At 43.4% G+C, this 285,373-nt stretch overlaps 1 protein-coding gene, 1 long non-coding RNA gene and 1 other non-coding gene across 7 annotated transcripts; 2 read left to right on the top strand and 1 right to left on the bottom strand.

The window, feature by feature from the left end:
• Positions 1-102,693: 102,693 nt before the first annotated feature.
• LOC136639633 (uncharacterized) lies at positions 102,694-132,729 on the top strand. 4 transcript variants are annotated; one of them, XR_010793707.1, is made up of 5 exons: positions 102,694-102,795; positions 104,422-104,480; positions 107,085-107,218; positions 114,566-114,694; positions 128,479-132,729. It is a non-coding gene; the product is annotated as an uncharacterized lncRNA (long non-coding RNA). The 4 variants fall into 4 exon arrangements; XR_010793708.1 differs by lacking the exon at positions 128,479-132,729 and adding an exon at positions 109,091-109,253 and having other exon boundaries at positions 114,566-114,767; XR_010793709.1 differs by lacking the exon at positions 114,566-114,694.
• Positions 105,795-105,923, top strand: LOC136643409 (small nucleolar RNA SNORA13). Its single transcript, XR_010794012.1, has one exon. It is a non-coding gene; the product is annotated as a small nucleolar RNA SNORA13 (small nucleolar RNA).
• EPB41L4A (erythrocyte membrane protein band 4.1 like 4A) lies at positions 113,793-216,342 on the bottom strand. 2 transcript variants are annotated; one of them, XM_066613999.1, is made up of 22 exons: positions 216,244-216,342; positions 176,439-176,543; positions 170,257-170,308; positions 169,676-169,754; positions 168,571-168,668; positions 167,694-167,814; positions 164,648-164,735; positions 162,534-162,622; positions 160,993-161,056; positions 159,322-159,413; positions 157,229-157,306; positions 154,176-154,297; positions 144,449-144,533; positions 139,515-139,598; positions 138,068-138,181; positions 137,781-137,858; positions 133,057-133,176; positions 124,139-124,186; positions 123,962-124,030; positions 118,698-118,808; positions 115,864-115,933; positions 113,793-114,488 (listed from the first exon to the last, which is right to left on the bottom strand). In XM_066613999.1, exons 1-22 carry the CDS (start codon positions 216,340-216,342, stop codon positions 114,360-114,362), a joined length of 1,995 nt encoding a protein of 664 aa, XP_066470096.1. In that variant the 3' UTR covers positions 113,793-114,359. The 2 variants fall into 2 exon arrangements, with proteins under 2 accessions (XP_066470096.1, XP_066470095.1); XM_066613998.1 differs by having other exon boundaries at positions 115,852-115,933.
• Positions 216,343-285,373: the final 69,031 nt, after the last annotated feature.

A 285,373-nucleotide genomic window follows, 5' to 3' on the forward strand; every position in this document is an offset into this window, starting at 1 on the left:
CAAGGCGACCATTAATATCCCCAGCTTTAAAATCCACCCTTTGCGCAGAAAGACAAAGAGTTCGGTCAACATATGTTGCATGTTTCTTCTTCATACAGCTTTCTTTGGAAACCACAAAGCCAGCAAGAAAAGAAAAAGACAAAAAACCCCAACAGATCTGCTCCAGCAGTCAAGGAGAAGAAAAAAGGGGGAAAAATAATAATAATGACCCTGAAAGGAAAGGAAGGCAAACAAAGAAAGAGCAGGGGAGGGAGGGAGAATAGCTTGGAAAGGCTGTGCATGGGGGGGGGGGTGTATATACTTACAGACAAAGCCCTTCTCCCTTCTCACTTTCTGCCTTTGCTACATGATCTGCAACACAAATGTGGGTTTAGAAGGGCAGCATGCTGGAGAAGGGAATTTATAGAGGGGGTGAGGGGGGGGCTGGGAAGGGGGTGTGAGGAGGAATGACTGCACCTCTTTCCCAGTGCAGCTCTGGAAGGGAACGAGGCAGAAAAGAGGGTGGGGGGAGCCTAAGGGAAAATCTCTCTCGGGCTGTGCTGGTTATATGGAACAATGAGCTAATTCTGATGGAAGCTGGCTGGGCGCCAGGCTCTCCCCTCACCCTCCTTGCGCACACACACAGACACACTCACACACACCCCCTTCCCTTTGCTGCTGCAGGGCCAGACTGCTTAGTCTGCATAATCTGCAGCTCAAAGTCTTCCCTCCTCCCCCTTCCCCGTCTAGCAGCCGGAGAGCCACCCGACCAATCACTGGCGCCCGGACTGCGGAAGGCTGGAGAGCCTGCAGCAGCGCGGCGGTGGCACTGGCGGGGACGGAGCGGGCGCGGGCTCGGGCTGGGGGCGCGGGGGGAGAGGCGGACTGGGCGCTGCCCCCTCCCTCCCTCCCTCCCTCGCGCGAGCGCCTGCTGCCCTACATCGCCTGGCCCGGGGTGCTCACGCCTGGGCGAGCGGGGCAGGGCGCCCATTGGCGAGCCCAGCCGTCGGTCAGTCGCCTCCTCCACCCTTACCCGTGGCCGCTGCCGCTGCTTTCCAGACAAATAATCAAGAGCAGAGTTGGTGGGAGGGATGCCAGGCGTGAAGCGCAGCCAAGGCTCTGCACAGCCGCGGCGCGCTGCCAGCCTGGGGGGAGGAGGCAGGCAGAGGGAGGGAGCGCAGCCACAGACTGTAATCATAAACCTGCAGCAGCGGCAAAGGGCATCTGAGGAGACGGGGCGGGAGGCGCGAGGCAGCAGCGCCAGGAGCTTCGCCTGCTCCCTGCCCGTCAAGGAGCGAGGAAGGTGCGCGAGGAGGCACCGCTGCGCCCTGACCCAGAAAGGCGCGCGCTCTGGCCGCGGGGAGTGCGCCGGCTGGGGCGCCCCACACGGACGCGCGAGGAAGACCCGCGCCCGGGCAGAGCGGGCGCGAGACAGAGGCGCCGCCGGAGCCTGCCCTCCAGCTGCGCCCGGGTGGACAGGAGCCGCGGTCGGTCCTCTCCCCCGCTGTGCGCGCGCCGCTTGTGCTCTGGGCGAGGGGTTCTGCGCTGAGATGAGGGCGACTGGGTGCCCGCGCTCCCAGGGAGGGAGGGAGGGAGGGAGCGAGCCCGCTGCCAGGCGGCCCCAGCTGTCGGGGAAAGCCCCACCAAAGGTGCTGGTCGCCCGTCTGTCTGCAGACTCCAAGGCGCGCGGAGGACACAGTGGAGGACACTGCGCGAGAGGGCGCAGTGCAGTGACCCCAAGTGACCCGGTCAAAGCAGGAGTGTGAAGAGGTTTCCTCTGGATGTGCCACTCAGTGCTCTGCAAGACCTCCTGGCACCTGAGGTGGCGTGTCACACGCGCCGCCACACCTGCTGTGGCTCCCACTGCCCAGTGTTCCAGCTCAGCACTCCCCTCCCATCCCCATTCCCTCGTCCGCTCTGCCTCCCTTTCTTTTCTAATACAGGGAATGGAAGGAGCAGTGGAGCCAAGTAGGCAAACATCCGGCTCCCTAAGGAAGCTTTCTGTCTGGCCCTCAGGCTCTCAGCACCTGAGCAGTGCTGAGGTGTTACTGCTGAAAAGGCAGCCCACATGAAAATTCTCCCATAACTCGAAATATGAGCAAGATTTGCATATTTTCTTTTCTGTCATTTGCAGCTAATGAGTTCCTAAGTGAGAAAAGCATTTATTTTTGTTTATGACCTATTTAATGACATCACTTCCTGCCTAATAACATCACTTCTGACCCTCAGCAGGCATCATGAATAATATTTGGCCCATTGTATGACATGAGTTTGGCACCCCTGCTGTAGGCTATCTCCAAATGCTAGATGCAAGGGAGTGACAACCGGATGCAGACATCCTGTTGTCTTCTGTGCTTCCTGACGAATCTGGTGGGCCACTGTGAGAGACCTTATGACAGAGAATGAACACCCCCCACAAATCAGCACCTGAGGCTGCTGCTTCAATTGGCGTCATGCATGGGCCGGTCCTGATGCTACTGATGATCACATAGAAGGACAGTTTCATCTGGAGTGGCCTTTGCTGCCAGCACTTCTTGTAACTTTCTTTATAACCACCTGGCCAGCACTTGACAGCTGGTGGATAAAGCTGCACTTGGGAGTTCCAGTTTCAAGTCTCATACTTGCCATGACACAAACAAAAAGTCTTGTGGTACCTTCAATACCCAGTGTAAGCCTTTGTGGACTAGGAGCCACTTAATCCATTGCATGATGTGCCATCATTCCCAGCTTGGGGTGAAAGAGAGAGTATGAAGAATAGAGGGAAAAGCTTATAAATGGAATAAAGACCATGGAAGAGGTACTGTGACTTTTCTGTGCAAATCTCAAATGTTTTTAAGCACAGTGACCATTCACAGCTACAGTAATTGATGGGCTTTTGGGGTGGCCTTTGAGAACTCCTTCTCTCTCTGCTCTCAGTCTATATGTAAATATTAGTGGCAATAATGAAAAGTGTTGCAGGAGCAAAACTCAGTAATGACTGCAAATATTTTATAGTCTTACCTGTGTCATAAAGTAATTTTTAATGGCTGTAGAAATGCAGGTTATAAATATATATTTGCATATACAAAAGAGTGAATGGCAAATTACAGAAAGGTTCATAAAGAAAAATATGGTATAGCACAGCCTTGTAAACATTTGCAGGTAGAGGAAAGAATGAAGCAATGATGTGAAATGAATATTTTAAAGACATATCACAATTTTCACATATAGACACAAAAACACAGTGAAATCTACAACAAGCACCATAACATATGATAAGCAATCTCAAGAATATGAAGGTCAGTGGAATATGATGCAAAGTATGGCTAAATGTGATTAAACAAATTTTGTCAATTTTTTGCAAATGTAAGTTAGCACATTGGTACATGTTTGCTTATGTCATGCTTCTCCCCTTTGCTCAAGCAGCTCAGAGCAGTGGTTTACACTTTCCCATGTTTGCCCCACTATAACCCTGTGAGGTAAGTTAGGTTAAGAGATAGTTCGCCTTTCCAAAGGTTACCCACTGAGCTTCATGGCTGAGCTTCAGGGTTTGAAGCCTCGTCTTCCCAGTCCAGTTCACTGCTCTAAGCACACAGTACTGGTATGTCTACATGAGTCAAAACAAAAATGAAATTAGATTTGCTATATAGGTAATCCCCTAAACATGACATAAAAATATAAAGAAGAGTACAGCACTGTGCCATAGAAACAAGGACTCATCATCCAAAAAGCACAACCCATCAGAAAGAAGGCTTACCTCTAAATGCTAGATGCAAGGGAATAGCAACAGGATACAGATATCGTGCTGTTTTCAGTGCTCCCTGAGGCATCCGGTGGGCCACCATAAGATACAGGAAGCTGGACTAGATCAGCCCTTGGCCTGATCCAGCAGGGCTCTTCTTATGTCGTTAGCAGTCTGTGTTAAGTAACAACAATGCATACACTGCAACCATATACCTATTAAAAAGGCATAAGGATTGTTTTGTGCTCTTCCAGATGTTCAATTATAGTACACAAAAAGTGTAGTTATTACTCAGTTGTGCAGGAGGTATCCAGACATCTCTCAAAGAAGCACTTCTGTTTCAAAGACATCACATTTGTCAAGCACTTAATCCACATCATAACGTTGCTATGAAAATGTTATTCTTTTCCCCATCTATTATACTGGAGTACTGCCATCCGGAATGTGCTATGATTGTGCAAAGTTCCCTGTTAACTATTGGACATTGCCAACACCACTGATACTGAACAATATATAACCCACCCACTCATCTGCCAGACCAAAGCTATCAGAGGATTTAAGATAACAGTATAGTTCATGACTGGTAAGGAAGATGAAACCGAACAGTGTCCAGGCAAAGTCAAGAGAAGTCCCTTTTTCATTTTCTCTCTTGGCAGCTTCCCTTCAGACTTATCTTTGACCTTAGCTGGACTTCAACCCAAAGTGAAACTTACAAATGAGTTCTTCAGATTTGTGCTAGTCAATTTCAGCTCCTATGCATTGTCTGCCAACCTTTCAATTTCTTTATTATGTGTGACATGTTTATATATTCATATAAGTGGCATGGGGTGCCTGCCAGGAAACCACGACCCAAACCAATAATGTGACTATGAAGCAGGACAGATGGCAAGTGGCCTCAGATCCTACAGAAGCAGGCCACACTTTTAATTGTCAGAACAATCATGCCCCCAACTCTATCAGGCTGGCTTGGAAGAATCCTTGCCTCTTGTTCCTTGGAAAATTCCATGGGTGACTTGTGTAGCACATTTGACCCCATGCAGAAAAGCCACATCCTGGGAGCTTCCTGACATGTAGTAAACAAAGTAAATAAAGGAATGTGTCTATCAGTAATGAATCTGCCCTCGAGACATGCCAGGGCAAAGTTCTGCACCATGCCGCCCCTCCATGCTTACCAACGAAACGGAGCCTTGTGAGACACCAGGACCAAATGGGGAAGCATTCTGAGACTTCCCCGCGGTCTTATACAGTACTTCCAGAAAACCGGACATACTGTTTCCAATCATGCTGGGAATCTCAGTAAGGCTTCCCATGAGGTCCTGGAATTGCATGGGCTCAGCACCCAAGGCATTTGCCCTGTTTGCCCAGCACTAGGACCACCACTGGGGTTTATGACCTTAACTGTCCTCACCAGCTCCATGGCCAAATTCGATCAAGGAGTCCATGCTAATGAAATAACAACCTCCAGAGTTCATCTCAAGTTCATTGCTGCACCAAACAGCAGGACCCATTTAGGGCTGGGGTTAAGCAATCAAGGGTCATTAAGCCACAAAAGAACATCCCTGGATGAGCTCACTCCATAAGATTCTATGGAATAAAAATAAAGAGCTGAATCACTAGATCATAATGTCTTTCCTCCCTCACACCTCTGCTGCTGCATTCATTTGGCCCACTAGTACTGTGTTAAGCCACCTCCATTCCAGCCAAAACCCATGGCCCACCATGCCAAGCATTCAGGATGGGTAATCAACATTCAGGTTGGGTAATCCCTGCTCCTTTCTCCTTTCCCACCTTTCCCCCCTCTTTCGCCCAAGCACAACTGTCAGCTGCTGTGTCAGTAGACTGGACAGTCATCCCTTGCAGTTTGCCTTGCTATGCCCCCCTTCTGAGAAAGCAACTCCAACTCTTTTGCACTACCTTCCGTCTTTGAGCTTGCTACAGCTACTGCCTTGCTTTGGTGCTTGCTTCAACCCTCTTTCTGCCTTTTAAATCCCACATTTAAACAGGAGAATGAATCACTTAGTTTTGGCATCTCTAGTCCCCTGCAATTTAGCACACACTACACAGCAGAAATGGACTGGTGACCTTGGTCCTTGGCACAGCCTTACCATTGACCCATATGACTCTTTTATATTTTTTCTTGTCTTGCATGCAATCAAATTGATGACACACTTAGTACTTCTATAATTTTCTTCATTTGTGTGAGTGTTCCGAATACGTGTTTGTGAGTCTAGGCCCCACCCCTATGATTATTAAATGATCCCCACAGTAAAAGTTTGCTTGTTGTACCTTCACCCTTGTCTCCTCCATCCTTCTCTGCCTATCTATTGAGATGCCCTAAAATACCTCAATGGATGGATTATGCCTGTGTGAAAGCACTGATGTGGAAGTTCATAACTTGGATATCCATAGTTTGGGGACCCAGACCCAATTTTATGCATGTCTACTCAGAAGAAAGTTCCCTAATAATCATTGGGTCTTACTCCCAGGTAAGTGTGGATAGGATTGTAGCCCAGTGTAATTCTTTTTTGACTGAGGCTTGCAGGACAGTCCCAAAAAGGTGAAACTGTGATAGAGTTTGCTCTATATCTGCGGTTTTCAATCTCTCAGGGAGTTTGAAGACTGCAGTAAGTCCTTGCAGGGAGGGGAGGGAGGCAGTGGGGGCAGCACTCCACTTCACTTTTGGAAGGCTGGGGAACACTGCAGATGCTCATGCAGGGCTCCCCACACCCCGGGAAGGCTGCTGCAGGGACTGGCGAGTGCATCCCAGTTCTTGCAGTCCCCCTTAGCAACGCAATCCTGAGCATCCTTCCCCCTGTCCCCGCCCCAGTTTGAATAGCTCCAGTTCGCAACGCCAAGTTTGAACAGATAGATAGATAGATAGATAGATAGATAGATAGATAGATAGATAGATAGATAGATAGATAGATATTGACAGTATCATCCGGGTAAGTCCTGTGTGTATCAGGTATACATTTATTCATGTGTTTTTCTAGTAATTACTGAACTTATAAGTGGGTCATAATTGCCAACTGTACCTGTTTAAGCTGGTGCAGTGCTGTTTTAACTGGGAAATAGAATTTACAGCTTTGCTGGGTTGCAATGAATTTTGAAATTCTGAACATGCTGATATTTAGACAGCAAAACCATGTTTTAAAACACTATAGGGTTGCAAAACACCAATGTGAAAAATATGCTGTCTGGTAAATGTACATTAGTATATGTAAAATAATTTAGTGCTCACTTGAAAATAGCATCCTCATTAGGTTTGTTTAGTGCCATAACATGGAACTCATTGGTTACCTTAAAGTAAGATCTCTGTGCTCATCTTACTCTGTAAAACATTAGAAGGAATAGAGATGTGACAGAATGATACTGAGCACTTTTATGAGTAGGCTGATAGGGAGAGAGGAATTGATCCTGTCAGGGAACGAGGAATTATCTGACCTATCAAGTGATGAGCTACTAGGCTGCTCTTATTACCAGAACACCACATAAAGGCAAGGGTGAAATGTGCAAACCCAAGAAAATGGAACCATCTTTTTCACTGGCACATACATATACAGCTTCACTTAAGTTGTGCCCATGTCATCTTTCTTTTTCATTTCTTTTCCTTTCAGCCTCAATTTATCAAGATAATTTTTTATCCACAGTTTTTCTTTGCTGGTTTATAGTCCACATTTCAAACACAACAAAGGGAATAGTTCTAAGTGCCTCTTAGAACTCAGAATAATTAGAACTTAGAACTTTTAATATTTAATTAAGAAAAAAAAGAACTCAGAACTTGTTTTTTGGGCAGCTCAGTCCTTTCCACGTTCCCCCACACTAATGCAGTGGTGCCAGCTGCAGGGGAATTTTGTATGCTGGAGGTCTCCACAAGGTAAGGGGACATGTGTCTCCTTGCCCTGGGAAGAGCCCCAACAACCACAATGGGGCAACTTGGACCTGTACCTGCTAAATAGCACAAGACCATGTTGCCTTGTGTCAGTGGATCAGGTTCAAGAAGGGGGATAGGATATGGTGTGTGCCACTGCTGTCTACTCCTGCTTCCACTGTGTTGTTTTCACCACCCTGACTGGCTCCGGTGGTGAGGGGGAGGTGTTACGTGAAAATCCCCTTTTTCCTTTTAAGTTGTGATTTTATATCTGGTTATAAGCCAAACTTCTCACAGGTCCAATTTCCAAAAACCTGGTAAAGTCACAAGTTTACACAACCTCTACCTCTCCATGCACACAGCATGGGAGGAAGACTCCCGGCAACAAAGCCTAAATCATTGTTTCTATGCAAAGTGTTTCCTAATCCAGTCACTGTTATGCAAACCCATTAAACCTCAACACACAGGACAATCAAGTCAAGTCAAGCTCAAGGTAACCACATCCCCATCCCCCAGTCAAGGAGTCTGGAAGGTCTCAATCACTGTAAAGTGTCTTCTATTGTTGTATTGTTTAACTAAATCACTGCTTATTGTGTAAGTTTCCCTAGCCAGGGAAGCCAGCCATTTGACCCCTTTGAATTCTGCTGAAATCCCCCCAGGGGCGACAGAAAGCAAGCTACCCCCCCTCCCCCAGGAGGCCAGTCATGGCTGATACCCAGTCATCCTGTTTTTCTTGCATGCTCCATGTGTCCCACTGTGTGTAGTGAGCATGCGCATCCAGCTCTAGGCCACATCCGGGTCATTCAGGTCAGCAAAAACCCTTAAAAGAGAAGGCTGCCATGTGCTCCCTCTCTCTCTCTCTGGCTGCCCTCCAAGGCAGAGGTCCTCCATAGGACTCTTCCTCCCTCCCATCCAACTGCTCCTCAGGAAAGGTAACTATATCTTGCGTCTGGAACCTTTTCCCTGTTTCCCCCCCCCTTTTTTTTCTCCCCTTCTTTCCCCATCTTTAGTCAGCAACTGGGTTATGCAGACCAGGGACCCCTAAAATCCTTCCCTAAAATCTATCCTTTTCTGATCTCCTCGGAATGCACCAAATACACTCCACACACAACCACCATGAAAGTTAGGTACACTGTATCCAAGTACTAGGATTCAAGTAGACATATACTTACCATTTTTCCATGTGCATTATGTATACTGCGATACAAGGACATCTGCAAGAGGGATCTGAAGGCCTTAGGGATGGACCTCAACAAGTGGGAAACCCTGGCCTCTGAGCGGCCCGCTTGGAGGCAGGCTGTGCAGCATGGCCTTTCCCAGTTTGAAGAGACACTTGGCCAACAGTCTGAGGCTAAGAGGCAAAGAAGGAAGGCCCATAGCCAGGGAGACAGGCCAGGGACAGACTGCACTTGCTCCCAGTGCGGAAGGGATTGTCACTCCCGAATTGGCCTTTTCAGCCACACTAGACGCTGTGCCAGAACCACCTTTCAGAGCGCGATACCATAGTCTTTCGAGACTGAAGGTTGCCAATACAATTATGTATACCTATGTGTTTTTGCAATAAAAATATAATCCTATTGAAAGTTATCTTTCTCCCAGTCTCTTTTCAAGCTAAAAAGGAATTTCTTTGCATTACGCTATCTTGTTATCTAGCCTGTGATCCTGAAGTTTCCAAAAGGGTAATATAATAATTCCCCTTAAATCATAACAGCCCTTTTTGGTAACAGAGGGGCCAACTACATAGCATTTTGCACCCCTCTTGCTACACTGCCCCTGCCCCATCACCGCCTACACATATCATCACATACATGGACTGCCAATTTATTTCAGTATAACTACATGAACTTCATGAATTACATGAATTTCATGAAATACAGTGGGTCTCCTTCACCAGATGCATTTATATGGAAATAACCCTTGCTAATGCCAATTCTGAGAGTAGGCCCAAAAAATGATTAGAGAAAAAAAAACAATGTTATAATCATGGAATAGGAAAGTTATGCCCATTGGTTTAACTCTTTCATAAGAGGTTTAATTTTGAGAAATTCTCCTTTCAATTCCTTTGTGGTAAATGCAGTGGTGTGGCTAAGAGGGGGCTGGAGGCAATTGCTCCAGTGCCACACCAGGGAGGGCATCAGGGTGGTACCTTTCTGAGGCCCAGTGAGGACATGCATAGCCTCCCCAAGCCTTGGAAGGTCTTACAAGGCCTGCCAGAGGCCTTAGAAATGCAGTACAGGTTTTTGCTAAAACAAGGAATGCTATTGGGGGAAGGAGTTTAAAAAATTTTTTGCCCTGGATGCCAAATGGTGTAGCTACACCACTGGGTAAATGGGAATGAAATAGGAAACCTGTGCTTGTATATTATGAAGTTGTCTGTCACTGCCACCCCAGAAAATACCCAAAGGTGCATGGGAAGATTAGTTGCAGAGGGCTGCTTGCCTTCCCAGTGGACATGGTGGACCGCAGCACTGCAAAGACTAGGAATATATTTTGTAGCTGAAATAAGGTTCCTTAAAGATCCAAAAAAGATCTGTGCCTGTTGGAATGAGTGCCAGAGCAAATTCAATGTGCTTGGAAGGGAAGAGGACACACTGCTGGGCAACACCCTCCCCATTTTCAAAAAGAAAGGATAAGAGCATTCCATGTAGTGTCTGGAAATGAAGAAAATTCAGCTGAAGGCCAACAAGGAAAGTACAACATGATTGGATGGGATATTATATTGTGCACTAGACCTTCCACGAAATATTTTGCTTGTCTCCTCCAGGTGGTTTTTTAAAAAAATTCATTTAAAATATTTTTGCCCTACTCTTTCTCCTTCTGTTAGAGAGAATATAAGAAGAGTGCTGCTGGATCAGGCCAAAGACCCATGTAGTCCAGCTTCCTGTATCTCACAATGGCTCACCAGATGCCTCAGGGAGCACAGGGAGGTACTCAAAGTGGCTTACAATAAAATAAAATACAATGAAAACTGAAACTAAAGCCAAAAAAACATTAGCAGCAATAAAAACACCATGTAAAAAACCGATGCAAAAACTGGAACAATGAGGACACTGACTTCACTCTTGAAGGAGGGAGTTCCACAAACTGGGCACCACCACAGAGATGGCCTTTTCCTATGTCACCTGCAGATGCACTCCTCTCAGGCTGCAATCCTAACCAACTTTCCAGCACTGACATAAGGGCAATGCAACTCTGAGGTAAGCGAACAAACATTGCCTTATCTTGAGGTCTCCATGACTGCCCCCCCAACTGCAGGATGCAGCACATGCCCCACTAGCACAGCTATGCCAGTGCTGGAAAGTTGGTTAGGATTGCACCATCAGTAGTACAACGCATAGAAGAGCCCCCTCAATTACCTCAGGGAACGGGTAACAACTTGGGGGGGGGGGAAGAAAGGTGGTCCTTCAGATACTTTGGCCCCAAGTAATTTAGGGTCTTAGCCTAAAACCAGCACCTTGAATTGCACTCAGAAACATGCTAACAACCAGTACAGAGCTAGTGAGCAGTTGTGAATCTGCATTCTGCACCAGCTAAAGTTTCTTAATGGTCTTCAAGGCAGCCCCACATAGAGCACATTACAGTAGTCCAAATGAAATGTAACCAATGCATGGATAACCATGGTCTGGTACGAGTGGCTCAGAAGAGGATGCAGCTGGTGCACCAGCCTAAGCTACATGAAGCACCCTGGACCGCAGACTAACCTGGTCATCCCAGTGCAAAGTCAGATCCAGAAGTATGATCATATTCCTTGGTAGTGTCCCTGTGTTCCAGTATTCTATTTTTGTTAATTTTGTGTGACTTTGTTGATATGAAAAAAGTCAATAAAGATACAAAACTGGAAAAAAACGGAAGCTGCAACATTTTGAGCGAATCTGTGAAAGTCAGTGTGTAACACAGCAGACAGGAGAAGGTAAGCAGCGTGGGCAAGGAGTTTAGTGATGCCAAATTACAGGCATACTTTCAAAAGAGGACTCACTCTGGGTTCACCTTCTTTTTTTACCAGCAGAGCAATCTGCAAGCTGCCCTGCCTTTGCAATTCTTTTGACAGAACATCCTTATCAGAAAACTGAACACTGATTGAGTCATCTGTCTGGCATCTCCCTCTATACTTCAAGCAGGCTGTCTGCCTTTGCATTTTATTTTTTTTAAGCACTGCTTGCAACTTTATCCAGTTTAATGTTTGTTTAGTGCGTTTAAATCAAGCAAACACTTTTCCAAGTTTAAAGAGACTGCTTTCAAGGGGAGGAGAAGGTGGGTTTGTGAAGGTGTAACTTCTTCTTTGGACTGAAAAATAGGCCTTTGGACTTTACAGCTTTTTCTGGTATTGTACACCAGCAACAACAATTCATTATTGTCCTCCTTTAGGTTATTACCATTTCAAGTCAAGTTAAAATCAGAGAAAGGAGATCAATAATCACATAACTTAAGAGACATAACTAAGCAGTGAGCACTCCCTTTGGCGTTGACCACACACTCTCTATAAAGTTGATAAGTGCTTTCGTTGAGCAGTTCAGTTGCCAAAAACATTCCAGGAATTTTCTTCATGCCAGGAAACGTGGAACTGCTCAGTTCAGCAAGAAGAGCTTGTATGTGGTAAACTCTGGTTCACACAGATTTCTTACTCACTGCAGGAAAGAGGCATTGTTTTACAGCTGTGATTCCCAAAGTTTTTACACCAGGACCCTCTTTTAAGAATGACCCTATATCAGGACCCACCTAGCTTTACGAGTCTCAAATAAAAATTGGTTTCACTTTACCAACTGCTTAAGCCTCTGCTTTCATTCTTTTTACTATGCTGGGGAGACCGCCTTCTGGAGCCTTTATTGAGGTCCATAAGATTGGGACCATTCTGGTGGTCTTGCCTTGCCCTTCACCTGGCCTTTAGAGCCAAGGCCTATTCACCTACTCACAATTAATCTCATGCACATGTCTCAGTTTTGCTTTCCACATTTTGCTTGCCAGCTGGGGGTGGGGAACTTCCTTCTCCAGAGTTTATTGGGCGCTGCATTCATCTAATTGGGGTCATTCTGGTGGTGTTTTGTTCCCCTCGACCTGCCCTTCAAAGTGGACTGAGGCACATTTGTGAACCCTTGAGTAAAAGCAAAGGTGCTGCTCTGTTTTTGTTTCCATAGGGCTCAATACATTTTCCTTGCCAACTATCAGCTTGTCAGGTTCACGACCCACCAAAAATCAGGTTCAGACCCACTGGTGTGCTGCAAACCACAGTTTGAGAACTGTTGTTTTAGAGCAAAGGTCCCCAAACTACAGCTTGGGGGCCACATCCAGCCCGCCACAAGATTTTATCCAGCCTGCAGCAACTTGTTTTTTCGGTCAGAGCATTTGCTAATGTTTGACATTTTTACTCATTATTTATCACTTCTCAGTTTAAGTATGGCATCTTATCTTTGCAGTTGTCACATTTCTCTTTTGTTTTGAATCATATCATGCTAATTACAAAAAAGATCCAAATAAAACTTATTCACTGGTTCGAATTCTGTTCATTTATAAAACTGATTTTTTGGGGGGCACATGAAAATGTTTGAAGTGTATGATGTGGCCCTTGTACTGAAAAGTTTGGAGTCCCCTGTTTTAGAGCATAAACATATGGCACAGAGAGCCTTAAGATGAAGAGTGGTTACAGGAATTCTGTTCATTTCTATTTTGCTATCATTTTAATTTAATTTTATTTTTGCACCTCACTCTTTCTTTGTGCACATGATCTTTGTCTTGTTCTGGGGGATCCGCTTCTCTGTTGCAGCACTTCTGTTAATATAATATTCCAAATAAAGGGAAGAGTTACCTGTGCTGCTCTAAGTCACTGGCTTTGCTTTTGCAGCCGCAACTGACTCTGAAGGCGAGGAGGAGGGGCTGCTTTATACCAGCAGTCGGGCACCTGAAGAAACTGGTGTTTTGCCCCCCCCCCTCCAAGAATGCCAGTTCTCTAAGCTCTTTTGTTATGTAAAACAGACATGAAGCCAAGCCCCAAGAAGGCAGTACTCTTATATATGCTCTGTATATAACTTACTGGCACCAGTTATAGTACGATGGATTATAGTACTAATTTAATTGTAGTAATAAAGCTAATAACTGTAGCAATATAGCTAGAGTAACTTTACTGACATTAATCACTGCAATCCTCTGTATGCTTACTGATTTCAGTTGGACTTCTTTATCATGGTTAAGAGACAGAAAGACAGGCTGGAGAGAACTGGAGTGGAGCATGCGCCCAAGACCTGATCACAATCTCTTTCAGAGCCCAATCCTATCCTTCCCCTCCCCCACACTGATGCAGCCGTGACACTGGAGTGTGTGCTGCATCCTGTGGAGAGGGCGTCCCAGAGGTCTGCCCTGGGTAAGAGAACATTTGTTCCCTTAGCTGGGAGTAAGCCTCTGTATCTAGAATAGGTCTAAGATCAGTACCAGCAATTTCAGGTCCAAATGACCCTAGGAAGGTAGACTGAGGTCTAGAAGGAGGATAGGATATCAGTGGTGCCACTGCCACCAATACCATCCCTTTCTAGCCCTCATTCTGCCCCCATTCTGCCCCATCTCCTACCCATTCCTCCCCAGTCCGGGAAGGGGTTAAACATTTTTTCCTCCTAAATTATTTACTGTTCAAGCACCACCATGTAATCAGGTACTGGGTACACCAACTGTAACAGAGTTACTGTAAAGTTCACAACTTTTGGGGGCCACATCACATCACAGTCAAATATATAGTTCATTTATTTTCAGTCAGAAAGTTAGTGTTTAGCTTCATGGGCATTTAATGGTGCATGTTTATACTGAAAACAATTTTATTTATTTTACTCAGAAGTAAGCCCATTGTGGGCGAAATCCTAACCCCTTATGTCAGTGCTTTCCAGCACTGGCATAGCAGTGCCAATGGGATATGTGCTGCATCCTGCAGCTGGGTGTCACTCAAGGAGGTCTCCTCAAAGTAAGGGAATGTTTGTTTCCTTACCTCGGTGCTGCATTGTCCTTATGTCAGTGCTGGAAAGCACTGCCATAAGGGGTTAGGATTGTACCCCACGTTAGGGAAGACTTGGGCTGTATTCCAGTCTTACTCACTGGAAACACACACCTCTAATTATGTATAGCAAGTATCATTGTACTGCACATCTAGATACAACTTTCTTAAAATGCTAACTTGACAGATTTTGGAAGCATCTTTTAGAAGAAGAATGCTGGGAAACCACAGAAAATGCTTGAAAATAAGTTCTGAAGTGACATACCGTGTGTTGGAGATTTTATCCTCAAGTACATATACCAACAGCACAAACAACTCCATAGTTCTTCCATTGTACATGTTATTGGTCCACATAGAACTTGGGGTGGATTTAACTGCCATTCCTCAGGGTACTCTGGATATTGGCAATGGATCAGCAAAAGAATTCATTATAAACTATGGGAGTATTGCTGACTCATATCCTTCATTTCTTGAAAGCAGCTTTGTTTACCAGAATGTTTCTGTTATAGTATTTGACTCAGCAAAGAGGCATAAACTTTTTAGGAGCAAGTACGAGACAATAGCATTAACCTTTGGGGAGCACTTCATATCTTTTGTTTGTTGCTGAAGTGTTATCATTCTGGGAACAACTGTCTTACAAGGATGAAAATGTAAGAAAGGAAATTCAACTTAATTCATATATTAGAGGAGAAAAATTCAAAATTGTCACCTTTGCAAGAAAGGTGATAAAGCTAAAATGTGAAAGGCACGCTCCAGCACTAGTAAACATTCTAAAACTGCAACTGAATCACAGTGGAATAGGAGATAAAGGCTACCCATTCAGACAATCTTCCAATAGGGAGCTTGTGAATCTCTTTGCTATCTTCTGTGCACTAAAATAGCTTCCACGGGCATTTTATACTTCCTCCCAACACTGCTGTAGATATTGACTGTATTTATTACAGGAATGGCTGGCGCCCCTGACAGGATAGGACTTCATTACAACTGCAAAGCAATCAATAGCTGTTCTCAGGAATGCTAAATATTTCAGCAACATGGCTGAAATATGTAGCATATTTGCTTCCCACTATCACCATCCACCCATGAAAATGTTTGAGTGATCTGTGCACTTGGTAAAGAGAAAAGGGGGGGGAGTAGAAATGGAGCAGATGTTTATTCACTGACAGCTCAGTCCTAAAGGCAGCACTGCCACTGGGTGCAGTGGCACCAAAGCGGCTACCACTGCATTCTGTGGCCCGACAGCAGCTGGTGGAAGTCTTTTCAGGGGAAGGCAACTTTTGTCCCCTTCCTCTGCAGAAAGCCCCAAGCCCTACAATGGGGCTTCTCAAGTCTGCACCGGCTATTTTGCCGATGCAGACTTGAGATTCCATTTCAGATCAGAAGTCCTGACATGGAGTTTAGGTAAGCTCCACTGGTCCCATCCCTCCTCTCCTGGTTCCTCCCCTGTCTTGCCCTCTCCCACCCTGTTCGGCCCCCTCCTCACCTCTCCCCCACCCCAATACTACCTGGCGCTGCTGAAGTGCCAGCCAGCCCTCCAAACAATGCTGAGGTTCAGTGGCAACTGACACTGGCCCAGCACCGGCAGCCCCTTCCTTCTAAGTACCGCAGACATCCCTTACAGTACATTTGCAACACCCAGTGCCAGTGGTACGCTCATATCACCAGTGCTAAAGAGCTCAGAATTGGGCTCTGAGAGACTAAGAAGAAACAATAGCTGGGGGGGGGGACCCAATAGCACTATATATGTGTTATTTGGATTCATTGTCTATATTTATAACATGAAAACAACTTAAATAGCAGCCCAGTTTGTTAATGTCCATCTGTTTCATAACAGAATTGTATTTAACCAAGAACTGTAGTGAAAGGTTGAAACTCACTGTACTAATGGGGGGGGGGAATGTAGAATAACCCATAAACATTCAAAATAAACACTTTTAGTGGCCTAGAGATCTCAAATACAAGTCTAGAGAGTGGACTAGAGCAGTGTGTTAAAATTTCTATTTGGAGGAAACCATCTAGCATTTTTTCACATAACAAAGCTTCCCAAATTTTTGGAGGGTTGTCTTGGTCATGTATAGTCTCCACCTCTACTTTAAGTCCTTGGCCAAAAGTGCTGTCCCTCCAGTTCAGAACTATATGAATGCACACAATGTATAAATACATAATGAAGTGGCAGAAGAAGCATAACAACACCCATTGAGTTCTTTCACAAAAAAAGGGAGTTAGCTTTCACCCCTCTGCTCCATTTCATACTGGCCAAGGATAGGAGTAAGAAGAGTCCTTGGTGGATGACCCATCTAGTTCGAGACCAAGCAGGTTAAGATTTAAAGCCCAACCTTGTCCTAGCACTCTTAATCTCAGGGGAAGAGAATGGAGCATTATATTGACTGACTTGCCTTCCTAGAATATCATGGGAGCAAAGAAACTGTGTTCTTTCCTCCCTCTTGATGTCAGGCCTGGGATGAAGGGAAGGAGGTACAAATGTACAAGCCTTATTCCCAACCTAACAGAAGATTAATGCTTTGATTAGGTGTTGTGTTCTTAGGCATTCTGTAAGCAACAGAGTTGAAATACTGCTTGCCAAAAGGTGGAATATAAAAGAACAGGAAACAGGAAATAACGTGGAAGGGATTTCATCTGGCGACCTAAAAAGTAACCTAAAAAGAGTTACTGAGTGTTGTAACGGTTGCTGTGTATGTTTTGCTTATAAAAACAAATACTTAATTTGCAGTTCAATTGTTGGATACAAAATTAGACTTACCAGTTTGCCAAACATGACCAGGTTTCTCCAGTTGTTTTTCTCAAGTGGACAGGCAGCAAATGAGGTGGATGCTGCCCACTGCTGCTTCTTCTGCCACGGTGTTGGGGGGGGGCACTTGCTCATTGTTTGGTTTTCACAACCCCAGACATACGGCACTTCTGGTTTTCTTTAAAGGGATGGTCAAACTAAAGAGCTCCTTTGTGCACACAGTCCCTGTAAATAAAACTGGAAGTCCTGAATGCCTGTGTTTGTGCACACCATACAAGGAACACGGCAGAGGCTGATGATCTGTTTCCTGCATGAGTGAGCAGAAGGCTTTTGTCCACAGCAGGCTGGAGGGAGACACAGGGTGAAGAGCACCCCAAATTTGCTGCTCCTCTCACCACCCACTCTGATGCAAGCCACATCAGGTAGCCTCATGTTTGGTCTGCCCCTGGTAGGCAAGATGAATCCAGGCTATGGCAGACTTATGATATCACTGGGCTCTGCCTCAGAAATGTTAGGTTTTTGTATGCATTCCTTCCAGTGGGGAAGCCCTAGCCTTGATACTTCTGCTGCTCATGGTGGAAATCTGTTGGTGAGGAAAAAAGCATAGGTGGTATTTCTGTGATAACAGAGACTGTGATCTTGCAATGGGAGGAGGGAGAGAGAGAAAACCTGGACTCCTCTCCTCCCAATTAAATGACTAAAGACGCAATCCTAACTAAATTTCCAGCACCGAAGTAAGGGCAATGCAACTCTGAGGTAAGGGAACAAACAAAGTAGATGCTGTCTAGGGGACATTCTTAAGGTGTTGGTTCAAGCTACTCCCCTACCCATGTGCCCAGAAGTAAGGAGGGTCACCATCTTGCTCAACCTAAGAAGGTGCCCTCCATACATCGTCTGTATGATGAGCAACAGGAAGGAAAGGAGAGAGAGTGTGCTTCTGCTGATGACATCACCACTCCAGCTGTAAGAGACATTCCTGAGATCCACATCCCCTTAACTACACCCCTGAACATGACATGAAGCATGTCTCTTCTATAATGAAATCTGATTGTTGGCGCCTATGATAATAAGAAATTAATTCATAGGCAGTACAGGTGGCTTTTTTGGCTACCTGTGTAGGTTAGTTCTCTAAGCAAATTTATTAAGTAGTTAGAGATCTTGATATGTATCTGTAAGGATAAATTAGATCACTAAAATCAGGCCTTTAATCTCATGATAATCTCCCCTGCTGACATATGAGAAGATTCTCCTGCATTTTCCATCACTGGGGGAAGTACACATGGAGATGACACAGGGAAGGGTCTTCCCTGTGGTGTGGCCAACTGGTGCTACTCCCTCCCACAGAAGGTGAGGTAAGCACCAATAATTTAAGATCTTTCCATTCAGTTAGGCCTTTTGTGTATGTTGAGCAGCTGGATTTGCATCATTTTGGTGTGTCTGTTTTTGCTGGGTTTTAAAATTTATTTTAAATAAATATAGAGTCCAATCCTATGCATGTCTACTCAGAAGTAAGTCCTGTTATAGTCAATGGGGCTTACTCCCGGATAAGTGTGGAAAGGATTGTGGCCTTATTTGTTTTGTAATTTTACTTTTCTTTTAATGTATTATAATTGTTCTTTAAAGAATTTTTTTAACCTTTTATGGAAATCACTTTGAGTTCTTGCCTGACAGGAGGAGAAAGTACAGCGTATAAATTTCAAAAATAAATATCACCTGTTCTTCAGGCTTCTCTGGAATCTGCAACATCACAATTATATTAGCATATATAAATATACCATCAATCCAGGGAATGTGTGTGTTTATCAGGGATCTTTGGAGAGGAAAAAATATGTTTTCTTTTCCCTGCGAGTGATTCACAAATGTTTTCCATGGAAACCGTAAAGGAAGCAGCTGTTAATGAGCTTTATTAGATGGAGGTTGCACACTTTGTTAGACAGAAGATCCTAAAATGGAAACAGTTATTTCCATTATGTCTTTATCCAGGGGACACTGAAAGGTCAGAGACATAAAACAGCTGCCAGGCTTTCAGAAGAAAGGAGCAGTTTTAATTCTTTTGATTTCTCTTCAAAACTAGTACTGTAATTCCATTTCTCTCAAAGCCTTTAAAGCTCCAGAATGTCTGGGATTCTTGTCAAGTCTAGACTTCACAGTAGCTTAAAAACTACAGCAGTTGTTGCTTAGCGAGTCTGGAGCAGAGGCAGCAGATGTAAGAGCACTGCACCTCCAATGTACCAAGAGTGTGAGAGTTACAGTAATCTGTAGCTTGTTCCTTCTCCTTCAAACCCCACAGTTGACAGGTTGATTACATTTACAGATGGGGGAACCAGAATTTTATCCAGGTTGCTCAAGGTGGTGTACATCTTCCCCTGCTCCCATTTTGTATTCACAATAACCCTCCGAGGTGGGTTAGTTTGATACAGTGGCTGGTCCAAGGTCATTCACTGTGGTATATGGGTGTGACATTTTGAACTGGAGACTCCCTGGTCTTATCCCAGTATTCTGCCACTTACCTGGTGACTGTCTGGGAAAGACTAAGTAGAATTTTAGGACAAAATAATTATTTTCTGTTGTCTTTCCTTAAACATGGTGACTGAGCATTTGCAAGCAACAGGAAAATCCAAATAATTCTCGTTAGGGCAGTGGTTCTCAAACATTTAGTATTGGGACCCACTTTTTAGAATGAGAATCTGTCTGATTTATAGCAATGGTACTCACACATTTAGCACCAGAACCCCCTTTTTAGAATGAGAATCTGTCATGACCCACCGGAAGTGATGTCATGACCGGAAACGACATCATCAAGCTGGAAAATTTTAACAATCCTAGGCTGAAATCTTACCCACACTTACCCAGGAGTAAGTACCTTTTACTATCTTTATTAAAGCATATGCAGAGTAGCCTGTTAAAAGTACAGATCTGAAACATTTCCCCAAATGCAGTCACATACCATGGTAGCATCAAGTCTAATATATTAAAAATAAACTATTGAAATGAATGGGGTTCCACCTGAAATTGACTCGTGACCCACCTAGTGGGTCCTGACCCACAGTTTGAGAAACACTGCTTTAGGGGATCTGACAAATTTTATGTTAATTAAAAGAAATACAATAAGTGCTTTTAGGCAAGCCACTCTGTTTCAGTTGCAGTACTCACCTTACAAGGTTGTGGTAGGGAGAACATCCAGAATGATACATGTGAAGTTTTTAGTAAACTCAGAAAGTGTTACACAAATGTTAAGCAGTATTATTATAGAACAGATCACTCTCTTTCTCTGGGTGTTGTTTGTTGATCCTTATCTTTCATCAGCAGCTAATTGTACTTCTCTCCCTTCCTAGGTTTGTGGGTGGAAATATGGCCAGCGGTGCTATGATCCCCTCTAGCTTTGTCTCCAGGACACCTGCAGAATTCTCAGCAACCAAAACCTGGCTTACGAGAAGGTCTGGCTCAGTTGGTAGAGCTGTCGCCTTGTATGCCTGAAGATCTGAGGCTGCCAGTTCGAAACAACAGGAAGTACCTGAGAACTGACGACACACTGATATACTGATGAGCTGACCCTCGGTGGCAGAGAGGAGTTGCCGTCAAGTGGAGCGTGGGAGGCGAAGGGCCAGAGAGAGGCCAGACCGGGAAGGAATCCAGCTAGAAGGAGGAGATCTATGAAAGATGAACTATTCAATTGTAAAAATCCCTACGGGGGTTTAGAACAGCCTGCCTATGTAAACCACCTTGCATTAAAGTCTGAGGAGAAATCTGATGACCAAAGAAAGGTGGTATATAAATACCTGTATAAATAAATAAATAAATAAATTTCACATCATAACACATAATACACAACCAGGATTTTCGTACTGGGGATAGAAAAGAATAATTGGTGAACTTCATATTACTCAGAATGGAGGAAGAGCCATTATTGCTTCTTTTTTTCTCCCAGAAGCCTGCAGTGCAAGAAGCCAACAGCACAAGCCCATGAATGTCTACTCAGAAGTAAGTAGTGGGGTTTACTTCCAAGAAAGTATGCATAGGACTGCAACCTGAGATCCTGTCTAGCACATCATGAGGCTAATCAAGATAATCTCTTAATTCCTCCCCTACTTCAGTTATAAACTGCAGTGGGTTACACCATGCCCTGTCATCCCCCCCCCTTTTTCTTGTTCCTTAACATCCAGGGTGATACTGACCTAGGGTGACCAAGAGGTAGAGACAACTCAAAAGTTCAATTAAGAATGTGCATATTTTTAATTGATCCTCATAACAGTATTATGAGATTATGTCTTTTGTAATGTCTGGTTCCTTTAAATTAGTTAGATATCAGCATCATACATATTCTAGATATTTATCATTGTTACTTCACTCATAGCCTCCCACAACATCATGCATTTTCTATACTGTGAGAAGCCAAGTGCTTCACTGACCTTGCAGCAGAGCAGTGTCCAATCACTCCCACTGCCAATATGTCCCCACCACATAGCTCATATCAGGTTGCAGCATATCACATTTTCATACTGGTGAATAGTCCATGAATATTCCAAAGACACAACAGAATGATAACAGAGAAAAACATGACAAAATGGTGCAAATCTAGTCTTTGCCATTATTGTATCTTTTTTTAACTTCATGTTTAGCAAAATAAGCCAGTGAGGAAGTGTTAGAAATGTGGGGTGATTATTATTTTCTTTTTTAATACATTCAGGGGAAAATTGCTCGTCTCTTCAAATTCTTGTTAATTGGTTTTTGGCCATGCTGCCCAATGTATTTGATATTTGTGAGATCTCTCATTTCTTCTCCCACATATCACCCATGGCACTGATTAATAGCAATGGTTCTCACACATTTAGCACCAGAACCCCCTTTTTAGAATGAGAATCTGTCATGACCCATCGGAAGTGATGTCATGATTGGAAGTGACATCATGAAGCAGGAAAATTTTTAACAATCCTAGGCTGAAATCCTACCCACACTTACCGAGGAGAAAGTCCCATTTACTATCATTGTTGTAAGAATATACATAGTAGCTTGTTAAAAGTGCAGGTCTGTAGCATTTTCCCCAATGCAGTCACATACCATGGTAGCATCAAGTCTAATATATTAAAAACAAAATATTGAAATTAATGGGTACTCACCTGAAATTGGCTCGCGACCCACCTAGTGGGTCCCAACCCACAGTTTGAGAAACACTGATTTAGAGGAATCATGAAACTATAAGCCATTAGCTAGTAAATAAAATAGCTAGTAAAAAAGCTGGTAAATAGCTAGTTTAAAAAAAATCTACTATATCTGAATAACATTGTAGCAGGCACCCAGTGGATGACAAGCCTGTACCTAGAAAATAATGACTTTTGCCTGACATAGATCATGCGAGTTCCACCAACCCATTTCTTCCCAGCCCAGAGGTGTATGCATGCGTATATAAAAACATGCGTTTATATTTTATATAAAATATAAAAACCATGTGTACATTTGATCCCTGTTGCATATATGCAACGTTTGGCAGAAATTGCTTAACTACTCACAGCAGTCTTAACTTGCTATGATTTAACTTACTTTGGACTCAGACATCCACAAATATCGTCTTTGTAGGGAAGCCAGCTAAACTACAGAAGGTGCAATCCTAACTAACTTTCTAGCAAGGTAAGGGCAATGCAACTCCGAGGAAAGAGAACAAACATTGCCTTAACTTGAGGAGGCCTCTATGCCTGCCTCTCCACTGCAGGATGCAGCACATGCCCCAGTGGAACAGCTATCCCAGTGCTGGAATGTTGGTTAGGATTGTGCCCCCGAGAGGCTAGTGGAGTGGGTAATGTGGGTGCTCCTACTAGGTTCCTTTGAGAAGTGTGTCACATTTGTTTAATTCCAATAATTCCCTGAAATAATTGAAACAATGTTATGCACTCACTTTATTTTCTACCTTCGCGGAAAAGCAAGGGACCTTTGTGAATAGATAAAAAGCTTCAGCACGACAGTCTTGTGCTGAGTATGACAGCCTGTCCATGCAAAGAGCTGATCCTTGTCACAGATTTGACATGAGGACATGTTTAGCAGTTTTCCTTTTCAAAGAGTAAACTCTTGAGTGTTATAGATCTGACACAAACTGTGCTATGGGTTTAAAGTAGTGTGTTTTGTTAGACTGCTGTACAGCTAACAAGGTGGGAATTTGACTTGAGGCAAGATCAAGACACACAGTGTAGATTGAGGTTGTGAAGAATGCACTGCAATGGGGTTCTGTTGAAATTTGGGTGCAATGCTGTCTGCAGGATTCTGAAAGGCAGTGTACTGTCTGGTCCCCTGAGACTATCTACCTGTTCTTCTCTGCAAGTCTTGCGGGAGGTGTGTTCCTTAACTATTTCCTTCCTTCCTATTTCTCATATCCTCTTTCTCCAGAAGCCAAAAAAAGGACATGCTCTCTGGGCCTGCATGTCTGAAGGCCATCCTCCCCAACACTTCCACGCAAAAGAAACAGCTTCTAGGGTTCCCTGTTCCTAAAGCAGTGTTTCTCAAACTGTGGGTCACGAGCCAATTTCAGGTGGGTCCCCATTCATTTCAATATTTTATTTTTAATATATTAGACTTGATGCTACCATAGTCTGTGGCTGCATTTGGGGAAATGTTACAGACTTGTATTTTTAACAAGCTACTATGTATACTCTTTTAACAATGATAGTAAGTGGGACTTACTCCTGGGTAAGTGTGGGTAGGATTGCAGCCTAGGATAGATAAAAATTATCCTGCTTGATGATGTCACTTCCGGTCATGCCATGACTTCCAATGGGTCCTGACAGATTCTCATTCTAAAAAGTGGGTCCCCGTGCTAAATGTGTGAGAACCACTGCACTAGGCTCCTTAAAGAAGGATTTGATTAATGGTTCTCCTGCAGTGGTTCCCAACCTTTCTCACTTGCATACCCTTTGGCAGGCCATTTCCATAAATTGTATCCCTCATATTAGCTAAATGTTTGTAATTAATATTAATACAAACCCTCATCTCCTCCATATGAAAACCCATACTTCATGTATTCATTGCAGTATTTACTCTTTTTGTCCATTTGATGAACAGAAGACTATGCCTTTGCACTATTTTGCACCAGAAATGTCCTGAGAAATTCTTGGTGAGTGATCACTTTACATATTATGTTTCAACGTTTTTTACTGTGCTGGTTTTCAATCACTGATTCATATATGAATTGATCACCAAAAATTAGCTACTGGTGGGGCTTTCACAGCTAACTAGCTACCTCCCTTCCTGCCTTGCTGGCCCTACAGAGCATTCTAGAGCGCTACTTGCCTTTTTCTGCCATTATTCAAGCACCCTTAAAGGTCCTGTTGAGTGCCCCCGGGTACCCCAGGCTGGGAACCTCTGTTCTACTGGTATTTTGTTTACAGTGCACTTATTCTAATAGTGTTTACAAAAAGGACCAGAATTTAAAAAGTTAAAGAATAAAAATGTATCATGATCTTTTACTATATTTTTAATAAATTAGAGACTGTACAGTTTTTAGGTAACAATTACTGGTAGGTTATTTTTCAGGATCTAGCCTCAGGTAAAATCAGACAAATCTACAGTCAGACACCCCCCCCCCCTATGTTTAACCCCAACTTATCTGAGGGTCATAGAAAATTCCATGATTTTGGCTCAAAACATGCCCTCGATTTATCTGTGAGATCGACTTATAGGCAAGTATCTGCAATGATATGGTTGGCAAGTGCGTCTGCAGAAATATGGGGTTTGTACCAGCCTCTTTTATCATTTCCCACTAACATTCCTTTTAACATTTCTCACTAACTTTAAAAACTGTGATGGTAACTATTCATGTACAGCAGCAGTAATTTATGGTAGCATAATTTATGGTAGCATGGTAGCAGTAATTTAATATACAAGGTTTCATACACTCACGCTTTTCTAACCTCCATTCTTTTTGTTTAGTAAGAGGAAAGACTCTTGTCTCTTGAATACAGTTATGGTGCTTTACCATCCTCCACACAGCCAGCCCGGAAATTATATATCAACATTCAGACACATTTATGATTTCAAAAGCATCTAAATGCACAGTAATTGAAATCTGATTAAAAGACAAGAGACTGAACAAACTAGACTTCAGTGTTCCAGACAAGGTGTGGATTGATATAATAAGCAATGGAGAGAGAAGTAATAATACAGTATAGGTCCAGCCTATTTATACATGAATATTTTATACACGGATTTAACACGAATGGCCCCTGCAAATGAGAAGGAATGTACTGATCCCTGGAGAAGGGGAAAATGCATCCCTTTAAAATCAGTTTAAAAAACTGAACAGTCCTTTAACAATAGCCTCTTTAATGGGGGGGGGGGGTAGCTGGCTGACAATCCATCAATCCTTCTCTCTCCAGCAGACCCCTCCCTTCTCCCTGAGCACGTGAAAGAAAGGTGATCATTTTGCATTGGTGAAGGGAGGGGCTGAGTGAAGAGCTTTGTAAGCTCTTGGAGGACTACTGATTGATGGTCTTCTTAATGACCCTTATCTTACATCACAAAGGTCATTAAGGCTGTTTTTAAATCACTGGAGCAAAGAAACTTTGTTTTTTAAATAGATTTGCTATAGTGTGTTTTTTGCCATCTAAGTGAGTGCTTGGAACCCATGAGAATAATGAGGCTCAACCCGTACTTAAAATTTATATACTGAGCGTGCAAAGTACTTCACATACTGTATATCATCTTGATTCAATCCTTACAGCAATCCTGTGTAAGGTACGTATTATTGACCTATATTACAGATGGAGAGCTGAGGTTGCTCGAACCTTGGCCTGGGGGCTGGATCCAGGGTTCAGATGAATCCATCTGCCTAGTGAGCAGACCTTACTATTCCACCCAGGTACCACATGTAGTCCTCCATGATTGGGGAGAGGGACGTTCTGGGCAGTCATGTCTGCCTAGATGTCCTGTTATGCAGTCTTCTGGGACACTGAGCAGCAGATGTGACTGTCCAGAGCATCCCTGTCCTCCAATCATGGAGGACTACATGTGGCACCCAGGCAAATTGGAAAGATGTGGTCTGAATGGGGACCACTTTTCTGTTGTGCAGTAATAGCGAGTTTGGCCACCGCTGCCTTACCAATCCTTACCTATTCAATGTATGTTTGCTCAGAAGCAAATCCCATTATTTCCACTGAAGCTTACTCCCAGTAAGGATTTCAGCTTTAGCCACTATGCTACCAATACAACAGAATAGGATAACATATTTAAACATGTGGTAGGGTAGTGCCAGCGTTATATAATAAGATAATCTCATCTGCTGAGAAGAAAATTGAAAATAAGACTAGTTTTCCCCTTTCAGGTTGATACTAGATCACACAGAGTTATATTTCTAGGACAATTTTAGTGACATGGAATTAACACAAAACAGCTTTTGAGTGTTGAGATGAACACAAGGTAGATGGCTTTAGAAATCATCTTATAAGAAGCATGGAATTACAATAACGGGCAGCGCAATCCTAACCTGTTCTGGAACAGGCAGGTTAACCGGCCTGTGCTATATCCAACTCAGATTAGGAGACTGAAGGAGCTCAACTCAGAATAAGGGGACCTATGTCCCCTTACCCCAAGTAATGCTCCAGCCATTGCAATGGGGCTACTTGGATTTGTGCCAGTGAAATCACTGGTGCAGATCTGAGCAGCCTGGTATAATACCATGCTCAAGAGGGATGTTAGGATCTGGCCTAAGTGCTGGAGGCTAGTCTACCCCAAGCCTGGTCTACCCATTGGCATGCCTGCTTCCCTCCCTCCCTCCCCCATACTTCAACACTCCCAAATGCCCCCTCCCCAACCTCCTGTGCCAGCCACCCTCATGCCTTATTGCACTTTTGCAACACTCCCCGGCCAGCACAAGGGATTTGCACTGGCCAAAGAGAGAGTTGGGATTGTGCTCTAAATCGTTTGGCCAGTGCTCTCATAGAGAAGGGTGTTTTCTTCATGGCTGCTGTTATACATGCTTCTACTCTCAGTTTCAATAATCCTAATAATTATTATTATAATAAAGGGTAAAACAGAGCAGTTCCAGAATTAGAATATTTGTTGGCAGGACAAAACTCAATCAAATAATGCTCCCCTTCAGCCCAAAATAGTGACAAGTTTAGTTCTTAACACAGGGAGAATGTCCTTTGCAATGAACACTAAACCTATGTACATGATCTCTTGTGTATTTTTAGGGTTTCCGAAATACAGTTTGTACCTCGTTATCCATGTATCCATTATCCACTTATCCTCGTTATTTGTCCCAGAACCCCCAGTGGATACAAAAATCAGTGGATACCAAATCAGAGGAAAAAGATCCACTAAAGATCCACTTTCAAATTTCTTGCTCCTCCATTGTCGCCCCAATAGAGTATAGACTCTATAACGCATTCAGCCACTAGATTGGGTGAATAATGGAATCCAATGGAATGAAATTATAATTATTTAACAGCATGAAGGTGGGAAATAGGATTTTTATGCTTTTTTCCTTGTTACAAGCAAGCATTTAAAGGTGGACCTTGGTATTAGTGGTGAGTCAAATCAGTGGATACCAAAGTCCTGCCTATAAAGAGATTTGTAAGTGATCAGCATTTTCAATCAGATCAACAATCACCCATAGACCTTAGCTTGGATGGGGAGATTCCTCTTCTGACCATATCTGTCCATCTAGAATAACACAATCAACATGGAAAACAAATGGCCCAATTCTGTGCTGGCTGGGCACCAACATACTATGCATTGTGCTGGTGAAGGCTGCTTTATGACAGTCACAAAGCAGCCTTCACCAGTGCATGCCACCAAGTCACTGGTGTGGAGGTCAGAGTGGCTCCTGCACACCCATGGACAACTGGAGACCCCCTGAAGCAGGTAAGGTCACACAGAGGTGGAACAGGGTGGATGGGAGAGCAAAAGGGGGACGGATGGGTGTAACAGGATGGTGACAGAGCAGGGAGGGCAGATTAGGCCCTGGAGGGAAGTGTGTTCAGTAGCAGTGGCACATGTCGAATTCAAACCCCCTTCCCAGGCTTGATCTGCCTTTCTGGGTCAATGCAAACTTGTACCAGTGACTGAGCTGGCACAGATCTGAATTGACCCATGGCAGCTGTTGAGGGTTACCCCACAGCAATATTACCCTGGGGTAATATTGCCTTACCCTGAGGAGGCCTCCTGTGGCCAAACATCCCCCATAGGATACAGAGGAAGCTGTGCTGGTGCTGTTGCATTGCCACATGGGAATTTAATTAGGATTGGGCTAAAAGTTATCAACATACCAAAAAATGCAACAATTACTCTAACATCTGCATCAAGAAGCACCTCTGTAACAGATACTTCTTGTTACAATTCCCATTGCTCATTAGGATAGAAAACAGAAGTGCCCTCATGAACCTTTGATTCATTGGTGGTTATATTTTCATCCCAGCCTTCTGTAAGAGGTTTGGGGTAGTTTAGTCTGCAGCATTCCATCTCCATTAACAGAACTTGTACAACATTGCACTGCTTACATGGAGCATTTTCGAAAAGGTATTTGATTTTTAAAAGTGCATTCAAAACAGAAAGCTGGTTGCAACTCAAAATACTTGACATGATTATATTTTAGTCAACCACACAGAGATATGCATAATATATGATTGTGAAAAGATAACCAGAGAGGAAGGCCGGCTTTTTGAAACAAGCAATTTCTTCTGCTACATTTTTCCGAGAATGGAATTAGCCATTTGGGCCTTGGAAACATTAATTATTAATTGTTATTGTTATTAGCTGGGAGTCCTGCTGTCTGCAGACCCTCTAACTATAGGGACAGCTTGTCTAGCAGCAATCCCTTCTCACCATCTTGGTTTGACATCCTCACTATTGCTGCCTCAGATCCTTGATAAGCTGCTCCTGATGTTCAACTAGCCACTGCTCAAACTAACAGCCCAATCTCATCACAGCCTTCCCCCCCATACAGCCATACCTCTGGGGCGTGCAGGGCATTCTATGGGGGGGCAGTCTTGAAGGTCTCCTCTGGGTAAGGAAATATTTGTTCCCTTGCCTGGGAGTGAACCTTCATTGCCCTGCTGGGTTTTCTCAGACCTATATAGGTGGCACAGGTCTGAGTAGGCCAGGGAAGGCCATTCAAGTCTGGGAAGGGGGATAGAAAACCTGGGCAGGAGGTCTGGTCTAGAGGGTAGAACCTCCGTCTGCCTGAAGATAACATCCACAAGGTTGCCAGTTCAAGGCCACCGACACCGTGCGACCTTGGAGCAGCTGACAAGCTGAAGCCGAGCAATTCCATCTGCTCTGAGCGTGGGAGGATGGAGGCCAGAATGTGAAGCCAGATCGGAATTGAAACACCTTGAATGTAGTCGTTCTTGAAAGAAAGAACCTTCTTTGAAATTGTAAAAATCCCTGTTTAATAAGGGATTTAATAAAGCCTGCCTATGTAAACCGCCTTGAATAAAGTCTTGAATAAAGACCAAGAAAGGCGGTATATAAATACCTGTTATTATTATTGTTATTATAGGATATCAGTGGTACAGCTGTGACCCATAGTGCCCCCTTCTCTGCCGTAATCTACCATTCTCCCTGCCCCAGTCTCCTCCCAATATTCTACCCACCCCCGCGTCCCTCCCATTCACCCACTCTGAGTTACTGGTGCCAGGGATCATCAACATGCCACTGGCACACGGACATGGCTGCTTGTGGTGGCCTGGCCACACTGAACAGTATGTTGCATTTTGCAACAGCTGTAAAGGAGCTTGTGCTGTGCAAGGCCCTCATAGGATTGGGCCATAAGATGGGTCAATTGCACTTAACATCTCACCTCACTCCTTCTCTCACAACATCCCACAGTTTTCTATGGATGCTGTCTTGTGAGGTCCCATCCCACCCAAATTCTACAGCAAGGCTGTTACTTCCAGACTTGGAACTAATCCCAAGGAGGGAATGGTTCAAAATGAACTTTTCACCTTTGGAAAGTTGTGCTCCTGAAGCTTCGCTCTGTTTTCTTTGCACATGGGAGGGGATAAGCAGTCTCACCAAGTTCCTCTTCCTTCTTCTCCCGTGGCAGCCTCTCAGGACTCTGTTGACCTGCCAACTGATAGAGCCCTGTGCCTTTGACCTGCCATTTCCTCACAGGTATTCATGCTTCCCCAAGGAAAACCCAGATCTGGTGTCTCCATCCCCTTAGCAGCAGGGCTGTCCATATGGCATATTTAAGACTTTCCAGTTGTTGTCACCCACCTCACCCCTGCTCATGACTCTGAGCAGACTCTCAGTCATTAATTAAATTAACATTTAGCCACAGAGACTACTGCAATGCATATTAACCTTTCTGAAAGTTTTGTTGTTGCTGTTGAAAAGCAGTTCTAAATAATAATAATAATAATAATAATAATAATAATAATAATAATAATAATAATAATAATAATAATAATACAGAAATGCACAGGAATGCAGTGATCTTGGCTGAGACAAAGCAGTGAAGCCGTGATTATCAGTCAAATGACAGGACGCATAGAATGAGACCGATCATGCATGAGAGCAGAAGCATGTGTATAATGAGAACCACATGGTCATTCACTCATGGGACCCCATAAGTAGAGATGTAATTAATGTCACATCGGTTTTGACTCTAAGTGATGGTGGCACTTAGACAAAACTAGACATGATGTCAATCACATAGTTTAGCCCTGCATTTTTGTTAAATAGGAGCTATGGGGGCAGGAAGGGAGACCAACTCTTTTGCTCTGCTGCAGTACTAATCTGGATTGGGGAACCCACAGGTGCTAGTTACCGGGGTACCTTGGGAGGGAAGTTGCCATTAGTTGTGAAGGCCTATAAGCCAAATCAGAATTGAAGCAGGAGAAAAGAGTTAAAGTCTCCCTCCACCCCTGGGCATGATCTACCCTTCTGAGACCGCAGTTTAACAACAAAAAAATTTCACCCTAGGACCAACATCGTGATTAATGTCCCATCTCATTTGGCCCTTAGACTTTGTATCATGCAAGGGGCCACCCCAATTAGAGCTGAGAGATGTAATTTCTTGACAGTACTTATTCCAAGATTCTAATGTTTTCCATACCTTCTCATCTGTCACCATGTGATGGTGACCTCTAGAAACAACATCTGTGCAGTGACTCATAATGTTAATCCTAAGAGAGCACCTTCTAACAAAATCCATGAGTTTAGTCTGGACTCAGTCCCAGTGCATTTTGCTGTCACCCACTCCTCTGGCACCCTTCCAACTGCAACATGGGATCTCTTCCACACAAATTGTTTCCCACAATTGCACTGTACCAAGTTAGCACTGGAGAGAACACCATAAATAGGCAATACGCTTGAGTAAGCAGTTTTCTCTCTTAGATACTTTTATAACCTGAAAAAATAAACTTTGGGAAAGTTACAAATCATTAGCTACACATTCCCCAGGCCAGCTAGTTTGAAACTGTGCACACTGAGCAACAAAAATAGCAATCTGGAACAAAATTCAAGTTCTGGTTTCGCAACTTCATATGGGGTATTCTCAGTTCAGAAGAGTCACATTCAGCGAGGGAATCAAGCCTGGGATCACTCATTTAGCAGTACACAAAATAATTCTTAGAGCTCTCTCAATTCACTTACAGTACTTTTAAAGAGCTAGGAATGTTTTGGTTTTTTTACAAAACAACTGCAGTAGAAAAATAACACAGTAGGCCTAATGGCAAAGCATAAATAAAATTGGGAAGCAGTTAGAGCAGTGGTTCTCAAACTTTTTAGTGCCCGGACCCACTGGGACCCCCTTTATAGAATGATAATCTGTTGGGAGCCAGCAGAAGTGATGTCATAGCCAGAAGTGACATCATCAAATAGGAAAATTTTAACACCCTCATTTGACAAAATCGAATCACTCAATTAAGTAAATTAAAAGTTTAAAATAAGTATAAGTTAAAAAATTTAAAATAAAAAGGAATCCTCCTAACCCTCCTAAGCAGCTGCTGATCTCTTTTTAAAAAAATTCCCCAAACATCCCAAAGGCTACAATCCTATCCACACCCAGGAGTAAGCCCCGTTGACTATCATTGTTAAAAACATACAGAGTAGCCTGTTGAAAGTACAGCCCTGTAACACTTCCCCAAATGCAGTCACATACCATGGTAGCATCAAGCCTAATAAAAATAAAAGATATGAATCCCACCTGAAATTGGCTCGCAACCCACCTAGTGGGTCCCAACTCACAGTCAAGAAACATTGCACCAGAGAGCTTGTGTATCTCTTCACCATCTCCTATGCACTAAAATAGCTTCAATGGGCATTCCACTGAAACACTGAGTAAGAGCCTTTAAATAAACCAAAACAAGCACAGTGCCCAAGTTTTCACTGTTAGAATCTATATTTGCATGGAATTATGCAGTATTTATATGCTAAGATGTTAATTGAACAAGTGGCTGAATATTTAATAGCAGCTCCCCTTCATTTGCAAGATAGTAAAAAATCCAGTTTTGTGACTCTCTAAGACCTCTTCCAATTTTAAATGATCGCTTTGGACTCCATGGAGCTGTCTCTCTTTCTAGAATATGTCCTAAGGCCCTATCTGCAAAACTGGAAGTGGAGTGCGATTGATCCACTTTCACTTTTAGAAGGCTGTGGAGCCCTGCAGATGCTTGTGCAGGGCTCCCCGCACCCCCAACAGGCTGCTGCAGGGACTGGTGAGTACATCCCAGTCCCTGCAGCCCCCCCTTGGCGACGCAATCCTTCCCCCCACCCTCGCTGCCTCCCTTCCCTCCCCTACAAGGACTTACTGCAGTTCTCAAACTCCCTGAGCATTTGAAAACTGCAGGTATAAGGGATATATGAAACATTAAAAAAAATTTATGCTTAGACTTGGGCCCCATCCCCAAGATCTCTCATTATGTATATGCAAGTATCCAAAATACAGAAAAATCCTAAATCCAAAACACTTCTGATTACAAGCACTTCAGATAAGGGATGCCCAACCTGTATTCCTGACATTTTCAACCATCATGGGAGGAACATCTATGACATCTTCTCTCCATGGTCATAGCCTTGGAACAAGCAGAACTATGGGATCAGGCTGAGAAAATAATCCAGGTCACTAAGAAATTAAAATACCTGGGATATTAATGAGCCAAGAGCTCTTGGACCATTTCCTGAGAAAGCAGCAGTACAGGAAGTATTTCCTCACTCAGACTAAGAAACATGTAGGATATTTACCTGGTGTCCTTAACTGATTTATACCATGGTCTGTGACAAGATTTAGAACCCAATCCTGGGCTCGCGCTGCGACTTTGTGCTGCTGCACACCGCCTGGCTACTGCCTATGTTAGCCCAGCGCCGGGTTGGCGCCCAGCCTCCGCCACTCGGCGGTCTCATGGACTGCTGAGCCACGGCATGGTAAGCGGGGGCGGGGGAGGGGTGGGGAAGAGGCGTTCCGGGGAGGGGGAGGTGTGGGAAGGGCGGGGAGAGGGTGTGCCAGCGGAGGGAGCAGAGAGACAGAAGGCTGTCTGTTCATGGAGAGCTCAGCGTCCTACACCAACGGGTTTACTTTACTGCTGACCTTTTGGTAGGTGGAAAAGTAAATAGCCCCATTGCAGGGCTGCTTCCCTTACCCAGGAGAAGGGGACAAAAGTCCCCTTCTCCCGAGGCACCGCCTGCGGTAGCCCAAGGCACACAGGATCTGGTGGCAGCTGTTCTTGGTGCTGCTGAGGCTGGGCACCCTGGGCAGCTCAGGACTGGGCTGCCCGTCTTGATAGATCTCTGCTGAGATGAGCCAAATCAACCAATCCAAATAATATGGGAACCCCAGTGCAAGCTTACCTCCTAGGGTAGTGTTTCTCAAACTGTGGGTCATGGCCTACTAGGTGGGTCGCAAGCCAATTTCTGATGGGTCCCCATTCATTTTACTATTTTATTTTTAATATATTAGACTTGATGTTACCATGGTATGTGAACACATTCGGGAAAACGTGAAATATCTGAACTTTTAGCAGGTTACTATGTATATGATTTTAACAATGATAGTCAATGGGACTTACTCCTGGGTATGTGTGGGTAGGATTTTAGCCTCGGATTGTTAAAAATTTTCCTACTTGATGATGTCACTTCCGGTCATGACATGACTTCTTGTGGGTCATGAGAGGTTATCATTCTAAAAAGTGGGTCCAGGTGCTAAACGTTTGAGAACCACTGACCTAGGATATAAAGGCCCATGCTGTGAAAAGACCTGATTTAACCACCCTTTCAGTTTCCAAACGGATGGTTCAGCCAGCACAGACAATGCTTGCATCTGAAAAGAACATCCCCTATTTTCCTGAGCCCAAAACTAAAACTAACCAAAAGGCAGGATTCCACAGTGGAATGTGAGGAGTGGACCAGGAGACAGAGAACACAATCCTACGTTTGTCTACTTAGAAGTAAGCCCCATTGCATTCGATAGGGCTTACTCCCAGGAAAGTGTGGCTAGGATTGGGCTCTTAGGGTGCAATCCTACCCTGTGCTGGAACAGGCAAGCCAAGAGACTTGTGCTGCACCCAGAGCAGGATAGGGGGCCAAAGTGGCTCAGCTAGAGTTAAGGGGAAACTTTACCCCTAACCTCCAGGTAAGGCATCCTCGTCCCTATGGGTTTCCTCAGACTTGCACGACCTCTGCAGGTTGCACAAGTCCAAGGAGAGCGGAGCAGCCTGAAGCTGATCCAAACTCCCCGGGAATGGGGGCTGGGATTTGGCATAACTGCCGGGCCAGCGCAAGAGACTTCTTCTCTGGATTGCGCCCATACAGTGCTATCTAGCAAACAACCCATTCATGCTAATCAATGTTTATGTTCCCTTTCAATAGAGACTACAGAACCACAATTAATGAGTGCTACAGTGGTATATCTCCTTTCTTCAGTTGTTCACAATAGAACACCACAAGGACATCCTGCACAACAATGTTAATTGTCTCTCCTGGCTCTGTGAGGACAAACCACCAGATCCCTGGACATGGCCAAAAGGGAGTGATGATCCATTCTTGATGGCCTCACTCAGGGCAAAATGGGAAGAAAAGGGCTAGCAGGGAAATGGCCAAAGGCTTTGGCTTCTACTGAAAATCTCACATACTGCAAAACTTGCCATTTGGGGAGCCTCACCACTAAGATGATGGAGACACCAGAATGAGAGTTTCCCTAGAGGAAGGGAACAGTGGGGCATCCATGGCGTACCATACCAGATTTAAAAGTCCCACAATGAATCCCTGTGAGGAAATGGAGAGGTTGATGCACCATTAGTTGGCAGGTGATTGGGGACCCTAGAAGGCTGTCACAGGAACAGGAGGAAGAACCCGCCCGACTGCTAATCCCTCTTCCCTGAACGTCTGAGATTCTGGGGCAGGGAAAAATGTGTGAAGCTTCAGGAATGCTACTCTCCCTCCAAAGACACCAGGTCGACTTCAGTCCACCCCCCACCCCCAGAATAGTCTTGAGGCTGGAGCTTTTACATAGCCAATCTCAGATTGGAAAGTCAGCAGGGAATCCAATACTCAGAGCAGTGTAATAGAAACATCTCACATCTGATGAAGGGGGAGGGGGGAAGCTTGCAATGTTAAAAAGAAAAAGAAATGAGGTCAGTAAGTAAATATGCATTTAACATTATGTCTGTCTTGAACTTTAGTCTGTTGCTTGGTAATAACTGAGTGACTTCTATTAATAATTCCCAAATGGATATATGCTAAAAGCCAATACGGGCACGAGGGCAAACCCATGCATGGAAATTTGTTTATTTTGTAGACATTTCAAAAGATTTAGCTTTCCTTTCCAATACTCTGAGGTCCAGTTAAAAGACCACAAATCCCACTAACACTCACAACTCTTCAGGCTGAACTGAATTTTAAATACATTTAGAATGGCATCCTAGTCACACAGCATCTGCACATTTTTGGTGAAGCATCACAGTGCATAGCTGCATAGTCAATGTGATTTTGCTTGCTCTCTTGCTTTAATCAGATTTGCTAAGCAAGAGTTTAGGGACAAATGTTGGGAAATTTGCCAAAGAAGAGCACTTTCTGTATATTTCACAAGCCCAAACTGAAAAGAAATAATGTAAGAATGCATGGCTATCCGAGCCAGTACAGCTGCTGGGAATGAATAAACCAGATGTGCAAGATGTCATAACTCCCCCCACCCCCACCCCTTTTCTTGGCTCTGAGACTGTACAGTGCATAATCGCACTGACACATGCAGTGACTGTAGAAAATGTTTCTGGTGCATGAAAGGAAAAACAATGTCTCCACAAACCTACATTATCGTAAAAGCAAATAGTGAAGAATTAAAAATGAGTGTAAGCTTCCATGAAGTGTTTCAGAGATTAACAGTAATATGTGAATACAGCACAGGTTATAGTCCACCTGTTTTCCTCTTCCTGTTCACTTTCTAAATTCTATTTAAGCCCATTTATGTCAATAGAATCAGACATCCATCTAATTATGCTCATTTAATGGCTTTGTAGAGTCTCCTGAACAACCACCACAGTGTCCCTTCTTTTCTAACATAAAATAAAATATATTATGTATAAAATAAAATATATTATGTCTAACATATATATCTTTTCTAACATAAAATATCTTAAAATCATGAACAGACAAAAAGGGTTACATTGTTAGATTATCACCAAGGAAGCAATTCTGAGGTTAAATTCACGTGCATAGACCAACTTTGTTGGGCGCTTATGGAAGCAGATCTCCTGATCCACCACTGTAAGTACTGGTGTGGTGCCACAAAAGGCATGCTGCTGTCATGTACTGCAGAACTGCTGGTGCAAATGGGCAGAGGCCCTACATGCGCACCAACGGCCCACACAGCCCGCACTGGAGCAGAAGGTGGTGGCAAGGGGGGGGGTCATGAGTGGTTTGGGGGAGGATCAGAGTAGGGAGGGGGCTGGGTAGGGGTAGTAGGGGGTGAATCTTGGTGGCAACAGCACACACCAGGATCCTATCCCCCTTTCTTATCCCAGACTTCCCCCCTGGGGCTCCTTAGACTCGTGTCAGCTGAATAGCTGGCATAGGCCCAAGGAGATTCATTGGTGGACAGGTAGCCTATTGGGAGATAAGTAAAAGATATTTTACTTACCTCTCCTGGGCTCTCAGGTTGCCCTTACCCAATGTAGGATGCAGTGTACTCTCTCTCTCTCTCTCTCTCTCTCTCTCTCTCTCTTTTAAAACTTATTAATTATTTTAATTACCATGTTGAACTCACGACAACACCTAACACAAAATTTTAAAGACTTCCACTTATCTCTACTACAGGCTTACAAACATACATACATAATAATATCTATCTTTATAATATTTGATACAATAAAGATTAAACTTAATATTAGATCTCTCTTATATCTATCTCTTGTATGCAGTGTACTCTCTGTGGGCTCTGCTGCATCACACAAATGGGTGGAGGGTAGGATTGACAGCAACTGTAACCCTGCACATGCCTGATCTTGTCTGATCTTGGAAGCTAAGCAGGGTTAGTACTTGGATGGGAGACCACCTGGGAATACCAGGTGCTGTAGGCTTATACCATAGTCTTTCTAGATGGAGGTTGCCAACCAGAATTGCAGCCACAGTCTCAAATAATTCTCCACCATGTTCACAATGAATGCATCTGAGATTATAAATCTTTGCTGCTCCACCTCGCTAATTCTACCAGATAGGAAATTTTTCTTCCTTTAGAAACAGATATCGCTACTTTTCAAACTTGGGGACAGTCCATAAAGCATGTCTCACATCAAAAGCGGAAGTAACAAAGTTGGGGCTGGGCACAGATTAAAAATGAACAACAGACATACAGTTCAAAGCAGGGTTGACAATTATATTTTCTGCCCCAATCAAAACAAGGCCTCCTATGGTTGTGTTTATGTTCCAAAAAAAAAAAAAAATCTGTGGAGATCTGTTTCCTGCATCACATCAGTTCTGGTCCTCTGTAGTCATAACAACAAAAACCAACACTTTGGAGTATAAGGAGCCCTATATCTCCCTCATGAAGTTACTTTCTCAAAAAGAAAATGTGAACATCTTTGTTAAACAATATCCTCAGTTTCTGATTATTAGTGTTTTCCCCAAAATAAAACATATACAAAAATTTAACACACATTCTTCAAATATTCTATACCATTCTATGGTGGTAGAAGAAAACATATAAAATATTCTGTACCAACTCAGAGGGAACAGATCTTAAGATGCTGAGATCTTTGTTAATAAGCCAAACCATATCTCTCACTGTAACAAAAAACTGAGGGCCCAGTCCTATGGGCTGTTCTGGTGTTGAGCTCCAGTGCTTGGCAGTTGGTGCTGGGCCCAGTGCCAGGTGGAGGATGCTCAGAGGTGAGTGAGACTGCCAGGTGGTGGTGTGGGCTTTCGAATCAGGGGGGAGGCATTCTGGGGTGGGAAAGGATGGGGAGGGGAGAGGAACTGGCCCAGGAGGGGGATTGGGACCAGTTGAGGCTTCCCCCATTGGATCCTATCCTCTGTGTCGGGCTCCTGCCCAGGAACTTTTGACTGATCACAGCTTAGGTTTGAAGCGTTAATTGATGATGTCACTTCCAGTCATGACATCACTTCCAGGTTAATGACATCACTGCTGGTGGATCCCAACAGATTGTCAGTCTAAAAAGTGAGTCCTGGTGCTAAAAATTTTTAGAATCACTGTTGTGGACGAAATCATAATAAGTCTTTGAATAATGCTTGTTGAGTGATTAAAGCACTTCAATATATATTATCTTCAGGGCTCCCCAAGACTTTCTAGAACCTAAGATGGTGGGCCAAAAGCTGCCCCCCTTATCTGATGCCCCCACTCCCTAGATTAGAAAAGGAAGAGGGGAACAGAGAGGAAGAGGAAGTGTACTCTTCCAAGATGGTCTAGCCTGCCACAACTCTTCTCTTCTCTTTCCCTCTTTCTCTTTTGCTTTTCCAATCCAGGGAATAGGAAGAGGAAGAGGAGGAGTGGAGGTGAACGGGTGGAGGTTGGTGGGTGCCCCCCCCACACTAATCTGTTACCTGAGGTTGGCCCTGATTAATTTAATATGGAGATAATAATACTTACTTACCTTATGGGTTTTTTTAGAAGGATTATAAAATAGAGAGCTGAAGCTTGCTTAACAGCACAAACCTATGCATGCCTACTCAGAAGTAAGCCTACTGAGTTCATTGGAACTTACTCCCAGGTAAGTACATATAGGATTTCAGTCAGACTGCCTTGTGAATTCATGACAGAGGCAAGATTCAAACTATTCAATGTACTGCTCAGTCTCTAACCCATAATGCACCAGCTCTCAAATATGTCCATCTTTGCCTACGAGAGCTGTTCAAAGTGAGTTTACAACAGTTTCTTTGACTATGTGTGTTGACCTGAACAGAGGTGAACCAAGTGCTCAGGTTATTCAAGAGTAAGTACTTCTATATTATTCATATATACAAAAGAGTATTATTGTGATCCTCCAAAATTCTGAAACAGATGGTGCTTAGTAGGTGATTATGGGGGAAACAAGCTATGAGTCATCTTCTTGCATCAACTCTTGCTGGTGAAACAGTTCCGATGGAGCATCAGTTCTCTGCTAGAGATGCAAACTGTCAGGACTAAAGTGGTCTGCAAATATACATTTCTATAAACATAAATATTTAACTCTTATAACTTTCCCAAAAGAATAATGTAGTTTCCATGCGGGTGTTCTGAATTCTTTGAGCAAGAGCAGGAGATCAGGTGGTGGCTGGCAAATCACCAGGTAAAGGGGAACACTGCCTCAAATGCTGGGAGGCAGCAGTGTAGATAGGGGCTCCGGAACCTGAGGCAGTGACATCATGACATCACATGACCTTATGATACCATGCAACATTGTCACATCATGAGATATTTGTCCTGTCCAAATTATATTCCATCTCCCAATGCCCACTTTTTGGCTAATTAACACCTCCTTTTCCAAGAACAGCAGCTGCAGTGTGCAAAAGAATGACTACAGAACTTCCTATCAGTTTGAGCAATTAACAAGAATTTATTGCTACAAACACACTCCCTGCACTTCCTCTTGTCCAGAGGCTTTCCCTCCCCAAAACTCCACTTAACCTAGTGGGTAAAGGTCTGAAGCCTCCAATGCAAGTCCAATCCAGCTTCAAAGCACAGTCCAGTCTTCCCAGTCCAATCTTCCCAGTAGCAAAGTCCCTCCTCTGTGGGTGTCCTCCAGCAGAGTCTTCTCCAGCAGGGTCCTCCAGTGGAGTCCTGGCAGTCGCCTTCTCCCTGTGCGAGTGTCAGTCCATCCGTGCCCCGTAGGTCCGGATGTCATAGGTCCGGTGGGTCCTTGCTCCTTCTGAAGCTGCCTTTTATCCTTGTATGTCCTGTTAAGTTCCATCAAGGTCAAATGAAGCTCAGGTGTCCATCAGAGTCTCCATTGGCCTTGACTGATTACAGCTGTGGAACCAGCCCTGCCACTCCCAGAGCTGTCAAGCAGCTGTCAAAACATGGGAATAGCTGTCAACACCATGTCATCCACCTGATGATCTTCTGACCTTCCATTACAACATTGCAGGTTCTTCTGGAAGAGGAAGATGCAACAGCTTTGCAATCTGGTTGCCCCCTTCCTCCTCCTTTGGACGCTCAACGAAAGCCTTCCCAGTCAAGAAGCCACCAAAACACTAATTGGTGGTAGCAGCACAAGGAGGAAGGAGGCAGGAGGCAAGGAAGAAGAGGTGGCAGAGTGATCTGGCCACTGCCCCTTTCTCCCATTCCCTTGCCTTCTCCTTCCTTGCACCACCCCCACTTCTTAATGTTTCTAAGTGGTCCCCAATCAGGATAAAAACACTGACAGCCAGTGGCTACCATCTTAGCTGGGCCTCACATGGCACCCCCTGCCATGACACTGCAGTGTGCTATCCAGGGATTATCACCCTCCTGCCCCCCCACTTACTATGCCACTGCTGGGAGGTATTGGGCTGATATTGGATAGAAGCTGGAAACTGGTTGGACAGGTGGAGAAGTGTTTTGATTTTACATAAAACTATATTTTAGGGCCCATTCCTGTATGACAAATTTGCAAGAAAATGGTAGGTGGTGTGATAAAAACCGACATGGTAGCTGTTATTTATAGTATCTACTGTGTCAACCCTGTCTAAAATAGTCATCTGCGCACTTTATAAAATCATACAAGATAGCCAAAAATAGACCTGTCCAGCATCACAGCTGAAGCCACTGCCACTGAGCTTTTCAAGATCCAGCGCTGGTAGCCAGCTAGTAGCAAAGATCAAAAGGTTAGGAACACAGAGATGGAAGAGCAGTTTTCAGGCCAGAAATGGCACTTGCTTCCAAGAAGTATCTTGAGACAACATGCAGAAAGAGTTGGTTGGCTGTCTGAATCCATTTGGATTACAGAGTATGGAAGGGCCCAGCAGACTGTCATTTTGTGCTATAGGGAAGACAAAAGGACAAGAAGAGAAAGGGTATGGCAAAGCATTTTAAATTGCAGATGTTTCAGTCCTATTCTTTATATAATCAGGGGCAGCCCACTGTCTGAAATGGTGGCTGATCCCCCACCCACCTCCCAATTCCACCACTCACCTTTCCCTGTCAATGCACCTGTGCAAGTACACATGAATACATGCAACACACCATTTGCTAGTGCCAGCACCACTCACCATTTCCACCACCACCTCCTCAGCATCTTCTTGTGCAGTGCTGGACCAGTATGATCCTGTTCCTCCCCACCCAGACACTTTACGAAGTAGCGGGGAAGGAAGAGCAGAGGTCCTTTCCCCAACTGCTCAAGAGAGCACTTAGGAAAATGATGGCGGCAGAGCTGGGACAGGAAGTATGCCTTTCCTGTTCTCCTCCTCTTGCATGCTCTTTCAGGAGGGCAACAGGTGGCAAGTGGGCACAGGTTACAGGACACCACCAGCTCTGCTCATTTCAGTCAGCCTCATGGCTGGCCATCCCATGTACAGTGACTGCTAATTCACATTTCTATTTGGCTCCAAGGACTTTCAGGGATTCACCTTCTGTGTGTAAGAAGAATACGTGATCCCACAGAAGTGTTTTCAAAATATTCTGAAAAGTGGTATTGTACCATAGCAACATCCCTCCCCACAATGTTTGGAGTGGTTCTTCTTTCTAAATTGAGGGTCAAATTAGACATGATGTGCGAGTTCCGTGCTGAGCAACTCTGACATTCTTCTCTTTTTCAAAAAGCCCCAAACCAATTTGGACTGGGGTCATGGCACAGGGGTGGGGACAGTGGCGTCACTAGGGTTTGCATCACCCGGTGCAGGATGCCAGCGAGTCACCCCCCCATGCAGTGGGCGGGGCAACACTCCAGGTGGGCGTGGTGATGTACCATCACTCCGCCCCCACTGGTTTTTTGACTGTACCTTTTGACAGAACAAAGATAGAACACATTCTGCATGAAATTACGCATTGATTGATATATAACATGATGAGATTATTCCTCCAAACTGTGATTTTAGTTATTTTGGTCACAAATGGTGTCACACACACACACCCCGGGTGTCAAATTACTAACGCCTTATTGCAGCAGCTCTCAAACTTTTAGCACTGGGACCCACTTTTTAGAATGACAATCTGTCCAAGACCCACCAGAAGTGATGTCATGGTGGAAGTGACATCATCAGGCAAATTAAAATAAATAAGTATAAATAATTAAAGTAAAACAAATAATTAAATAAGCACAAGCCAGCCCTGGTCCACCAAGTGAATTTCCTCTGTAGCCAGCCTGCAATAACACCCCCACTCCAAAACCAGTAAGGTTTTCAGCCTTACTCAGTGCCCAGTTCAATTTAAGAACTTCTGTTTAAACCAGATCACTGTCAGGATCCACCTGGCTTTGCAAGTCTCAAAAAGGTTCACCTTATCAGTTGAAGCCTCTTTTGATCCTTTTTAGTGGGGGGGGGGCTTCCTTCTGGAGCACTTGTTGAGCTCCAGGTGCATAGGATCAGGACCATCCTGGTAGCCTTGCACTCTCCTTCAACTGATCTTCTACACCAGCCAAGGCATATTTGCTTACTTGTGAGTAAATGCGACCGTGATGCTTAGTTTCGCTTTCCATAGGGCTCAATACATTCATCTGCTTGGAGGGAGGGACTTCCTTCTCAGGTATTTTTGGGGGCTGCATTCATTGGATCAGGACCATTCTGGTGTCCTTGGATTCCTCTCAGCCTGCTCTTTCCAACAGACTAAGGCAAGTTCACCTACTCATGAGTAAACATACGATATGGCTCACTTTCCATAGGGATCCATGCATTTTTTGTTCTCCAGTTTTTTGGCCATAACTATTGATAGTTAGGATATATTTCACTCTGGTTTTTTGCATTGCATTCTGCTCGAAATTCTGCCTCCAACAGTATATAATATGATGGAGTTACTCCTAACCACTGCAATTTTAGCAGGTCACATCCCCCAGTGCGCGTCATCCCCCTGTGCACGTCACCTGGTGCAGTCCACACCCCCTGCACCCCCCTAGCGATGCCACTGGGTGGGGAGATCTACCCCTTTGTCCCTGTGCTGTGGAGAAGTCAGATCTAAATTTCCCTCCTCCATTCTTTTAGCTGCAGGGGGATTTAAATTAAGGAATTGTCTTGAGACAAAGGCTCACAGGTAGTCCAAATCCAAATCAGCCCTCTTCTTTTTGAGAAAGGAAAAGGTATCAGGAGCTGTAAACAAGAAGTTTCCTTATTATGGTTAGTTCATCTCTAAGAGATGCCACAGCTTACGCTTGACCTCCAAGTGTTTCTTCAGTTCTTTCTGCTACCCCTCAAGCTTGTATGCTTGAATGTAGCCTATTTAGTGAAGAAATAACTGCACTCTGCACACCATCAAAGACCCTTAACTTGCATGAATATCATTTTCTTAATTTTCAAGTCTGAGCTCTGCAACGGAATTGGTTCAAGAGCTGAGCCCTGGCAGAGCAAATGGCAATCTTGCTTAAAACACAGGAGCAAATTAGAGACAAAACAAAATTCAGTCAAGAATGGACTTATTCCAATTGAAAACATGCACTGTAATTCCACGTCACTGATTTTGTCTGCTATGCCACCAGTGATTGACTGGGTTGACTTAAAGGAGTGTTGCACGGCACAACATCATGTCTTGTGAAGCCGTACTAATGTCACACCAGCCCAAGATCATAGTCAATATTGCATTGAATTCCCTTTCCCTATGGAGCCGACTGTAGTGCTGTAAAAAGTCCTCACTTTTTAATCTTGCTTCTGATTATGTTCTTCACAAGGCATTAGCACAATTCGGTTACCTGAGGAACGGATTGCCAAACAACAGAAGCAGAATCCCTTGTGTCTCGATTTTAATAGATGTCCCCATGACACCAGAACCAGGGGGCATCCCCTAAAGTGGAGTGTTGAGAGAGTTAGAACAGACAAAAGAAAATATTTTTTTACCCAGTGTGTAATTAATCTGTGGAACTCCTTGACATAGGATGAGGTGACGGCTTCTGGCCTAGATGCCTTTAAAAGGGGAATGGACAGATTTCTGGAGGAAAGGTCCATCACAGGTTGCAAACTGTGATGTGTATGTGCAACCTCCTGATTTTAGAAATGGGCTAGATCAGAATGCCAGGTGCAAGGCAGAGCACCAGGATACAGATCTCTTGTTGTCTTGTGTGCTCCCCGAGGCATGTGGTGGGCTACTGTGAGATACAGGAAGCTGGACTAGATGGACCTTGACCTTATCCAGCAGGGCTCTTCTTATGTTCTTATGGCACAGGTAGTAATGTCAAAGCCCACATCCATGGGAGATTTCAAGAAAGTGAGTCAGAACAGCATGCAGTCCACCCTTTCCAGTCTCACCCACTCACTTGAGCAGTGAGTGAGCAGACAGAAACCACAGAAGTTTCAGATCAGGGAGCATCACATTTCAGAGTGTCATCTTCAAAACTTGCAGCCCACGACAGAACAATGCAGAAATGGGAGTGGCTTCCTAAAGCTTCCAAACAAAGGAGCCAACTGGCATGATTTAGCTTTGTGCTAAATCACTGGCAGAAATAACCTTTCCACAGCTTCAGCACCTGGGTGCCCTGAGGCTTCATCCCAGCCAGCAGACATATGCCTCGCATCTATGCTGTCTGACATGTTATAGTCTTTAGGAAAACTATGTCTGGGGTCATGCAGTGGCAAATTACTCAACAGTCACAGTTACATAAATGCTGAGTAACACTAGACATTCTTTTAATTCATTGCATTCATGTCCCACAGGGGGACTCATTAAAAGCTTTGCCTGTGTCACCCCTCTGCAGCATCATGCTTGCTCAATCTTTTTCATTCCCCAAGTATATAGATTGGAATAGTCAGAACTGTTCAGGGCAACACTTTGCAATGAACCTCCAGGATACAAGAAATCACATTGAAAACCTTTCCTTCCTTTTCAGAATCACCAGTGAGAGACGTATAGTGGGGATCTTTGTCAGTGCTGCTCAGCATCATAGTCATTAAGTGCTTATGATGACGTTGTCATTCCGCAACATCCCTGTCAAGTGGAGCTTCCTAACAAGGTCTTTGTCGCCCCCAGAAATCCAATGAGTTATCTTGCTGCTTGATAAAGATCCTGTTGATAGTGCTTTCCATTGTATTAAGGGCTTTGCAACCTGCAAGCTGTGGTCAAAAGTGGATAAGAGGCAATGGTGTGTCATGGTGACCTGTAACAAAGCATAAAAGCAACACAGAAAATGGATTTGTAAAACAAATAAGAAACTCAACAGTGACATGCAGGACAATCAATACATGCTGACTTGGAAGTCATCCTAAGAGAGTTCAACGGTACTTGCCTCCAAATAATTGTGCCTTGGATTGCAGCCTTAAGGACTGTACATAAGATATATATGCTAAGGCATAAATATATTAAAAACAAATGAATGGGGAAAATAGTGTATTTACGTACAGTTTACCTTTCCTAATGTGAACCAGTGCTTATTAAATTTAGCTGAAATATTTATGCAGTAATACCTGCCATAATGCTGCTTCCCTAAATGCTGATCTGTTACAGTGCTCTTAGTTCTGGTGTGATTGGCAGCAATTGTAGTCAATGGAAGCAGTGCATTCTGGGAAGTGTGGGCTCAATGAGTGCCGCTTTCCTGCCTCATCTTTAACATTGCCTGCTATAGCATTATTTCACACAGCACTCAACTTTCTAGTAATGTATCCCCTACAATATGGGAGATATTGCTGAACACCACTTTAGTAGCTCAATCCTAAGGGCACATAATGTTGCTGGAATAAGCATTGTGGTGGCATCACACACTTACTGGCTATCACAAAAGGATATATGTCAGAGCACACAGCCTGGCTGCCACCACATGCAGTAAGTGGCCAGCTCCATGTGCCAGCAGCCAACAGATACCCACTGGCCCTGGTAAGTGAGCACAGGAGGTGAGAGGGAGGCAGGGGATGGGTGACATAATAATAATAGTAATAACTAGGTATTTATATACCGCCTTCCTGGTCATCGAATTACTCCTCTGACTTTATTCAAGGCGGTTTACATAGGCAGGCGTTTCTAAATCCCTCAAGGGGATTTTTACAATCATAGAGGTTCTCTCTTTCAAGAACCAACAACATTTCAGAATGGACCTTCCTAGTTTGGTCTCACTTCTGGCCTCCAGTTCTCCCATGCAGGCTGGCAAGCAGCTCCATCTCTCACATGGAGGGCAGAAGATGACGCTTCTTGCTCACACCAAGAGCAGGTGGAATCACTCAGCTCAGCTTGTCAGCTGCTTCAAGGTCTCGCCATTCTCAGCTGTTCAGGGAGCTGCTGGTGTCCTCGAACTGGCGACCTTCTGATGTTATCTTCAAGCTAACGGAGGCTCTACCCTCTAGACCAGACCTCCCGCCCCTTGGGGCAGGGGTGGGGCAGATCAGGACTGGGAAGGGGTAGGTTCAGCGGTAGCAGATTCCACGGAATCCAAACCCCCTTCCTGGCCTCGATCCACCTTCCTGGGTCCAGGCAGAATTGCAACAGTAATGTTGCTGCATGGGTTTACTGGGCAAGAGAACAAATGTTTCTTTACCTCAGGGAGGCCCCCGGAGGCTGAAACTCCCCCAAATGATACAGCAGGCACCATATTGGTGCCACCATATCACCATGTGAGGAAGATAGTTAGGATTGGGCTGTAAGAAAAACAGCTCTGAGAGGTTTACAATAACAAAATAAATATGACAGTAAAACAATGAAAGCAACACATAAAACCATAAAAAATAAATATCCTATAGCAGTGGTTCTCACACATTTAGCACTAGGACTCACTTTTTAGAATGAGAATCTCTCAAGACCCACCAGTGAAGTCATGACTGGAAGTGACATCATCAAGCAGGAAATTTTTAACAATCCTAGGCTGCAATCCTACCCACACTTACCCAGGAGTAAGTCCCATTTACTATCATTGTTAAAAGCATGTACATAGTAGCCTGTTAAAAGTACAGATCTGTAACATTTCCTCAAATGCAGTCACCTACCATGGTAGCATCCAGTCTAATATATTAAAAATAAAATATTGAAATGAATGGGGACCCACTTGTTTGTCCCGATCCACAGTTTCAGAAACACTGTCCTATGGGAAAAAGCCCAAATATGCATCAATCAAATGTCAGCTGAAAAAGGAATACAGGTGCAACCTATTTATCCATGGATTTTTTATCTTCGGATTTGTCTCAATGTGGCTGGGGTGGGGGGAACTGAAAGTCACATACACCTTTGCCCTGCGCTGGCATCTCACTCCATTTCCAGGCAGCCCAAAACACTGCAAAAAGGCTCCACCTGGCACAGGCAGGAAAATAGCCCTGGAGCCATGGAAGAGGTTTCCCTTGAGAAGGAACAGTAACACTCTTGGAGCCCCTGAGCCAGCAAAGAGGCTAAAGAGGGGAAGGGGTGGTGGAAAACCTCTGTAGACAGAGCACGTGCAGCAAGGTAGAGCTCTCTCTCTCTCTCTCTCTCTCACACACACACACACACACACACACACACAGGGGCAGGTGCGGTAGTAACAGAGGGGATTGCTTTAAAAAACTCAGGGAGTGTTTGCCCAATTCCCCCCCCCCCCAGATGGTGCAGGCTCTCCATGCTCCAGCCTATGGAAACAAGTCTTCCCAGCAAGCCAAAGCAGGAGATTTAGGCTACAATCCTCTCCTCACTTTCCTAGGAGTAAGCCCCATTGCCTACAATGGGGCTTACTTCTGAGTAGAAATGCATAGGACTGGACTCTTAAAAGCTCAGCATCCCACCTGTGAAAGAGGGAGGAGGGGGAGGCGAAGTACGGGAGGGGATTGATAACAGCTGCCTTAGTTTCCTTCCAGCCCCAAGTGTCGGCTGCAGCGTGTTTGCTTAACTCTATGGAATTTAGCACAACACGTTTTTTCTTAATTGCGCTGGGTCACAGAATGGAACTAACGCATATAAATAGGCTCCACCTGTACTCAAATTCCATGCAAAACCCTAAGAAAAAAGAGGATTTCCAAACCCCACCAGGGAGCTGATTTCAGAGCTTTGGGGTCACAATCATTAAGGTCCTGCTTCTAGCCATTTTCCGAAAGGACAAGATGGGGAGCAGTGCCTGATGATTGGACCTTAGTAGGCAGGTGGGCTCATAATTAGAAAGCAACCTACAAAACACATACAATTGTAAGTCAATTCTTATTGTGCCAATAAAGAAGAAGGAAAACTCAGATTAGCATGTCGATGTAGGGGGTGGATTCTTATCTAAATTTGCGTAGATTTTGAGCTGACAGTCTTTTTTCTTATGTGATAGAAGGGCATCTGCAGAAATAATTGGGGGAAGAATTGTAGTTACAATTAATACATGACACTGGCCTATCTCACTGCCTTCATTAATATCATAGAAGAGTTGGAGGTAGTCATTAGACTGTAAAGAATGCTCTCCTCCACACTTGCACTCCATTGCCCCATTTTCACATCTAGGAAGCAGCAATAGCAGCAGCAGCAGGAGGAGGAACAGGAAAAGTGGACAGAAAAAGTTGCATTCCACCACTCCACTGTCTGAGCTCTGAGGTGACCCCTCCAGTTGAGAACCTAGCCCCTGTGCCAACCCAGGACAGTGGACCGCAACATGCTGCCCCCCAGAGCGGAGACTTACTGCCATCACGGAGCCTTGCACGGTGTCCACTGGCACTCCGAAAGCCTTCTGATGCCTCCGGAGGGCAGTTAAACAGTACTCCCTGGCCCATGGCAGAGCTCCAGAAGGCAGATGGAGGCAGCAGCTCTTTGGTGCCGCTCCCACAGGCATGGAGCCCTGGGGCTTTCCCCCCTGACCTCCCCAGGACTGCCGTTGGACCCGCCCAAGCTGCCTCATGGGTGGTCAACCCTGTGGACTCACCCCATATATGTTATTTACAGCAAAACAATCAAGCTTGCAAGTCTCAATCCTGTACTGTGCATTGTCCAGTTTGGCCTTTTTACACATCTGTGTGTCTTACAGCACAATCCTATACCTAACTATTCAGAAGTAAGTCCCATTGAGTTCAATTAGAATCACTCCCAGAATAAATATGTTTAGGATTGCAGCATTAATAAATCAATGTTTTTTAGTAACCCCCTCCCCACTCTCCAATGGTAGTCCCTCCTCTCTGTTTGCAATTATTATAATAATTTTCTTTAATACAATACATTTTCTTGTGTATTTTGGAAAGTTAATCCAGGTTCACTTTTAAATATGGATACTGATTATCTCTACCAGAAACATTCTGACTTAAAGTTTTTACATTCCTAAAAATAGCATGAAATGATTTGCTGCATGGCCAATAATGCCAGAACACATTAGAAAACTACGTGCTTGCCATTAACTTTATGGCTTAGTAAAACTGCCATCATTTGACTTGAACACAAGAGGAAGGGAGGGAGGAGAGTAACAATGGTTGAATCATCCATGAAATTGAAGGAAGTCAAGGCAAATTCACACCTTATTCCTTCTCTCTTGCAAGGCAGGTAATCTCCAAATGTGAGCCTACATAAGCACCTAGGGACAAAATTACAAGTTTTACTAAATTTATCATTGGAAATGATGTGCTTAACTTTTCCTAAATAGTCCCAAGAAGAGCTTGATCTGACTTGAAACAATGGCATTGGGGGTGGCTGGGGGGTTTCAGCCCTTTGCCCCCAATTTTATGCTAATCCAGATCTCCTACTACTCCAAGTTTACCCAGGAGGAAAACTTAATAGGGTGTCAAAAGAAACATTCCTCCAAGGTCAAATAACAGCTATGAGGAGGAGTGGGGAATCCAGACTGGGATCAGCGTGGGGGAAAGGGTAAAAGTCCTTCCCCATGCTATGGTCCAAATTTGGATTTGGGCTCCCATGGCTGTTATTTATTTATTTATTTTTAAAAAGGTGTGGTTAAAAGCCAAGATATGAAACTAAAATTGGGTTGCATATCCTGATTTGTAAACCACAGCTTCTGGGTTTAGATGATATAGAGCCGCTGTTTAATTAACCAGGATTCTGTTGTCACAGTTCCATGCTGGAGGTGGGAAGAAAGGGGAAGCATATGGCCCATTCCCACTGCATTAAATCATCTAATGAATCAGAACACTGACTGCAGTTTGCAGTCAGACAGGGGTCTTTTCCCAGCTCTACCTGGAGAAGGATTGAACCTTGATTTACAAGGATTGAACCTGGTACCTTCAGGCAAAGCTTGTGCTCTGCCTCTACTATGACTCCTCCCCTAAGTCAACATTTTCGAATGCATGAGGATTGGACATTGCCATTGTATTTCAGTGCTGGAGTCACAGAAACTTGGACATCCTTCAAGAAATATAGGGCAGGAAAACCAGAGACCCTTTAAGGGATGTGGAGGCAGGCTCAGTGGTGTAGCAAGCAGGGGTGGTTCTCCCTAGGTGACTCACCCCAGGAGGGTGATGGGCACACCACCTGAGCCCCACTGTGGAGGCCCTTGCCAGAATTGGTGGTGAATGAGCCCTCCTGTCCCACCCAGGCTCTGAACAACCATAAATGGCTGTCTCCAAACCAAGTTGAAGGTTCATGCGATGATGTGATATCATTGTGTCACCACCTTACCACTTCCAGGTGCCACACATTGCTCTTGGTGAGTACAGGGGGGTGTCACATGGTGCAGAGGGGTGACACATGCCTCGGGCGGCGCCCATGCCGGCGATACTACTGAGCAGGCTGTAAGAAATGTGCATTGCTGCTTATCCTGATGTACCACTTTTTGGTTTCTGATCTAGTCTCACATAGGTTCCACTGAATCATAAATATTGTTCCCCTCCTCAAAAGCCCAAAGCTTCTCTTGATGGAGAACAGCTTAAAATGGAACATCAGTGTTTTTGTTTTAAAAGGTATCATAAACAGACACTGCTCACATCTGGTTTTTGATTTTAAGAGGTTCAGCTTTATTATTCTATGACTTCAACAACTAATCACTGGCTGAGTAATCAGTATTTTCACTTCTGTGACCCTAATTTACCTCAATGCAACAATTTGCTCCAACTTATCCAAGAGCCAGCTGCCTGAGTGTCAATTCCTTATTCTCTCCCCAACATCAAAAAATGCCAGTTTTGGGACCGCTTCTTCTGTCCAGGAGTCCACAGTTTCATATCTCCAAACACACACACTGACCCACATTTAGTTGGTATCAATCCAACACCACATTCCACCATAACAAGATGTAGACATCTCCTATCACATCCCATTCCCCCCCCCCTTAATGTAGTCAACTTCTCACTGTTGCTTTCTTGGAGAACCCATTCTTAGTTGATTCATCCACTGGATGACTCATCTAGTTGAACTAAATCCAATCTAGCACTTTTCCAGTAGAAAAAATTTTTACATTTATGTTACTGGTGCCATGTATTAATTATTTCCAGCTTCTCTGTTCTCTGAAGAGGAGAAGAAACACTAAAATGCAATATGGTGGTGTGATCTTTAATCTGTGAGGCCTAGTCTGTCAACGCAGATTTGAAAAATACCAGTCAATAAAAGCAAATACTGGTAAGAAGGCTAAAGAGTGATAAATAGGTTAGAAAATGTTTTTTGCATAACCAGATTTCCTTAGCAACCCATACAAACAAAAATGAATGTAGTCTGGAAAACTATTTTTGCAGCACTGTAGAGCTATATCAAAATATGTTTTCATCATGAGAAATATAGCATAACTAATTTTACTAACATATACAGGTGAATGTCACTTTGTGACATTCCGACCAGCGACAGGCCACATATATGAAGGTCCATGCAGCCTGTTGCTGATCACTATCCGCTCCCAAGCCTCTGGAGCCAAGGGGAGCTATGGTCCCCTCATCTCCAGGGGCTTTTCTGAGCCCCACAGAGGCTGCACACATCTGCATGCTGCCTCTTTGAGGCTCAGAATGGCCTTTCAGTGGGCACCATCACCGTCAATCCCCCTCCCGAGACCCATCCACCCATGCCCCTTCCTATCTCCTTCCCCTACCACCCCTCCCCAATTCCACCTCTCCCTGCCACCCCCTGCCCTGTTCCACCACTGTTCCCAACTTACCTACTCCAGCAGGCCTCCCGACATTTGCCGGCACACACCGGAAGTCTCCAGACTTCCCACTGGTGCACCGCCAGCTTCCGCAGTTTAACACTTTACGCTTTGAACCCATGAGTTTGGAATTCTTCTATTGTGCCAGGGAGGCCTATAGAAATTTCCTATAAAACATATCTTGGTTAAGTCAAAACATTTAAATGAAGTTCTAAGATAGTCAAGCACCTGTAGTTGCTTCAGTAACAAACAGTTATCAGTTATCACCTCCCTCAGATTTGCCATTGGTAATGTCTTTAACCCAGGTCATCTGAATACACAATCTTCAAGCACTCACTTTTACAGAAATACTAAATGAAAGCTGTCTTTTTATACCCCATTTCCAAATCATCTTCAGATTCATTTTTATTTTTGGCAAGCTCTGGATCCTCAGGGGTGGTAAATAGGCCATAGCCTGGTATACGGCTCAACTGGAATCCCTGGTGAATGGATTGAAGCTTCCTGTTTCCACACTTCTTTGGACTGATCAAAATAGAACTGATGAATCTCCTGTCCTAGTGAGATGTGAAAGCTCCTGATATAGAGAAAGCTCTCACATCTCACCAAGGGAGGGGAAGTGAAAGATCCTCTTCAGACATTATGAAGCAACAAATTGGGCTTCCGGTCTTCTCTCTCCAGCAACTTTTAAGTTTGAAGATGCTGTCAGAAATGTCCACTAGGTTGTGATTGATATGGGGAAGCTTTAGTGAATATGTTAAAAAAAAACCATTTGAGAACAAGGAAAATAATCAAGTTATTACAGGAAAAAGTGTATTTGTATTCAGTGACCTAGTGATATAGCTTTGCCCCTCTGGAGTGTGTTCAATCCAGTTTTTTAAAGATTGTTATTCCAAGTGTCTAGCTATGTTTCCAGTGCAAGTCTGCATCTGGATTACGGCCTGCTAAAGGCTGAGGCCACGATTCCTCTAGCTTCTATTAATCTCTGACTCTACTTAAATTTCAATGCCCAGAGCTTAACATCTTTAATTTTATGTGACAACTTCCAAACAAACTGCAAAACCCTGTCGGCCTATACAATGTATAGGATTGTAGCCCTAATGGAGAGCTACGGCCAATGGCCTAGTAGGCTAAGGGAACTGCCAGTTTAAAAAGTTTGGGAACCACTGACACAGACAGGGGATGTTACTAGACTCCACCCTCAGAATTTCCTTTCTTGTTCCTTTTAGTTTCTAGGTTAGTTGTGTTCTGCTCCATGATAAAGAAGCATGCCTGTGTGAGTGCAATAAACAGTGAGTGAGAGTTATTTCTCCTGGAACATGAGACTATCATATACAAAATGGCTAAAGTCAAATTCCTTTACCTCAACTAATCTGTATAGCTCGGCAAATCCTCTTTTTTGCAGTACAAACAGCAGGAGATTCATGAGCAGCTCACATGCTGCCTTTTGAATCTTTTTTCCAAAGGATTTTGGTTGAAAAGTAGCATCAGGCTGAGCAGGAGGGAAACAGAGCAATGTGCTCAGAGGCCTATGCTAATGTCTGGGCCATTATCTTACCAAGGGCTACCCCAGAATCAGTATGCAGTTCAAGCTACATTAAGCTATATTTCTATGCAAGTTTACCCGGTTGTAAGTAAACCTGGTTGAACTCACAGGGACTTCCTTTTGATTGAATATGCACAGCTAGCACTCTAACGGACCAACCAACAGTAAGGAAGGGTTTGCACTGGTGGAATGCACATTCCACTGATGTGCACTGTAAAGTGCTTTGTGACAGGGCAAGGAAGGGTGGGAAGGCTGAAGCCTTCTCACTGGTGCTGGTAGAAAGACAAAGGCCCACTGGAGCAGATATGTCCAGCACAGGAGCAAAGGAGGGCGGATGGGTGTGGGTTGAATGGGGCAGCGACAAGGGTAGGGAGTGGGCAGATTGGGCCCAGGAGGGGGCAGGATTGGCGACGTTGGCATGTGCCATATCCAAACCCCCTTCCTTTGCCTGACATTCCCACATAGATCAACGTGGACTTGCCTGAGCGATATCACTTCACACAGGTCTGAGTTGACCCAGAGTGGCTGCTGGGTCGTACCCAGAGAAAAATGTCCCCTTGCCTTGAGGAGACCTCCAGAAGCCAGAAATTCCCTGTAGGATGTAGCGTAGCCCATGCCACTGCTGCATCGCCGCACGGGGCTTTAGGTAAGACTGAATTTACTTAATATTTATTTGAGATTTTTTTAAATCCCATTTTTCATTTGTTTTATGTTTGTTTTAAAACTATTGCAACTCATTCTAAGAGTTTGGGATGAAATGAGCTGGGTCTTGAAATGAAATATTAAAAGTTTCAAAGTAGAAATAAGTGGCAGGAGAAGAAATTTCAAGGTTTTTGCAAGGATTCTGCAGCTCCCCTGGCTGGTTTCCGCAGCTCCCTGGGAATCCACCATTCACAGTTTGAGAACCACTGGCTTTGGTTTAATAATAACCATGTTACCACCAGTCTCACCCCATAGCACTGACAGGCATACAGAGTCTAGGAAGAAATTGCCAATTATAGTATTCATGCAGAGTAGCTTTATTTAAGCAGCTGGTATTGGAGCAAGCCTGTCAGGTAGCAACCAATAGACATTGTCTTCTCTTAAGAGCAGAGAGATAGCAAGAGAACATGATGCAGAGGTTGCTTTGCTTACCCTTTGCTCTTGTCTGCTGGATCTCCTGATAAGGGAGAAGCCAATCCATGAAACATCAAGCAGTCTCAGGGTTCAATTCACCGGGAATCTGCTACCACCTTCCTTTAACCTGCCATAGACAAAGCCTCATCAATCCACTTTTCCTCTCCCTCACCTGGTTTGCACTTCCTGGTTTGTTTAAATGGACTGGGTAAGGAAGGAGGGAAGTTTGGGAGGGGTGTGTGCAGTGGTGGCATCATGCTCGTAATGAGAGTGCTTGCCCCTCTTCAGTTGCTTGGAAAACTATGAATTACATTCGACTGAAGAGTCTCAGAGCCTGAATTGACTATTTTCCATAAATTAAACAGGATTGAGCCTGACATGTGGCCCATGCTATAGGCATAAACAAAAAAAGACACTTCTGGTTTCTAAGAAGGGAAGCTGTAATCCATCAATTATAGGATTTCCTGAGGTAAGTAAAACTTCAGGCCTTCATATTTCCCCAAATTCTCATCACTCACTGTGTGGCCTTCTATCTCGCCCTCTCAAAGGCTTCTACTCATCCATTTCCATCCAACCATGAGAACATATGCTTTGTAAAGGAGTGAAATAGCTCTCAATCTCCAGATCAGTTTCCTCCAGCTACCCAGAATGGTTGGTGTCCATCAAGTATAAATTGCCGAAGAAATTCTACTCAACACAAACACAAACGCCAAGAGAATTATCTCTGGTTTTCCTTACCAGAGCACTCCTAGAATCCAAAAAGCTGACAGTGTTTGTCACTGACTGTAACAAAAAGGCTAAAGTGATTAGAGAGCATTTCGTTCACGCGCACCAAAAAAAAAGCAGCCCGCTTGGCCAGAGCTTCTGCCTTGTGACCTTTTCACCTACTTTTTGCTAGATCACTAGAGGGCAGCACAGACTCCACACAATTCCTCAGATCAGTAACCAGTATCAGTTATTACTCTAAGATTACGCTCTCCAGTGGACAAAGTGGCCATTCCAAACCATTGTCATTGTACTCCCAGCTACAAAAGCTGCCTCTTCTCAGAAGCCATTTTGGGAACTAAATCCAGTCACAGTCTGCTTGGCACCTGCCCCTTTTCCCTCTACCTTTCTCCAGGTTGGCACCTGCCCTGCCAAAGGGGTATGAATGAAAGTAGGCTGGGCAGACAAATCCAGGAAGCCATCTTGCCCGGCATTGCCCACTGGCATGGAGGCAGAGAGAGGTTCCCAAATCACACTGCTTGTTGGAATTCAGGACTGTTGTGAATGCACAAAATTGTTTTTGCACAGACAGTTCACCCCTTTGTGATATATTTCTTGGTACCTTCTGCTTCCATTCCAGCTAGTCAAGATTGTTTCCTCCAAATCCAGTCACTGTTAAGAGTCATTCAGAGTACACCAATTAGCGTGCAAAAGTTCAGTCATTTCCATCAAGCAGGCTCTACTGGTTTTTTTAAGCACTATGAAAATCTGCAAAATGCATGCAGAGGCAACACCAGGATGACTTAACACACCATAAGCACCGATGGCTCTCTCACACCACTCTAGGTTCACAACCTCTTGTCAGCCTCCCCCCTCAGAGTCCAGCTATGTCCATTAACTTATTCTGGTGGCAGCTGAAAACATATTTGTTCTCCTTGGCCTCTGGGATTTAGCTCTGATTTGTGCTTTGCTGCTTTTCGTCATTTGCTGATTGATTTTATGATACCTGTGTGATTTTACAGTATTTTATTTAATCTAATTATTGCTTTGGTTGCTTATTTATTATTGTAAGTCCTATTGAATGCCTCCTCTGGGAGAGGAAACTTGGGGTAAAAATATTTTAAAGAAGTTACTACATCAGGCAGCAGTCTTATAGGCATTGGGAGTAAGCCAGGAAAGTGCATACAAGCTCATTAAATTCACTGTCACTTCTGATTAGACATGCTTAGGATTGTGCTTTCAAGCTGAGTTTGTCTTATCATAGGTAAACCATATGAGGCAATCCTTCCATGCAAGCAGTAGTGTCTCTAAGGGTGGGTGTAGGATGCATCGGGTGGACACACACACACACACAAAGGGGGTGATTTTTTAAAATATTTGTATTTTTGAATAATACCATCATGCTATATATCATTTGATATGTATTTTCGTGCGGTATGCAATGAAACACACCATGTTGGAATATCTCTATTCTATCAAAAGTTTAGCCAAAAATGCAGCAGGGACAGGGAAAGAGTGCATCACAACACCTACTGCCCAAGGTGCTCTGCCCACTGCATGAGAGGAGGCCCATTACAGGGGTGACGTGCTGGCCTCCCACACCAGGTGCCGCAAACCTTAGCGATGCCACTGCATGCAAGATTTATTCAGAAACATGAATCTCCCTTCTAGGGCTCACACACACTCACTGTACACTGATTGTTTCCTCGTTTCCTCAACTTTCTTCATAAGGAAAATCTTCTTTATTCAAGTACAGGTGGCCCTTGGTATTTGCAGGTTCAGTACCTGCGAATTTGAATAGCCACAGGTTCCAAACCTGCAGGGTGGGTCACATGTAGCCTTATGAACCCAACTCTGTATGGCCTCCCTGACCCTCAAAAGGCCTTCTAAGGCCTTTGGATGGCCAAAAACCGGAACTTGTGCTTTTCGGGCCTCAGAGGGCCTTAGAAGACCTTCTGAGGGTCAGGGAGGCTGCACGTGGGCTCCCTGGCTCTCGGAAGTTCCTCCAGACCAGGGGTGTCACAGCTAATGTGAAAGGTTAAACAGTCACCCTCATGCTGAGAGCACTTGCGTCAGGCAAGCACCGGCTCCAGCAAGTCTCCAGAGGGCCAGGGTCTCATTGGAGACTGGGGGCTCCCTGAGGGCCGCATTGGGAGTCCCTGAGAGCTGCAAGTGGCCCCCGGGCCAGGGTTTGAGCACCCTTGCTCCAGATCATAGCAGAGTACAGCTCCAGTCAGGTTCAGAGGCTCTGGGGTGCCCAAATTCGCTGAACCCCTGTGGATAATGAAGGTTCCCCTGTATATCCCTTTGGATCATATTGTTGTCATTATAGAAGCAATCAAAGAGCAAAGTACTGTTACCCTGCAGATGCCCGAGCTCATCTGATCTTGGAAGCTAAGCAGGGTCAGACCTGGTTAGTACTTGGATGGGAGACCGCCTGGGAATACTGGGTGCTGTAGGCTTATACCATAGTTTTTCGAGACTGAAGGTTGCCAACCAACCAAAGAGCAAAGTCTAATGCAATTAGTTGATATTCAACTATAACTTTACTCAAACAAAAATTCAGTTGAGTTCCCTGTGCAGTTTGCATGTCATCCTTCCAATGTATTCATTATTTGTTTAGCATTTCATTGAAAGTTCTTTCTACAGCCGCTTCTACAAGACTTGGACCAGTTCCTGGTACCAGTGCAAAATCCTAAGTGGAGTCAGCAGCACAGTCTGTTGTTCCAAGACCAGAGTACTGAACAATTTAGCTAGAAATCAACACATATAAGGACACCAGCTTGTTCGTGAATTAGGCTTGTTAGTCATCTTAAAATTACGGAATGAAAACACAGCAGTTGCATTTATAATACTAGTTAAAATCATCAATTACTGTTGATATCCAAATAGATTTTAATTACAGATTAAGATTTTGTAAGGACAGATGGAATAATTAGGAACTATGCATGCTTATTTATGAAGAGTTACAGCAACAGCTGGGTAGATGAGTGATTAAAATATCATTTCCATTTATGATACCCACTTAAATAAAATCGAATAGTTTCATTAATGAAAATTATACTTAGTATTGGCAACCTTCAGTCTCGAAAGACTATGGTATCGCGCTCTGAAAGGTGGTTCTGGCACAGCGTCTAGTGTGGCTGAAAAGGCCAATCCGGGAGTGACAATCCCTTCCACACCGGGAGCAAGTGCAGTCTGTCCCTGGTCTGTCTCCCTGGCTATGGGCCTTCCTTCTTTGCCTCTTAGCCTCAGACTGTTGGCAAAGTGTCTCTTCAAACTGGGAAAGGCCATGCTGCACAGCCTGCCTCCAAGCGGGCCGCTCAGAGGCAAGGGTTTCCCACTTGTTGAGGTCCATCCCTAAGGCCTTCAGATCCCTCTTGCAGATGTCCTTGTATCGCAGCTGTGGTCTACCTGTAGGGCGCTTTCCTTGCACCAGTTCTCCATAGAGGAGATCCTTTCGGATCCGGCCATCATCCATTCTCACGACATGACCAAGCCAACGCAGGCGTCTCTGTTTCAGCAGTGAATACATGCTAGGGATTCCAGCACGTTCCAGGACTGTGTTGTTTGGAACTTTGTCCTGCCAGGTGATGCCGAGGATGCGTCGGAGGCAGCGCATGTGGAAAGCGCTCAGTTTCCTCTCCTGTTGTGAGCGAAGAGTCCATGACTCGCTGCAGTACAGAAGTGTACTCAGGACGCAAGCTCTGTAGACCTGGATCTTGGTATGTTCCGTCAGCTTCTTGTTGGACCAGACTCTCTTTGTGAGTCTGGAAAACGTGGTAGCTGCTTTACCGATGCGCTTGTTTAGCTCGGTATCGAGAGAAAGAGTGTCGGAGATCGTTGAGCCAAGGTACACAAAGTCATGGACAACCTCCAGTTCATGTGCAGAGATTGTAATGCAGGGAGGTGAGTCCACATCCTGAACCATGACCTGTGTTTTCTTCAGGCTGATTGTCAGTCCAAAATCTTGGCAGACCTTGCTAAAACGATCCATGAGCTGCTGGAGATCTTTGGCAGAGTGGGTAGTGACAGCTGCATCGTCGGCAAAGAGGAAGTCATGCAGACATTTCAGCTGGACTTTGGATTTTGCTCTCAGTCTGGAGAGGTTGAAGAGCTTTCCGTCTGATCTGGTCCGGAGATAGATGCCTTCTGTTGCAGTTCCAAAGGCCTGCTTCAGCAGGACAGCGAAGAAAATCCCAAACAAGGTTGGTGCAAGAACACAGCCCTGCTTCACTCCGCTTCGGATGTCAAAAGGGTCTGATGTGGAGCCATCGAAGACAACAGTGCCCTTCATGTCCTTGTGGAAAGATCTGATGATGCTGAGGAGCCTGGGTGGACATCCAATCTTGGGGAGAATCTTGAAGAGGCCGTCTCTGCTGACCAGGTCGAAAGCCTTTGTGAGATCTATGAAGGCTATAAAGAGTGGCTGTCGTTGTTCCCTGCATTTCTCCTGCAGTTGTCTAAGGGAGAATACCATATCAGTGGTGGACCTGTTGGCTCGGAATCCACACTGCGATTCTGGATAGACGCTCTCTGCAAGTACCTGGAGCCTCTTTAGTACAACTCGGGCAAACAGCTTTCCTACAACGCTAAGGAGAGAGATGCCGCGGTAGTTGTTGCAGTCACCCCTGTCACCTTTGTTCTTGTACAGCGTGATGATGTTTGCATCCCTCATGTCTTGAGGTACTCCACCTTCTCTCCAGCAGAGACAAAGGATTTCATGCAGCTCAGTGACGATGATCTCTTTGCAGCATTTTAGGACTTCAGCAGGGATGCTGTCTTTTCCAGGTGCCTTGCCAAAGGCAAGGGAGTCCAGGGCCACGTGAAGTTCTTCTAGGGTTGGTTCACTGTCAAGCTCTTCCAGCACAGGCAGGCACTCAATGTTGTTCAGCGCTTCTTCGGTGACTACATTTTCTCTGGAATATAGCTCAGAGTAGTGCTGCACCCAGCGTTCCATCTGCTGCGCCCGATCCTGGATGACCTCGCCTGTGGCAGACTTCAGAGGGGCAATTTTCTTCTGTGTTGGACCTAGGGCCTGCTTGATACCATCATACATCCCCTTGATGTTGCCCGTGTCAGCTGCTATCTGTATCTCGGAACAGAGCTGGAGCCAGTAGTCGTTAGCACATCTCCTGGCAGTCTGTTGGACTTTGCTGCGAGCGGTTCGGAGGACCTGCAGGTTGCGCTCACTGGGACAGGCCTTGTATGCTGCTTGAGCTCTCCTCTTTTCCTCAATGACTGGTGTCAACTCCTCAGAGTGGGCTTCAAACCAGTCTGCCGCCTTGTTGGTCTTCTTGCCGAATATGGACAAGGCGGTGTTGTAAACGGTATTCTTGAAATGTTCCCATCTGTTGGATGCGTTTGCGTCGGCCGGGCCTGGAAGAGATTCCTCAAGCGCTCGTGCAAATTCCTCCACTTTTCTCTGATCCCGGGTCTTGCTGGTATCAATGCGAGGTCTTCCTTCCTTTTTCGTGTGATACAGTCGCTTTGTTTGCAGTTTCACTCTGCTGCACACCAGGGAGTGGTCAGTGTCGCAGGCAGCACCATGATAACTGCGTGTGATCTTGATGCTGGGAAGGCTGGAGCGTCTGGTGAGGATCAGGTCGAGCTGGTGCCAGTGCTTTGATCTTGGATGTCTCCAAGAGACTCTATGTTGGGGCTTTGTGTTGAAGAACGTGTTGCTGACACAGAGACCGTGATGACAGCAAAACTCTAGCAGGCGTTGGCCATTTTCGTTCATCCTCCCAGTGCCAAACTGACCTAAGCAAGTGGGCCATGAACTGTTATCAGCACCAACTCTAGCATTGAAATCGCCGAGGATGAACAATGGCTCTTTTACAGGGATTTTCTTGACAGTGGTGGCCAGGTCATCATAGAATTTGTCTTTGGCTTCTGCTGGAGACGACAGAGTCGGTGCATAAGCACTGATGAGAGTGATAGGTCCTGCTGATGACTGGAGCTGCAGGGACAAAATTCTTTCACTTCCCACAGTAGGTGGGATGATGGATTTCAGCAGGGTATTTCTGACCGCACTTAAATAAAATCGAATAGTTTCATTAATGAAAATTATACTATACAATTGCATACTCATCTACTACCATAACATTATGTTGGGAATGCATTGTGGTTGTTCTGCAAATTAGAGACTACTGTCCAGCGAGTCCAAAAATGTCTGCTTGTGAGTCTTCCATAAATTGCCCACAATGGACCTTTCTCTGAAAAATCTGATAACTGTTTCGGAGTCGTTGTTGAACTCAAGTTTCTAGACATCATGGATATCAAAAATATGCTCAAAGCTGCAAATAATTTTATGCTAAAGGCTTCAAATTCAGAAGGGGACTTGGCCTTCATTTCAGTTATCAAAGGTAGGAACTTCACTTTGCATAGGTCCCTACCCCAAAGAGACTGGAGGTGGATAACTATGCACACTGTCCAATGATGGAGGGAGTGCTTCTGTAAACTGGATTTGAGATGACAAAACCTTGTCAATTTCTGTGCAGGCTGAAATCTGCAGACAACTGGAAAAGCTGCAGAACCTTTTTGAAGGTTGCTCAGATGACCTTAAAATTGAGTTAAGAAATTCATAATCCTTTTCTTTGCTGACATAGCATAAATGATGTAGACATTGCTAACGATGATCTAATTGACTTGAGGACAAAGGAAATTATGCAACATCAATTCAATGCAAAGACTTTTGGAGAATTCTGGTGTTCCTTGACACAAATCTACTCTCTTGGAGCAAAGTAATCGATTGGAGCTTTGGTTCTGTTTGCTAATATGCACCTTTGTGAATCTGGGTTTTTGGCACTTCTTCTCATTGAAACAGTCAAAATCAACTGGATGTAAAAGATTACATTGCATCACCATATCAAAGACCACTCCACAATTTCAACTTCTAATTAAAGTCAAAAAGCAGCAGCTTTTTCATTGCAAATGACTTTTGGGCAAAATTAAATGTCACTTTGGGGAGGTTATTTTAGCACAACTTGGATTTATTTCAATTTTTCATAAGACGTGGCCATTAATCTTTGCATTAAAAAATGAGCAGGAGAGGGGCCTAGTGCGCAATCCTAACCAACTTTCCAGCACTGACATAGCTGTGCCAATGTGGCGTGCACTGCATCCTGCAGTGGGGAGGCAGTCAAGGAGGCCTCCTCAAGGTAAGGGCATGTTTGTTACCTTACCTTGGGGCTGCATTGCGGCTAGATCAGTGTTGGAAAGTTGTTTAGGATTGTGCCCCTAATTCTTTATAAAGATTTTTTTTTCCTATTCTACGTGATGGAAATCCATTTCCAATGCAATTAAATACATGGAATGCAAAATGTTGTGTGTACTGTGTTTATGCACATTTTTCTGATGAAGGGATCCTTAGCTTTCATTCTTTTTTAAAGGGGTCCATGACTAGGGTTACTATATGTTTTGCCAAATTCCAAGGCCAAGCACTGCCTAGAGAATTATGCCCATTTTCAGCTAATTAGCTCCCCTTTTTTCACCAAAAATGACCCTAGTTTTGCCTTGCAGCACTGCTGGACCCCACCACCAGGGTAGCTCGCCTGTTTAACCTGCAGAGGTCCTCCTTCCTCCCTCTCCTGCCAGCAGTTCCTCCCACCACTATAGCAGCACTTTGGTCCTCAGCAGGCCTTGGGCATGGCAGCCAAACACCAAACTCAGTGTCTCCAAAGTCCATTCACCAATCAGTCCACCAGCAGTTCCAGTAGTCCATTAGCCAATAATCCAGTCTCCCAATTTCCTCCTTCTACTACCCTCCCCAACTCTCCCTTTATCAGGTGCTTTTATGCCTGAGGGCCCTATTGCCTTCAAGTGGTTGCAGTTGTGCAGCACACCCTCTGCTGAATGCCCAGGCCTTAACCCTTAAAGGGGCCACTGCTGACACCCCATCCTACCTCCTCGCCAGATCTTCCGTGATTCCAATACACCTTACAAGCTGGTTTGGTTGGGATTGTCCCAGTTTGGCAGTGTTGTCCCAGTTTGTTGTTGTTGTTGGTTTGAAATTCCTTCCCGATTTCTCTCTTTGGGGCCGACTGGTGCTGGGCTGCCAACCCCACTGCAGAGCTGCACTCAGGGGGTTTGGTACCCTAGCCAGCTGCGGGAGATCTGCCCTGAGATGGGGTGCCATGGATTGATTTGAGGCCAGCAGGTTGGCTCAAAAGGAGCCAGGATGCCAAGGGGTGAGGTCGCTCCTCCAGCGGTGGTTGCAGCACCATACGGATGACCTCTGACCCTTCTTCAGCCTGGCCCTAAGCCCAGTCAACCAGACTTGAACCTGACAGGTGTGCAGGTTTCCCCAACAGTGGTGTTACACTCCACCCATCCAGTGCCGCACCTGGTGATACTCCAATTAGTCCCAGTTTAAACTCTAAAAATGATGGTAATTCTACTCATGACCCCCCCCCCCCCGCAAAAGTTAAGAAGCACTGCTTTAGAGGTTGAAGAGAATTAAAAGAAGTTAACAATTCCAGCAAACTCAGGGAATTTTGACCAACATGAAATTGTGTAAGCATCATGTGGTCTGTGGACCATATCTGGACATAGTTCTTTTTCCAGGCTACACAGGAGAGTCAGAACATGTTTTCTAATGTCAAGAGCACTACCCTGACATGAGCTCAAGGTCTAATCCTAAAGAGGTAGGAGCAGTCAAATTAGAAGGACCAACCCTTAACACCAAGCTAGAGCCTGGGCCAGCCAGCCAGCCAGCCAAGAGACCCCAGATCGAATTCTCACTGAGAAAAGGCCCAAGTCCCTTGAGAAACAAGCTTCACCAATGCCCAGAATCTTGAATTCCCCAGAATTTACCTCAGCATCAGCAAAGTGCCAGGAGTAATGTGATGGAACAAACGAGGAGTGAAAAACTCCAGTGCCAGGGGGCTGCCCCTTTAAATCTCTCTACTCTCCAGGTAGAACCTGGAAAGGGTAGCCTAGGTTTGGAAGTACCTATGCCATTTCTGCCCAACATTGCATATATGCGACAGGGACCAAATGTGCACACCTTTGGCCAGGCAAAACTGGGTTAAGAGTTCATTCCTTTTCAGGTCCTTGTCAAAGCAAGTTGCTCACTTGGAGCTTTACAGGGTACTAGGACTCTGACCAGCCTGGCAAGTCCCCTCTTGGAGGACTAAACCAAGACAAATAGACAGGCTGAGGCCCATTGAACCAAATGTCATTTCTGACAGCTTGGCCTAAAGATCACTTTAACAACAGTCATTATCATATTATGAATGGATAAATTATCACAGTGTTAATAAGGATCCAAGGTAGCTGGCTCTTTGGCCAATAATCCAAGCAAAAAAGGAAATGAAATGTCTTGGTTATATACATTTTGACTTGTACATAAGACAGTTCCAAAAGAGTTGAATGGTAGGATATGATAATCCCTGACAAATTAATCCTGACGTTTTGTTGATTAAACAGGCTTCTTCCTGCAAAAGAACCATGCTGTATTAATTAAATTCAGCAAGCTCCTGATCTAGGATTATATTCAGAAAGCGTAGCATTATCTCTTTCCTTAGGAAACTGCTTGGATTGAGAAATACAATAACCTACAACTGCTATTTTTCCTCATATTCTCAATGCCAAAACAGTTATATCTCATCCCTTGAATTGCTCACTGAAATGAGCCACCATGATGAATCAAAGGATACAATGTGAGTACTGTCAAGAGGATGAGATCATTGCTTGCTGGATACTTTCAAATCATTGTCCATACAGAATTATGCACTATGAATGAAATCAGCCAGTCAGTGGCATAGCTAATGGAATTCAGGGAGTAGCAATTGCACCGGGCAATAAGCTTTAGGGATGCAACAAGCTGAGCTTGACACTCGTGGCCAAAATTGTAAAAACCTTGGTATGTACGAATAATGCCATATATGAATAATGCCTTGGTATGTCCGAATAATGTTATATATTATTTGCAAGATAATTTAATGTAGAATGCATTAAACCACATAGGAATATCTCTATTCCATCAAAAGTTATGACCAAGTAACCAGCAAATGAAAACACAACTGCCTTATGGAACAAAAAGTGGATTTACTTGAGACTGACTATTCTGAGAGCCAATGAGATGTTATGATACAGCAAGGAGCCAATAAGGTGTTAATATAAGTCAATTCTCATTTCCATCTATCATAATACAACTGTCCCTGCTAACTGGGTAAAGAGACATTTTTTTCAAGTAGTGCTCCTCTTATATTTAACAGGGGGAGAATAACCGTCCTGCTTCACCCCAGCACAAGGTCTCTAACTAATAAGGGGCACACTTTTTATTTACTTAATTAAATTTGATTTTGTCATGGAGGAGCAATAAAATCTTCTTTAACCCACAGGTAGCAGATAGATGTCAGAGCTATGCCACTGGCTGGGGGGAAGGTGGCAGAGCAAGTGGGTGGTGAGCTGCTGGGGAAGGAGGCGGGTTCCCCCCCTTTTTTCACTTTTTAAAAGCCCGGTTGTGACATCACTTCTGGGGTATCATTTTGAGTTTGGCACCAGGCTACATGATCATTAGTCGACAAGGGCTGAACTGGTCCAGAGATAACAGGTATTAACGTTGTTCCATTTTAATGTCTCATACTAAGGCACCTCCATCTTACAAAGATACTCCTTTATGATTCAGCAGCTGTAACTCCAATGATCAGTTCAAATTCAGAACTTGTTGTAGTTCTGGTTATCAGCCCAAAAGGCAATTAATCTAGCATTAGAAAGACAATGATTGATTTGCTTCATATAAAGGTTGAGCATTCTGAATCAATGTCATCATCTTGAAATGCTGGCAGTTTAAAACTATGCAATACACTTAAGAAGCCCAGAGCTTTATGCCATTTTCTCTAACTTTTGCCAAAGAATGAAAAATCTATTGTATTTGGTCTACATTGGACCCCAGTGAGATGATGATATATAACACAGGGCTGGAGATACAACATACTGGAGGACGAGATGACCCACATGATCTGGTACTGTTGGAGGATGCAGTTGAAATGCATTGTGTTTGTGCTGGGCACCCGCTGCAGGTTTTATTTCATTCATCTGGCAGTGTGCTATTGTCTGTGGTTTGGGCTGTTGCCAAAGATCAAGAGAATTTAAATTTACAGAGTTTCAGTGATGTCAATGCAGTTTGATTCATGCACCTGGCAAGCAAAATCTTCCACCTCCTGCTTCTCAGAACTCCAAACTGGAAAGTACCTTTTCAGAAATCCTTCTCACCTTTACTCTGTCACCTAGGCCAAATTATTATTGTTGGTTGGCAACCTTCAGTCTCGAAAGACTATGGTATAAGCCTACAGCACCCAGTATTCCCAGGCGGTCTCCCATCCAAGTACTAACCAGGCCTGACCCTGCTTAGCTTCCGAGATCAGACAAGATCCAGCATGTGCAGGGTAACAGTTGTTGTTAGTATTAGATTTATCCTATCTAATGATGGGGAAGTTTTGTCTAACATGTTAATATACACATGTGTGTGGTGCTGGGTACATGCCAGGACAGCATCACACAGACCATTCTTGGGCCATTTCACCTGGCCTGATGGCAAGGGAAGCAACAGTCCCCAAAGGCCTTTGAGTAAAAGGCCATACTTTGATTTGTTAGAGTAGCCTCTCCCTCCCATCACTAGCTAGGAATTTGGAAAATTCCATGAGAAATCCCACCACGCTTGGTCATTCTTCCTGGCTTTGAGGTAAACAGAGTTATATGTGATCACAAAAGATGAGCCTTCAGCCCTGAGCTTCCCTTTCCAGTATTATTCAGCCTTCAGTCAAGGAACTCATGCTAATCAGGACACAGGCCTCCTTAACAATGTCATCATTCCTCCCCTCACTGCACACTTCTCAGGATGCTACACAACAGGAGATGACCAACTCCACAGATGTGTAATCAAGAGACAACAAGGAAAAAAAGAATGGCCCAGGATGTGTCTGCCCCATATTAGCCTCTAAGTTGTCCGATTTATCTACAAAAGTCTGGTAACATACCTGTTGTTTATTCTTGCTTTTGGTTGCATTCACTCCTTTGGCCTGAACTGAGCATGAGCCAGGTGCTACATTAAGCAAATTGCTTCATCCAGCGACACAAGAACCATTGTGTCAGTCAGCACCCAGGACAGGTATAAAACTACTCTCTTCTTCTCCAGCCTGTCTTCTCCCCTTACCCACACACTTTCCTCTGAAGCACAACAAACTGCAGCTCCACACCCCCTGAGCTGCCTCCAATAAACTTTCCCTGGTGAAAGCAGCCTCAGCTTCCTTGCCCATCTTCCTTCCCTGACACTGACTGCAACTACTGTGTAGCTTCCTCTGGGTTTGCTTCTCAAACTCTTTTCTTTCCTTTGCATCCCCTCTGAAGTGGGAGATCACTGCACCTTGTCTAACTCACGGTCCCTGCAACAGATTACAGATAGATAATCTTGGTTATTGAAACCCCTGCCCACTAACCTGTCTCTGTGTCTCAAAACAGACAGATTGATGATATGCTTAGTGTTTCTATCCCATCTCCTTTTGTTTGTGTGAGGGTGTGTTGTGTGAGGGTTCCTGATCCTATCTTGACCAAATAAGCAGGGGCCCCAGAGATTAGCCCCAGGCTTTCAAGGACACCCTTAAACAATTTGGCAGGAGCTCCAAGGAACAAGGAGAATCACTTTGTCTACTTGATCTTGCCTTTGGAGTCTTGGAGCATCTGTTAATATTTTTATTGTAAATGACTAAAGTGCTTTACAGCTCATCTAGGGGACTATTTTTTGACTGTAGCAAAGGTTCTAGGCTACAGCCAACTCTGACCCAGGGGCGGCCCAGGCATGAGGCCACCTGAAATGTTTACATGGAGCAGTGGTGAATGGACAAGCCCCCAGCCCATCTGTCTGCAGCCTTCTCCAGCACACACCTGCTTCTAAAGCTTATACTGCCTAGCAACCAATACCACTGAGAGCTCAGCTCTGTGCATGCAGGTGTTATCTTTCGATTCCCCCTTTCTTATTGTCTATTCCCTCAATAAAGTCATATCTTCTTGCACCTTGCATCCTTGTCTTTCTTATCCTCATTCCTTGCCAGTCTGTTGATGTGTGTCATGAGCCACATGATCCCTGCACACACAGTCAGTTTCCTCCATGTGTGCGTGCAAGATGCCTCTCAGTGCATGTGACGGAAGCAGAGTCTATAAAGCTGACTGGACTCATTTATTGCCCCCACTTGTGGATGGTGACAGGAGCAGTGGATGGTGACACATCTATAGTCACAGCTACACTGGTAGAAGAGACCACCTCCTTCCAGACCCATCTGGCCTGTACTGTTGGGATGGGAGAGACTCAGATTTATAAAGCTACAGTATTGTATTTCATGAAATAAAATCTTTACCAACATATATTAATTCTGGGGCAGAATGTTTTGCAGGCTTTCCACAAGAACTGGGGAAGCAGTTTTAGGAACAATGTAGGTTCCACTAATTGATCGTGGAGGTTGCTTCGGAGACTGACTCTCCTGACAAGGGGTTAGCAAATAAGGTTACACACATGACGGTAGCTAGAACACAGTACAATCTGGGATAGCAGTATGAACAGTGGGTATACTGGAGATCGGCAGATGGATGCTCCTGGCAGGACATGTGCAAAGAATCATCTGTTCAAGGGCAGGCTGGCTCTGCAATGAAGGACATCACCAGGCACATTCTCACATGACCATGCTGAGACATGATTTACTGGGTAAACTGTGAGTACTGAAATCAAAGCCAAGCTGTCATCTGAGTGTTCCAGGCTGCAACTCACATCGCTGTTCAAATCACTTATGGAGGATTTGTTGTGGGGATGTGAACCGCAATCTTGGCACAAGGTAGATCATTGGAGCAGACTCAGGGGGCCAAGTCACACAACCAACAATCAGGGACAGCAGCGCAGCCAGGTCAACTCACATGATAGACTGGCTGCATGTCTCCTGTGGTTATCCGACTGATCTCTTGCATGACCAAATTGAGCTACATTCCATGAAGTAAGCAGCATTTGCTGTATTGATGACACCATCAATAAATCTGGCCCTACAAGTGAGCAATCCAACTGCAGTTTGTCCACAGTATCAGTTATTGTTCACATTGATTTTCTACATAGGAAGAGGGGACTTTGGTTTCTGTGAATAAGGCCACATTTGATGCTCATCACTCACAAGTTGTAATCCTAAACTTATCTGGGAGTAAGCCCCACTGAACACAATGGAACTCACTTCTGAGTAGGCATGCATAGGATTGCACAGTTACTCTACATCCCACCTTGCCAAAATAAAACTTGCTCAGGCACCATTTGCCTTAACACTGCAGAGCTGTGTGATTCTAGATTGCACACCAAAAATGTGAGCAAGGCAAAGATGTGTGTTAAAGGGGATGTTGCAGAACAAACTGTCACTTCAATCTCTGCTGATTTCAAAACAATGTGGGTGAAATTAGGCATCAAGAAGGAAAAGATAGTTCACACTATATTTCATCTCTATTGTGTGAATAAATATGGAAAAATAGTGTAAGAAATAATTCATCCATATCATTTAGAACAAACAATAAAGTTCCATTTCTTTGAAACATTCAGTGCAAATGTCACTTAAGCCATCATAAAACATTCTTTCTCTAGCTCTCAGTTCAGTGTACATAGATCACTAAAAATTCATCAAAGTCTTATTCTTCTGGTCAGTCATATGTCCGCCACGGCAGAGACCAAACATATAGTTACACGGCCAAACTAGTACCATGGGCGAATAAGATTTAGGGTGCAATCCTAACCCCTTATGTCAGTGCTTTCCAGCACTGATGTAGGGGCAATGCAGCTCTGAGGTAAGGGAACAAACGTTCCCTTACTTTGAAGAGGCCTCCGTGAGTGACACCCAACTGCAGGATGCAACACATGTCCCATTGGCACCGCTATGCCAGTGCTGGAAAGCACTGACATAAGGGGTTAGGATTGCACCCTTATTTGGGTATCATATGTGCTCAATGTCATCAGAAAGTCTGGACCTGTGACTTCCACCATGATCTTCCAAGGTGGGGACTGTTTATTTGGCAATAATGATGAGCAACATGTCAGAGACAAACTAAAAACATATGAATTGAGGCTCATGAAAACAGAATTAGTAGAAGGAAGAAAGTTTGGAGAAAATATTGCTCAGTAAAGAAGTAATACTGATTAGAAAAAGAAAACTGTGAGTGATAAACAATACAGGCATATGCTAGTTAAATTTTTTGAATTTCTAAGAGGAACTCACAAGAGGGGCTGAAGTATAAAAGAACAAACTGTACATCTTGTGGGCTTCAATTCTACGCTTATGTCATTTTGGATGTACTGAAATTGTGATTGGTTCATTGCCAAGGCAGTGTAATTCAAGGACTCTAGAACACTACAGAGGACATAACCAAGTACAAAGAGTATTTGCATTCTGCACCATTATTAAGCATGTATAGTTGCTTTTGCTTGCTCTATTAATGGTCTGAAATCTAAATGTAGCACTCTTAAGTAGATCGACTAAAAGCCTGATCCCATTGGTGAAAATGCAGCTAAGTCAATGGGGGCACTTGCTGCATTCAATGGTGCGGGCAGGGGGATCAGGAGGCCTGAGAGAGATAAGGAAAAATATTTTTTCCTTATTTATTTTTTTTATTTAAGAGATTTATACACCGCCTTTCTATCCCAAGAGGACACTCAAGGCGGCTCACAATTAAAAACATTAAAAACATAATATACATATAAAAACATTGAAAACAATAAAACACAAATTAAAATCCATACAAAAAGTGCCATGCCCCCTAGTGTCAGCATAAAAAGGCCACATAAGAACATAAGAACAGCCCCACTGGATCAGGCCATAGGCCCATCTAGTCCAGCTTCCTATATTTCACAGCGGCCCACCAAATGCCCCAGGGAGCACACCAGATAACAAGAGACCTCATTCTGGTGCCCTCCCTTGCATCTGGCATTCTGACATAGCCCATTTCTAAAATCAGGAGGTTGCACATACACATCATGGCTTGTAACCCGTAATGGATTTTTCCTCCAGAAACTTGTCCAATCCCCTTTTAAAGGCGTCCAGGCCAGACGCCATCACCACATCCTGTGGCAAGGAGTTCCACAGACCAACCGCACACTGAGTAAAGAACTATTTTCTTTTGTCTGTCCTAACTCTCCCAACACTCAATTTTAGTGGATGTTCCCTGGTTCTGGTGTTATGTGAGAGCGTAAAGAGCATCTCTCTATCCACTCTGTCCATTCCCTACATAATTTTGTATGTCTCAATCATGTTCCCCCTCAGGCGCCTCTTTTCTAGGCTGAAGAGGCCCAAACGCCATAGCCTTTCCTCATAAGGAAGGTGCCCCAGCCCAGTAATCATCTTAGTCGCTCTCTTTTGCACCTTTTCCATTTCCACTATGTCTTTTTTGAGATGCGGTGACCAGAACTGGACACAATACTCCAGGTGTGGCCTTACAACGGCATTATAATATTAGCCGTTTTGTTCTCAATATCTTTTCTAATGATCCCAAGCATAGAATTGGCCTTCTTTACTGCCGCCGCACATTGGATCGACACCTTCATCGACCTGTCCACCACCACCCCAAGATCTCTCTCCTGATCTGTCATGGACAACTCAGAACCCATCAGCCTATATCTAAAGTTTTGATTTTTTGCCCTAATGTGCATGACCTTAAACTTACTTACACTGAAACGCATCTGCTACTTTGCTGCCCATTCTGCCAGTCTGGAGAGATCCTTCTGGAGCTCCTCAAAATCACTTCTGGTCTTCAACACTCGGAAAAGTTTGGTGTGGTCTGCAAACTTAGCCACCTCACTGCTCAACCCTGTCTCCAGGTCAAGAGCACCGGTCCCAGGACAGATCCTTGGGGCACACCGCACACCGCCTCCCTAAATAAAAAGGTCTTAAGCCCCCGCCGAAAGGACTCTAAAGAGGGAGCTGTTCTCAGTTCCAGGGGGAGAGAGTTCCACAAATCGGGAGCCACCACGAGAAGGCCCTCTTTCTTGCTGCCACCCCCCTCACCTCATCCCCCTCACCTCACCTAGTGGCAGCACAGTCAGAAAGCCCCCTCTGATGACCTGAGAGGACAGATCGGATTATATGGAAGGAGGCGATCCCTCAGATACTCTGGACCCGAGCCTTATGGGGCTTTAAAAGTCAAAACTAGCGCTTTGTATTCAGCCTGGAAACCAACTGGCAGCCAGTGTAGCCACCGAAGCAGCTGCCTGACTGAGTCAAACTGATGAGCCCCAGCAACCACACAGGCCACTGCGTTCTGCATAGTTTCAGTTTCCAGACCGTCTTCAGAGGCAGCCCCATGTAGAGCATGTTGCAGTAATCTAATCTGGATGTCATTAGGGCATGGATCACCGTGGCCAGGTCTGAGCGACCCAGGTATGGTCGCAGCTGGCAAATCAGCCGAAGCTGAGCAAAGGCTCCTCTGGCCACTGCCACTACCTGGGAATCCAGGAGCAGCTGTGGATCCAGGATCACCCCCAAGCTGCAGACCTGCTCCTTCAGAGGAAGTGCAACCCCAATCAGAGCAGGACAATAGTCCAATACCCAAGTCTTGGACTTCTGGACCAGGAGAACCTCTGTCTTATCAGGATTTAATTTCAGCTTGTTCGCCCACATCCAGCTCCCAACCAGCATCAACGCTGGGGGGGTGAGGGTCGCACCAGGTGACGCGCACAGGGGGGTGACGTGCACTGGTGGGTGATGTGCACTGGGGGGGTGAAATGCTAAAATCATGGTTGTTAGGAGTAACCCCATCATATTATATACCGTTGGATGTGGGGAAAAACTGGAGAACAAAAAATGCATGAATCCCTATGGAAAGTGAAAGTGAGCTGTATTGCACGTTTACTCATGAGTAGGTGAACTTGCCTTAGTCTATCGCAGGGGTGCTCAAACTTTCAACTTTAGGGATGTTGGACCTTTAACAAGTGTATAGAAGAGAGAATTTCAGCAGGTGCAACTTGTCATCCCACAGATGACAAGCTGCACCTGCTGAAATTCTCTCTTCTATACACTTGTTAAAGGTCCAGCATCCCTAAAGTTGAAAGTTTGAGCACCCCTGGTCTATCGGAAAGGGCAGGCTGAGAGGAATCCAACAACACCAGAATGGTTCTGATCCAATGAATGCAGATCCCAAAAACACCTGAGAAGGAAGTCCCTCCCTCCAAGCAGATGAATGTATTGAGCCCTATGGAAAGTGAAACTAAGCCACTGTCATGTCTACTCATGAGTAAGCAAACGTGCCTTGGCTGGTGTAGAAGATCAGGTGAAGGAGAGTGCAAGGCTACCAGAATGGTCCTGATCCTATGCACCTGGGGCTCAACAAGTGCTCCACAAGGAAGCCTTCCCCCCCCACCTAAAAAGGATCAAAACAGAGGCTTCAGCTGATAAGATGAACTTCTTTGAGACCTGCAAAGCCAGGTGGATCCTGACAGTGATCTGATTTAAACAGAAGTTCTTAAATTGAACTGGGCACCAGGTAGGGCTGAAAACCTGACTGATTTTGGAGGGGGGGGTGTTATTGCAGACAGGCTACAGAGGAAATTCACTTGGTGGAACACTGCTGGCTTCTGCTTATTTAATTATTTGTTTTACTTTAATTATTTATACTTATTTATTTTAATTTGCCTGATGATGTCACTTCCACCATGACATCACTTCTGGTGGGTCTTGGACAGACTGTCATTCTAAAAAGTGCGTCCCAGTGCTAAAAGTTTGAGAACTGCCGCAATAAGGTGTTAGTGACACCCTTGGGGGTGTGACACCACTAGTGACCAAAATAAAATCACAGTTTGGAGCAGGGGTGTCCAAAGTTTCTGGCAGGAGAGCCACATCAGCTCTCTGACACTGTGTTGGGGGCCCTGGGGGGGAAAAGAATTAATTTACATTTAAAATTTGAATAAATTTGCATAAGTTTACATAAATGAATATATTAAAGACGAACTTATATGAATGAATGAAGGTCTTGCAATAGCTCAAGGCCTATAAAAGGCCTTGCACAAAGCAAGGCTGGCCTTTCCTTTGCTGTTGCTACAGCAGCACAGACGTGAAACAGCAAGAAGTGGAGGGAACCCTCATCCCACAGCTCATATGAGAGGTCAAACATTCGCCCTCATGCTGTGAGCAGTTGTGTCGGGCCAGTGCGGGCTCCAACAAATCTCTGGAGGGCCAGAGGCTCATTGGAGACTGGGGGCTCCCTGAGGGCCACACTGAGAGGCCTCAGGGGCCGCAAGTGGCCCCAGGGCCGGGGTTTGGGCACCCCTGGTTTGGAGGAATAATACTATCATGTTATATATAAATCAATGCGCAATTTCATGCAGAATGTGTTCTATCTTTGTTCTATCAAAAGGTACAGCCAAAAAACCAGTGGGGGCGGAGTGATGTTACATCACCACGCCCACCACCTGGGGTGTTGCCCTGCCCACTGCATGGGGGGTGACGCGCTGGCATCCTGTACTGGGTGACGTGAACCCTAGTGACACCACTGCTCCTAATAGCCTCCAGACAGCAGTCCAGAACTTTGACTGCCTCCTTGGAATCAGATGGAAAGGAGAGAAAGAGCTGGGTGTCATCAGCATATTGATGGCACCCTACCCTGAACCTCCGGATGACCTCTCCCAGCAGCTTCATGTAGATGTTGAACAGCATGGGGGACAGAATGGAACCCTGCGGCACCTCACACCTAAGAGGCTAGGATGCCAAACAAGCATCCCCCAGCACCACCTTCTGTGATCTGTCAGCCAGGAAGGAGTGGAACCACTGCAGGACAGTGCCTCCAAGCCCCAACTCAGCCAACCGACCCAGAAGGACACCATGCTCAATGGTGTCGAAGGCCGCTGAGAGGTCCAGCAGGACTAACAGGGTCGCTCTCTCTCTGTCCATTCCCCGACGTAGGTCATCTACCAAGGTGTCCAAGGCAGTCTCTGTCCCAAACCCTGGCCTGAAGCCAGACTGAAAAGGATCCAGATAATTAGCTTTGTCCAGAACCCTCTGGAGCTGGGATGCCACCACCCACTCAATCACCTTGCCCAGAAATTGAATATTTGAGACTGGCTGGAAGTTGTTCAAATTAGTAGGATCCAGGGAGGGTTTCTTCAGGAGAGGGCGAACCACCACCTGCTTCAAGGTTGGTGGTAGTACCCCCTCCCTCAGAGAAGAGTTCACCACCCTCCCTGTCCGTTTGGCCAGACCCCTTCAGGCAGATCTAATTAGCCATGCCGGGCAAGGGTCAAGCAGGCAAAAAGATGGCCTCACACTCCAGAGAATCCTGTCCACATCCTCAGGTTCTACAAGCTGGAAAGAATCCCACAAGATAGAATAGACAGATACCCCAGGGATATCACTAGGTATGGCTAATGTGGTGTCTAAGTTGTGCCGGATCTGATCGACTTTGTCCGCAAAGTGCTGAGCAAATTTGTCACAGCAAGCCTCCGTGTGCTCTTCCCCATCAGTGGGGGGGGGGGGGCTAGATGGAGCAGGCCACGAACCACATGGAAGAGCTCAGCCAGACGATTCTCTGCAGACATAATGGCGGTGGAGAAGTAAGATCTTTTTGCTGCCACCACCGCCATAGAGTAGGCTCTAAGGTGGGCTTTGGCCTCTCTGCGGTCAGACTCGGCACAAGTCTTCCGCCACCGTTGCTCTAGATGTCTGCCCCTCTGCTTCATCGTTCACAGCTCCCCAGAGAACCAAGGAGCTGCTCTTACTCTGCGGTGGGCAGTGGTCGTTCAAGAGCTATCTCATCCTTCCTCCCTGTAGGCCTCTTCATGACCTATGGGTCTCCTCAAATCCCCACTAGCTATGTAGCTGGCATAAGTCTGAGCAGTGAAAAGGGGCGGGATAGGTTCAAAAAAGTGGGGATGGTATCCTGGTGCACACTGGTGCCACAGAGACCCACCCCTCTCTTGACATGCTCCCTGCCCTCACTCTCCCTGCCACCAACCTACCAAGAATGGTGGGCTCTGGGAGTCACTGCTAGGCATGCTGCCCCTCTGCCCATTTGTGGCAGTGGCCCCAATACTCATAAAGACAGCCTGGTACTGAGTTATTCAGGAGTCAGCCTGGCTAAGTGGGCCCCATGATGGATGTGCCTGATTTGGCCACCTCCTGCTGCAACCCTGATGTGTATTTTGTGTATGTTGCAGGTGTAGAATTAACAGGAAAGCATGGAGGGGGGGTTTATGTGCCTGTTTAGGTTGCCAGCCCTACTGGTTGTTTCTATACAGTTAATATATGAGATGAACATATACCCACAATTCCCAGGGATCCTTGCAAGTTAACAATGACAAATAAGCCACTTGCAAAACAGAATGAGGTTGGGCTTTAGTTCAGATGTAAGCGTGGATGATATTCTATTATAAATTCCATTATATCTGGTTGATAAATTCTTATCGGTTTCATTTTAGATCTGCTGTTCCAGCAGGATTTACTGCATGATTCAGTGCTGGCGAAAGGTGCCATAGAAAAGCCCTTTTGCTGTTGCTACAGGGAAACCACAATTGCTAAGCAATTCACACAATTACTAAAAAAACAGGAGTCACTCTTGGGTCAGAAGTGCTATAGTTTGGAATGTAATGAAAGCAGTCTGAAATGCAAATGCCCATTCTGCCCATCGTGCATTTGATTCCTCTCTATAATGGTTTGCGCACTGATTGTGGCATTGCTCTTCATTAATAAATGCATTCGGTCTGACTGCATTCAGGGCATGATTCCTGTAAAATGTTTCCTCCATATGAAATGGAAGCTCAGCTCTAAATTATTAAGATGCCATCTATGCATGAACAGTATTACAGTGAATAATTCAGAAGAATCATATTAACTTCATGCGAGACCACAACATTAATAGGCATGCTTTACATCTGTTCTTTCTAATCAAGTTTCCACAAACAACCTGATGAAGGTTAATTAATTGCTAATTTGATGTTTTCAGATCACAAACCAGCAAGGTTGGTCCTCCTAAATTAAAATTGTGACTGTTGTTTTACCTGAAAGTTTCAGTGAATAAAAACTGTATACAGGTGTGCTAGTACCAGTCACTGTTATGAATATGATCAACGCCTGTGTAGTGGTGGTGGCGGTGGGGAAGCTGAGAAAGAGGAAAGCTATGCAATTTGCCTAGGAGAGTGTTAATGCCGAGGCTGCTATCTTTCCCAAGGGCTGTTTGAGAGATAGTATGTCGCTCATGTTACATTCACAGCCCAGTCCGAATGTGAACTAGCACGGGCACAAACATGCCATAAAGTATGTTTGTGATGACTTGTAAGTAGGTAGCGCTGGTGGCAAGGTCCATGCTGTTCTAACAGCACTGAATGGGGTGGGTGAGTGCTGTGCTGGGTAGTGAAGAGGTGTGGGGATAGCGGTAGGAAGGGGTGTTCGGGGGCAGGGAGGGCAGGGAGGGAGTGGTTCAGGCCTGGGAGTGCAGGCAGGGCATCACAAAACACCCATCCCATAAAACTAATGTTGTTTTCCCTGATTCAAGGCATGTTCATGCTTAATGTAAAAATGAATTGGATATGTTGAAAACATAATTGTCTTTGGAATTGTTTTCATGCATAATTGTAACATCTGCAAGATCTGACACATGTCCCTGAGCACATCATCTCAATCATGACAAATTATTTTAAAAGAATAAAGTGTGCAGTTCTTTACTTCACCTAGGGAGACTTGGCACAAATCCAAACATGTGTTGGGTTGTGTTTTTTTTTACCTTTCACAGTCTAGACACGATTTCCTTCAGTATTCCTAGGAGATAATCAATAAACTGAAATAACCCTTCTGGATCTATACAAACCCTTCAACTGTTGGAGTTTGTTTCTATCCACATTTAATCAGCCAATAACATCTCAGTTTATGATCCGATGAAATTCAGTTTTAATTTTTCACTATGAAAAGGATTTCGACTAGTCATTGTACGGCATACAGTATGTATTGTAATGGGCTGTCAATCCAAGATCAAATGATTGTTCAGCACAGGAAACTATAGTAGGTTGCACAAATTTTGTGTGGTTTTGCACACTGCTAGTGCTTATGGTGATATATTTGGATAGGATGGAAGGACTGGACTTTTTTTTTTTTTTTCAAAAGTCCAGATGTCCCAGAGTGAATAAAAAACCAGACAAACAGCCCAATCCTATCGTCTCCCACCTCCCATAGCACGCCAAAAGGTATGCCAAAAGACTGTACTGTATGGTATGGGGGGGTGGCGGCCAGGAGGCTTGGAAGAAGCAAAATATTTTCCCATATCCCTCTTTAAGCCCCTCAATTGCCTATGGGTCTCCTCAGACCTTTACCAGCTATGTAGCTGGCACAGTTGTGAGGGAAGGAAAAGGGCATATCAGGAAGCCCTGGAGGGGACAGGAACCTGGCACACATTTCTTGCATGGGGATTACACCACCTCCCGCCTGCCCAGTCTGCCCAGAACACCCTCCCTGCCAATGTATTAGGACCTCTCTCAGGCACTAACACGAGTGGGGTACTACTCATCATCTCTGGCAGCAGCCTAGGAGTCCACAGTGATATGTGCTATTGGATTGAAGCTTACAACACAATACAGCACATTCCACTATCAGAACACTCATTCCAGCAGTGCACGCAGCCCATAGGACTGGGCTGAAAATATATCTCAGGAAGCTTCATAAAGAGGTAGTGCAACAAATAGTACCAATAAGCCTGTAAAAATGGCCCTAATTTTCTCAGTGTAAAGACAGTTTGACTTTCACATTTGTCACATTAGGGGTGCAATCCTAACTCACTTTCCAGCACTGACATAAGGGCAATGCAACTCCATGGTAAGGGAACAATCATTCCCTTACTTTGAGGAGGCCTCCGTGAGTGCCACCCAACTGCAGGATGCAGCACATGTCCCACTAGCACTGCTATGTCAGCATTGGAAAGTTGGTTAGGATTTGGACCTAAGGCTGCAATCCTATCCACACTTACCTGGGAGTAAATCCCATTGACTATAATGGGACTCACTTCTGCGTAGACATGCATAGGATTGGACTCTAAGTTAATTCTGCAAGGGTTTCCTATTGGCAGGCAGGAGATTGCCTGGTTTTTAACTCAATGAAAATTACTTCTGGGTAGGCATACAATTGCCCTATAGGTGCGTGGAATTTCTGTATTATCACATTTTTCTCTCCCCCCCCCCCATTGATAGAAGCTGCCCTGAGTATTTGGACAAGTAGAAAAGGCATCAGAATGCTCCTACCAGTAGACAGTGTGAAGCAATGGGGTGCTGTTAGGTGGTAAAGTGTCTGGTGTGCTTTTTCTTTGTTTTTAACCATAGTAGAGGATGCCTTTGGATTTTCTATCTCAAGTAGCCAAGCATCTGCAGCTCTTTCTGCAAGCCTTCGTATACCTGAATGAGGAAAGGAGGATAAGAGAGTTCAAGTGCATACAAATTGTTTAAAACTCTTTCCTCTCTAAGTTACCTTCCAACTGTCACATTCTGAGACATCAGAGAACTGTGAAATTCAAGTATCTTTGCTCCTTCTGAACATGCTGTGTTTTGGCAGCAACCAAAAGCTTGCTTGGCAGAACTGACCACCACACCAAATGTTCATCTCAGTCTCATAACAGATGGAATAAATTACAGATAGCATTGCCTGTCCTGGGTATTGAACTATAACAGTATCTAACGACAACCGGACAACAGAACTTATTGATGACAACCATGAAGCAGAAGAGATGTGCAAGGTCATTTCAATTCATGGTAGACTTTTCGTTTTGAAATGTATGATTTAGACCAGGGGTGCCCAAACCCCGGCCCTGGGGCCACTTGCGGCCCTCAAGGCCTCTCTATGCGGCCCTTGCAAGACCTTCACTCATTCATATAAGTTCATCTTTAATATATTCATTTATGTAAATTTATTCAAATTTGAATTGTAAATTAATTCGGCCCCCGACACAGTGTCAGAGAGATGATGTGGCCCTCCTGCCAAAAACGTTGGACACCCCTGATTTAGACTCTAGAGCAGCCATTTTCAACAACTGTGCTGTGGCACACTGGTGTGCTGTGAATGGTCTCCAGGTATGCCATGGGAATTTAGGAGAGGGTCATTTATTAGTAGGGTCATTGGGGGATGTGCACCCTCCATTGACAGCACAGTGTGCCTTGTCAATTGTCAAAAAACCGATGGTGTGCCTCGGCCATTTTAGTGCCTTGCCAGTGTGCTGTGAGATGAAATAAGGTTGGAAATCACTGCTCTAGAGAGAGTACATGCTTCAGCAGTTCTTTTTCTCATTTTCTCAAGCAGCAAAACAAGCGAGTCTGCAGGATGACTGCAGTGTTCAGTGAAGTTGTCCTCACTGAAATTAGAGCCAGACTCCATCAGCTCAAACCAAAAAATATATAGATTTGGGTTCTGTAGTAAAAGAATACCCCAGAATGATCTCACTAGCTGATGGACTTATTTTTTAATGCATAGTTTAAAAAAAAAAAAGCTCTGAGATGAAACTGTCAATACCTGCAAGGCATCAGTCTGTATCAGATTGCATTTAGTTTTATAGATAATGGAGTACATTGTAAGTACATACCTTTTTAAAAGAAGGCTGTTGTTGGTGGTAGGTAACCTGAAGCCTACAGAAGAGACAAAAATTGTTGCTAGATAGGAAAAGATTGTGGGTGGCGTGGCTCCACAAGGGCCTGTGGGGAACAGGACAGGGGGGCCATGTCCACACAAGGGCCCACAATCATGCCTGGCTAGCCTTGGAGGCACTGAGGGTCTGCTACTTATGCCTCTCCCCTCCCTGATAAACCAGGGTTCATGGGGACACTTACTGGACAACTGTGGGGGAGCAGCAACAGCAGTGCCATTTTTCTATCCCCAGATGCCTTGGGCCACTGACACACCATCAGGTGGAGTACCTAGGAATGCTTAAATAGAACCAAGGCAGTCTGTTGCTGCAGCTGTTCCTCACTGTCTCCTGGGAAGTCCCTTCCTGCTTGATTGGGACACAGAGAAGAGAACTGGCAACAGCAAAGCCATCTCTTCAAATCTGAGATGTCCTACCTAATCAGACACATTTTAATCCCCCGATACATTTTAATCCCATTTTTCCTGCATCCAAAGCAGAATATGAAAACCCATAACACTTACAAAAACAAAAAATCAAATTTTAAAAAAGACTAGTCAGCACTATAATTCTAGGCAAGCTTCCTTCAACAGAGAGGTCTTCAGGTTGCAGCAAAAAGGATAGCACCAAGGGAGAAAAGTGAATCCTCCCATGAGGGAATTCCAAAACCTGGGCATTGCCTCAGAGAAAAGCCTCCCCCGCACATAAGAGGGCAGTAAAACATGCAGGTGAGTTTCTCCAGGTGGTCCTAAAAGGGCAGGTAGGCTCTTGTGGTGGTGGTGGGGATCGGTGGTTCACTGGATACTATATTTTGGACCTCAATAATTTAGGGCTTTAAAGGAATAATGAGCACCTTGAACTGAAACTGGAGACACATTGGCAGTGTGAAATATAGTGTCCTCATGTAATGCAGAGGGAAAGAATTATCCTTAGTGTGGGGAAGAGAGTTATGAGCAGAGGCAAGAGAAGGGGATTCTGTACTGAAATTTAAACACGAGGAAAGTTATGCACTCCAGCACAGAAATTCTTAAGAACTTTTCAAAAAGCAGAAAAATCAGAAAAGGAAAAGCCTGCTGCGGAAGGCTGCCTGTCCGACATGCCTTCTCTTTCCTCTCTTCCTCTTGGAGAGAGAGGACAAAAAGCCAAGCCCCATGCTGTGACAAACCTGGCTGAGTTGCTTGGAAAGGAGCCATCACTGCTGAGCCATGAGGCATGCGGAGAAGGATTGAACAGCTTGGGCTTTTCCTTAGCAGGGAGATGTATACCACTGAGGAAGGATATGAGGTACTAGGGAAAGAATCCAAAAAGAGCCCTCCTAGATGGAACTGATAGTCCATCTAATTCAGTCTCCTGTCTTCAACAGTGGCCTGTCAGATGCCTCTGGGAATCCAACAAGCAGGGCATGTATCCAACAATTGTTTGCCCTCAAAAACTGGTGTTCAGAGCCATAAATGGAGCCTCGAACCGCAGAGGTTCCATTTAGTTTCTTGGTTAATAGTCATGGGCAGCCCTATCCTCAAAGAATTTAGTCTAATTTCCCAAAAACCATCTAAACCAGGGGTGTCAAACATAAGGCCTGGGCGCCGGATGCGGCCCACAGAAACTCTTTATTCGGCCCTCAGGCTCTCAGCTGCTGAGGAGTGCTGAAGTGTTACTGCTGAAAGGGCAGCCCACACGAAAATTAAGCTCTCTTATATCTTGAAAGATGATCAAAATTTGTGTATTTTATCTTCTGTCATTTGCAGCTGAGTCCCTAAGTAAAAAAAGTGCTTATTTTTAGTTATGACCTGTTTAATGACATTACTTCTGGCCCTCAGTAGGCATCATGAATGCTATCCAGTCTGCTGTATGAAATAAGTTTGACACCCCTGATCTAAACCATTGGCTGTTACCACATCTTGTGGCAGAAAATTCCATAAATGAACTATACACTTGATATTTTTCTTCCATGACTCACAACACTATATGTACAGGATGGGATTCTGGGAACAGGGTGAGAGGAGGGAAGGCATGGCACATTAGAAATTTGCACCATCAAAATAATACTTGAGCACTGCATGTCTGTATTTTGCTTTATCTCATAGCTGTGTGGTTAAATCACAACAATCATTAAACTTGAGGGCAAGATGGAAACAACATAATTTCTATTCAAGCATCTCCTAATCCATAACTGCTAGCAAGCAGTTTGCCTTTTCACTTCAGTTTCCACATTGGTCAGCTGCAAACCTTTATCTAATTCACTAGGTCAGTGTAAGGTTAGAGGTAGGCTACCTCAGAATGCCAGATACAAGGGGATGGTTGTGTGCTCCCTGAAGCTCTGATAGGCCACTGTGAGAGACAAAAAGCTGGACTAGATGGCACATTGGCCTGATCCAGTGGGGTTCTTCATATGTTCTTAAGGGTCAAACGTGACCTGGGTTTTGGACTTTTTTTCAATATTGCTGGTGAGAGGGGGAATGAGGCAAAATCATGACGGGAGATAGGGGGCCTTTGGGACTTTATCTACACAGCCATTCTGATCCTGATCACATGCTCTTTCCCATAGTACTTTAATCAGAAAAACAAGCATCCATTGTCCTTTCAACTGAGTTGTAGTCTTTTTGCAATATTGTTGTGGGGGGGGGGGGTGAGGCAAAACCATGGCCGGGGATAGGGGGCCTTTGGGGCTTTATCTCCACAGCAATTCTGATCCTGATCACATGCTTTTTCCCATAGTACTTTAAATAGAAAAACAAGCATCTATTGTCTTTCAACTGAAGCTTGTTTTCTATTTTTAAATAGCACAGCAGAGCACACCATTGAAATTTAACCCAAAGTGGGGAGCAAAGTGCTAATTCTCCAACCCCACCAACATAGTCTTGGTCTATTTGGGGTATCCTCCAGCAAAGGAAAAAAAGGAACTCCCCCAGCCAAACTAACACTATTACGTGCATGCCTACTTTGGCCCCAAGATTTACAGCATACCTACGAAGAAGTAAGGCACATTGTGTTGCAGCATTAATTACTTAAGCTTGGCCAGTGTTGTGAGCTAAATAATTATTGCTACTGATTTAAAAATATTTCCTCTGGCTCTTACTAATCTTGCCAATTTTCTGAAAATTCTGTTCATGTTCCTTGCAGCACAAGACGCCAGAGATTAAGGTTTGGGACAATGAACAATGTCTTGGTTCCAACCATAAAACAGGTATAATAATGATGTACCTCCAAGTTATGAGAATGAATGAAGAAAGGAAACATTATCTGCTTTAAGGCACAATCCTAACCAGGTCTACTCAGAAGTAAGCCCTATTTTGTTCAATGGGGCTTACTCTCAGGAAAGTGTGGTTAGGATTGCAGCCTTAATCTTTAAGAATCAGGTAAGCTACAGATGCATCAGACTAGGATGACCAATGGTTTCTATTAATCCATGCATCTGAGCACCTGAGAAGAGTAAGGCAGAGCCAGGGTGGTCTATGAGAATTAAGTACTTCAGCCATGGAGATCTTGGGACAAAACCCATTTCATCTTCTCTCACAGAATGATTTGGCCTGTTGACAATAGGAAATTCAACATTGACAATAGGAAATTCTAGGGCAATTATTTCAATTTGTTTAGTATTGATTTGTTTAAAACATTTTTGGCATCCTAACGGAACTTTGTTTCTAAACTTAGCTAACAAATACACTCATGTCAGCATGTGAAAAATTAAAGCCTGAAAACCCATCTGACTGTGTTAATTTTATTGTGTGCTGCTGTTTCACTCTGTGTTTTACTGCGGCTCTATGGTTGTTAGTGCTATTTTTATCATTGTTTCATATTTTTATATTGTGTTATATTGGGGGGGGGAACAAGGCATCCCTCACAACCCCCATTTTCTGACTTCTTTTGCTCACTCCTAACCAGTGGCATCAGTAGGGAGGTGCAGGGGTGTGGAACGCACTGAGTTTGGTGTCACAGCGGGGTGACACCAAATGCTTCAGAACCCAGATCTAAACGCCAGGTAGACCTGGCCTCCAGGTTGGCCTGGCCTCCATCTTTTGCTTTCTGAGAAATGCCTTTGTTTGAAAGGCCGTTATCGGCCAGCTGTATGTTGGCTGTGGATTTGAGTCCTTCTTCTTGTCTGGAGTAACTAGTCTGCTGAGAGATAGGCATGACCTGCCCATTTGGCAACAAACCTGTAGGGAATGAGATGGAGTGGCCAGGTGGGCTCCACCCCTCCAGTCAGGTAGCTCGATGACATCTTCAGATCTGGTTTACTTAAACCCAAGCACAAAGGATAGGACACAATGACATGCCCTAATTAATCAGACCATGAGTTCATCTAGTTCAGCATCGCTGAGCAGTCAACCAGATGCCTCTGGTAAACCTGCAAGGAAGGCATGAAAACTCTCTCACATAGTAAGTATGTCCACACACACACACACACACCCAGCAACAAGGAGGCTAAGAAAAAAACTAGACTTGATCCAGAATGCGTAATGTGCCCCTTGGTTTTGGTTTTGTTAAATAATGCATCAGGGGGTCAAAACAGACCAAAAGCTCCTGAAGCTACAGGTGCTTTAGGATATTAATAGTGAGCTTGGGGTTTATGATTAGGTTTGGAACCACTAGGTTTGTGGTTCCCACTAAGTGGAACTTTGCCCCACTAGGAGTCCTAAAGCCCCACTCCTTCACACTATGGGTTCACCCCATTCTGTCCCCTGGTTCACTATTCCCTAACCTTAACAAAAACAAAGCAAAGGGACATATTACTAGAGGTATTTGTTTCCTGTGAATAAGGTAGGATTCCAGCCTAAATCTTACTGAACACAATGGGATTGCTTCTGAATAAAGTAAATAACACACTTTCAAACACCTCTACATACTTCATATTCTGTGGCACCCCTTAGCTATCATGCCTAGCTCTATCCTCCATGGATTTGTCTGACCTTCTTTTTAAACCCTCTAGGCAGCTATCACCACAGCTTATGGATTCCGTATGAGAATTCTGTGTTATTCAAGAGTGGTGCAAAATTTTATTTTGTCTATTCTGAATCACAGCAGATCACACCCATTTCAGAGGTGAAAGTCTGCTGCTTTGTACATTACAGCAGAAACATGGAATGCAGACGCACCTTGCCCATTCAATGTTATAGTATTGGGTGCTTGGTTGTGAGTCATGTCTGTGGCTTAATCTGTGATGACCTTTTCACACAGGCAAGCCAGAAGTGGCCTTATCACTAGAGTAGTTTGAAGCAACTGCTTTAATCAGCAAATTTCTGAATGCTATTGAAGGGCAGCAATTTGTCAGTTATACTGTTTGTTATTTTTATACTAGTATCAATGGGCGGGCAGCACCATTTGGATTTTTGTATCTACTTATGGTCAGCCCAATCCTAAAGGTGTCACAGTAGCTACCACTGCATCCTGCGGCCCCACAACAGCTGCCCGAGGTCTCCTCAGGGGAAGGGGACAAAAGTCCCTTTCCCCTGGGAATACCCCAAGCCTGGCAATGGAGCTCCTCAAGTCTGTGCCAGCTATTTTACTGGTGCAGACTTGAGAGACTCTATGTCAGGACTTCCAGCCCAAAACAGAGTTCAGGATCCAGCAGAGCAAAGCTCCGCTGGTCCCACCCCTCCCATCCTGGTTCCTCCCCTCCCCTGCCCTCCCCCTTACCATTCCCCTTACCACTCCCAACCTGCTCCTGCCCCGATACTACTTGCCACCAGCCGGCCCTGCTGGTTGGCCTTGCAAGCAACTCTGAGGCTCAGCGCCAACTGATACTGGCCCAGCGCCGGTTGTCCCACCTTACGGCACGTTTGCATCACCCAAGACTGGCCCTGGAGCTCAGGGCCAGTGCTGAAAAGCTTTAGGATTGGGCCCAAAGTATCTTGCACTAGCCCTGAAATCACTCCTTGATGCTGCAGTCATCAGGTGAGGAACATGTATGTGCAAACAGGCCCTAGACAGTATGATGCTTCTCAAATGAGGTCTGCTCATATTTTCAGCCTCAGCAAAGGGCACACAAGGCTTTAACACACAGGAGAAGCAACCTTAAATTTTGCTGATGTCAGCTTGAGCATTCATGGCCTAAGCTTTCTTGTCTCAACGTGATCCTACCATAAGAACTAGACTTTGTACAATGGCAAACAAATACATTGGTCTTCATGTTTTCAGTGGATTCAGTAAAATGACATTTAATGCTGGTTTCAGATGTACAACGGCCACTGGAAGAATAATTACATTGTCGCTACAAGTAAGAAAAACCAAAGCAAGACAAAAGGTTTAAAAGCACATCCAGTTGGCAGCTTAGCTGTAGTCAACATGATACAACTGCAGATTCATTTCTTCCTAATGAGAAGTGTTGTTGTTTTTTTTTCCCTTTTCTATAGGGAACAGTTAAGCTTCTTTGGATTAAGCAGCTTGATACTGGTGATCAAGCAATTCTGTGCAATGGAGAATATTCAGTATGCATTACAAAATGCTCCATTTGGGGTGTGACTGTCTATATATTAGGAACTTAGAAAACTACCTTACACTGAATCAGATCATCTAGTGCAGTTTTGTCTGCACTGACTGATAGAAGTCGCCAGGGTCTGGGCCCAGGGGTCTTTCTCAGCCTTATGTGGCAATGTCAAGGATTGAATTGGGACCTTTTCCATGATAAGCAATGCACCTTCCTACTGAGCTGCAGACCCTCAGTGCTATAAAGTGTACTATTAATGCAATTTAAGATCAGATAGATATAACAATAACTGTATACAGCCAAGACAGCTTGGAATGATGCAACCAAACAAACACCCAGTGCCTCTTAAAATGGATTTCAGACAGTGTACTGATAACTGAGTATTTGCTGATCAATGGAAATATGCACCACTTCACAGAGAAGTCATCTGCATATAAAATGCCTGATCTTGAGATCTAAGAGGCCAAACTTCCAAGTTGCTGAGCTCTGTGCTGCACTGGCTGGTGCATGCGCATGAAGCTCCCAGCTGTTTGCGCAGGTGGCCCTAAAACGTACAACAGTGGTATCACTTTTGCAGTGCCTCATCAAGACTTACAACAGCAGAGCATGAGATCCACTGCCGTAAGTCTCCTGCAGGATTGGGGAAAAAATAATTTCCAAAAACTGAACCAGGAGAATCATTTCTACAGATATAGTGAACCTGAAAAAAACAGAAAATATCCTGATTTGTATCACTTGCTTAAAAAAAAAAATTCAGGCAATTCAGTTTAAGTGCATGAATAAGAGTACAGTTTCTAAGGATGTGAACTAAATAGCACATTCATTCCATAATAAAAATGTTAAATATTATTTTAAGCCATAAGTAAATATACTAAGCAGAGGAAACAGAATCTCCTACACAGAGATTTGCAATACAGCCCACACATTCTGAATTTTTTAGCACTGAACAGTAATGTGTGGATTTCGGAGTTCCAGCTTTTCTTAAAAAAAAAATAAAAAATTGGACGAACTCTGCTGTTAAGGTAACTACAGTAATGATTCAGTCATTAGAGAAGCTCTCTTCCACCCTCAAGAGAGTGGCTAACAAAAACACATTCCACAGAAACAGAGTGAAAAGGTTGTTTTATTTAGGCTGAAATCCTAACCACACTTTCCTGAGAGTAAGCCCCTTTGAACAAAATAGGACTTACTTCTGAGTAGACCTGGTTAGGATTGTGCCCTCAGCCATTAAATTCAACTCTGACCAATTCAGCATAAAGTGAAATGCCCTTACAGCACAATCCCATCTCCAATCTGCATTGACAAGCTTGGGTTAGGATTGCTAGCAGTACCTTAACAGAAAACAGCTTTGGCAGTCTGTTCAAGTATAGCAAGTGTAGTTGCACTAGTATAATGTTACACTAGGGCAGTAGTTCCCGAAGGTTGACTGACAGCTCTCTTGACCTACTGGGCCATTGGCTGTGGCTCCCCATTAGGGCTACAATCCCATACATCGTATAGAGAAGTAGGTTTTCATGAGGATTCTGTGGCTCCCCTGGCTGGTTTCAGCAGCTCCCCAAGTAGCTACAGCTTACAGTTTGAGAACCACTGCACTAGGGCAGTGGTTAAAGGATGCTTGCTTCTTGGGAGGAAAGCTATGGTAAGCCTAGACAACTTAATGAAAAGCTGAGACATCACTGTGCCAAAGTTCCATACAGTCATAGCTATGGTTTTCCCAGTTGTAATGTATGGTTGTGGGAGCTGGACCGTAAGGAGGCTGGAGCGCCGAAGAATAGATGCTTTCAAATTATGGTGTTGGAGAAGACTTTTGAGAGTCCCCTGGACTGTAAGAAGATCAAATCAGTCAATCCTACAGGAAATAAACCCATTGGAAGGACAGATACTGAAGCTGAAGCTTAAATACTTTGGCCATTTGATGAGAAGGGAGGACTCTTTAGAAAAGACCCTGATGCTGGGAAAAATTGAAAGCAAAAGGAGAAGGGGACGGCCGAGATGAGATGGTTAGATAGTGTCACGGAGGCAATGAACATGAATTTGGACAAACTCTGGAAGTTTGGAAATGGAAAAGGTGCAAAAGAGAGCGACTAAGATGATTACGGGGCTGGGGCACCTTCCTTATGAGGAAAGGCTACGGCGTTTGGGCCTCTTCAGCCTAGAAAAGAGATGCTTGAGGGGGGACATGATTGAGACATACAAAATTATGCAGGGAATGGACAGAGTGGATAGGGAGATGCTCTTTACACTCTCACATAACACCAGAACCAGGGGACATCCACTAAAATTGATTGTTGGGCGGGTTAGGACAGACAAAAGAAAATATTTCTTTACTCAGCGTGTGGTCAGTCTGTGGAACTCCTTGCCACAGGATGTGGTGCTGGCGTCTAGCCTAGACGCCTTTAAAAGGGGATTGGACAAGTTTCTGGAGGAAAAATCCATTATGGGGTACAAGCCATGATATGTATGCGCAACCTCCTGATTTTAGAAATGGGTTATGTCAGAATGCCAGATGCAAGGGAGGGCACCAGGATGAGGTCTCTTGTTATCTGGTGTGCTCCCTGGGGCATTTGGTGGGCCGCTGTAAGATACAGGAAGCTGGACTAGATGGCCTATGGCCTGATCCAGTGGGGCTGTTCTTATGTTCTTATGTTCTTAGTGGTAGGCGGGGGGCCTGGTGTGCTGTGGTCCAAGGGGTCACTAAGAGTCAGGCATGACTTAACAACTGAACAACAACAATGCACTATGGCAGGGCTGTGCAAACTTTTTGCAGGAGGGCCACAAAATCTCTCTGACACTGTGTCAGGGGCTGGGCAAAAAGAATAAATGTACATTTAAAATTTGAATAAATTCACATAAATTTACATGAATGAATATATTCTTGATGAAACATGTGAAAGAATGAAGGCCTTTCGCTAAGCAAGGTTGGCCTTTCCTTTGCTGCTGCTGCTTCACAGATGTGAAACAGCAAGCAGCAGAGGGAGCCCTCAACCCGCAGCTCACAAGAGAGGTTGAGCAGTTGGCCCTCACACTGAGCGCAGTTGCATTGGACCAGCATGGACTCCAGCGAGTCTCCGCTGGGCCAGAAGCTCATTGGAGACTGGGGGCTCCCTGCAGGTCAGATTGGGTGTCTCCGAGGACTGCAAATGGCCCCCAGCCTGGGGTTTGGGCACCCCTGCACTAGGGGAACAGCAACATTAATATGAAGCTGCTGGCACAAGTTAGGGGTTGGAGTTAGGGAGTTGGTGGGATAAGAGCCTGATGCTCACTCATAGGCTGGTCCCTTCCCCTGACAAAGACGAAATGTTATAACGGTAAAAAAAACCATGGAGTCAGTGTCAAAACCCTGTCTTTGGATTCAATGGCTAGTCCCAGACAAATGTTTCCCCCCCACCTCCTTCTTTTCTGTCCCTATAGAACCACAGGTCAGCAACAGGGTGGGCCAAGTTGGGCATAGGCTTCACAGTCCACACCCACCCAATGATCCAACTCTTTTATATTGTCAATAGTGATGCACATTCACTATCTTGGAGCCTCTAGGAGCTGATCCCACTGGACAATGCGGAGCGAAAGTGGAGGAGCTCCCAGATAAGTCAAGATTGAAACAGCAATGTGTGAGCCTTGCATGACCTGCCCATCAGTGCCGCTCTTTCAGATGGGAAAGCACTCCCATCTGCTAAGTGGGACCACTACATGTGCTGTTGACCACATGTTTGTTACAGGACTCACAATGTACTCTGTTGCATGCAACTGCCTGTGAATCTCTAACAACAAATTAGCTAAGTTAATGTTTCCATGACAACATTCCCTGTTCATTACCTGGAGTCGTTAGGACTTCAGCAAATAAATAATAACTAATTCAAAAGCCACTTAAATCTGCAGCTGAATGCATCAGAGTAACAACTAAAGGAAGTATGATAGATGCATAAATGCAATACACAAAAGGCAAGTGACTATCCAAGCACAAAAGGAACTATTGTTAAAGTCAATTTTAACCAGCGTGTGTAGAGTGTGTGGGGTAAGCCCAATAGGATCGGGTTGCCCCAACAGTTGTAAAACACACTCTGACAGTGCACAGAGTAGCTCACTGTAGGAGTGCCACTGGGAAGGTCAGAGCCTTTCTGTACCCATTGGAGAGTCTACAAAGACCCACAAAGGCAGGTAGGATGTCAGGGGAGGCAGGATGGGGTGGGAGAGGGCCAAATGAGGCGGCAATGGGGATAGGTGGAAAGGTGCAGTGATGGGGTGGGGAAAGGATGATTGAGTCCAGGAAGAGGGTGGGTTCAGCGGCGGCAGCGGCTGCCAAATCCTAGCCCCCTTCCAGGCTCAACCCCACAGTGTGAGGCCACATGAACCTGTGCTAGCAAATTTACTAGTGCATGTCCCAATAGACTACTCATTCCCAACCCGTGGTCCTCACAACCACACGTGGTATACAAGATCCTGAGAAGTGGTCCACAAGGTCTCAGGAAAAAAAAAGATTGCCTTCTATCATTTCTAGCGTCTTGCTAAGCCAGCACTCCCCCATGTACCACCAGAGAGTGTGGAGAACAGACCACCTGGAACCAGTAGCAAAAACAACAATCCACAAATCTTCTCTATAAATAATAAATCTCTAATAAATCTTACCTAATTATTACAAATTTAACTGTATTTTTTGTTTGTGTGTATGTGCAAAGACTGGGGACTGGGGGGGTGCATGTGTTCCACGATGATTCCAATTGTTGCCTTAGTGGACTCATTGGGACATGAAACTATCTTCTCATTCCTTCTGCTATATAAACCGCAATGTGAATATTTTTGTTGTTGAAAAGTGGTACCTGCATATCCTGATGAACAAATGGCGTGGTGGAACTTCTGTGTTATTCTTAAAATTTTGCATGTGGGCACAAACAATTGTCCTGAAGCAAGCAGTACCCTCTGTCTTCAGATGATGCCCACAAGTGTCATAGCCTGCATCATCTCAGAAGAGGAATTCCCTCCTATGTATCAGAAAGAAGAGAGAAGATGATACTTGCTGTCTGCGGCTTAAAGGCTTGTATTTAAAATTACATACATACACACCCTTTGACATCCGAAGCGGCGTGAAGCAGGGCTGTGTTCTTGCACCAACCTTGTTTGGGATTTTCTTCGCTGTTCTGCTGAAGCATGCCTTTGGAACTGCAACAGAAGGCATCTATCTCCAGACCAGATCAGACGGAAAGCTCTTCAACCTCTCCAGACTGAGAGCAAAGTCCAAAGTCCAGCTGAAATGTCTGCGTGACTTCCTCTTTGCCGACGATGCAGCTGTCACTACCCACTCTGCCAAAGATCTCCAGCAGCTCATGGATCGTTTTAGCAAGGCCTGCCAAGATTTTGGACTGACGATCAGCCTGAAGAAAACACAGGTCATGGTTCAGGATGTAGACTCACCTCCTTGCATTACAATCTCTGCACATGAACTGGAGGTTGTCCAAGACTTTGTGTACCTTGGCTCAACGATCTCCGACACTCTTTCTCTCGATACCGAGCTAAACAAACACATCAGTAAAGCAGCTACCACATTTTCCAGACTCACAAAGAGAGTCTAGTCCAACAAGAAGCTGAACATACCAAGATCCAGGAACATACCAAGATCCAGGTCTACAGAGCTTGCGTCCTGAATACACTTCTGTACTGCAGCAAGTCATGGACTCTTCGCTCACAACAGGAGAGGAATGCGCTGCCTCCGACGCATTCTCGGCATCACCTGGCAGGACAAAGTTCCAAACAACACAGTCCTGGAACGTGCTGGAATCCCTAGCATGTATGCACTGCTGAAACAGAGACGCCTGCGTTGGCTCAGTCATGTCGTGAGAATGGATAATGGCCGGATCCCAAAGGATCTCCTCTATGGAGAACTCATGCAAGGAAAGCGCCCTACAGGTAGACCACAGCTGCAATACAAGGACATCTGCAAGAGGGATCTGAAGGCCTTAGGAGTGGACCTCAAACAAGTGGGAAACCCTGGCCTCTGAGCGGTCCGCTTGGAGGCAGGCTGTGCAGCATGGCCTTTCCCAGTTTGAAGAGACACTTTGCCAACAGTCTGAGGCAAAGAGGCAAAGAAGGAAGCCAGGGAGACAGACCAGGGACAGACTGCACTTGCTCCCAGTGTGGAAGGGATTGTCACTCCCGAATTGGCCTTTTCAGCCACACTAGACGCTGTTCCAGAACCACCTTTCAGAGCGCGATACCAGTCTTTCGAGACTGAAGGTTGCCAACATGATGAACATACACACCGATACAAATTACACTGACAGATATCAGTGCTGCTTGTTAAACTGGGGAACAGCTCTGCAATTGCAGCCAATTGCTGCAGTTATTTGTTATTGTTGTTATTGACTATCATCGGGCTGACTTCTGAGTAGACATGCATAGGCTTGGACTCTTAGGGTGCAATCCTAACCCCTTATGTCAGTGCTTTCCAGCATTGGCATAGCAGTGCCAATGGGGCATGTGCTGCCTCCTGCAGTTGGGTGTCACTCACAGAGGCCTCCTTAAAGTAACTGAATGTTTGTTCCCTTACCCCGGAGCTGCATTGCCCTTATGTCAGTGCTGAAAAGCACTGACATAAGAGGTTAGGATTGCGCCCTTAATCAGAGTATTGTTTGCTTTGTTCTTATAGCTGCAGGAGCTGTTATTACAATGTCCATTCCTTTGAGCTGGCAGCCCTACGGCAAATCGATATGGAAGCACTTGGGTAGCACTTTACAAAAGATCGTCTTTCAGCAACCTTGAAGCCATCACATGCTCAGAAAGGACCTCCTAATGACAGCACTTGTCACATTCTTCCTGGGAATCGTGCAATCCACCTGCACATTGGTTCTTAAATGTACTCATCACCTTGCCTATTTACAGCAGGCCCATCTGTTAAAGCACCAATATTCTTCCCACTGGCAAGATGATATGGCAGTTCCAGTAACAGGCATTTAACAGAGAAGTGTGGAAGCACTTGCACTTCCTCCAAGGATCCCTTCCTCAGTCCCAGGAATGCCATATGGCTCTTTATTTATTTTTAAAACAGAAACCTATTGACACTGGGCTCCATATCCATGTTCAGAAAAACCCAACACAGGAGATGCCAAAACAACAGATGGGCAAGGCAACAGGAATCTAAGAAGTGGATTAAGATGCCATGTGGCGTCCAAACATGTTACAAAGGAAGGCAACAGGGAGGTACACTGTAGAAAGGTGTTGATGGGCCTTCCCATAATGCAGCAAAGGATTAAAGCAAAGCTGCAATATACTGTGTACAATGATTCATTTGTCCTGTGTAAATGATAAAGAATGAACTTCACAGTGTTTGTGAAAGCACAGCTGTAATTTTTGAACTTCCATAAAAAGTCAATTGCCACAGGTTTTATTTATTTATGTCATGTACATACTGCCTTTTTTCCATCACAAAACCTGCAGGAGTGTATGTGGAGTTCCCAGGTGGTTCTCCACATGGCTCAGCTGCAGACCTGCCAGTCTGGTGTAGTAGTCAGAGAAGAGAGAATCAGGGTCAAGTCCCCACAAAAATCACTGCGGCACTTGGGATGTCAGTCTCTCTCAGCCTAGCTTACCTCAATGGACTGATGTGAAGATAACATGGGGTGGGGAGAAAACCCTATATGATAACAATCTTTTCATGTTGGGCTGAAAAGCTAGACACAGAGTCTCTCAAGTCTGTGCTGGCAAAATAGCTGGTGCAGACTTGAAAAGCCCCATTGTGGGGCTTGTGGCTTTTCCCTGGGGCAGGGTACAAAAGTCACTTTCCCCTGAGGGGACTTCCGGTGGCTTCCCAATGCCCGCTGGATACAGTGGTAGCTCCTTTGGTGCCGCTCCTCCAGCAAACGCCTGGAAACATAGGACTGGGCTGCCATGGCCCCAATCCAACTGGGGCCTTGCACTGCTGGAACTAGTGCCAGAAAGCCTTTAAGACAGACCTAGTAATTCAGTCCTTAAGGCTCACCAAACAGCATCCCTCACTCAGGCATCTTCTTGAGATAAGAACTGGCTGTTGTATGGCTGCATTTCGTACTCACCTTGTGCACTAAACGCTGCACTGAAAGAAAAGATCAGAAAAACCGCCTTGGGGAGGCATGTGTCCAATTCTGGTCACTCATCCATATGCATTTCCACTATTTGATGGGTTGTGTAGTGGTTAATAAATAATAAATGTAATAATATTAAGTAATAAGTGTAATAAATAATAAATAAAAATGGACTTGGGCCAAGCAGATATAGATTCAAATCCCTGTTCAGCCATTTATCTCACTGGGTGACTCACTACCTCTCAGCCTAACTTACTTCATAGGAGGGTGCGTAGCCATGTATATTGCCTTGAACTCTTTGAAGGAAGGGCAGTAGTCATACCCCCCCATCACTCTGGTCCCTCTCGCACTTATTTGTTACAGTACTATTTGTCCCACCATAACTGACAGCTATTCTAGTCAATGAGAGCAGTGTATTTTGGGCAGCATGGGGGCAATCAGCACCGGTTCCTTGCCTCATAGACATTATTGAATCTCTATAGCACTGCTTTACCGCTCTTAACTTTCTGGAATAAATCCCCTGCCTTATGAGAGACATTGCTGTATTGGAATGTAACATATAAATCAATTACAAGCAGAAGAGTCTTCTGCAGTAATATTTCCCATAGTAAAGTATACAAATATTGCTTAGATAGAAGGTTCAAGAGTCAGTTCTGTTGTAACCATTGTGCAGTAATCTTCCCACACAAGTGTGTCCAAAGAAACCATATTTGGCGTGAGAAAAGCCAGGGCAGCTTCCTCTGGTTTCTCCCATGGTGTGTGTCCATCAGGAGTTCAGGCCTGGCGGCTCACCAGCATTACTGACATTCCAAGTCAGTGACTAACATACTAGATGAGTTGTCCTTTCAACAGGGAGTGATTCCCAAGTCTGCTTGTTTCAGTAGACACAATCAATTCCACATGCAATAAATACACAGTGGCTTATTTCTCATGTGTTTGCACACAGCCTTCATGTCTGCCTTCTCAAGACTTAACAGAGGTCATGTTTTTCTAAACAAATCGCAATATTTGGTGGAAAAATGCAATACTGCCTGCAGAGTGTGCACAAGGCTATAGTGACTAAGGCTGCAATCCTAACCACGCTTTCCTGAGAGTAAGCCCCACTGAACAAAATAGGGCTTACTTCAGCGTAGACCTGGTTAGGATTGTGCCCTAATTGGCAAAACTTCATTTCAGGAGGGAAACAAGGAGTTTCTCATCTGTGTTTTCATTGTAACTTTAATGCAGAGAATGGGAGGAGGGGGCTGGGCTACTGGGCAGACCTGGTGCGTGGGCACAAGGTACAAACCTCTGCCTATGCTTCTCCTTTGCAAGTGTCCCAGTCCTGCTTCTAATAATTTAACCAAATATAAACCTAGCTGGTAAAAAAACAGCCTCAGCAATTGATGTATCCACACTTCAGGTGGTCGACTCTGGCCGTCAATTGGCCAGGGCCACCCACCACCATCTGCCCATTTACTTCCACTGCTCTTCCTCTGCCAGCTCTCCGGACTGGAAAAGGAAGGGTGTGTGTGGAGTGAAACAGGAAGCAGAGGAGGCTACAGCCTCTTGTAATTCAGCCCCACCACACAAAGAGGGCCTATAGTAATATTCAAACATAGATTTCTAAAAATTTCACAATATAAACAACATCAGTACAATATTGGTGGGTGGAGTAACAACAGGAATTAATAGATGGCAGATAGCAAAAATCAATATCAAAGCTACAGACCTCAGAACTTTACAACCCCAGGAGTAGCAGAAAGAAAAATCACACACAAATTTCCTCAGTCACGTGCAGATATTTCCTTAAACAAAGATGGAATGAGAATAGGAGAAGGAACAGAGATGGGGTGAGGATGGTTTCTTTGGGAAGAGAATTATAAGGTGTTGGTGCCACAACTGAAAAGATTCTGCCTTTCTACTCACATGCCACACCTCAGTTGGTAAAGAAACCAAAAGTAGAAGCAGGAGTAGCCCAAGGATGATTTTTTGTACAGGCACCCCTTATGACTGCTGCTTTTTCTTCAACTTGTTAATAAGCTAATTTTAAAAAGCAGGAAGAGGAAGATACCCATGAGATACTCTAGGTCAGCCTTGGTTTTCCAAGTGCCCTTCCGCCTTCCTATTCCTACTGTAAAAAAGTTAGCTCAGTGGCAGAAATGGCACTGGTAAGGGAGTGGGTAGACAGGATGATTGAGAGCCCAATCCTATGCATGTCTACTCAGAAGCAAGTCCCACTATAGTCAATTGGACTTACTCCCAGGTAAGTGTGGATAGGATTGCAGCCTGAGGCAACTAATGAAAGTGAAGAGTGGAGAAACCACCATTGTCTTCCATCAATAATTCCTAGGAGGACCACTTCATCTCACCTCATTGGTGGGCCATCCCTAACCAGAAATCAACAGGAAGCCAATGAAAATTGAATAAGATCAGATAAATACTTGGAGATATTAAGTGGACACTTAATTATGAAATGAATGATAAGATGTACACAAGCCTTCAGTGACAATATGCTTACACTTGTTTAGAACCTGCAATGAAGTTCTGAACAAGTATAATTATTGCAAAATGCTCTTGAATGATTTTTCACACAACAGGATATTTTGTCCTATATTTGTCAGAAAAATACAATTTTTGCAGTACCTCTTAAAATATTTGCCAACCTTTCCCTTTGCTTGATTTGCTTATTCCTTAGTATTTTTAGGCTTTTGGAGACACCTGGTGGTTTCTCAACAAAAACCAAAGGAGTTGTCATTTGATGCTTGAGCTACTTACTATTCAGTTGAGTTGTGACCATTTGAAAAGAATTTGTATAAGCCTAGAAGTTTCAGGTTGAAATCATACATATACAGTGGTGCCTTGCAAGACGAAATTAATTCGTTCCACGAGTCATTTCGTATTGCAAAATTTTCATCTTGCGAAGCGCGATTTAAAACAAACAAAAAAAATGCAAAAAAATTCGTCTTGCGAAGCATGGCCATAGAAAAATTCGTCTTGCGAGTCACCAAAAAAATCACAAAACGCTTTTGTCTTGCGAGTTTTTCATTGCACAAGGCATCACTGTACTTGCATGGGCGTAAGTTCCACTGAACTCAATGGAGCATACTTCCAAGTAAGCTTGCATAGGATTAGGTTACACCAAGCAAAAATAAAAATAAATGATACATTTGATTAGGATCACCTACAAGTAAAACATAAAAAAAAAATTTTTTTTTTAAGTGGCAAGCAAGTGTTTGGGTTTTCCAGAATTATTTTTCAGGTTGGATGTTCAATAAATACAACAACAAAAGGGGTGCAGAAGAGAAAAAAATGTTTCAGGGCATGATAGGAATGAAACCCCAAAGCCTACCATTTGTGTAGGTTGCTAGTTGTGGTGGTTTTTGCCACAACAAACTACCCCTCTGGTAGATGTCATGCAGACTCAGAACACATTAAAGTGAATCATTCTAATGGGAACCACAGAGAAAGAGCACTTTGCACAAACATCTATCCTCAGAAGATATACAGGAAATGCACTTCACTCACACTTTGCTGCTCAGAACTCTCTCATTACAGGTACTTAGGGCACAAACCTAACCAACTTTCCAGTACTGGCATAACTGTGCCAGTGGGGCATGTGCTGCATCCTGCAGTTGGAGGAGGCCAACTCATGGAGGCCTCCTCAAGGTAAGGGAATGTTTGTTCCCTTACCTTGGAGCTGCATTGCCCTTATGTCAGTGCTAGAAAACGGGTTAGCATTGTGCCCTTAATCCCAGGAAGGCTTCACACAAACACTCAGTGTTCTGCCACCCATACGAGGAGGGAGGTGCCCAAGGAGAATGCACACAGGGTGGTAACAGCCAGATAAGTCTCTGTAGCCCAGATTTTCCGGGTTTCCCAATTTGGAGCCCAGGTGCAGCTGCCAGAATGATGTCAGCAGCTATATACAGTAACATAAACACACCCCTAAGTCTCTCAAAAACATTTAAATATAAAGAATCATTGCAGAAAATTAGTATCATTGTATTTAGGCTCATACTAGAATGGAAAGTGTCCTGTGTGTACCAAAACTTATTTCTGCAGCAGCTATAGTCCCACAGCTGTGTCCCTGAGCTCCTATATACCCCTTCATGTTCAGCAGATCCACAAGCCATAGAGCTACTGTAGCAGGCAAGCTTCCCCCTAGACGTGACACCAGGAATGTATGCATTCCTGGGCCCTATGCGCATAGCTTGCAGCAATAGCTGCTGCTTCATGCCCGTGGTAGTGCCCCCTGTATCCAATGCAGGTAGTGAGTCCGAGTGAGACTGGAAAATATTACAGTCCCAGGAAATTTCTGGGTTCCCTTTCTGACCCTGGGCCCAGGTACAATTTGCCCCCTTTACCCCACTTTCATGGGCCCTGGTCAAGCCTGCCCACATCCACTTTGATTTTGCCATTTTAGCGTGACTACCTGTAAAGGAAGACAGCCAGGGTGCAACAAAAAGCTAGTGAGCATCCTCAGTAGCAGCAAATGGAGACTTGCTTTTCCATGCTGCCCACACTTGAAATCCAATTTTATTACCATATAAATTAGTTGGCAATAGCACTTATTCATGGCATTTATTATAATTATTTACTGCAGTGGTTCTCAAACATTTTAGCCCAGGACCCACTTTTTAGAATGACAATCAGTCTGGACCTACCAGAAGTGATGTCATTAACCAGGAAGTGATGTCATGACTGCTTTTCATCAAGCAGGAAAAATTTTTTAACAATCCTAGGCTGCAATCCTATCCACACTTACCCAGAAGTAACCCCTATTGTTTACACAGGCCTACAAAATGGAGGGTCAGAAAGGTTTTTCCCAAACTTTATGGTGGTTTGATATGAATTTGGGGTGCCGATTCCAAAAATGGCATCCATTTTGCCCTATCACGTCTTGTTTTGGAGATATAGTATAGCCTCATTAGTGAATGGTTCAAGCAGCTTCCTCATGAGGAAGCCATGGTGTAGACTTCCTCACAAGGGAGCTGCCTGAACCATTCACTAAAGAGGCTATGCTGTGTCTCCAAAACTAGACATGATAGGGCAAAACGGATGCCATTTTTGGAATCAGCACCCCAAATATACCCAGGAATTGGTGCAACGTTTAAGGAAGCAAAATGTGTGTTGGCCTGTGTTATTCATTGTTAAACGCATATACAGGCATATGTCACTTAACAACCTTCCGCTTAATGATGGACTGCATATATGACAGTGGTCAAAGCACAACAAAGAGGCTCTTAATTAGGCAGTCGGGACTCCCATAGTCTGCTGCAGAGTATCTGTTTACATAGCACAGAGGCTCTTAATGCAAAGAAGAGGTAATCAGTCTCCAGTGACCTGTGCAGCCAGCTAGTTTCTGGCAGGGTCTGTTTACACAACAAAGGCACTAGGTTGGACTGAATGTTTGCTTAACAACCAACCCACATAACAACAAGGATTGGAGAAGGTATCCCCATTGTTAAGTGGCACACACCTGTACATTGTAGCTTGTTAAAAGTACAGATCTCCCCCAATGCAGTCACATACTACGTTGGCATCAAGTCTAACATACTAGAAATAAAATATTGAAATGATATTGAATATTGACCCCCCTGAAATTGGCTCAAGACCCACCTAGTGGGTCCCGACCCACAGCTTGAGAAACAATGATTTACTGCACAGTATTTGTATTCGGTTGACAATGTCACTGGCTTCTTACTGCTGACATCAACCATGTTCACAATGTTAATGGCTTACACGAAATTAAACTTTGGGAAACGCTTGCAAAAGGAAAAGGGGGAGGGCGGATCTGGCTGGGCTGCTAAGAACATAAGAGCCACGCTGGATCAAGCCACAGGCCCGTCTAGTCCAGTTTCCTGTATCTCACAGTGGGCCCACCAAACGCCTTGGGGAGCACACAAGACAACAAGAGACCTCATCCTGGTGCCCTCCTTTGCATCTGGCATTCTGACATAGCCCATTTCTAAAATCAGGAGGGTGCACATGCACATCATGGCTTGTAACCCAGAATGGATTTTTCCTCCAGAAATTTGTCCAATCCACTTCTAAAGGCATCCAAGCCAGATGCCGTCACCACATCCTGTGGCAAGGAGATCCACAGACTGCTGCTGCTGCTGCTGCTCCCCCCCACAGGGTAAGCTGGTGTTCCTATCGCCAGTGCGGGGGACGACGACTAGGCCTGCTTGTAGTTTCCATTTAAGCCGAATGCAGCCTGCAACCACGTGCCAGACTGACAGTCTTCAGCCTCTCCCCAGATCCCACGCCAGATCAACCAAGGGGAGTGTGTGTGGGGGGGAGGGGTTGTCTTTGGACGCTTCCACCACCACTTCAAGGAGGGAGGGCGAGAAAGCAAAGAAGGCAGAGCCGGCCCCTCTTTTCCCGATTTGCGCAACAGGGAGCGACTTGTGACGCGCCACGCTTTCCCCCCAGGCTGCGTTGCGAGAGTTTTTCCTCTTTCAGTCCCTTGTGGAGGGGGATGGTACAGCCCTCGAGGCCCTTCCCCACCCCCTCCGCTCAGCTAGCAATGGTTTGTCCCACCGAGACAGAGCATATAGGGAGCTGGCGGAGGGTTTTGTAGGCCCTCTCGGCGTCCGCCCTCCGGCTGGGGCGGGCGGAGGCTGTGCTTGCAGGTATGCGCCCTTGGCGAGAAGAGGGGGCCTTCGGAGGCTGTGTGCGCGCGCTGGGGTGGGGGCTGCAGGAGAGGAACCTGGGGCTGCAGTGCTGTGCACGCTTTCCTGGGAGCAAGCCCCGCCGGAGGCAGTGGGGTTTACTTCTGAGTAGGCCTGCCTAGACTTGGGCTGCGCGCAAAGCTGTTGCGCGCTGGGGTTTCCTCTCTTGCAGGGGCGTGCGCCGCGTGCGGGACCGTGTGGGAGGGAGGAGCGTGGCCCGGACCCCCCCCCCAGGAGGGAAAGGCATGCGAGAGCTGCAGCAGGGGCGCCTGGGGGCGTCTCCTGCCTTCAGCGTTGCCCGTTCGCTTGGGCTGCTAGTGAGCGCGGGCTCAGGGAAGGCACCCAGCAGGCTTCCTGCGCCCCGCGCTGCAGCCTTCCAGCCCAGCCTAGGCACGGTTCCTCCAGTGGGTGTGCTGCATGCGGGACAAGGCGCCTCCATGCACGGCATATGCGCGCATGCGCCACCCATTCGAGGAGGAGTGGCTGTTGAGATGCCTTCCAGTGTCTGGAGCCGCGCGCCGCCTGGTGCCCCGCAGCAAGGACAATATGGGCCACTCCACACCTATTCAGTGCACTGCAGGGCCAAAGTAAGCCAGCAGGAGGATCTCTTGCTCATTTGTGCCCATAGTTCAGGCACTTGGGGCCCGATCCTGTCCAACTTTCCAGCGCCAGTGCACTTGCAGTGCACCCCAAGTTGAGGGAACAAGTACCCCTTCCCTTAATGAGGCCTCTGTCTGCTGCCCCCCCAGCAGGTGCGGCAAACGGTGTGGCTGCGTGGGCACTGGCAAGTTGGAGAGGATCGGGTCCTCAGTCACCCTGTCAGTTGAGAAAACTTTCTTCACCTACAATGGCCAATTGAGTTAAGTGGATCCCAAAAGACTTTGTATTTCTTACAAAGGGTGCAACCGATGGTGTTGTTAAATAAGGGCACAAGCCTAACCTAGTTTTCAGCGCTGGCATAGCTGTGCCAGTGGGGCATGTGCTGCACCCTGCAGTTGAGGGACAGTCATGGAGGTAAGACAATGTTTGTTCCCTGCCCTTACCTCAGTGCTGGAAAGTTGGTTAGGATTGCGTTGCTCTTCTGCAGAAAATTGCTGGGGTTTCCCTGCTGCATCTGCTTAGTGGCATTAAATATTGGTACTGGGACCAGAGTGCTGCATATGCAGGCTCATGGCATCTCTGCATGTGCTTTCCTTTCCCAGCTTTAAGGGGAATGGTAACTTGCTGCAAGCAATTGCTGTGCAGCCCGCATAATTTGCGGTGCACATATTGTTCCTTGGTTAAAAAAAAAAAAAAAGCTGTGTGGCAGTTGGAGTGAGAGCTTTCCATTTTGGGAAGGAGAGTTTTACTGAAGTAAATAAATGAAGTAAAAAAACCTGCATAAACATAAAGTAATAAACTTCAACTTCACTGAAGTTTATTACTTTAAATATGCTAAACATATAATTCCTCATTCCAGGGTTGATCAAGAAATGAGTCTGTTGCTAAAGCACCAAGCATGTGTTACTTTAATGGCAAATATTACTTCATATACTGAGTGATTTTTCACTTGTACTGATTTGGCTAATTATTCCTTGCCTCTTTCAGAAGTAGGCAAAATTCCTCCAATCATGGACAATGAACTTTACGCTTCAGAATATATATAGGTAAGAAGCTATTGGGTACTGTATCTTTTTAAGAGGCACTTGCTGGAATACATCTAGTATCAGATAGCGAATTTGCTGTTTCTCCCTTTTTTGTTTAGTGTGAGTTTGACTGTGGGGAAAGACCTGGGAGGAACTGTAGGGAAAATGCTGTCTGAAGGACAGGGAACATAACAGCCCAGCTGGATCAGGCCATAGGCCCATCTAGTCCAGCTGCCTGTATCTCAGTGGCCCACCAAATGCCTACCTACCATGTGCTCTAGTGGAGCACACCAGATAACAAGAGACCTGCATCCTGGTGCCCTCCCTTGCATGTGACATAACCCATTTCTAAAATCAGGGGGTCGTACATACACATCATGTCTTGTTACCCATAATGGATTTTTCCTTCAGAAATTTGCCCAATCCCCTTTTAAAGGCATCTAGGCCAGATGCCATCATCATGTCCTGTGGCAAGGAGTTCCACAGACCAACCACACGCTGAGTAAATATTTTCTTTTGTCTGTTTAACTCTCCCAACACTCAATTTTAGTGGCTGTCCCCTGGCTCTGGTGTTATGTGAGATTGTAAAGAGCATCTCTCTATCCATAAGTAGCTACATTTATTTTGTGCTTGCAGTGAGAACAAGCTGAACTTGCTCTCTGAGCTTGAGTACCAGTGTTGTGCATTGAATACTACTATGAACGCTGAGCGTAATGGGCAACCTAGAAATCTTTTAACCTAAGTTGTAAAGGGGAGATATCTTGGTTATCTGCAAAGTCACATACTATGTTTTGGTTGCTTTTGAACTGAGTACCTTCCACTGAAGAATATGCTTGTCATTTGTGGGATAAAACTCTAAGAATTGTTGGGCATTGGTCATCTTAACTACAAACTAGATGGTAGCTTTGGACATGGGCAGTTAGAAATGAAGAATTTGACTGAAAACTTGAAATGGGAGTGCATGCAGCGGCCAAATAGGTTGCTTTGGTATGTAAGCTGCCCTGAGACAATTGGTGAGAAAATGAATGTGAAGTTCATAGGCAGACTGGCTGCCCTGGAAGGAGGCAGCAAAACTGACAACGCAAACAGTTGCCATCACCGCTTCCACTTGCTGGTGCCATTTTAAGCTGAATGGGACCCTTTGCCTTTCACAAACTGTACTGGAAGGAAGAGAGAATGGAAAGGCATGCTTCCCATTACTTCTGTAGTGCACTGATGTGTAAAAACAATACTGCAAGCTGCCTTGTGCATTACCCAGTGGGGGAGAGGAAAGACAAGATATAAACATTTAAATAAATACAATTCTGCAGTGACTCATTCTTTATTATGCAACTTTGCCTTTGTGTTGCCCATTCATTGCTTCCTTTAGTGAATGTGGTGTCAGAAAAGGCATATATGAACTCTAGCTGCCATGTGTCCAAGAGCTGGTTTATGTACCTTCTCTACATTTCAGCTAGAACATGACCTATGTAGATAAATGTGTGTTCCCTGCCTTTGACTGTGTAGAGTCAGACACGGAAATTGAGACCCAGTAATTCTAATCCAACTCCTTGCCCTAAAATGAGATATTCTATGTCTTCAGAATTAGCACCTGTAGCTTGTGTACAGTGCATAGATGAACCAGGAAGTGCTTTGGTTCTGTCTTGAAAACAACCAAGATTCCAGGGTCTTCATGGGCAGCTGGTTTAAGTGCTGCCTGCTGTCTGTTCCGAATGCGTTTGCTCTTCTCAGATTGGTGTCTGTCTTCTCAGATTGGTGTCAGATTGGTGTATTTGTCAACAGTAGCTCTTTAAGAGGCTAGTCTAAAACAGGTTTGTTTATTTTTCACATTTCTATAGTGCCCTTCCTCAAAGGAGTTCAGGGCAGTATACATAGATAGGTCCTTCATTCCTTTTGTCCTCACAGCAATCCTGTGAGGTAGGTTAGGTTGAGAGAGAGTGTGTGGCCCAAGGACACCCAGGAAGTTACTTGAAAATTAGTAATGACATACAGTGTCATTGCCAGGCACTCTGGAGGTGGTATCAGGCAGCCATGGAAGCACTCTGTACAGCAGTACCAAGAGGCAGAGGGAGCTTGTCAGGATGCAAGGCTGCTTTCATATCATTTGAGGGAGCCTTAGCTTGATCTGGTGGTACTCCTGTCTCTACCCTTATGTGATGGTAAAGCTGCAAATGTGAAATGCAGGATCAAATCCCTTCTTGACGGTGGAGCTTCAGGCTTTGCACTTTAACTTAAATTGCCTCACTGGATATTGCAAAGTTAAAACAGTACAGTGGGCGCTCCTTATCTGTGGGTTTGGTACACGTAGGTTTGACTTAATGTGGGTGCCAGCTGTCCTGAAGGGCTACACATGACCAACCGAACATGACTGGAAGTGCCTTCTGGTGGTGTCTGGAAGGTTTTCTGAGATGTGAGGAGACAGTGTATGGCCTGCCAAAGCCTTCTCACAGGCACTTGCAGATTTGATTATCTGTAGAAATCTGTATCTGTTGGGGGGCCCACTGTAGCTCTGCAATTTGGAGGAAAGGATACAAAGTCTAGTTTAGCTCTGAATACAACAGACGTTATCGTGGGGAGGTTGGAATCACATGCTTAATACTTTCTGGTTTTGTTTTTTTCTTGCAGACAAAACGAATTCAACTGAAAGACGGTCCTTTCTGTACTTTGATCTCTGTGTGATATTGAAGTTTACTTGGCCTCCAGTAAAGAAAAAGATTTGTGTGGCTACCTCATTTTGTTTGGCATCTACAGACAGCTAGGTAACAGTTCAATAATAGACATGTTAGACACTAGGAAGCAGATTTGTAATGCTATTTAATTCAACTATGCTTCAAAAAGGTATTTTTCCCAAAAAATTAAATAGATTATCATATTTTAAAGCCTGGAGTAAAAACTGCATGACTTTGCACTTGAGTCCTTAAGAACAGTAGGCTCTCCACCTAGCATGTTCCAAATGCCAGGAAGATGAGACCAAAACCACTGCTTATCTGTTCCTTTTAAAATTTGCACCTGCTACAACAGGATTCAAGCAGGCCCATCTTTGAAGATTGGTATGCTATCTTGTAGCTTGAATCTGGGATGGATTTCATAAGCTGTTGGTATAGGTAGAGAATCTACTGTTCAAAAGGAGAATTCAAAGCCTGCTGAGTACCTACAAAACTCTTGGGCATGGATAAAGTAGTAGAGCTTTGAATCCTGACTCAAGCTAGCATATTGAGAAGCTTGTCTTATCTCTGATCTGAGTCTGCTGGTGTTGAACTCACAATGGCAACCTTGTCAAGATCTCCATGGAAAATTGTATAATCTGTCTCCCCTCTCCCAAAACAATGCATTTGGTTTTGCTCTGATTCTCCTCCTTTATCTCATTAACAGCACCCAGTTGCTAATTCAGCCCCCATTTCTCCCCAAAAATGCATTAACTAATTTAAAATAAATTTGGCTGCAATCTTAACCTCACTTTCCTGGGAGTAAGACCCATTGAACACAATAGGACTTACTTCTGAGTAGACCAGGTTAGGATTTGCCCAAAGGCTTATTTTTTAAGTAAAAGTTCAAAATACAACAATTTCATGTTTGGCTATTTGATTATTTTAAAAAGTAAAAATTACTGTTAGGAGAACTGTGAATGCAATCCAGAGCATTCTTTGAGCGCTGCCCCAGGACTGTCACAAGTGCGCCATAAGACATGCCTGAGACCATGTGGGAGTTGAGACAGGCTGGTGCACTGAGACAGGCTGGTGCACAGATGTGCTGGCCAATGGAGGCCAGATCCAGCCAGTGTGGTGCAAGGATAAGTTTGCACCAACATGGGGAGGCCAATGCAGAGGGTTGGGGAGGACATTTTGGGGCAGGCAGCAAGCAGAATAGTGGGTGGGTTGGGCCCAGGAGGGAGGTGAGACCAGCCTGTGCCACTTAGGCTGGAAATTAGAGATGTGAAGGCCCAGAAAAATTCAGGGGAAAAAATGATTAATTGTTACTTCTGGATTTTTAAAAATTGTTTTGTGGAGGTTTTTTGTCTGTTCCACATAAACTAGTTCAGGAGATTGTTGCTCCATTTGTTACAATTACAAATATTAGTTAAAAAGTAAATTCTGTTTGTAATTGTTGGGATACACTATATTTTTAATATGCTAGTTGTGATAATTTTATGCCAAGTCACATTGTCCATAGTCATATTTTATGTTCCTAAAGTAACATAATGACTTTCAGTCTGGAAAAGGAAAAAAAGTGCTAATGTAGCATTTTTTCAACTTTTCCAAAAACTTGTTTTTTCCAAAAAAAAAAACTGGGTTTTTTCTGAGCTTTAAAAATTTCTAGAAATTTTACATCTCTAGGCTGGATCCTAACCCCACTCCTGAGCAGCCCAGCCTAACACCAGGCTGCTTGGATCTGTTCCAGTGGTGATGAGATGCTGACACTGTAAAGCCCATACTATTTACAGCTGCAAAAAAATAAAGTTCATGTGCATCTTGGTTGCTTTTGGATCTTTCAGCACAAAGCTAACAGGGTCGCCCAGAAAGTAATGCACCACATTTTTTTTCTCAGCCTACAGGAATGGTATGAATGCGAAACTTTAGATATACATTATTTGAATTTTCAGGAGTGTGCACACAAATTTTTGGTTTCTGCAGACAGATAGCGTAGCTGCAGCAGTGTTTCGAAATGGCTTCTGTAAGTGATGTACGTTACAAGCAGCGTGTCATTGAATTTCTCACTGCGGAGAAAGAAACTGTTGGGAACATTCACAAACGTTTGTGTACAGTTTATGGAGAATCTGCAGTCGACAGAAGTACGGTTAGTTGCTGGGCACAGAGGGTGAGGCCATTAGAAGGCGGTTCGGCAGAGCTCCAAGATTTGCAGAATCAGGCTGTGGAGGGTGGGAACATGGTAGCAGGCTCTGCCACCATATCCTAACCTCCTTCATGGCCTGGGCAGCCTGACATATGCCTCCTCATGTCTGCACCCACTCAAAAGTGGGCACAGATTCAAGAAGACCCATTGGCACCATGGCTACATTATCTGGGGTAAGGGTAATGCTCCCTTACCCTTAGGAGATGCCTGGCACTCATTGGATCTGGTGGTTGTCATTTGGGTGCCACTGGAGCCATGGGCACTGGGCAGTTTAAGATTGAGCTGTTAGTGGCTTAATTCCGAACCTAAGTTGTATCAAAGTTCTCTGTGTGAAGATACTTCTTCCCCCCTCCCATCAATTGTGCTGTGAAGGTCAAACTTCAGGGTTGCAGAGGCTGAATGGTTATGTAATTAATGATGCAGGGCTGTATGAAGCTACTATAAGAGAGAACCTGTGACAAGTCAAGTGTTTTTCCAGTATGCCACTTCTCATGTTGTCTCACATACCAGCATTATCTAAAATACTTGGGGCCTTGACAGTCAGAGTGGTCACTTTTTCACTTAGAGAAGCAGTTGCTGTGATCTGTTCTTGTAAGCACTTGCAACAACAGGTGCTGCTACTTTGCAAATCTTGATGGGGCTGCAGAACAGGGAGTAGTGACTGATTTTTAGCTTTGCTCAGAAGTTACTTCTTTGCCAAACCTAAAGTGACATGGCTGCAGCCCTTTGCCTACCAATGGATAACACTTCTCATATGATGGGTAGTATGTGTACACAGACCACTGGTTAAAAAACACTGCTGTAGATGGTTAAAGTTGCTCCCTAAAAAAGTGAGAACCAAATTGGTTCCCTAAGGAAGCAAGTTTAGGGAACTTGTTTCTTTGGGGAACATGAGAGACCCCCTTGCTCTAAGCCTGATACCTGTTGTCAAAATAGGCCTGGAGAGCTAAATTGATGTTCTGCACCAGGTGCAATGCACTCCTATCAGCAGTTCTTTTGGGGCGTTACGCAAAGCGTCCTTATTCAGAGAGACTGTGCCCCTGCCATAATAATGTGGTGGAGACAACTGCCCACATTATTCTGCAATGTCCAAATTATGATGATTTGCGATATAAATTTATTTCCCCGGTTTTTGGCACTGTAACGGGAATGCAGGTGGAGGAGCAGCTTGCCTTTCTGCTGTCTGATGTAAATCCTGATATATCGCTCAGGGTGGCCCGTTTCTGCCATGCTGCACAGTTGATAAGAAAGAAAATTGAGAGTATAAATTTATGATTTTATATATGTGTAAAGGGATGTTGGTTTTAATTTTGTGTATTTTGTTGGGTTGTTTTTTGACTAGCTGGTCGGATGACCATTAATAAAGTATCTATCTATGTTCTGCACCATCTCAACAAGGCTTTCCAGCTGGTCTCAGATTGAGGAAGAGTACTATGAAGCCAGCCTGTTTGATCACCCTTTTTCCAAGCTAAGGGAACCAGCACTGTCCAATCCCTAGAAGGTTAGGTGGAATCATTCAGCTTCTGGTAATATGCTGGTACCTAGGCCAGGATTGCTGGCAAAAGGAGAATTTTTCAGTCCATAGCTGTCAGAACAGAATGCATTAGTTAAAACTATCCCTTACCTAATTACATAACTATCATTTGAGGAATACCTCTGTCATAATGCCCTTTCTATATATACACTGCTCAAAACAATAAAGGGAACACTTAAACAACACAATGTCACTCCAAGTCAATCACACTTGTGTGAAATCAAACTGTCCACCTAGGAAGCCACACCGATTGACAATCAAGTTCACATGCTGTTGCACAAATGGAGTAGTCAACAGGTGGAAATCATAGGCGAGTAACAAGACACCCCCAATAAAGGAGTGGTTCTGCAGGTGGTGACCACAGACCACTTCGCAGTCCCTATGCTTTCTGGCTGACCTTTGAATGCTGGCGGTGCTGTCACTCTAGTGGCAGCATGAGGCGGAGTCTGCAACCCACACAAGTGGCTCAGGTAGTGCAGCTCATCCAGGATGGCACATCAATGTGAGCTGTGGCAAGAAGATTTGCTGTGTCTGTCAGTGTAGTGTCCAGAGCATGGAGGCGCTACCAGGAGACAGGCCAGTACACCAGGAGACGTGGAGGAGACCATAGGAGGGCAACAACTGAGCATCAAGACTGCTACCTCCGCCTTCGTGCCAGGAGGAGCAATGCCAGAGACCTGCAAAATGACCTCCAGCAGGCCACAAATGTGCATGTGTCTGCTCAAACGGTCAGAAACAGACTCTATGAGGGCCCGACGTCCACAGGTGGAGATTGTGCTGACAGCCCGACACCTTGCAGGACGTTTGGCATTTGCCAGAGAACACCAAGATTGGGAACCTTGCCACTGGCGTCCTGTGCTCTTCACAGATGAAAGCAGGTTCACATTGAGCACATGTGACAGATGTGACAGAGTCTGTAGACGGCAGGGAGAACGTTCCGCTGCCTGCAATATCCTCTAGCATGACCGGTTTGGCAGTGGGTCAGTAATGGTGTGGGGTGGCATTTCTTTGGGGGGCCGCACAGCCCTCCATGTGCTCGCCAGAGGTAGCCTGACTGCCATTAGGTACCGAGATGAGATCCTCAGACCCCTTGTGAGACCATATGCTGGCGTGGTTGGCCCTGGGTTCCTCCTAATGCAGGACAATGCTAGACCTCATGTGGCTGGAGTGTGTCAGCAGTTCCTGCAAGATGAAGGTATTGATGCTATGGACTGGCCCGCCCGTTCCCCAGACCTGAATCCAATGGAGCACCTCTGGGACATCATGTCTCGCTCCATCCACCAGCGCCACGTTGCACCACAGACTGTCCAGGAGTTGGCGGATGCTTTAGTCCAGGTCTGGGAGGCGATCCCTCAGGAGACTATCCGCCACCTTATCAGGAGCATGCCCAGGCGTTGTAGGGAGGTCATACAGGCACGTGGAGGCCACACGCACTACTGAGCCTAATTTTGACTTGCTTTATGGACATTACATCGAAGTTGGATCAGCCTGTAGTGTGTTTTTCCACTTCAATTTTGAGTATGACACCAAACCCAGACCTCCATGGGTTGATAAATGTGATTTCCATTGGTGATTGTTGTGTGATTTTGTTGTCAGCACATTCAACTATGTCAGGAACAAAGTATTTAATAGGCATATTTCGTTCATTCAGATCTCAGATGTGTTGTTTAAGTGTTCCCTTTATTGTTTTGAGCAGTGTATATCAAGTTTTGTTAACTCTTATGGCATGGCTGCTACACCAATACTTGCTCAGAGTAGTAAATACTTCCCTAGTAGTAAATACTTGACAAGGACTTGCATCCCTTTATATTCTTTCATCCAGCCCCCTTTTGTTCCCAGAGAGGAGAGTTAAATATGTGCTTTTCTCCAGAGCCAGTACTACCACAACAGTGGCCTAATGGTAGGTAATTTTTCCCAAAAGAACTAGCATTGTGAGACCATTTGGCAAGGCACCTCATTACTGCTGCAGTGGTAATGAGCTCAGTATTTCTGGCAATAGTATTTGACAACCTAACACCTTGGTCACTAGTGTGCAGCCAATAGGAGAGTTGTAAGATTCCAGCCTATTTACACATTGTTGCTTTAAAACTGGCTGCTCTGCAAATCTTTGTTCCTGGACTATCATTTGTATCATTCATAGCTTAATATCTATAGTAATACAAAGCTGCCTTATATAGTATAATGTCAGACTGTTGGTCCACTTAGCCTGTGGTTGGTAGGAGCTAGAGCCCACCTGAAACATAGGACCTACCTGCAAGAGCCCGGTGAGCAAAGTGCATGACCAATGGTTCCACTTCTTCACCCACATAGTGGTAGCCAGTTTTGTGCTGCTGCTATGTTCTGCGCCTTTCCTTCCAGGTCAATAGTAAGCAGAGGAAGAGTATGGTAATAGCACACATTCAAATTTTGATGGGGAGGGAAAGGAAAATGACAGCAACAACACTACCATGACCACTGATCTAGCCCATGATTGTCTATTCTGAGTGGTTCAGGGTCTCTGGCAGAGCTCTTTTCCATCAGCTGATAAAAATGTAGTAATGGAGCATGCAGAGGACTGAACCTGGGTTCTTCTACATGCAAAGCAAAGCATGTAGAAGAAATACATGCATGCAAAGCATGCCTCAGAGCTATGGCTTTTCCTTTGTATCCAAACAACTCAGGGCCCAATCCTATCCAATTTTCTAGTGCTATTTTCTAGTTTCACAATTTTCTAGTGTGCAGCTGTGCCAATGGGTCTTGTAGTGGGGCAGCAGTCATAGAGACCCCCTTATGGTATGAAAACATTTCTTCCCTTGCCTTGGGGCTGCATTGCAGCTGCACTGGTGCTGCAAAATTAGATAGAATTGAGCCCTCAGACAGTTGCATCACTCATATGAATTATACAGGGAAGTCTAAATTCCAGTACAACAGTTTACTGAAAATCAGATCACATATAAAATGACTGAAAAGCTTGTTGCTGTGTAACTGATAGTCTGTAACTTGTTATATCATGATCTTATGGACTCAACACTGCTAGAACAAGAACAGAGTATGTCATTGCTAGGCAAGTAAAGGCATATGAATTACAGTCCTCATTCTGGGCATAAGCTGGAAAAATTCATTCAAAAAGAACATTTACTATTGCACATTTGGCAAACGCATTGATTCTTGAACACGTAAATGGGTAGTTCCATGCTTGGAATCATGTAATTCTTGAGTTATCTAGAGCATAATCAGTCCATTATTTCAGTCCATCCATACTAGTTTGGAATGATATGATCTCTCCATAAGTACCCCTTGGATGTTAACTGGACTTTTTTGTTCAACGCTCAAAGTAGGAATGCTGAGGGGAGGGAAATGAAGCAGTCTCCTCCAGAATAATCAGGCTCAAGTTCAACATTTTCTTAGGAAAAGTCATTTCATAGATGAAATCTCTAGGCCAAAGGAAACATCTTTCTAGCTAAAGTGTATTTGGGCTTCTGTACCACTTGTAAAATAAAGCAGCAGCATTCACTTGTAGTCCTCCATCATGGGAATCAAGTCTCTAGCTTGAGCCGAGATGCTTGTACAATTTTTACTGTCTTTGTGCTGTGCTTTCCATCCAGGTTGTTAAGGGACGCCTGTGACATATCTTCTATCAGGCTGTCTTTGGACCCATTTCGCCTCTAAAGAGAACAAATTACTGAATTAAATACTTCACAATATAGAACCGAATAGGAACTAACTTGCTTTTAATGTTCAGGTCCCAATCCTACAAAAGGATTCACTACTTCCAGTATAAACAGATGAATTTGCTGAGATTGATGGGAACAAATGATTGATCTAACAACTGGACACACTCTGCAAGGGAAGCTCTGTTATTTCTTACCATGTATGTAAATCTTAGGAATAATAGTGCATTGCCAGAATATGTATAAAATAAAATAAAAATTTTGTTACATTCAGCCAGATGAAGTTATGTGAACTTTTTTGCTTTAGTGAGTAAAAGCCCAATCCTAACTGGGCTACCTGCAGCACAATACAGTGGCACCAAAACAACTGCTGCTGTATCCTGTGCAGGCAGCCAGAGGTCTCCTCGAGGTAAGGGAACATTTGGAGCCATACCAGCTCAATCTTTCCTCCTCCATTGTTCCTGGGCCTGAACTGCCCTTCTCCCTGCCCTGAATCGCCCATCCCTCCACCTGGCTTTGGTCTTATTTTGGTTGGCAGGTGCTGCTCTGATGCCAGCAGAGGCCTGCACACTGGCCCCTGTGCGGTCACAACATGCTTTATAGCATGTTTGCATCTGCACATGTGCCCGTCCTCTCAACGGGAGTCTGTTTGGGATTGAGCTGAGAATTGGCATGGCCCCGGGGTAGTGCGGTGCAAAGCAATACACTTATTTCAAGAGTAGCAAGATGATAGCAGTAAAGCTTGGAAATTAGATAGCTCACTTATTATGGAGTTAAATATTCAGGCATTTTAAAATTTGGCAGGATCATCTCTCTGACACTGGGCCAGGGGAAAAAGGAATTTACATTTAAAATTTGAATATATTTACATAAACAAATATATTAAAGATGAACTGAAGATTATATTAATGATTGAAGGTCTTGCAGTAGCTCAAGGCCTATAAAAGGCCTTGCACAAAGCAAGGCTGACCTTTCCTTTGCTACCGCTGCTGCATCACAGATGTGAAACAGCAAGCAGTGGAGGGAGCCCTCATTCCACAGCTCACCCAAGAGGTCAAACAATTGCCTCACCCTGAGAGCAGTTGCGCTGGGCCAGTGTGGGCTCCAGCAAGTCTCCGGAAGGCCAGAGGCTCATTGGAAACTGAGGGCTCTGTGAGGGCTGCTTTGGGATTCCTCAAGGGCCGCAAGTGGCCCCAGGGCTAGGGTTTGGGCACCCTTGTTTTAGTTGATTGATCATACTGATTATTTGGTTAAACACACAGCCCTCACATCAATGTGATTCACATTGATCACACTTGATTCACAACCACACCATTTTCTGACATAAGAACAAAATTAAAACAATTCCATTACCAACCTGTTGTGATACTGTCATGGTACTGCACTGAGCATCTGAAGAGCGGGTTACAGGTAACGGCGGTACCAGATCTGTTTTTGAACTGAAAGACAAAACAAGCTGCAAAATGTATACAATAAAAAGAGGTTCTTTCTAGGGCTTGAGATTTCTATATGAGCAGATCCTTCCAATGATGCTTTTATCAACAGTTAGTTCCAAATATTTGCACAGTTCCATTCTTTCTAGGTGATGAAAGCATATACAGGCAATTTACATGGACTGTGAGCCCTTTGGAGACATGGAACCATTTATTGATAGAGGCATTTGCTTCCAGTAAGTAAGACAGGATTACAGCCTAACAGCCCAATCCCATCCACACTTTCCTGGGAGTAAGCCTCATTGATTAATGGGACGTACTTCTGAGTAGACATGCATAGGATTGGGCTGTAAGTCTTACTAAACACAATGGGCTTACTTCGGAGTAAAATAACACTCTTCAAACACCTCTATTGATTTATTTTACTGTGATTTATTTTGCTATGCTTTGTGAACTACTGTACGGGATAGCAGTATAATAATAATAATGATAGTAGTAATACATGCTTTTGAAATACTGTAGTGCAATTTGAAAATACCAGAAGTCTAATTTACATGCACAATTCTTGAAATAATGCAGCCAATCCACTCCAGAAGATAGAAAGCCATAGCTGAGGCATTTGCCAGCTTTGTTTAGCACTACCAAAGCTGCACTGAAATGCAATTAGTTAACTAGTAAAGAAGAGAAAGCAACCCTGTTATATGCTGGCAGCTTCCTGTGGGTGGGTGGGGGTTCTCTTCTAAAGTCAAAAGATAAAAAAAGAGAAAGAAAATATGTTCACAGAGCTACTGCTTGCTGCTTTAATTGCTGCTTTCTCAGACATCAACATCTGTAGGCTTTCTCTCCCACTCCTAGTAATCTCCCTCCTCAACCCTCCCCCTTTGCCATCTTGCCCAGTCATCAACACAAGTGTTAAGTGACTTTTCCCTTATCTGTACCATTTACATAGGTTCCTATGGCAAAAATATTCTTTTAATTTACATGTTTTTAATAGACATGGTTTTAGGGAATGTAATGCCCTTGTAAATCGTGAGTTGCCTGTACAACAAAACGGAAGCTCCCAAGATTAATTATAAGTTTTGGTATATAGCAGTAGCTTAGATAGGTTTCAATTTAGTGGAAACTGCAGCTTATGCTGGGAGCTTTAATTCTTACACTTCGGCACGTTTCCACTACATTCAAAAGGCAAACTACATATTAAATTAAATGCGTATTTTGTGTTTCTTTGAACTTAAATAGTGGTTGTGTATATGAGAGATGTGTATATGAGAGATGGATTGAGACCTCAGTGAATGGGGAGATTTAACCCTTTCTCTTCCCACAATGGTCCCAATGAAAATCCCTACCACCATTGCTAGTTTTGGGAAGGAAGCAAAAAAAATTTAAAAATAGAGAGTCAAACTGACCATAACTCAGGATCATTTTCTGCATTAGATGGTCAAGAAAATACATACATTCACTTAGCAAGAAAGCCTGGATATGTTAGAAAGCTAGAAGTTAGTAGCAATCCAGCCTTTTTTGAAATATACCCATGAATAAACTTCCAGTAGGGCTTTTGAGTTCTAGGACAATCTTTTGTGTGAATCTATTTTCTAAATATAGAATGAATGTAGTTTTAGAAGGCAGATACGTTGCAGAAGGAAGTAGGTATAATTATACACCTATGTGGCAGCTTCTTTCTACAAGTACAATTTATGTAAGTAAACAGCAGCACAACCTGCAATAAGGCTCTTTGTATACCTTCTCATTAATGAAGTGAAGTCAACATTAAGCAGAACATGCTAAGCAACAAACCCTAGTTAATCATGTAAATCTGCATTTAAGGTCAGCAGGATCCCAATCCAGATCGGGATTGCACTTTGGGAGGAAGGAGATTTAACACTTTGTCTCTGCAACGGTGAAAATCCAGACCAGGGGAATTGGCTACAATTTGCCATGGCTACAATTTGCCATGGAAAGGACGTTCCCATATGTGCCAATGAAAATTTCCTCCCAGAAAGAATAGCTGCAGGGGGCTCAGAATTACTGCAGCAATAGAACAGCATACAAGGGGACTGTGTGTTCTTTGTTCATCAGCACACACTTTAAGGTAGAAGCAAATCTTATGTTGTCAGTGCCCATGTATTCTTATACAACATTTTTATGCCCTAAAGATAGCTGGAGCAGCTTAAAGTATAGATTAGAAGTTAAAAGTATAGCGTTCTCTTCAGATACTTGTTCTCATGTTTAAGAAGGGTTTCTATTCAATATTCTTACTTTTCCATGATAAGGAATGCTGTAACTCCCAGGAAATAAACATATAAAATGATAATTTGGGGAGGCTGGGTGTAGCTGTGCAAAAGTGATTCAAAATTTCACAGTTGGTTCATATGACTACTTCTCCATCAATCAGTTTCACAAATTCCTGAAGAAGGTGGAGATTATTGTTTCATATCCTGTACTGCCTTTCCCTCTAACAAGATAGCATGTCTTTTATAGAGGTTTTGTGCTTCTAAAAATACATGGTGGTCCAACATCCTGTAAGTTATGGTGCAGATTCTCCTTTAGTCACAACTAAGGAGAATGGAGGAGGTAAGAAAGGGCAAGGTGCAACTCACAGACCTTTAACACCCAGCTATTTCCTGAAGAATCAGCCACCCTATATTTTTACAAGACGTTGCACAACCATCTTATTAAATGGTAGTTTCACCTCATCTGTGGCCCTTGGGGGTTGTGCAGTGTTTCTTTGTCAGAAAACCATTCACAATGAGTGACCAAATATTTAACATACTTCACTTCTGACAGAACAGATCTCTCTCCATCAGAACACTGGGAACGTCGATACTGGCGATAGCTTCGAGGAGAATGGGAGTGTCTAATGCGAATGGGGTCACCTTGAGTCCTAATGGGGAAATAAAATTAAAGGAGCTGGTTAGAATCACTAATGGCCCAACCCATCAGCCTTTTGTGATAGCAGAACAAGCATTCTGCTGTTGCAAAAGTCCCAGTGATAGCATGAAGAACATGCGGCTGCTGAGCCAAGTCCAACCTGCTGTTGCAAAGCGGCTGTGGCTCTGGATGCATGCCACCACAGACTCTGGGCTCCACCACCTGTGGTACATTGCAGCAAGGGCATGTCATGGGCAGGGAGGGAAGCAGATGGAGTGTTTCGAGATGGGGAAAGGGGAAGGAAGGGAGCCAATGAGGGGAAGTTAGGATTGATCCAGGCGGCAGTAACTTGTGCCAGGATCCTCTCATCTTTAAGGACAAACTCAATATGGATCTTACAGATTATTCTCTTACCCTCAGGTCTCTCCTGTAAAATGGGAGTAATATTACTGAGCTAACTTTCAGGGATGTTGTGAGGATTACTGACATACTCTAGGTATCCTATTCACTAAGGGCGCAATCCTAACTTGTGCTAAACAGGCAAACCAGGAGGCTTGCGCTGTATCCAGCGCAGGATTGTGGCCAGAAGCTGCTTAGCCAGAGGCAAGGGGAAACTTTTCCCCTTACCGCTGGGTAAGGGCTGCTGGCGCCTATGGATTTTCTCGGACTTGCACCACCTCTTGAGCACCACCATCGCCCTCCCTCCCCCAGCCCAGGAACACCTCCCACCCTCTCCCTCCCCACCAACCCGATGCCTACCTGTCACCCTTGCATCGGTTCATCTGGGAGGAAACCAGCATGGATGTCTCCGTCGGCCTCTGCAGGCCAGCGCTTCTGGGAGCGCCAGCCTGGCTTCCTCCCATGGAGGTGCAAACGTGCTTTACAGCACGTTTGCGACCCTCCCAGGCCAGTCCAAGGGACTTGGGCTGACCTAACGTCAGGTTAGGATTGAGCCCTAAGTTTTATTACTAAAAGCAGTTCTTAGTTTCCACCTGAGTGTCTCAGAACATTTGGAACACAAGGAACAGACAAGGTATTCAATCTATGTTAGGGAAGTCTGCAATTAAGTATTAATGTCTGACATGGCTAATATAATGCCTGTTATGTATGTGTGTGTGCATTGGAAAAGGAGTTTAATAATATTTTTACATCAAAGCCTGCTGAATTTCACCACTGTCCTTTACTCTTGTTCAGCAATGCAGGAAATCACTTTATGATGCAAAATGAGATTCCACTCCTGTCAGAAGCACTAGCTTGCATCACTAGTCAGCATCCCAGATGGCCAGTTATCAAAAAGAAATGGAAGCTTGATCTGAAAAGAGCAACTCTGCTTTGGCAACTTAAGGTGACCTGTCCTTCCTCAGGACAGGTCAAGCAGATCAACCAAGCATGTTAGATTATCAGAGTAAGAGTAAATTGGAAAAAGGGAGTTTATGAGAAAAAGGGGGCTTGGCTATTTGTTCCAAAGCCACTCCTAGATTTTCACCAGTATTCAATGCAGCAAACTGAATAGAGAGTAGGAAATGTCACTGAGATCTAAAGAAGACAGTATGATGACAGATTTAAAAATATGGATCAATCCCCATCACATATAAATGAAGGTGGGTGTTCAATGTAGGCAGTAAAGGGATTTCTGGATAAATAGTATGGAGAGCCAGGGTGGTGTAGTGGTTTGGGAGGTGGACTTAGACCGGGATGATCCAGGTTCTAACCCCCCCTTGGCCACAAAGCTTCCTGGGTGACCTTGGGCCAGTCACTTTCTCTTAGCTTCACCTATCTCACAGGGTTGTTGTGAGGACAAGAAGGAGGAGAGGAGCAGCTGTGTAAAACCACCCTGAGCTCTTCGAAGGAAGGGCGGTATAAAAATGTGAAATAAATAAATTAATAATTCTCTCTGCCTTCTCCTACTTATAGTCTATCTTCCTACAGTCTGTCCCATAAGGAGATGGTCTCCATGCAGGGCTTACTTCTGGTATTGGATCATAACTGTGGAAAAAGATCACTTTGGGGGACTGACTGTGCTAGGTACATCCCCAAGTTGAGGGGCTTCTGCACATTCCTTTTACATTAGAGTTTAAATTGGTTTTCTACATGTTGGTAAGGATCTTCTCTAGTAGGTGTTATCTCATGGATCTGTTGTTGTCATGTCTGACTTGACCTTGATTTAGATTGAATCTCTGAAAAGATAAAAGCACACATATTTTGTTCTAGTCAGAGTTTCGATGGAAAAAAACAAAACTAGACATTACTTTAATCATGTTGCTAAGGGCCAGGCTGAAAGCAGAAAGTAGAACAGAAGTGGTCCTTTTAAACCCCCAACAGCCATAGGGGGCAGATTCAGTGCAGAAGCATAATGTGCCATGAGAGGGGGATTCATGCTTTCCCCCTCCACCATTTTTGCAGTGGCAATTTGCCTCCAAAACATCTTTTTTTTCACACATCACCACAGGTTGCATTAGTTGATTTTTACCATGTACAGAAAAGCCCCTGTATCTGTGGATCTGGTATCGCAGATTCAGAGTCCAATCCTGTGGTCCGCGGCACGGCTGCGTGCTGTGGGCCACAGTTGCAAACATGCCATAAGGAGCTAGCCCAGTGCCAGCTGGAGCTAGGTTAGCGCACAGCGGTCGCCTGGGTTCTGCAGCTCGGCAGTCTCCCGGACCACCGGGCTGCAGAACGGGAGGCGTTCCAGGGAGGGGGGAGGCGTGTCAGGTGGAGGGGGAGTGGCGGACATGAGTTCCACAGGATCCAGAGTGCTCATGGAGGGCTGTACGCCCTACACGAGTGCCTTTACTTTAGCGCCTATCTTTTGGTCGGAGCTAAAGAGAGTAGCCCCATTGCTGGGCTGCTTCCCTTACTCGGGGGAAGGGGACGAATGTGCCCTTCTCCCAAGGTGCCTCCTGCGATAGCATAGGAGGTGCAGGATCCAGTGGCAGCCCTCCACGGAGCCACCGAGCCTGGGCACTGCAGGCAGCTCAGGATTGGGCTGTCCGTTATCTGCAGAGCTGGGGGTCTACATGACCCCCTGCATGTTCATTCCATTGCCTTACTTTTTGTGTAGTCATGCTAGAAGTGTGGGTGTTTCTTACTTTAAACTTGCTTAAACAAAACAGTGCAACATGCAGGCAAACAGCCTGCATGCTAGAGGATGACTAATAGGAAGCAGGACAGTTCCTGCTCTCTGTTAGTCTCTCTGTAGTATGCAGGCTGGTTGTCTGCACATCATGTTGCTTTGTTTATGCAAGTTTAAAATGAGAAGCACCCGCATTTCCAGCATGACTACACAAAAAATATGGTAATGTAATGGCATGGGGGTGCTATTTTTATAGTGTTCCCTGTATCCATGGTTTCCTTTTCCATGGAGGGGGCGGAATGGAACCCCCACAGATATGGGGCCCACCTGTATTCAATTAGTGAAAAAAGTATTAAAACCCAACTTATAGTAGGCTAAGCTGCAGTGGCAAGTCAGGCCCCCACAGCCTGGGGGGGGGGGGTATTAAAACAACTACTTTTTATTATTTGTTTATTACAGATACAGGGCAGAGAAATGGGCTAGACTTAGGGATGGGTCTACATGGGTTACACATCAGGGTATTGGCCATGGAATACAACATGCATTCTTTAAAATAAACAAAAAACTGGAAAAAACATTTTCGATGCAAATATTACCACATCTATCATTATAATATTTACTAATTTATCTAAACCAGGGGTGTAGGCCCTATAAAAGGCCTTGCACAAAGCAAGGCCAGCCTTTCCTTCACTGCCACTGCTGCATCACAGACATGAAGCAACAAGCAGTGGAGGGAGCCCTTGTCCCACAGCTCACACGAGAGGTTGAACAGTCGCCCTCATGCTAAGAGCAGTTGTGCCAAGCCAGTGCGGGTTCCAGCAAGTCTCTGGAGGGCCAGAGTCTCATTAGAGACTGAGGGCTCCCTGCGGGCTGGATTGGGAGTCCTCAAGGGCCGCAAGTGGCCCCTGGGCTGGGGTTTGGGCACCCCTACTCTAAAGTTATCTATCCAGTCATAAAAAGGCTTCCAAAATCTTCTTATTCTACCTGGATCTTTGTCTTTCATTCTTTCTGTTAATACATCCATTTCTGCTATTTCATAAATCTTATCTATTAATTTTTCTCTAATTGGAACTTCTATAGATTTCCACATTTGCGCATATAATATTCTTGCAGCTGTACTAATATGTACAATAAGTTATTTCTTGTGGTGTTATTTAATTTCTGATGTCACATTTAAGAGGAATATTTCCAGTTTGAATGGTATTACACAATTCAATATCGCTTGTAAGATTTTATGTATTGTTTTCCAATATTTCTTTGCTTTTTCGATGTCCACCACATATGATAAAAAGTTTCCTCGATCTTTTTACATTTCCAACACTTGTTTAATAAACCTGAATACATTTTTGCTATTTTCTCTGGAGTCAAATGCCACCTATATAAAACAACCACTTCTGATCTACTTCCTGCTTTAAATCTTGTCTCTAAGAGATGGGTTTAAAACAGCGGTCTCCAAATTGGAGACTGCTGCATCTAGAAAATCCCTTCCCCAGCACGAACCCAGCTCACCAATGGATGCCAGGGAGCATCCACTTTGCACTGCAGATCACCCCCAAACATTGCACTGGCCAGTCACATTCTTCCAGAAATCAGGATGCAAAACCTGCTGGATGACTGAACCTAAAAGCAGCTAGCCATTCCGATATTTGGGAACGATCTGGAGTGCGAAGAGGAGGCTCCCCAGTGGAACACTAAGTTCTGTTCACCCCGGGGGATGGATTCCGACGGGCACCGGATCTGGTACGCAGGTCATAGTTTTGTACTTGCTGGTTTACAGTAATGTCGAGACTGGCCTTTCTAAATTAAGCATACTGCAAGCATGTCCCACAGAAGCCTGATGAAATTAACTGGAGCTGAGCAATCCACTTTCATTTCTGTGATGTCTGAAGATATTTACAGTTTGGTTATACCCTTAATTAAAGTAAAAAGGTCCTCTGCTCTCTCCACTCTTGCGCAAACCTTTGCAATGAACATCTTCATAAAAGAAGTATAGCAGGTGTCGTGCAAAACAGATTGTATACAGAAAGGAACAAATGAAAGAAATGTGCAGATTTTATACAGGAACAAGCACATTCTCTAGTGAATAAACTCACTCTATTTTGGTATATGGAATCTCTCTTAATTGCTCCTCAGACAGGCCAGATGGGTCCACAAGTTCCTTCCTGAAAGAGATTAGATGAAAGCAGAGAGATGTGACATGTGTTTAAAAAAAAAAATAGATTTATACTATACTGTAGTAACAGCTTACCCCTGCCATAAGTCATACTTACTGAATGTGTTTCCATAATTCTTCCTTTGCTTGTACATCTGGACTTCTCCTACAAATGCCAACAGAAAGACATCATGTGCATAACCTTGGGCAAACACAAATTCGTAAAATTGCATCAACACAAAATATTGCTTTAACCCCTTAACATTTCAACAGAGGAATAGTTTTACACATCCATATCATGGAAATGTTGTCTTTTGACTAAGGAATTCTGAGCTGAATCACAATTTGTCTTCCTCTAGCCTTCAGTAATGTTGCACATAAAAAGACACAAGATTTTTTTTTAATGAAAAGCTCAGCCAAGGAAGAATCATTTCAGCTTTCTGCTTTTTGCCCACAAATGAGCAAGCTGAAAAACCAAATGCATTTAAAACAGAAACATTTTCTGTTCATATTTGGTCACCTAATATATCAAATTTTCCTTAGAAGAACAAAGGAACACCAAGCATCCATCTTGGTAGTGTACAAATGCTGCTTTTGAGAAAGACTACCCAATAAAAAATTGGTCTATAGTTCTCTTCCTTTTCTCCCACAGCTGTCAAGGCCAGAGATTCTTTTAATGGTGTTTTTATGTTTTTGTCTTTCACCCTTTCCCCCCATTCTTTTTGCTCATTCTTTTTCCCCTCCCAAGTGCCTTAGTGCTTTTGCCTCCCTAAGGCAGAAGCCTAGTCCATTAGTTAGTATGGAAAGGGGGCTAGGGGGAGGATTTTAATAGCATCTTTCAGTCTTTAATGCTGAGCTGTTTTCTTCTTTCATTAAGTCCCAATTCACACAAAGCAGCAGCTGTGAACTTTGCCCTTATCCTGAGGGACTGGCATCCCCTTCTGAATCTCTGTAATAATCAGGCACCAGGGAATGCAAAAGCAATCCATGATTCTCCAGGAAGACTGAGTGAATTGCTTTGATAATGCTTATGTCTCAGATACCATGGCAAAGGAAAGCCCCAAGGTCAGTATGCTTAGCTCCATGTTTGCAGCATGTTCATAAACCATGTTATCCAATAGATTAGGCTACATTAGTACTTTATGAAAAATGGAACTGAGATTCACAATAAGCCTGTTTATTTCCAGCAGACATATATGTCCTGACTTCTGAGGCTAAGCAACAAAACAGGCCAGGTAAAAAAGCACTTTGACTTTTCGTTATTTAGGATAATAAATATAAATTAGGAATAGAAGTCTCACATCTTTCATCTAAAATTCAGTGGCCAAGGGCCCAGTCCTATCCAATTTTCTAGCACTGGTGCAGCTGCAATGCAGCCCTGAGGTAAGGGCACAAATGTTCCCATACCTTTTAGAGGCCTCTGTGACTACCCGCCCCCAGCACAGGAAGCAGTGCATACCCCATTGACACAACAGCACCAGCACTAGAAAACTGGAAAGGATTGGGCCCTTAGTTGTGAAAGTTGTATGTATAGCTGAACTCACTAAATATGAAGAAAATGTAGGCTACATTGTCTACGTCCCTTATTATTATTATTATTATTATTATTATTATTATTATTATTATTATATACTGCTTTTCAACAAAGCAGTTCATGGAGCAGTTTACATATTGCAAAATAAATGAAAAGATGGTTCATCTGGGGGCTCACAATTTAGAAAGAAAAAGATGCAAAAATATACCAGCCACTAGAAAAGACACAAGCTGGGGTGAAGAAAGATAGTTGCTCCCTCTCCCTTTATTAAATATAAAAGGAGCCCTACTTTAAAAAAAATGTTTTTGTCCACTTAGCAGGGTCACATCTGGAAAAATGCTCCCACCATCCAAGCACATCCAACCCCAAACTGTTAGGAAATACTTGAAAACAACGACCTGTGAATTATGTGAAACTAACATGGATTCTAAGTCCTTTTTTGACTTTCATCACTGAAATCTTTCCAGACTCACCATCTCCACTGCTTTGGACTATGGATTCAAACATGCACCCTGCAAGTGCAGATTACATAGTGCAGAGTGGTTTCCTTAACCCATTTCTGCCTAGCCCACAGGTGTACACCTTTTGTCCCTGTTGCGTATATGCAAAGTTGGGCAGAAATGGTTTAAAGGTCCTTTTGTCAAGCTGTAGTTGTATGGACCACATGCTGACATGTCCTGACAAACTTGTATCAAGCAAAGGTCCTCTGACACCTAGAAACATGCTTGTTGTTCCCCAGAGCCTCAGATATGGCTCTACTTAAAAGATGCCTCTTTTCACACTTAGAGCTCAATTCTATGCATGTCTACTCATAGGTAAGCCCCATTAGTCCATGGTAAGTGAGGATAGGATTGCTGCCTTAGTGGTCTTTTTATAACATTAGCTGGAAATGTGTTTAGTCTTTTCATTTTATGATAAAATCTTATTCAGAAAACTCTATTTAAATAAAATGATGAATGGTAGAGAAAAAAGGAAGTGGGTACCTCCAATGAAAGGTGGGGTTTGTGTGCTATAATTCCCAACTCATCCTGCCAAGCCACTCATAAAAGAAGAAAATCAGTCACTTGAAGGGGGGAAAAATACTTGAATGTCATGTTTGTGCTTTGAAAGAATTAGGCTTTGCTGCATATCAAAAGCTGACAGCAGGGACAAGATTAGATAAAAGATATCCTTTAAAGACAAGATTACAAAGAAGGTTCACTTGGTGTTTTCTGCATAATAAGAAAGATTTTCCTTCCTTAAACCTTCACTGAAAAACAGTGCAGCTGCGGTACAATTCCTAAAAGCCTGATTATATAAGCTGCAGTATCATCAGGGGTAAACAGTCAGTGGGTGAGTGAGCACCCACTTGGGGGTTTCCCATTCTTCCAGAAATTAAGAAGTTGTGAAACATGACAGTGAAAGAGACGTCGCAAAGTTGCCCCCTCCCATATGAAGTACAATAATAACTGCACTGAATTCAAAGAGACATTTGCAGCAGGATCTCTCAGCAACCTGTTTTAGGATGCTAAATTATCACAGAAGCCTGGGAGAAGTGTTACATGGTCCAAAAACAAAACAAAACACCTCACCTCATAGAAGGGCTGTTTCTGACAGAAGAATGTTGCATAAGAAAAGTGACACTCCCCCTTCCAAATCTAAAGGAATTACTCCATTTGCATAAACTTTTGCACAAGACCATGTACAAGCACTTTTCAAACTTTTTTAATGGCTGACTGGGGTTTGTGCTACAGCTTATATCTCTCTTAGTCCCCATGTTTTCTGAACTAAAATGTAAGCTCCGCTATACTGACTCTGCACTGCAAGGAGCCTTCCATTAGCTCTTGTGCCAGAGTTTACAGAACAGTACAAGTCATATTATTTTTCTACTTACTGTTCTTTGTCTTCAAGCCATTATTATGAAAGGGAAAGCTGTGGTGCAGAGCATCCTTTACTCTTTACAAAAAAGCTCTATTGTACAACCATGTGTACCACTTGCTAAGACCCTTTAGTTGTAGCTTACAAACTTCTTTGCTTTCCAGTGCAGCTCAAGCAACCCACTTGGATCAAACTTCCTGATAATGATCTTCCTTTACAATCTCATCCAGCATTTCTCAAAGTGTGCTCCTAGGATCCATGAGGCTCGTTGAGACTCCTTTGGGGGCTCCATGAGCACACCATAAGTGGCTGTCATCTGCTTGGTGCTGCACCACTGCACATGAGCCAGTGCTTTGGGGCTCCCCAAAACTCCACACATGTGCCAATGGGGCTCTCCGAGACTCTGTTAGAAGCATAAAGGGCTCCGAAATCAGAAATGTTTGAGAACCACAAATCTACCACTAATCTTAAGCAGACGTGCATAACATGTGATCCACCAGTTCAAAGCCCACTCAACTTACATGGCAGCCCATCGGGGCTCTCAGTAAACCTTCTGATCTGTCTTAGGACTGTAAAAATAGGGAACAAGTATTTGGCATGGCAAAATACATGACTGGTGTGATATATACAGTGTGGGGAGTCACAAGATTTGCAAGATTGCTCTAAAGCAGGGGTGCCCAAACCGCGGCCCTGGGGCCACTTGCGGCCCTTGAGGACTCCCAGTGCGGCCCTCAGGGACACCCCAGTCCCCAATGAGCCTCTGGCCCTCCAGAAATTTGCTGGAGCCCGCACTGCCCAGATGCAGCTGCTCTCAGAGTGAGGGTGACTGTTTGACCTCTTGTGTTAGCTGTGGGATGAGGGCTCCCTCCACTGCTTGCTGTTTCACATCTGTGATGCAGCAAGGAAAAGAACAGCCTTGCTTTGTGCAAGGCCTTTTATAGGCCTTGAGTTATTGCAAGACCTTCATTCATTCCTGTAGGTTCCACCTCTAGTATATTAATTTACGTAAACTTATGTAAATTTATTCAAATTTTAAATGTAAATTAATTCTTTTGTACTCCTGACAGTGTCAGAGAGATGATGTGGCCCTCCTGCCGAAAACTTTGGACACCCCTGCTCTAAAGGAACCAGCACATTGGGATATCATCACTGTGGGTTTTTCTTCTTCTGTTTGTTAATTCTCTTATTTTCATTTTGACAAGTAATAACTAGCCCATGTGCTAATAATGCCTATATTATATTTTATGCTTGCATCTGCACCTCATTAATAATTTAAAATGAATTCATGTTTTGCAATTAGGCAGCATTTTATACTTTTAACTAAGAATGGAATTTTAATGGCCATTCTTAATTCTAAAAAGCCCTTTGGCTACACAGATGTTTGACCTGAACTTTAGAAATGAACCTCACAGCCCCAGAATGTGGATTTTTTAAATTTCCAATGGTCTCCTTTCGCTTGTAGAAAGCTTCTTCCTCTCACAGGAGGGCTGTTTATATTATATGAAAGAAGTGTTCAGAGGAGCTCCTCTACTTGTATAACTCTTGTGCAAGAATTTGCTGAAACACTTTTCAAACCCTTCATACTGTCCAATAGAATTTACCTGGTCTACCAATATGTTCCTTATTCATCATATTGCTCAAACTTAATGGTAGGAAAGCGCCCTACAGGTAGACCACAGCTGCGATACAAGGACATCTGCAAGGGGGATCTGAAGGCCTTAGGGATGGACCTCAACAAGTGGGAAACCCTGGCCTCTGAGCGGCCCGCTTGGAGGCAGGCTGTGCAGCATGGCCTTTCCCAGTTTGAAAAGACACTTTGCCAACAGTCTGAGGCTAAGAGGCAAAGAAGGAAGGCCCATAGCCAGGGAGACAGACCAGGGACAGACTGCACTTGCTCCCAGTGTGGAAGGGATTGTCACTCCCGGATTGGCCTTTTCAGCCACACTAGACGCTGTGCCAGAACCACCTTTCAGAGCGCAATACCATAGTCTTTCGAGACTGAAGGTTACCAATACAATACATAATGGTAAGTATTGCAGGTGCCACAACATGCTGTCGGAGCCATTCTGGGCAGCAATGGCAAGGTGCAGGAGACACTGTTTGGTTCTGCAAGCACCTACACTTTGCTGTTGCTGCCCGGCATGGCTCTGATGGCAAGTGGGACAGGCCACTTAAACGGCATGTTGCAGCACCTGCAGTACTTACTGTTTTGCCCTCCTCTAGCTACGCTACTGTCCTTTTGCTCACTGGTCTTTAGATCCAAGCCAATATATTGGTGCAGCAAGGTCACTGAAACTCCAAAAATAAATTTTACACTAGCTGTCCTGACCTACTGTCACAGATCTTATACACAATAACAAATTCCTGAACATAATTCTGCTTCAGCACAAACAGGCAGCTGTGAAAGAGAAGGAATCAGCACTTAGCCTGCATATCCAGCACAACTCTCAGAAAGCCTCACAGAGGCTTGAGGGGCACAAGAGCAGAGGGGGCTTCTGTACTTAGTTCAGTACACCTTTCCTTTTTCCTGTGTGGCCTGATAGCTGGGTTGGGCTGTGAGAGAGGCTGTTGCTCTCCAGTCCTTACTGTTCTATGAGAATGTAAAACAGCAGCTAGTGTGCAAATTCTGCTGACTACATAAATCTTTGGGTCATGATCAACGAGTGCTCATTCAAATAGGCTGGTATTTCACCATCACTTTACTCTGGGAAAATACTATGGATTTCAACAGGATTAGTTTAGATGAGCAAGGGTGTTTAGGACAATGGCCATTTATCTACACCCTCTTTCCTTTTCATTTATTGTAAAAACTGGGCAAGTTCTTCCTGCTATTACTGCATCAAATTTAAAGGAAAAGAAAAACCTACCAGTTACCTGACTATTAAGTTAAAACTAGTTTTTAGTGTTCAAATTGTCCACGAGAGGGCGCCTCAGCTCTGTCTTTTTAGTAACAAGTTAATTGAACAAAAAAGGCAGCAACTTAACAGGGAAGGAGCCCCACAGCTGTGGCATAATTACCGAAAAGGCACACCCCCAGGTTGCCACCAAATGAACCTCAGATAATGACAGCATGGCAGGAGGGCTCCTCCAGGTGACCTTAACGGGTGAGCCACTTCATGGGGGGGGGGCAGGTTGTCCTTCAAATACCCTGGCTCTAAGCCATATGGGGCTTTAAAGGTCAACCCTAGCATCTTGAAATCCAACCAGAAACAGACCAGCAGCCAGTGTAGTTGGAATAGGAGCAGCTTGACAGCCTCAAAGCATTTGGCCCTTGTCACAAAATGCGGAGCTGCATTTTGCAGCAGTTACAGTTTCTGGGTGGTCTTCAGGGGCAGCCTCATTTACAGCACATGATAATAATCCATTCTTCATGCAACCAACTCATGGACCACTGTGCTCAGCTCTGACTGACTCAAGTTTAGATGCAGCTGGTGCACCATCCTAAGCTGGACAAAGGCCCTCCTGGTCACTGCTGCCACCTGAAGATCTGGAAAGAGCACAGGGTCTGGACCAACAGCACCTATGCTCTGTCTGGTTTCATTTCAACCCTCACACAGTTTCTGACAGTGACAGGCAGCAAGTCAGGACTTCCACAGTTTTACTGAGCATTTGAGAGATAGAACTGGGTGTCAATCATATATTAGTGACATCCAATGACCTCTCTCAGTGGTTTTATGTAAAACAATATGGAAGACAGAATACTGTGGTATGCAACCACTGTCCTGTGGTGTGCAACAGGCAAAAGTTAGGGGCATTAATCCCCTGTTACCACATTCTGTAATCTACCAGTCAGAAGGACTGGAACCACTGCAAAATTGTGCCTTCCAGTCCTAAACCAGTCAGATGATACATGAAGATGCCAAATTTGATGGTGTCAAAAACCACTGAAAGTTCCTGCAAGACCAATAGGGTCATACAACCCCTGTCTAGTTCCTGGTATAGGTCATCCCCCAAGCCATTTCAAAGGCTTTCAGTACTTTTGACTGCAACTGCTTGAACCACTAAAGTAAATTGATATAAGTGGCATTGTCCTCACTGGCATATTCTTTTTATAGTTAAATACAATCATGATGAATGTTGTAAATTCTATGACTTTATCAAATTTCTGCAGGTAATCCAATGACATCAGTATTTGACCCAGATATTTAAGAATAAAAAGTCAAAAATGGTAATAAAGTATGTTCATTGACAAATGTAATAAACACAGAAATGCCAAAACACCCTAGGGTCAGGGGTTCTCAAAGTGAGAGTCGTAATGCCTTAGAGAAGTGATTTTCAACCTTCATCATCTCACGGCACACTGAGATGGCACTAAAATTGTCAAGTCACACCACCAGTTTTTTGACAGTTACACCCATTGACAGCAGGGGCTCACATCCCCCAGTGGTCCTACTAACAAATTACCCTTCCCCCAAACTCTCCCAGCACACCTGCAGACCATTCATGGCACAACAGTGTGCCATGGCACAGTGGTTGAAAATAGCTGCCTTAGGGCATTGCAGCACACTCACAGGAGTGCCATGGGATGTCCCTGGTTCTCCCTCCTACCTGTTCCCCAGGTACCACCATCTTGGATCTCACAAGGTTTAGTGAGATCCAAGATGGTGACACCTAAATCTCGCAAGACTTGGGCACCACTATCTTGGATCTCACCAAATCTTGCAAGATTCAGACACCACCATTTTTGGATCTCATGAGATTTCGTGAGATCCGAGATAGTGGCGCCCGTTCAGCTGGGAAGATGTGGCTGAAGGGGCATCAAGGAGTAAGAAATTGGGAACCACTGCTCTAGGTTATAAAATTCTATCCAGAATTATTCTTCAAGATATTCTGATCATTTGCATACAAGAACATTCAACTTGGTTTGTAAATTTCAAATGTGTCTTGTTAGTTCAGCAACAGACTTTTCACTCAACAGAAAAAAAAATCTGCCAATTTGCAAACTGGCAGCTTTTCCTCATGCTGAATTTTTCAAGATGTTTACAGTCCAATTCTGTGCATGTATATTGAAAAATAAGTCTCATCCAAGTAAGCGTGTATGTACCCTGTAATTTTCAGCTTTGAATTCTAAATGTTCATGTTGGGCCTACAATTTTGCTAACTGCACCAAAGTGTGTGTGCAAACTGAGTTCAGTGGGTGTATCTATACATATATTATCTTCAAACACCACTTTGTACACTCTTCTAAGCCTAAGTTATTAATCTGATTTTGAAATTTTTCCTATGAAACTATTTCATTTGTCTAAAAAATAAAAGATTATCTAGTGGTAAATTTACATAAAGTCAAGTGTGTCAGATCTAATCCTAACTACAGCAACTAGAAGGAGCCATGAACAGAAGCTATAAACCACAAGATGGATAATAAATCTATTCTTGATATGCATCTAAATGTAGACAATGGCACTCAGAGTCTTTTCTGAACCAGAGTCAAATATCCCCTTAGGTCCTTTCACCTGTGACCTGGGGACTATTCAATACATTTTTTCATGTTTTTTGCAGCCTTTTAACTAGTATGTTTCTACTTTGTTTCTTATCCTCTTTGTAAACCACTTTTCATGGCCTTAGATGCAAGAGAGAAGGGATGAAAATATTTTAAGCAGAATACATTTTCAGATGTATTTATAAAGCAATTTGCACGAACATACGATCGAGATCTGTGCTTGGATCGTCTATGATTTGGATCGGATTGATTTTTCTCTTTCTGTCGCCTCAATACTGCTTCCCATTGAGGAGCTGAATCAATCATGTCATTCTCCTGCCGTATCCTATGGAGAAATTAACATACTAAAAGTGAATGTCTGAATAATATTTTGGTGAATTTCAATCACTTTCTCAGAAAGCACCTTAAACTTCAACTTTGCTAAAGCTATTGAAGATTTACTTACCTGTCCTTCACAAAGAGTAAAGAGGAACAGGAGAGAGAACATATTTTAGGCATAGTCCAGCCCAGTTTAAGTACTTCTGAATCCCATTCATGTCAATGACAAACATTTAGGCAAGAGCTAAGTTTTCAATTGAAATCAGTGAGACAAATATGCACTAAAAAACAAATTAGCCAGTCCTCAATAGAAAAGGATGTATCTTTTCCCGATGACCACTTTTGTTGAAGAAAAGGTGATATATGTATGTCCTATATAAGAAACGCAAACATCTCTCTGCAGAAGCGTGCGTGGCCTCTGGGAAACCCAGTGCCTCGGGAACAAAGTGCCAGGTAAGGCACCGCGAGTTTAGCCTCTGTGCGAGTTCAGCAGCAGGGCGAGGAAGCCAGGACCCCAGACACCGCCCTTCTCTTCCCTTGAGAAGAGGGCAGCAAACCAGTGAAGGGTTTTTAAGTACCCCTAAACAAACAAACAAACAAACAAAAAAACTATGCAGTCAGACAGCCAGCAGCAGGGTGGGGGCTATCCAGTGTTTTGCATCAAGTACAACATGTATGACTATATACCTCTGTGGCATAAGTCATGGTTGTGTCTTTGGTGCAAGGAGCTCCAGGGACTCAGGGAACACGTCCACTCCCTTGAAGCCTTGGTGGCCGACCTGGAGAAGCAGAGGCAGGCAGAGAAGGACCATGGGGAGACTTCCAGGGACAATCAGGCTTCGTCCCAACCTCAGGTGTGCAGCTCCTTGGCTGCCTGGTTGGGAAGTCACGGGGCTGGAGGACGTCATCCTGGAGAGGAGGGAAATAATCCCCTAGGGGGGACCCCTTCTCCAGGGGACGGGCCGTATCTGAACGCACTCAGGATACTCCTTGGCAGGAGGGGAGTCGGGGGCTTCTTGTAGTGGGGGATACAATTATTAGAAACATAGAGGGGGGGCTTGCGACGGATGTGAGGACCGCAAAGTAGAGATCGAAGGCAGGTCTGACTCTACCATAGAATCTCTGTGGGTTAAATTACCAGACCTGAGGAGCAATTTAATACTTGGGGCATACTATCGTCCTCCAGACCGAAACCGGAAGGGGACCCTGAAATGAGGAAACCCTGAAATGAGGAAACAGATCAGGGAGGTGACAAGGAGGGACAGGGTTGTAATCATGGGGGACTTCAATTATCCTCATATAGACTGGGTCAATTTGTGTTCTGGTCACGAAAAGGAGACCAGATTCCTTGACATGCTAAATGACTGTGCCTTAGAGCAGCCATCTCTCCAGAGTGCATGGAGGCTGCTTAAAACAACAGTAACAGAGGCCCAGAGGAAGTGTATACCGCAAAGGAAGAAGGGCTCCACTAAGTCCAGGAGGGTGCCCGCATGGCTAATGAGCCAAGTTAGAGAGGCCGTAAAGGGCAAGGGAGCTTCTTTCCGTAAATGGAAGTCTTGCCCTAATGAACAGAATACAAAGGAACATAAACTGTGGCAAAAGAAATGTAAGAAGGTGATACGAGAGGCCAAGCGAGACTATGAGGAACACATGGCCAGCAACATTAAGGGGAATAATAAAAGCTTCTTCAAATATGTTAGAAGCAGGAAACCCGCCAGAGAAGCGGTTGGCCCTCTGGATGGTGAGGGACAGAAAGGGGAGATAAAAGGAGACTTACAGATGGCAGAGAAATTAAATGAGTTCTTTGCATCTGTCTCTATGGCAGAAGACCTCGGGCAAATACCACTGCCTGAACGGCCCCTCCTGACCAAGGAATTAAGTCAGATAGGGGTTGAAAGAGAAGATGTTTCAGACCTCATTGATAAATTAAAGATCAATAAGTCACTAGGCCCTGATGGCATCCACCCAAGAGTTATTAAGTAATTAAAGAATGAAGTTGCTATCTCTTGACTAAAATATGCAACTTGACCCTCAAAATGGCCACGGTGCCAGAGGATTGGAGGATAGCAAATGTCATACCAATCTTTAAAAAGGGAAAGAGGGGGGACCTGGGAAACTATAGACCAATCAGCCTAACATCTATACCGGGTAAGATGGTGGAATGCCTCATCAAAGATAGGATCTCAAAACACATAGATGAACAGGCCTTGCTGAGGGAGAATCAGCATGGCTTCTGTAAGGGTAAGTCTTGCCTCACAAACCTTTTAGAATTCTTTGAAAAGGTCAACAGGCATGTGGATGTGGGAGAACCTGTGGACATTATATATCTGGACTTTCAGAAGGCGTTCGACACAGTCCCTCACCAAAGGCTACTGAAAAAACTCCACAGTCAGGGAATTAGAGGGTAGGTCCTCTCATGGATTGAGACCTGGTTGAAGACCAGGAAACAGACAGTGGGTGTCAATGGGCAAATTTCATAATGGAGAGAGGTGAAAAGCTGTGTGCCCCAAGGATCTGTCCTGAGACCGGTGCTTCTCAACCTCTTCAACCTGGAGACAGGGTTGAGCAGTGAGGTGGCTAAGTTTGCAGATGACACCAAACTTTTCTGAGTAGTGAAGACCAGAAGTAATTGTGAGGAGCTCCAGAAGGATCTCTCCAGACTGGCAGAATGGGCAGCAAAATGGCAGATGCGTTTTGTAAGTAAGTGTAAAGTCATGCACATTGGGGCAAAAAATCAAAACTTCACATATAGGCTAATGGGTTCTGAGCTGTCTGTGACAGATTAGGAGAGAGATCTTGGGGTGGTGGTGGACAGCTCGATGAAAGTGTCAACCCAATGTGAAGCGGCAGTGAAGAAGGCCAATTCTATGCTTGGGATCATTAGAAAAGGTATTAGAAAAGAACAAAATGACTAGTATTATAATGCCGTTGTACAAATCGATGGTAAGGCCACACCTGGATTATTGTGTCCTGTTCTGGTCGCCACATCTCAAAAAGGACATAGTGGAAATGGAAAAGGTGCAAAAGAGAACGACTAAGATGATTACTGGGCTGGGGCACCTTCCTTATGAGGAAAGGCTACGGCATTTGGGCCTCTTCAGCCTAGAAAAGAGATGCCTGAGGGGGGACATGATTGAGACATACAAAATTATGCATGGGAAGGATAAAGTGGATAGAGAGATGCTCTTTACACTCTCACATAACACCAGAACCAGGGGACATCCACTAAAATTGAGTGTTGGGAGGGTTAGGACAGACAAAAGAAAATATTTCTTTACTCAGTGTGTGGTCGGTCTGTGGAACTCCTTGCCACAGGATGTGGTGACAGCATCTGGCCTGGATGCCTTTAAAAGGGGATTGGACAAGTTTCTGGAGGAAAAAATTCATTATGGGTTACAAGCCATGATGTGTATGCGCAACCTCCTGATTTTAGAAATGGGCTATGTCAAATGCAAGGGAGGGTACCAGGATGCAGATCTCTTGTTATCAGGTGTGCTCCCTGGGGCATTTGGTGGGCCGCTGTGAGATACAGGAAGCTGGACTAGATGGGCCCATGACCTGATCCAATGGGGCTGTTCTTATGTTCTTATCTCTAATTTGTCTTGGTGAAATGATGACAAAAAGGACCTCTCCCTCAAAACAGGTTTCAAGGAAGCAAGGAATATGAGCCCAAAAGGTGTCTTGTATGACCAAAGTTAGATTTAGTTTCCAAAAAAGGGCTATCAAGTGGGTTTCTTGTGATAGGCAGCCCAATCTTAATGAAAGTCCCATGCTCCAATGCAGTGGTAACAGTGCTGCCTCCACTGTATCCAGCATGCTGTGGCTGCTGGAGGTCTCCTCAGGATAAGGGGACATTTGTCCTTTTACCCCAGGTAAATCCCCAGCAGCCACAATGGGGCTAATTATGTACACCAACACTATCACTGGCACAAATCTGAGCCACCTTGTGTCAGGTTACCAAGTCTGGGAAGGGGAGATAGGATCTGATAGTTGCCATGGCTGCCATTCCCTGCCCCCTCCCTGGCCAGATCTGCCCCTGCCGTGCCCTCCTCCTGCCCCATAATGCCTCCCCCATCTGACCAGCAGAGTGCCTACTTATTCCAGTGGGCACAGGCCTTTGACTGGTGGTAGCCTGATTGCCAGCTCAATTATCATTTTCACTGCCACAATATGCCTGAAGGCACATTTGTAACAGTACATGCGCCCGTCACACTGGTGGCAGCTGATTTGGATTTGGCCAAAAGGCAAGATTTGAATCCAGGCTTGAATTTGAATTTGTCAAATCCAAGTCCACACTGTCCATTTGGACAGACCCCTGCTGAGCAAAGAGACATCTTTTAAAGTGGTGCCCTCTTATATTTAACAGAGGGAGAACAACCATCTTTCTTTACCCTAGTATGATGTCTTTTCCAGGGCCTGTTGCAGGTGCCTCATCTAGATTTTTTTCTATATTGTGAGCTTTTTGGGGACAGGAAACCATTTGTGGATTTATTTTGCTATGCAAATCACTCTCTGGCCCATGGGTTGGGTACCACTGGTTTAAACCCAGTGTGTTGTAAGTTTAGCAAGCTATATGCTTCATTTTTTGTACTTGTAGTATTGTATAGTCACCTATGTCTTTTCTTCCGATGTTCCCTGTTAGAATTTTCCGACTCACTACCACTGCTGGTATTACATCGGGATCGGGATCTAGAAAGGTGAAAGATAAAGTAACAGTAGATTAGAAATTTGAAGCAGAAACCAAAGGAAATATCTTATTATAAAACAATAACTTTTGTTACTGTTTCAGTCCCATTATGATGAATGCTATTTTATCTGGGTCTAATGCCATTTTACAGATAGGAATGGAAAACTTTAGCATATGTCCATTATGATATTACGAACATTCAGGTTCTCACCTCCTCCTATGTTGTTGGCCAGGTTCATTTTCACTTCCACCTGAAGGGTGTCGTCGCCGAGAGTAAGAAAACTTTGGTGATCTGTTGCGGTCACTGGGAGAATTATAAAGCCCACTAGAGACAAAGTAAAGAGTAAATAAATTTAGCATTTTACAGCAGATCCAATGGTCATCTCTCATGAATTCTGTTTGTTACTACTTTGTCAAAAACAGCAGAAAATACTGTAAGGCATGTACACTGACAGGTGTGTACAGTACATAAATAGCAAGATTTGGTTAAACTGAGATGCAAGTTGTTACTGCTTTTTAGGAATAAATATATTCCAATAAACTCTTCAAACAAAGAACAATTGCACAGAAACCTTCAGAATAAAGAAACCTTCAGAGCATGCTTAAAGGCCATTAAAGACATTTCCACTGATGCAAGTGCAGTTAGAAAGCTGAACAGAAAAACACATTTTTTTACTGCGAGATTTTTGCAATAAAAAGCTCCTTGCCATTTCCAAATCAATACCCTCAACAATGTGCTTTCCTTATAATACAAAAGAAAATAAGATCCTGCCCTGGAGGCAATAAGATTCAAGCATTTAAGCAGTCTAGCTATGCACACAATGGCAGATAATTTGTTTATATTGTCTTTTCACCATAAATTTTTCACAACTACTAATTTCATGACTACATAATTATTAATGGTATTAATGAGCCAGCAAGTATGCCACAGTTCACAAACATGAACAGGCAAGTGTCGACATAAGATAACTCACAGTAGTGAGAATGGGCAGAGGGATGAACCTGCAACGTTCCCTCACAGAAAGCATGAACACCATGTTTCCTTGCTTGTTCACACAAGCTCATACAATGTGCAGAGGCAGAAATCTGTGCCCAGCCCTTCCATCCTTGCACCCACATACCCATATGAACACACACAAGTGGTAAAGTCGGAGACAAGACCTTCCAACTCTACCCACACACACAGGAAGAGAGAGAGAGAGAGTTCCACCTGCCCACTTTCTCCCCCACTTCTTTCCTCCTCCTCTTTCCCTTCTGGAAACTGGAGTGGCAGTGAGAAATGTGAGGAAGAAAATGGTTGGGAGACATCTCAAACGAAGCACAGCTGCTGGCTAGTCTTTGTGGGGTTCAGATTGACTGAGAGCTGTCATCTCAATCTAAGTACCTACAAATCAGAGCTAATGATGTAAGCATCCATTGGAAGAGAATGGGAGTTGGTTTGACTACCACCACCCTATTCTGCAAGAGTATCGTCTCCTGTCAACCAAACCCCTTCGACATCTGTCCTGTTACCAATACAAAAATGGGTTGAGTTCACAAATAAGATATAATATCAGACATGACATACCTAAAGGAATTAAAAATATGTATATGCAAAATCTGCATAGCAAATATGGGTTACTGCAGACTTCTTTGTAAGGCAGCACACTGCTACGTACCTTTGTGGGCAGTTTTCTTCCCATGGTGCACTAGTTTTACTTCTTTGGGTTTCTGGGCTGCTTTCATTTCTTGACTTTTTAAAACTAAAAAGTGCAGAAAAACACATTTTTCTTAAAACAGCCAACACGCCAAAAAAAAAAAAAATGACTTTGAAGGCTCTTTAAAACCTTACTCTCTAAAATTATTTCCAGGCATTTGTTTCTCATGCTAGATTTCCCCGATGATTACCTTCCACTGGGAAATAAATAGGTCATTATCAAGAACAGCTGGGACAAGAATTGGAGCCTCCTGATCTGTATTGAACTGTCCCTTGTGGCAAGTTAACTGTGAGAAGAAAGCAGGTTGAAATAGCAGTTTTGGAATCAAACCACTAATTCCTTTAAACATGTTCTAAATGTTTGCACTTAAACTTAAAAGTTTCTCTTATTTAAGAAAAAGTACCCGAAAGGGTACAGGTAGGGGTTGAACATGTCAGGCCCTGGCCAAGGGCCCTGTTCCATTGGAGGGGCCACCTGGCCAAGCTGATCCCTCGGTACAGAACATTCCATGGGCAATCAAGTGGTGCCATGTGAGGACAGTGCAAGGATTTGCCCCAGGACTCCCAGCTGACTGTTGCAGGGATCTCAAGAGTGCGTTGTGTGGGTCTTAGTGGTATTAATTCTTGCCCCTTGCACAAACAGTTGCTTCAGTAACTATTTGTTACCAAATATACTAGCAACAGGGGACATCTGATTATTAGTAGGAAAACAGAACAAGGGGAAGGAGATAAAATAGATATATGCCCTTCCATGCAGCCCAATCCTCACTACTCATGGCGAGGAGCTGCTAGGTTTAAGCACATATGTTAATGATGCACCAAAGAGAACATCTAATATGGCCCTTATCTTCCCAGGTACTAGCATACTCCACATATCCAAGCAGACCTTTGGTCTCCCCCCCCCCCTTCTGACTCACTTATAAAGCTTCCAGGGTCTCTGCCTGCACAAAGATCAAATGCTGCCTTAGTCTCTGTGTGGCTGACTAGAAACTGAGTAGACTCTCCAGCATTCTTCCATGTTCTACTGCCTTTGTTTGCCTTTCCACTTTGGCAGGGCCTCTTGCAGATTCTGCCACTGCCCTTTCTTCTGAACTCAGGTCCCGTTCTGCAGAGACTTGTACCTCTGGCACATAAACAGCTGGCTGCTCATGCCCCAGTGTTGACAACATGAGTGGGAATTTGAACCCATATCTCCCCAGTCCTAGTCTTGGTTCAAATTGTCACTCAGTCATGAAGTTCACAAGGTGACCTAGGGCAAGTCGCCAATTCTCAGCATGAACTACTTCACAGGCTTGTTCTGAATAGAAAAAGTAAGGGTGAGGGAAGAAAAATCCCCTGAGAACTTGGAAGAAAGGTAAAACCACAATAAATAAGGAGACCTAGCACTGAATTCACCTGGCCTCTCGGGAGAGGTTGACTGGGCTGTATGTGAATGAGTGAGCGTGGAATGTTACTTCAATAGCATTGACATTTGATTGGAAATTTGTGTTCATTGCGAACTTAGGAGCAGAAGATAGCTGGAAATCTGCTTTGCCCCCTTGCTCCAGCTGATGTTTTGAACCAGAACCAGAACCTAGAGATAAGAAGTGATATATTGCAGTGACATTGCAGAGATAGGAAACTTAAGGAACTAAGGGTGGTGGAGGGTTGTTGATTATGCAGAAAGAAAGTGAAAGGTCTGTGTATACCCATACAGTCAATCCTTGTTAATCATACATTCCGTTCCCATGGATTCACTTATCCATGGGGAATAAGAGCGCAATATACCTTGCGCCGTATGCGTTCTATTCTCAGCGGCATTCTGAAGCTATCAGTGGCCATCCTAAAGCTATTCACAGGTGCCATTCTGAAAATATCTGCTCCTGGCAGGTTAGCTACCCCTCCCCCAACCCCACTGATCCCATAGGATCAATGACTCCCTATCTGCTGATTCGGTATCCTCGGGGTTTTCCAGGAAACTAACCTCAGCAGTTAATAAGAATTGATTGCATTTGGGATCCTGCTGCTTTGGCAGAAAGGGGTGTAAAGAAGCCAGATTTCACATATAGTTTCAAAATATCCAGTCAAATCACTGACTGCATGTCTCTAGCTTTCTTTGTTTGCACCACATGTAGCCACAGCTTGCAAGATGCTATTCTCAGGAACGATCACCAATTAGAAATGGCTCAATGGGAGGTAGCTCAAAAGCAGATTGCAAGCCTGTTTTCACCAACTTCTCAAGTCTGAAAAGGCTGAGAATGCCTGCTAGAGTCACTTCCAATGTACTATTCAGAGACCAACAAAGGAGTTAGCAAAGAGTGGAGGGCTAAGACCAGCATTCTTTCCTTACATAATGCAGCTATCTGTGACAGACCCCACTTGATGCAGGCAATTTGCCAGTTTGATTTCTAAACTGCCTTTTAGCCTCAGATTTTGCATGCATGAATTGAATTTTGTCATCATTCTTGCATAATGGAAAACCTGCAAAACAGTTCGCAACATTGCCATAAAAGGTGTGAAATCAGAAAATGAGTTAGGATTTCTATCATATCACTATAAAGCTAGAGCTGAATCTGGTAAAATGTCTGTGAATTACTATGAAAGGATCCTTTTATGTACAGTGATTGACAGAAAAAAATTGCAAGTGTATATGTGAACTAAACTTGGGCAGTGCATTTTATATATTAGACTCCTAAGCTATTTGTCATGAATATAGCAATCAGAGTGTTAAATTATGGAAACTCTCCAGATACCAGGATTATCTCCAGCAGAACACTTGAGAGGGGACTGAACTATTTCAGATTCTTTGACAGGGTTAAGATGTGAATTTCATGGGTTAGTTCTGGTTTTTTTTCTAGCAGTAACAGACAACCACTGACCTATTCAACAATTAACAAGAGGAAAGTTTTGATGATTAGGCTTAAAGGGGTTACTTGGAAAGCATCTTTTAATGTGATCTATGAGAGTGAGTACTGGGACAAAGCAGGATGGTTAGATCATGTCCTTAACCATTTTAGTTCAGATCTAAACAAGTGTTAAGGGTCTTATATTACGACTCTTAGTGACCGGGCTTCAGCATCTTATCTCCTGCTCCGAAACAGTAGCTCTGCTGAAAGAACTGCAGGGCAAATCTTGTTACCTAGGTCACAGTGCATTCCCCACAAGCTGATTCAGCATCAAATGACATGACCCAGTGAACCAATGCAGCTCCAATGCAGCTCGTGTCAAACTCAAGGCCTGCTCTCCAGTCTAAGCATCTTGTCTAGGAATAAAACAGTCCTGACAGACCGAGCTCCTGATTGTCACCACTCTGCAAAATAGTTGATGGATTTGAAACATGACAGCTCGCCACTGTGGAGTTTGCTGTTTTTGCCCCTGCCTATTAACTGTGACTTTGTCTATCTTAAACCCAATCTACCCACCACAGGAAAATGAACCATAATGCCTAAGACAGCAAAGATATTCCCTTACCGAATAAATGTATTATTATTTTCCTTGTTCTCCTTATTTGTTAGTTTTCTATGTGCAAAGAGAGTTTTTCACGTACGGGGGCATTCAGAAATATGATTCCCCATCACAGTCTGAAGTGAGCATTCCATTTCACCATAACATTCTGCTGCAACTATAGATCAGCCTCAGACTGTGACTCTTACCTCTGGCCATCACGGACTGGTGGCTTGCTTCCACCTATCTTTGGAGATCCTGTTATCACTTGGGATGCCACCCCTCAGCAAACCTTGACAAGCCCCGATTGTGAAACAGATTATTGTGTCACAGGTGGGGGCAGTAAAGGGCAGGTTTCAGACATGGTTATAACCCCATTTAGAGCCAGAAAGCACACTCCACATACACACTGCACATACACAATCTGTAACTTGGCTTTCTTTCAGGAAACCATAATATTGTTTCAATGGAAGAATTTTTTATATAACTTCAGGGAAACAAATAAATACATTCAACTGGTTTCCCAGTCTAATTTTTTTCCCAACATTCTGATAACCCAGTCCTGGAAAGACTTGCTTTCTTCCTGCATTTCCACTGAGACCATCTGTTTCATCCCACCTGCACTTGGACTAATTTTCTTAATATCTGTTTAGGCGATTTAAAATTCCATCTGGGGCATTGTTTGGCAGACAAGGTACAGCTATAGTAACAAAGATTTGGCATAAAAAAGGAGACATAAGGACAAGCTCTTTATTATTTATCGTTTTAAAACCGCTTTTAAACATATCATTTATCATTTTTAGAAATCCACCATGTTTTTGATGTTTGGCAAGTAACTGTGTCTTTGTGTGTGTGTTAGATTTCAGAAGCAGCAGTCATTATACAATCCCAAAAGTACACAGTTATGGAATGAAGGGGTACAATATCTCCAACTCAATCCTACTTTATGAGCAGAGCTTTCCCAAAGTTGGATAGAGGAGCACATGCCAAATTCCCTGTGGCGGCTATTCTGCTCCTTGAGAGGACTATGCCTGCCTACTCAAGCCCCCCCCCCCCCCAAAACAACACAGAAATTCAGTCTATCCAGTTATATTACTCCACAACACCACACATCATGATTAAAACTTGCACAACAGGCTTTGTGCAGCATACAAAGCCCCAAATCAACCAAGGTAATTTATAACGTACTATTAAAAGGCAAATGGCTTTAGAACTTTCTTTCACTCATTCTTTCAATAAGTCTGTAAAGGTGTTGTAACTTTCATGTTACATATACATTTACCTATGACAACTCAGTAAAACCATGGCTAGTGAACAGGATGAACGCAGATCTTTTTCAAGACCAAGAAGGCCAACAAGTCCAGATCGAAACACTGGCTCTTTCCAGCTTTCAATATGTATAAGTACCTAAAATATTTTCATTTAGACTTACTGGTGTCATTTACGCACACTTTTCAACTGTATTATCATTACCTTTTTATTGGTGATGGTGAAATTATTTTGGTTGATCCTTCATTCTCTCCAGAGTGTGTAATAACTTGGTTTGTACAATGTGATCCTGAAAGAAAATAAAAATTATGTAAATAAAAGACATTATAATGTTGGTGAACTGGTATAGCGTAATGGCCAAGGCCGCAATCCTAAACACACATACCTAGGAATTAGTCCCACTGAATTCAGAGGGGCTTACTTCTGAGTAGACATACAATGAATTGCAATGTAAGTGACTGAGCTGTGGATCAGGACTTCCTTGGTTCGAATCTCACCTCTGCCATCAACTCACTAGGCGGCCCCAATTATGTAAGTTGTTTCCCAAATGTAATATGGGCATCATACAACTCGCTTAATAGAGTTGCAGAATAAGGATTACACCAAGATGATACCTGTGAAGTGCTTTGCGTGCTCTGAAATTGCTATATAAATGTTAAGTATTATTAGCGGCATTTTTGCACTTTGGGACACATCATGCCTGCAAACCTACTGTGGTCCTACTGTATCTGAATATGATGCATTCTTGGGTTGTTACGCAAGGAACTAAAATGGTCAGAGTATTATTCTTCAATTGCTATTTCAAGAAGGATGGGGAGATCTACAAGGGACAACTCATTCTCCTGATTCTCTCAGTACAAAGGAAAGTATTGCATATTTTGTTCTTCTGCAATATAACTTGTTCACAAAGGAATTGCTACAACACTGGAGGATACATGGCTCACACTGGAGATAACGGTGTGCTCCCATTAAAGAGGAGTGCCCATAAACCCAAACCCATATTGCGAAAGTTCTGCAAAAACAGTTTATTAAACTACTTAACAGGAAAACTATTGAAGCAATCTGTATCACAACCAATGGGAACTGACTGATGAGAAGAAAGACTACAAGAAGAAAAAATAAGAACCTGCTTGAATGTCTCAGGGCATAATCCTAACCAGGTCTACTCAGAAGTAAGTCCTATTTTGTTCAATGGGGCTTACTCTCAGGAAAGTGTGGTTAGGATTGCAGCCTAAGCCAAATAAGAATCTGCTTGAATGACTAAGCCAGGGGTGTCAAGCCCATTTCATACAGTGGGCTGAATAGTATTCATGATACCTACTGAGGGCAGGAAGTGATGTCATTAAGCACATGATGACCAGAAGTACTTTTTTCTCACTTAGGAACTCATTAGCTACAAATGACAGAAGAGAAAATATGCAAGTCTTGATCATATATTCAAGATATGGGAGAGCCCAATTATCACGCAGGTTGCCCATCCAGCAGTGACACTTCAGCACGGCTCAGCAGCTGACGGGGGTGCTGAGAGACCCCAAGGGCCAGATAAAGAGCTTCTGCAAGTCACATTTGGCCCCCAGGCATTATGTTTGACACCCCTGGTCTAAGCCAATGAATGGAGCAGCATGGCTGTGCGAGCATAGCTCCTTTAAAACAGTAAAATCCTATCGGGAGAGTTGAATTCTGCTCCCTTAAAAGCACAAGAGAGACCTTTAAGGCCATCTAGTCCAGCCCCTTGCTGTGTTTCCTCACAGGCAGCTGAATGTTAAACTTTTGAAAAAGGCTTCACATGCACAATCCCCAGCTTCTGGATGGTAGAGAAATACAAGAACCTATCTTACCAGATAATTAATTCATCTAGGCCAGTAACATGGATATTGACTGGCAGCTCCAGGGTTTCAAAGAGGGATCTTTCCCAACGCTACCTGGAGATGCCAAGGATTGAATTTAGGATCGTCTACATACAAAGCAAGTGTTCTACCATCTCCATAGCTTCCTCTATGTGTAGGCACCCATTTGTGCATGTGGTTTCCTATCCAGCTGGGGATAGGCATACAGAAGTCTACTCCAAGGAGACTATTGCCCTCAGCTGGACAGAGACAAAAAGTTTCCATCATTGCAGCATTTCCCTCACTCTTATCATGAAGTTTGGTTGTGAGATACACTGAGAAATTTTGTTTTCAATCTAAGCTGTTGAGTGCTGCAGTTCCAATGTTAAAGCATTAATTCACACATCCAGGTATGGTTAACTAGTACATTCAGAATTGTATTTTATAAAGGGTATTAGGACAAGGAAATGTTTCAGCTACTCCATGTTACAAAGACGCTGGAAACAACTGGAAAGTTACAGGAACATGGGCAAAGAGATAAGACACCTTATAGTTAACACAGTATGACCAGCCAATGAAAATAAGCCTATCAAAATGAAGATGAAAGGACCTGAAAACATCTATATGGAATGCAGCATTGCTTCTTGTAATACCATCAAAAAGCAAACTATAGTTAGAAGAAAGGTAGATTTCATTTTAAAAACATATCTTATTGTAGAAATGGAACAGGTAGTGCCTGAAGAGTCAAACAGCATAAAGCCTTGAGCTAGAGAGCGGTGGAGCTAGAGAGAGAGAGTGGTGTTAGCTTTCACACTTCAATAATCATTGTGCCTCAGGGAAACAAAAGCTCTTGAAAGACTCATTCAGAAGTCCTCATCATTCTTTATTCACTTCCAGTAGTCTTAGGAATGATTTACACATGTCTACAAAGGAACAATGACAGTGCCACAGATTCCTGTGGTTTTAAGGCAATACATCAATGAAGAAATGTGAAAGGGGTAGTGTTCACAGGGTGCTCTCTTTATGGTAGTTGTAGCTTGATCATTATTCCAAGCTTTGGAAATAACAGACTGGATACACAGGAAATCAATCTAAAGAAGCCTTGGACATTTCAAGACACAAACATACATAACAGTTCTCCCTCCTTCAGAATACTCTGTCCTGTCAGTCTGGTATAAAACTTGAGTGGATAAGGATCAAGGTGATGATAGCCAGCTGCGTGGTCAAATTTGGAGGAAGAAATGCTCCATTGAGATCTACAATACCACCATCAATAGTAGGATAAGTACTGTTTCATTTTCATCTCATGGCTTGATGGGAGGAATTGAATATTCTCAGAATCAATGAGTTGGAAGGGGACTCCATCTATTCCAACCCCCACCCAAAGCACAAAAATCTTCTGTAGAGCATCTCCAAAAGCTGTCTGTCAAGACCTCCAGCGAGGAACAGCCCACCAGCGACTGTCAAATTGCTCTTACTGTTAAGAATTTCTTCCTCATATCCAAACAGAATCTTCCCTCCTGCAGCTTAAACCCATTAGATCTAGTTCTATTCTCTATTTTTGGCGAGGCCTGAAGACCTTTCTGTTTAAACAAGCCTTCTGAGCTCATGGCCTTCTTAACATATTTTTTAACATCTTTTCTACATCTTTTAGTATTTTTTACAGGCCCGATTTCTTTATGATCTGCTGCTCTATGCTCCTTTTACCTGATTTTTTATCTGATTACTGTTTTTATGATATCTGTTAATATGTTAATGCTTTTATCTGCTTTTTAATATTATGTTTTAATCTGCTTTTAACTTGATGTAAGCTGCCTTACAACAAGGGCGGGGTATAAATAAAGTTGTTATTAATTATTATTATTATTATTATTATTATTATTATTATTATTATTATTATTATTATTATTATGAAGATCCCCCCTTATTAGGGTGAATGTGATCATAAACTGGCATGAAGATCCCCCCCCTTATTAGGGTGAATGGGATCATAAACTGGCATGAAGATCCCCCCCCTTATTAGGGTGAATGGGATCATAAACTGGCATGAAGATTCCTCCCCCTTATTAGGGTGAATGGGATCATAAACTGGCATGAAGATTCCCCTCCCTTATTAGGGTGAATGGGATCATAAACTGGCATGAAGATCCTCCCCTTATTAGTGTGAATGGGATCATAAACTGGCATGAAGATTCCCCCCCTCTTATTAGGGTGAATGGAATCATAAACTGGATTGAATTCATTCATTCATTTTCCGTCTCTAAAATATTCATTTATGTAAATTTATTCAAATTTGAAATGTAAATTAATTCTTTTTTTTTTCTGCCCCCGACACAGTGTCAGAGAGATGTTGTGGCCCTCCTGCCAAAAACTTTGAGCACCCCTGGTATATAAGATGCTTGCTCTGGATTGCTCCCATGGGTATTATTTACAGCCAGTTCTCTTTATCTGAGAATTCACTTATTTGGGTGGGGCAGAATTGCCACTATCTCTCCATATCTGCAACTCTGTTCTTGTTACCAGCTAATACTGTACTGGTGCTACATCAAATAGGCATTGATATTGGCCCTTGGAGGACTATTGGACACATTTGTGTCCATTTCCAGACATGCTCTGCCAACATTAGCACCATCTCGGGGACTGCAGTTGAACCTTCACAACCCTGATGATGAGAGGTCTCTGGAAGTCTACCTGAGGGCTGCTCTGGGGCTGGGGCAAGTCAAGGAAAGGAGCCAAGAGACAGGTGAAGGAGGAGGGCAGGTGAAGTAACCCCCTCCCCACTGCTAATCTCTAAGGCCTCATTGCTGGACCAGCAATCTTCAATGAGTCAAGGAATAGCCAGCACGGAGAAATTGCCATCACCACTGCCACAACCTTCACCACATCAAGGGATATCAAGCACAGAGCAGGAAGCATCAGATGCTCGAGATGGAGATGAACCCACTATCACCCATCCTCAAAAACTTCAAATTAAGATTCAGATTCATAAAGTTCATAAGGTGTATGGTGAAAAGAGTCTCCTGAAGCCTAACCCCATTTTCCCCATGGGCTCAATTATTCGGTATCCACCAAATTCGCCTAGTTAAGTATCCACTAAGTTTTCCAGGAACCTAATCCTAGCGGATAACGAGAACTGACTGTATTACACAACACATATATTTTTTAAAAGATTGACTATTGATATCTTCTAATAAACAACAGAAAGGGGAATATAGCGGATTCTACTGAAACATGTTCTGTTTAAGAAGAAGAAAATTCTGCATTCCTGAAACAATTTTTGAATTTCTGAAACAGTCTCATGAAACTCAAGAAGTCTCATCAGCTCATTTTCTTTAACAAAACTTTTAAATGATGCTACAGAGTTGGAAATCAGTTGTAGGTTCATATTTTTGAATCAAATAATATCCAGAACACATCAAATAAGGCAGAATTAAGTAGATTAATTGGATACAGTACTTGGCTGTTCATATGGGAGAAAAAAAATTGATTGAATAAGAATGGTAGGAAATGAAAGAGCAGCATTCTGCCTTATTCTTAAATAAGGCATTCTGCACGGCATGAGAAGGAGAAATCTGAACCTATCTGAAATCTCAAAAACATTTTTAAACACCAAAAGGGGTTACTTTCTTGATTTGTGCCTTATTTAACAGCAGAGGTTCCCTAGAGGCCATTCTTTATTTTAAAGTATGGAAAAATAAAGAAGTTACTACTCATACGAACATTAGAAACATAAAAATTGTCTGAGAATTTTGTAGTTTTAAAAAACCAGATAATTCAGCTTTTGATACTTCTGATTAAACATACTGATGCCTTGCCCTTTTCCAAGGCTGGGTGACTTATATTTTGCAAAGCAGATCAAAAGCAAATAAATGTATTGTTCCATTATTACAGAAATCAAAGGATCCATAAAACAATACCTTTATTCTGTTCATCATTCAGTCATGTGATATAGCACAGCAAGCCTATACTTGCCTGTTGGGGGCATTATGAAAATCCCTGACTTGCCCCTATTTTTGCCTATATTTGACCAGGTTTGTATCCTTCTAGCACCTCCTAGGCTTCTGTGATGCTTTAGCATCCTGGAGGAACTGCTGAGTCATTCAAAGACAGTAGCCATGTTTGCCCTATTGTGTTGTTTATTGTTTTGAGCATTTTTTTCTATTACTAACCAGTAAAGAAAGAACTCAGTATTGAGTGAGGGCCCAATCCTATCCAATTTTCCAGTGCTGGTGCAGTTGTGGTGGAGGGCAAGCCACTGGGGTCTTCTTAAGGTATGGGAACATGTGTTCCCTTACCACGGGGCTGCATTGTGGCTACATCGGAGCTGGAAAGTTGGATAGGATTGGACCCTTTGTCCACTGGACTGTAAAACTGACCTAATTCCCAGAAAAGGAAAATTCAAGTGGCTGAGGTGAGACCCAGTATCCAATTTCACACGTTAAGCAGGGTTATAAGAAAACACAACCCCTTTCCCTCCTTTTGCTAGTCTATCAATAACTTGGTTTTTATCCCTTGTAATTTTCCCTCCATTGTTTTGATATCACAGGCCAACACACATTTTGCTTCCTTAAACGTTACACCAATTCCTGGGTATATCTGGGGTGCCGATTCCAAAAATGGCATCCGTTTTGCCCTATCACATCTAGTTTTGGAGACACGACACAGCTTCTTTAGTGAATGGTTCAAGCAGCTTCCTCATGAGGAAGCCTACACCATGGCTTCCTCATGAGGAAGCCGCTTGAACCATTCACCAAAGAGGCTATACTATATCTATACTATATCTCCAAAACTAGGCGTGATAGGGCAAAACGGATGCCATTTTTGGAATCAGCACCCCAAATTCATATCAAACCACCATGAAGTTTGGGGAAAACATTTCTGACCCTCAGTTTTGTAGGCCTGTGTATTTTACTTTTCAAACTTCTTGTGTATGTATTGTTTCACCTACCTGGTCTCAGCTCACTTGGGAGGAAGTGGGTTGGACTGTCTCCAAGACCAACTACAGTCTGCTATTATTTGATTTTAAGGGAATCCCTTGGAAATGTAATTTTCAAGGCTCCCTGATAACTGGAAGGGTTGTTTCCTCAAGGCAATCTCCCTTCTGTCTGGATTCTGCAGTTTTGGGTCAAGGCAGTGAATGACCTTCTCTCAATTCATTTTCAGGTAAAAGGCTGAAATAGGGAGGACGAGGTGGTTGCCATTCACTAACCACTAGACACTGTGCCTACCTTGCCCTCCATCCAACCTTATGGGAGCTAGTTGGCTACTAAGTTATAGTTCTCCATAGGGGTGTCTGAAAATGGTTTTATTTTATCGAAGATTTCATGATGCAAAAGGTAGAATGTGTTGTTATGTGCTGTTATTTTAAGTTCTCGATTTTATTAATTTTAAATGCTTTGAAAGCATACTAAGTAGGTGATACAGTTGATATAGTGTCAGCAGATGCAGCCACTGTATTATTTCTAACTGGAAAAGTAATCTTTTTAATTTCTGGAAAATATCTTAGAGCCCAATCCTGTGGTCGGCAGCATGGCTCCATGCTGCCAGCCACAGTCACAAACGTGCCGTAAGGCATGTTTGTCAGGCTCACCGCCAGGCTCCTGGGCTGACTGGTGCTGGGCTAGCGCTGGGCGGTGGTCCAAGTTCTGTGGCTCGGCTGCCTCCCAGACCACCGGGCTGCGGAACGGGAGGCAGGAGCGTGGACAGGGGTGTGGGGGAGGCGTGCTGAGGGGCGGGCGGGAGGAGGATCCGCAGAGCTGAGCTCCACAGGATCCAGGGTGCTCATGCAGGGCTGCGCGCCCTACACGAGCACCTTTACTCTACCGCCGACCTTTTGGTCAGTGGTAAAGTGAGTAGCCCCATTGCGGGGCTGCTTACCTTACTCAGCGGAAGGGGATGAACGTCCCCTTCTCCCGAGGAGCCTCCCACGGTAGCGCGGGAGGCACAGGATTCGGCGGCAGCCCTTTTCAGGCTGCCCAGCACCAAAATGCAGTGCTTTGTATTTTTATGTGTTCTTAACAAAAAAAAACCCAAGACACAGCCCTCTAGTTCCACATAACACAGGTACATCACAGGTAGCCTCACTTCCTCTCAAGGTGTGGCACGTGCAGGATGCTGCAATTGAGCATTTTGTGCCTCTGAGAATTCCTGGTTTATCTGATTTCCTCGGTTTGATGCCAAGCAAGACTACAGTTTGACAACCACAACCAGAAAGCTGTGTCGTTGCTGATGAGTACAGACATATAAAGCCTGTGCACTTTTCCATGCTATGGAATGAGCACTGAATGTTTCTAAAGGCGACCCTACAAAATCTTTTCACCTCCCTCACATCTTTAAAGTGATGTGGAAACCTTTATCAGCAGTGGTAAACTTTTTGGGTAAGTACACTGCCAAGTCAAGTCCCAAATATGAGGAATGCCACTTACTGGGCACTGTTAGTCTCTGTTACTTGGGGTGGTTCTTCTGTCTAATCCAGACTGCACAATTTATAACCCATCAAGCCATATGCAGCAGCCCACAAATGACTTGATAAGTACCTTGGTTTTGCTGTCTTCCTGGGATGATAAAAGAAGGGTGGATGTCAAGCATGTGGCTTCTCTGGGAAGGGAGTCCCATCACCAGGACATCCTAATTAAAAATGCTGAATCTCATGTGATAAAGGAAAAGAGTGGAGGGCCTCCCAATACTATCTTACTGCACAGGCAGGTTGATATCCATGGCCAATGTTGACCTACATGTATATTTGATTTTAAAACGGATAGATCCTATGCATGCATTCTACTCAGCAGTAAATTCCACAAAATTCAAGGAAATGTACTCCTAAGTAAGCATTGATCAAACTGCAACCTAAAAAGCAGCAGCACTTAAAAAAATGCTCACATAAAAGATAAGAAATGGGGTTCAACTTTATAAGAAGAAGCAAAGAAATAATAACAGCAGAGCTGATTATACACACACACCCTAAAAAGTCATTAATCTGCATATCCTGAAATAACAAAGGGTTTCCTCTGGAAACAAAAACTGCTCTCTTGTTCATAGCAAAAAATGTGTAACAATCTGTAAGGAAAGGAGTGCCTTCCTGACAATTTACATTGTAAATTACTTGCATTTTCTGAGCAGCAGAAACACAATCCCACCCTTCCCAGCCTACTTCCCAAATCAGAGGATAAAGTACATAACTTGCTGCTGGAAATGCTAACTTCTGCTAGACATCAAAGAAAATGTAAATATTCCTGTACAATACAGCTGCCCAACATTTCTGTTCTGATATTCCCTCCCTGCTCTATCAAGGTGGTTTTTGCAAAATCCCATGGAGGACATGTCATGATTTCCCCTCCCAGTATTTTCAAAATGCATATTGCTCTCCTCTTTACAAAATTTTTTTTAAAAAGTGCAGAAATTATTAGCATTTAAAATAGACATTTGATTTGAAATGCAAAGTTTACAAAAACATTCAATATCAGCTCTTCTTATCAATTACAAAGTTAGAAAGTTCTATTAATTTCTATTTAAATTTACAAAAATACTATGGGTACTAGTACAAAAATACTAAGTTTGGTAACCGTGTCCCAGTTATTTCAATGAGACTTGAGGCCCAATCATATCCAACTCTCCAGCATGGATGCAGTCATGCCAGTGGGTTGTGCACTGTATCCTATGGTGGGGAAGCAGTCACAGATGCCTCCTCAAGGTAATGAAATGTTTGTTCCCTTAACCTGGGACTGCACTGCAGCTGCATTGGTACTGAAAAGTTGGATAGGATCGGGCCATTAGTCATGACTAACAACATAATCCTATGTAGGTCTAGTCAGCCATAAGCCCCAGTGAGTTCAATGAGGCATACTCCCAGATAAATATGTACAGGACTGCTGCTCATGTCAAATTAGAACACAATCCAATACAAATAATATTTTAAAATAAACTTGATGCTACTGCATCAATGCACATGACTTTCTAAAGGAGAAACAAGATGGAATCTAAAACTATTCAGTATTAATTCTGCCAATGATTTATGCTGGATAGATTTTACATCTCTGTTTTCTTTGATCAATACTTCTACTTAAATACCAACGTAAACAGGGATGGTTCACATCAGTATGACTTACCAATTGGTTGTGTTTTTGATGTTCTTTTTGGGTATGTTTTACTGCGACTTCTTTCAACGGTTTGGTCAGGACGAGGAAGTTGGATAGAAATGTCTCGGTTCATTTGCAAAGCTGTCCTACCACTAGAAAATGCAACAAAATGTTTTGAACGAATAAATGGAAAACTTCAAAGTTAAATTCAAAATGCCTTCATATTTGAGTAAGAGAAATTCATTCATTCTAGTTCACTTTCAAGTTCACTTTCAAGAATAGTCCACTCTGTTCCTAAAGTTTCATTGTTAGACAGATGTTTCTATGATTACACAGTATTCTAAGGAATACTACAGCTCACTGACCTCACAAAAAGTTACTTATTTATTTTTCACATTTTTATACTGCACCTTTCCCCAAGGCGCTCAGGGCAGTGTACATGGTTCCTTCCCTCCTTTTGTTTTCACAACAACCCTGTGAAGGTGGGTGATGCTGAGAGATAGTGACTAGCCCAAGGTCACCCAGACAGCTTCATGGCTGAGTGGGTATTTGAAACTGGATCTTCCAGGTCTAAATCCAGTTCCCAAACCACTACATCATCCTGGCTCTTACTTACCTTATCAAACTGGGCAGTTAGAGGTAAGCCCATCTATTACCAAGCCAAATGCCTTTCCACACTTTCCAGCATATACTTAACTTTACACAGAAGGGATACAGCAAACCTAAGGCTGCAATCGTAACTACACTTTCCTGAGAGTAAGCCCCATTGAACAAAATAGGACCTGGTTAGGACCAAAATAGGACCAGGTTCTGAGTAGACCTGGTTAGGATTGTGCCCTAAATCTCTTACTTCCAGCACAACCATGCCCTTTTAATCAATTTAAGTATCCCTTTCAAAAACCATCCAAGGCTCAGAAGAACACACACACAAAAAATGAAAGAATTTCAGGTTTTCAGTATTAAGAAATATGTTCTTCTAGGAGGAGTCTTAACACAACCTTTTAAAACAAGAGTCATTTCAGAGTTAATGTTCTATCCCCTCCCACCCCATCACTGCACAGTAAGATCTACTGGTTAGATGACGCTGCCAAACATAGACTTGCCAATCTTTGTTCTTGAGCAACTATTCATGAAGCAAAATACAATTCTCTTCTAGAGATAATTCTTGCCAAACCATCTGCAGCAGAATATTTGAAAAACATCCAGGTGGATTTGTTTAATGAGTGAAGAGCAATTATGTTGTATGTAAAAAAGCTGTAATTACTGACAGGCTCATATGAATAGTCTCTGCAAGGGCTGGTACTATTTTACCAACAAAATGCCAGCGCAGAGCCAAGAAGCAAGTTTAGATCCCCTCTAAATATCAGAACATTTACTTAGAAGTATCGGTGCTTCAGCAGGTCTCTATATGCACACACAGTTGCATAGGCAAGGAAGAGCTATCATAGAATTAATTTTTATATCTGTGTCAGATTATTTCAAATTGCTTGTTATCTATAAAGCTCACTAAACTCACTATTCTCCAACCCAGGGACTCCCAAACTTTCAGCTGGCAGGATCATATGACTGAGAGCCCAATCCTATCCAATTTTCCTGTGCCAGTGCAGCCTTGCCAATGGGGCATGCACTGCATCCTGTGGTGGAGGGGCAGCCACAGAGGCCTCCTCAAGCTATGGGAACATTTGTCCCCTTATCTTATAGCTGCACTGTGGCTGCACCCGTGCTAGAAAGTTGGATATGATTCAGCCCTGAGTCTTGCTCCTATGGTGGGATGGAGCAGGTCAGTTACAGAAAACATATTCAGGCGGGCCTCTGTATCTGTGGGAGTTCCATTCTGGGAGCCCCCATGGATACAAAAACCACAGATACAGGAGTACACTTGTATAAATAGCAGCACCCATGCATGCCCATTGCATTACCTTTGCTTTATTGTAGAAGCACTTGCAGCGCGGGTGCTTCTTGTTTAACAGTCTTGCTGAACTGAAGAACCGAACATGCTGGCAACCAGTCTGCATGCTAGGGGACAACAGGAAGCAGGAGTTCCTGCTTCCTGTTAGTCTCTCTGTAATGTGCAAGCTAGTTGCCTGCACATTCGGTTCTTAAGTTCAGCAAGATTGTTGAACAGGAAGCACCCGCGCTGCAAGCACTTCTACAATAAAACAAAGATAATGGAATGGGCGCACAACACCTCCCTCCCAATCTGCAGAACCATGGATACTGGATCCACAGATATAGAGAGCTGGGAGCACTGTACGTATGTGCAGGGGAGGAGCTATGGCAGCAATGCAATCCCCAGAATCGTGCTGCTGCAAGGAAGGAGGGGGGTTTCTCACCATATCTTAGTGACTGCCAGCCTCCAGGGAGTGCGGGGAGCCCCACAGATGCCTCCGCAGGGCTCCCCAAGCCCCAAACAGTAAAAAAACTCGACTGAAAGCCACTTCCCGTTCTCGATCGAAAACCGGGAATGGCTTTCAATCAAGTTTTTTTTACTATTGCAGAGGTTTGGGGAGCACAGCAGAAGCATATGCAGGGCTCCCCAAACCTCTCCCCCCCCCAGAGGCCAGCAGTCGTTAAAGGTAAGGTGAAAAACCCTCCCTCCAGCAGCAGTGCGATCCTGGGGAACACATTGCTGCTTTCCCTCTTCTCTGCCACTTAAGGGGTCACAGCTAAGTGCTTCCCAGGCTGGTGGGTCACAACCCACCAGTTTGGGAACCACTGGTCTACATTGACTGGAAGTGACTCTCTAGGATTTCACACAATGATCTTACCCAGCCCTACCTAAAGATGCTGAGGACTGAACAAAAGACCTTCTTTATTCAAAATATAAAAAATAATAATAAAATTATGCTCTAACACTGAGCCACAGCTCCTCTCCAAAGCATAAGATGCAGCTCTCATCTAGCAGAGGATGGTTTCAAACTACTGACTTCTCAGCATGCTTCTGGTGTACACTTTGCTAACTATTCCTCCCAAACAAAATCCTCAAGAGTTTTTGTTACTAAGTAAGATTTTTTTTAAAAAAATTAAAACCATAGATAAAGAAATTAGTATAGAGGTTTGAAGCCATAGTGCAATTTCCTTACCTGTACCGATGCTTATAACCAAGAGATCCAAATTTGCCAAGTTTTCTTGACAGAGAATTGGACTCATTTTCTGGCATTCTGTATCATTTAAAAAATAAATGAAAAAATTAAATGGGCTAAGCCCAGTTTAAGTCCATCATGTTTCATTTAGTAATGAACTGAATTTATTTTTCTTCCTACACAGGATACATATCCTACTTCAGGGAAGCTTTTTTGTTTGTTTTATAGACAGACACCTAAGTGGATAATAGTATATTTGCAAAGTATTTTTGAATGTGCAAAGTACTTTACATCAATTATCTCAATGTAATCCTTACAACTATCCAGAAAAATTAAGTACTATTATTCCCATAATAATAATGGTGAATACTACTATTACATCTGGGGAACTGACACAGAAAGGGAGTGGCAGACACAGGATTTGAGCTGGGGAAGTTCTGATTCACGCTCAGTCTCTCCACCACTATACTATGTCAACTCTTAATGGTAGCAACATTTGAAAGAAGTTCTGCATGGAAAATACATAAATGATTTCTACTTTTAAAAATCTAGTTCAATCTTGGAAGTTCAAATTTTGGAAGATCTAAAAATTCAAGAAAATTTGAACCATATGTCATGCTCACAGTTATCACTAAAAACAGCTGGAAAGTCCAGCAGGCTCATATGCTATACTCCTTGAAGAGATTTGTAAAAACCTGGCTTTTGCACTTGGCTTATGGAGGGGAATGAAGTCTAGAGTGATTATGCGTATTCAGCTTAATCATTCGATTGTGATTTTGTTAATGCTGCTTTTAATTTATGTTTTTGTTTTGCTTGATGCTTTATATCAGTTTATTGTAAGTCACCTTGCCTTAGAAGGCTTAAAGGTAAGAAAAGTGAGCTAGAAATGTTTTAATATAAATGAAACATTTATTGTTGACAACATCATTTACTTATTTGGTATAGCAGTGTTTCTTGAACTGTGGATCACGAACCAATTTCAGGTGGCTCCCCATTCATTTCAATATTTTATTTTTAATATCTTAGACTTGATGCTACCATGGTACATGACTGCATTTGAGGAAGTGTTAAATATCTGTATTTTTAACACGTTACTATGTATATGCTTTTAACAAAGATAGTAAATGGAACTTGCTCCTGGAAAACTGTGGGTAGGATTGCAGCCTAGGATTGTTAAAAATTTTCCTGCTTGATGATGTCACTTCCCATCATGACATCACTTCTGGTGGATCCTGACAGATTCTCATTCTAATAAGTGGGCCCCAGTGCTAAACCACTGCTATATAGAGATAGCCACTCTTAATGTGTTATCTCTTCAAAGTACAAACAGCTATTTTATGCTACCCTTTTGCTACTCTTGTATCTCAGTACTGATATTCCTTTCAAAAAACCAGTGAATTGGATTCAGAAGATAACCTCCAACATGCAGAAGGTATCTTTTGCTCATGCTAGAGCTGTTTTACATCTTTCACTAGACTGTACCACCAGATAAGTGATAATTTGTTGTACAAATACCAGTATGAGAGTGAATACAGAACTATTTTAGAATCTATCCATTACAATGCTGCATGAACTCTTACACAAGTATTTGTTAAATAGAGTTAGTGGCAATTATTCTTCCATTCACAGATCTCCAACCTAGTCTAAGAAAAGCAACTGGGATCCTATTTTTACTGTGGGTTTGAAGAGATAAGAAAATAACAGCTTTTTAACTGCACAGAAGGGTTAGTCTTAAGCTCTAAAGTAGTGTTTCTCACCCAGTGGTATGGGTACTACCAGTGATACCTGAGTGGTGTCTGGTGGTACTTGCAGGACCCCTAGACACCTGCTGCCTGACAGCAAGACCAGGAACACAACACAACAAACAGTACTAGGAGGCTCCAAAGCATACTTTTCTGTGCTCGAAAAACCCTCCCATCCACCCTCAGCCTCTGGCAATAACATCATCACTAGTTACTTCCAGTGATACTTTAAATAGGTGAACCATGTGAAGTGGTACAGCAGAGGACTAATGTTGAGAAGCACTGCTGTAAAGCATCCCCAGTCTTCTGTCATAAACCAAAATAGATTCTTTAATGCTCTAACTTTCTTACCTGAAGAACGTATGTTGTTCTACACAGCATTTCCACAAATGTTTGCATGCATTTTTGCCATGTGCTTCAAAAAAGAAGGACGTTTCATTACACTGAAATATTTAAAAAAATGAAAACACTGTGAAGGATCCTTCCAATGTAAAGGATTTGTATTTGATAGCATGGCATGCTCATCATGGGAAATACCATGCACGACAGTGGAATTTCATTAACGTACTCTTTTCTTACAGTTTTGACGCCCAAACCATGAGCTTCACATGTAACTGTCTGATCCAAGGAAGATGGTGCCTGATGGTGCCTGAAGATAGTTGCCTCCCTCAGTGCCACTAAGAATGCCTCCTGAGTGCCACTCAGTGAGGGGGGCGGGAGAGATAAGGGGATAAATGGGGTCCTAGTTGAGGCAGCAGTGGAGGTAGCTGAAGGGTTCAGGGTGCTGCCTGAGCTCACCCCCTGAGGAAACCCATCTTACTTTGCTTCATTGTTGGGTCAACTCTGTATGTTCCACTAAAACATTATTACCCAGAAAATTATCTCAGAACAAGACCCCCATTTCACAATACAGCAAACAAGATTTTAGTTTCTAAAACTAAGTGGAATTACTTGCCTTTTCTCATTATTGTTACATGAGAATTGGATAACCAAGGCTTTTTGAGAGCTTTGAATTTTTCATTGGTGCATCATCTTTAATTTAAATTTGCCAAGAGGAAAAACTGCAAGTAGTAATGTTTTCTCCTCAGGTAATCATATGTTGAAGTTTGATCACAGGAGGAATGCAAAATGCTAAATGGAACAAACTGTTCTCTGTTTATTTGGTATTATCTGCGGGAGGTAAATTTGATAGCCTATAGTCATATTTTGCAGATTTATATTTAAAGACAACTACTAAACCTATTTTTAAAGAACCGCTTTTGTGATAAGACAGTTCCTCAGGGGGGAAAACATCAATCACAAAAGCTACATTCTGAATATCAAATAGTAAACAGCAGTTGTATCTAACCCAATTTACAGAAACAGGACCAAAGCAGACAGAACAGTTAACCATAGTTACTTTAGGAGTAGACTGCAGAATTGCATGCTTCCTTACCCCTCATGGGCACAAATTGCACTCCCTTTATAGTTTAGGTCAACATAACATCTGATTTTCACCAACCTAGTTGGGGCCATTCCTTGTCAGAGTTCCCTACTGGTGTAGCATGCTACAGAGAACATACATAAACATTCTTTTAAAATGTAACTTTCTACCATTAAACATAGACGACTTAGGGTCCAATCCTATCCAACTTTCCAGCACTGGTGTAGCCATAATGCAGCCCCGAGGTAAGGGAACAAATGTTCCCATACCTTGAGGAGGCCTCTGTGACTGCCTCTCCACCACTGGATGCAGTGCACGCCCCAATGGCATGGCTACACTGGCACTGGAAAATTGGATAGGATTGGGCTCTTAGGGAGCAATCCTAACCCACTTTCCAGCACCAATATAAGGGCATTGCAGCTCCTAGGTATGGAAACAAACATTCCCTTACTTTGAGGAGGCCTCTGTGAACGCCCCCCCCAACTGCAGGATGAAGCACACGTCCCATTGGCACAGTTATGCTAGTGCTGGAAAGCGGGTTAGGATTTGGGCCTTAGATATATTGAACTTTATTTTCATGCTACAAAAAACAAACTTACATCTTTTCCCAGAACTCTAAGTTCAAATTGAGTTTCCTTGAAGTGGACCTTTGTGATTCTAGGCCTAAGTGTTAGAAAGAGACCAAATATTCATAAAGATGAAACCAATAATTGCAAAGAGAAAAGCAAAACAAAACAATAGAAGTTGAAATGGTTTTATAATAAGTATGTTTATCACTAAGGGCGCAATCCTAACCAACTTTCCAGCACTGAAGTAAGGGCAATGAAACTCTGGTGTAAGGGAACAAACATTGCCTTATCTTGAGGAGGCCTCCAGGACTGCCCCTCAACTGTAGGATGCAGCACATGCTCCACTGGCACAGCTATGCCAGTGCTGGAAAGTTAGTTAGGATTGCGCTCTAAGGGCACTAATTTCATTATGAAGATATGACAGCCAATAACTAAGTTCTTGAGCTAACTGTTCCTTTATATGTTCATTTAAGTGGATTTGAGACCAGTAGTCCATTCTGATTCTCTATAGCAGAGATCCACGGATCCTGTATCCTTGGTTTCACTTATCCACAAATACAGGACCTCCTGTAACCCCTGAACCCATTAGTGGATAAGTTCCACTTCCTGTTAACCTCCATGTAGTTTGTTTTTTAAAAGCAATCAGGTTGCAATCCAATTTTTGTTGGATTGAGAAACTGACAAGGCAGATGAGGTTATATACATCAAGGGTTAAACAACCTGCTACTTGGGGGGGGGAGCACTACTGTCCAATCACCATTAGAGCCACAAAGATTAAAACCATAGAGGCAGGTAAAGTGAAACTTTTTTTAGGTGGGTCCTGATGCTAAAATGTTTGGGAACCACTGGCCTAAAGCCTTCAGACAGGTACCCAAAGCAACTTGCCTGGAGATGGTGCATCATCTTTCTAATTTTTTGAGGATCCAGAACCTTGAATTGGTTGGAAGTCTTTTTTTCAAAGGTACCTTTTAGATATAAAATAGCTCCCCTGCAGTGTATCTAGTTGCCTCCCATTGCCAGGCCCAGCAGGGTAGCCAGTCATGTTTCTGAGTGAAGTTAACCTGTACTAGTAACCTGTACTGTTTCTGTTCTGCTTTCTGTATAATTCCCATGTCAGTATTACAAGAGTTTTAATGTTGTATTTTGTTTTAGTCTTAATAAATTCTTAATCTTTACAGTAGTGTGTGATTTTTGGCGGGGAATTTCTAGTTCAACCAAATCTGGTGTTGACCATAAAGTAACTCTATTGAAACATTTGCAAATATTCAAGAATGGGGGTTCTAAGGCTTGAGGGCTTCTGTTCCCCTTGAGGTGCTGGGATGCCTATAGACCTTTTACTTTCCCCAGGTTTAAAGGAGTGGTGGCAAATGTACCCTTGGACAAAGTTTAGCTGGTTTGTGAGCATTCCAGCCAATCTGTGACTGACCATCAGCTGAACCTAGCAGTATTCTGGTTTTTCCCTGCTTGACAACTGAGTGGGTCATAAATGGATGTCATGAAAAGTTTACATTAACATACAACATAGTTTGCAAAGTCCATTACTGCTATGTGGGTTGGTACATTTTACTTACCAGAAATACTTTCCTACTTGCTTTTTATTCTTGTAGACAACAACTCCTACAGGGGTTAATCCTAAAAAATATTCAGATTTGTTCTCACCCTGGAAAACAAATTTTTTAAAAAAATTCACTGACATGTAAAAATCAGCAGCTTTCATCTTCAAATCTGGTTCCAGAAATTTGCATACTGGAGAAATCCTGTACACTGTAAAAGCACTACTCCCACAATGTGAAGTATTTTCACATTAATAATAATCTTTTCAGTACCCATGCCAATATTCAGGAATGCCCTCCATTTGAAAGTCACCAAGCTCCTTCCTTATCCACTTCCCAGCACACTTTGGAAGACTTTTCATTTCTACAAACCTTTAATGTTTATGACCTGCTGGTTTTGGAGTCTTTTTTCTGTTTTTCACAAATATGCTATGTAGTGCTACAATTTTATTAGTTTAGTTTAGAGCTGTTTAGTTTTGAGTTGCTGCTACTGTTCAGAGAATACATATTGCCTAAAGTTCACCGGGTTTATTTGATCTTTGGAGGCTCAATAAACACTCACTTCAAAGAAATCCAGAATTCAAGCAGGAGAAAACTGGACTTCCCCTTCCTTGATTAGCTGCTCCCAACAGCACACCCCTGCAGGAATCCTCTCTCCCCAAGGGTACTGTACAGGGAGTGGCGTTTCTTCCCTGCAGTTTTCCAAGCACTCTAAATGCAACCCTCTGTTGCATCCCCAGTGAAGAAGAGTGAGGATCAGAGAAAGATAAGTCTTGGATTTGCTCTGAAAATTAACAAATTTTTTCAGTTTGTTTTAGACTAAGTTCATTTCTGATGCTGTGCAAGGCAAGTTAAAACATGCTTGCCCATCTTTACAAGATAAAAAAAAAATTGTCAGGTTGTAAGTGTCCTGTATCTTTAAGGCATCTTCTGTGTGAATATTAAAAAACACACACCCTTTTAGACCTGAGCTACTAATTCTCTGTATTAGTTCCTATTACTTTGAACTTTTTAAGGGCCTTACTTAGATTCTTTCATATTTCCTGCCCGAACACATCTCTTGTAATAATCCTCTTTTATCTTGTAATTACACTTTGAATAAATCCTCTAGATTTGTTATTCATATTGTTTTTCCACCATAGATAATTGTCTTCTATACAAAAATGCAACCGCATCCTTTCGTTTAATGCTTATTAGTGTTCCTTCTGCATAAATCTGCTTAGTCCATGCTTCTTCTAAATTTGGGTTCCTATGGATTTAATCTCCACTTAAACAGAAAAAAAAGAAGAGCAGCAAAAGATTATGAAACAAGATAATTATTACTTTGTGAGGTCAATCTTCTTCAGCCAGTTCAAGGGAATGCTAACACCTTTCAGGGTCCAATGCATAACTAAGTCCACATGCCTGGGGACTATGTTGCATGGCAAGATGTATTTGTCACTGAAGGAAATTTCAAAAGCAGCTTGTGAAAATGCATTGGATTCTGTTGTTCAAAGAAAAAAAAAATCATCGATGTCTTTTGGACATGCAGGAATTAAATCTTTGGAGCCCAAAATATAACTAAGCCCCTATTCCTGGTCTCCACTCTTCGACCTTCAGTCCCATAGTAACTGGATAAGAATTCCTCTTTTATTCTGTCTGCTTTGTCTTTGAAATACCTTGTCTGCACCTCAGCATGTCCTGAAGACAGTTCCCCCTAATTCAGTAAGAGCTGGGAATGTGCACTTTCAAGATAAGAAACTACTAGTGCATAGTTTTGTAGACCAGGAATGTACCTCCAAACCTTGGTAAACCATAGGATTCCAATTCCTCCCTGATAAACATGATCTCCTATGACTGTCTAACACTTCAGGGTGATCAGCAGGACAGTCTGCCTTTACAGGAAGAATGCTACCCATGTCCTTCTCCTCAAGCGCCTGAATTTCAAAACCTCCAGCCGGGATCCTTTATGTCACAGAATGCTTAGTTCACCAACCTCACTAGAGTGAAAAGGGTCAGTCTTTACAATCTGGGGCTTTTTGTGTGTGCATTTGAGCCTCAACATTATCAATGAATTATTGGATTGCATAGCTGTCTGCACAGTGATACACAGTTGCACTTGTGCAGGTCCTTTTATTAAAAATATTACTTACATAGACAGGATGAAGATCAACTCCATACATTTCAAGTGTCTTCACCACTCCTAAGTAATTCAGTTCTGCCTCAGCTGGAACTTGGCCCCTGTTTGATATATATACACCAATCTTACATGTAGCTACTCAATGCAGAAGTTCTCAGAAATTATATACACATGTGGCTTCCTGACAAACAAGAAGAATGCTGGCATAGACCCAGTTCATATTACTCTGTGGAGCAGTGCCCCTGTTCCCCTTCAGCACACAGATGATGCAACATATGAGTTGGGACCTCGTGTAAAGGCCCCATTCACTTCGGTGGTTTAACATTCTCAACCCAAGGGGAAAAAAAACTTCCATTGGGAGGACTGGATTGAGGCTCAATGAATCAGGACCAAGTCAGGAGTTGGTTTAAAGCACCCCACCCTGCTACCAGATGGATTCATGGAGGGTCTCAATCTAAGTGCTAGTCACTAAATTTTAAAAAAACAAAAGCCTATCAGATGATCCTTTAAAAGTCACATGCAGGTTGGCTCTAAGTTTCATCAACTCTGGAGTACCAGTTGTTACCAGAGCATTCACTGGATCCCTGCTACTTAATACAATCAGAATCCAGAAGACAGTAACCCCAGGAAGTTACGAGATTTTTAAAATCCTACCTTATTTTCAGTTTACCTTCAATTGTTGGGGGAAAAGTTGATTACTCTGATGAATTCTTTTTAAAGCTAGTTTTTTGTTATTATACAAATAAAAGTATCCATAATTGCAATAGTAGAGTACAATGTAATGCAAATTAGGGCCAAGCTAGATGTGAAAATGGAGATGCATCAAATGCACCTGATATTTCAATATCTTTCTATTTAAAAATAAAAGTAACTGTGGGGCAGAGGGACAACTTAGATCAAGGCTGTGGGGGGGGATGTAATCCTTCACTACTACACATGATCCAAACCAGTTCCTTCTGAGATAGCTTTCAGCAACAACAAAAATGCGCTACAAATGCATTCACACACCACTGACATCACATCTAGTTTGGCCCTTAGAAAATCTTCAAGTATTTATAGCACTCCAGTCTATGAGTCTTTTGCATACTTTTTCTCCCCAGCTGTTCGCTCTCATTTTTCAGTTCTAAATATTTTACTGAATTCCTTAGATTTGCCAGTTTCCAAATTCCATCTCTCTTGCTCACAATGTTGCTTCCCCACAATTTCCCCACAATGCTGCTTTCCACATACTGGCATTCCGTATCAAGCAGCCTTATCACTTTATTTATTTGGCTCTTCAATTCACAACTTAAATCACTTGACTCATTTCTCAAATATTCTTTTTCCATCCATCTCACCTTTCTGATTAAGAAGTAAAAGATTATGTCAAACAAGTATGCTGACTGATGAATTGATTTATCTTAGAAATGAGGCTCACTGCCAGGCTTTTAAAAAGTTTGTTCTTGTTTATTGCAAGTTTTCTTTTCCCCATCAAGCTTACTGATTTTAAGTGTTGTGCTTTTGCATTTATAAAACTGTGTGCAAGCATGAATGCTAGCTGGCCAATTCCTCTCTTAACTCAGATCACTAGTTCTAAGCTCACTGATATGCCTCAATGAGATGTTATTGACACTGAAGTATCATGCATGGAGGGGACTACTGAAAGCTGGTAGAATTGCATATCTGCACCTGAAAGGAGAGGTTGGGAGGTAGTAGAATGTAGGTTGTCCCCCTCACCTCCCCCAATTCTGGTATACGTTCACTGCAGAAAGCTTTGTAGCAGTTATGAGTGATATAGAGGCAGATCGGGATACTAAGAGGGATTGGTCTATAAATTGAAGTACCTTGAAGTTCAGGCAAGCCTGATCCAAGACATAAGCACCTAAGGTGGTAACAAATTCCACCACCCACTCTTCCTTTTTGTGTGCATATACAGTGGGTCCTCTTTAGTTGCAGATTCAGAACCTGCAGATCCACCACAGGTTCCAAACCTGTGGCTGGAAGACCCACTGAGGACCTCCCCAATGCGACTGGAACCTAATTTTGGTCATGTCTTGGAAGTTTTCTAAGGTCCTTAGAGGCAGTGCAAGACCTCTGTGGCCTCAGAAAGCCCCCTGGAGATGTCAGGGGGGCTTTCTGCGCATGGCCGTCTACAGGCCTCAGAACGACTCTGGACATGACTGGAACAAGGTTCCAGTTTCATCTGGAGGCCCTATTGGATTGCAACCCACAGATTTAATTATCAATTGGGAACAGGATCACAGCAGCAGCTACCTCCTCCAGTTACATTGTTGTTATCTCTGGCAGCACCACTAGAGGAGGCAGAGGGAAGCTATGTCCTCATCCTCTTCGTGCTCACTCTCCCTAGAGTGATGGAAGAAAAGTATGGGGCAGCAGCTGGGTGGAGTAGCCAGATAGGCAGTGGGTCACAGAAGGTGGTGAGTGGGCACAGAGCATAGGATGCCCTCTGCTTACCTTGACTTATAGATGGGCTGCCCCAGATGAAGGACTGTTCTCTGAGAAATGATGTAGCCTACTGTTGCCTGTACAGATTGCTCTGCCATCTCAATACTCAGCTTGCATAGTTGAAAATAAACCAACTATTACTGAGACGCTGCAAGCCTCTCTCCTCCAAAGGAAGACAAAATTTAGGCAGCATTGCCTATGACGCTTCCCATTCCTTGGGGGAGTGGAGAGCAAATATTCACAATATAATCTGCCTGTGGGGTCATTTTCTGTTTTCATTCATTCATTCATTCATTCATTCATTCATTCATTCATTATAGCGCCTTTGGCTGGAAGCCGACAATCCAATAACACACATTGTTATACTGTAATGCACATAGCAATGTAAAGCAAGGCAGGCATACTAGGCTTAAAAACATGGGATATATTTATGTCTGTTCTGAGGAAAGTCAAACTCCTCGTGTAAGCTCTTCAGATTTAAAATAGCAATCAGTACAGTTCTTCCTTTTTCCACAGCACAGCTTTGGAAAAAAGCTTTCCATTTTCTTTACTGCTCTTTTTCTTGTACCATCTTATTTCCTGTGCCATATTAAGGAATAAAACTAAATCCTTACACCAGAGTTTTGTGTATTCGATCTATGGCATCTTCTAGTTCTTCTTTTTGGTCTGGAACAAAGCGATATTCTGAAACATAACCCGCAGGGTGCTTGAATGGGTCATAGTCTCCAAGTTCAGCTACACAGTATACAAGAAAAAAAATCTTTAACATTTTCTGTAGTTTATACAAAAATATTACATATTTCCCAATTCAGATATTTAAAAACCATATGACAAATTTGTGTCTTCAGAGCATATGCAGAGCTCAGAGGGCACAAAAGTGGAAGAACTACAGGGCTGACAACCCAAGGAAGTATAAGTAATTGATGTTCACGACCTGCAAGCAAGTTGCATCTTGAACTGTGTGTCTCATTCCCTCCCACTGCTATGCCATGTCACACACATTTGCACAATGGCTCAATTCCTAGTAGTGATAATTACCAACCTAAAGGTACTGACTGATACACTCTGCTACATTAAAAGAAAATCCTCAAACATTTTTTCCTCAATTTCTAAGAACATTTTTTATCAATGAATCTGATTTGTGATCTCCAACATCCTTCTCAATTTCAGCATTGCTGAACTTCAGAGGGTGACAACCATCACCTTGGGAAAAGGAAGAGGACTTGTGGAAATTAGCACTTGGAACAAGGAGCCAGGTACAAAGGTGAAAGGTGGGGGGGGGAGATCTTTTTGTAAGCACTCAGTTCCCTTCTCAGTTCTAACCACAGTTTGTGGATAAGCCACAATATTCCTTCAGAAGGTAGCAGTGCACAAACCTGAGACTTGGTAATATCTTTGAACTATGGTTTAACTACGGTTTAGCATTGCATCTGAATTCACCCATAGTATCAATAAAGGAAAATACGATACCATTTAACAAAAAATACATACACTGTAATGCATAAGCACCAAGCTGAGCAGCAATGTTGAAAGGACAAGGCAAGCGTCCTTGCAAGACATCTTGCTTCACCTGCAAAAATACTTGATACCTAAAATAAAGATAGAAAGTAAAATTATTATACAACTCTACAGACCCTTATGTGCTGCTAGTGCTAGATCGGGGCTAGTGCTACTGTAGCAATAAAGAGAAATGTCATTCTCTCTGGACTACAAAAATGATAGTCTGTGCATAGATAGCCTTATAATTGTGGATTACCTAGCCTCAGAGCTGGTGTAGCATAGTGGCTAAAAGACTGAGTTGTGAACTAAGACTTTCCTGGTTCAAATCTTGCATTATTATGCCTCCCTAATTCTCTAGATTGGGGCAAATAAGACAGATAAGCTACATTACCTAATGCAAAAGCAGCTCTGGAATTATACAGAGTTACACCTACTACTGCAGTATTGAATATATGTAACCCTATATAATGTCACAGCTGCTTTTGCATAACCAATACTTGTTACGATCTGGTATCCCCTTTGCAACATGCTTTTGGCTCACCCAAGACAGCAGGTCTTCATGCTGTCTGCATTCAGTCGATCAGTTTGCACACTGAGTATATCCACTTAAAATGCAGCACAATCAGCATTTGATTACCATATCTACTTTATGATTCTGAAACCAGCCTAAAATCACTATCTAGCAGAGCATGGGACATGAATCTTTCATGGAACTTTGTTCTGCTGCGTAGGGGTTGATCCATTTTGAAAATAAATGAACTGAAAACTATTCCTTACAGTTAGTGTAAAACAAAGCTATGGGAGAGCAACAGAATCTCTTTCTAGAAGCAAATGCATCACAGCACACAAATCTGAGAATGACTCAAACAAAGCACACCATCATAATCCATGCAAAACTTTGGGTACAATCTAGCCAAAACTAAACTAAGAGATTAATTTGAATTTAATTCTTTCAGTCAGACATCAGTGAAACTTAAGTGTAATTATCCACCTTTTAAAAATTACACCCCAAGAACTTACAAAGTTATTTTTCCAGCTACTTTATAAGAACCCACAACACTGTAACACTCATGGTTAACTGTTATACATAATATACCTGGTAATTTCTTCTTTTAGTTTGCATGGATCTTCCGCATAGAATTTAACACCAAAGTATAGGGTATATGGTGGACCAGCTACAGGAAATAAGAAAGCTAATTGATTTTTGAAAGACATACACATATACACGCAGTTTACCATATTCAGCTCATGCCTAGTCTCTCCATTATCTTTCCTTCCCTGCTGTGAAATTCCTATTCTGATGTTCTCCCTCCAGCCCTTGGCAGAGTGCCCTGAAAACTGTGCTAGTCAAAATTCCAAACTAATTTGCCATAATTCTAGATTTCATTTTTTTAAAGCTTCAAATCAAATGCAATCCACGTCATGTAGAGATTTCAAAAGTTCTATTATAGCAAAGAACAGTTTAATCAAAGAAACATCTGTGGGCCTGAAATGAGAAGTAGCAGAATTGCTAACAATCAGTGCATGTGATTTTGCTGTACGCAGCAACATTAATCCACCTCAAATGGCAAAATAATCAAAATTCCACAATCGGCTTCAATGGCACTCTACATGTTGCATTTTTTATGCTTTTTCATAATCAAATAATGTTTATAATGAACAAAATCGTATACATACTGTTTATGAGTTCCTTATGTTCTGTAAGAGTCTTTGAGGGATCCAACCAGTACTGTGAAAATGAACAGAAACTGGTCATTAAAATTGTGAAAAATATTCAGAATAAATATTGCTATATTAAGAGACTCTCTTAAAAGCAAAGTCATTACTTAGCTTTAGAACAGGGGTGCCCAAACCCCGGCCCGGGGGCCACTTGTGGCCCTCAAGGTCTCTTAATGCGGCCCTCAGGGAGCCCCCAGTCTCCAATGAGCCTCTGGCCCTCCGGAGATTTGTTGAAGCCCACACTGGCCCAACGCAACTTCTCTCAGATTGACGGCGACTGTTTGACCTCTCATGTGAGCTGTGGGATGAGGGCTCCCTCCACTGCTTGCTCTTTCACATCTGTGATGCAGCAGCGGCAGCAAAGGAAAGGCCAGCCTTGCTTTGTGCAAGGCCTTTTATAGGCCTTGAGCTATTGCAAGACCTTCATTCGTTCATATAAGTTCATCTTTAATATATTCATTTATGTAAATTTATTCAAATTTGAAATGTAAATTAATTCTTTTTTTTCCCCGGCCCCCGACACAGTGTCAGAGAGCTGATGTGGCCCTCCTGCCAAAAACTTTGGACACCCCTGCTTTAGAAGAATCTAAATGTCAGCCTAAAACAAACACCAGAAAGCGTAAAACATCAACCCATAAGATTATGCATAAAGCATCCTGCTCCCCTGCAAAGCTATGTAGACACAACTGCAGACTTTCAACTCATATACACAGTACCACATTTTAATTTTGCTCATTAACGCTCAGTTTTGCTGTTGCACTTAAAAAAGCCCTAGTTCATTTCATTGAGCTGACAGCACATGAATTCTGATAAAACCACTGCCATAATAAGCATCATCAGGTTAAGAAACAAATGCTGTGCATTTCCTCTAGGGAATAAAAAGAAAAGATGCATTGCCTACCTGTTATAGATCAGCAGCCTTTTGGTCTGGAGTTGTGCCACTTTTTTATTTTATTACTCTTACTTATAAATTGCCTTTCTGCCACTGCATTCAGGTAGTTTACAATAATTTTTTTTTTTTAATGGCTTACACTCTCATAAACACAAACGGGAAAGGGACATAGTAACCTATATTATGCTCTATACAGCATCTAGTATCCTGCTGGCTATAAATACTAGCTGTAGTGGTCACAACAATGGAGGTAAAAGCAACTGCAGAGACAGCTACTCTATTTCCCAATTGTTTTCTGAATATTAAACTTTACAGAAAGCACAGTGTCAAGGATACAAGGTCAGGACTAAATAATATATGTAATTTAGATGTTTCTAAGTAAGATAATTTGCTATGGAGACAGCACCCAACATTATCTACTATTTATCAATCCTTTGATTTTGCCATCCAAGGATGCTCAATTGAGATTGACAAAGGGAGTTTATCTGAACAACTGCAAAATTAATATTGTTCTAACATGTGAAATTTCTATGGGCAAAATTCAGCTAGGCTTTGAAGAGACTACATTGTGTACAAAATGAGACCACAACTCAGGAAGAGTGCATGGCTTGCAGGTTCAATCTCCAGCATCTCCGAGCTTAGAAAAAAACTATCTGGGAGAGTCCCAACCAGTCAGTCTAGACCAATGTTTCTCAATGTTTCTCCCCTGCCATACCACTTTGTATGGTCTACCTACTGGAAATACCACCAGAAGTAACTAGTGATGATGTCATCGCCAGTTACTTCCAGATTGGGAGGCCAAATACAATACAACAAACATCAGTAAGAGGCTCAGGATGGATAGGAGGGCTTTTTCTAACGTGCAAAAAGTGCACGCTGGAGCACTGTCTGCTGAGTTGAGGCTCCTACCGCTAATTGTCAGGTTGCATTGCTGGTCTCACTGCCAGGTGGAAGGAGTCTGAGAGTTTCACGTGTACCACTGGACACCACCTCAAGTACCACTAGTGGTATGAATACCACTTTGAGAAACACTGTTCTAGAGAATACCGAGCTAGGTAGACAATGGATTGACTCAGGACCAAATAGTTTCCTGCATTCTAATTTGGTAAAATGATTTAAAGCAAGTTATCTTTACAGAAAGATATGTATTTCTGAGGCAACAATTATATCATTGTAAGTTAAACAAGACCACCATTAATGGATAATCCCCTCCAGAATATTCTAAGAAGAGGAGCTGTGAGCAATGCCAGCCTTAAAACTCTTTCACAACAAGAGTAAAAAGTCAAAACTATCCAATACTTTGGGTTCACACTCTTCTTAATGACTAACAAGGCAGAGAGATTAAAGATGCCACAAATAATTACAAATTTCCAACCCCAAAGACAAACTGGCATCTATACCAATAAATGCCAATAAATATCCTGAACAAACATCAGTGTTATAAATACTGTATAATAGTTTTCACAGATTCACCAAAGAAAAGAAAGGAACTTAATGCACAAATCAAGACTCAATTAAGCCAACGTGGAAGAATAGAAATGAAGTACAATGGCCCAATCTGTTTTTATGCATAAACAATTAGCAAAAACTTTGTGTTTGAACAGGATGACCAGATACAATGGTGGACACAGTGCCTATACCTTTAACCATTATACAGAAGAGGGATTTTGGCAGGTGCAGCTTTTTAAACCCTTCCATGCTGAGCTGCACCTGTCAAAATTCCGTCTTCTATACAATGGTTAAAGGTATAACCACTCTGTCCTCCATTGTATCTGGTCACCCTGAACTGGAAACATACACAAGAACCTACCCTCTGGATAACACAAAAGCAAAAAGACAGCATACTCTAAAGAACATAGCAATTGTGAAGAAGAAGGAGGAGGAACATGCAAATTAGCATTCTATTTTCTTTTTATAAATTGTATCCTAAGTTTGTCTTCTGTTTAGTGAAAATTGCCCTTCCCCTCTGTACAATCTTCTCTAAGAACTGTTCTTGAAGTTTAGGGGACTCTCAGAAGCAGATGGTTGCAAAGGGGAGATCAGCCAAAATCTCCCTCTCCACTTACACAATGGGGAGTTACACAATAGTAGCATTATGATACAATCCCTCTGTTTTGTAAGAGTTCAAAACTTAAGGACTTCCTTAAACTGCTTTCCACAGAAGAAGTTCAACTCTTCCTTTCTGACAGCTCAAATATTACATCATAAGGCCCACAGTGGTTCCCAAACCTTTTAGCCCCAGGACCCACTTTTAAAAACGACACTCTATCAGGACCCGCCTAGCTTTACAAGACAAAAAAATTTCACTTAACCAACTGCTCAAGTCTCTGTTTTTATCCTTGGGGGGGGGGTTGCCTTCAATTTCTATAGAATAGTATATTTTTCTTGTCAGTTTGGAGCCTAATGGCGCCTGCAGCCTAATGCAGCCTGGAGACTACGGGGTCCAGAAGGCTTAATACATTTTCCTTATCAGCTTGGAGGGGTTGCTGCAGCCTAATGGTTGCTGATTTATGAATGTCAAGAGGTGTGGCTATAATAGTGATTGGGCAGCAGTGCTCACCCCCAATTGCAGATTTAAACCTTGATGCACAGAGTCTAATATGCCATGCCAGTTTCGCAATCCACAAAGAAATCGAGATAAGACCCATTGGTGGATCCTGACCCACAGTTTGGGAACCACTGTATAGAAGTAGACCCATGTCTGTAAATTCAGGTCTGCCTCAATACCATATAAAGTGAGGGCCTGACTTAAAGAGCAAGAGGTACACAGGCATGAGGTGCTGAATCTCTAGACATCTAAATGGCTTGCAGAATTTCACAGCCCAGTTTTGAAAATCTGGCCTAAACCTCAATACTTTGGACTTTTTTATTAAAAAGAAAAGAAAAGTAAAATTACATAAAAAATAAACTGTACATTCCACTGACGTGCTATTATAATTAAAATTCTTTATGTGATAATAAATCATTCTGTTTCTTTAAAGATCCATGCCACAACTGTGTACTGGGTCAAATGCAGGTCAAATGCTCTGAACTTGTTTGCAAGAAACCATTAAGGAGGTCGAAAACTTTCCATTCCTCATGATGTCAATCATCAAAATGCCTCTAGTACAGCAAGAGGCTTACACACACTCTTCACCTTTCCCAGCCCCGTTTAGCTGGCCCCTTTGCTGACCTACTATAGCAAAAAGAGAAGAACAGATTCATAAATTCTCTTTGCAGATTCATGGTTTCAAGCATACATTCCAGACACATGTCAAGTTTTGTTCCAGAATCGCACTTTGCTGTGTTTAAACTAGTTCAAACATACACACACCCCTCCAGGTTTCAACTCGCTTATACACGTGCAACATAATATTGCCAACCACACTCCAAGTATCTTATTAAAGGCATTCAGTTGCATTTTCCAACCACCAGTTTTGGGCATCCACAGTCATCTTTAATGGTGCCTGCACATCACCACTTGCAAAAAGGATTTCTCTCCCTTATGAGAAAAGGCTACAGCGTTTGGGGCTCTTCAGTCTAGAAAAAAGGCACAGGGGGAGGGAGACATGAATGAGGCATATAAAATTATGCAGGGGGACAGAGTGGATAGAGGGAAGTTCTTTTCCCTCTCACACACCACCAGAACCAGAGAACATCCACAAAAATTGAGTAATGGAAGAGTTAGAACAAACAAAAGAAAATATTTCTTTACCCATTATGTAATTAATCTGTGCAACTTCTTGACACAGGATGTGGTGATTTCACTTAGCCTAGCTGCCTTTAAAAGGAAACTGGGCAAATTTATAGAGGAAAAGTTCATCATAGATTACAAGCCATAATGGGTATATGCAACCTAGGCTATCTCTGAATATATATGTAACAAAATAAATGAAAATGGAATTAACCATGAACAAAAAAACAAAATAAATGAAAATGGAATTAACCATGACTGATGTTTCTTGGTTTCTGAAGAGTAGAACCTTTATTGGCATAGAACCTGTATTGGTCTATATGCCAATAAAGGTTCTACTACTCCTAAAATATTTTTGAAATTAGTAGGCAACCAAATAGAAAAGCTCCCTTAAAAATTGTAATGTGCCCAGAGGATTTTGTGCTTGATTACTTAAATGTCTTAAAGCTTCTCAATACAATAATTTTGACAGGATGCAAGTCATACAAAACAAAACAAGCAACAACATAGAAGGTTTTACTCTATTATGCTCATTATAATAAGGGAATAATTTGAACATATATTAATTAATGTACATGCATAATTAAAATGTTTTAACTATTTTTTCCTTTTTATCTTCTTCTCTTTAAGTGTAATTGCTTAACAATCTGTTTGTTCACTGGAAATTTGTTTCTATTACATCTTAAGTGTAATGGAAGGGATTGGGATGTAGCTAAATGGTAGACAGTGCCAGTCAGAATTGACAATTAACTAAATGAATCAACAGTCTAACAGCGCAATCCTGTCTGTTCAGATGCAGGTGGGACAAGCATATACTGTCACAAACATGTTGGAAAGCACATTAAGATAGTGCATCCACTCCTGGTGCTAGAGCTAAAGTCTGTGCCAGCCTGCCAATACCAGATCCCAATGGAGCTGGTAAGTTTCCACCAGGCAAGTGAAGGGTGGAACATAAGTGGGGAAGAGGTGACATGGGACACAGGGAGGATAAAGAGGGGGCAAGAATGGTGGCAAGGGCCTCACCCCCTTCTTGGGCCTGATTTCCCAACACAGAGTTGCTTGGATTTGTGCCAGCTGGCACATGCCAAAATAGCTTGGACTAACAGATTTTGCTGACACAAGCCCAAATAACTCCACAGTGGCTTCTGGGGCTTACCCCAGGGAGAGAAATGTCCTCTTCCCTTGGGGAGACCTCCAGCAGCTTCTCTTCCCACACCGGATATAGCAGAAGCTGTTTCTGTGCCACTATATCACAGCACAGAAAGTTAGTTAGGATTGGGTTGTTTTCTTATATTTCAAACACTGCAGGTAGACTTAGGACTTATTTCTATTCCCCAAAAGGTCCACTCACTTGAACAAAAAAGGCCTCTTCTGCACAACATATCACTCCAGCAAAGAAAAAAGGGGGGATTTTTTTAAAAATGTATTTGCTTGTAAGTATGACAGGTTGATTTAAAGCGTTACAGGCAGTTTTAAAGATTGACTTGCTTACAGTCTAAAATATGATTGGAAAGAGAATCACCAACAGGGTCAATTTTACTATTGGAAAATCTGCTCTGTTGTACTTTTACTCACCGTCTGGTGACTTCTGTCACAGTAACGCAGCCCGAAGTAATCTATCTCCACAAGATTCAAATGCCGGAATACGTAGCCTAGGACAACCGACCCTTTCGTTGACTTCTGTGGGAAAGAATGTACAGAGCCTTTTCATACAAGTCCTCACTCTTTTGTCAGCTGCACAGTGGCATTCATGCATTCAGCTAGCTTTGTCTACCAAAGGAGGTTGTTTTATGAGGTAGAAACAGCCTTCCTGATCTTTAATGAAAGTCTCAATGGCAAGGGAAAAAAAATTACATGACCTGCTTAGCTAAGTTTGTGAAAAATAGTTAATGAACAGGGTTGCGTATTACCAGCATGAATTTCACATATTTTTGCTATTTTAAAAAATTCTGTTTGTGATCTGCAGTAGCTCTGCACTGCCCTCTCTTTGCATAAAAATCTTGAGTGTGTCATTTCAGGCCCAGAAAGGAGGTGAGACGAAATGCTCTGTTTTGCTGCACTATAAAATAAATGTTTAAGGTGGGCCATATAAACCATTATTCCAATGAAAGTCATACACAATTACTTTTCATAAAGTCACTATATGTGTCTTTGCCTTGGCACACTGGTTGACATGACCCATCTTAAATATCTTGCATGTACAGCTTTGCTGACTGAGGATGCCCAAAGCATAAATCGTAAACCAAAGTGTTTCCCTTTATCATTATTTGAAAGACTATCTCCTTTTCATTATTTTAAATATTGTACATCATAAGAGAGAAAAACTTGATCTGCTACTACAGAGGTGACCAAATTTCTAAACCTAAAAAAGCAGCAAAAGCTGCTGACCCTATTCCTCCCAAAGAATCCCTGTCACTCTTCTCCATTCTCCCCAGAAGGTCTCCATATTGGATACACTTTCCCCTTCCCAAATCTATCAACCCTATTTATTTTGTTTCTCCCACCATCTCAACTCAGTCTCATTGTTTTCCTAACAACCCCTGTCAGAGGACAGCCTGCTGCTCTTCAGTTCCTTCTCTAACCAAGTTCATCACTCTTATTGTGCTGCTTTCATATAGCTCTTGACCTGGGACCTCAAGATACTGGTTGTTGACCCATTTGGTCATTCTTTCATGGCCACCAGTTCCTAGCCTGCCAGGGCCTTGCTCTTCACAAGGCCTTGAAGGATTAGGGACATTCCTTTGGATAACCTGGCACCTCACCAGAACTTAGGGCAGAATTGAAACAGAGGCAATGCAGCTCCTCAGAGTTTACTTATTCTATTGGGTTTATTAGAAGGACACTCTGGTAGCAATTTTTTGCCCAAATAGTTCAGCAAGGTGACTTAGCAGTGATATAGCTCAGTGATACAGTTCCAGCTTCAACTTCACATACTGAAAGGATACGAGTTTGTTTTATGTATACTCTGGAGCTGCTTAGCTCCTTCAGGTGGCCATTCATGAGAAAATTTAAAACCACACTGCCCTTCTAGCACTTTTTAAAAATGTTTTTGGAGGGAAACCTGTAGCTTGAATTCTAATCAACTTCACACAAATGTAGAAAAGGAAACAGTTTTAATCTCTGCTCATGCCACCTAGTGACTGGCTACCTTGAATCTTTCAGATTGTACTTGTGTTAAGTTCTCCTCTCTTTCCCTTTTCATATCATCCAGCAGAGCACTGAAGAGAAGGAAGGCAAAACCCCGATTGGTCCCCATCAACAAAAACTGTAATTATTGTGTGACCAAAAGTGCATTATGATTTTAAAACTCAGTTCACATTAAAACAAGAAATTAAGTTTCAATGAGGAAAATGGCAAGCATCAAACTGAATATCCATTAAATTACTTTTACTTTGACCATAGCAGTGTATTTCAAATGCTTATAGACACCTGCTCTATTGAACTAATAAATTAACAAGCAAAATACTTAACCTGGCTCTAGAATTTTAGTATTAAGTACAGTAGCATACTCTATCTACTTTACCAGCAGTGTCAAGCTTAAGGCCTGTGAGCCAGATATGGCCCATGGAAGCTATTTATCTGGACCACATGATACTTGGGCTTTCCCTGTGCTGTCCTTTCAACAGTGCCACTTCTGTGAGCGTCTTCACTAGGATGGAGCAATGGAAGGAGGCCTCAGAAGGCATGCATGTTAGACTCTCCCATATCTTGTAAATATGATCAATATTTACATATTCTCTCTTCTGTCATTTGCAGCTAATGAGTGTGTATGTGAGAACAAAGTGCTTATTTCTAGTCATGATCTGCTTAATGTCATGCTCTGTATCACTTCCTACTTAATGATGCCACTTCTGATCCTCAGCATGCAGCCTGAATGCTATTCAGGCCCTCTATACAAAATGCGTTTGATACCCCTGATCTTTAACCTGGCATTTTGAAGAACATGGTCTGTTTTTTTTAAAGTCTTTTTTTTTTATTCTTATTCAAATGCCATTAAGATAACAAGTTATGTAAAAGGTGATCATTATTTGCTGAAAGTTTCCTACTGCAATGGACATGCTTTTTTATCCCGAGACACACAAACATGGAAAAAGATGTTGTGTGGTGTGCCATGTACCAGCTACATGGAGGTAAAGGAGACAGGTCTAGACTAAAGAAGTATGTGGACTAGTGTGGTCAGGATATAGGAAAATATTTAAACATTTACAATTAATTTTGTCATGGCACAAGGAAGAACGTTCCAAACACCAGTAAACCAGGCCCAAGCATTCCGAGTATGAATATAACATATCATGTGACATGCAAACGTATCATATTCGTATAACATATGTTTATATAACATGCATAGACAATTTTCATACATCTTGCATCTCATACTTGACACCCATCTGCACTGATTCTCAGAAGTGCCATCTGATCTTTGTAACATTCATGCTATATCAATACAACAACATATTTTATATATAATACTGAGCTGATAGAGAAAGTGAACCTGAAAAAAAACACAAGTCATAGCCAAATAATGCCAGAGCTCTTTTCTTGCATTATAAATAACATGAGCAAGGCACACAACCGAGCAAGGTAAAGCAGAGCATCTTTGGTTGTCATAGTACACCGCTACATGCATAATACATCATTCTGAGCACACCCACTTTCTATAAAGGGAAACTACCAGCTGGAAGGGTAACTTTATAAAGTGCTGAAAAATTATTTTCTGTGATGCAAATATCGGTACAATAGTTTGAGTACAAAAGTCCATCAGAGGGAGCCAGAGAGAGAGAGAGAGTGCTGAACTAGATTGGGGATATTTCTAAAGTTACAAAATCTGCTACATACTGAGATCAAACTTGCTAGAGGCTTGCATGCTTACAGGGAACAAGTTTATTTGAAATACCATCAGTAACACTTCCAAGACAGAACAAAGAATTGTTCAAAATGAGTCATAAGGCCATGCTTTATAGATCAGCAACAACACTATAAACCAGAAAGGCAGGTTTCCACCAGCTTCATAACATGACAGGTAGAACCTTCAGAGAAGGTCTGGCTTTCTTTTGATAGAAATGAAATTGAACCACTAAATAAAACATATTTGAAATATTTTTAAAAGAAAAGATTTCTTTTAAAAAGCTAAAGTATGCTCATAATTCCAGGCTAAATGTTACAAGTATTCAGCTACTGAGAATACAAGTAGAGATCAACCTTTTTTTCCCCCTAGCAGCAGTGAAGCCTTTTCTGGCATGGAAATTCATTGTAAGTGAAAACTGCACCTGCTGAATGTCAGGCTATAACACAGCTGTTAAAGGTACAGGGCTTCTGTTAGAAAATAACAGTAAGCCTACTGAAAAACCATACCTTCACTATCTTTGCTGATTGCACTTCCTTAGCTATTTATCTTGTGAAGTTGATAGAAATATTTGAAGGGCAATTAATGAATAAAAGTGGAATCCACAAATGTGTGCTACTGGGTTAATGTGACTCCCCCTTGCAACAACTAAGAAGCTGGGCACCATCAAGCCCACCCTCACCCCACAGTGAACTTGGTAGATAGCAGGTGCTCCACGACCCATGTAATGACCAGGGATGGGAACTTGAGTCAGGTGACTCAAGTCCAAGTCACAAAAAACAAGTGTTTTTGCAGACTCGAGTACAGTCAAGTCACTTGCGCCAATGACTCGGGCACTGACTTTAGTCTGAGGCCACCTGATTTGGCACTGGTTTCCCATGCATGTGCAATGGAGTCTGTCTGTGTCTGGTTGTGCTTACTTATTTTTTTTCAGCACATGAAAGACCTCATGGAACTATGATTCAGGCAAGCAGCAGGGAAGTTCCAGTCAGGAGACAGTAAGGGTTAATATTTTGCTTTTGCATGGGGGGGAGAGGCAGGAGTGGGCTGTCATGCCTGTCTCTGATAGGAACCAACTATCACTGGACAAAGGATGGATGGTCTGATATTTTCTTTGGATGTGATAGGGCAGGAGGAGGAGCCTGAGGGGGTTCTTGCCTTAGAATTGACTAGAGAAGCCCAGGGAAGGGGAGGAGGCACTAAGAACAGCCCCACTGGATCACACTATAGGCCCATCTAGTCCAGCTTCCTCCATCTCACAGTGGCCCACCAAATGCCTCAGGGAGCACACAAGACAACAAGAGATCTGCATCCTGGTACCCTCCCTTGCATCTGGCATTCGGACATAGCCCATTTCTAAAAACAGGAGGTTGCACATACACATCATGGCTTGTAACCCATGATGGATTTTTCCTCCAGACATTGGTCCAATTCCCTTTTAAAGGCATCTAGGCCAGATGCCATCACCACATCCTGTGGCAAGGAGTTCCACAGATTAACTACACGCTGAGTAAAGAAATATTTTCTTTTGCCTGCCCTAACTCTCCCAACACTCAACTCAACTTAGTGGATGCCCCCTGGTTATGGTGTTGTGAGAGGGAAAAGAGCATCTCTCTATCCACTTTATCCTTCCCATGCATAATTTTGTATGTCTCAATCATGTCCCCCTTCAGACGCCTCTTTTTTAGGCTGAAGTGGCCAAAACGCTTTAGACTTTCCTCATACGGAAGATGCTCCAGCACAGTAATCATCTTAGTGACTCTTTTGCACCTTCCACTATGTCCTTTTTGAGATGTGGAGACCAGAACTGGAGGCAATACTCCAGGTGTGGCCTTATCATCAATTTGTTAATATTAGCTATTTTATTCTCAATACCTTTTCTAATGATCTCAAGCATACAGTTGGCCTTGTTCACTGCTGCCACACATTGGGTCGACACTTTCATCGAGCTGTCCACCACCACCCCAAGATCTCTCTCCTGATCTGTCACATACAGCTCTGAACCCATTAGCCTATATGTGAAGTTTTGATTTTTTGTCCCAACGTGCATGACTTTACACTTACTTACATTGAAACGCATTTGCTATTTTGCTGCTAGCATAGTATTTTGCAACCGTGGGGGGGGGGGGTCCAGCTTAGGAAGAGGGTTCAGGAGCTGTTACCTGCTGACACCACCCTGTCCTATCCCCCCTCAGCACTCCTGCAGCCTCTTCACTGGTTGAGTTGCACCCGCAGCTGGTCTGCACCCTGTTAACAGTGGCAAATGGCTTTCCAGCTGCTGCACTGGTATTTACATAGTGCCTGCTAGCAGAGGGGCTTCTGAGCTAGCAGGCTGACTTATGTGGCAGTACACTGGTATTTCCCCTGGTTAGGACTGGGACTTTAGTCTTCACTTCCATCAGGAACTAAGCCTGAGCACACATAGCATTTGCTCATATGGCTTGGGGCCAGGATATTTGAGAAACCACCTACTTCCATTAAATCTGGCTCTCCTCTCCAGTCACCAGAGAGGGCCCTTTTACAGATGCCACCACCTATGGAGGAGAGCCTTCTCCATAATGGCACCAAGTCTATGGAGTTCTCTCCCTCTTAGTTTACAGACTGCTCCCTTCTTAGAGGCTTTCCGATGGGGCTTAAAGATTTTTTTCTCTCTCGCCTTCTGAGATTCTGGCTTTTTCATATGGATATTTAAAGTTTTTAAACATTAGTTTTTTATAGACTTTTTAAAAAGTGCTTGCTGGTTCTCCTGCTCTTTGCTCCTGGTTTTTAATTAGATATTTAGATTATATACTTTCTTTAGGGTCTGATAATGTTTTTATTTTTATATTGTATTTTATGTTTTTATTGACTTTTTGGAAGCCACTTTGTATTGACCTTTTTTAAGCCGATTTGAATGCCTCCTTGGGAGATAAAGCGGGATATGAATGAATGAATGAATGAATGAATGAATATCCATGCCTCCCTTTTATTTCTCACTTTCCCTTTGTTGTCTCCCATGTTCAAATTTAGACTGAATGCTCCTCAGAATAGGAATTTATCTTTGTTATTTGTATCATTCTGTAAAGTGTTGTATACAGTGAAGGTTTTCCCCCCTACTAGATCCTTTTTGGAGATCCAAACATTATCAGACAATCATGTGTAGAATTGTAGTTGTAAAAGTTTACTTTTAAATTCTTAAAATGTCACATGTAGATATTACAGAATACATACAGCACTGACTGCAGCATTATGGAACTTAATGCACTATATATTTACATGCGTAAAAATTTATAATCTCATAGACCGAACTAGCTAGAGCACAATTTGCATAATACATGTTCAAGCAAGGAGCTTTAATTTAATAATGGCTAATAATGCAAACATTTAGCCAGACCTTCATTCGCTGAAAACATGTTCAAACAGAGAAGATAAATTAATAGAAAGATTAATATGCACAGAAATTAACCAAGCAAGTCACAGTGCAAATACATGTTCAGTTTAAAATATATCCAAGAACGGAATCTGCTTCACATGTAGATTAGACACACAAGTCAAATTTCTCAAATAAAATCTTTAACAGTTCCACCCTACAAATGGTATTAAATGGGGATCATCCCCAATCACACAGGTGAATTGTGCAACCTAAATTTTGTTTTGCTAGAAAGACGGCTTCTTCCTTCAAGGGAGTATCTGGTTAGGATTAGGGTTGTAAGTGTGGGGAAGGAGGGGGAGAAAAATATCTGGCCAGACACTGTGGGTGCAATCCTAACCGACTTTCCAGCACTGACATAAGGGCAATGCAGCTCCGAGGTAAGGGAACAAACATTCCCTTACTTTGAGGAGGCTTCTGTGAGTGCCACCCAAATGCAGGATGCACCAGGCATCCCATTGGCACAGCTATGCCAGTGCTGGAAAATTGGTTAGGATTTGGACCTGTGACTAATGCAAATATGCCCTGTCATCATGGGCATCATGTCATCTTCTTCAGAGAGGCTATTTCCCCAAGCTTTTAATTCCTCCTTTTGCCAACATTGTACACCAATATTGTCCTGGGAGAGGGACATAAATCAACTGGTGCTCAGTTAGCACTTCTTAATTCTGATGCATGCTCCAGTTGTACAAATACACAAGGGCTGGCCCTCACCAGAATCCTTCTTCTCCCCTTTTCTAGCCACTAGTCTGACTGTAATTGGCATTGCTATGGACAATTACTTGTTGATGAGCTTAATAGAGTTGGGAAGGAATTTTCTTGGGACCCCCACTGGATTTGAGGTTTCAGGTTTTCACCTCCTTTGGGGCTTTTATGGGGCTCTCAAGAGCAGATAGAACACCTCCCAGACACAACCAGAAGGCACTTCCAGTCTCATTCAGAAGGTTCTTGAAGCCCTCCAGACACTGCATCAGCGTCCACGTTGAGCCAAATCCAGGGATAAGGAGGGCCAACTGGACTGCATTTGCAAACCAAAAGATTATTTATATACTATTTTATCCAAAGCAACAAGAATGAAAGTACAGGTCCAACCTTGTTATACACTGATTTTTTTATACTCTGATTTGACTCAACACGAATGGCCACTGCAAATCAGAAGGAATGTGCTGATCCTGGAGAAGGGGGAAAAGGCACCCCTTTAAAATGCTTTTCTTACTGTTGTAGATATTTTTATCTCAACACGATGAGAAGGACCTAAACTGTTCTTTACAATAGTTAGAGAGAGAACAGCCAGCTGACAATCCAGCTATCATTCTCTCTCCAAGGGACCCCCTCCACTCCCCCTGAACACATGAAAGAAAGATAATCCTTTCTAAGCCCCTGGAGAGAGACTGATTGTTGGATTGTCTGCTTAATGACTCGAACATCACAAAGTTCAGCAAGGCTATTTTTAAATCACTTGAGGACCCACTTTTTAGAATGAGAATCTGTCAGGACCCACCAGAAGTGATTTCATGACTGGAAGTGACATCATCAAGCAGGAAAATTTCTAACAATCCCAGGCTGCAATCCTACCCACACTTACCCAGGAGTAAGTCTCATTGATTAAAAGTCTCTCAGTTAAAAGAATATACACTGTAGCTTGTTAAAAGTCCAGGCCTGTAACATTTCCCCAAATTTAGTCACATACCATGGTAGCATCAACTCTAATATATTAAAAATAAAATATTGAAATGAATGGGGACCCACCTGAAACTGGCTCATGACTCACCTAGTGGATCCCAACCCACAGTCTGAGAAACACTGAACTAGATTATTTATGCAAGAGTTTATAAACTAAGACTACAATCCAAAGAAAAGCTTCGGGTACTTCCAAAGATGTGGGTACATACACTGAATGGGATTTTTTTTTTTAATAGTAAGCCGCCAAGTCATATCACAAACTACTTTTGAAATGATGGCCAAATGGCACGGACATTGCTGTTTCAAAAGCAGAAATCCAAAAGTGTCCTTGGTCACACATAACTAGCTTCATCATTCTTTGTACCTTGGTCTGCGTTTTTTTAAATGCATAAGATCAGGTAATTTTCTAAACATTTCTGTTTTGAAACTACTCTCATATTCATCTTTATTGTCAACAAAGGACTAAGGTACTTTCAATTAATGGACTAAACCTTGGTCTGCTTAGTTTTTTGAATAGTTAACCTTTTGAATGGTTAACCTCTTGTGGCCATGTTCAAGATCTCTTTTATTCACAGTGCTAATGAAAAATGCATAACCCTCCAATGTTCTGACCAACAGGCTCCTGGGGTTAATTAATAAAATGCTCCAGGCAAAATCTTCTCTTTTCAAAAATGGATTAAAGTTTGTCTTATTCTGTAAACCTTATTAGCTATTTGAATATTTTTTTTTTCAATAGATGCAGCAGGAGGAGTTCTAAAAGGCATCACTGGTGAAAAACTACCATTGTTTCTGTAGATGCAATTGTTAATATGGAGAGGCAAATAGCAACTGATAAGATAAAAAAGCACTGAGAGAAAAACAAACATGTCTACATTTAATTCAGAATGTGATTGGAGACTTATTTTGTAGAAGAATGTTCTTGAAATGCCTGAAATATTTTCCTTGGAATGAGTTACAAACAGCACCACTCATCACCAGTGTGCATACATGGCACAAAATATCTAGGACAGTTTTTATACACAATAAGGACACTGAAATAGTACCACTGAAAATGAAGTTTACAAAGCAGTCACTACTACAGGTGGCAAAACTCTCTTCTGACAGGCAGCCTTGAGTTCTCAGTGGCTAAGTGGACCAGAAAGGTACAATGTATGGAACTGCCCTCCCTTTCAGGACTGTGATTCAAGACTGAGATTTCTTATCATAACATATAATTGTTGTATGGACCATTGCCATGGAATACTGTGATGGCTACTAGCATGAATTGGTTTAAGAGGGGATTACATCCCAATCCTATGCACGTCTACTTAGAAATAAGTCTCGCTGAGTCCTCATGAAGGGGACCTACCCCATGAAACTTGCTTAGATTGCAGTCTTATGGACCAGTGTTAATAGGGCCTTGCAGTGCTGGAACTAGCATTCTTGTAGCACAATGCACCATTTTGCAAGCCAAGCCACCACTGCAAGAAGCTAGCGGCCATAGCACCACACCTGTGGTCCATCCACAACCCCCGGCACCAGTAAGTCAGTGGGGGGGGGCAAGAGGGAGGCAGGAGTGGGAGGAATGGGGCAGGCAGAGGGAGAAACAGGACAGAGATTGGGTCAAGGAGGAGAACACTGCCAATATCCTATCCCCCTTTGCACGTCAACTTGAACTTGCACCAACTACGTAGGTAGCACAGGTCCTAGTAGACCTAGTGTGGCAGCAAAGGCTTACCCCTGGGCAAGAGAATAAATGTTCCCTTATCTGGAAGAGACCCCCCCCCCGAGACTGCCCCCCTGCAGGATGCAGTGTGCGCTCCAGTGGTGTGGCTGCATCAGCAGGGGCAGGATTTGGGTAGGATTGGGCTATTTCATGGAGGACGAGAACATCTGGCTGGCCACTATGACAAACAAGATATTGGACTTGGCCTGATGCAGTAAAGCTCTCTTATGATTCCTACATATGATTCTATATTTTGTTCAGCTTTTAATTCTGAAGAATCATGGCTGGAGGCAGGAGAAATGGAACAATTACAATTTAAGCAAAAATAAAATAATCAAAAGATGTAACTCATGGCTACCCTGAAGTATACTGCAGCAATCTAGTATATTTAATCACAGAAACTATGAACCAGAAACCTTGGATTGAAAACCCCTAAGGCAAAGGAATGTGTCTACAGATTACTCATAGAGGCCACCTAGAAACATTGGGAGTATTTGTCTATTAAATATTCTTAACAAAATCAGAACATTCTGATAAATGCAAATGTTTTTTTATTAATATTCACAACTTTTGCCCCCTCTTAATAAAACAAAATAGCAACAAAATATTTTGTTTTGTTGTAGTTGTTCTCTGAATAAAATTAAGGAGTCTATCATTTTCTTCTGTATCTTCTGTATTAATTCTTTGAAAGAAAGCACATCGGGGGACTCTTCCCTCAAAAAGGCAGATTGAAAAGAAATTGAGACCTCTACCAACTTAGGAAAGGGCACCTGCCCTTACACAGATATGAAATTTTATTGCAAAATGTGCGTTGGCATTGGCTTGGCAAACTGTGCATTATTTCACAACAAAAAGTAGAGAGCTGGTGGCAAAACAGCTGTTAAACTAGCATATCCAACATTCCCCCTACATGTATATCCAAAGCACATATTCTACAGAGTACTCATTGGAACACTGCATTTAAGACAGTTACTGGAAAAATTTGTCAGTATATATATTATGGCACAGGCTATAATGAAAATGAGGTCTGTTTAAGCGCTCACAAAGGCATTCTGAGTACATGTAAATAGGTGGGAACTTATCTAAGAAAAACTTTTGCAGTTTACATGCCAAAGGACGTTGTATGAGTTTTATAACAATAGAACATGTTAAAGATAGTGGATATTAGATAGCAGATATGGATAGTAGATAAGACTAAGATAATATGAATAAACCACAAAGTAATTTCTCAAAAATGATATCTAAATTTTTCCCAATTTATACCTAGATTAATGGTAAAGTTTTATCTCTATGCTTTCAAAATCAACAGTAGTATTTTATTCAGCTGTGACCTTGCCAGCAACCTGGCCTGCAGTAATTTTATTAAACTAGAGCAAGTCATCCTGCAGTTATGTCAAGACAGATTATTTTCATGGCAATGCACAGCCAAACCAATGAAGAGCACAACAGAGGCCATATTACTTTATTCATACATTGCTATATCAAATGTTGACATCTGTGTTCAGAGACCAAGCAAGGAGAATACCACATTGGGCTGTATCCTTTTGTTTATGTTTTGGGCAGATGTAGGCTCTTCTCCTTTGGATTGAGCTCAGGAGGGGCCCATTGTTTCTATTGTGCCCAAGAACCCAGTTAGTAGTAGAACGACCATATTGCAGCTGGGAACTAAGGCAGAGAGCGAGGCTTATCCAAGGTCATGTAGTCTGAATGCATGGTAGAAGCGAGATTTGACCTGGAAAGTACTGATTCACAACTCAGTCTCTTAACTGCTACATCACTAATCCTATTTTCAACTTTTTAGGCTACTAGAGCCTGACTTTTGCACCCCTCTCTTTTGAATGAATGAATGAATAAGCCTTTATTAGGCATAGATAAAGAAATCATAAAAGCAAACATAATCAGTCCTAATCCCGTTTATCAAAAACAGAGTTAAGATACTAAATTACTAATAATACATTTACAGTTCAACATAAAATATCAATATTTTTGACAAATTACATTAAGAAGGCTTAGAAATCGCTAAAAGTAAAAATTTAGCAACTCCCTCTAGCACATCTGGTGAGCAGTCATTTAGGGGACACTTCAGTTTTGCCCCATCCGAAAGCCCATTCATTTTGCCGAAAAGTGGAGTCATGTAAGTGTGGCGGGATCTAGTGTGCCAAGGACAATAAAAAAGAATGTCTCGCATTCCTGGCTTTATCCTATGATAAACTCCAGGGAATGGATAGAAACTTAAAAAATCCAATGAAAAACCAATTGATTCAATTTTTGACTTAATTTGGCTATACCATTTAGAAGAACCAGACTCGGATAACATTCTGGATAGGAGACTGCCTGGTTTCACGTTATAATGTAACTGGAGCCAGTAGCATATGGTTAAAAGCCATGCTCTTGATACTAAGATCGATTGTCAGGTCTCCAAACATAATGCAGAGTACGGTACAGATTTAGGTAAACCCAAGATAGCCCTCAAAAATTTAGCTTGGATACTCTCAAGGGTGTGATTTATAGCGCTAATCCAGATAGGGCACCTGTACAGGAGCTGTGCCGATACCTTGGCATTAAATACCTTGAGAGCAGCTGGTATATAACGAATGACCTGACTAAAAAAGAATCGATTGGTGCTCTGCAAAGTGACACGGGCCAAGTTTGTAACCAATTTTTGATGAGCACCCCAGCAAAGATTGTAGTGGAAGTGAATTCCAAGATATTTAAAGCTTTTGACCTGTTCTAGTTTCTCCCCTCCAATAGATCAAGTGCCTGGGCTCCATGATTTTGAAAAGACCATAACTTTGGTTTTCTGAGAGTTCGAGTTTGTTACATTTCAGATAGTCAGAAGTTCTATTTAAAAGTCGCTTAAGTCCAATAGGTGTACAGGAAACTAGCACTGCATCATCCGCATAGAGCAATGCTGGAATATGCATTGAACCTAGTTTAGGAATATGTCCATCTATCTGAAGCAAAAAGGGGGTAAAATCATATAGAAAATGTTAAAAAGAGTGGGTGCTAAAATGCACCCGTTTCACTCCCCTTTCGACCTGAATTCTGGGGGTCAATTTCCCCGAAGATGTAAATTTAATTTGGCAGGTGGTGCCTGTATAAAGTTTCTGAATAAGAGTTAGAAGTCTAGGGTCTATATTAAGTTTAACTAGTTTGCTGTTATGGGAAAATCTATTAACAGAGTCAAAGGCTCCTTTAAGATCCAGAAAAGCAACATATAATTTTTGATTTTTTAGCCTTGTGTACTTGTCAATCAAATGAGCTAAAACAGCACAGTGATCAATTGGTGAAGATCCTTTTCGAAATCCTATCTGATCCCACCCTGGAAGGCCCAGATCTTCCATCCAGGATAGCAGCTTGTTTAAAAAGATGTTTTGCATAAAGTTTTCCCCCCACTGATAAAAGGCTTATAGGTCTAAAATTGGAGGGATCACGATGGTCGCCTTTTTTGTAAATAGACACTATAGTTGCATTTGTCCATTCAGCTGGTATTATACCTGTTTGGTCCACCACTGTAAATAATGAGGATAGAATAGGGGTCCACTTTCAGGATCTCCGACAATACTAAATCTGGCCCAGGAGCTTTCCCTTCTCTTATGCATTTTTACTCAGAACCGAGTTCTATTTACTTCCAAATAAATGCAGTCTGGTAAATGAGCCAGAGAGTATGTGAATGGCCCAAGGTCACCCAGTAAGCTTCATAACTGAGTCGGGAAATGAACTCAAAGTTCTAGCCAATACTCCAACCACTACATTACACTGGACCTCTTATGAAGGATAATACTAAGCATTTGCATAGCACTTTTGAGTATTAAGTGCCTCATGTGTATTATCTTGTACTCTTTACAATACCCCTATAAGGTAAGGATTATTATAACCATATTGCAATTGGGAGACTGAGAAGGATGGTTTGCTTAAGGCTACCTAATGAGTTCCTACAACAGGTAAGATTCATAAACCAGGGATTTTCTGATTTGTAGCTTAGCTCTCAGTACTTGCAGGCATATCCCTCCAAAACAGACATTATAGCAATGGCCACGTTGACAGCACCAATCACCTGTTTCAGGGGGAGCACATTCAACACCAGGAACTGCTCAGATGTCATGCTTACTGATGTGAATCAAACATAGAAAAAGATCCTTGGGTGGAAGCCTGGCTCTCTGGAAGGAACACCCTTGTTAGATCAAAGCAGTTATATTTTTTGAACATTTAAAATGGTAATAAAAAGAAGGTTATTTTCCTTCCCATCATAAGTTTAAGCCAAATTGAGAAGCCTTGGAAGACTAAGAGCCCAATCCTATCCATATCTACTCAGAGGTAAATCCCATTGTAGTCAATGGAGCTTACTCCCAGGTAAATGTGAATAGGATTGCAGTCTAAATGTGTTAAGAAGAAAAACCAAACATGGAGAGATGAAAAGTCCTTTTAAAAAAAAATCTTTTTTTATTAACCTTTTCCAGTTATCATATCTTCAGCCATGTACTTCAAAAGCACTTTTTCATTCTGACAGTATCTTCTTAAACTTATTTCTAAGTGTTAATGCAGGGGAGATTATAACTCTTTTATATACTTATACAAAGGGAAACGTATGCATGTCACGCTTGCTCTGTCTACCCTAGTGTGCAAGAAAATGAAGCAGGAAGTTTGTTTACTTTTCATTCAAACATCTTTTCAAATCGTTCACAGTGGCATGTTATTACAGCAGACAAGTAGGGGGTTTTCACACCACATTCTTTTGTACGCCTAATCTAAGGGAACAAGGTTATAGTGCTTCAACTCAGTATAACAAAGTGGTGAATCGTTTGCTTATCAAAAGTGCTGTACCCAGTATGTCTGATATGTAGCAGTCTTATTAAAAAAGACAGTAACTTCCTCTTATGCATAATAATTTAACATCACGTAAAAGATAATGAGCTAGCATAGCTACAGTACAGGCTGAACTGACCACATTAAATCTAAATTTAATCACAGGTTGCCAAACAAAGTTAGCCATTGCAAACTGCAAGACACAACTATTGTTCAGCCAACTGTTAAATTAAACTACAGTACTGAAAGTTTGAAGGATGAGAATACAGGTGAAGAACTCAAGCCATATCACTCATGAGAAAATGTATTCCGCAGAGTTAGTTAACAAAAGTTATATATTCATGGAATTTAACCTACCAGTATTTAAGAGATTCTAATTTTAACTTTATTCAAATATCAATTTATTGCCTTCTTATTAAATTTACTGGAAAGACATTATGCAGCAATTACTCATATTATTTTTCCCCCAATGATTATATTATGTTTTTATTCTCTAAGCCACATTGGGAAAACTATGTTTTTTAAAGCAGGGTTGTAATTAAGAAAAATAAAAATAAGTCTGTACCAGGGTTTCCATGAGGAAATAAGGAAGTGAATAGGAGAAAAAAATCACTGAGTACATTCTTAGAAAAATCCATCATACAGTACTTAAACATGCTGGCCTACAATTTGCAAGTTTATGAGAGTTTCTACATTTATAATGCATTCCCTCATCACAGGGAAGAAATGAAAACCTTATGAAAAGGCATAATTACAGTGCATAATTTCTGTATGTACTACTGAGCAGTCAGAAATGTCAATCCAATTATAAAACTGTGAAAGTAGAGGAGAAAATACAGTAGTGACTCAAAATTGAGAAAATTAATTCTAGCAGGCTCTACTTCAGCTGCTGTGCCAAGAACTTGTTAAGCAGTGAATTAAACAGGTGATATCAGGACAGCTTTAAAGTCCTGACTAAAAAAAATTTAAACTAAGTTTATATAAAAATCCAGCTCTCTTAACTGTATGGCTAAAATATTATATAACATCACAATATGAATAAACTGATGTAGTTAATTACAAGGGGCAGCATCCCAACTAGCACTTCGGCTGTTAGGAGCTCCTTTCTGTTAACAGAAGGAGCATTCCACTTGTACAGGTCCCCTTGCATGAGAAGAAGACTCCTGTTCCCATAGGGAGGTTCCATTCCTAAAGGGAGCTCCCAAAGACAGACGTGCTACTCATGATGCTACCCAAAATATTTTAACGTTGACAACAAGCTTCCATTGTGTGACACAAGATTAAAAGAATTACTTTTCCAAGTCAAAACTGAACCTAAAGGCAAAATGAATTTATCATAGCAAGACATCTTCTGGCATAGAAAACAGTTTTTGAGAAACAGCTCTTCAGTCTGTTTTCTATGCCAGAAGATTTGTCTTGAGATACATATTCCATTCGACTCCCTATGCAGGACCAGCCCATCCGTGAGGCCCACTAAGGCACCTATTGCCTTAGGTGCCAGAATGGCAGGGTACTCCCCCATGCTGTCTGCTAGCTCCTCTCCAACATCCTCCCACTCCCCGGATTCAAAAAGAGAAGACAAAGTGTGGGGGTGGGGAGGAGGGTGGGCTAGAGAAGAGCAGCAAAAGTCACTTGACGGCCAGTTCCCCTACTATTTCTCTTCTGTATATCCGGTTGCACTTCTGTGCATCTTGCCTTTCACATTTCTCACACACAGCGACATACAATTTGTCTTTCAATGACATAACCTGCCATTGCAACCATTGCAAATTCTTCCAAGTGAAGAAGCATGAATATAGTATTCCTTCCCCCCCCAAAAAAAAAACATTTACATGATTTAACATAAGCATGTAAGCTTTCTTTCCTCTCCAAGTGAGGAACAGACCTACCTGAACTATCAGCTATTATCTGCTTTGGGAAGACTCCACACTGCTGAAGATTCCTGCAGACAAACTTCTGCAAGTTCCTCCCACCATTTCTATACAAATAGGAAAAATAAAAACCACCAGGCCTTATTATGGCAGGAGCTTACTTACAAAGCACAATGGAGTGCTCTGGCTTGCCTTTTATCCCACAGCTGCTATTGGCAGCTTTAAAGATACACAGTAATATTTTCAAAACAGAGGAGATAAAGAACATACAGGATTCTGCTTGAAGTTCTTTCAGTACATTCAGCCACTGAATTCCCCTTCTTAATACAGAGAACTGGCACTACACTAAATATTTCAGATTATCTCATAGTCTTACTACATTTTTTCTTGAACAAAGAAAGCAAAGAACAGTTATCTGTGTCATAGGGCACAGGCTAAGAAATAAAATATTCAGCACCTTTGAAAGGTATTGATGTTGGTTAAGGCCTCTGCTTTTGTTCCCCGTGTTCTGATGCTATTCCAGATAACCACTTTACTTTCAGTTGGCTTCAGGGTATGACGCTGCTTCATTTTGCCACATCAGGACAAGCTTGTGGCTCTCTGTAATTTCTGCAGGAAGAATGTACCGGGATAGGCTTTTTTTTTTAAACAGGCAGCATTTGTATATGTTGCCTTGCTTGTGTTTCACTGTGTTCATATTTGTGAAAGTGCTCCAACACAATTTGGTTTGCTAATAGTATTGAAAAGGTACCCAAAGCATGGTCTACCTCAGAGCCCCCACATCTTCTAATACAATCCTGATGTATGAATAGTGGGGGGTACCAATGCCCTCTCACTTATGGCTCCTTACAAGCTGGCTTCAAGACTGTCTGTAGGAAGATAAATCTACTGTGACATTATCACTAGGTTGAGAACATAACAAAATTTATCCTAGAATGGTCTGGACACCATAAAGCTTTGCACTGCCCATTCATGAAGTGGATTAAAGTGGTCACCTCATATTCAGTCAACACATATAATAATAATAATAATAATAATAATAATAATAATAATAGTAGTAGTAGTAGTAGTAGTAGTAGTAGTAGTAGTAGTAGTAGTAGTAGTAGTAGTATTTATATACCGCCTTTCTTGGTCGTCAGAGTTCTCCTCAGACTTTATTCAAGGCGGTTTACAAAGGCAGGCTGTTCTAAATCCCTGTAGGGATTTTTACAATTGAAGAAAGGTTCTATCTTTCAGGAACCACAAAATTTCAGATGGATCTTTCTAATCTGGTATCACATTCTGGCCTCCAGTTTTCTCCCACGCAAGCTGACAAGCAGCTCCTTCATCTCTCACATGGAGGGCAGCCACTCCATGTGAGAGATGAAGGAGCTGCTTGTCAGCTTGCGTGGGAGAAAACTGGAGGCCAGAATGTGATAAAAGATTAGAAAGATCCATCTGAAAGGTGAACTCTGACGATATTGAACAAAAGGTGAACAAATCCACCTTCGCTCACACCAAAGAGCAGGTGGAATAACTTGGCTCGGCTTGTCAGCTGCTTCAAGGTTTCACCATTCACGGTGCCGGTGGCCTCGAACTGGTGACCTGTGGATGTTATCTTCAGGCAAACGGAGGCTCTACCTTCTAGACCAGACCTCCTGCCCAGGTAGGTACTATGTAAAACCATAAAAACCACTTCCATGACAATCACTTTCTAGTTAGTAATTTCCTGGACGGCTGGTTATATAGCAAGTGTTACACATGTAAAAACACACACCCTCATTTTGAGTGCCTACAAATAGCAGTAAACTCTTCATGAGAATAAGCTGCTTTGTACCAAAAAAAAAAAAAAAAAAAAAGGCTATGTGGGAAGTGGGCTGAAAGGCTCCATAAAAATAACACCTCCAAATAAAAATTGAGAACTCCAAACACCTACACAAACCACAGCCCAATTCAGGCCCTCTCTCCCAAGAACTTTTAGCAAGTATGTAACTTTCATTATAACTGGAAGAAAACGCTCTAGTGTTGGCTATTCGAGATCAGAGAGAAGAAACTAAAATTAATTTTCAAAGCATTTGCACAGAAGTTAAAAAGATATAAAGAAAATGCAAAACATCCAGTTTACTCTCCCTCACTGATGCAGATTAAAGGAGGGGCTCCATAAAAGCCAGCGTTGCTGTTTCAACTTAACCCCATTTTGACATCAGAATCAAGTCCAAAAGACACAAGATAAAACCAACATGGTATAATTAAAGGTGGATTCGTTACAATTTTAGAATCACAGCTGCTACCAACACCACGAAAGAAATGTCTGCCTCTAAGCTATGTTCTCTAATACTGAATGCGGTAACTAATTAACACGTGCTTTCAGAAAAATGTTTCTTGACAACCAAAGCCATTTGTTGCATTTATTCAATATCACCAACTTTTTAATCCTCTCCATAGGACTGTATCTGAATGAAATACTGGCTATAACAACTCAAATACCAAAGTAATTAGGGACAGGAATATTCTCCACATACATACTATTTATGTCTTCTACAGTATTTACCTTTCCAAGTGCTCTGCTATGAATCAGTGGGGAAAAAAAAGATATTCAAGAATAGAATTAGTTCTCAATTGCCTGCAAGTAGATACAGGCATAGGGATCACTTTTTTGCCTTTAGGTGCAACAAGTAAAAGAAGAAAAAGTGATATGTTTTCTTCTTCTTACTTTGGATAATTTCCTCTGTTAAAAAAACTGCAAAAAAGTTTGCCTACTCACTTGTTCCCTACCAGTTTTTAGGGCTGGCCCACCCATGAGGCTCACTGAGTGTGATGGAGCCCGTTACTTTGCCTCCTCCCAAGGGGGGGGGGTCTACATCATATAAGGACATAGCGGGGCTCTGCTGGTGGGGAAAGAGGGTAAAGAACAAAAGAACACATGGAGAATGTCTGCTACTCTATTTCAGCTTTGGTTAGAGTAAGCATGAGTAGCAGACCGTCTCCATCAACTTTGGTTATTCATTTTCTTTCCAAGGGTTCTGAATATGCCTTCAGACCTCTTTTTACCACACTTCTTGTGCCCTCCCCACCTTTCTGTCGTACTGCTCAGAGGAAATGCCTTTGCCTCAATCTGCCCTGGCCCATTCTTGGGTCTTTCTGAACCAAGCTGTAAAGCCGATCAGGCAGCCCTAGGCCTAACTCTGGGGCCATGAAGGCCTGGCATAAAAAGGGTTTCCCCGAGGTCAGGAAGGGTACAGCCTTATACCCCTGGAGATCATCCATAGGCCAGGGCACATTGTTATTTATTTTCTTGATTCACCTCTCTCCTGATTTTTGCCTTTTCACGGCTTTGTATGCCCCTTTCAGTACTGAGTGCAATCCTCCATAATAGGTCAGTACATATCTTAGTTACAAATTGTGATCCTATGAGAATATATATGGCTCTTCTTCCCAGCAAATTCTCTACATTTATTCTTCTTATTGCTGTAGATTGAATGAGTTTTTACCACAGTTGCCAGCACAAGAAACCAAGTCTTTCCATGACAATCCAAAAAGGTCTCAGATTCTATGGCAAGTGTTCTTCCAGACAGGAGCAGAGACGGGCACCAAAGGCACACTTGGTATCTGCAAACCATGGAAGGATGGCGAGCCCATTCTTTGGCTGATCCTTGCAATTTCAACTGTCAGATCCACCTTGGGTAGCAGAGTCCAAAACTTCTACTATTCCCCTCCAAACCTTCCCTAATTATTATCATTAATGATATTTATATACGACAGTTCAAAAAAAAGGTAATTCATAAGGCAGTACACATAGCTAAACAAATCAATAAATGGTTCCTTGTCCCCAAAGGGCTCACATCTTAAAAAAAAAAGTTCAGATGCATCATCAGCAATAGCCAATGGAATAGACACCATGCTGGGATGAAGAGGAACAGTTCATCATTCTCTGCTAAATGTAAGAGGGGACCACTTCTAAAAGTTGCCTTTTTGCCCAGTTTAGTATTATTGTTTTTCTTTCAGTACCTCCTCCCTCCCTCTCTCCCTCTCTCCCTCTCTCTCTCTCTCACACACACACACACACACACACACACAAATGTAGCATGTATAAATGTAGTCATGCTTCAGCCACAAAGGAACCTGCCATCTGAACAACTCTTAAGTAATCCCCTGATAAAGCTCTGTGAGCACTGGGCACAGAGGGCATTTTTAATAAAGCAAAGTTGAGACTCAACAAAATCAGCGAATATCACATTTTCTATTAAATCATTCCCTCTTTTCTTAAGAGGGAATTCTTTACCTGCTTAGGAGAACAAATGTCAAGTTAAACATTTTCAATGAGTTCTCTCTCTTTACCAGTGATTTTCAACCTTTTTCATCTCACGGAACACTGACAAGGTGCTAAATTTGTCAATGCACACCATCAGTTTTATGACAATTGACAAGGCACACCACAATGCCAGTGGGGAGCTCAAATCCCCCAATGGCCCTACTAATAAATGACCCTCCCCCAAACTTCCACAGCACACCTATGGACCATTCACAGTACATCATTGTGCCATGGCACAATGGTTGAAAATTGCTTCTCTACACACAAGTAAACATACTAAGCAAATCACTTACCAGCTGGGATGGGCAAATCCAGCGCAACTTAACTTAAGTCACAAGTCTCCACCCCCGCGACTCGAATCATAAACAAATTATAACGGGGGGGCACTTTCCGAGTCACCTGGAGTGTTTCGGCGACTCGAAAAGACTTGAGTCGTTCCCTTTAAAAAGCTAGTCACAGAAAAAAGGGGCTGCTAATGGTGTGTGTGAGTGTGTTGGAGTTCTCTTTAACCACTCCCCTGCTGTCCTCATCCCATCTGTAAACAAGGCAAGTGAGAAAATTTGCAAGAGAGTGGGGACAGAAGAAGCAAAAGGGTCAGGAGCAGCAGCTACGAGACTTACCAGGATGACAACGCTTTGTAGCTCTACTCAGAAGTAGTCCCATTTGCAATGGTTGTACAATGAGGCTCCCTCCTCCTAAGTAATAATGGAGCCATGCATTTGGAAAATGTGATCTCTACGAACTGCCTCCTCCCCCTCCCTGGGCTTCTTCAGCCAATTCCAAGGCAAGAACCCCCTTGGACTCTTCTTTGTGCCCTACCTCAGCCAAATAAATTATCAGACCACCCATCCTTCTTCCAATGATAATAAGTAATTTCGGAACTGGGCAAGAGATCCTGCTCCCACCTCCATCCCCCTCCCTGGGCTTCTCCAGCCAATCCCAAGGCAAGAACCCCCTTGGGTTCCTCCTTCTGCCCAACCTCAGCCAAAAAAAATATAAGACCTCCCATCCTTCGTCCAATGATCATCAGTTATTTCAGAGAAGGGCAAGAGCCTGCTCATGCCTCCCACCTCCTATTCATTGCAAAAGAAAAACATTAACCCTTCCCTTGCTCCTGGCTGGAATTTCCCTGCTGCTTGCCTGGTCTGAATGATGGCCCCATGAGGTTTTTCATGCCATAAAAACAATAAGCATGCACATCCACACAGAGACAGACTCGAGCCTGCATGTGTGGAGACAAGTGCAGTCAAGGGGCCCTTGACTCGAGTCTTTTGCTGAGTCTTCCACCTGCACGACTCGAATGTACACGAATCAGCAAAAATGGGCATTTTCACAACTCAAACTCGAGTCACCTGACTCAAGTTCTCATTCCTGCTTACAAATGAGTAGGTGAGCAAGTGTGACACATCTTAAATCATCTACCTAAGCAGCCATTTTACCCTGCTTCATGACAAGGCTGACCCCGATTATTTGGGAGTAGCTGCCATTAAAATTAATAGTACTTATTTTTGATTAAACATGTATAAGATTGGGCAGCACATGTGTTCTTATAGCTAGACACAGGATTTCAACCGGTTCTACAAGGAGTAAAGATAAATAAGTGGCTTTTGTTTTGCTAACCACTACATCAAAGGCTTAGAAAGTATCTCAACTGAAAGAAAATGTCAAGCCACCCTGGACTCCAATGGGTGCAACATTTTGTCCTAGGTTCTCTGTTATATTCTTCACTGTAAAATACAAATTGGGTGTCTTTTCCTCCCCTTCTACATTTGTTTGTCTGGTCTGTTCAAAGTGTACAGAGATCCTGATCTCAGTTAAGTTCAAAGAGCAATGGCATGAGAGCTGGACCAGTATAATACGTAATAATGTATGTTGAGATGTGTATTCAACCCCACCAATAGCTGGAGCAGTGACCTATTCAGTTCCTAATTTAAAGACTTAAGACTTAAAGGGGTGCTCTCTGCTACTTTGGCTGAACTTCTCGTTTGTCTCTTCCTGCGATGTTGTAATATCTCTACGCTTAAGTCGCCATGACCAATTATTTCTCTTGTTTTACTTTGCAGTATAAAAACACTTTGTGTAACTCAGCTCAGCTGAGGTGTGAATGAGTTTGTTGTTTGCACATCTCTGCTAACAAGTGAAAACCTTCGGAAGAAATAGCAGTATATCAAGAAAATGGATTCTCAGAGGGATGCTGCAGTGCAAGGGGAAGAAGTTACAGAAGACACTGTCTTCAACTTAATTCACTTCTTGCACCTTGAGAATATATTACTACTTGTAATTAAAAGTTCTCAAAGCAAATGTTTCTTGTAGTTTTTGTAGAATATGCGACTTAAGAATTTCAGAGATTTTGTTTCAACTTCAAAGATATTGTGCAAGTGTTTTTTTTTAAAATAAAAAACATGAATAGCGTTTTGCTCACTGGGATTGATCCAAGTCTACTGCGGCCCCGATTTCACATCTGTTCTTTGAAGAAGTTTCCACCATATGTCAAAACTTCTGTTTCCATGGTACTGTCACATCTAACTTAAAATGCACAAATGATTCTATGCATATCTTCAAAGGTAATCTCATCAGTCTTAGAGAAAGTTCTTCAGAGGCTTGCTAGACAAAGAGGATTTTTTTAGATAAAAGAACAAACATCTTTGTTCAGAAGGTCCCCAGATAAACTTATTCAGATGTCCCACATGCAGAATTACAGAATTAGGTCTTGTCTATGTACAGACTTAACCTGAAACATGTAAACAGAATTTCAATGTATTTCAGCTTATATTCAAGTGAAAACTTTTTTCCCTCTTTCAAAATACCAAAAAGAGCACATTTATGCTTTGAAATAAATACTGTGTCCAGGCATACAGTTGTACTATAACTAAAACCCTTTTCAGACGTTCATAAATCAACATACAGTCAAAGTGTGGAGAGGGAGCAAAATCACATTCATAGTTCCAACTACCACCAACTTCTATAAGAACAGCCCCACTGGATCAGGCCATAGGCCCATCTGGTCCAGCTTCCTGTATCTCACAGCGGCCCACCAAATGCTCCAGGGAGCACACCAGATAACAAGAGACCTCATCCTGGTGCTCTCCCTTGCATCTGGCATTCTGACTTAGCCCATTTCTAAAATCAGGAGGTTGCACATGCACATCATAGCTTATAACCTGTAATGGATTTTTCCTCCAGAAACTTGTCAAATCCCCTTTTAAAGGCATCTAGGCCAGATGCCACCAACACATCCTGTGGCAAGGAGTTCCACAGACCAACCACACGCTGAGTAAAGAAATATTTTCTTCTGTCTGTTCTAACTCTCCCAGCACTCAATTTTAGTGGATGTCCCCTGGTTCTGGTGTTATGTAAGAGTGTAAAGAGCATCTCTCTATCCACTCTGTCCATCCCCTGCATAATTTTGTATGTCTCAATCATGTCCCCCCTCAGGCGTCTCTTTTCTAGGCTGAAGAGGCCCAAATGCCATAGCCTTTCCTCATAAGGAAGGTGCCCCAGCCCAGCAATCATCTTAGTTGCTCTCTTTTGCACCTTTTCCATTTCCACTATGTCTTTTTTCTGATGCGGCGACCAGAACTGGACACAATACTCCAGGTGTGGCCTTACCATCGATTTGTACAACGGCATTATAATATTAGCCGTTTTGTTCTCAATATCTTTTCTAATGATCCCAAGCATAGAATTGGCCTTCTTCACTTGGGTCGACACTTACATCGACCTGTTCACCACCACCCCAAGATCTCTCTCCTGATCTGTCACAGACAGCTCAGAACCCATTAGCCTATATGTGAAGTTTTGATTTTTTGCCCCAATGTGCATTACTTTATACTTACTGACACTGAAGCGCATCTGCCACTTTGCTGCCCATTCTCCAGTCTGGAGAGATCCTTCTGGAGCTCCTCACAATCACTTCTGGTCTTCACAACTCAGAAAAGTTTGGTGTCATCTGCAAACTTTGCCACCTCACTGCTCAACCCTGTCTCCAGGTCGTTTATGAAGAGGTTGAAAAGCACCGGTCCCAGGACAGATCCTTGTGGCACACCGCTTTTTACCTTTCTCCATTGTGAAAATTGCCCATTGACACCCACTCTCTGTTTCCTGGTCTTCAACCAGTTCTCAATCCATGAGAGAACCAAGTGTTGACCATTCTTTCATGAGCAGAGCCTACATGCTTACAACTTGTATGAACATAGTAGACTCTCTCCATGGAGTCAAAGACCCTAAGTGCATATTGTATTCACTTACAATTTGTACACAGAGTGGCTCTGTTCACCAAAAAAAATAATCAATTCATGGAGACTGTTGTGGAGACAGCTAGCGTAATCCTGCTTCTTTGCCACACACTGACTATACACTCATTTATGAATCTGAAACCGGTATAAATATTGATGGGAATTAGAATCAATCTAGCTAACAGGATTCTAATTCCTTCAGTATAAGAATAAACACAGGAATAATTTTACTGCTTTTCCTAGCTTAAGCAACTTTCTATCACACCACATTAGCTCTCAGTTTTAGAACATGACAACTTGGATGTTTGTTCATTCAATCCCATGAGTGGACAAGGAGACCTTTAAAAGAAGGAAAACAAAACAATGCAAAGCTACCTCTTCCTTTTAGCATTGATCTACCATTCAGGAACGCTTCTAATTCTATTTTTACTTTTTAAAGAAAAATCAAGCTACTGATGTTGGATAAGCAGCCAGCTACTGTCACAGTTGTCCTAAAAGGGAAGACACTCCAATACCCAACAAGATTAAACATGTACACAGCCCAAGTATTCATCGGCAGGAAATTCTTGCTGTGCTTGGTACATCCAAAGCATGAAAAGGCTTCAGGTAGGGGATGCTTTTGAATTCTATGAAAAACTTGTATGCCCAGCTGTGTCAAGAAGATAAGAACTGAAAAGCAAGTAGATGCTCTAACTTCAAGGCAAAAGAAAGATCCACAGTTTTTGGATTTATCCGTTTTGAATATATTACTCCGACACAACATCTATAATTTAGAAACTTTTTAGAAGTCAAGACAAATGGGTAATGTATATTTTTTGCATATTATTGGGGGTAGTATATCAAGTAGCATTGTTGTACGTTCTCCATCCATTTCAGCATAGGTTTAGTGCATACTGTCTATTGCAGTGGTTCTCACACATTTAGCAACAGGACCTACCTTTTAGAATGAGAATCTGTCAGGACCCAGTGGAAGTGATGTCATGACCAGAAGTGACATCATCAAGCAGGAAAATTTTTGACAATCCTAGGCTGCAATCCTATCCACACATACCCAGGAGTAAGTCGCATTTACTGTTGTTAAAATAATATACATAGTAGCTTGTTCAAAGTATAGGTCTGTAACATTTCCCCAAATGCAGTCACAACCCATGATAGCATCAAGTCTAACATAATAAAAATAAAATATTGAAATGAATGGGGACTCTCCTGAAATTGGTTCATAACCCACCTAGTTTGAGAAACACGGGTCTATTGAAAACACTGTGATATATTCCACCTGCAATTTGGTGGAGTGTGTACATTGATATCTTTTTACGGTGCGCACTGGCATATCTATATCTATTTTTTTTAGTACACTTTAACAGAAATAGGGTCAAGCACAAAAAGTCAGGAAGGAAGCCAAATAAGCTGCTATTAAAAAAAAGAATAGGAAAGGCTGGGTGTGTTCACTAATGATGCAGATCAAGACAGATTTCACTAAACAGTAACATTTTACTTGGCAGTTTTACAAGTCGAAACTCTGCAAAAAGGCAACTCCTGGTTTATGCATTAAGCATTATTATTCTTAACAATATTTTTTCTTTAAAAAAAAAAAGAGACAAGTATGTCAAAATACCCTACAAATACGTGTTATGAATTCAGACAAATGCATCCTAGTTTTTATTGCCAATTTATAAGATTTCAGATAAATGGTTTTTTACTTCAGGTTTCTTCTCTGTATTCATTCACTTTCCAGTATGTTCCTTTCCATTTGATTTCAGTCTTTAGTCACTCACCCATTTGTAGAAACACATTCATTTGGAAGTAAGATTACCCATGGACAGAATTTACTTCCCAATAATTGTTGTAAGGATTACAGCCAGTGGCATCCTTGTTATGCTTCTCTCTTCTGTTTCAATGTGAGGACTTTCCTACAGATATCCCCAGCACTGTGGAATGATATCCCTGAGGCAATGCACCTTCCTTTTAAAATGTTCAGAGGCAATATAAGGCCTTTTTATTAAAAGAGCCTTCAAGTTAAAGCTAAGGCTATTGGGTTGGGTAGTTGTATTGATGCATTTACATTTTTCATGGTTGGGTTTAATACGATGTTTTCTTGTTGTTGCTTATCTATGGATTTTGTTAGCTGCCACAACCAGGGTGATGCAAAGTGGAAGCTGAAACATTAATATTACTTAAGTTCTGAGACCTACATAGAACCCTTATATGAAGTTGCTATGAGGAGAAACAACAAAGAAGGGCTATTCTCTTATGGGTTTCCCAGAAGCACCTGGTTGGGCACTGTGAAAAAGAGAACACTAGACTTAGTGGACTTCTGCTAGGCTCCTGCAGTACTGAAGTATTCACTGAATTTAAAAATATATGTGATTATGCTATCAAACATCTTTCCTTCCATGTCAAACTATAATGCAGTGTTATAATTTATCCAAAACTATAAATGTTTTATGTTTAGAAGAGGCATTTAATTAAATCCATACCTATATGATTACCTAAAACTGCATACAATATAGTATAAAATGTCCTGTACAGGCAAACAATGATTTAGCTCCTTCAAAATACAACACTTAATTTGGACACAATGAGTAACACTTTCTTTCCCTCCACCCTATGAATTCTTCCAACTTTATGACTAATTTCCACATTTTCATTAGGATGTCTTCACCTTCCCTCCTACACATTAGCACTGAACATATCCAACACCCATGGGAATCAACCATACCTGCTTCTTTCTTGCCTTATGCCATTAAAAGAATATTGGGTATAGTTTAAAAAAATGTAATCTGTTTTAAGACCAGTATCTTGCTATTTGAAATAATAATACAATAGTTTCACAAGTATTTGGAGTATGCATAAACCAACATAGTCAGCCAAACCCATCCCAGATGGGTCGATACAAGCAGATCTACTGAGAAAAAGATATTTTGAAAGGTGCCTAACGATATGAAACTAACAGTGATATTGATATAGTGCTTCCTGAGCAAGCAAAATATTCACACATATCTGATGTTGTCCATACAACAAAGGACAACGATGTCCTTAGTTAGAGGCACCTTTAAGATCAGTGAGGCTGAGAGGGAGTGACTAGCCTAAGGAAGGCCACCTAATGAGTTCATAGCAGAGGTAAGATTCAAACCAGAGAAGTCCAGACTTGCAGCTTAGTCTTAGTCATTGTCATACAACCAGAAGCAGAGCTAGAAGAGAGGTAATGTGGTAAGTACGGCATGCTACGCAACATGCCATGTTAGCAGACCCTCCCCCTCGACCTTGGAGCCATTTGGGACTATGATGGCAACATACCATCACTGCCCTGAATGGCTCTGAGGCCGAGGGGGAGGGGCCGCTTACACAGCACGTTGCTGAGCATGCCGTACTTACCGCCTCCCCCAGCTCCGTTTCCGCATACACCAGCTCTGAACTGGTTGCCTAAACAAAAATTAAACTGATTTACACGCTATATAAGCCTATTCTAGGGCCACCGCTGATGCCGAAACCAAAGATCATCCCCCTTACCTGGTGGTATGTCAGTTGCCACCTCCCTCACTCCCCCTCCTCAGATTTAAAAAAAAAAAAAAAGAGAGAGGAACACTGAACACAACAAAAATGGGAGGAAGAGAGTGATGAGCTAAAATGTATCCAATGCTCCAGCTCACCACTCTCTTCTCCTTCACACTTCCCTTTGCATTATGTGCCTTTTAAAAAAATCTAAGGAGTGGGAGATGTAGGAGCAGCAGCTAAGATAGTGTCCCACCGATCAACTGCTCCAGGCAGCATCTTGGCAAGGGGCAGGACAGGTCACACCTGATTCATATGACCTCATGGCAACATGACTGCTCTGGCATATGTAGAAATGTCTCAGTCACCTGTTCAAAATGTGAGTTGCTCAATGGCGTGAGCAACACAACTTAGTTTCTATGCATGCAACTAATCATAACAACTGATCAACCAATCATTACATTCTATGATTCTATTGTGCAAGACCCTCAGCACACACCCATCAACTAACTAGTTTTTGCAATACAAACACTTTTTTCCCTTGAGGAATCTCGCATGACAACCTGTTCATCATACGCTGTCCTGTCCTATGTGTGGGTCATCCAAATTCTTCTGGACTGAGGCAGGTTAATTTAGCGCTGCTTTTCCTTCTGCACACTTTTGCTTTAGCTGCTTGCTCTCATTCTGTCCAGTTCTTTGAATTATTGGCCCAACAATAAAAAGCAACTGAGAATGTATGGCCACTCATTTCAACTCTTGGCACATTAATTGTGCTATGGGGAAAACTAGGCAGTTGGCTATGGCTTCCCATAGCTGCTTAATCTCCAGCTGAGTAACCCCTGCCACTTGCACAGCTGCAGCTTCCACAGCTCCATTGCAAAGGCAGTTATACTGTGTCTAATGAAGTCATAAATCTGTCCAAAAAGGTGCAGCGCAATATTGCATTGTCTTGTTGGAGACAAAGTTATCACATTATTGTCACATCTTATACAAGTCCAATACTGTCTCAGCAACCAAATTGCAACACCAATGGAAATTTCATCATTTGAGTTCTCTCTTAAGCACGGTCGTCTCAAAATTGAGATTCTCTCATCCTCCAAGTTAATATAAACCTTTTTCCTAATCATAATTCCGCAGTTGGTAGTTTCACTAATGTTAGCAATTTTCAATGAGACAAAAATGACTTATTTTAAAAGGGGACATCCTAAAGTGTTCAGTCTTTCAAAATGTGCTGCTTTTACAGTAAAAGTTCAAATTAGACATGCAAATGAAAGATTATTAAATTTAAATAATATAATGCCAAGCAATGTTTTCTGCTTGCATTACGAAATTACCATTCATTAAATCCACTATAACAGCCCCATCCAAGAACATTATTGCTCAAACCTCAGGCTGACCAGGAGGTAACTTCATTTAAAAATTAATGGGTTTCTGTCGCACTGTCATGCCAGTTTCATTAATTTCGTTAGATGCACCCTGGGAAAACAAAATGTCTCAATACTCATTCATTACATGGTTATTCCTTGGAGAACTCAAAATTGCTGGTCTCATCTGTAAAGATGCAGGAAAAAAAAGTAATCTATTTCAAATAATGACAGCCATTTTGAAAAGTGGTTAATTTATGGAAAGACTTGCTAGATCTCTTGTTCCTTCCAATCTTTTCCAAATGGGTGCCAGAAATATGAAAAGTGCTAAAATAATATATATGAATGATACAATATGTATTGAAATAAATTAAAAATTCAGATTCCTAACTAGCTTGTCAAAATTATAAAGGGGAGAAGTCTTTTTCATTCTATATTAGAATAGAAAAGCATAAATTCTAGTTCTACAAGCTCTCTCTTGTGCAGATATGAGCAACCATTAGTAGTAATCATTATTATTGGCTCTCTGTGGCCAATTTCAGAGGAGGTGCTGTTGAGGTGCTGATATAGAGCACTCATACTGGTTTCCAGAAGGAAATTGATAGCATTCACTGACTGTGATCTGGCCTCATGAAAAACTTCCCAAACAACTACTAAGATGCTGGAAGAAATAGGAAGGGTACAGGGCTAATATGTCTGTTTCGAACTCACTGGCTCCTAAATTAGGAACAACTGGCTGGCCAAGCCAATGATGTGCTCCTGAAGCCTGCCTACTGGGAAAAGGTAATGCTTTTCAGATCTATACACTCAGTCAGGTTGACTATCCTATGAGGCAGCACATGACAAGATGAGGCAGCATGGGAACTCCAGGTTATGGCCCAAGTAGGATACGGCTTCTTCCCTCAATCATAGTGTGTCCTTTTTTAAATATAACCTGATTTTAGAATTAATTCTGAGTGCAGTACAACCAAAGTCTATATTTACAATCTGTTAAAGCTGAATCCATCATCTTCTACAAAAGAACATGGATCTAAGTTTTTAATTTTCTACACAACAGTGAAAATAGTGTGAAGGGGAACTTAGGGGAACTTGTTTCAATTTTTGGTCCCGCTTAATTGGCAAAAACTGTGTTCCGCATTGCAAGGGCAACAGAGATGTGGGGAAGGATCTCAAGATTTGTTGCAGTCACAGAAGCATGGCAATACAGTACCAGCTTGATGTCAACTGTGTACATAAGCACTTCTCCAACCTGAGCAACTCAAAAGTATTCTGCTTTTGTATTAGTCACGCTCTCATAGATCTCTCCTCCAGCATCCAAACCCACTCTAAACTCTTTCCTCTGCAAATGTTGACATGGGTTCAAGGGTCTACTACTGGGTCTCACCCCAGCACTGTCTTTTGTAGTGGCTGTTTGCTGGTGTTCTTCTGCATCCTTTTAGATTGTGAGCCCTTTTGGGACAGGGAGCCATTAGTTGTTTGATTTTCTCTGTAAACTGCTTTGTGAACTTTCCATTGAAAAGTAGTATCTAACTACTACTACTACTACTACTAATCATAATAGTTTCATACTAGCGAAAAACACTCCCAAGTGACCAAGATGTAGACCACCTAAATGACACAAGATTAAAAGGGCACCTTAAATGGAAAGACACACAGATCTATTTGTTTAGAAGTTATATATCTCCAAGAAGATCCTAAATCTTAAACAACTCTTACAGACCAATCCTACCCTACCCTCCCCCCACTGGTGCAGCTGCACCAAATATGAGTGTGCTACATACAGCAAAGAGGGGGCAAACCAGGAGGCTCTTTAGCTGGCACAACTCTGAGGAGAGAAAGAGGGCAGGGAGGCTGCTGCCATAGAGGATGGCTCCACCATGTGCCATTGTTGCCAGTTCCATCCCCTCTTGTAACCACTCTGCCCTTGCTCCTCCCCTCTCCCAGCCCAGTCTTGCCCCCTCCATACCCTCCCCCATCCCTTCTCTTGCTGGCTCCGACCTTCCTGCTGGCACTCTGGAAGCGGGCAGTACCGAAACACACTTTATGGCTGCTTTACAGTAGCCACCGCTGGCTGAACAGGCTGCCTATTAGGATTAGACTACCCATTAGCTTTGGGGGAAGCTATACCACAGTAATTCTGTGACATTAATGAACGTGCTAAATCCATTCAGAAAATATGCTTCTGTGATGGAACAGCTTGAATTATTATTTACGCATGCAATATAGATACACTAGCAGTGTTTGTGCAATGGAGATATACGTATTTACAATTAACAACTAACTGGTAACCTAATTGTAATGTACGCTAGTTGAATATCAACCTGTTACTTCTCTTAATTTTTTCCCCCACTGTTAATTTGCTTCAGGGTTGACATCTCTATTCTGACATTTCAGCGTGACATATTCACTAGAATTTAACCCCCAGGTATGAATTAGAAATAAATCACTGTATTCATTTATATTCTTCTCAGAGAGATTCTCTGAAGTAGGACTCATTACATACCACATAGCTATGCCTCTAAGTTCAAATAAAGGCAAACAATGCAAAGCTGGTTCTATTCCCAACCTTATTTTTATCTTGCCAATCTTAATAGCAACTCACTGGACCAAAGATTTTGTCACTTCATTGAGCTTCCAGGAAGAATATTATGGCAAGGGAATAACTACCCTAACTCCAGCTACTGACAAGGAAAGGAGCAATTCAAGGGAGCTTGACCCCCTCCTCTGTGCCAGCAAAGGACAGTTGGTTATTTGCCCAGACAAGCAGAAGCAACGGGAAGCCCCCTATGGCTTCTGCTGTTGGCCAGTATGCAGATGTGCACGTGTATTTGTACAGTTGTGTGCATTCATGTTTTGAATTATGACCACAATTCATTGAGAAGCATTAGGTCAAAAGGGGTTACAAATCTTTTAAATACATTATTTGGATGACATCCAGAGTAATGCTTCCATGAATAGAAGTGCACTCCAAGAACAAAATTCCCTTCAAGAACGGAAGAAGCATCCTGCTTGCGCAAGGGGTTCTTGCCCAAGCAGAATACGCCTTCGGTTCTCAGAGTGGATTTCCATACACAGAAGCATCACTCTGAATGCCACCCAAAAATATTACAACCATTGTCTTAATAAAAAATGGTGATATCCAGGGAGAATTAGCAGTTATGACTAAAGCTTATCTATGCTACAGACCTGTAGTATGTTTAATTTGCATGTTTAATTGTAAATCACACTGGGTGGTGTCCAGAGCTTTAGGTGCAACTGTGCACCATGAACAGGAGGGAAGTTGCACTCTAATATCCTTGCGTGAGCATAACTTTAATTTTGGGAAAGGAGGCTACAAATTTCCAACAAAGAATTCTAAGCGCCTCACAAAACTACATGTCCCAGGATTCTTTTGGAAAAAGCTATGACAGACAAAGTGGTGGAAGATTAAAACCACAAATCAAAATACAGAATTAAATTATAATGTATTAGTGACCTGAATCCCACATTGCTATCTTCAAGGGTGGCCTAATTGTGCATTTTAGCCCCATTTAATTCAGTAGATTTAGAGCGGCCACATATTTTATGGCAACAAAGTTAGTTTCCCTATAAAATACAGAGGACCCTCACTTTACAATCCGTTAATATTACAATCAGAATGAACTCTCCTTAGTAAAACAAGATTCACTACACAATAGTCACTTTATAAACTCACGACTATTGTCAACAGGACCTTGAGAGTAATAGATAAACCAACCAGCAATGCAAATGCAAGCATTTGGTAACATCTCAGCCAACAGCATTGTTTTTAACATTGAAGACTGTGCATAGGGAGAGAAGAATACAGCCTTGTAATTTGCGTTTTATAATCACAAGATTGTGTAAACTGATAACCATGGCTCCTAGAGAGCACAGTTGGCACTAGCCTTCAGAGAGGGAAATAGCTTAGTTCTGTAAACTAATCTATAGAACACTAGTTCACAAACAGTGGTCTGTAGACCACAGGTGGTCCATGAGACCCTGAGAAGAGGTTTATGAGTTTTCAGAATAAAAAGACTGCCTCCTGTCACTTTCAGTATGTCACTGAACAAGCACTCTCCCAAGGACCACCAGCAAGGGTGGAGAATGGACTGCCCACAGCTGCATATATGGGTACTTTGTTCTCCATCCTCTCTGGTAGTCCATGGGAGAGCACTCACTCAGAAGACACTTTCCCATGGACCATCAGAGAGAGCAGATAATGGACCACTCATAGTCACAGCTAGCAACAAAAGCAGCAACCCACAAATCTTCTCTGTAAATCAGTGGTTCTCAAACTTTTAGCACCAGGACCCACTTTTTAGAATGCAAATCTGTCAAGACCCACCAGAAGTGCTATCATGACCGGAAATTACATCATCAAGCAGGAAAACATTTAGCAAGCCTTGGCTGCAATCCTACCCAAACTTACCCTCCTGGGTAATACCATTTACTATCATTGTTAAAAGCACATACATATACATTGTTAAAAGTCAGTTAAAAGTACAGAGCTCTAACATTTTCCCAGATGCAGTCACATACCATGGTAGCATCAAGTATAAGATATTAAAAATATTGAAATAAATGAGCACCCACCTGAAATTGGCTTGCGACCCACCTAGTGGGTCCCAACCCACACTCTGAGATACACTGCTATAAATAATCAATCTCTAATACATCTTCTCTAATTATTACAAATGTAATTGTATTTTATGAGTGGAGAGGGTGGGAGTATTGCAGGTGGCTCACGATGATCCAATTTTTGCGTCAGTGCTCCACGGGCTCCTAAAAGTTGGGAACCACTACTATAGAACTTTAGGACTTCAACTTCCGAGGTCTGGCAATGGATTGCTCAAAAATGCATCATTGGATTTGCCTTTCAGTATTTTCACAATACAATGGTGTCTCAGGAATAGATTACTGTTGCAAAGTAATGCATACATTCAAGAGATTATTGCAGCCAATCCTGGTTCCCTAACAAGTATACTCGAATGATACACATCCTTTTAAAACATATCATAACAGCATTTTACATGTTACATATTATTATTACTACATGTACACTTAAATAATCTTAGGACTCAATCCTCTCCAGCACAAGAGCAGTGGCTCCAAACAGCCACCATCAGATCCTGTGCTGGATCTGAGCAGGCTGGAAGTCTCCTCAGGGGAAGGGGACATTTTTCCCCTTACCTCAAGTAAAGCCCCACCCTTCTCAATCAGACTTCTCAAGACTGCACCAGCTAAATCACTGGCACAGACTCAAGAAGCCCCAAGTCAGGCTTCCAAGCCCAATATGGGTAATAGGATTCAGCGGAAGAAGCCTCCGCCAGTCCCACCCCATTCCCTGGGCAAGTGCCTCCCCCTGTACTGCCCTTCCCCTCACCAACCTCCCGACACCGCTTGGCAGTTACCTACATGGTGGAGGTTTGGGATTGTTCTGCAGTGTTGACAGAGTGACACAGGCCTCCCTGCCAGTGCTGCTTGCTCCCCCGGTGGCGCAAACCTGCCTTATGTTTGCTATACCTTTTGTTTGCACCTTACATTTGTGACACCCCCTGCCAGTATTGGAGCTGCAGTGCTGGTGGTAGGGCAGCCCTAGGATTGAGCTGCCTAATGTACTCTCCCCCCCCCCACCGCCTCAAAACGTGCACTGTAAAAAAAGGTCCTTGTGCTCAACTAAGGAACAAACTAGATAAGGTGCTGAATTCATTCATTGACATTTTGTTCTAAGTTTGGTTCTACTTTAAAGTGACAGCTATGAAGTGCCCCAATTCAAGCAGGAACAATGGCACTTTCCCTCCATGCCATTTTCCCAAATACCCCTTAAAGTCGCTATATCCCCAAAGGCACCATTGCAGGAAATGGCAGTTTCAGGGAAGGGGCGTGTGTGGAAAATGCCACAGAAGTAAAACATTAAACAACTTTGCTCTGCACCATGGTTAAAAAATAAGCTTTTAGTTATACAATGGTGACATTAATGTCACATCTAGTTTGGCCCTTACTGCACCCCAAGGACTGCAGTGGTCTGGACATTGAGCAGCAGTTTGCAAAATCATCTTTCGCTGACACCAATGCTAGGTTTTCCACTTGCAGCAAACAGCTTTATACAGAAATATAGTCATGACCAAAGTTCACAAACAGGGTATGAACTATATGCTCACTAGAGAGATATCCATTGTAGATAGACATCTTTTAGCAGAAAAACTTCACTACAGTTATAAATATATAATCCTTTCTTTTCATATAAGACACCAACATTAAGATAATAAACATATGAGACAAATAATGTTACAGACCTACTAAAAAAGCCAAGAGAATACAACAGTGGTTCTCACACATTTAGCACCAGGACCCACTTTTTAGAATGAGAATATATCAGGACCCACCAGAAGTGATGTCATGACTGGAAGTTACATCATCAAGCAGGAGAATTTTTAACAATCCTAGGCTGTAATTCCACACTTACCCAGGAGGAAGCCCCATTGACTATCAATGTTAAAAGCATATACATAGTAACCTGTTCAAAGCACAGAACTGTAACGTTTCCCGAAATGCAGTCACATACCATAGTAGCATCAAGTCTAATATATTAAAAATAAAATATTGAATTGAATGGGGACCCACCTGAAATTGGTTCGCAACCCACCTAGTGGGTCCCAACCCACAGTTTGAGAAACACTGTAATAGAGACATAGACATTTGAGGCACTTGAAAGTTTCTGAAAGGAAATAGCTTTTATCTAAAAGTATTGTAAAAATGCCCTTTCATATAAAATATAAGATTATTTTGAAAATGCATAGATAGACTAATGCAGCATTTCCCAAACTATGGGTCACGACCCATCTGTGAGGGACACACCTCCATGAGCACTGGGCTCAACACAATGCTCCCTATAGCCCCACAATGCCTTACTGGGAGGCTCTGGAAGCTGTTTTTGGGTCGTGCCAGACCCACAACCCACTCTACTGGCCTCCATGCACACCAAATGCTCCTTGGAAGCAACTGGAAGCTACTACCAGTTTGCGAGCACAATTCTGGTTTGACTGGAAGTCACTTCCAGTCATTTCTGAGGGGCATTCTGGGGACCATGAAGGTCTACAGAGTGGGTTGTGGGCTCAGTGCAACCCAGAAGCAGTGTCTGGGGCCTTCCAATAAGGCTGTGTTTCTCAAACTGTGGCTCAGGACCCACCAGGTGGGACTCAAGCCAAGTTCAGGTGGGATCCCATTCATTTCAATATTTTATATTTAAAATATTTAATTTTATAATTTAATTTTAATATTTAAAATATTTATTTCTAAAAAGTGAGCCCTGGTGCTAAATGTATGAGAACCACTGCAATAAATCCTTTCCTGGAGTGAAAAGGCAGGATATAAATTCTGCAAATAAATAAATAAATAAGGCACTGCAATGCTACAGGGAGCATTGCATCAGGCCAATTCAACATGGAGTCATGATCCACTACAGAAGATGAGATGGGTTCTGGTGCTGAAAAATTTGGAAACCACTGAATTAATGTATTTCACTAATAGGTCTCTCAGAGTGACATATGCTATGCAATAAATGATGTCCATTCTGCTCTATAAAACACAATGCATGATAGTAATGAAACACATGTACAAGGTCAGCCCAAGATAGTTGTGGCATATAGTTCACCATATCACCACACGTACCCAGTGATACACCAGGTCCTCATCATGTTCCCTTAATTTAAAAAGGAAGAGAGGAATGGAGTGGAAAACAGGCAGAGCGGAGAGGAGACTGGTGGAATAGAATGTTGCAACACTTCAGCCAACTGCTGCTCTAGACACTTCCTCTTTCACTCCATTTCCCACATTCCAATGTCTACCCACCTCTTATCGGTCTGCAATCCCACCATCACTATCTTTGTCTTTTTCATCCACATGGGGAACCTGCAGCTCTGCCACTGCTTCTTGTAAAGTGGCCAGACAGAAGCCTTGGAGCAAACCTCCCAGCATTCTCTCCAGCCACTTCATGAGAAGTAACAGCAGAGATGCAGGTCCCAAACAAGGAGGGAGACGGGAGGATTTATCTCCTAGCGAAGAACCTGCAGCTCTGTTACCCCTTCTTTAAAGAAGTGGCAGCAGAGAAGCAGGCTTCAAGCAAGGAGGTAGGCCCTTCCATGATCTTCAAACATACAAGATGAGAATAGGGACAGCTAGCTGAAGCCACCAAAACAGGCAGTGGGCTAGAATAGCAGGGGATTGATAGACCCCCATCTAGCTTGTTACCTACCCAGCCCTTTGCCTGAGGTGATGGTTTCAACAGGCCTCATGGTGGGACCAGCCTTGATTTCTTTCTTCAAATTCAGGGAATGGGATGAGCAGTGAGAGCAGGCAGGTCAACTGAGAAAGGCATCCCGGCCAATCTTTCACCAGAGAAGACAGCATCAGTCAGGCTCATGAACAGGCCAACCTTGTAAATTTAAGTCTGAATAAAAAAAAACTATAAAGAGAAGATTTGCCTCTATAGTCTTCTTCCCCAAGAAGGAAAAGTAAACTGTCCCATATACAATTCTAAAACAAGGAACTGAAAATGGCCATTTACAGGACTGGGGCCTTCAGATCTTGCATTTATAAGCAACCAGCAGCAGTTTTCAAACTCCAAGGGAGTTGAGCCCCGCAGTAAGTCCTTGTGGGGGCAGGGGGGAGGCAGCGATCCCCAGGATTGCATAGCTAAGGGGGCTTGGCTGGACTTACCAGAGGCTCCGGCAACTCCCCCCCCAACGCAGGGAGTCCTGTGTGAGCGTCTGTCTCCTCCCTGCCTCCTCACTGCCCCCGCCCCTTAAGGGGGTAGAGGCCAGGGCCTTCAGGCTGGGGCGCCCCAGTTGGAAAAACCCTGAACTAGGGTTTCATATTTTTGTTGACTATAAGAGTTTTCAAGACTGGGACATAAACCAAGCAAAATTAAAGCACTTTTATGTCCTGCTTATTTCAATGACAATGTGAACCACATACTGACATATTCATGCCCTTGTCAAAATCAGTAGGAAAATGTGCTTAATGTGATCATGAATCTAGTGCTTAACTGAATCCTAGGTGGGTGCTGACCAGGGCTCAATGCTTTTGAAAAGCATGCTTCTTATGCAACCTTGAGTACAAACTTACTAGGCGAACATAAAGCATATTTATCCTTGTGTGTATATTTTAAGAGTATTTTCATATATAAAGCAAGACTATTTAGCAATCATGGTGCTCACACACTGGCATACCTGGTCGGGGGTCAATGGGTGCAAATGCCCCACGACACCATGTGGGGGGGTGCTACCACAATCCACTCCCCCCCACTTCTTTTTTTTCCACAAAAAACAAGCAGTTTTTGAAAATTACAGTGTAAAGTGACTTGTGCAAAGCCAAGAAGCAATCTAGAAAACAAGGTTTTCAGAAGGTTTCACACTACTACACAAACTTCTGCAACCTAGATACTAAGTTTTTATTTGCGACTTTTTACTATTTCAACTTCTGCTCTGGTAATGAAATGTGATGCAAAATTAAATGCCACTTGACATGCCCATTTCCTGGTAGAAGCAAGTCTGTTTTGATAAGCATTCAATCTGAACTGCGGGTTTCTAGGCAGATTTGCTCAACTCCAGACAAAACATTTCAAGCAGGATTGACAAGTGCCTGGGTAACCCCACTGAAAACATAACAGTCTGCACCTACCTTTATGCCCTGCTGCTGGGTGGTGAGGGTCAATTTGGTTTCATCCAGAAGCAGAACTTCACAATAAAATTCCTCTGGGACAGCACAGAAACAACCCATGGCTGATCAATGCTTTGATGTCTGAAGACAAACTGGAATACGAGATGAAGGCACCTCCAAGCCCAGGAATATTGGGGGGGGGGGTAAGCAGAGTGTTAAAACTCAGTTGCACAGGAAAAATTATTTGGCTCAGCAATCCATATGGAAGAAAAGAAGGCAGCAGGTGATCCTTTGCTCTTCTGAAGTTGAGACTCCACTGCTGATCGGGTGGGTGAGCAAAATCCTTTTCGCTAAAGGCTACAAAAACAATCCTCTTTAGTCATCACGTAGAAAAAGTGGAAGTTTTTTCATGCCGCCCTGTGGTTGAAGGGGGGAAAAAATACATTGGTTGCCATGCAGTAGCAATAGTCATGGATATTAAAGTTTTTACAGGTAAGTTCCTACATCCCAACTGCAGTTCAAGCACCTTCTGGCTCCTTAGGTCTCTTTGTCTCCACTATCCAGCCACGTGAAAAACCACTGAGTGTAGTGGCAGGGTTGGTGTGGTGATTAGTGCTTAGACTGCTCACTGGAAGCAGGCAGCACCAAGTCCTTACAACACCCAGAGAAACATCACATCCCTTGAGGCCTAGGAGTGAAGCAGCCTCCAGCCACTGCCCTTCCAAACCCAGGAGCCGGTGCTCCTTCTCCCCCTGAGGTGCCCTCAGTGTGGCTCACCCAAGCGAGCCCTTGTTCTCTCCGGATTAATGATTACTCACGTTCCACGTGGCCCCCCTTCCCAGGGCTGCTCTTTTGTGTCAGAGGAAGGAAGCACCAGTCGCCCCCACCAGAGCCTACCTGCAGCAGGCGAAGCCAGCCAGGGCGCGCGGCGCAGGCGAAGCCCTCACCACGCCGGAGCGCTGCGCAAGGAACCGCTTGCGCTTTCTGGTGAGGCAGCGTGTCTGTCTGTCTGCCTTCCTCCCCCTCCTCCCCGCCCACTGGAGCCGAAAGCTCGGGGGGGGGGAGAGGCTCTGGCTGCCGCTCCCCGCCGAGGGGACCGCCAGGAATCCAGGGGTTTCCCTTCACGCCCAACTCCGCCCTCCAAAGTTCCCCCTGGAGAGCTGGAGCGCTTGGCGAGCACCACCTGCACCGGCGCCTCCCGGCTTGTGAGCGCCCACGAGGTGCTAGGCGGCCGCAGGGCGAGCGCCGCCGCCTCCCTCTCGCTGCTCCGCTCCCCGCTGCTCCTTGGCTGGCATGGCCGAGGCGCAGCTCCTTCGGCGCTGACAGCTGCTGCAGCAACCTCCGCGCGCTGCTCTCGGGCAGGAAGGTGGCAGCCGAGCCGCCCCGCCCCAGGCGTCGCGGCTGGGCACCTCCACCTGGTCCTTCTTGCCCAGGTCTGCCCAGCCAGCGTCGCTTCCCTGCTCCTCCTGCTCCTGCCAACCTTTCACCTTCGCCTGCCCTGGCCGCGCTGCTCGGGGAAGCGGCGCAGCTGCGCTAGGCGGCAGTGACCCCTGCTGGACGATTCCCGGGCACTGGACTCTGGTGCGGGGAGCTGGGGGCGCAGCCACTCTTCTGGGCGGAAAATGCCAGGAATCCAGCCCATCCAAAGTGTCCGCCGGATTAGAACCCAATCCTAGGCCCGTCTACTCGGAAGCAAGTCCCATGATAATCAATGGAGCTTACTCTCAGGAAAGCGTGGATAGGATTGCAGCCTGTATCATTTGCTAGTTGCATCAGATTGCAGGCTGCAATCCCATACACACTTACCTGGGAGTAAGGCCCATTGAACTCAGGGAGACTTATTTCTGAGTATTTATGCATCGGATTAGGCTGTGAGTCTTCTGGAAACTTTTCCTCTGCATGCTTCCCTCAGCATGTTTGTGCTTAAATTTTCTGAGGTGCACTTGATTTCCATGCCAGTGTTACCCAGTGGTGGACCACCCATTTGTTGGGCCACTGTGAGATACAGGAAGCTGGACTAGAAGGGCCTAGACTATTTTTTAAGTTCTTATGCAGTGCATACTTCACTTTTCCAGCTGAAACCAGTAAGAGCTCTGAATGTCTAGTTTTATGCTGGGTTGTGCTCTTAATTTTCAGCTTTGTGATTTCCTTGAAGGTGCTAAAACTTATATTTAAAGAACAGCAACTTCACAATCTGGGCAGCACATAACTGAGGGGAGCTTCCTGTGTTAAGGCAGATTGCAGAATGCAAAGTTCTTTTAGGGTACAGTGCCTCCTATAGATTGAATGTGCAGTTGCACACATGCATCAGCCCGGAGCTATTCATTTTTACAGATTTCATTCTCCTATGTACTTTGAGAGAAAAAAATACATAGTCTTTTTGATGTTTTATAGTCTGCCATTTCACACTGATGGTGGTCCACCACAGTCTCATTACCACTGAGTTTACTAGAGATTACAGATGTGTTAACCTTATAATTTAAACAGCACCAATAAGGATGGAAGGAACATAGGTACATGTATTTTGTTTTAAAAGAGAGTACTGTACTCTTCATTATGTTTAAGATAATTTTTTACATTTTTCCCTTTTTAAATTCCCCATATCTCTTTTTTCTTTAAGTTGCACTCCTTAAGAATAGGACTACTTCTAATAAGTAGGAGAAAAAATTGGGCTCCTTCCAATAGGAACTGGACCAGTGGAATATAAAAATCCTAGGGCCCAAATCCTGTTCTTTCCAGCACCTATACAGCTCCCTGAACAAATATTCCCTTACCTTAAGGAGGCCTCCATGACTGCCCCCCAGCACAGGATGCAGCGCATGCCCTGTTGGTACAGCTGCATCAGAGCTGGAAAGCTGAATAAGATTTGGTCCTTAAATTGTAATAATGTATTTATTAAAAGAGTAATGCTTAATGTAGTCCTTTTCAAGGTACCCATATCCACCACATAAAGATGGCTTTTGTAGGTTATAGAAATACAGGTCCAGCCTTGTTTTACATGGATTTTTTATACACGGATTTGTCTCAACAGGAATGGCCCCTGCAAATGAGAAGGAATGTGCTGATCCCTGGAGAAGGGGAAAAATGCATCCCTTTAAAATCAGTTTGAAAAACTGAACAGTCCTTTAACAATAGCCTCCTTAATGTGAGAGAGAGAGAGAGAGAGAGAGAGAGAGAGAGGGCAGTTGGCTGACAATCCATCAATCTTTCTCTCTTCAGGCGACCCCTCCCTTCCCCCTGAGCACATGAAAGGAAGGTAATCACTTTGCATTGGTGAAGGGAGGGACTGAGTGAATCACCTTTCTAAGCTCTTGGAGGAGGACTGATTGATGGATTGTCTTCTTAATGACTCTTATCTTACATCAGAAAGATCAGCAAGGCTGTTTTTAAATCACTGGAGCAAAGAAACTTTGTTTTTTAAATTGATTTGCTATAGTGTGTTTTTTGCCATTCATGTGAGTGCTTGGAACAGAACCCTCACAAATAATGAGGTTCAACCTGTACATGTTGTAGTCATAGTCAACTGTATTTATGACACGCTCATAGATTACATTTTCACAGGTGTTAAGTCATGAAGAAAATTGGCAGGAAAGATCACTTCACTGGAAAAGGTAGCATGTGGAGCTGTTCATTATCACTGCTCTTGTGGAAGAAGTCGTTTTGATGGTCATAAAAATTGTTCTCAGAGTCAGCCCATGACAGAGATTTAGTGAGGAAAGTACCTTACAGCCCAGTCCTAAGCTTCCTGGCATGCATTGGAGCAGCAACACTAAAGCAGCTATGGCTGTATCCAGCAGACACCAGGAAGCCTGCGGGATTCTCCTTAGGGGATGGGGAATTTCATCCCCTTCCTCCAGGGAAAGCCCCAAGCCCCCCAATGGGGCTTCTCAGGTCTGTGCCAGCTATTTTGCCAGTGCAGACTTGAGGGATTATGTGTTGGGCCTTTTGGCCCAATGCAGAGTTCAGGATCCAGCAGAGCAGAGCTCTGCAGGTCCCACCCCCTCCAGCCCCCATTCCTCCCCTGCTCCCAAGAGGCCACAATGCCACCCAACAGCCTCACCCCCCCCCCCCAGCAGCGGCACATCCTCCTCTTGCTGGTGCTGGGTCCGGCGCCTGACTGGTGTGGGCCCAGCGCCAGCACTCCCTACTCACCAGGTGCCATAAACTGGGTGAGTTTAGGATTGGGCCCTTATTCGCCTTTGCAAATGGAAATCCATTTTACTTAGAGTAACATTTTCTTTCTCAAGTAGCATATATAGGACCACCAGTACAGATCAGGTCCATAGAAAGGGGAGGAGATTTTACCCTTTCCCTTATCATGGCCCCAGTGTGGATTGGGCCCCCTGTAACTTCTGTTGGACCAGGAGGAAAAACTCCCATTGGCACCAGTGGCTTTTTAATCCCTGATCAAATAACAGCTATAGGAGGCCCAGATCAGAACTACAGCAGGGACAAAGGAGTTAAAGCCACCCCTCCCCCCACCACAGGTCCAGACTGGATTTCCCAGCCCCTACACATGCTATTTGACAAAGAAAAAAAATGCACCTGCAAAGAATATGCTTAATGCAACTACCTATTTTAACAGGCTGAATAGAGATTCCATCCTTTAGAAGCCATAGAACAAAAATACCCACCTTACAGTTCCATGAGCCCAACTATGGAGTTCACTGTTTCTCAAACTGTGGGTTGGGACCCACTAGGTGGGTCACAAGCCAGTTTCAGGTGGGTCCCTATTCATTTCAATATTTTATTTTTAATATATTAGATTTGATGCTACCATGGTATGTGACTGCATTTGGGGAAATGTTATAGACCTATACTTTTAACAAGGTACTATGTATATTATTTTAACAATGACAGTAAATGGGACTTACTCCTAGGTAAGTGTGGGAAGGATTGCAGCCTAAGAGTGTTAAAAATTTTCCTGCTTGATGACATTTCTTCCGGTCATGACATCAGTTCCGGTGGGTCCTAACAGATTCTGACAGATAAAAAGTGGGTCCAAGTACTAAATGTGTGAGAACCACTGATGTAGTTAATAGGCATCTAGGGGTTTGGCCCACACAAGACTAATGGAGCATATATACAGAACTGTGCTGCTCTGCAATAGCATGCCAACAGCTGTCTACATACAATACTGCTTTATGCAGCTGCTCTAAGATATTTGCATTTTTGGATGGGAGTGTCTATGCAGATATTACCTAACAGGCCACTACACTTGTTGCCCCACCTCACCCCCAAGCAGAAAAGGAAATGGGAGAGAGAACGTGCATTGCTTCAGCACCCTGGCTTTACAATGAACCTCATTATCTGAATGTGCCAAAAGGAATGTAAGTACTTGCATCTACCTGAAGACACAATCCACAATCAGTCTGTAACATCTTTGGATGAAACTTCTATTTAAATTATATCCATAATATACACTAAGTTGTTAGAATACTGGATCATAAAAACTGGTCACACATTCAGAGATTAAAGTATTTTTTGAAGTCAATATTTCATTCTATTGTTGGGGGGACCTGTCCTTGCTTCTTGCCAGCCCTACCTTATTCCATACTGGAAGTGCTGAGCAGTTGTTTTTACTAGTACACTTCTGCCATGTCAGGGGAAAAGGTTACCTAATCACCAACATTGCTATGTTAGTAGAAGTTGCTGCATCAATGGCTGAGTCTGTCCAATGCGCTAGTTAGTAGGATGTCAAGAACTATAGTGTTGAATGGCTGCAATTGATGAATCTGATCCAAAAACAGAGCACAGGTTCACAGAATTGGTCTCCTAGGTATTTAAATGCTTTGACAAGGGCAAAAGAATTCTATTTTAAAGGTGCCTGTGTCAATCTAGCACAAGGAAGACTAGCTGAAAGTTTTAAAGTAGCGCAAATGTGGGAAAAGGCAGAAACCATAACACAACCACCATAGTACAGAGTCAATAAAGATGGTTGGTTTATTATCATTTGGAGCATCTGATTCAAACCATGTTTCATTTGCTGAATCAAAATCAGTAGCTTTGATACAGTAATATCAGTAGCTTTGATACAGAAATAGAAAATGCTAATTGCTGCTTGGGTGTCTATCTACAGTCTTCAGAGTGTAGAAATCAGTGGCGTCGCTAGGGGGTGTGGGGGGTGCAGGCCACACCGGGCTACTTGCACAGGGTGGTGACACCATTACTGGCCAAAATTTTTAAGTCTTGGTACTTTTGAATAATACCATCATATTATACATCATTCACTGCGTAATTTCATGCAGAATGCAATGAAACAAACCACATTGAAATATCTCTATTCTACCAAACATAACAGCCAAAAAGCCAGTGGGGTGTTGCAATGGTACATCACCATGCCCACTGCCCAGGGCATTGCCCTTCCCTCTGCATGGGAGGAGGTCCATTTATTCATTTATTTATTTATTGGACTTGTAATCCACTTTTCTCCCCAAAGGGCACCCAAGGCAGCTAACAGCACTTAAAAACCATAAAATGCAATAATAAAATAAATAGTAAAACAGTAAGGCCAGCAGCGTTGAAATGAGCAGTATAAAGGCAATTATTTAAGGTCCATCTGGGGGAGTGACGGCTGGCCTCCCGCAACAGGTAACACGAACCATAGTGATGCCACTGGTAGAGATTAAATGCATTTTTATGGAGTTGTTTAGCTGAATTGGTTGCTAGTGTGTACTGATTCCACAGTTTGGATTAGTGCCAAAAACCTTAGCGGAAGCTGCATTGGTGTCTTGTTTGTATGGTATTTATCCCTGGGGATTGTGGGAGCTCCTGCCCATGATATAAGCAAAAAGCTACCGCTCTAGCCTTGCCCAATGACATCATCACAACCCCAATTTCCAACTCGTCTCCTACCAATCTCTCAGTTATGTTGTGTTTTAAATCAGAACAATTAATACAAAGTTGTATATTGACAGCTATTAAACTTTGTAAAAAAAATGGATTTCCCACTGCATACTTTTTTTAAAGCATCAAAATCCAGTTGTATTCCTACTAATACATACTGTATACAAGATAAGTGTTTGAATATCTGTAGATATTAGCAAACAGCAAATCACAGTGGATTAATTTCCATATGGGGAGCACTGCAGATTTATATTGAAGATTACTAAACATGATTTAAACTGTCAATAATAATGTTTTGCAAATCCTTCAGATATGATTCATACAGTGAAATGCATTCTCATTATTTGTCATTTTCACATATTTGTCCAAATGCCAGTTTGACCCGTCACTTCTATGTGTTGTTAAATATCTATATACTAAACTTTAGCTGCAGGCAAAATATAGCAATGAATACTTTATGTTGTGCTGTGTGCGCAGTTTATGAACAGAGTAACATTTTTAGTAGGTTATTTTCTTGCCAAAAGCACATAACTAAAATGCCATTTCATTTTTTATGACTTTTTAATATATACACATCCAGGTACCACACTGTTAGTGGGATGTAAGTTTATATTATAGTGCTGTATGTGTGTGTTGAAATGCTGTTATTATTGAAATCCTAAATATAGGAGCAAAAAATTATGAATGATGCCATGTTTTATTTCATTTTTTTCTTCTATAAAAATTTGCCTTTTGCTGACTGACAAGTTATAATAAGTAAAGATAGGTTAAAAATGGAAAAATATTTTGGAGTAATAATAATAATAATAATACTGGTATGTATATAACGCCTTTCTAGTCATCAGATTACTCCTCTGACTTTATTCAAGGCAGTTCACATAGGCAGGTTATATCTAAACACCCAAGGGGATTTTTACAATAACAGAAAGGTTCTATCTTTCAAGAACCACAAAATATTTCAGATAGATCTTTCACGATCTGGTATCACTTCTGACCACCAGTTGCCTCCCACACTGGCTGACAAGCAGCTTCTTCATCTCTCACTTGAAGGGCAGCCAAGACGCTTCTTTGCTCACACCAAAGAGCAGATGGAATAACTCAGCTCAGTTTGTCAGCTGCTTCATGGTCTCGCCATTCACGGAGCTGCTGGTGACCTCGAACTGGCAACCTTCAGATGTTATCTTTGGGCTAACGAAGGCTCTACCCTCTAGACCAGGGGTGCCCAAACCCTCACCCTGGGGCCACTTGCGGCCCTTGAGGACTCCCAATCTGGCCCGCAGGGAGCCCCCAGTCTCCAATAGGCCTCTGGCCCTCCAGACACTTGCTGGAGCCTGTGCTGGTTTGATGCAATTGCTCTCAGTGTGACAGCCAACTGTTTGACCTCTCACATGAGCTGTGGGATGAGGGCTCCCTCCACTGCTTGTTATTTCATGTCTGTGATGCAGTAGCGGCAGCAAAGGAAAGGCCAGCCTTGCTTTGTGCAAGGCCTTTTATAGGCCTTGAGCTATTGCAAGACCTTCATTCATTCATATAAGTTCCATCTCTAATATATTCATTTATGTAAATTTTTTCAAATTTGAAATGTAAATTAATTCTTTTTTTTCTCTGGGCCCCGATACAGCGTCAGAGAGATGATGTGGCCCTCCTTCCAAAAAGTTTGGACACCCATGCTCTATACCAGACCTCCTGCCCACCATTCTATTTTTGAGGAGTCAGGTTTGTGCAAATTTCTCACCCAGGATTTTAGTGGGTGTTGCACAACACTCCCATTAATTACTTTGATGACTTGGCAATAACTGATGCATAGTCCATTTTGTATTGCAATATGGCCCCCAAGTGACCAGCAGGACATGAAGCAGGAAGCAAAAGTACTTTACACCTATGCAGTCTCTGAGGTCATTATGGAATGCTTTTGGAAGCTCTACATAGCACACCATTAAAGTCGTCTGCCAAGAATTAGCATTGTATTTACTTTTCTATATGCCTAGCCAGCTAGGCTGTGTGTTTGCTTCTGATGGCATGTCAAGAGCCATGCAGAATTAGCAGAAGGAGAGGTTTGGGTTTCTGAGTGGTTATTAATTAACTAACAGAAAACAAGAAACAAGAATCTATTTGTACAGTGATAGTACTTATGGCCTCAGGATTGCTCCAGCACAAATACGTCCCTAGCTGATTTTGTGACATGGAAAACATATAACTTTGGGGTAACATGGTGATCTGCTGCAGTCAGATTTCTATGTTGGCTGCAGGAAAATCCATTTACATTTCCATATTCACAGTTTTTGTTGTTGCTGTAATCCGGAGATGATTTTACAGTAAGTGAAAGATTGTGTTTGGTCAATCAGGTTGTAATGGAACTTCCAGTGCTGTAAAGATTTCATAGAAGAGTGGCACAGGTCCAAGAAGACCCATTGGCAAGACCATCACTGCCCAGTTTGTCCCTCCCAACTCCTGTTTCCCCACATGACTTACCTGCTCTGAAAGGTGGCAGGTGAGCCAATGACATGGAGTCCCAGCAGTGCACTACTAAGCACACTGCTAGAAAGCCCTTTACAGTACTTTTGCAGCAGTTAGCACGGGCAGAACACTCATTCTGCCAGCACTAATGGCCAATAGAATTGGGTTGTGAGTGTGTCAGGTGTTTTACAGCCCAGTCCTATACAGGCCTATTTAGAAGTAAATTCCATTGTGTTCAGTGGGAGTACTCCCAAGTAAGCACATTTATTTAAAATATATTTTATGATTTTAAATATATTTTATCCATGAAAGTCCTGATATTTCTTAAAACACAGCAAACATAAGTTAAACATACACAGGGCGTTGTATGTTATGTATTGTAGCAAGCCTAGTATAATTTCTCATATGAATGAATTCTAAGAGTATCTTCTAGCAGTCCCCTTCATATTTTATGCAACAGTATATACGAAGGCATGTCATCACCAAAAAGAAAATTGCTCCATTTTGTTTTAGTCAGTTAGATTACATTAGATAAGATTAGATAATGTCGTGAAAAAATGTGTTATTCTTCATTTTTGTGAAGGCTGATGTGTATCATGCAGCAAAAATATAAATTGCACGCCAGCTAGTATACAGCTGGCATTTAATGTCTAAGCTTTGCAGACAGCTGTTTCTTGTCCATCAAATTATGAAATGACTGAGTTCATTAAGATTTCCTTACACACTGAGTTTTATTGAATTTTATGCCATACACGCCAAAGATCCTGATAGACAAAGCTGCTCAGATGGGCAATATTTCCAACTACTGCGGTATTTTTTTTAATTAGACAAAGAGGCATTATTTACAGATTGGTTCAAACTGGCCATTCCTGCCAAATATCAAAATAAAGTCACAAAAAACTCTCATTGCAATATTAAATTCCAAAATACTGTACAGAGACATCCACATTCCCACCTCTCATTTAAAGACTATCAAGATATATATTTCATAAAATACTGTATAACCTATGGCTTTATTGATTTATATTGTTTTATTTAAACTACCCCACCTGCTAATTTCAGAGAAATTTACAAGACACTCAAACCCACTGGACCGCTGGACAGTGTACATGCTAAGATGGATGGTATACCGATAGACCATTGCAACCCCACGTCCCTGCTCTTGTAGTCATGGCTAATGCAATACTAGGAAACCTGGTGGACAAATCTGGGAGAGACACCTCACCCAGACAGGTCTCAGTGATACACACCAGGTCAGCACTCTCATTCAGGATTAAATCCTAATCTAATCAGATAATAATAATAATAATAATACAGGTATTTATATACCACCTTTCTTGGTCTTTATTCAAGACTTTATTCAAGGCGGTTTACATAGGCAGGCTTATTAAATCCCCGTAGGGATTTTTACAATTTGAAGGAATGTTCTATCTTACAAGAACCACAACATTCAGATGTTACTTTCTTGATCTGGTTTCACATTCTGGCCTCCATCCTCCCACACTCAGAGCAGATGGAATAACTCGGCTCAGCTTGTCAGCTGCTTCAAGGTCGCACGATGCCGGTGGCCTCGAAGATTTTATTATTTACTGACCTGGCATTCAAGAACAGCAGCTTCAGAGTCAAAGGATTGTTGCCAAGAGCGCCAAAGGCCAGAGGGATGGAGGAAGGACCAGAAAGAGGGACACTCTTTCTGTGACTGACCCTTGTTCTCCTGAAACTGACTGCCTGACCCCTAACTATCATATCTTCCATAGCCTATCACTCTACTAATGGTGACCACCCTCCCCTCCTCTAAATTCCCTCAAGGTGTCAAACACATACCCCTTCAAACCACACAAAACTTGAATACTCACATACTCCAGCACAACTCTCAATTACCACCCGTCACTTCACTATCAAATCTCTTCCTAAAAAACGCTTCCTACATTTCCATACGCACCTGTACAAGCCACCCTTATCCCCCCCCCCAGACTTACCCTTACAGAGGCTTGGGTTACCACATACCCATTGCCCCCCCTCACAGAGGCTGAGGTCACCACACACTCCTTGGACTCCCTCTCACAGAAGATTGCAGCCTCACAAAGGCCAAGGTTAACCACTCACCTATCCTTCTGACAAACTAATGCCCACTCTTACCATACCTCCACAACCATCCACTCTCAGTCCCTTAACAACATACAGTCCTTCCTACCTCTCCAATATTGCACTTCTGATGCAGGCAATGTACTTGGAATTTGCGTATAAGCTGAAGTAAACACATTGGTTTTAATATCAAGGAGAAAGGCAAAATGTAAGTATTTTTTAAAAACGAACCCTGAAAATTGGTCAGGATGTCCCAATTTAATTTTTTTCCTTTATTTTAGGTGAGTTATTTGTTGCACCTGAGATTTTTGGGTCCTCTTGATGGAATATTGTCATTTCAAGTAAGCTGTATGCTTCAGCACCAGAGGAGCTCTTTACTGGTGTTAATAATTTATATTTTGTGACTTATTTGACGGGTATTAGTCAAAGGAATAGTTTTTCAGTAATGCAGTTCATTTGCTTTATGAACATTATAAACCACTTTTCTTGTGAGAAAGTTTATTACAGAATGACATCCCAGGATGATTTGAGACAGTTGTGTACCTCCCACAGACTTCCCTGGGGCAAATGCCCCAGGTGCCAGCCGCTAGGACCCCGCGGAAGCTTCTCTGAGGTTCCCAACAGGAGCGGAAACTGTGCTTTCGGTTTATAAATTATAAAAAATTTATAGCGTCGGGGAAACTAAGAGAGGATCCCCCGACGCGGGAGAAGGTTGTGCGAGGCTCTATGAGCCTCTGGTGAGGGGGGGGCGGATTTCTGCATGGGGGGTGGCAATAGCCCGTGGGAGGGTGCCATCGTGGAACTTTGCCCTGGGCGTGGGGCTGCGGAGGTCCATGGCTGATTTGAGATATTAATAATTATATAAATGTCAAGGGCTCATTTTTTTGTTCTCCACGTCATATATTCTTACCTTCTCTTTGTGCTAGAAAAGTTTGGATGCGCTTTGAAGGCATTGCAAGACGCTACAGTGAGGCGTTCAATTATGTTTAAAGCACTATGTTTGTAAGCTACTAATAGTCTACTAGTCACATTAAGGAAAAAGTATTTTGGCAGAAATCCAAACAGCTCCTCCTATAGGCACTAAAAGTGCTTCTGCAAATGCATACGGGCTCCACCAGTTTCCCCTTTGGTCTATAATCTCTTGTGCTTCATCAGCTGATGCGCCAGATTGCCCCCCCCCCCCAACAAGACTGGCTTTTGGAAGTGCCAAGGGCAGTACTGGAAAGAGGTAATGATATAATAACCACTTAATAACATAATCTTCTTATTCTGTAGTCCTTGGGGAACACGTTATCTTCTCAACCAATATGCTGCTGTAGGTGCCGCTGGGATTCATGAGTCAGTCATGGCATGCTTCCACTCTTTGCAACTGTTGGTGATATTTCTAGTCTCGTTGATGGTCAATCACTGGTTCCTTAGATTTTCCTCAATGTGTTTGAGCCACACTTTCTTTGGAGCTGCCCATCAAACACTCCAGTGGGGAGGGTGCTCTTGCCAGTGGAACTTGTGTGGCAGTTGACTGGTGTTCATTCTGCAGACATGCATGTCTGCATATTTGTATTTGTTCTTCAACTGATGGTTGATTATCACACCTTATCTGAATTGTCTTGTTACAGTGGCAATCATGAAGAGAGACATCCAGGATATATCTTAAGCATTGCATTTGGAAGACCTAGAGCTTGTTCATGTCTGATTTGAGCAGAGTCCATCTTTGCAATCCATGTAACTCTGCCAAGGATGTTCCCAAGCCTAGCTGCAAAAGGAGGAGGGTGGTCACCCTGCTGCAGTGACCAGAACTGGGATATCAAGGAAACCAGGCAAGAAATCACATAGAAATCAAAACATTCAACTATGCTACTGCATCTGGGGCAGCCAATGCACCAGCACCAGGGACCCTGAATGCTGGTGAGAAATGGACTACTGGTCAAAAAATCAAATTCATGACAACCAAATTGGAATAACTGCATAATAGTCACTTTGAATGCCCATTTGGGAGATAATGTGGGGTACAAATTTGTAAATAAATCAGAACAGCCCTGGTGGATCAGACCAAAAGTCCGTCATGTGGTTCCCTCGTATCCAATCAGGTTGATAAAAGCTCCCAGATGCTGGTAGATTTGCTAGATCTGCTACTGAAACCAACTGCTGGTTCACAGAAGACACACCCACTTACCATCCTCCATCCCCAGAAAGTGCAGAAGATCAGAATTCCTAGGGTGCAATACATGCATCCTATAATGCTTTCCTGGGAGTATGCCCCATTGAACATATAGGGCTTACATCAGTGTAGACCTGCATAGGATTGTGCTGTTTGGCAATGTAAATAGCATTAGGGACGACACCTCTAGCTAGGAGCATTTAGGGCAGTGTTTCGCAAACTGTAGGTAGGGACCTACCAATGGGTCATGAGCTGATTTGGTGAGTCGCGAACAAGTTTTTGAAACATTTAAAATAAAACTTGGCAGGCACCCTTGCCCAGTTTGCAGAAGTTGTTAGCTGTTGTGAAGTAATCTTCATAACCCCAAATTAAAATGTCATATTTTCCTATTTTCTCTAGTAATTGGCATGTTGTAGATCATGAGTGAATGCAGTTTCAATCTTTTTTCTGACCTGGAAGTCAAAGTCCCTAACTGCACTTCCTGCTCTCCAGTTCAGCATTCTGGGTACCCTGGTATGACTGTAAAGGTTTGGGGGAACAGTCCTTGAGCCTCATTTCTAGGAAGAGTCAAGCAAATGTCTACACACGCACTCTTGAACCACAGGACCCTGATTTTTATTAATAATGCATTTATTATTATTAATAATAATAATAATTAATAACTACAATATTTCTTTCTAGATTTTTTTTCTTTTTTGGTCTAGTGCTGAGATATTCAATCTGTGCATCCCACCTCCCTAGGGAGGCGGAACTAGCCTCCAGGGGCATCACCAGGCATCTCAGGGAGAGAGGCTGCTCTGCTCTACGTGTTGCCTGCTGACTTGCTGCTTTTCTGCAGCTGTGAACGAGGTGAGTGGGGCAGTGTGAGGCTGGTAGGGCTGTGAAACATGGTGGGGGGTGGTGGGAGAGAAGGCTGGCTGGGCAGGCAGGCAGGCAGAGGTGCCGCATCTCATCATGGAGCTCTCTCTATGTGCAACCTTGCCCCAAGGACTACATTTCCCAGTGTGCCCCTCGCCCTGGGCATCCTGGGATTGGTCAAGGCTGCTTGGGAAGGAAGGAGCCAGCCTGCTCCTAGTTGGGGGGTGTCCAAATGCCCCAGCCTGCATCCCTCCATCTTGCCTGGGGGGAACAGGGGTGGCATCTGCATGTTGGGTGTGTGTGTGTGAGCAGCCCCCATCTACTTTGGGGTGAGTTGTAACGTTGCTGAGTGTGGCTGCAATCCTTTCCACACTTTCCTGGGAGTAAGCCCCATTGACTCAAATGGGGCTTACTTCTGAGTAGACCTACATAGGCTTGGGGTCCATGTCAGCTTAACCCAGGATCCTCACGTTTCTCTTTTTCCTCCCCCTTCCAAAAAGAAAAAAAGCCATTCTTGATGACTTTGTCTCCAAAAATTGATTAAAAATAAAAAAATCCCCATTCCTTTTCAGCCATCCCTTTTTCCTTCTGCCTCCTTTTGGGGGGGGGGGGTACTCTGTTGGCTGCTATTGTAAGACAAAAGGCATAATCCTAGCTAGGTCTACTCAGAAGTAAGTCCTATTTTGTTCAATGGGGCTTAGTCTCAGATAAGTGTGGTTAGGATTGCAGCCTCAGAGTGCTGGCAGCCTTGTTTCTAGTGTATAATTATAACACCTTCATCCCCATTTTGGGGGTAACTGAGGTGTGGTGTTGTAATGGGGGGCCGTGGCCAATGGCTACAAAGATCAGGGGAGGCACGAGCTGGTCTAGTGGGTTTTGATAGATTGTCATTTTTAAAAGTGCATCTTGGTGCTAAAACGTTTTGGAGGCACTGACTTAGGGAATTGATTTCTTTGCTTGTGGTTTTCACTCCAAACCAGTCTGACTTGCTGACCAGAAGGTCCCTTGCTGTATTGTATAGAAACTTTGGTTTGTTTTTTAAGGAGCTACTCTATGCCACCTGCTGGGTGTTACAGTAACTGAATTCCATTTTATTAAGGTTTCCTGGTTTTGAACAAGTCAAGACATTTTCCTATGGTTAGCTTTCAGTAATTTTCTACACCACCATCTCACTCCATTATTGGTTAATCCCATTTTGGGAGGTTTTCATAAACTGTTTATATCCCTAATACTTGTCTGCCTAGTTTATGTCCACTAGTCATTCTGTCCAACTTTCCAGCACCAGTGCAGTGCAACCGCAAGGTAAGGGAACAAATGTTCCCATACCTTGAGGAGGCCTCTAATGACTGCCCCCCCCCCACAGGATGCAGTGCATCCCCATTGGCATGGCTGCACCAGCACTAGAAAATTGGATACGATCAGTGGCTCATCATACTTAACCACTCATAGCCACTACTGCAATTTAGTTTTAAGTAGAGCCATTACTTTCTATACTTTCCTGGGAGGGAAATTATTTCTCAGATCCCCCTCCCTGAGTTGCCCAGTCTGGAATAACAGCAGCAGATAGCTACCTGTTTCTCACCCCCCCCCCCATTCAGCCAGTGGTCCAATAAATCACTAAGGTGAAGATCATAAAGGGATGACTGGAATGCCAACCATTAGGAGTAACTAATGGTTACTCAGGGGAACATGTATGAGACATACAAGTGATGGATAGAGTGGGCAGGGTGATGTTCTTTTCCCTCTCACACAACGCAACAACCAGGGGACATCCACTAAAACTGAGTGTCTGGAGAGTTAGAACAGGCAAAAGAAAATATTCTTTTGCCCACCATATAATTAGCCTGTGGAACCCCTTGCCACAGGATGTGGTGATGGCATCTGGCCTAGATGCCTTGAAAAGGGGATTGAACAGATTTCTGGAGGAAAAATCCATCACAGGTTACAAGCCATGATGGGTATGGCTACCTCCTGATTTTAGAAGTAGGCTACCTCCAAATGCCAGATGCAAGGAAGTGGCACCGGGATGCAGGTCTCTTGTCTTATGTGCTCCCTGAGGCATCTGGTGGGCCACTGTGAGATACAGGAAGGTGGCCTACATGGGCCTTTCAGGCAATAGTGGGGGACAAAAACAGATAGGCGAAATGACTTAATTCAGTGGGCTCCAGTTGACTCTTGAGCCACCAACTCACCACCCATCTGATCCCTAATCCCCTTACCAGGCTTCTACCCTGCTTCATCCACCCCCAGATAATTTGACTACTACCTTTTCCTGCCAACAGACTTTGGCCCAAATTCTAACCAACTTTCCAGCACTGGCATAGCTGTGGCAATGGAATGTGTGCTGCATCCTGCTGTTGGTTGGCACTCATGGAGGCCTCCTCAAACTAAGGGAATGTTTGTTCCCTTATCTCAGAGCTGCATTGCCCTTATGTCAGTGCTGGAAAGTGGGTTAGGATTGCACCCTTTGTAAACAAGCACATTCCAAGCACAGTTCAAACTCAACCTGATTTCCTTCCAGCCTTACTGGCTAGCTTTTCTAGGCTATTTCATGACCTGCCAGACCTGGAACCTATGACCCACCCTGCCTTGGAACAGAGCTTGTCTTGGCTTCATGATTTTCCATCTGCTGCACCTAGACATCTCATTCTAGCTCCCACACCTAGAAATGTCTATCCTACCAATATCCCTACCCTGCCAATATCCTTATATACAGTAATATAGGAAGTTAGAAAGCTGGGATAGCCACATAGCTTGCTAATGGAGCCAGTGGTGTGCATGCAGAAGGTCCAAGGCTGGATCTCTGTAGACACCTACAGAACAGGGATAAGTAAAAAAAAATGTTCTGAACAGCAGGGGTCACCCTTGGCTTAAACCTAGCTATTTTAAATTCAACTGCTAGAATATGTTATTATTATTATTACAGCTCTTAAGTCTGTAATAGAGAGATTAATATGACTTGCACAAATATTAAAAACAGAGTTTAACTTGCAGTTCCAGTAACTTATCAGATAATCTAACTTTGGATAGCAGTTGGAAAAAGGAAGGACAATACTGACATTTTCACTTCTCTTAAGACTTTGTCTTTTATTAACTTTTATTTTTCTTTGTGTTGTAAATGATAGAATATTGTTCATAATGTATTGGGTTCAGTCACATTTCAGTTATTATTCTGGAATTGTTTTTGTATTCTGGAAAAGTTTTTAGTGAAATACACCTAGCTGTCTCAATTATGACAACAACAAATTCTGACTCTTGATAGAGTGCCCATTTATTTGTTTGTTTATTTTCACATTTTTATACCACCTTCTTCTTCTTATAGCTCCTTCTTCCAAGGAGCTCAGGTGGTGTACATAGTTCTCCTCCTTTTGTCCTCACAACTCTGTGACATAAGTGAGACTGAGGGCCCAGTCTTATCATACTTTCCAGTACTGATGCAGGTGTGCCCCTGGGATGTGCACTGTAGGGGGACAGTCATGGAGGCCTCCTCAAGGTAGGGAAACATCTGCTCCCTTATCTTGGGGCTGTGTTGTGGCGACATCAGTGCTGGAAAGTTGTATAGGATTGGGTCCTGAGAGATAGTGGTTGGCCCAATGTCACCTAGGAGCATTGTCACCTAGGAAGAGTGTCACCTCAGTGGCTTCCCCAACCCTCATAATGCCTTTTAAAGACACAAAAATGTCATTTCTGTTTTTACAAAAAAACAACAACACGAAAGTGACATTTTAGGTCCTAAATTGCCATTCTAAGGCCCACAAAGGCTGCAGGCAGATGTCCTAGTATCTATGGTTTCAGCTCTCTGTGGGGGATTCCAGAATGGAACCCCCACAGATATCAGGGCATGCCTGTATAACAGGTCACCAAACAAATAGGTAACAAACAAAATATCAGTGGCCAATTTGATGATACACAATGTAGGCTGCAATCCTAACCACACTTTCCTGGGAGTAAGCCCCATTGAACAAAATAGAACTTACTTCTGAGTAGACCTGGTTAGGCTTGTGCCCTAAATAAGAGTTCTAATATTAGCTCTGATATATGACAGCTGACTCATATTAGCACCTTATTGGTACCATGCTGTGTCATAGCAACACCTTGGCTCTCAGAACAATCAGTCTGATTGGTCAGTTTTGAGTTAAGAAAATCTACTTTTTGCTACATAAGGCAGTTGTATTTTCCTTTTCTGGTTATTTGGCTATAATGTTTAATAGAATACAGACGTTTCAACATGGTTTGTTTCATTGCATTCTGTATGACATTATCTATCAAATGATATACAACATGGTGGTATTATTCACAAATACCAAGGTTTTCAAAAATTTGGCCACTAGTGGTGTTACTCCCAACTCCCAGGGTGTCATCTGTTGTGGTTCGCACTTCCCACACACCCCAGTGATGCCACTGGGGTCAGTTCATGTCAGTGCATATGGGATGGCAGCTAGGCCCAAGAGGTCTGAACAGCTCCCCATATTAATTGAGAATACATCCTCAAAGACAACCTGGAATTCTCAGCAATTAAGAGAGCATTTCCTTCTCAGACAAATGGAAGTGCAAAGGGTTCCCTGAGGAAATCCACTGAGCTGCAAATTAACAAGCAACACTGCTGCAATTGTTTGGCAATATTGCCATAACAACACAACTGTTGCTTGTAGCCCATGGGGATGCTTTCTGTTTCTGCTCCCTGAATCCAGGGCCTAGGAGAGGGGGGTAAAGGGTTATTTGTACCCAGGCTCAGAAGGGGGGGCCCAGAAGCCAAAGGAGGGGGCCCAGAAATTTCCTGGGATCTGACATTTTCCTATCTACTCAGACATGTTACCCATGAGACCCATGTCTACTCAGACATGTTCCTATCTACTCAGACATGTTACAGGATGCTGGGGATACTGATGCCACATGGGTGGGTAGACCTGGGCTCCTAAGACTTTTCCAGCTGTCTCTACCCTCCCCTCACCCTGCTTTGTCCCTCCCTGCTCCTATTCTGCTCACCCATCACCACCGTCCCCTGCTCTGTTTCACCCCTCCCCCTCTGCAAAGGGGCCCAAAAGAAACTCTGTAACCCTGGATAAAATTCCTCTCAGAGGCCCTGCCTGAATCTTCCCATGAAGTCCTGATTTTTGTTCTGTTCACCCAGCTTATAAGAAGCCATCAATTCTTTTTATGTGAACCAAAGTTGAAATACAGTTCAGCAACTGTCACTCATAGCCTTAAGGATGTGCATTGGACTATAGTATACAGCTAAAATAATTCTTAGACTCACTGCTGTTCAGCTGCATTCGTTGACAATGTTCTCAAGATAGATCCAAAGCAATAGTTATGTAAATACATTTTCCTAAAACATTACTATTTACTAGTCTGTGGTTCAAAGTTATTAACATAATAATGAAGACAGTATTATGATACCAGCCATGTAGCTACAGGACAAGGTTTTTAACATGCATAAAAGAGTAATTCATATCTTAACTGGTTAGTTTTACCCCATGGCCATCCCAAGGCATTTGGCTGCCAGAGGCAACATAACTGAAACTATTCAGATGTTGTCCCCCCTTCCATACAATTTCATAGAAATCCACTCCCTCAGAACTGCACAATAAATAACATGAAATTAAAAACAGTGTCATTCACCACATTTTTAAAATGAAGAAACACCCTTGTGGCCACCAGTTCTCATTCACCCAACTATCGTCTTCCATATGGTGACCATTTTCCAAGATGGCAATCATCTGTGGGTTGGCAAAATTTGAATTAGGTACACTTATTCCATTAAGAAAAAACCCTGTTGCCACTAATTCTACCCAAATGGGGAATAAATGAGCAATTTTCACAATGGAGAGAAGTACTACTACCTCAAAGAACTGTTGTAATGGAAGATTAGAAGATCATCAGATGGATGGATGATGTGGTGCTGACAGCGATTCCATGTTTTGACAGCTCTGGGAAGGGCAGGGCTAGCTCCATAGCTGTAATCAGTCAAGGCCAAGACCTTGACTAGTCAAGACCTAGAAGGACACCTGAGTTTCATTTGACCTTGATGGGACTTTGAATGGACATGGACTGAAGAGTTGGCTCACCTGAGCCTAATTTGGACTTAACAAAGGGCTAACAAGGTAGCTCACAGCTGAGCTGCATTTTGGATAATGGGACATCCAAGGATAAAAGACAGCTTCAGAAGGAGCTCAGGGCTGCCTGACCCAGACCTATGGGACTGAAACACCAGGAGAAGGGGACTGCCAGGACTCTGACACAAAGGAAGGGACTGGACTGCAGGAGCCTGGACTGTACTTTGGAGACTGGACTTGGACTGGAGGCTTTGGACCTTTACCCACTAAGTTAAGTGGAGTTTTGGGGAGGGAAAGCCTCTGGACAAGAGGAATTGCAGGGAGTGTCTGTGTTTGTAGCAATAAATTTGGTTAATTGCTATAGATAAGGAGTTCTGTGTTCCTTCCTTTCTACACCACAGCTGTTGTTTCTAGAGGGGGTGTTAATTAGCCAAAAAAAGTGGGCATTAGAAGGGAGACGGGATATTTTGGATGGGACAAATTGGCATAGTCGGCAGGACTGCAAGACAACTGTACCTGTAAGTTGTACATAAATGATGTGGAGGTAGAGGTAAACAATAATGGTAAACAAAAATGATAAAAACCAAATCAGATTGTGAAGTGCTCCAAAAGGCACTCTCCAGAATGAATGAAGTGGGCAACCAAATGGCAAATGCAGTTCATTGTCAATAAGTGTAAAGTAATATATGTTGGTGGGGGGGAAAATCCTCGTAATATACACACTGATAGGATCTGAGCTGTTGGTGACAAATCATAGAGATCGTGGAATTGTGGTAGATACCTCAGTAAAAACATCAATCAGATGCAGCAGCTGAGAAAGTGAGAAATTCCATTCTAGAGAGTCATTAGGAAAAAGATTGCAAATATGATTGCTAATATTATAATACCCCTATACAAATCTAGGCTGCAGTCACAATTGGAACGCTGTGTATAGTTCTGCTGCCACACCTCAAGAAGGATATTGTAGAGCTGACAAAGATACAAAAGAGGGAAACCAAAATTATTTGATGGCCGGAGCATCTTCCTTAAAAAGAAAGGCTACAATGTTTGGAATTTTTTTTAACTTTTGGAAAAAAGGTAATGGGGCAGAGGTTTAACTGAGACTTATGTAATGATATAAGATGTGCAGAAAGTGGATAGAAAAATTTCTCTCCCTTTCTTACTACACTAGAACCAGAAATCATCCAATTAAACATTGGCAGGAGAGTTAGGATGGACAAAAGGAGGTACTTCTTTGCACAGTTCATAATTAGTCTGTGGAATTCATTGGCACAGGATGTGGTGATGGCCACTAGCTTGGATGGCTTTAAAAACAAAATGGACAAATTATGGAGGACAGGTCTATCAATGGTCTTGGGGCCCAATCCTATCCAACTTTCCAGCACTGATGCAACCTCAATGCTGTCCCGAGGTAAGGGAACAAATGTCCAAATGTGACTGCCTTGCCATCACAGGAAGTAGTGCATACCCCATTAGCATAGCAGCACTGGCACTGGATAGGATTAGGCCCTTAGTCATGATGAGTATGCACTGCTCCAGATTCAGCGGCACTATGCTTCTGCATACCAGTTTCAGGGAAGTAATGGGAGAAAGAGGCATGCCTTCATCTTCTGTTTGTAGCCCTCCCAGAAGCAGCTGATGGACCATTGTGGAAAACAGGATGCTTGACTAGATGGGCCTTTGGCCTGATCCAGGTGAACTTTTCTTATGTTCTTATGCTCAGATATGGACTCAAATGATCAAAAGCTCTCATGGAAAAGACAGTCATCCAAGTATGCATTCAGTTCAACATCGCTTTTCATAGTGTGCTTCAGTCTGATTCAGCATAATTCAGCTTGATTTCAGCTCAAATGAAAGCTCTGGCTCTTATCCCAGGTTAAAGCACATAATATAAAGAGTGTTGTGTACAGTTATATCCTTTGGCTTTAAAACTAGAAAGAAATAGTTACAGGGGAAAGCTCTTGTCTGATATCTGGAGTTATTGTTCATTACTAAAAATGGACAGTATTACTCATCCTGGATAGTGGTGCCAGTCCGGGAACTGGCCAAGGGTTCATACCTATTAGAGGGCTGTCCCAACTGGGCTGAATCCAGAATTCTTCAGTATCTGTAGCAGAAGTTGACCAAGAGACAGATGAAGGTGCTGTGCCCAAACTCACCTCTACAAATGGGAGCATCTCCCCAAAGCAGCAATTTTCAATCTTTTTCATCTCATGGCAGACTGACAAGGCACTAAAATTGTCAAGGCATACCATATGTTTACAGTTGGCAAGACACACTGTGCTACCAATAGGGGGGCTCACATTCCCCAATGGTCCTATTAATAAATGATCCTCCCCCAAACTTCCACAGCACACCAGTGAACCATTCGTGGCACACCAATGTGCCTTGGCACACTGGCTGAAAATTGCTGCCATGGCATTTTGTGGCCTCTAGGAAATGTTCTTGTTGGTCCGTGGGAAGGAAGGAGCTGTCACCATTCCAAAAGACTCCCTCTTTCTATGCTAGGGAGGATGAGAGGCCATCACCTCTGGTCACCCACCCTCATTCCAGTAAGCTTGGGTGGTTGAAGGGGTCTGGTGCAACAGAGAAGCTAGTGCAGGCAAATGTTGAAATGCAGTAGCTCATCATGACACCCTCCATTGTCATGTGCAACTAACACAATACAAGAAAAAAACTCAACTTTAAATTCTTCATTAGAGCATTTTCTTCTCCTACAGTTTTTCCTACTTTGAAACTTATATTTTATTCAAGTATCTAGCTCATGTCACTCCTAACTCTTAGAGTGGGTTGCAATAGTTTAAAATAGATCTGTAAAAATTGAAAAATGATTTTTTTAAAGTACCTCAAAGAAAAGAACATGTATATTCTGTCCCAATCCTATTGGGAACTTAGGGCAGTGGCACTTGGTGTGGTGCAGCAAAAGGCAAGCTGCTTCTGCGCACTGTGGAATTGCTGGCACAAATGCCTGGAGGCCTCATGTGCATGCAAACACCTCACTCAGGCCACATTGGAGCAGGTAAGGAGACATCAGGGGAGGTTCATGGGTGGTTTGGGGAAGGATCAGGGGAGGATCGGAGTAGGGAGTGGGGCAGACAGGAGGTAGTTCGAGGGTGCGTGGGATGGATCTCTGCGACAGTCATGTACATGGGATCCTGTGCCCCTTTTCCCAGCCTGACACAGTCCCTGAGGCTCCTCAGACCCAATAGGTCCAAGAAGACCCATTGGCTAGTAAGCAGAATATTTTGACTTACCTCTCCCAGGCTGTCTGGTCACACACACCCCACCACAGAATGCAGCATGTGGTCCATTTGCACTGGTGTATTGTGTAGGCTAGTGGGGGGGCGGTAGGATTGACTGTTAGATTGCTAGCCTCTGTGTTTGTACTCAGGAGTAAGGTAAATTTGCATAGAATTGTAGCCTTAGGATGCAATCCTATACATACGTTTCTTGGAGTAAGTTCCACTGAACACAATGGAACTAATTTCTGAGTTGAGATGGGTAGGATTGTGCTAACCCCAGCTGCACTCTGCACCTCATGTAGCCCCTAGGAAACCTGATGACGTAAATATTAATATATGCCCCTAGTTTATCAGTCTGTCTCCTGCAGAGCCTGATGCTTTGTCTCAGCTAAGCACCTTTGAGAAATGTTTCAAAGGTGGGCCACTGTGAGATACAGGAAGTTAGACTAGATGGGCCTATGGCCTGATCCGGCAGGGCTGTTCCTATGTTCTTAAAGGCATTACCTAAATGCCCTGCTTTTTACTTCTCCTGATGTAGCACAAGTGCTGGAGCTCTGGTATAGCCTTTCAGGACTTAGCCCCAAGACCACCAGCAACATGGCTCCAGCAATGCTCCCGGTACTATACAGAATTAATACCAAGATTGCATCCCTATGCACCCTTACTTAAAAAATGCTTTACACTGCATAGGACATGCTTCCAAGAAAACATGCATAGGATCATGTTTTAAGAGTAATAGTTTACAAGGTGAATTGTCATTTCTATTGACTGAACTTCATCTGCCCATTGACACATCACCTTGCATTTACCAAATTCATGGATTTGGTCAGAACTTCCTCCAGATGGTCCAGGACCACTTTCATTATAGGTGAATGTATCCCTGGCAGTTACAGGCTCCCTCTAGCACACTCCCACATCAGACCCAATATAAGTCTGCTTTGGCCACCTTAACCATGCATTTACTGGGAACCACAACTGGGAAAGAACAAGCATTTCAGAAGCAGCTTAGAAAAGACTCTCTTCAGCACAATCCTAGCCATGTCTACTCAGAAGTAGAGTCCATTACATTCAATGGGACCTACCCCTGGGAAGTGTTACAGGGTTACAGCTCTAATCTTCTCAAGCCTTTAAATGATTTTTAGATATATTCTCTCCTATTGTGTCTTTTCAGCGTCACTAAAAAATCAAACATTGGCTTTCCGACAGTCAATATTGCCTTACAGATCAATTAGGTGAGGCAAGGAGCCAGAGCAAGAGGACTGCCTCTTTTGTCATCCCAAAAGATTGTCAAGGTTTGTGCCCAATCCCTTGGCTGGGCGTTGCTGGAGGATGCCCCTGGGTTTGATGCAGGAGGCCTGTGTAAAGTTTGGCCCCAGCAGAGGCAGCAAAAGCCTGCGACAGGCAAGAGGTGCTGAGTCACTCAGCAGGTGCTAGTCAATTGCCTGCTGAGTGACTACAGACACAGGTGGAAATGGGTGGCTAACAGGCACCCATTGGCCAGTTTTTGTATAAAGCCAAAGCAGCCACTGCTGGACCGAGGGGGTTGTGGGATGGCTGGCTGGCAGCGGAGCATTTTGTCACTGTGCTCTAAACATTGTGACAGTGAGTAGGTCTGGGTTCCCTGCATGGGACCAATGCTGAATGCCTGTACTGAACTGCACTGTATCTGATGTAAATACACCTTTGGTGAAGGACCCTGCTGTCTGTGCTGTCTGTTTCTGTCCTCTAAGCAAGTTTTCCAGCAAGGCTGCTGCACACACTCCCCGGGAACTGTGCCAAGCTGTGAGACCTTGGGCAGTGGGAGTAAGCTGTCTGCGTTTACCAGATGCCAACAAAGATCAGATTATGCCATACTCTTTTCACTGAACAGGATAAAAGATAGGAAATTTTTTGTGGCTTGTCTGCAGATAATAAGAATACTTCCACATTGTTTACCCTGGTAAACAATGTGGAAGTATTCTTATCTGCAGACAAACCACAAAAAATGGTAAACAATGGTTTGATGACACACTTCTGCAAGCAGACTCAGGGTCCGATTCTATCCAATTTTGCAGCACTGATGCAATGGTGCCAACAGGGCATGCGCTGCATCCTGCAGTGGGAAGGCAGTCACGGAGGTAAGGAAACATTTGCTCCCTTATCACAGGGCTCCACTGAGGCTGCATCAGCGCTAAAAAGTTGAATAGGACTGGGCCTTCAATCACCTGTTAAAATAGGCCCATTCCAGTAACATAGAGTTTAATATGACAAAACTTGACAGGTTGTACATCTAGAAAAAGGAAAATATCTGAAGGTAAACTACATCATCATCATCATTATTGAAAAATTATTATTGAAATAAGAATGAATATCTTAGTTTGATGCTGCAACAACAAAAAAAAGCATGTTCTCTCTCTCTCTCTCTCTCTGAGTTTGAGGTGGCTTCAGCATAACTCAGAGTAACGGCACTGATGTCCCCTTACCCTCAGTAATGCCCCAGCCACCTCAATGGGGCTACTGGAATCTGCACCAGCTAAATCGTTAACACAAATCCAAACATCCTGGTATAAGGCAAGGCTACTCAGGAGGGGAATTAGGATCCAGCCTAAGTGCTGGAGGCCAGTTTCACCCCCCCTCCCTGGCATGGTCTGCCCACTGTCCCTCCTCCACTGCCCCTGAATGCCCCAAATGCCCTCCCAACTCCCCTGCCCACTCCGCCCTCCCCAGGCTGGAGTGAACTCAGTTCTGGAGCAATGCAGAGGCTGAATTTGTCCTCCATGGGCTGACCCACATCCTTGCGCCAGCCCCACTGACTCAAGTCATCACAGATGTACCTGATGGCACATTTACAACAGTCCTGGGTGCTCTGGATCATGCACTGAGATTATTGGGAGTTATTCTGCTGTTAGAACAGTCTTGCAGGCAGGCAGGCAGGCTGAAGCAATGGCCGTACCATTTGGCATGCGTAATATGGCCTCAGAATCCTGTGCAGCTATCCATGAAATTGGTGGTTGCTGCATTTTTAACATTCACTTTTTCTTGTCTTTGTTATTTTACTGTTTTAATTATATGAGCTGCCCTGGGAGTTTTCAAAGGAAGGATGGCAACTAAGTGTGCTAAACAAACAATAGCTGCAGAAACAAAAACAAAAATAGCAAGACCGACAATCACTCCCACTCCAAACACAAATGCCTTCATTTCTGCTAAGAGCAATATTGCGGAATACACCACTTACAAAGCAGTGCTTCCTATATGCAGGGCTAAAATGCTTCTTTGGTTTTGTTAATCACTCTTTGGTAAAGCATATGCTTTGCATGCATAAAATTCAATGTACAATACTCAGCATGTCCATGCCAGCATGTCCAATGATAGATGCCATTATGGGCAAATCCCACAGCCCAACCTAGTCCTTCTTGGTCCGGCTCAAAGTAAGGCAAGCTATTTTTCTCACTCAAATCCAGAAATAGCTCAAGCTATTCACTCCACTCCAGTCTTCCTGCTTCAGGAACAAGTTCAACATACTCACCATTACAATCCACTGGCTCTCTAACAGCACAGTCCTAGGCGTGTCTACTCAGATTAGTCACATTGAGTTTGATGGGCCTTATTTTCAGGTATGTGGGCATAGGATTGCAGCCTCATTGCCCTGTCCTGAACATAAAACAGAAATATGAAGTAGCCATTTCTTTCTAATGACTAATGCCACTTACTAAACATGTACATAAGTGGTGCCTGATCATCTGTGGATTTTTCATCCATGGATCAACACAGGTCCCCTGAACCATATTAAGCCCCAACATGAACCTCCAAACATGACCAGAGGGTGTTCTGAGGGCTGGGGAGGCCTCATACGGCCTCCCATCACTTCTGTTTTTCGGCCAAAAACCAGAAGTGACCATTTTTGCCCCCCGCCCCCCCCAAGGCATTCTGAGGGCCTTCAGAACACCCTCCAGATGCAACCAAAGCACAGCTCCAGTCACATTTGGAGGGCTGGGTACCAAGACCTGCAGATTTGATTATCTGCGGATTTCTGCATCCACCGGGGTTCTAGGAATGGAACCCCCACAGATGCTGAGGCACGACTGTATACAAGCACCAAACAGAACCAAAGAAGGAGAATTTCCTGAAAAATAGTTGTGGTTAGCAAAATGACCTACTATTATGGCACTAGCATCTATTGATATAAGCTCTTCTTGTTCCTGCAGACAGCAGTTTCCTTTTGCAAAATGGGTTTCATGATAATTTTCTATCTGCATGGCATTCAATAATTTATCCGCCAGCTAACTTGACAGTGTTTCATGAGAAGCAGTCCCTCACCCAAATAATGCAGAAAACGTTCAGGAAGCAGCTTGCCAATGGCATGATTCAAACACGTTTTTAATAGTCTCAATTGAATTTCACGGTGCCTTGATCTGATCATTTGCTAAGTATTTACTAATTTGCACAATTGCACAGGAAATCCTATGCCCAGAACAGACCTCCAGTCTGATGTTTTTTTAAAGAAAAATAAAATGCTTTGTAGAGCAATGCAAATGTATGACTTTGCTATCAATAGGATATTATTTCCTTCCTTGTCAATTAGTTTTTAGATTTATTGCTAAGTTAAACCAAGCAAGGTACTGTAATTAGATCTATGTACATAGCATTATAAGAGTGGGTTGAATAAGACATTCTGCGTTCCAAATAACCAAAAAATGGTTGATGTGAGAGTTTTACGCATGACCACATCTGCACAGCATGTTTTTCCCGCACAGTGAGTCTCTTTACATAGCTGTAATTTTTGGTGCCACCTGTTACAAATGTTTTCCTATTTCCATACCAAGCCTGTGGCTTATGGGGCACAATGGTTCAAATCTCTCACGTTCTAGTTTTGAAGCCCGACTCTGTCCGGGATTGCAGATGATCACTAGAGGCTGTGACTCTTTTCTTCCATCAGTCTTCATGCCAAAGAGTATTCTCAGTCCCCAAAATGGACTCTGCTAGGAGGTAATCACCAAAATCCATTCCAATATTTCCCAAGTGGGAGAGAGACTAATTTAAATAAACCTGGGTTCAATGCCTTGCTCAGCTCTGGTGCTCACTAGATGACCTTAGTTTCAACCTAATCTGACTCACAGCGCAATCCTAACCTGCGCTGTATCCAATACAGATCAGGTGCAAGGTGCAGCGCAACCTGGAGTAAGGGGACTTATGTTCCCTTACCCTGAGTAACGCCCCAGCCAACCCTATGGGGCTACTCGGATTTGCACCAGTGAAATCACTGGCGCAAATCCGGGTGGCCCATGAAAGGCCAACTGGGCTGGGGTCAGGGGTTAGGATCTGGCCTGTGCTGGATCCTGGCCCCACCCTCCTCTCTGGACTGGTCTACCCACCGGCTCCCCCCCTCGTCCCGATGTTCCCATTCCGCCCTCCCTTCACCCTCTCCAAACCCTCGCACCAGCCTAGGGAGGCTGGTGTGAACGTACCTGTCTGTCGGCAAGGAAGCCAGATCTGACCTCTGCAGGCTGGCAAAAGTCCTTGTGCCAGCCCAGCTGACTCACAAGGAAATACAATAGTGCCTTACAGCACATTTGCAATACTCCTGGGCTGACACAAGGGACTTGTACCATCCTGAGTGCCTAGGATTGTGCTCTCAAATGGTTTTTGTGAAGTTTCAATGGGCAAAACCCATGTACAGTGCTGGTGCTAGGTTCCTGAGGACCCAAAGTCCTGCATTGGGGTACCGTCTTCCTGCCCCCTGTTAATGCTTTATGTGTTTCCAGTGCCACATGTACTAAGGTTTCAGGGGTTGACCTATCTGGATAGGGTCCTTTACCAGTGCCCAAAGCTTGAGCTCCTTGGAGAGGCACTGGGGAATTTGCATGTTGGGCAATTGTGTCCTGGTCAAATGCGTACCACTTATTGTGTCCCTGGACATTTGTGTCTGGGTTTTTTTGCATCCTTGTTACTTAGCATATATAGCATATATATACAGCCCACAGCCCCTACACATACAGACGTGTGTGTATGTGTGTATGTGTGTGTGTGTGTGTGTGTATACATATATATGCAGCCCACAGAATCAGTATGTGTATGTTGTACATCTATAATAACAAAATCACCAAACATGCATAAATAGTAGATTGAAACTTATGTCTGTCAGATTAGAATAATATTTTAAAGTGCACCAATGACCTGGAAGGAGAGAATTTATTTGCTTTTGGAGGGATTTCTAGATGGATATGGTTGTGTTGATCCTACCTTCAACTTCTGACCCCTACTATCAATTTCAAAAGGGTTATATCCTCAGAATAAACTCATTGGCTCTTACAGCTTGAAGGCAGGCCACCGTTACCTAGCAACAAGGAAGGGTTGCAGTATTGTACAATTAACTCTTTTGAGGACCATCACACTGAGAACAGCCTTGAGGGTTTTTTAGAATCACTTACAAGCTCAGACTTGGATCTATGCATTAGGAAGAGCTGACCTGATTTTGTCACAGTTCAAATAGAGGTGGATCCCACACCAGACCTGGCTCTCACAAGCCTACAGAAATCCTGGTACGATGGGTTGTTAACAGGGTTTCTTGCACGGCCCACCAAAGCTTGCTTTCTTGAAGTAATGTCTGTCATATTACATTATGTCCAATTCGAAAGCAGGGAGAATGTGAAATCACATTGAAAATAGCAGAGGTGAAAGTATTTTCCAGTTAAATGCAATATGACACATAACATTATCAGCTTTGGTAGCAATTGGTGAACCTCAGAATATCTTTCGGTTCATAACCAAAGGATACTTCAAGTGTGAGTGAAAACCAGGCACAGCTGAAAGTGGTGCATTTGTACCAGACATGGGGTGGGCTCAAAGCATTATTCTAAGGGTCCAATCCTATCCTCTCGGTTCACCAGCATACCCCATGGTCTGCCATTGTAGCTGCCTTTCCATTGGTCTGCAGTGTAGCTGCCCGCAAAGGCTAGGCTGCGTGCCTCACATACCCAGCTGCGGATCAGGATGAAAATCAAGCCAGGGGCAGATTAGAGACAGGTTGGGGCAAATCTTGGCAGCAGCCATGTATGCCAGATCTGATGTTCTCATTCTAGGCCTGACTCACCTCCTTGGCCCTTAAAGATCTTCACCAGCAAAATTGCTGGCATAGATCTGAATAGGCCCATAAGTGCCCAGGAAGAGGCAGAAGATGTAAGTAAATGTTTACTTTACTTACCTCTCCCAGCAGGCCTGGTCCTCAGATGGTGCATGCTATTTGGAACAGGCTGCACTATCGGCCTAAATCCTGTGCACCAGAAGGGGATAGGATTAGATTGTAAGGGTGCAATTCTAACCAACTTTCTAGCACTGATGTAAGAGCAGTGCAACTCCAAGGTAAGGGAACAAACATTGCCTTACCTTGAGGAGGCCTCCGTGACTGCTCCCCAACTGCAGGATGCAACACATGCCCCACTGGCACTGCTGTCAGAGCTGGAAAGTTGGTTAGGACTGAGCCCTAAGTCAATTTGCATTTTTCTTTTGTTGGTGATCTTGGTTTGATGTATGATTTCCCTTATGGCAGGGGCAGCCATAGAGGTCCCAGGCACCAGCCAAGGATTCATGTCCATTATATGGCTCTCCCAGCTAGGCTGACCCCCTGAACCCTTCAGTACTAGCCAACGGTCACAGGTTCCTCCCTCCATTTCCAAACAGGGTGGATGAGCGACACGCCAGCCACTGCTGTTGGCAATAAACTAGTGAGTAGATCAGGACTTTGTTCCAGGACCTCCCACTACCTGGTGCCAGGATTGCCTCTCGGCTCAGTAAGTGAGTGAACTTACTTCCTGGTATCCAGAGAAAATTCTTCCATGAGAAATGACACATTTTCAGATCTTAAAATTATTTATAAGGCAGGATGGTGAGATATTCATTAATTGTCCTATATTACATAGATTTTTTAAAACTGATTTTTTTAGCTGGTTGCTGTTCTTTTCCAGTTTTATTTTGTCATCTGTGTACGTTTACTTTTGGGGGGGAGGGGCTATCTAAACCAATCAATTATAGTCTGCATTTCTTCAAGGTCAGAAAGAAATCTCTACTGCCTAGCTATGCCAACCAGAAATTTAGATATCTGGATACCGGAGTTGCCTATGGGGACCATCCATTCTCCCACACAGCATTCTAGAGAAATTTGAGGCATTATAAAAGTGTCATGATTTATATGTTTGCTCCTTCTAGATAATACTTGCCTCAAACATGCTAATGTCTAATTAATGTGCACTTCCTTTTGACATCTCAGCTGAAAATACTAAGCTTTAAATGAACAGATGGTGCATTAAATTGAATGATAAGAGGGAAGAGTTAAAGGGCTTTGAACACAAAAAAAAGCCAAAAGGAATGAAAGCTATGAATTTTATCCATTAAAGTGAACATGTGGTTTTTCCCCCCTACTTCTCAGAAGGGAAACTGCTCTTTAACTACTGTATTTCAGTATTTGCAGCTGTGTTTGAGAGAACCCACTTGTAATGAAACTGTTTGGAACAAGCATGCAATTAAATCCCCAAATGTCTTCTTCTGAAGTGCCACAGTCCAACCTCAGAAAAGGGTGTAAATTCAGTCATTGTGTCATTGTTACCTGGGTTCAGTGACATGCATGCAGTGGGGTCCAAGGCTGGGGAGGCACAGTGCACAGAGCTCCTGGGTGATGTCACACTGCAAGGCATTCTGGGGTCTACCCGGAAGTTCCAGCGCCTAACAGGACTGCCTCCCCTGACCACACATCCATCCCTGGGTCCACTCAACTGTCCACTGGTATTTTATGGCGAATCATAGGAATGTGTCTCCTAATGCAGGATCCTTCACATCTTTCATTACATCCAAAATGTTGTCTTTGGGTTGGATGAGATAGACCTTCCATCCATTCCCCTGGTCACAGCAACAGCTTCAACATCATACTTGGATTTTCAAGCTGAACCAGTTACCTTCCTCAGAGTATTTGCAGGTCTAAATCATCTTGTCCATAATGATGCTTCTTCTCAAACAATAGTCACCAAAGGAAAAGAAGACAACAACTGAACAATTGTGTGCAGAACAGGAAGAGGATGAAAGTTGTCTGTCTCCCTTTTGCTTTTCAACCATTGCTGGCTCCAGGTTGCTGGAAGCACTGAGGCAAGACCCTGCACTAGCCCCCTTCATGGTGCTCCCAGCTCACTGCCTGATGGTGCATTACCATTGTCACCAATACTGAGAGTATAGCCTGGCAAGGTGGGCCTTTTGATGGACATGGGCCCTGTGACCACTTGCAGCCATCTGAGCCACATGGAGCCCATCATGTGTGGTGTCTGATAAAGACATTATCACTGAGCAGCTCCCTGGGTTGGAATGCAACCATTGCTGCTGGTGATTTTGAGGGGCAGGCAGGAATGCAATGAAGGGAGGGTTCAAAAGAAGAGATGGTGAAAGGGAACAGAAGGGGAGGAAAAGGAGATTCAAAGTATTGCAAAGACCTGGAAATAGAAAGCAAGGAGGGGGAAAGGATACAGAGGTGGATGACAGGCAGCAAAATGAAGCAGAGTAAAGTAAGGAACTAAGGGATGATCTGGGGAAAAGCAGGGGAGGAAAGTGAAAGCTGGGAAAGGAGAACTATCTGGAGATGGGAAGAGAATGAGTGATGGTGAAAGAGGTGAGTGAACCACAAAAGAGACTGGAAGAGGTAGCTGCCAGGAGTCCCCAGTCCTAGCCCAACACTTAAGAAGGGAGGGGCACTAGGCACCCAAGGCTCCATCCAGCTGCCACAACCTGAGAGGACAATCTCAGAACTAAGACTCTACCCCCAGAAGGAAGGCTTGGGATGGAGAGCCTCCATTTGACCACCCCCATGCCCTTGCTGAAACAAATGACCAGCAGGGCACCTGATTTTACACTTTGGGATGGAAAATAAACTGTACTAATTGCTGGCATTCAGTCTGTTTTCAAAAATTGAACTCTTCCGATTATGGATTAAATTGGTTCTAAATTTGGCAAGCAAATGGAGTATTCAAAAATACATTTTTGTGTTATTTTCATTGAGTGTGAGTGCTTAACAAATCCTTCTTTCTTGCTACTTATGAGAGTTCGTTGAGCTGAAGAAATCCTACTACTGCATATGGCTGATATAATGCTCACATCCAGTACCTTAAGCATGCATGCCATTGTCTAATCAGCGATGTATACTGCTGAACAAAGATCTTGCTTTTAGGAATTTATGAAAACATGAGCATCTGTGTTTTAGATATTCAATGAACATTCATACACCAGGCACATAATAATATGCAGTATGTGCTGGTTGTTTTCAATATAGCAGAACAAACCATATGGAAAGAAAGCAGGTCACATTACAATTCTACTAACATTAGGAAGATATGTCTGGAATCTTAATTGAAATTAAAATACATAATGACAGCTCTTTATGATTGACATACATTTTTTATGATTGACATACTATGAAAAAGTTATCTATTGATAAGTTAGACCACATATTTCGTAGGTCATGCACAAGTGCATTTAACAGCCTAATCCTTTCCCCTGCCAACTCAGAGCAGGCAGCACCACCACTGCCCTGTAGGTCACCTGGCCTCCAGTGGGTCACCTCTGACCTAAGACCAAGATCTAAACTTAGGGGTTGGTTTAGGTTGGGAAAGGGAGATAGGATCTGGCAGGTGCTGCTGCTGCTGCTAAGATCCTCCTCTTCCGGCCCTCTCCCGCCCCTGGCTTGACCCACTCCCCACCCCAGTCTTCCCCCGATTGTGCCCCTCTACCACCTTACCTTTCCAGGAGGGGTATCCAAGAGCTACTGGCATGTACACAAAGCTTCTGGCCATTTGTGCAGGTGGTTCAATAACACACAGTGACAGCACAGCATTTGTGGTGCTGCACTGGAACTTACAGTGGCAGATCACAAGATCCACTGCTTTAAGAACCCAGAAGGACTGGGCTGCCTGAGTCAAAGTTGATTCAACCCAGAATGCACCACTGGCCCTTTGTTGTTGTTTGATTGTTATTGCTGTTGTTGTTAAAGAACATGTGGGGTGGGTGACAGGGCAAAACCATAATGAGGAGGTAGGAAGTCTAGGATTTTCCCCATTTTGCAACTCTGACCCTGATCATGTCCTCCATGCACTATTTTAATTGGGGGGGGAGGGAAACTGCACTGGCTTTCAATTAATGGTTTTTCTCAAATAAAATTACAAATAAAGAGGGACACAAACAGGAATGGAACTGGGAGGGAAAATTCCTAAAGATTTACTATCCTTCCCTACCATGGTTTTGCCCTATTTGGGTCCCCTTGGTGTGCTATTAACAGAAAGGAGGGGCAAGTGACACATTCTGCTTCACATCTAGTTTGAACCTAACAGTGCAGTTCTGTACATGTCTGGTCCAAAGTCCCAGTACATTCAGGGGACAGTTCATAGGATTGCAGATCAAGTCTCACGTGTTAACTCTCTTAAGAAGTACAGTGTATGTACAATCAAGTACATTGCGTGAGCATCAACCAGATTCTTGCTCTATTATATTTTGAATAGGTTCATACAATATCTCTGCTTTGAGGCACAAGATGCCTCTTCAGAGTAGGAGCATGTGGAGGCCACAAAGCCCAAGACTCATGAGGCCCTCACACCTGGATTATCCCAGGAAGAACAGGCGGATACGCTGCAGATTTCTCCATCAAAAAGGAGGCAGAATCTCTTCTTCATTCCTATATTGTCAATCTTTCTGACATCCTAAACCATCAATGATTCTACAGAAAATTTAGGACTAGCATCACTGATCAGCTGCCCGTGGGCTCGGAAGGGCCCGTTGCTGAGATCAAATTCAGTTCTCTTTGTGTGGTGATGGCAGGGCAACACTCTCAGGGCCCACCCAAGTAAGAAGGGCCTATAGCAATTTACCAAAGGCCCCCTGAAACCTGGAATCAGCCCTCTCAAAACTTCCTGCCACCCTAGCACCCCAATTCTATCTCCACGTCATGCCCAGAGGAGGCACTGGGTGCATAAGGAGACTTATCGGCATTGCTGGACACAGAGCCAGAGCAATTTAGCATTTAACTGTGAACTAACCTTTCCCAAGGAGGTGGGACATCACCTCCCTATATTGGTATTTCAGAACTCAGTAGGCATCTGATAAGTGATGGAACAACTTATCAGATGCTTACTTACAGTCTTAGCTCTGAATCCAGTTCTCTTGTTATCTGTCCATGGTCCTGACTATGGATGCAATATTAATTGTACAAGCCAATACATGTCTACTCAGAAGTATGTTCCAATTGAGTTAAACTGTTTTCTAGATAAATATGTTTAGGATAGCAGACTTGCAGTGCAATCCTATACATGTCTCCTTGGAAATAACCCCATTGAATGTCATAAGACTTATGGCCCAATTCTATTCAGAGACCGCACATAGGATGCAGGGCCGCCAGTGCAGTGTCCATTGCATCCTATGCAGCATCCCATGGAAGAGGCCAGCATGAGGGGTAAGAGGGGCAGACTTAACTTACTTTCCCAGTTGCCTCATGGCCTCTTGTGGGACTCCTCAAAACTACACCAACTCTATTGCTAGAGGTACATCTGGCCTAGGATGGGAATTCAGCTCTGCTTTGCCCCATCCTGATCCCTTCCCCTTTCCCATCTCTCCACCAGCATACCTGGCAATATGCTGACATAGGACAGAGCTGTTCTCCCTAGTAAGTGTGTATACAATTATAACTTCAGTTGATTAACCAGCTGGGTGAATCAATTGTAAATCGTTTGATAGATTAAAGATGCTTCACTTCAATTAAAAGGTGTTGCACTCCAAAGGGAAAATGGCCAAATCAAGTTATCAAAACTTCTCTGTAAATTTATGCACATTTCATTTGTTCATCTAATAAAACTCATTAAACAATTAACATTTCTTTAATTGGATAGGAGCCCTAATCCTGGCATCTCATGGATCTTGATCCAGGCCTTTTTCAGTTCTGCTGGAACTTGATTCTGTCTGCTGAAGGCCCTCTTTACTGTTTAATGCAGGACTGAAGGCCCTCTTTACTATTTAATGCAGTGTGATTTTTAGAGGGCTCTTTTGCTTTTTGTAGTTGTAACTACACATGCATTACAACTACTAGGAAGCTTGAAACGTTGTGTTGCTTTTCACCTATAGGTGGTGCTGTGACCTGAACTGCTGCATTATGCAAATGTGGCTTTTCTAGACTATTCCATATAATGAAGCTGTTCTCTGTTCAACATCCATCTTGTGGCCTGGCCGCTTTCCTGAATGATCTGACAGTGACCTAATTACAAATACAGCCAAGCGAATTAAAAAGAAGCTTGTTTTCAGACATCAGTATACATACATAGCCTCACAGTTTTTAGTATGATTCTTTCTCCTCTGCAGAAACAACCTGAGGTTGTGATTACTGCACCTAGAAGGGGGATAGAGAACAGGACTGGGCTACATCTGCAAAATTATATTGCAGTCTGCAGACTCTGCTTGGACTTAGTACAGTTTTATCTACAGCTGCCCTTGTCCTTGGTACTTGCAATATTTTTCCCCCTTTGCTGGTCGTATCCCTTTTCTACTTTTTCAGACAAGGTCTTGGAAGATAAGGAAGGTGTGATAGATTGCTCCTGACAGTGCTTCCCAGCAGCACAGCTGATAGCCTTGCAGCTGTGTGCTTCCTGCTTTCCTGATGTCATCGTCTTCAAAGAGGGAGACACTAATAGAATGAAATGTCCATGCAATTGGATCTGCGGTGCATTTCTCAAAGGGACATTTTCTCTCTGAATTTCATTTGCCTTTATTTTAATCCGTCCACCTCAGTGGCATCCTTTCGTCCAGGAAATAGTCTCTCTCTTTCATTGGTGAACTTGGAGCCCTCCATATGAAAGCTATTTGCAAGAGCTTTTGGACAGATGCCACATTCATCTGTTGGACAATTTAATTGTGCCAATGTGTTTGCAAATTAAATGCATCCTGTTCATATCATGTCTTTACAACTGCATTAGAAGAAGAAAAATTCTTTTAGGCTGATACAAGGCAGACATTTGGATATAAGGATTGCTTTGCATACTTTTTCACAATATATGCTGATGCTCTTTCTCTGTCTTTCACTTCCTCCTGTTACTATTAGGATGATATCAACTTCCAGAGGCACAGCTGAGTTAAAAAAACAACAAAGGCATTTGTAGCACCCTAGTGCTTGTAGCACTAACCCAGTCGTTCTCAAACTTTTCAGTACCAGGACCCACTTTTTAGAATGGCAATCTGTAGGGACTCACTGGAAGTGATGTCATTAACCTGGAAGAGATGTCATGGCTGGAAGTGACATCATGAAGCAGAATTTTTTAACACCCCCGTACAACAAAATCAAATCAGGGGTGCAATCCAATCCTTCACTTGGGCCAGTGCACATTTGCGCCTCCTTGGGAGGAAGTTGGACCAGCGCTCAGAGGAGCGCTGGCCTGTAGAGGCTGATGCAAGCCTCCATGCCGGCTTCCTCTGCAAGTCTTGTGTCGGCTTGGCTGGGCTGACACAAGGCTCTGGGATGGGTGGAAGTGAGACAGGAGGGAGGTGTTTCTGGGTGGGGAGGGTGGGCAGTGGGTGGCCCAGGGAGTAGGCAGGTGGGGAGTGGGAGGCGGGGCTGGGATCCAGCAGTTATGCCAGATCCCAACCCCCATTCCCCAGGAGAACACAGCAGCTTCAAGCCTCTCCTCTCTCCTTGGACTTGCACCACCTGAGGAGGTGGCACAAGTCCAAGGAGACCTATTGGGCAAAGGCACCTTACCCAGAGGTAAGGGGAAAAGTTTCGCCTTGCTTCTGGCTGAGCTGCCTTGGACCCCTATCCTGCGCTGGATACAGAGCAAACCTGTTCCAGCACAGGATAGGATTGCACCCTAAGTAAATTAAAAGTTTACAATAAGTATAAGTTTTAAAAAAATTGTTTAAAATAAAGAACAACCCTCCTAACCCTCCCAAGCAGTGGCTGATCTGTTAAAAAAAAAAATTCCCCAAACATCCCAAAGTCTGCAATCCTATCCACACTTACCTGGGAGTAAGCCCCATTGAGTATCATTGTTAAAAGCATATACATAATAGTCTGTTAAAAGTACAGATCCCCAAATGCAGTCACGTACCATGGTAGCATCAAGTCTCAAATATTAAAAATAAAATGCACATTGAGATGACTGGGGACCCACCTGAAATTGGCTAGTAGGTCCTGACCCACAGTTTGAGAAACACTGCACTAACCAATTTATTTCAGCACATTTACCTAGACCTGGGGTCGGCAACCTGTGTTTTCAGAGCCGCATGCGGCTCTTTCAGTCCTCTGATGCGGCTCCCCAGTGGGGGCTGGAAGCGGGGCGCCTTCGCCTTCGCCTTGGCCTCCACCCAGCCAGCCCAGTCCCGAGGGTGCCTCACTCCACGTGATGTGCTGCGGGCGCTGGCTGCTGGTGAGTGCGGGGCGCCGCTCCTCCCTGCAAAGCTGCAGCTCCTTCCCTGCAGCTCCTTCCCTGCAAAGCGCCCCCCCCCCCCGCACGCACAGCAGTTCCTTCCTAGGCAGGCAGGCAGGGGCAGAGGCGCTCTCCTGGACCTGCTCTCCACGCCCCACTGCGAGCAGGTGGGGGGGGGCAGCCGGGCACCTCTTCCCTGCGCTCTTCCTTTCTTTGCCCTGCAGCGGGCAGGGGGCTGAATGGAAGAGGCGAGGCTGGTCGGAGAAGCGTGGGAGACTCAACGCTGCTGAGGCAAAGGGCAGGAAGGAGCGAGGTGAGCTGCATTCCTGTCCACACTTCCCTGGGAGGAAGCCCGTTCACTCTATTGGGGCTGACTTCTGAGGAGACAGGCAGAGGAGCCTGTCCACACTTCCCTGGGAGGAAGCCCCGTTCACTTTATTGGGGCTGACTTCTGAGGAGACAGGGAGAGGAGCCTGTCCACACTTCCCTGGGAGGAAGCCCCGTTCACTCTATTGGGGCTGACTTCTGAGGAGACAGGGAGAGGAGCCTGTCCACACTTCCCTGGGAGGAAGCCCGTTCACTCTACTGGGGCTGACTTCTGAGGAGACAGGCAGAGGAGCCTGTCCACACTTCCCTGGGAGGAAGCCCCGTTCACTCTATTGGGGCTGACTTCTGAGGAGACAGGCAGAGGAGCCTGTCCACACTTCCCTGGGAGGAAGCCCCGTTCACTTTATTGGGGCTGACTTCTGAGGAGACAGGGAGAGGAGCCTGTCCACACTTCCCTGGGAGGAAGCCCCGTTCACTCTATTGGGGCTGACTTCTGAGGAGACAGGGAGAGGAGCCTGTCCACACTTCCCTGGGAGGAAGCCCGTTCACTCTACTGGGGCTGACTTCTGAGGAGACAGGCAGAGGAGCCTGTCCACACTTCCCTGGGAGGAAGCCCCGTTCACTCTATTGGGGCTGACTTCTGAGGAGACAGGGAGAGGAGCCTGTCCACACTTCCCTGGGAGGAAGCCCGTTCACTCTACTGGGGCTGACTTCTGAGGAGACAGGCAGAGGAGCCTGTCCACACTTCCCTGGGAGGAAGCCCCGTTCACTCTATTGGGGCTGACTTCTGAGGAGACAGGGAGAGGAGCCTGTCCACACTTCCCTGGGAGGAAGCCCCGTTCACTCTATTGGGGCTGACTTCTGAGGAGACAGGGAGAGGAGCCTGTCCACACTTCCCTGGGAGGAAGCCCGTTCACTCTACTGGGGCTGACTTCTGAGGAGACAGGCAGAGGAGCCTGTCCACACTTCCCTGGGAGGAAGCCCCGTTCACTCTATTGGGGCTGACTTCTGAGGAGACAGGGAGAGGAGCCTGTCCACACTTCCCTGGGAGGAAGCCCGTTCACTCTACTGGGACTGACCTCTGAGGAGACAGGCAGAGGATGTCCCCTGGTTCTGGTGTTATGTGAGAGTGTTAAGAGCATCTCTCTATCCACTCTGTCCATCCCCTGCATAATTTTGTATGTCTCAATCATATCTTCCCTCAGGCGCCTCTTTTCTAGGCTGAAGAGGCCAAAACGCATAGCCTTTCCTCATAAGGAAGTTGCCCCAGCACCTACAAGGGAGCTACAAGAAGGGGCTACATTATAAAAATGGGACCTGTAAGAGGGGAGCACATTAAAAGTTGCATATACAAGTGGGGAGTGCATTATAAATTGGGACATACAAGGGGGAGTAATAACTATAAATCTCTTTATTGTATTGAAAAATACTAGTCATTAGATTTTGTATTTCATTGTACCTCTTTTACATTACTGTGGAAAAGACACAAAGATGACTATTTACTGTTGGTCAGGATTTTCTGCTAGGGAGGGCACCAGCCCAAGTCTTGCCTATAGCACCAAATTGACTAGGGCAGGCCCTGGGAAAATAAATTAGTATTTAATTTAAATGTATTTTATTTTAGCTCTTTCGTTTTTTATATGTAATTCTAAATTTAAGATTATGGTGATCTTGTAACATTAAAATAAGTTACATATTGTTTTCTCTGTAGCAGTTCATTCATTTCAAAAATGCAACACACTATAGTTTTTTTATACATAGCATAAAGGTAAAAAACTATATATGCAGTTTATATGCATAAAACTATATATGCAGTGTTATCTTCATTTTAGATGTCAAAAGGGTTTTGTGGCTCCCGAGGTTTTATTTTCTCCAGAAAACGGGTCCAAATGGCTCTTTGAATGTTTAAGGTTGCCGACCCCTGACCTAGACTGTCTGTGAAAGCTTAGGCTGAAATACATTGGTTAGTCTCCAAGGTGTTACAAGACCCTTTGTTGGTGGTTCTTGCATGGTATGTTTCTGGCTGCTCCTGGAAACCCCCTTTCCTGTCAAAGGATGGTTAAAGTGTGTGAAATGGGAACTCCCACATTCCTGCATTTTATCAAAGGTGTGTGTGGCTTAGTGTGTGGCTCCCTGCTGGAGAGCTGGTTGCTACTGTGAGGTGGACTTTGCATCCCACATTCCAATCCTCTGACATAGAAGTGTCTCATCCTCTGACATTTCAAGTGTTCAGAGATGCCAGAGGCAAACTACATGTTACAGTAAGCTTGCAATTGGTGCTTCCCTGCTTGCTTTCCTCCTCAAACTGAAGCTAGCTCATATGTCTGTGGACTGGGATTCTGTAGTGGGGGAACTTTAAGACCAAACCAGATTCCTCCTTTCCCGCACCGTTGCTGTGTATTCTGGGGGAAAAGCTCTCATTTGCATCATAGCAGTCATAGGGGAGTGGGATCCGGATTGGGACTGCAGCAGCTTAACTGCACATTTCTATTCATGTCTGTTCAGTAGTAAACCCCATTGAATTCAGTGGAATTTACTCCCAGGTAAGTATGTAAGACAACAGCCAAATGGACCAATCCTATTTGTGCAGTGGAACTCAAGGTGTACCACATAGTACACCATTGCAGCAGCCTGTCTGTAAGCCTGTGGAGCGCTGCCACCAATGCAAGGCCTGGCCATTTGCTGGGAGTGACGCCTTGAGGTCTGGTCTGGCCATCAGTGGGTGACTGCTGGAAGTGGTGGCAGATAGAGCCAGGGATCAGGCTGGGACAGGAGCAGATCGGGGTGAGATGGGGAAGATCTTGGAGGTATGAGGTGGATCTTGGTGGCAGTGGCCAGCCATAGCCAAAATGATCACCAGCTTGGACACCCTCCCAGAAGGATCCTCAAGGCTACACCAACCATGCTACCATAGTTTGGGAATCTCATAGGGAACCAGGAAGCAGCCAAGGAGGTAAATAACATTTTTCTTTTCTTACTTTTCCCAACTAGCCTGGTCGCCAACTGGCCTGGTCCCCAGCTGGCCCAAACAATGCAGTGGACTCTGCTTCAGCAGCCCTCATCATGCCAGCTGGCCCAGGATAGGACTGGACTGTACATTTCTCCTCCACACTGGGTTCGATCCATGAGAGCTGATTTGGCTGCAGCGAGTGAGGGAAAAAGCAAGCACTGCTGTCTGAGTGATTTTGATGGAGACCCCTGAGGTTCATTATTGTTCTAGGAATGGGGAGGGGGGTTCTGCCCAGGGAGCTCTTTTGGCTAGCCTGATCTCCTAGAGGCAGTGGATTCAGTCTACCAAGGCTTTCCCCCCAGTAAACTGAGTGTCCAAACAGGGAAGAGAAGGGAGCATGAAGTGAGTGAGTGTGCAGTGTGCAGTTGCTGACAGCCCCTCTGTCCCATCCAAATATTCCAACTCCCTTCTAACGCCCACTTTTTTGGCTAATTAATCCCTTCTTTTCCAAAGAACAGCAGCTGTGGTGTGCAAAGGAATGACTAGAACTCCTTATCAGCTTGAGCAATTAATAGTAATTTATTGCTACAAAGACAGACACTCCCTGCACTTCCTCTTGTCCAGAGGCTTTCCCTCCCCAAAACTCCACTTAACTTGGTGGATAAAGGTCTGACGCCTCTAGTCCAAGTCCACAGTCTCCAGAGCACAGTCCAGTCTTCCCAGTGTCAGTCCCATGCAGCAGCGTCTCTCCTCCAGCAGGATCCCGTAGGTCTAGGTCCCGTAGGTCTGGGGTCAGGCTTTGCTCCTTCTGAAGCTGCATTTTATCCTTGGATGTCCCATTATCCAAAATGCAGCTCAGCTGCGAGCTACCTCATTAGCCCATGTCCATTCAAAGTCCCCTCAAGGTCAAATGAAGCTCAGGTGTCCATCAGTCTCGCCATTGGCCTTGATTGATTACAGCTGTGGAGCTAGCCCTGCCCTTCCCAGAGGTGTCAAACAGCTGTTAAAACATGGAATCGCTGTCAACCCCACATCACCCACCTGATGATCTGATCTTCCATTACACCCTCTTTTGACCCTGATATATGGATATTTATTCCTGAAGTTTTGTGTGTATTTTCCACACTATGTTCAGATCCAAACAGAGTTTCTCCCATAGTGTGACAACACCCTGTTTCTTGACTGAGAAAATGAATATGCATGCTACTGCCAATTCAAATTAAAGTAAGAACCCCTAACATTGTAATGCCTGCCATCCTTAGGTAGCAAATCTCAAGGGAAATATTTATGAACTTATTTAAATACTAATGAGTTGGTAATCAGGAAGCAGCAGGATATATCATGTTGCAGGAGTTCAACTATAATTATTTCCTGTTTTAATCAATATCTTATTTCATTCAGCAAAATGCTTATTCTTTTGTCCATTTCCAGCCTCTGGCCTTAAAAGTACAGTTTAAAACATGATACAAAAAATGCCACTTCTACACTACACTACAAAGCTAATTTAATTCATTGCATCAAAGTTTTAAAATTAATCAATTGAAACTCCAACCATATTGGAACTAGCATTCTGGCAGCACAAAGTCCCTTACAGTGGTGCAAAATCCAGGCTACTGTCACATGCTGCCAGGCCACTGCCCTAAATGGTGAGAGGTACAGCACAAGCAGCAGTCACCCCAGGAGGCTCTGCAGTTGCTGGTAAGTCAGTGACAGGGACAGGCTGTGTGTGGGGAGGAGAAATAATGGAGGAACTGGGGGCATGTTGAGAAGGGAGAGGGTGGATCTAGTGGGAGTCGCTCATGCTGGATCTTATCCCTTGTTTTGGAAACCTCCTCACCTCTTTTCTCTCCTCTGACATACACCACCAACATGGCCAGTATATGCCAGCCAAAATATTTTCACTTACCTTGTGCAGGCTGTCCAATCACCCCCTCCTGCCACAGCATGCAGCCTGCACTCCATTGGTACAACTGCATGCTAAAACATGGCAGGGGATTGGAAGGGGCAGTAAATAAGCTTTGAAAAAGGTATTATATTTTTGCTGTTCTTTTACGGAATTCAGATTGTATTGCAGCGGTGGACCTCCCCAGCCCCGCACCTGGGGCAAAAGTGCCCCCCACAGGCTGTTGCTGCTCCCCTGCACAAAAAGCTGCCCCCCCACTCACTGGAGGCTCATGGAGCCCCGCACGACCTCCACTCGCGTCAGGGAAGCCTCTCTGAGGTTCCTTGATGCTTTAAATTGTGCTTCCGGAAAACCGGACGCACAGTTTCTGCCCCAGTCAGGAGCCTCAGAGAGGATTCTGCGGGGTCCTAGCGGCTCACGCCTGGGGCTTCTGCCCCATCGAACCTTATGGCAGGTCCGCAACTGTTGTATTAATAGTTTTTCCTATGATGACTGGACTAAGACGCAGCTTTTAAGTGGTGGCTCTCACATTTTGCAGGAAGACAGCAACTGTCTGCACTAATCCAAACATGGAATCTTGGCTGGTGGCTGTTTGCTGGTGTCTCCCTTCTGACTTTTTCAAGATTGTGAACCCCTTTGAGACAGGGAAGGGAACTCTCTGTTCATTCAGTTGGTATGAAAACCACTTTTTGTGAGCTTTTTCAGTTGACAAAATTATTGTAACCCTTTAAAATTATTAAAGGGTTACAAAAATATCTTTAATAATAATAATTTTCCATGTCCTGGCCTGCTTGTCTTGCAATTAGTCTTTGTGAGATTTTCTTTGCTTGAGTGAGCACATGACCCTAGGAAAGAAAAAAGACTGGGATGGTGAAATACCTTGATTCAAGGGACTGCTGACAAGAAGACAGAAATGTCTACCTGTCTTCTTCTTGACAAGAATGCTAGGCACAGGTTCGGCCTGAAAATTTTACAATGTTAAAGGCCTTTTCAAAAAATAATCCTCCATTATCACGCTTTGCCCTATTTTAGCTACTTTTGCCATAATTAGGGCTATTTTCAGCCCTATTTAGCAATCTATTATTGAATTGCAAATTTTGAAATCATTTTATGTTTCTGGCTTTACAGTTATCAGCTCTGTGTGAGACCCCCCAGAGCAGAAGAGGATGCCACATTGCTGCCCATCCAGCTACTTTACTCTGTGCTTCATAATCCTCTTTCTGCTCCCTGAGAGTGAGCAAGAAGAAAATGGGGGCAGTGTTCCTCACTACATCAAGTAGGTCAGTGGCAGGGGTGGCTCAGAGCAGGACATGGGCCAGGCAGGGGGCAGTTTGGGGGCTCACACTGAGTTCCTAGCAGTGAAAGGGTCATAATAAGCACAGTTCATAATAGCCACCGTTCATAATAGTAGCCACAGTTCATAATAGTAGTTACAGCCACACTTTGCAAAGGGAAAGCTAGATTTGCCACTCCCTGTAGCAGGGCTATAAGAGACAGAAACTTTATCTAAGATGAAATCTGAAAATCAAGAGTTGCTACTAAGGGATGTCTCTTTTATCAATAGCTACTCTATAGAACGGACAGCACACCGCTTCTCTAATAATACCCTTCTCCAATGTGTGAACACTGCTCCACAGGAGTCCACTGGCTGAATGAAAGGGTGGCAGGCACAGACAGAGTCAGGACAGCAGTAGATTTCTATTTCTGGAGATTTCTTGGATGTGGATGAAAGGAGTGGATTTAAGATGTGTTTTTGAAGGTCATGACAATTGTGAACTTGGCTTCACTTACATTTGCTGTCAGACACATATTGTCTGGCCACTCACACGGCACAGCTCTTCTTGGACTGCCCCATTTCAGAGTGCAGGAAAGGCAGGGCGAGTTTGAATGAATCCTCATCTTAAAATAGTAATTGCTGTACATGTCACACTAGCATGTCTGGAAGAAAACTGAAAACCTTTCACCTGAAAACATTAGTCTAGTAAATACAAGAAATATTTTATACAAGCATGCAGTCAGACATGCCAGCCCTCACCTGCAATCTGAAATGGTAAAGCTCAGCAAAAGCTGCCATTCATGGATGCGACCATGGATTGTTCCTGCACCAGTTCACACAATAACTGAGAATAGGTTGAAAGTGGAATGGGAAGTAGAATCACAGCCTCTGGCATTATCCTCCATACATCTGCCAACCCTGCCCTGCCTTTTGCATGTTCAGTGGGAAGTGAGAATGGAGTTCTACATGCCCACAGGTTTATGTGCATAGGCTTTTCCATAGGATTGGGAACTTGCATTATCAGAGTTCCTGACTGCTCCATTGGTTGGCAGCCTTCAGTCTCGAAAGACTATGGTATAAGCCTACAGAACCTGGTATCCCCAGGCGGTCTCCCATCCAAGTACTAACCAGGCCTGACCCTGCTTAGCTTCTGAGATCAGACAAGATTGGGCATCTGCAGGGTAACGGTTGCTCATACAGAGCCTATGCAGATGCAGCTCTGTGCATAAGTAGCCCCTTTTTCACCTTCCGTTGAAAGTGCACAAGTAGTGGTCATGATTCCATGTCACGCACTTGCATTTAGCATACAGTACATACATAACTGAAGGTAAGCAGGTGTTGCCAGGCTTTGTGGTTTCTGATGCAACAAATTACTGGAACTGAAATCAGTGAGACAAAAATATTTCACTTTGGCTGGATTCTACCCATTGTTTCACAAATGATAGCTGGCAGAGACCAACTGCGGACAAAGCCAAAGATTATCTGCTATGGTTATACTTAAAGGGTGAGTTATAAGCAGAGCTTTGCAGAATGGTCGCAACAAGAAATAAAAATACAGCAGAAGACAGTACGTAAAATACAGTATATTCTAAGTAAATTTGCCCCACGCTAAACCTACAAACCACACTCACTTATGGGATGGACTGGAATGTTGCATTCAGCTGTGGTGCCTATCCCTGTACTATTTATAGCCCAAAGCTAACCCTGGAGACACACAGAAAATATGCGTTGTAGTCTGTTTGTTTAGGAACTTGGAGATTCAGCCTGTACCAATTGCATAAAACGCTTGCACTTCCTGTAACTGTCTTGGGCAATGATCTTTTGTTACCAGTCTAGAGCATGCCAGAGGAAAGGCAGAATACAAATCTAACAAAGTGAAATCATGAGATTAAACTTAGTCCAGACTAACTTGATTTCATTGGAACATAAGCACCACTTTCTCCGGAGTAGAGTCACTGACCTTAGCTAAGTGGACTAGTAGCAACCAGTAGGTGCCTTGGACAGAAGACATTTAAAGGCCCTCCCCATGCACTTTTGTGCAAACAAACAGAGGCTATTCCCTCCTAACTGTGTAGAAGACAGGCAGAGATGGGAATGGAGGAGAGGTTTCCTCTGCACCATGGCTTCAGCCTTGAATGAAGGCTCCCTCCCGGCCCACCTTTTCAGGCAGGGCGTAGAAAGAAACTATGCACCTACTGCCTCCTGCTCCCCCTCCCCTCATCACTTGCTAAGTGTTGGTTTACTAGACAGTGGTGTTACCTGATGGCCTTTTAAATTTTCTTATTATTTCAATGTGCGCAAGGAACGTACTTGCGCATTCATGTATGTGGCACTGGGTGCCTGCTAGGAAACCCAGGCCAGTTATGTGACTAATAGCAAGACAGATAGTGAGAGGTCCCAGATTCACAGGCCATGAGGAAGACTACATTTTTAATTAGCAGATACTTCGCACCCATCCAAGGGGCTCATCTCTTGCCTGCCACCCTGGGTCCGGGCTACAGAGAACCACCCTCCAGCCATGGCCTAAACCCCAAGACCCTTTTCCCCATCTTTTTCCTTCAATCCCCCAGTTTTCCTCCCTTTTCTGCCCTTCCCTACACCCCAAACCACCCACATTTCTAACCCCAGCACTCTCTGGGAAACCTGCATAATTTCTCTTTATTTCATTCCCCCCTACATGTTTACACTATTATGCACCCTGACCTGTCTTTTTCTTTTCAGGGCTTCCTTTCTCCACCCTTTCCTGCTTCCTCTGCTTTACAGCAACTGCTTACTGTTAGAATCTGGCTGTGAGTTAAGAGACATTGCATTGCTTTATTTTGATTCCCCTTCCCTATTCATTGTAAAGATACCCTCAATTGTTGTTGGCACCCTTCAGTCTCGGAAGACTCTGGTATCGCGCTCTGAATAGTGGTTTTGGAACAGTGTGTCCTCTCCAGTGCGCGAAGTCTGGGTAAAGTAGATATAGAGGATAGACTGTTACCCATGCAGCAAATCCCCCCTCTCCACGTCGCTGGAATGGTCCAATGGAAAGGCAGAAGCCAATACGGTTGGTTCCAGCGGCGTCACAGGAGTTGCCAGAATGTGACTGTGTTCAGCCATGAACTGCATCAGGGACTCCTGCACCGAATTTTGCCTCGAGGAAGACTTTTCCATAACTGGATGTAGCCACAAGGCAGTGGAGGTTTGGGATCAGAGTTTTCCTTCTCTCAGTTGAGCTGCCTTCCCAGGCTGACGAGTCCCATCTACCCGGTGGCTGTTTAGTCGCCTCTTACGACAAGTACAGCCAAACCGAGGGCCTATTCTTATCCCCCGGCCCCCAGGGGTAGTACCCTCAATACTGTTTACCCTCACTACTAGTTTACGTTATTGCACCTCTCACTTCATCTTCTTCTTTCCCCATTGAACCACTCAGAGCTATGCCATTAACCACTACACATTATCCCTGCATGTGAAATACTTTATTCCTGTGCCTGTTATGCATATTTGAAAGCACACCTGATAACAAGGAGGAAGATATGCAGCAGTCCATCTTCTATGGGCTCAGTGCAATTGCAATTCCCAGGTCAGGTGGGCACCCAGGAATAATGGGTGCCCATCTGACCATCTGAAATAATACTCGGCTCACAGAAGATGAACCTCTGTGGCTCCTGCTCTTTTCCCCATTGTCTAGTAAGCTATCTGACACTTAGGGCGCAATCCTAACCAACTTTCCAGCGCCGAGGTAAGGGCAATGCAGCTCCAAGGTAAGGAATCAAACATTTTCTTGCTTTGAGGAGGCCTCCGTAACTGCCACCCAACTGCAGGATGCAGCATATGCCCCATTGGCACAGCTATGTCAGTGCTGGAAAGTTGATTAGGATTTGGGCCTTAGCAAATGATGAAGGGGAGAAGCAATGGCCACAGCGGACAAGTCAGTTGTGGTCAGATACCGGTGTGGGCTGGATCCTCTCAGCAGCTGGGCCCACAGACAATGCACAGTCACATCCGACATGATGCAGTCCTGATTTGAGTTTTCCAACTGCTGCCAAAGAGCCCAGCCTACTAACCACTACTTCCATTCTTGTAAATATAAAAAAAGTCTTTTAAAAGACACACAGGATGTCTTTTTTAAAAAGACCTCGATAACTAAACAAGGGCAAAATACTCAAGCAAAGTGCAAACTATTGTGTTTGTGTTTTCCCCCCTCTGGGATATAGCAGGGTATAACTGGAATAAACAAGAAGATTTATTGAAACCCAGTGATTTATTAAACCTTTCTGAACTGTCATTGCCATGGTAATTATTTACATAGCACCATCCAGTTGTGCATGAGGCTTTCCATAGAGTGAGAAGACGGTCAGATCCCTGTCCTGAAGGGCTAACAATGTAAATATTGACCCATGACCACTCCACTGTTCAGAACTTTAAAATCAGCATGTTACAGGATGCTGAGCCAACACCATTCACACACACAAAAATTGGAAACAATTTTATTCCTTTTTTTGCCCTTTAAAGCACACCTAGCAGCAAGAAAGCTGCAATCTGTTTCTGATTGCAGGGAAACAGGAGCAGAATGTAGCAGCAGCACACAGCAGGCAAGAGACAAAGTGCTGTCCTCCAAAGGCAACCTTAAAACAGATAAACTAGAAGCTTTGTGTTCCCAAAATGCTGAAGGTCTGGGCATTCTACAAAGGATTTCTTTGCTCCATCAATAGACTCCTGGGCACTTAAATATTTCAAAGCTGCTTTCTTCTTCTATAGATGCACAGCTCATTGTGTCGCAAACAACCTGGAGATAAAAAGGAAACCACCTCAGTGATGCTAAATCCTTTGTTCTTTTCCATCTTGCTGCTTCCTTATGGACAGCGACTCCTTGGTAAATACTATACTGGATTTATTGAAACACTCAGAATGATTTTGACCTGGTTATTATTAATGTAGCACTAACCAGATGTGCTGGGTGCTTTCCACTGAGTGAAGAAGACAGGTCGCTCTCCTGAACAGTCATCAGAGTGACATTTTGCTTCTCCAAAATTGTTGTCCAACTACTGTAAAGTACAAATGAGGGATGATCCAGAGAAATCATTATAAGTGCGGACACGTATTTCTTTTGTCCCTCTGTCATTCTGGTCAAAGAGGTCTTGCAAGTTTTTGAAAGACTACAAACAGCCCAATCCTATGCAGGATTTTGCAACTGCAAAAGTCACTTCCACTGTCACAAAATGACTGCAAATGGATTGCGGGGTGCTATGTCAGCAGCCATTTTGGGAGCACTGCTGAGAGAGACGGTAGCGCTCCCCATCTATCACTGGAGCCACTGGAGCAGATAAGATGGGAAGGGGTGAAACAGAGCAGGGAGGGGGAGGAATGGGGCAGGGAGGCTGTCAGAGTGGGCGGACCCAGTGGCAATGGTGCACACTGGATCCTATCCCCCCCCCCCATTTTCAAGACTTCCTGTCCTATTTCTCTCCTCAGACCTGCACCAGCTAGAGAACTGGCAAAGTTCCAAGGAGACCCATTGTGAAATGGGAGACTTAGGGAGGGGTAAGGGGATTAAACCCCTTTCCCCTCCAAAGCTTCCCAATCTGCCTCCCCCGTCCCGCTGGATACAGCACACTCCTTTTTGACACTGCTTCCCCAGCAGAGGGGGGAAGGATTGGATTGGGCTCAAAAATGTGTAAATTCTATTTCCCGGAGACCAAAATTAGGTAAGGACATTACTGGTTTTCTTATACTGCTGTCAGCATTCAAAAATAAACTGTTCCTATACCCAGCCTATCAGTGCATTGATCCTTTGAAGGAAACTGACTGTGCTGACATGATTCTTTCTAAAAGAGCTCCCAAGGAATTTTGATGCAGTCAGCGTTAATAACTGTGTCAACTACTTTAAACAGATTCTGCAGAGTTAAAAAGGAAGCATATTATTCAGGATGGCAGTATTGCCAGCTCCTGTATTTTTTTTTTTCTTATCAGACAATTTAATGACATGGCCCCCAGTATCTTATGGGCAGGTTTGACAAAACTGTAAACGTACAAACAGGAACACCATCCCACCGGAAAGTTTTTGTGCACCCGCCCCATTTAATTCTTGAAATTAATGAGAGTCATGCCAAACCACCCTTTTAAAAAAATGTTCTTTAATGCAAAGGTTAGTGCATGGTAAGGGCAGAGAAGGAAGTAGCAATACCATTTGTTAAAGGAAGATTTTACAAAGTTGATTTTGTCACCTCATCTGACCTCCCTGATCTTTTTAGATGCAGCCCATGTCCATCTGCTCCCTTTCACATAATGTTGACTGCTGGGTTGGCTAAACATTAGAGCCTAAGATTGCCCTTACTCTGAAACCTTAATTTATCCCCTGGAGCCCAAGTTCTTGTTCTGCAAATAGGTGTTTTGCTTTAGTTTGTTTTTGTGTGGGGGAAAAAAAAAGTTTTGAGCTGAATCTTGGTCAATGCTCCATCTCAAAAGCATTATGAAAACCGCACAGGCTATTTTGGGGCATGCTTGACTTTGCACTACAACCTCTGTTTTTGTGCTGTCATTGTATCATTCCAATAAAAAGGGCTTTCACCCCTTTTTGCAAAGCACAAGGATAAATGAATGATTCATATCTTATATCTCAGAAACAGCCATTTGTTAGTCAATATCAAGAGAGAAAGTTGTTCCCAACCATAAACTTCAGGAATTCGATTTTAAATCTCTGGGGAGAAATTGTTCCACATGGTTTTTCTGAGCATTTAAACAATGCAACTACTTACTATCCGTATGGAAATTTTGGAGCTTGCAAAGCACTTTGCATGTGTTACATTCCAACAGTTTGGTAAGGGAAGTATTATTATCCCCATGTTGCAGTTGAGAGGGAGTGGCTTACATGATACTTAGTGATTTCATGGCAGAGGCAAGATTTCAATCAGGGTAGTCCTTATTTGCAGCTCAGTCTCTTAAACACAGCACTACATTAATTTACTAAACCAGCTCCAAGGCCTCGTGCAGGAGACAAACTCCTATCCCTAACTATGATCATGGAAAGCATCTCATGGAAAGGCAAGTACGGGGCAAAAATACTTCTTCCCATAAAACCACCCAAATGGACTGCGCAACCAGCTGGTCTCCGTCATCTCTGTGGAGTGGCAGTGGACTGGCATAGGTTGAGATACCCTACACACCTGCAGGGTTCAGTAGCACAATCCAGTGCCCAAACCAAGAACCATCAATGAAAATGTGGTGCCTTCAGAAAAAGTGTCATTTTCTGTTATCCATGTTAGAAAAATATTAAGGATATGTTACTTCAAGGCCATTATGCTTTGAAGATTATACCAGAGAAAAAGTGTGACTCACTACTAAAAAAAAAGTAACATGGTGAATATTCAGCAGTGAGATTTGTGATCCAGTTTCCCCGAGCATTTCAGAACTTTCCCAAAGCAGTGTAAATCAGTTGAGTAACCTATTTTAGGTATAAATCAAGCACTTTAAATATCCAAATGCCCTTTAATGCACAGTAAACATCTGTTTACTTCAGCAAGTCATAGTTTATCCTTTAGTTAAGAATCAGACAATTTAATAAATATAAAAACTACAAAATTAAAAAGTAATTAAGGCTTGAAACAAAGAGACAAAGCTAGTAGGGTAGGAATTGCAGAGGCTACCCATAAAAACGCTTTAGCTTGTTGCAGTAAAAAAAAAAAAAAAAGAAGAGTCATGGCATTAAAGAAAGACTTTTAAGATACAGCTGCACTGGCAGTGTGAGTGCTGCGTACAATGGGGGGGAGGGCCGATCAGACAGCCAACAGGACGTAAGTAAAAATATCCCCAGGTGGTAGACCAGTTGCCTATGGATCTCCTTGGACACTTTGTTGGCCTATGTCCAAGGAGAGAAAAGGGGCAGGGCAGCTTGAGAAAGAGGATAAAATTTGGTGCAGACCAGTACCACTGAGATCCACTCTGTCCCTGCCCCTGCCCATGACATGCCTCTGCAGCCAATATACCTGTACCAACAGAAGCCTCTGGAACAACTGCTTTTTGCACCACGCTACTGCCTGTTTGCTGCAGCAGCCTGGAAGCACTGGCAGTGGGCCAGCTCTTGTGCCACTAGAAAGCGTCCTGTGCTGCTGGAATGTGAGTTCCAACAGTGCAGAGTAATCATAGGATTGGACCCTAACACATTTCTTGTAGCATTAGCTTTCACGGGCCAGATCCCACTTGGCCAGATGCATGAAGTCACCTAGAATAAATGGAACATCGGTGGAAGCATGAAAACATCAACACTAGAGCCAGGCTTCATCCAATGAAAATGATTGGTGAGACATTTAGGACAAAGGCAGGACTTCACACAATGCAGAATTAATCTATGGCAGGGGTGCCCAAAGTTTTTGGCAGGAGGGCCACATTGTCTCTCTGACACTGTGTCGGGGGCCAGGGGAAAAAAGAATTAATTTACATTTAAAATTTGAATAAATTTACATAAGTTTACATAAATGAATATATTAAAGATGAACTTATATGAATGAATGAAGGTCTTGCAATAGCTCAAGGTCTATACAAGGCCTTGCACAAAGCAAGGCCAGCCTTTCCATTACTGCTGCTACTGTATCACAGACATGAAACAACAAGCAGTGGAGGGAGCCCTCATCCCACAGCTCACGCGAGAGGTCAAACTGTTGCCCTCATGCTGAGAGCAGTTGCTTCGGGCCAGTGTGGGCTCCAACAAATCACCGGAGGGCCAGAGGCTCATTGGAGACTGGGAGCTCCCTGAGGGCCGCATTGAGAGGCCTCGAGGGCCGCAAGTGGCCCCAGGGCCGGGGTTTGGGCACCCCTGATCTATGGCATTCACTGCCACAAGATAGAATCACAGAATGTAGCGGTCAGACGGTACACTGAAGGTTATTGAGAGCAACCCCCTGCTCAATGCAGGCGGCTGCTACAGCATCTCTGACAGGCAGCCATCCAGTTTCAGCTTGAAAATCTCTAATGAGGCAGAGACCACTACTACACAAGACAAGATTGTTTCAGTGCTGAACAGCGCTGACAGTTACAAAATTCTTCATCATGTCTCTCCTAATTCTACTTCCCTATAGTTTCAACCCATTTGTTCTAGTCCTGCCCTCAGGAGTCACAGGACTTGGTTTTCAAACTCCCCACTATCTTTCAATCTCCTCTTCTCAACCCACTCAAATTTATCAATGTGTTTTTTAAAATGTGGTATCCCAAACTGGATGCAGTATTCCAAGCAAGGTCTGACTAGTGTAGAGTAGTAGGGAACTCTTACAGTGCAGTCCTATTCATGTCTACTCAGTAGTAAGCTTCACCAAATCTCTTGAAACTTACTCCCAGCTAAGTATGCCTAGGACTGCATCTTTACTTCATGTGATCTGAATTCTATGACTGCCTCTGTTACTGCAGTCCAGCATTGCAACAGGTTTTTGTTTTGTTTTTGTTTTGCAGTTGCATCACACTGCTGGTTCAAGTTCCATTTGTGGTCCAGTAAAGGCATCTAGATCCTTTCCACATATGCTGCTGCCAAACCAGGTCTCCCCTATCCTTTCCATGCACCTCTGATGTGTTGTACCTACATGCAGGAGGACTTTATGTTTGTCTCTGCTGAACTTCATTTTGTTGGTATAACAGTTGAGCCTGTCAAAATCTTTTGAACCCTGTTTCTGTCTTCCAGGGTTTTAGCTATCTCTCCCACTTTGATGTGATCTTCAAATTCAATAATTTGGCTCAGCAGGATTGGAATTTGGCTCAGCAGGATTTAATTTTTATCCTCTTGTCCAGGTCATTTATACAAATGCTGAGTAATACAGGACCCAAGGTAGAACTGTGTAGCACCCTACTCAATACCTCCCTCCATGCTGATGTGGAAGGTTGGATGAAACTGGATGAAAGAGAAAAGCACATGGATGAAATCTGAAATGTGGTCATAATTGAAAATGACTGAAAGAGCAAAGAGACAAAGGTCAACTGGCCAAAAGTCAAGGTATTGCTGTATTAATGATTGTTTGGCAATTTTAAGCTGTCTTGGGAGAGCAGAGAACATGAAACAAATGGCTGCTTCTCATTCCAGCTTCAAAGATGAACTTGCTGATCTGCAAGAAAAAAAAAATCAAATTACTATGTACAGAGCAGAAGGAAATCTTCCTTTCTGAAAATAAGAAAATAGAACAATGGTAAGAAATCAAGTAACCTGACATGTAAACTGCACATTGTCAATAGGAAAGTTCTATCCTGCTGGGCCAGAGTCCCAAGAATCTGTAAGACACAGCAACATGTTAGGTTAGGATGTATCAAGCCAGCACATGAAATGATTTAGGAAATGAAGTCACACCATAATGTTTATAAGCAATGCCATATATCACTCTCTTTCAAGTTGCTGGAACCCTGTGTGACTTGTGTGCTTTGCTTTTTATTACAGATTAGAAGATGGTGAAGACATAGTTCAGCTGGCATCCTTCCAGACAAGCCTTCATTTGGGAGCTATGGAGGACTTTACAGAGCAAATGGGATGCAACACGTCTGACATGTAATCTGGGTGAGTTCCTTGTTAAAATGCGAAACACTGAATTAGAAATTTCTTGTGAGTTTCATGAGGGAATGGAAAGTATCTTTCTTCTAATTATGTTGTCTCTGAATGCCCCTTTTTATCCTTCAGAACAATTTGCCATCCAGTAGTTATCACCAAAAGCAGGCTTCAAGACATACTTAATGTTCAACAAGTTCATTTCAGAGGATTTAGCTTAAGTTCTGTTAACTAATCACCATTACTTGCTTGGATTTGAAGGTGGTATTCCCTGAGTGGAAAGCACTGAGTGGACAGCACTGCTGTTAATACTAGGCAACGTTGTTGATTTTGTGAATTATCCTTAACCCCAACAGCAGCACCACACACAAATACACACCATGTGCTATGCTGTTTGGGAGTCCCCCTGCTTTTGGGAGCAGTTTTCTAAGGGTGCCCAGTGAGCTGCAGCAAATGGGATGATCAGCAAATTTGGCCACCTTCTCATATGTGAGCAGTAGTGCTTTCGGTTCAGGAATGACCACCACCTCTGGATCCAAGCCTGTACATTTTTCTCAGTGTATCTTGGTTCATTGTTTTCATTTAATGCTTTGCCTTCCACTTCTTTTCACATCATTGATGGCAACTGGTGAGGTCAGAGGAAAACTCACTGCCATGATTTTGTATCATAAGATAAGTTGCACTCAACACCACAGCACAGAGAGGGAGAGTGCTAAAACAACAGCAGTGTCTAAAGAGGAAAGACCTGACAAAATAAAAAGTTATTTAGCCCCTGCCAGAAGCCCTTGCCTCTCTGAGGGGAGAGAGGGGAGAGTCTGCAACTATACTTGGAAGGAATTCCATAGCTGTGGCATCACCATGGAGAAGGCCCTTCCTCTCATTGCTCCACACCAGACTTTAGGAGAAGGGCCCCCCAGAAGACCGCAGGATGGGTTGTCTCATATGGGAGCAGTAGTCCCTCAGATACCCTAAGCCAAATGTACACTTGTTAACTGGCATGTTATGGGGCATCTCCATGTAGGTAAACAGCAGCAGAGAAGGCTGTGGGTTCCATGTGTGCTGGTGTGGCTAGGGCATGGCCACTGGTTTCTTAGCCGGGCTATTGCTCCTGCTGGTGACCAGCAGTCCAGCACGGCATCGGAGTGGGCTGCAGGTTCCAGGCACAGTGGTATAGCTTGGGCATGGGTGCAGATAAAAGCTCTGTTAACTGGCATATTCAGTTAACCAACATTCCCCATGGATGCCAATTCACAAAGATTTTACTGTATATTTAATTTCCTTTCTAGATGAGTGTCTGTCAGTAGATAACAGAAGTTTCCTTTCCCCCTACTCTCATCCTGCTTGTTAGCTATAACCCATCAACCTCTAGTATCCTGTAAATACTTTAGAGGAATTTCCTGCCAGGCTATCCTGTTGAGTACCAAAGGACCACTATCCCCTAGTTGCTGCCTCTTCATTCAGATTACCATTCATCTGTATTAGCAGCATGAGAGCAGAAACCTCAAAGTGGCACAAGCTTCTTGAATTGGATGTTCTAAGCTACGCCTAGCCTTGCATTGTTGGGTAAAATAATGATTGGTTCAATTACCAAAGTGGCTTGGCCAACCTTTCCTTTCCTAGCCTGTCGGTTTTTCCTTGTTAATGGCAGGATCTGGGAAAAAGAAAGATTTGTAGTACTGGAGTTCAGTTGGAGCATCCAGACAATTGATTAACAGTGCAGTCTTATGCTGAGTTGTGCCAATGTAGCTCCTTCATACCCTAAGCACATCCAGCACAAAGGGGGAAGGAGAAACAAGACTCCAGGCAATTCTATGTTGGTGTAGCTCTCCCTGTGAAGCTACCAACATCCTCAAGAAACTCCACCAATCATAGAGTGGTAGCCAGACATTGGCACAATGTCAGCTTGATGTCAGTACAATGTCACCCCAACATGCAAGAAGCCAATTGTGGCACCTACCCAGCCCTAAAGCCAATCACCAGTGAAGTGCCAACAGGGTGAACCAAGCAGGAGATAGAGGTAAGTGTAGGTCCAATGAGCAGCCACTGCTGGGATGATGCCCCCAGCAGGCCCATTTGAGTACTGCAGTGCAGTCACTACTGCAACCAAGGGGAGATGCCCCATGATATGTCCCCCCACACATGCACTTGCAACACAATGATGCATAGCACCCCCATTGCCAACAGAAGCTACTCCGGCAAAGACATCAAGGAGACCTAAGTGGAGAACTGTTAGGAATTCCAGCATTTCCCCCTTACTGTGCTCCACATGCACAGTCAAACTCAGATGTTAGAGACTTCTGGTTTTATTTACAGGGACAGCAAAAACGAAGGAGATTTTTGTTCACACTGTCCCTCTAAATAAAACCGGAAGTCCTGCTGTTCCGGATTTGATAAGAGCATGAAAGGAGCATGACATGGAGGGGAAGAGCACTGTTGTAAAATGACTGTTGACAGAGCGTGCAGCGGTCCATTGGTGGCCATTTTGGGAGCGCTGCTACGGGAGGCAGCAGCACTCAGCATCCATCACCAGTCCTACTGTGCCCACCAGACCAGGTAAAGCAGTGGCAGGGACTGGCTAGGAGGCTCTCTGATCCTCTTCTTGCTCACTGAGAGTGAACAGGAAGAGATTCAGGGCAACAACCTCCCATTTCTTCCTCCAATGCTGCAGGCAGGCACAGCAGCAAAGCTGGAAGAAAGGGCTCAGTGGGTGGTGGGCTGGAAGGGCCATTGGGTAGCAAGCAGAACTGTCCGTTTTCATTTCCCTTTGTCAGTTTTCCACTCCCCCAAACCTGCTGCTCAAAGTGGGAGTTCAGTCAGCCTACTGGTTTGGCCGTCCATGTTTAAACAAATCATGATCACAGATATCAAAAGTTGTAGACTGATTTCTCCATCGCAATCTCTATATTTGTATATTAATATTAATATTAACTGGAAATATTTAAAACCATACTTTTAGGTTCGGTATGTATGCTCAGTTGTATATGATGAATGTATTATTATGCTGCTTGGTGACCATAATAAAACTGTACTGAACATACTTTAAGGAATAAAATGTTTTTCAAAATTACAAATTGCATTTAAAGGAACCACAATATTATGTTGTTCTGTGTGGTCCACTAAAAAAACCTTCTAGTTTCACATCCCCTAGAAGCCAATGATAAACCTATCTATTAAATCTCACTTAAATTCATCTGAATTGCACCCTATTGTTTTTACACTTTTAACAGAGAAAGTTCAGGCAAAACAAGATGCCAGCTGCAGGCCAAGAGGCATTGCCTTCAACAGTACCTCCTTTGATTACTCAGAATATGTAGAACTAAAAGTGTCTGTGTTCTTGTCGAAGGAGGACACTCTCTATATTTAGAAACTTTGAAAGAAAGGCTTGGTTCTACTCCCACAGCTTCTAAAGCCATTACAAGGACAGTACACTCACAATAAATTGGACAGGGCAATCAGACTTCCAGTTATTATTAAACCACAAATGTCTGTGACTCACTTAAGAATTATTCATGGTGTCCCAGTCACTAAGCTCACGTTGTTAAATGACTGTACAAATAATAGAAAGGGAAAAGAAATTCAATAGGACACAAGCCTAATGGCATGCATTTGGGAACAAGGAAGCATTTTTAGTATTGGCTGGGTGCTCATTAGCTGGAAGCAGTGGAGGAAGAAAGGGATTTGGGGTTACTGGATGATCACAAGATGACTGTGAACAGCCAGGATAATGTGGTTGTAAAGAGGGGAATGTAAATCAGGGGTACATTCAGCAAAGCATTTCTGTTTAGAATGGGGGAAAGTACTCACACTGGGCACTGGCAAGGCCACATCTGAAATATTTAGTCACTCATGTTCAGGAAGGATGAATTGAAATTGGAACAAAATCAAAGAAAAACAAGTAAAACGTAATGTGTTCTATCAAAATTGGCCATTTGTGAGAGCAAGTAATCTCACAGGGTTTAAAATAAATTTGGATAATGATAAAGATGGATATACTTTTCAAAGATACTTTGTGACTTATTTTGATGCCACAATTGTAACTAATTGGACCCACTGAAATTTATTGTATTGTAATGTAACTTGTTGAAACCAGACATGGTCTCACCCCCCCCCCCCACCCAACAAACTGTGCCCCACGTTACCATCCAGAGGAGTAGCTGTGCTAGTCGATAGCAGCAAAGACAACTAATAGACCTGGAGCACCCCAAAGACCTGCAGCACGAGCCTGTGCATGGTTAGTCAGAATTCAATTTTTGTTCAGTGGATCTTATTCCTCAATTAATGTGCACAGGATTGCACACTTGAACACATTTATTTTAGCATAAACTTTTGTGAACTACGCTCCACTTCATCAGATGCATGGGCTTGGAGAGTTGTCTACAAAAGCTTATACAGAAATAAATGTGTTACAGCACAATCCTATGCATTGCCTACTCAGAACTCAGTTTTACTGAGTTCAATAGACCTTACTCTGAGGAAAAAGTGCATAGGATTTGCAGCTACAATCCTATGCACATTTTCCTGAGAGTGAGCCTTATTGAATACAATAGGACTTACTTCTGCTTAGGTATGCATAGAATTGTGCTGGAAGTCTTTAAGGCAGAGGTCCCCAAACTCTTAGGGAAAGTTTGGGAACCTGTAGGTGTTTGCGGGGAAGGGCAGGGGGTGGCAACGTGATTGGAATTATTGAGCTGCTGCTGGGGAGGGAAGGGGTTTTCCCAACTTACCTGGGGGTTGCTATGGCTCTTGGGAGGGTCTGGGGAATCTGCAACTCTCTCTGCAGCCCTCCTGGCAGAAGTGGTTCCAGAAGTGGTTTCCCCTCTTTCAGAGCAGTTTGAAGTTGCCAGGAGGGCTGCAGGCTCCCCAGACTCTCTAGAGAGTCCCCCAGGTAAGTAGGAAAAACCCCTTGTCTCCCCAGCAGCAGCAGGATCGTCCCAATCACATTGCTGCAATCATTTTTGCCCTGCCACTTAAGGGGGTAGCTGCAGAGATTCCCTGGCTGGGGCATCCTAATGCCCAAGTTTGGAAACCTCTGCTTTAAAGTATCACTGGGCTCTTCATTGTTTCCATATCATCTCTTTCTATGGATAGAGACTGAGAGGCAATAGTTCCCCCCCCCCCAAATAGTCTAGGTGGTATGACAGGGCCATAACTCCTAGCAGCCTTTGTCAATTTTTTTGTTTCCTACTATCACCTCTGGCAGGTTTTTGTTCTGCTTCAAAGCCCTTCAAAACAGATCAGAGAAACAACAGGACAAAAGGGGAAAGTATCTGTGCCACAGAAGACACTGACCTCATAATACCACCTTCAGCTCTCTTAAAATGATTGCCTGTCTCTCACCTTTGATTTTCTGGCATAGATCCCAAGAGCTGCTTGGGCACTCCCTATGAAATGTTGGACTTCTTCCTTTTGAGAGGCAGGTCCCCCTACGATAACTAAACTGCCTTTCATGTTCCTTGGAGGGTTGCTGTGTTGCAGCATAGGGAGCTGCTTGTCAAGAAAGACAGGTACAAATTTCCCCTGAACTCAAAGAACTAGTAATATAGTTCTTTGGATACAACCCTTTCAGTAGCTTAAAAAAAAAAGCAAGAAAGGATTAAAGATGATTTTGCATCATTACCAATTCCAATTTTATTGTATTGTAATGAGTCATGAGGGGTTTGCAAAACTGAAAGCACAACAAGGAATGGTTCCTTCATCCCCCTGTTCCACATTGTCTTATGATACCTAAACACTGGAAAGCTTTCCTTGGCAGTGTTTCTCAAACCATGGGTCAGGACCCACTAAGTGGGTCGCGAGCCAATTTCAGGTGGGTCCCCATTCATTTCAATATTTTATTTTTAATATATCAGACTTGATGCTACCATGGTATGTGACTGCATTTGGGGAAATGTTACAGACCTGTACTTTTAACAGGCTACTCTGTATATGCTTTTAACAATGATAGTAAATGGAACTTACTCCTGGGTAAGTGTGGGTAGGATTGCAGCCTAGAATTGTTAAAAATTATCCTGCCTGATGATGTCACTTGCAGTCATGACATCACTTCCGGTGGATCTTGACAGATTCTCATTCTAAAAAGTGGGTTGCAAGGTTGAGAGCAAAGTTCAAAAGCAAACTCAGTAGGCAAGAGTGGTGATCGTCTGCAAGCTTTATTTTGTTGCCAGCAACGGGCTTCTCAGGGACTCCTGTCCAAAATGAAGAGAGCAATGAGAGCTACATGGGAACTCTCAGAGCTCTCAGAGAAAAGCAATTTTCCGGTGTGTGTCTCTCGCTTATATTTGATTCTGGCTCCTTTGTCTGAGGAGTCTTACATTTCTCATTGGCTGGTGTGTGACATCAGAAATGGAGGCTTTCTCAGTATTGGCCACAGATAACTTTACAAGCATTTGATTGGTTGGCTTCAAGTTACAAACTCCAAAAAAGGAGAAAACATACATTGAGACATTATAGAAAACATTGTTTCCAACAACCACTAGATGGCTCTGTTTACTCATTTATTGGCCTTTGGTATGTCTTCACTGTGGGTTTTCTGCTAACCTCTGTTTCTTTGGTCTTCCCTCTATTCCATGCGTAATTCCCTTTATGTGACTTGTTATTGTGATGCATAGTAGTATAAACATATTTAATACAAGACAAACTAAACTCTTATTGTACAAAGGATTTTAAGAGACCTTTCTCTTTATTTCAATTAAATCTAGCCCCTTCTGTCAGCTTTCAGTTCAAACAGAGGCTCTTGTTATGTTTTGGCTGAATTAGGGGCTCTCTCTGGTATGTCCCTGCTTATCTCTGCAGATGTCTGTATCTTAGAGTACTCTTTTTAATTGGCAACAGATTTATTGTCTTTGCCAAGGCTGTCAACTGTCTTATCTAATGTTGTTAGTTTTCCCTCATTAAAAATGTCTTTAACCTGTGCATAATCCTTAATTATCTGTTCTTGGTGCCAAGAGATATCAGCTTCCTGATTAATTGTTGCAGGTACATCCTGCTTCCTGCCTCCTCCCTAGTTCCTCTGTATGTTGTATCTAATCTCACTTTAAGTTGTAAATCTGTCTCTGAGTTCCAATTAAAAGTATCTAAATCTGTCACTTTGAGTCTACAGAGATATACAGAGTTCTTATCTTGTGAGGAGTAACTTTTCTTAGAGTCTCCTTGTTAATTAACTTCTGCCAGACATTTGCCTTTTCAAGGTTGCATTGGAATTACATTTTCAAACCTGTGGCTTTAAGTAAAACTTAATAATTTTCCCCTTTCTGTGTATTTCATGCTTTGATTAAACTATTCTAACAGCTAAAATTTACTTCTGAAGCCACTATGCTCTTATATATGTATTAATTACATTTTATAACTATTAACTATTAAATATTGGAGAATATTTGGTATGCATGCTAACTTAGTAATTTATTTGGCACTTCTGTGATGCTCTGGTGTCTTTCAGTATTCATAACATTGTCCTTCTGAATATATAATGTTTTAAAAGTCCAAAAATGCTTTTTTCCTTTTCAATTCTCTGCTTAGAAGCAACTTGAAGGTGGAATTTGCCTCTCTATTCAGTGCTTTATCTGATGCTTTAGTACAGGGGTGTCCAAAGTTTTCAGCAGGAGGGCCACATCAGCTCTCTGACAATGTGTTGGGGGCAGGGGGAAAAAAGAATTAATTTACATTTAAAATTTGAATAAATTTACATAAGTTTACATAAATGAATATATTAAAGATGAACTTATATGAATGAATGAAGGTCTTTCAATAGCTCAAGGCCTATAAAAGACCTTGCACAAAGCAAGGCTGTCCTTTCCTTTGCTGCTGCTACTGCATCACAGACGTGAAACAGTAAGCAGTGGAGGTAGCACTCACCCCACAGCTCATGTGAAAGGCCAAACAGTTGCCCTCAGTTGCTGAGATCAGTTGTGTCGGCCAGAGCAGGCTCCAACAAATCTCTGGAGGGCCAGAGGCTCATTGAAGACTGGGGGCTCCCTGAGGGCCGCATTGAGAGACTTCGATGGCCGGAAGTGGCCCCAGGGCCGGGGTTTGGGCACCCCTGCTTTAGTATAATGAATATACAAGGCTGTAAATTTGATTCCAAGAGAAGCTTAAATCATCTGCCATACTAGCAATTAGCTGGACAGATGGAAATTTCAGCCTTATACTCCCTTTTCCATGAAGCATCTTATCTGATGCTTTGACAGTTTGCTAGGACTCATTAATCAGCCAGCTTGCAATTTCAGCAGAAGCTGTCCGCTTGAAGCTTCAGAGCAAAATGGATTTAAGCCTGCTTGTGAAATGCTAAATGCATAAACTATAATGTGTTTGTGTTTATGAGCATGGCATAATGGCTTATGGCTTTCATGGCCTTGCCTCACCGATGCTAAAAGTGTGATAACCACTGTCTCAAGACATTTTCTTACCAACAAATTCTCTTACAGCCCAATTCTACCCTCTAGAAATGCCAGTGTATCTCCATGTATGTTGGCACAATTACAGCCCTTCTGGCATAGAAGTCCACTCACTGAAGGATGCCTCACAGATGCTTGTGCAATGCTGGGAAAATGCTGTGCAAACATTGCTTGGATGCCAGTGCAACTCTACTGGCAGAGAGTCTGACATGGGGGAGAGATTGGGGCATAATGAGGGAGGGTTGTGAGTGGGATGAGGAGGGCATAGAGCCGCCTGTTGAAAAACACTATGCCAATAGGACAGAGCTGGCATATGAAGGAATAACCTCATAGGAATGTGGAAGAGAATACCACCAGAAAATCTAACCTCCTGCTAACTGCTCAGCTTACTTGCCTGTGATGGAGCACAGAATGCAAACCACATTTCTGAATCAATTACAGCACAACAACCTCAAGACTAAAGGGATACCAGGGATACTGCAGCTCAGCTGAGAAAATGCATGGCACGGGACTATACTTCCCTGGCCTCTCAAAAGGGAACTCTGGTGATGAGAACAATGGTGGAGGGGCACTTTGTGCACAAAGGGAGCACTTTGCACAATCTCTTGTCCTTCACAACACGTATAGCAAAATATTTGGTTAACATGTGTCTTCACAAAAGTCTTGTTCCAGGTATTTGGCCCCAGGAGGACTCCACAGACAAACACACTGGTGGAACCTCTATCTCACCACCACAATAGAGGTAAGCAGGTGGGGGGGATTTCATCATACACTGATGCTACATGCCTCTCTGTCTCCCCACCCCCATTCAAACTCTTCAGGATTATCAAATGTGTCCCCACCATCAACTCTGCTGACTCATTATCCCTTTCTTTTGTGACAGCTAAGAACAGGGAGTGTCTGTTCCTTCTTGGTGAATACCAGGGACTCTAACCATTGCAACTGCTGGCCAAACACTTGTCTGAATCTCTTTAGTTTTTCAGGACTGCCTGATTGCCACAGGGAGCTGAGGAATGGTCATCTGCAGAGATCCACTATATACTCTCCCTGCCCCCCCCCAAAGGAATAAGGAATATTCCAAGCTACCAGTTTCTCACTCCCAATAGGACCCAACTGCATGTACACTCTGGTTGCACCACTCTCCCACTCAAACACCAAACATGCATCTCAAGCCAGAGTACAGTTGTAACTGATGTCATTGTCAAGTCCTTACTACTCTGTGTTTCTCCTTGCTCCCCACAGGCAGCTGCCCAACAGGCAAAGACATGGTGCAGACACCAAGAAAAAACTAAAGCCTCCCTGCAGTGACTTACTGCTCAGAAGGATTGCTGACCTACTCATTCCATTCAGGCCCCTGTGGCTTGAAGCCTCCATGACTGACAGTGAACTAACTGGTGCAGCCAGACCTCACTGGCATGTGTTCCTTGGATGACTTGTAATGACATAGCAACCTTGTTGGGAGGAGATGGTTGGCAACCTCATTTCTGTGTTTCACTTTCAGATGCTACTCCATCACTGACAGAGTTCAATACAAACTGACTTATTCTTGAAATTTATTATGGGATAAAATATTACAGTACAATTCTAAATATTATTATTAATGTATTTACTCAGAAGTGAATTCCCACTGAATTCAAAGGGTACTGACTCCTCAGTAAGTGTGTTCAGGATTACAGTCTTGGACATTTATTTAATGTTTTTCTTGCCATATCCCAAAGACTCAAAGTTGCTTCATACATTGTTTTCAAAATATAATGTGTCAACAGATATTGCAGAACACATATGCGGAATGTAACTCTTAAGAAACACTGATTGCACTGGCATTCCTGGAGGGGCAAAATGCTAAGTTTTCTTCAGGTGCCTGGCCGCTGATATAAAGCAGCCCGTCCTCCTCACGTTCAGAACCGGTCAGGGCTGCAAAGGCTTTTGCTTTTGCACCCCCGACCAGCTGTGAAGGCAAGGGGGGAAGGGTCACTTTATACCAGTAGCCAAGCGCCTGAAGAAACTTAGCATTTTGCCCCCCCCTCCAAGAACACCAGTGACTGATGTGCCTCTCTGTTCAGCATATACCTGGTAGCAAACATAATACATGCTACATAATATATGACACAATATATTTACTGCTACATAATATATGACACAATCATTGTTCCCTCTAAGTTCCACAGCTGAAGAGCTTGAAGGCCTGGAAAGCTGAGCTCCTTGCAACTCAGAGCTCTGTATTCCTGGAAGTTCAGCAATGACATATGCTGTCCTTGCTGTGCATCTGAAAATTGTGGCTAGTCATCATGCAGCAGCCAAAGTGGCATGGATGGACCACTCAGAGGGAATACTAAACACAACCCTTATATTAACATACTGTTTTTTAGAAGAGCATATGAAAGATAAGACAGTACACTAGATTTAAGCAGCAGGTGGTTGTGAGTTGAAGATCACAACAGAAGCATAAGGTCTACAAAAGTCTATGTTGAAATAAATGTATTAGTTTTTAGCATGCTACAAATCCCTTTGTTGTTTGTGCTGCAGTACAATCAACAGACTAAACAGGGCTACCCACTCTGGACCTTAAACAATATACAGTACTAGGCAGCCAGGGGAGGGAGCTTTCAAAGGCCAAGCGACAAGTGACTGGATGAAAGCTCAGTCCTAAGCTGTGATGCCGCAGTGGGGCCACATGCCCTCCACTGTATCCAGCACAACTTTGGAGCAGGCTGGAGGACTCCTTGGGGTAAGGAGATTTTTTCCCCTTTATGCCGAGTAACACCTCAGCCTGCCCAATGGGGCTACTCAGATCTGCACCTGGTAAATTAGGATACAAGTTTAGGATACTGCTGGACTGATCCTATCCCCCTCTTGGGCCTGATCAGACCCCATTCAAACCTCCCCCACCTCTGAAACACCCCGCCTCCATTCCATTCCCCCATCGCACCTCTACTGCCCAGCGCATTTCTTACCTCTGGCAGTCACTATGCAAGATGCAGCATCAGTGGGGCAGCACAGGCCTCACTGCCAGCACTGCTTGCTCTCCAGGGACTGCAAACATGCTTTACGGCACATTTGCAATACCCTCCACAGGCACAGCAGCTTTGGATTGCGCTCTGACTGCTGCAGGGACAGGATAATGCATCCTCTCATTATTACCTGCAGGTAGTTTTAAGTTTCTTTTGGGAGGTGCTTTATTTCAAATTCTGTATGATTAACTTTGGGAATGCTTAAAATGTCTTGATTTTTCTAGACCCAGAATATATGTCATAAATATACAAAGTTCCTTTCAAAGAGAATGTAGGGATAATTGAAAAGCATGTTATCAGATAACCACCCCCACTCCTATTCAGCATTCCCTTGACAAAGATGAAAGAATTAAAGGGAGGTATAAAATATTGTACATTTTAAATGTTCTCCTTTAAAGAACAATGCTTCTTCTTCTTTTTCAGCAGCAGAACCATTACAAAGGGTGCAGAGGTGGAATATATTGTGTAATCAACATATGCTCCCCATTTCCATTGAGCAGTGAGAAATTCCATGGACAGTGCTGCCTGGATTCTGGTATTTTTGGGAGAAGAGATCACTGTAAACATGCAGTGTCTTTGTAATATTCACTTTATTCATAAATATTCAGATTAGGTATATGTTGGATGGTGACATCAATTCCACAGAAGGCAGTGCACCTAAAGTGCTTCAGCCCTTCACTTGCTCTCCAACAGCTTCTCCATTTTTGTCTGTGCTTCTGATCAACTCTCTCTGTATATATGTTCTTACATCAAAGCTGCTTGAAAATCGCAATCTCTGTTTACACATACCTCACAACAAACATCCTTGGCTGGGGATGGAATGAGTGAAAAATAAGTCACCTTTGATGGGGTCTCCACCTTATAGGAAAGTCTCATATTAAGGAAACATCCTGGGCCATTAAGCATAATTAAGAAGCTTCAATTGGCCTCTTTAGTTATTAGCATAACAAAGTAGAGGCTCACCAGCATTCATGACTGCAAATTCATGACAATAGATTCTGCCATCTTTTCATTAAAGGACTTTCCCCCTTCCTTGCTAGAGGTAGGCCTTAGTTGAACAGAGCAGTCTGACAGATGAGTGGAGCATGACTGTTTCCTAAAAGCAACAAAAAGGGTCCTCCCATATCTTAAAACCACATATACTGTATTATGGCATAAGATGATTGACTTTATTATCCTCAGTTGGTGGATTTTATATACATTACCTTGCACACTACAGCCAGCTCCAGGGTTTCGGGAGCCCTTGGCAAATTGTCTTTCATGAGTCCTTCCTGGGCTCTGAGGGGGTCATTCACCCACAACTCACAAAGGCTAAGAGAACGGAGTTTGGTGTTGGGCCCTCTGCTGATCTGCCTTCTGGGAGTCTAATCCCTGATGCCCACACAGGAGCCCTCTTCAGGTATTCTACAAGCACAGAATGCAATCCTATGGCTGCAATCCTCTGGCTGCAATCCTATGCACACTTTCCCAGAAGTAAGCCCAATGGAACACAATGGGACTTACTTTTGAGTAGATATGCCTAGGATTGCAGGGTGAGTCCTGCCCCCACCCCGCTACCCCTGTCAAGAGCATTTGCCTGGGGAGGCCAGCTCTCACTGGCTCATACACCAGCATTTTAGGAGAGTGTGAAGACTCTTCACACTTGCTGAATGTCTGCACATGGCTCCAGTCACATACAGAATGAAGG

The sequence above is a fragment of the Tiliqua scincoides genome, chromosome 2 (genome assembly GCF_035046505.1).
Source record: "Tiliqua scincoides isolate rTilSci1 chromosome 2, rTilSci1.hap2, whole genome shotgun sequence".
Classification (NCBI taxonomy): Eukaryota; Metazoa; Chordata; class Lepidosauria; order Squamata; family Scincidae; genus Tiliqua; species Tiliqua scincoides.

Bases quoted from the DNA above. Each gene is read 5' to 3' on its own strand.
- EPB41L4A (XM_066613998.1), bottom strand. From the start codon at position 216,342: ATGGGTTGTTTCTGTGCTGTCCCAGAGGAATTTTATTGTGAAGTTCTG. The intron at 169,755-170,256 runs GTATGTATACGA...TATTTCCTGTAG, and splicing joins ACATAAGGAACTCATAAACA to CTGGTCCACCATATACCCTA. The intron at 115,934-118,697 runs GTATGTTAAATA...TTTGTCTTTCAG, and splicing joins TCTGTTCTGTCAGAAGTGAA to TTCAAAAACAGATCTGGTAC.